Genomic DNA, 288,358 nt, shown 5'->3' on the forward strand with positions numbered 1-288,358 from the left:
AAATAAGTGTGAATAAAATAAAATTAAAAAAATGATGACTCTGACTAAAACTTACTGAGGCATTTTTAACACTTTTGATAGTTCTCTAGCAGTATTTAGAAAATGTATTTATGCAAAGTAGAATATAAAGGCAAATATTAATAAAGATTCAAAATTTTGAAGTCTCTACTTGATGGTAAGTATGAACAATATATAGAAAAAGAATCTCAAAGCCTGAGCATTTTCAAAAGCAGGAAGAGAAGGGGTCATGACATAAGCTTTTATATTGATTAATCTCTGGATTCCAAGTAAGTAATTCATAGGTTTCAATTCTTAAACACTAGTGATAGCCATTGTTTATGCCTTGGCTTCTGGAAGGTTTATTTATAAAGCCAGTAACCATAATGAAGGGTTTCCAATATAGGAATGATTGTAAGATGAAGTATCATTATATTCCAAGAAAACATTATTATTGTATGCTGATAAATGGAAACAAGGGAAAGTGGGTTTTCATAATGCATTTTATAACCAAAAAGAAATAATAGAGTTACAAAATATATACATTACTTAAGAATGAATGATACTGCAAATATATTTCTAGTTTTTCCCAGTCTGGGTGTAAGAATCTTGATTACATTACTTAGAGAGTATGACCCTACCCTGTCAGTTATCAATTTATTACAATTCTTGAATTAAATCTTAATAGGTTGAAAATTGGCTGAAATAGACAATCCTATAAGATGAAAAATATAAATATTCTATAATAAACTTTAAAAACTTTAGGAAAAAAGTAGAAATAATGTTCATTGTGGTTCTGATAGAAACTTCTAATTCTTTCGTACAAAATGGTGAAAATGAATAAGGAATGACAAACTGAAAACACAATTTTTTCTAGTCTTGTAAATTATGTTAATCATTCACTCTACCACTTTTATCCTTCATCATAAATTAATAATACAAAATACTTCTTGAACTGAGTCATCTTCTTTTTTGTTATTCTAATTATATATGGGGAACATTTCAGGTTGGCTGAGAAATCTACTCAAGATCCAACTCAAAGGCAGCTACTTTATGAGAAATTTTAGAGGTGTTAATCCCATATTTATGACATTTTCTTCTTTAACTTTTTTTTTTAACATTTATTTATTTTTGACAGAGACAGAACATGAGCATGGGAGGGTCAGAGAGAGGGGGAGATACAGAATCCGAAGCAGGCTCCAGGCTCTAATCTGTCAGCTCAGAGCCCGGCACAGGGCTTGAACCCATGAACCGTGAGATCATGACCTGAGCCAAAATCAGATGCTCAACCAATTGAACCATTTGGGCGCCCTGAGGTTTTCCTTCTTTAAAATACTGTGCAATATCCTACTTTCTAGGACAATTTTATTTTTAGGTTTGGGGTGTCACGTCTTGTGGTATAATCAGAACTATCTCTGATCTGCAACATCCTTCTCCCCCTTGGGCTGGGGGAGTTCTTGTATTCTTGAGGAATAGCCTCCTGTGGCCTTAGTGGAAGAGAGATCCCTCTTTATGCATTAACTTGAAACCATGGGTACTTTCTACACAACACTGTTAAAGATCCTTCTTGACAGGATATTTTTTTAAATATAGCTATTTCCCATACACTTTCTTGTAGACTGCACTTATGGCAATGCTGAGAATATCCAAAAGGATACTTAATAAAATCAGAACCCTGCCACTGAGTGTGTAGAGCTTAAAAAGTATACAGATATGCAGTAGTCATGAAAGGTACGAGTTTTCCCTACTCAGCCACACCAAGATAGAGATGGCAAGACAACACATTCTCCATAAATGTTGACATTGGATTGATAACCATGTGTGAACCACATGTATGTAGATACTTAGCACAGTAACTGGCACACTGCAGAGTATGGAATGATAAGCAAAATTAGGTCAATATTATTATGCTCTTATTGCTCTAATTTTCTGGGAAAATGTCCTTTTTTAAAAAAGCAGCACTTATTTTAATTCTGTGTAGCCCTACCTAGCCATAAAAGATTTGCTAGCAACTGCAAAAAATCCGCGGCAAGGATGGTCTGTGCCTTTGTTCTTAAACACCTCCAGCCTATTGGTTTAGAAAAAACAAAAACAAACAAAAAAAACCCAGACTACATTTATAAAGAAAAGCTATCGCCTCCTGAGAGAGTCTGCTTGAAGCAATTTTGTCCAGTGGGTTAGAACGAGATCTGCAAGGAGCCAGGGAGAGGGCAGAGCTTCCAGAGGCCAAGCAGATAATGAATTGTTCAGCCTTTCAGTGGGAGAACTGTAGGAGCATGTGGTGTTTGGTGAAGACCAAGTCACAGACCCATGGAGTACACTGAAGCCTTTGCCATTTGAGGAGGAATTAAATGCTCACAGGAGAAAAAGCAAAACCAGACACTTATACCTTTGCAGAAACAATTGGGGAGATAAGGAACTGCTGTCACTTTCCCTTGCATAGTGAGACTATGGACCTGGACTCTTCTTTTGACAGACCTGTAGAGATGGCACTAATAGAAAGCAGACCACACTGAGACACGGAATCTGATTCCTCTCCTATTCTCCTCCCTGACCTGAGGGAATTGAGACTTAGGCAAAGAAGGAGAAACCGCTGTGTGAAATGAAAACATAGTACACTGGAAGGAAAGAAATGAATTTGTTCTTTTCGAAATTAGGGAGGGAGAGAGGGAGGGAGGAACGAAGAAAATAAAGCAAAGTTAAATCAGAGTATGAAAAGAGGAAGAACATTGCAGAGACTTGTAGTGGGGCCCTTTATAATATCTTTTAAAGAGAAGTAGACAGGGCAGAATATCCAAACCTGTCTGCTGGTAGCCACAAACTCAGCACACCATGGCTTGTCAGCAGAGCACAGACACTAAAGGCAAATTTAGTGTTGATTTTTCTCAATATTTGGATCCCCATCAAAATAATGGAATTTGAGTGGTTTTGTGTTCTGGCAGACACTCAACAGCACAAAGCAAGGAATGACAGAGATGGCAAAGGGGTTGCCATAGATTCTTCTCTAAGAGTCCCTGTCAGGGAGGTATCTGAAGGGTGATGCATGGCTCTTTCTTGGGGGAGAATGGGTTTGGCCATTTACCATGAATTCCTTCAACTATCAGTTCACTATGTTCATAGTGCCTTCCCTGATTGCCTTATTGAAATTGACCTCCGCTCATATTCCTGTCATTCTCTAGTTCCATTCCTCTTTCTTTGCATTGTTCCACATACCTGCACACGTGTGCGTGCACACACACACACACACACACCTTATATACATATGTGTATATAATATTTTGTTGTCTTCCCAATTAGAATGTAAACTCCCAAAGGATAAACAAACAAAAAATATAAACCTTTGTCTTATTCTAGTGTTGGCACAAAACCCGATGCCTATCAAAATATCTAGCTTACATTAAGATCCAGATAAATATTTGATAATAAATTAATGGGATAATCAATGAATGAATACATCATAAAAACATATACATAAGTAAGAATAACCCCCCTGGGCTAAATCCTAAAAGGTAGATAGGTAGGTAGGTAGGTAGGTAGGGAATAGTATTAGACATATAACAGGACACTGTCCGTTTAGGTATGGGTGGGATTGAGTTTTTCTAAATATTGATAATATGATGAGCAAAAGCTCAGAGTGATAAACACAGCATCCATTGGTAATGGCAAATGGTCCCACACATTTTAAGTATAGTTTCTGCAAGAAGCATTAGGAGAGGAAGCTTGATTTAAGCTTGGTTTGTCCTCTTCAACACTAACAATTTTGAGGTGTTTGGCCTATGAAAATTGCTAATTCTTTTTAATATAAGCAACACAGATTCAAAAGGATCTTAGGACCTCATATGATATGGAAACCTTTGCCAGTTAAGCCTCTTATAGTCTCTCAGATGACAAAATCAAAGCAAGGCCCCTGACATAAACAGTGAAACCCATGTTTGCACATCTTGAGAACAAGAGAAATCTCTTACCCATGATCATATGTTCAGCATCAAACACATCTTAGATGCTAAAAAAAGATGTTGCAGAGTAGGAATGATTAGAGAAGTGGTAAGAAAGGAAAAAGAGAGCCATTAAATAGTGAATATCACTTAAATCAATGAAGAGAGAATCCAAAAAAAATCTGTATAGGGTCTGGAATTTGTAAAGACTACAACTTAAGAGTTATTTTAAGCTATTTTAGAGATAACCAAGGAGACTCGAGCTAGGGAAGAGTTTAAAGGAAAGATTCTAATGTCAAATTGTGTAGGATTAAGTCTCACTAACATAAGTGCAGCAATTGGCCTAACTTCTCCAAGAGATGGTTTCCTCATCCATAAGTAATTATAACAAGTGGCTTACAGCAATGTTGTGAGGATTGCATGAGAGGATCCATAGAACATACTTTCTTCAAGTCTGGAATAGAAAAGTGGTTACATAGCAGGTGCTGTTATTATTTTGTCATGGATATTATCATTCAAAAGGAACAGCTCAGGGGGAAAAAAGTAAGAGAATGAGATTCAAAGCAAGAAAGAGAGAAAATAATAGCAGTTCCACCCCTTCTGCCAAATCTAGCATCAGAGAAAAACTTCTCCTGGCCAGCTGCAGGTTCTAAGAAAGGCTGTAGTCTGCCTGATCTTTGCAAGAGACAATAGTGCAATGGAACACACAGAGGTTTGGCTTAGAACCTACCTTGGGATCAAGACAGTTTCCTTCATCTCCTCATGGAAATTCAGGGGTCTTAGCAGAAGGCAGCATAAAACAATGGAGAACATCTTATTCATCGCAGGTGTAGTTTCAACCACAGATATTTTTGATGTGTACCTTCACAGTTTACAAAATGATGTATAGAAATAGGATTTGGTTTGAGTCAATGAAGGGCACACCCAGTGCCATTAGGATTGGGCACAGCGGTATATTCAGCTAACTAGCATTTCGGCTGAGTTTGATTAACTGTATGTCCAAATCAGAATGTATTTACTGCTGCCTCCGTAAACTGTTCTGTCCAATCCACACATTTACTTGCAAAAGTGGAAAGAATTGCAACAGTCAGTTCTACTGGCTTGAACCCTCTAAAGAAGGATAATTCCATGAAAGTTTTTAAACCGTTTCAGAGGGGAACATTTCAACCCAAGCTTGTATTATTTTTAGTAACATATTTCTTTACATTCTCACTATGCGTAGGGTAGCACTGCTCTTACTTTGTTATGTTCCTCAAACTCACAAAATTCATTCACAGGTGAGGTGAAAAAGGTCCCTTAGGTAAATTTGCATAAAAGTTCTACCTGATGGAAGTTACTTCCACACACATCATTTTATACTACCAACGACCTATCTTGGGTCAGATTCCCTAGAAGTAGAGCCTGAGATTGAGATTCCTATATAAGCAATTTTTTAAAAAAAATTATCTTAGGAGAAACTCTAAGGAGGTGAAGGAAGAAGAATAGACAGGGAAAAGTGAAGCAGAAATATGGATTTAGTGGAAATCTTGTCTTTGAGAAGAAGCCAGTGGTGTCATGGGGAACCCTGGAACATGGATGGTACCACGGAGTTGTCTGACCATGTGTACTCTATATTAGTAATTGGATACAGTCTACTACTGCGGTTGGGGCATAGCTCCTGAGCTAGGAAGCTTTGATCACTTGAGCCAGCTCTCCAGAAAAGACCACATTCAGGAGCTAATAGCAGCCATCATGTACATAAATGAGATATGTGTGCACTGGGCCAGGAAAGGAGATCTAGACAGGACTCCCATGGCATCTGCTATACTTCATCCCTTGCGTATCTCAGATCCCCTTGCTTATCAGATTCAACTCGCTCTATTCCATCATGGTTTTTCCAGGATTGTGAATACTTATAATTTTGGGTAAGGTTATACTCTCTCCTGCTACAGCTAGACCTGCCACAAGGTAGCCACAGCTCTACCTCCTTGTGATACTCAGGACCACTTAGACCCACCAACTTGGTAACTACTTCTCTTGCCTTTAGGTTTACTGGCTTGAGGAGTCTAAAGTAACCAGGTGGCTATCATAGCTTTAAGTTTGATGGAATTCTGTATCTTCTTCTGGGAACCAGGACTTCTAGACCCACAGAAACGAGTGTTGTCAGGACAAGAAGAGCAGGTTACTAAACTGAGTCACTGGAAATGATAATGAGCAGCACTTTTTCTCCTTCCACGTCTTACTTCATGGACCCATACCTATTGGACACTCAGTACCATTTAATGGCCATTGGTGTAAATCGTGCATTGCACTGTGAAGGGTAACACCCTATTATCATAGGTATCATCTCCCTTATGATACCTCAGCTATGTTGTCTCAAGTTATGTCATCACACTATTAAAGCCAGAAGTTCTTATTGGGTATATTGTAGGAAAGCACCACTGTGAGTAGTTATTGACAAGCTTTGGTAGGTAATTTACATGAAATTAGAGAGAGAGTTCTGTGCTGTTTCTTTCTTCTCTTATAAGGAGAGCATTCCTCTTGGATTAGGGCCCTGTCCTTACAACCTCATTTAACCTTAATTATCTCCCTTAAAGGTATTAACTACAAATAGAGTCACAATGGGGCTTTGGGCTTGAACATATAAATTTTGGGGGAACATAGTTTAGTCTCTCACAACACCTAGTTGAGGGGCCATATAATTTGCAGCAGAGAATTATATAGCATTCAAAGGCACCTCCAAGAATAGAACAAGAATCTTACCCAGAGATATCTAGGGACCATGTAGCTAGAACTCCTCTTGAAATGGGTGCTGTTTTTGCCATCAAATCTTCAGAGTAGGCACAGCAGAAATCCATCATCATATGAAAGTAATTAATTTTCATTTGGGCTTGAATAGCTCCAGGGGGGCATAAGTGAACTATAAAATTGGTAGTTTAGACTTTCCTGTTACCCACCAGGGTTATATTGACACTTTCTAAAGTTATTATTTAAGTAGGTTTCATGCCCAGTACAGAGGCCAATGCAGGACTTGAACACACAACACTGAGATCAAGATTTGAGCTGAGATCAAGAGTCAGACTCTTGAGTGACTGAGCCACCCAGGCACCCCTATAGTGACACTTTTATCTAAGTTCACATTTATGGCTTCATAGGGTTAACCTAGCATTAGCAGAAGGGGTAAGAAAAATCATGATGTTAATTCATAAGTGGCGTGGCAAGGTATGTTACTGTTAACACAAAGTTAACAGATACTGCCTTCTGTGACCACTGTGGGTGGGGATGGGTTCTGAAAGATGGTGATGAGAAGAAATCCTCCTAATGGGAGAGCTTTGGGTAGGTCACTGACAGAATCTTATGCAATAACTATTTTCTTTTCTTTTCTTTTCTTTTCTTTTCTTTTCTTTTCTTTTCTTTCTTTCTTTCTTTCTTTCTTTCTTTCTTTCTTTCTTTCTTTCTTTCTTTCTTTCTTTCTTTCATGTTTACTTATTTTTGAGAGAGAGAGACAGAGCATGAGCAGGGAAGGGGCAGAGATAGAGAGAGAGAGATACAGAATCTGAAGCAGGCTTCCGGTTCTGAGCTGTCAGCATAGAGCCTGATGTGGGGCTTGACCTCATGAACTGTGAGATTATGAACTGAGCCGAAGTCAGAAGCTTAAATGACTGAGCCACCTTGGCACCCCTGTAATAACGATTTTTAATGTCAGTTAGTTTGGCTGTTTTTCAGGGAGGAAGCAGAATTTCTGAGTAATTTGCCCAAGGTCTCAAAACATCTAAGATTACAAAACAATGTCTTCTACATGCACATTCTCCCCACTTTTCAGATAGCTTAAAAAAAAAAGAAAAAGAAAAAGAAAAGAAAAAAGAAACAAGGACCCTGTACTCTTCCCCGGGCTCCTCACAGACCTCTCATGCTTTTATGGGTGAAAATAAACTAGTCTTTCCGTGTGCTGTAAGGAGGTGAGGACTGAAGTTCTGGTTCCTCTCCAGGAACATAGAAATTTCAGAGTTGTTGACTGTATTTCATGTAAGTTCTGCCAATTGTTTATTTTATGGCTGAGCCCAAGTTCTGGAAATGATAGCCCTTTCAACAAAAGAGATGTATGTATGTTTTATGAATGTCAGTATATATTCAAAAGACTTATATAACATGCAGTATATTTTATATGTAATATATAACATGTAATTATATAGATAGATAGATAGATAGATAGATATAGATATATCTAGTCAAAATATTTGTGAGCTTTCAAATGGCAAAGTAAAGGAACATAACAAAAGGTGAAGTTTGTTAGGTCCCCTCTCAGAGCGACAGTTTCCTTTAATGGGAGTATTATTTATTAATGTTTATTTATTTATTTTGAGAGAGAGAGAGAGAGAGAGAGAGAGAGAGAGAGAGAGAGAAAGTGTGTGTGAGAGCGGGAGAGGAGCAGAGATAAGCAGGCTCTGCTCTGTTAGTGCAGAGCCCAATGCGGGGCTCTATCTTACAAAGTGTGAAATCATGACATGAGCCAAAATTAAGAGTCAGACGCTTACCACCTGAGCTACACAGGTGCCCTTTTAATGGGAATATTAATAATGATATATTACATGGTTACTAGCAGGATCAAGTAAGTTGATATTCATGAAAAAAAAAAGCTTAATAAACATTAAATGTTACATGAAGGGCCAACCTGTAAGTCTCTTTGCTCATAATTTGATGGCCGGTTCATTCACGGTGCCTAGAACTTTAGACACATTCAATAAGTACTATTGAAATATATTAAAATTAATAAATATTAGTAATTATTTCTAAAGTGTTGAGACCCTCCTATGAGATGTCTGCTGATTATTCGTTTCTGCATGATAAACTCCCTTAGTATTAACTTACTATTTCTGTTTAAATAAACAAATGTGAAAAAGCTTTTGTAAATATGCCAGTATTTTCTTAATCCAGTGAGCTTTTAATTATGGCAGTAATTGCATAACTAGTTCCCACTGAAGGGAATTCCATACACATACCAAAGTGATCTTCTAAAACAATAACTGAGAGTAAACAAATGTACTTTGTTTAATTTTGTTTTGCTTTGAAAAAAAGTTATGAACTAATTAAGTCACATAATTTAAATGAGAACTCCAAGAGGCAGATATCTTTGTCCCTATTTGAACAAACAAACAAAAGATCAAAACAATGTTGTGGTAAGCTATGGGGGAGGGGGGATAGCTTTATTTTAACTAACTGGAATTAAATTAAAACCTTAAAAAACAGAAAAAGAAAAAAATGGCTGCAATCATTTTTCTCCCTGGTTCCACTTGCTTTTGTTCCCTGGCTTGACAGCCTGTTCCATCAAAAGGTGTGCCCATTTCATGGGGCATCTAGGTGGCTCAGTCAGATGACTTCGCCTCACGTCATGATCTCATAGTCCGTGAGTTCGAGCCCCGCGTCTGGCTCTGTGCTGACAGCTCAGAGCCTGCAGCCTGCTTCGGATTCTGTGTCTCCCTCCCTCTGACCCTCCTCTGTTCATGCTCTGTCTCTCTGTGTCTCAAAAATAAATAAATATTTTAAAAAATTAAAAAAGGAGTGCCCATTTCTGTACCTCTTAAGTCTGGCCTTATGACTTGTTTTGTTAATAGAATCAGTGTAAGTGACACTGTGAAAAGTTTTGAGTCTCAAGTGTCCTTGCCTACCTCATTCATCCATTCATTCATCCATCCATACTCATTCATATTCATTCTCTCTCACTCACCCTTACCTCTGCCATTAAAATAAATCTGGGTCAGGGTGTCTTGGTGGCTCAGTCAGTTAAGTGTCCTACTTTGCCTCAGCTCATGATCTCACTGTTGGAGTTTGAGCCTCACATCCAGTTCTGTGCTGACAGCTCAGAGCCTGGAGCCTGTTTCAGAATTGATGTCTCTCTCTCTCTCTCTCTCTCTCTCTGTTCCTCCCCCACTCGCACTTTGTCAAAAATAAATAACCACTAAAAAAATTTTAAATAAGTTTAGGTCATCCACTAGACAATGAGAGTTCATTTCTTCTTCTTACTGTTCCATAGATCTGAGAAAGTCCAGTAATGACCAACAGGCCTCTCATTTGACTCACACCTGACCTAGAGAGCCCTGCTGACATCAGAAGAACTACACAGCAAAGCACAACCTTATTAGGTTAAAAGCATAGTTGTTGTTTTCACCCAGTAAGTTTGGGTGTGGTTTTTTCTACACCCAATAACTGATCCAGAGATTTACAGAAATGTTGATTATCTGCCATTGTGAGAGAAGGGAGTGGTTTGAGACCAGGGATACTGGTCAAGTATCATACTTCACATATGTCTGCATTCCTGCCCCATTGTGATTCATTAAAAACTTAGTGCCATTTCTAGAGTTAAATAAAATATTTTATAAAACTTTTCCAGATATCCACATGGCCTCACTTCCTATAGACCTATAGTAGTCAATTGTCACCTTTACAAAAAGACTTTCTTGGGCCACTCCATCTAAGAGTATGAGAACTTTTATCTTTGCCTTGCTTCATTGTTTCCATAACACTTACCATCACTTGAATTTACATACCTGTTTGTTTTTCTGCTTCTCCTAAACTGCTTCTAAAAGTTGACCTTCCCAAGGTCACTGGTTTTATATTTTTGGTTCATGGCTCAATTTATAGTGCTCAGTATATTATCAGTAGGTATCAATGGATAAATCACTATTCTCAACCAGATTCCCTAATGTTCTCCCAATATGCCCATGATATCCATCAAGGTCTAAAGAAGCAGGAAGAAAGTGTCCTAGTGAATTTTCTGATTCTCTTTATTTTACAGTTGCTAAATATATTTTACCTATTAATTTGGAGTTTAGTTTCGTTGTGACTGCCACTTAACCTCATGCTTAATCCTTGAATCACTATTTCTGATTTTGCCTGGTCTTGGAAAGGAAAAAGAAATTCTTTTTAATAACTGTCTCTAGATTAAAGCTGGATATTTAAACCTAAGTTTCCTTTTGTATCTTTGAAAAAGGCATAGCTCTCTGGTGCAACTATTAGATGGGACTCAATACAGATAAATGATATTATGTCATCAGTTAAAACCTCTCTTTTAAGCTTTACTTGAACAAATAATGGCTAAAAGGATAGGTTCTCTAGATGAATATGGTAGAACATGGTGCTTTGTTTAACTGACTTTATAACTTTGGGGAGACAGATCTGGTTGGCTAGGAACACTAATAGATAGAAGCATAATTATCACATAAAACCTATAAAACTCAGAATGAATTGATCTTAATATCACTGTCCCTCCATAGCCAGTAAGAAAACCTCTATTTTACCAGAGGAATACAGAATAAAGCCATCTGGATTATTGGAGAAAAGAGCATTCAAGTGACTTAGATTAACCCGAGCCTTATTTTCCGAGGGAATAGCTCCAACCATCCAGCTAGAAAGGATGTCAATTTAGAACTCAGTTTGATGTAAAGGGAAAGGGAAGATTAAGATAATTAATTGGCATCTGACCATGTTTAAAGAGTGGGAAGGTTTGGGATGGAAAACAATCTCAGTAAATTGCATTATAATTATGAGAAGAAAACAGGGTCTATTTCATTGCCTGCAGGAAGCAAGAAATAGAGTCAGTATAACTTTATTCTTTATGAGGTGCTCAGAGTCTGCAAAACATTATTGCTGTTGTCATCAGTTGAGAAAAAGTGATATATTAAAGAAGGCTATAAATCCAATTTGTTATACTAGATACCTATAATAGATGTAAAGCCATATATTTGTTTCCTTAAAAAATAACCTCTGTGATAGATTGTTTGCAGAAGTAGCTACACTTATTTTACTTTCTATCGTCAAGCCCCTTTACAGTGTGAGATTGCTGTTTCTCCCATCAAGAAAGAGTGTCTGTTTTTCCCCCATTTGAATTGGGGATACTTATGTCTTGATTTTCTTCAAAACTGTTGCAGATGTGACATCATGCTAGCTGACCTCATGAGGCCTTGAAAACTTGTTCTGGTTCTGTTTTGTCTCCACTGTGCCATGAGAACAAGCCCCTGACTAGACTTTCTGGAGGATGAGAGACAAAGTCAGATTCCGGTTTTCATTTTTGGATTTAGAGTGTTTAGCCAATATCAGAAAAACCAGTTTACACTTGTCCCAAGATAGCAATTTACATGTGTGGTGCGTTGAGAACTACTGGTAATAATTCCTACTGCCTCAGGCCAAAGAACTGCCTAGTTGATCTGAAGACTGTGACCTAATAAATAGTTATTGGACTAAGCCACTGAGTACTTTGGTGTTTGCTTATGCCACGAGAACTACTAATCAGACAGCTAACAGTTGGACTTATAACATGTAACCTGAAATTGTAACAGAGGGAATGAAATATTCTGATTGTGATAAAAAAAACAACCTATCAGGCGCTAGTGATTGTATTAATGGAATAAGCCAAGAAGATAAAAAAATATCTTAAGATTTGGCCTAAATTATTGTGGTCCCAGACTATATTCTTACCCCACTGCTGCATTCATCAATATGCTAGGAGCCACTGTCATCAAAATATGTTCTTACCCAGCACAGTATCTGTTGATATTTCAGGATTTTAAAGCCAAAAGTGAATATAAGTCTACTTGTTTTTGAAAGTAGAATTCCCTACTGCTAAATCAAATGAGAACTTCAAGTATGAAAAGTAGGTAGAATTAGAACGAGGAAGCATCAGAATCTCTGCGTCACTTCAAATGCATTTGTCTATTTAGGAGAACTTGGGAGTCATAACTGATTTGAAAACAGGTAGAAACTTGAGAGTTCTTCTGATGCTTCATATCTTTCATGGTTTGCTCTATAATAGACAGTGAAGTCAAAAATCCTTTATGGAGAATAGACAACTTGCATCGCGTAGTCTTTTGTCTTTGACTTCAGCCCTGTCTCCCATCACTCACTTTTAACCCCCATCTGAACTTCAGTTGTATTAATTTGCTAACCATTTGTCTGCCTTGTGCTATCCTGTCCACCACATTGCCTTTGGTTTCATTTCACCATCTGCCTGAAATGTACGTAGGTGCTATGTTAGTCTAGAAAACTCATATTCATTCTTTTCATTACAGTAGAAAAACAGTGACCTAGTTGTTCACATTTCAGTGATGAAAGAGAAATAACTGGAGAGTCCTTGGAAGTCAACCATAATACACATACACACACACACACACACATATTCACATATATGTAAAATAGCTTGTGATTCAGAGAGCCTGAGTTTTGTTTGTTTTTTTACATAGAGAAAAGTTCTAGAAATTTCCATCAAGAAACAGAAGGATAAATGCCATCCCTGCAAACTGCATACAAATAGATACCACTTAAGAAGTTATAGTTGAAGTCGATATACCCAAATTTCACCTAAAGCAAGGACACAGAGGAATCTTGAGAACATAGAGAGCTTTGCTAATAACATGGTGTGACAGCCAGGGGGAAAGGCAAAGAGTTGGAGTATATAGAAACAGGATATAGCAAAATTAGATAGGAGATGTACAGATGTGGAAAGAAGCTGAGAAGCTAGTGGTGACTGCGCTAACAGAGATGTAGAATAATCAGGATTGATTTCAGAGAATATGTAGAGAGATTTAAGGGGTGCCAGTTCTATAGCCTCTTTACTAATAGGATATGTAGGTTGTTCAGTACCACGGTTCTGGTAAAATATAGCTTCATCATAAGAGGTATGAACCAGAGTTCTACTTTGTCCCTTACATGTGCTATTGATTATGTCCAGGCCAAAAGTGAAGACTTCTTCATAAAAGCATATAGTATTTAAGAAACCACAGGTTGATAGTCCTGCTTCAGATATCCTCTGCGTGTTGTGTGGATTCATCTTCCAAGTCAGTTCAGCAGTTAAGAGTGCATTTAGTGTGTCCAAAGTCACCTAAGTATTAAGTACAAAGATGTTGCTGATAAGCTTCCTGGAAGGGAGTTATTTTTAACAAGATAATGATAGGACAAACTTAAAGATAAAATTTATTTTTTTGATGTATTTGGAACATCAGAGTGACTTTGTAAATTTTTCAGAGTTGTATACTTGGGATTTAATGTACAAAAATTTCAGATTATCAGAGTCCAATAATAACTTTGAGTACATCTTGTGGAAACCTTTCATTTTTTGAATGAAGAAAGCAAAATGACTTCTCTAAGGCAATCTGGCTAGGCTTAAATAAATAACTAGTCCTGGGATTTCTTTCACCTCTTTTTGAAAGACCCTAATAAGGAAGTATTTTTTGAAGAGAAAAAAATAAAAAATGTAAATGGTCTGTCAAATATCTAGGAAAGAATTGTGAGGAAAAAAATAAGGAAGTTTTTATACCTAAGGCTTCCAAGTTGGCACAAGCAGTGTCATGAGAAGTTAGTCTTGAGTAGAAGACTAAAGGATTCGGGTAGAAGTGAATTATGGAAATAAGATAATACTACACTTGAGGTATACAAAATATACAGGTGAAGAAAATGGAAGCTCACATTATTGATCTGGGAGACAAAAAAATCCTTTTTTCTCCTTCCACACATACCTTCGCTTTATTTTCTTCATTTCTCTCCACATAAACTTTCATGCACATTATATAGCTATCCTCCCACTTACAAGGAGAACAACCGGAGATGCTCTTCTAAATCTCTTTGAGTCTCAGGTTCCATATCTGTCCCAGGGACGATAATTGCACATGGCCTCTCTTCCATTTCAAGGTTTATTCTGAAGCTCAGAAGGATTGATCTACTAAGGAATAAGGGGGTATTTAATAAGGATGCTAGGATTTGGTCCAAGAAGTTTCAGGCAATTCAGTACACTGAAGTCTACAGTTTCACTTAATTTAAAATCTTAAGTGAGACTATAATAGCAGTTAATTACTCTAAACTTTATTTCATTTGAATGCTTGTGGTATGATTCATATAAATGCCTGCTATAATAAAATCAACAATAGCAATAAAAATTCCTTGAATTTGTTACCACTATTTGATTGGATCTTCATTGAATGTATAAGTTTATAATAGTATTATATGACAAAAATATTCTTTTTTTTAAGGCAAAGCCACTTCATCATCATCGCAGAACTCATCTGAAAAATTATAGTTTAGATTTTCGTTTAGGTTTTAATTCCGGTTTTACCTCTCATATCAGTGTTTTTTTTTGACCCCCCCCCCCCACACCCTGCACAATCAGTAAGTGTATATCCTCTGAGTGCTTGATATGTTTTATTCTGATAAATACATTTATGTAAAAATAATAAACCATAATTATAGGATTTTAGAGAAATAAATAATTTCCTTGATTACATAAAAATATTTAATAAGAACACATTTGAAACATCTCATGAACATAGATGATTTTTCAATGTTTTCTCAGAAAGTTACTCTATTCCCTAAAGAGGCCATAATTTTTCCATATTAATTCTCAAAATACTAACTTTAAGAATGAAAGGGTTATGCTAATAATGATTAAAGATGCAGTTAAAATTGGGATAAATGTTTCAAGACAATAAAACTAAAAAAGAATCTAAACAGCACTGAATTGCACAAATGTCTGGGGAAATCTATGAATTAAGTATAGATCATCATCTCATAGTAACCTTTGATAGTTCTCATTAAAACTGCAGCAGTAGAATCTGTTAGAGGCCTCCAGAGAGATATTATGTGTAAATGCAGAAATTAAAAAATGAATATTGAATGATACTATTGAGAAATTAAAGCCATTCAATTGTGTTAATGGTGGTAAAGTATCAGATCTATGTTTTTCATCTGTTCCTGTAAAAAGAAAATGAAAGTCTACATCTAATTTACAGATTTAATAAAACACAACTCAAATAACACCTATTTTGCAAAGAAATTAGCATTCAGCATTTTATAAAGTATCATATATATAGTATGTGTTTATATATTATATGTATATATGTGTATATTTATGCATGCATTTACACATATACATATTTTAAAATGTCACATCTTTGGGCACTACACTTTCAACTTACTAACATAAGTTTGGGATAATGACAACATTCAACTCAACCTTTCTCTTTTAGAATAACCTGGTAATATCTGACAATATCATTCAGGTCATAGGTCTGCATAATATCAGAATGAATATGACACTATTTGAAAAAAAGTGAGTTCTAGAGGAAAGAGAAGAAAATTTATTTTTGTCACACATATACATTTATAGTTTTACAGAAGTTTAGTATTTTATTTTGTTTTGTTCTATTCTATTCTATTCTATTCTATTCTATTCTATTCTATTCTATTCTATTCTATTCTATTCTATTCTATTCCTGAGAGACAGAGAGAAACAGAGCACGAGCAGGGGAGGGGCAGAGAGAGAGGGAGACACAGAATCTGAAGTAGGTTCCAGGCTCTGAACTGTAAGCGCACAGCGTGATGTGGGGCTCAAACTCACAAATTGTGAGATCGTGACCTGAGCTGAAGTTGGACACTTAACCGACTGAGCTACTCAGGTGCCCCTACAGAAGTTTAAATGTAAGAATCCACCATAGACATTATCCAGTTTCATCCAATGTTCTTACCTTTTTAAAAAAAGTGTGAATAGTAAAGATACACAGAGAGGTTACATATTTTCGTACAAAATCACAAAGCTAGCTAATGAGTGTTCTCAAAGTAGAACCCACACTTGTCCAGGTCATCATGCTCCACAAAGCCACATGACTACGCTTATTTTCACTTTGCTTTGAGGGTAGGTCAGGAATTAACCTTCATTTCAGAGAAAGAAGATTAGTCTTGAGGAAAATAGCTTATCATGATAATCCTTTATAAATTTGTTCTTCAACAGACAACTCAAGGCATTGCAATGGACACTGGGGATAAACAAAAAGGAATTGTCCCTTCATCTCAGGAGAGAGAAAACATTAACTAATAATATACGTATTTAGGAGAGCCAGGTATATGGCACTAAGTATGAGAGTGTGGTGTTCATTGGGACTAGGAGAGGTCAATGAAGAAAGACTTACTTAAGGAGATAACATTTCAAAGGTCAGCATAATCCAGACTAGTACAGAAGCAAGAAGCAGGAAGTCCAAATAGAAGGGATACACAAGAACTTTTTTTGTAAAGATTGCTCTCTATTTGGAAGGTTTTACCTTAAAAATAATGCTCTTGTTGGGATCCTGTTTGTTTTAAAGTCATTGTTTCCATTATTGGGTTTAAATGTTGGAGCAAGTACAGGTGAAAGATTCTACTCCTGCCTCTAGTCATTCGTGAAGAGACACAGTTCTCATATTGGCCATGATGTCTCCTGGCTCGGATATCTGAGGGTGGAATTTTAGCCATGAGACATCCTGTATTAGGCTGTCTACTTCTTGGCAACATTATAAGCATTGGCAGAAAGAAGGGGGACACACACTTCAATACTGCCAGCCAATTATTACCTGAATAAAAGCAGCTCATATTTTAGGGCCAAATTATTCCTATCATAGCAAAGTCTCTTTATGAATTCATTATGTGAATTTCAGCTCTCAAAGCAAGTTTTATAAAAATGAAATGTTTGTTTTTTCTTTCTGTGTAGAAGCCCTTGGATTGTCATGAACCATCTCTTCCTTTGGTGAATTTTTGATGATGCTTAGTTTTGGAAATGCAATTTTAGATACAAAGTGTGTGTAATCATATTGGTGGCTAATGGTAAAACATCAGTCAGGCTTTGGACCAAAAGCAATCTATGAGATAAAATAGAAAGATAAAGCTTTGTATGTCAGCGATCTGTCATTTCCCTCAACCTCAACACCTAAAGCCCATACCTGCCTACCCACCACGTATTTTCATCTTAGTTCTTCTGTATGTGCTTTAATTTATGTAGGCTACCTGCCTAAATACCAAGGGCCAAGGGGTAGTCAGATGCTAAGTATATCAAAAATTGCCTCTGTAAAATACTAGCAGAGCTATGAATTTGTTCTTTTATTCAGTTATGCAAACACAGCATTTGCTGTTGTGTTAGTCATGGGCATAGATACAAAGCCATTTTTATGATATTGTAGGGTAGCTGCTATTTCTTTTTTCTCACTCAAATGCCTTCAAGGAGATGCCCAATATTTCTTGATACTTTTTTTCCACCTCCCCATATAGTTTGTATATATTAGGACTCTCTCTGTCCCCAGACTTTGAAATCCTCATAGGATACTTGACCCCAAGAATTGGAAAACTTTTTCTATAGAGAGCCACAGAGTACATATTTGGTCTTTGTGGGTCATAGGACTGCAACTCAGCTACTCAATTCTATTCAAAAATGTTCAACATAAACAAGTGGGCATGTCTGTGTTTTAATCTTAATTAAAGAAAAACAAAACAACAGGCAGCAGACCAGATTTACACAATGGTCTAGTTTTCCAGTTCTATATCTAAGCTTTCTGGGGCTAGACTTTGGTGTTGTTTCCACTCATTTTGGTTGGTACCACATTTTTGGAACAAGTTGAGTTTTGTCTAATAACATTATGTTCTGTGCTACTTATGACTGTGTCCTCAGTTTGGTCATCTCATGGACTTCCATGTTCAGTTGCAAAAAAGGGAATATGATGGCTTTAGCTGTAAAGACTATTAATTAACTTACTTAACAAGAAATCTGTAGGTAGGTGGTTCCAGGTCTGTTACGTTAGCTCGTAAATATATCCAAGGACCCCAAGCCAACTGCATATCTGTTACTTATGTCATAGACACAACAGTTATTATAGGTTTAAGCACCCTCATACCAACATACATGGTAGATTTAAGGACTGTATCGTTTACTTCAGGGAGGGAAGTCCTTCTTCTGATTTACATTTAATTCTCATTACCTGGAACTGAGTCGTATGCTTACCCCTAGAGTAACCATTAGCAATTAAGGACTGAAATTATCTCATTCAGGTCAATTAGGATTTATTTCCTAGTGCAAGTAAAGAGTCTTGCCTTTCCTGAGGGTAAGAGTACTTTCCTGGCTGGCCAAAAACAGTGTGGTTGTTACCAGGTAACAGTGTGGGATAGCTGGGTGATAATGGTAATAGTCCTGTCATTCTTGGTAAGCAATAAGAGCACTGACTCTCCTCTTCCCTTCTAGTATGAATTTGGATATATAGTGTAACCTCTGTCTGCTTGAACTCTGCCTGTGAAAGATGAGCATGATAAAGTAGCATCTTAGATATCGTGGAAGTAGGAGACATTGGAACATATTCCATAGCCTCCAAGTACTCAATTCTGCATAGACCTGGTATAGATTGTTAAAAGTTTGATTTAAGAGTATACTCAAAAGACACTTTTGTTGTTGCTGAAAGCTCAGCCGAGGATGCTGTGTCTTGTCTGCAACCCACCGTTTTTCTAAATCACCAATTTATAAAAGTTCTGTTTCAGAAACACTCTGCATAATGTACCTGTTGTCTTACCTTTTCCTATTTTTGAAACAAATCAGTAGCAAGGGGACATATTTCATTTATTTCCATTTGTCTCAGAGATAAAAGACTGAATGACCTGTTAGGTGTTTTGTGTAGAGATAATATAATCATGGCAGGCTTGCCTTTGAGCAAGTATCTTCCCATGATCTTCCACAGGATCTTGGAAAATTCATGAGGACAGGAGAGGGGGCAAGAGGAACAGGGGTGTTAGATTTAAGGATCAGTAGTTTCACAAATTCCCAACTCTTTTCACTCTATTCTTTTCAGGAAGAGTATCTTTTGAGGGCAGCTGTGTGACAAAAGATGAGTCTTGCTTGCTCCCCTCAACCCTGCAACACTGAAATAAACGTACCACTCCAACAACAATGTAGAGTTGATGGCACTCAAGTGCAAATGACCACTTCTGTGATTACAGTGGCTGGCTAGGGGAAAGTCCTAAATTCAAAAGTTGCATTCAAGATTTCATTGACAGTGGGTTTAATGAAGCCACAACAATCACTCCTGATAGTTGAATCAGTGGTTGCAAATGATGGAGTGCTATTAGGATCACCTTGGCACCATTTCTGAAGTAAGATGCTAGCAGATGCTACAGGATTCTGTCAGGTTGTTAACTAAGCAGGGAATTACTCCCTAACAAAGCCGTTGGTATTAGCATTTCCCCAAAGGAATAGGAGCCAATTCTCCTCATCTTTGCAGACATTCCCTAATCATAGATTGAATGACTGAATGACTACTCATCCCAGTCCTGTGCCAAGAGATGGAGGTAAAGGCATATATCCATACAGTTTTTGCCCTCAGTTAGCTTGATACCTATTCTCTTCTGTTACCTTAACAAATTATTCTAAAGTGATGAGGGAGACTTTCAAAACAGGAAGTTGTGAGGCTGATTCTTGGAACATTCCTTATTTAGAGAATCGTAAAAGACATTTAGGGCAGAAGAAATTTAACATGTCTTACAATAGAATTGAAATTGTGGTAAGGACTTTTGGATCATGGAAAACTGTTTGATTTGGTCTGGTACACTAAAAGTTGTACAGAGAAGTAAAAGTGGTTGGAGACCTTTGGATCATACTATTAAAAGAAGGAAATTATTCCTAAAAGCAACTGATTTCCCTTTAATTACGTTTTGTCATTGACGGGGAATAATCCTCATGTTTCTTACTATCCAGGTATACAGGGAACATATACTAAGCTAAATTATTAGTGAGGAAAAATATATTAATTAAATGACAATATGTGTCAATCCTGGACCTGCTAAATTGAGTTAGCTCAATTGTTTTAACAAAACAAAGCTCTAAATATACACAAAATTCTTAGAAGTTAAGTCAGGTCCTCAGCTAATTTCAGAACACATAAAGGACTGGAGGGTTAGAAAGAAGCAAAATAAAAGATTTTTAAAATGTGTCCTCTTATGTTTTGATTTAAATAGGATACTTTCTTTTTTACTGAATATGCACTAGCTACATAAAATCATTTTTGGAAAGGAAAGTATAAATACAAAATTAATACATATATGCATAACAACTCCTTGTATCTAAACTGCATTATACCAAACAATTTTATATCCATTATCTCCATAAACCTTACAACAGCACAGTGGAATAGATGAAACAAATATTACAATGATTTCCAATGGTCGGAGCCATATAGCTAGTTCTAAATAAGACTCCAAGTTATTATAATCACTTTCATTAAACTTTCTGTGAAACAGTAGCATTTAAATTCCATATTATTTGTGAGCTTTTACAGTAGAAAGGGTGGGGAGGACAGAAACATATTTCATTTGCTTTAGGGACGAGAACAACAACAAGAATGGTATTTTTCTACCTTTGTCAGTACAGAGGAAAGAAGAAGAGCTGTTGGATTTTAGGAAACTCCTGATTCAGGAATAGTTGGAGCGGCCTTAATGGACTGTTTCTGTTGTTTGAGCTAACATCTAAGGGGATTAGATTAAAGTTTCCCAAGACACACTTAATAAATCTAAAATTAGGGAGTTGTGTATATTTAAATACTTTGGAGGACGTGCTATTCCTTTGATACGGACCACTTCTGTTTTTCTTCAGTTCTGAGACACTATCAGGTAGAATGGGATGGAATGTCAATTAGGAAAAAAAAAGAAAGAAAGAAAAAAGATACATGATTTCTATTGGCTTATGATAGGCTTTGCTAACTGATCATGCAAGCTTACCTACTGAGCCACAGAACCATTCTCAATTAATAGTCAATTAGTTTTTAAATTCAATTTGCATATGTAATCTGCAGCTAGTGTCATTTATTCCCTGAGACTCCCTTAAACTTAGGGGGAATTTGAACTCACATTTGTAATATTCCAAATACTGGTGTCATACCATCAGCCCTCCATGCCATAAGGAACTATAAAGTCTGCCTAGTTTGGAGACTTGGATCTTGGAGACATGGCCACTAAATCAGCAAAAAAATTCAGAAATGGGCTTCACAGTATTCAAACATTCACCCATAAATAAAAATACATACATTATAAAACATACATACATTTCCACAAACAGGCAAACTCCTATGCACAATATTCATGGAACATCCTCTATTGCATTTTGCTTACACCATTAATATCTCAACCTGAAGAGAACTAAAGGTGAGGCAATACATTGCAGTCAGTTTGTAGAACATTGTCACAATAGAGGTTCCAACTTTCATCCTTTCCTGATAATCTGGGCTTCCTTCAAATTCAGGGAGCGGGTGGAGGTCTTTCAATTCAAGTCCATTTAACAAATATTTTATTGCCTACATTTCTGAGTTACTCCTAAGTCCAGACATTGTAAACAATGAGAGCCCCGTATTGTCAGTCAACTACTAGAGTTCTCTTTCTCTTGAATTTTTTTGTTTCCTCTGTACTTCATACTTTTATATATCTTTTAATGCTCACCTCAGATGGCCTCTTTCTGTGAAGGTGTCTTAAGACCTCATGGCAGGTCTATTAGGTTCTTCTCCATGTCCCTATACCGTACCATTCTATTCTCCCACATGCAAGACTCCTACTTTGGGAGTTTATTGCTTATGCACCTTTCAAAAGACATTGAGATTCTTCAGCACACACTCAAGAAATGTTTGCAAATATACTGCTATGTGTCATAATCTGTGCCTGGCTGAAGGTTGGAGAAAAAAAAGAACATAATTACCAGGTTCAAAGCATGTAAGCAAGGTTAGGAGTGTTACTATGAGTCTCCAGACTCTGTAGAACCTGTAAAAACTATTTTGCATAGAATCCCTCACTGTATCCTTAACCTTGGCTCTCCTATTTCAACATTAGGGAAGTTGGATCAGCCATCATCCATGGCCTAAACATCCCCCTGCATGAGAAGGTTTGTATAGGCAGGGGAGTTGCATTCAAAATTTTGAATTTTAGTGACTTTAGAAAGCATTTACTTTGCTTCTCACCATGGTACAAATGAGAAAACTGAGAATAATGGAGTTAAATTACTTTTATAATAGGAGTATTAACTGAGGCATTATATCCCAATTCATTACTACACTTGTCTTAATTCCTCATCCTGGATTTCTGCCAAAACTCTCCCACCCCAGCCATCCTTTATATTATTCAGCAACAATATAGAATAACTCCTGGCTCCTCTGTATTCTAATGTACTTTAGACCGTGAGTAAAAATGTAAGCCCTTTTTGTCTCTTAGGATATCTCATCCCACCTGTACCTGGTATAGGATTAATGCCTTTAGTTTAAAATAAAACTGAAGTCTAGGCTTAGTTTGTAGTCCTTGACATATTACAATACTTGAATATAGAAAAAAAAAGAGACTCTAAAGGAGAAAAAAAAAAGAGTAAGCCGGCATAAAGGACAGCATTATTAGTGTAAACCTATCTAGAAAAAAAAAAGTGCATCATGAGGTTGGTACAATGACTTTGACTTGTTACTTTCCTTTAAAAGGTATAATATATAATTTCTGGCAGTGCTATTTTTTCTTTAGACTAATGATTCTGCTTTGTTATTTTTACAAAGCACTTAGCTACCACCTTTCTCTAAGAAAAGACTCTTTTATCTTTATCTCAATAGAAAATGTTTCCCATCTTTCCCCAAACCACTATGACTCCTAATATGGCATTGTTCTTCAATCAGTCCCACAGGTACCCATTACAGAGGCAGAGTAATCTATTTTGAAAGAACCCAAAGGCATTTTCTTGTTCTCCAAAGTAGAGGAGTAGAGAAAAACCTCACAATTACCCTAACCACATAACATTTACAATGCAATTTTTGGGGAATAGCTTATAGAATACTAACCATTTTTGTATTCACTTAAAAATATTTATTGGGGTCCCACTATGTTCCATAAGTGTTAAATGTTAACTTACTAATATAAATTACAACCTAAAGTTGATTTTATCCACAGATTACACATGAGAAAACTGAAGCCATGTGATAAGAAACCATAGAGTTGAACCAGTTACAATTGCTGTGGAATAAAACCACCCCAAAATACAGAGTTTTGAGATAATAACAATTTGCTAAGTTAAAATTCTGTGCATCAACATTCTAGGCTGTATCCCGCGATGTAGTTCCCCAGTGTTGCCTAAGTTACCTCATACATTGGTGGTCTGGCTTGGGTTGATTATGCAGGACAGCCTAATGGTTGACTCTCTGGTAACTGGAGTCCCTCAGCTCTCCTCCAGGAGGTCTTCCAGCTTCCAGTAGACTGATTTGGCATTTTTCTTCTTGTGGAGGCAATACTCCAAAAGCAAGTCAGCCCAATCCTGAATGAGAGTAAGCAGAGTATCCACATCTCTCCAGGTTTACGCTCAAAAGTGATAGCAGAAGGTTAGCCAGGAGTCAGAGTAAGTAAAAAACAAAATCAGGGAAAAGGATGTTGAACTAGGGAAACTGACTTTCGACCCATCAATGCAATGAATTCACTGTGATCTGATCTTTGACCCAAACTATCTCTTTGATACGCAAGGTGCATATACCCCTCCACAAATCGCCAAACATCTCACATAACTACATTATCAGGATGTACAAAACCTTATGATCTACACCAGGTCTGGATGATGCAGTTCCTTGGAGGTGAGTTCTGTTGGTTCAGAGACCTATAAATTAAAAAAGCGAGTATCTGGCTCATACACACCAGTGTTCGATAACATAGAGACAGGGTAACTACAAGTGAGAGGGAGGAATCAGAGGCACATAGCGTCACTAATCCATACCAATTCTGAAAACCCACTGGCCAAATATTGCCCATAAGCCATCACCCCCAAACACACACACTAAAAGTAAAGCATTTTGCTTAGGCTCGTCTCCATAAGGCTAGATCTCCTGTGTACTGATAACCATGGTTCTTGGACCCACACTTTCGGTACTTTGCTCTGTTCTCTGAGATAGTTTTCTTTTTTCATCACTATCTTTGGTTTATGCTGAAGAAATAATCTGTAGTGACAGTTGAACAACTTTCTTCCTTCCTATACAAATTTGGAATCCCAGAGGACATTCAAGTGTTGGAATCGTCTAAACTTCTTTTTCATCCATCTAGATTCTTTTCTTTCCAAATAAATTCTCTTAAAATCTTGTGATGATCTATTAATCTCATTCAACCCAATTTTCTAAAACCACAGTTACAAGAAAGGTTTTGAAACATGCCACGTTTATTGCACCCAAGCTAAAAGTCAGCCAAGTGGTGGTTCTTCTCTCAGTGTTTATGGTCACCTAAGGGTGGCCAGTATGATCTGCATTGTGTCACCTGTTAAAGACAAGGCATGATCTAAGATGGCCTTAGCTTCTACCCTTGGGAATTTCTCTGTATGATCTCTTATTGCCCATTAGCATAGCCTTGGGTAATTATCACAACACTAGAAGCATTTCATGAAAAAGTAAAATATTCAAGTCCTCAGGCATCCCATCGCTTCCATTGCATTCTAATAGTCCAGAAAGAAAACTGGCCCAAATTCAGTTAATGGCCAAAGACTCTGTCAATCGTGTTTCGGAGCTGCAAAATCACAAGTAGGGGTGCCTGGGTGGTTTAGTCGGTTAAGTGTCCGACTTCCACTCAGGTCATGATCTCACAATCTGTGGATTTGAGTCCTGCATCAGGCTCTGTGCTGACATCTCAGAACCTGGAACCTGCTTCAGATTCTGTGTCTCCCTCTGTCTCTGCCCCTCCTCCACTCATGCTCTGTCTCTGTCTCTTTCAATAAATAAGTGAATAAACAAACATTTAAAAAAAAAATTTTTAATCACAGGTAAGTAGGGATGCCATTAATGAGGACCATCAGTGCAAATAATCTTTCACAAGAGTTAAAAAAATAAATAAAATCGATACTCTAATCATTGTCTTGTAACTTTAGTATCCCATTACTGAAGGTTAGTATAGCTCAGTGCTTAACAACATCAGTGCTGATATTTGGATCTGAGGTTAATTCTAACCTCCAACAAGACCGCTGGGATAAATTCCTTAATTTCTCTGTTCTTTAATTTCCTCATCTATAAAATGAGAATGCTTATTGTTTCTACTTATTCAATTAGTGTAAAAATTAAATGAGTTAAGTAATATAAAGTGTTTAGCACTGAGATTAGTATATATTAAGCCACTATATTAACAGTACACTTATTTATATAGATATTTTATAATTATTTTATATTATAGATGAAATATATATGATGAAACACATCATCAGTGTTTACTGATTTGTACAGATATTTATTAATATCGAATACCTTCTAAATTGAAGGCAAAAGAATAAAAGTCATTTCTTGAGTTAGATTATAAAAAAACAGAGTTGAGAGTTTACACTCTTGTGAAACAGATATGTTTCTTCTACCTTTATCACAATAAAGACTAAAAATTTCCGAATGATACAAAATTTTACTGAAGCACATAAGAAGGTGCTATGTTTTTAGGGTATCATTGAGATAAATTTTGGTTTCATACAGATAGTTTCCAGAGGGAAATTATGTATGTACTAGTCCTATCTATCTGTCTTATCTATCTATCTCAGTCTATAAAGTCGTAAAACTTTAATCATAATACTGTAATACCACTTGCTTATGTAAAATGTGAGTGATTAGTCATTGTAAGACACAATTTCTTCCGTAAAATAAGAGTAATAGTATCTATTCATAGGATTCTTAGTATTCACCATAATTACACACACACACACACACACACACACACACACACTTAAAATGGTTACCTCAGTTTCTGGAACTTAATATGGCATGTAGAAAAACCAAATGAACTTGGTCTTAATAGTTTGAGAATACATAAATGAGAGAGGTTGATAGCATTGGACCAGTAAAAGACTTCAGAATATTCAGGTACATAAGAGATGGTCACTGTTATGTCTCTGATGGGCTGATGTAATAGTATCTGGTAGAAAAGGCTCCAAATGTCATGAGCATACAAATCATCTGGAATTATGATGAGTCTATAACCTTATCTTGTGAAACTGCATGCAAAGAGAGAGATGTTGCAGAATTACGGTTTTGTTCCTCTGTCTGCTTCATTTGAAGAATTTCACCTCATTCTCAGAGAGGGGCCCAGGAGAGGTTTCCTTACATTGCTGGGTTCTTAAAAGAGAATTGGGAGTGGGATATGGAAGCTGCAAGCCCAACATGTAGCTTTGTTAACCAAGTCAAAATTTGTGAAATAAAAGATAAATAGTGGGTCAGTACCGGTTCCTCACCTATGTTGTTTGGCAACTTGCTAAATGTTTTGAACCTCATCAGGGAAATGAGAACAAAATAGAACTTTTCTGTAACTTTCTGTGTGTCTGTGTACATGTGTGTGCGTGCACACACACACACACACACACACACACACACACACACTTATTGCCTGACATACGATATGTGCTTATTAAATGTTTATCATAAAAACAAAACAAAGAATCGTGACTGGGCTCTAGCTCCAGATAGGTGGCATTTTGGTCCTTGAAGTTGTTCAAAACCCTACTCCAAACTACTTTAGCACTATCACTGACCTCTGCAGATTCATCTTCACCTCCAGTTCCTTGTTCTCATGACCTATGGTGGTATACTTCTGTAGCTGGCCCTGATGCACAGACCCTGCTTAGTTTTCCAGCTCAACATAGTATAGATAAGGGTCTATCTTCTAATCTGGCTAGAAAGTCTGTCCAAACCTCAGTTTCCTCATCTTTAAGATGGGGATAAACTATGATAACCTCTACACATCTATTGGATGATGTTTTAGACTGAATTTATGCGCTGTACCTCGAAATTTATATGTTCAAGTTCTAACCTCCAGTGTGACCACTGGGGAAAGTGGATCTGTAAAGAGGTCATTAAAATTAAACGTGGGCGTAAGTGTGGGATACTAATCCAGTGTGACTGGATGTTTTTGTCAGCAGAGGCAGGGACATCATAGATACACATGCACAGAGAAAAGGCCATTTGAAGACATAGCAAAAAGATAGCCATCTGAAAGCCAAAAAGAGAATCCTCAGGAGAAACCAAACCTACCAACACTTCAATCTTGGGCTTCCAGCTTCTAGAACTATAAGGAAGTAAATTTCTGCTGTTTATGCAATCCAGTCTTTGGTGTTTATCATGACAGCCGCCACAGACTAGTGCAGATGAATAAAAGAGTCAAAGGCATAGTACATGCCTAAAACAATACAGTGTCATGCATAGGAGTTTTGTACGCATTACAACCAGAAACTAATGTTCTGTATAGAGATTGCGTAGAAATAGCAGACAAATTGTGACAAAAGGATGAAAGATCAAAGAATTATAATCAAGGAGCTAGTTTAAATAGGTCAGAGATGAGAATCTAGAATGGTATCTGAGAAGCTCAAGAATCTTGGGTACTCGTGGCTTTACCCGGTTATATATAGAATACGTATTTGGGATGCCTTTTCATCTTTTCACTGTAAAATAAATATTTGATGAACACTGCTGCTTTTTGTTAGTTTCTTACTGGGGATGAAAAATTATTTCTTTTGAGATATTTATGAAGGAATATTTATGATTTTGGAGGTATTCCCAAATCTTCATAGGAGAGTGATGTGCTCTCACCTTGCTGCATCTATGAATTCAACCCAGTGTGAAACTCAGGGCAATATCCAACTCCAAGAGGATCCTGAGAGTGGTAGAATTTGAGAATAGAGCAAGAATCCAGCCACAGCTGGTAGGAGCGGAGTCACCACAGGCCAACTCTTCATTAGTGCTGGTTGTAATTACAACACATTTAGCAGGCCAGAATGGCAGATTAAAAATATAATGTGACTATGGAGCCAATATTGTTGACCACCCTGGGAAGGGAAATGAAGTTGGCCTCCTAATACATATGCTGAAGTCCGCCTTGTACTTAGCACCCGGGGGGCGCTAGGAAGGCTATGGTTAAGCCATTACCTATGCACCATTTCAGAGTTTCCATCATTATCCCTTCTGCGACCCCTTATCACCACCCATTTTTCCTAAACCTCAGGAACTCTAGGGAGATAATGTGGCGTAGTGAAAAATATCTGCTTTTCTAAAAGGTGTGTTCAACTCTTAGCTCTTTTACCAACCAAATGTAACTTAACTAGAGTAATTTGAATTACCTGATCTCAATTTCTTTATATTCAGTTGCTTCATAGGTTTACTCTGAGAATTAAATGAGTAAATACTTATTTTTTCTAAGATTTATTAATTTAAAGGTAAATTATTTCTAATAGCTATAATATTCAGAGTGTTCAAGGTTTTATTTGACAAACAGGAAGGTTCGGATCAACAACTCCAAATCTTTGCTTTATAAGACACACATTGGCATGTGTCAGTAATCATTTTATGGGCATGGTCTCCTTTCCACCTCTTCTCTTGGACATGTACTTATGTTTCCCTCAACCTATATCTGAAACCACTTTCCAAAAAGGGTCTTCTACCCTGCACCATAAACCATCATAACATGCATTTTAATGTAGCATGGTTATGCTCTCCAAAATTAATGTCTGACACCAGCAATAACTGAGGTGTCAATTCCTATTACAATCTATGCCTTGGCAGATTTTTGTCAATCCGTTAATAATGTGTGTAATTGATAGCAACAGACAGAGGCCACTGTTACTAATTCGCTGCTGATGACTGATGATTATTAAGGATGATGGTATTTTTTTTTGTCTCCTTCTTAACCAAACTATAGCATTTCAAATTAGCTATATAGACAAGGCAAAAAAAAAAATACAGAATAAAGTTCTGAAAAGTGAGTCATATATGAACTAAACAAACCTTTCTTGAGTATTTGCTTTATGTGAGGTACAAGTTTATGAACTTTGCATGCATTATCGTCTTTAAACTTTACAATGACAATTTAAAACATGTTTCACTCTCCTGAATTTCAGTGACTTCCATGAATCAAAGTGTAAGTAATATGTATGATTCAAGAAGTGCTCCCAAAGGCCTTTAAGAAATATAAAACTAAATTTTAATTTATTGTTCAGGGTCACACAGGTATACTAGAAACAGAGTATTGCCCGCCCAACAGTCCTTAACCCACAACGTCTGCAGTTTTGTCCTTGCTGGCAAATAGAACTTCACAGTCAAGGTAAAAAAATAAAAGATACATTCTGAGCCTCCCTTGAAGTTAGGTATATTTACATTAACATATTAAAAGGCTTTTAGAAATTCTGCTCTAGGGAAAACCTGCTAATGTAGTTTAACCTGTTTTTGCAAACTTAATAGACCAAGAAACAGCATTGTCATATAACACCCATAATAATCCATGAAACAGAGATTCTACACTTCACTCTTTGGAAAACAGTGATCTTAGTCCATGAGACAACAAACAGTAAGATTACTTTGACATGGAAAAATCAAATAAACATCATTTATAAAATAAGGAAAATATCCAGTATTGTCACTGTTACCAATTTTACAAATGTTGAGCCTTCGGATGTTGTGTAAGGATAAAACACTATTGTTTGGGGAATCCTCAGGGCTCAGAATTGTCTTCCAGACCATAGTTCCACATATCATAGGAGGTGGTAGAGACAAGTGGCTAAGAAAATGGGATTCAACAGTCAGAAATGCTTGAATTCAAATTCTGCTCATCTCACTTACTGAATGGCTTTAACAGTTACTGGATCTTTCTAAGCCTTATTTTTTTTTTCTTCCTTCTCCTCTGTTTCTGTTTTCTTTTTAATCTGAAAGTAAAGATTTTGGCAGTTCCAATTTATTGAATTCATAAGAAGATGAAATGATGATAAAACAATTCCTTGTATACAACACACATCCAACAACATTTAGCGCCAGTTATAATCCATCCATCATCAATGGTCCCAAGTAATATTAGAATCATGAAGATCCTTCCATGGAGAAGAGTCTAGACATAGTGCCATATGGAATAGAGAACCTTGTTATTTCTTGAGTTAGGTTTTGGAGTAAGAAAAAAAAATGCCACAATTTATAAAGATGAACCTAGGTACTTTAGGGAAAAACAAAGAAGACAGGGAGATGAGTAAGGATTTTACTGGGGGAATGGAAGCAAGCCAGACAGAAACAATATCTTGGATTAAATTTTAGCAGCCTAAAAATGGAAAGGAAAGTTTGGGAGTGTTTTTTTTTGTTTTGTTTTTTGGTTTTTTTTTCCGCTTTGATGACAAAAAAATTCCTTAGGATTCCAGAATGCAAAGAGAATCAAATTCATTCGCACATATATATTCTTTTATAAAAAGCAATTCCCCGATATACTTGTAAAAGCAGATACGAATTTTAGTGAGTGTTGTGAAACCACCAGGCTGTCATGGCCTCTAACAGTTCCATTTGCATGCTAATGAAACCAGAGGCCAGATGCCACTAATTACAACCCAGTCTCTCTGTCCAACACCCCACAACCAACTGCTAGTGAATGGACTTCGTCATTCCATTATGCAAATGATACTTAGGAAGAACAGGAATAAATTCTAAATAGCAGGAACCAGAGCCATATATTGGCAGGAGGTAAATTAATAAATATATTCAAGAAATGGAAATTAAAAATTATTATTCAACACTATATTAATCACGACTAAATAAATATGGAACAGTACAAAATTTCTTTCCCAGTGTCCTAGGTAATAGAGTAAAGCTTCCAGTAACTTGCTAAGGTATAGTAAACTGTATTTCCAGAAATCATCAGTCAGGTTGCTGATTGTGAGGGCTAAATTTTCTTAACATATTTTGTTTCTTCTTAATGAAAAAAAAATGTCTAAAGACTGTTTTCCTTCTTGTGAGTTATAAAGTTTCTGTTTCTTAGACTGCATGTCTGTATCAAAAGAACTAGTTAATAAGAAAAACAGGCATCAGTATGTTTGCTTCTGATAGTTTTTGATACAGAACTTCTTAAAGACCTATTATATTCATGACATAGACTTTTGTTGTTTTCTTTTTTTTTTTTTTTTAACAAAATAAATGTGAATAGGGAGGCAACTTGTTAGAACTGAAAAAAGATGTTTGGATGTCAAACATGTATGTTTGGACTACAGATTAATTACTTGTTATTAGGGAATGCCACTTCAATTCCCCAAGTTTTAATCCCCTCCTCTCTTAAACAAAATTAGCAACATCTACTCATGGGTTCATTGTGTTACCCAAATGTGGCAATGTGTTCACAACACCTAGCCCTGTGCTTGCAAAATGGTGGATGTTCCATTTTCCATTACATATTTACAACTTTTCTACAGTCTCCTCTTGGACAAGTTGTTTCTCACGTAACATATTTGACCCTCTATTTTTGTTTTTATTTTTGTTTTTTATTGTCAAATAAAGCTTGGACCCAATGGTGTCTTCTTGCTCGGATTTTTAGAATTACGTGGAGTAAGTATGGAGGAAATCAAGAAGTATTTGAAATCAAGACCTCTCAAACCATGTGTTTTCTGTGCTGGTCTATAAAAGCACATTACCTAGAAGTGCCCTGAACACAGCAGCCAGGTGTTAAGGCTGGGAAATCAGCCTGCCTAAAGATTGCCTTAGAGGGATATGTGAGCGGACATCATTTCTCCCTAAGGCAATGTCGGTATCTTGGCATCATTTTTGTGTGAAAACCACAATGAGAGTTTAAAATATACTTTGCACATCTCTATTAGCAGCTTATTCCTCTCATGAAACATTTCACAGACTCCCAATTGATGGGCCTCTTAATTTTGTGCCATATACTTCATATTTTTCTAGCAGTTTCTGATTGTTTGCATTCTAATCTATCATTAATTTGTTACATACTAAACTAACTGTGATGAATATATTATGCCTTATGACATTTAACTTTTACATTACTTCACAAAAGAAGATTTTATCAGACCAGGTATTGTAGTTCTCTTCTCAGAAAATCTTGTACTTGGCTCCCTAACCTTCCTTGGCTCTAGAAGAACCTATGAGAATTCTTAAACTCCATTTCCTTTAAAAGAAATGAACTAATGTAGAAGGTTGGATGGAATCCCCCAGGCCCCCACAAGATTGGTGGTTGGCATTTAACCTTTTCTTGGCTTAGCTCATTCACGCGTTAATCCCGGGCCATAAGCCTTTCCTTGTACCAGTTGCTCCACTCAACCTTCACGAGAACTGTGGCACACAGTTGACATTCAGCAAGTACAGACTGGATAAATGACTCACTGAAGTGTGCAGATGATCTATTCTCAGATAGTAGAATTAGGGCTCAGTCATAGTGAACAATTCTCCAAGACCATATGGTCTCTAATTAAGATAGTTGGGATCCAAATCCACATCCTTTTGATTCCAATCCATACATATATCGATAGCAAGGGCACTACACCAACTCTACAAACCCTAAGCTGTTTCTGTTTCTTCTTCTTCACTTGAAAATAGTCCTTGGCATACATCCAATGGCGACGAAGTTTGAGTGCCTTTGGTGCTTCTTTACTCTGGAGAGAACTTGCCTGAAGAACTCCTCAACATAGGAAAAGTTAAAAACAAACAATCTTGCATAGAACAGCTAAGATGGACAGTAAATAGTGTTTCACAGAAAGTGTTTGAGTCTGATAGAGGAGATTTTTAAATGTAGACTTAGTGTAGAGCTTAGTATTTCCACCTACAAAGGATGCTAAATGAAAAGGTTCCAGTTTACTGTGGACAGAATGATCCAGAAAGATGGAGTTAAAGGGGGCTAGCTAAAGGTGACAACAGCATGGGGCGCCTGGGTGGCGCAGTCGGTTAAGCGTCCGACTTCAGCCAGGTCACGATCTCGCGGTCCGTGAGTTCGAGCCCCGCGTCAGGCTCTGGGCTGATGGCTCGGAGCCTGGAGCCTGTTTCCGATTCTGTGTCTCCCTCTCTCTCTGCCCCTCCTCCGTTCATGCTCTGTCTCTCTCTGTCCCAAAAATAAATAAACGTTGAAAAAAAAATTAAAAAAAAAAAAAAAAAAAAAAAGGTGACAACAGCAGACTCAGAATAAAGGCAGACAGAAAACTGGAAAGGCACACCAATAGAGACAAGACATTCCTTTAGATATAGGTGATTAGCAGCATCTTTCAGAGCATATTAGAGTAAGATGGAGTATCCTTAAACAGCTAATGAAAAAATAGGCTCTTATAGTGAACTGTAAAGAAAGGTGTAAAAGAATAGACTTTGAAATTACATGGATTTTGGCATGAATACCAACTCTACTTTTAGGGGTGATATGAATTTGATCATATAATTAAATCTCTCTGAGTCTGTTTCTTTGCATAGAAAGTGGAAATGATAATAAGTAACTCACAGGATTTGTTTTGAAGGTTAAATGAGATGTTGCATGTAAAACTTTTTTTTTGCCACGTGCTTATAACATCAATAATGTACAATATTGGGATGTTATTCAAATCCCAATAAAAGCCTGAGCAAACGCTAGGAATTTTATGAAAATAACAGCTTTGGTAAATATTTTATTAGCACAGAAGATGACTAATGGAAAGGACAACAGTAAACCAAAGGTGACCTCAAGAGAAAGTGTTTTGTTTTGCTTCTGTTTATTATTGCAATCCTAGCTAACTCTGTTCCACTTAAAGTGGGTGGGATAATCATTAGGCATAATGTCATATTATTTGGGTAAAAGTAGGAGTAAAGTAAAAATCTTACTATTGTCAGAAAAATTTTCACAGAGCAATCCTAAGCAAGCATGTGTAGAACTCTGGAAATGGAATAGAAATACTGACAAAGAGTGTCCTCTGTAAACAGGAAGACCTGCTGTGTATGTCAGTTCCACGTCTGTAGTTGAGTAGTAATGCAGTGCCCTGCAATCCAGTTAACTTTTGATGATTCAGTTTCATGAGCTGTAATAGACAGGTAATGCCTATGTCTACAGATGACTAACAATATTAAAGATGGATACAGTTAATAAAATCTTTAGCACAGATAATGGTATATAGAAAGCATTGGATCAGTATTAGCTAATTGTTATGCTACTTATGATCGAATTGCACCGAATTGTAGCAGTCTGTGGCCTTGTTTCTTTCGATTCTAGGATTACAAATGGCCTATGGGTCCCACTGAGAATTTCCAAATACTTTTTGGAATTTGCTTCTATTTCATGGATGCGGAGAGCCAACGTCTCCTGAAACTTCTCATAGCCTCTCTGCCAGCTTAACAATTCCGCTATAAATTGGAATTAAGCCTTTGGTGACCATGGAATAATCTTAGGAAATAGATGATTTCAGAGACAAAAACAAACACGTATTTAATGAATCAATCAGTTCTGTGCTTCTAAGACTATACCTGAGGGAGGGGAGGGTGTTTCAGTTCCAGCAGCCTTATCAAGGGTAATGTTGTCCACTTAATGGAAATGTAATTGCTCTTCATTCCTCTTTTCTCATTAAGTCATTCCCACAACTTGGAAGTCTCATAGCAGTGATTCACAAATTTATAAGAAAAGATATCTCTTGCAGAGCTGAGACACCTCTAAAGCCCAGACTCATTGTACTCACTCCTGAGTGTTGTATATAACCTTCACATTGGAAAATCATGTGCCAAAACTCCCAGGAAGCTATTGGTTGTTAAGTTACCGAAAGAGGAGAAACAAAATCTCACCCTCTACCTTCACCTCCACACACTAGAATTCACAGAGTAGCTATTTAGGGAGAAATGTTAATAACCACCTTCTCTTCATTTAGAAATTCTTTGTTTTACATCCATTAGCTAATTTAATCTTTGCTGCTAACAGTGAACTAATTATCTCCAATTTATGGATAAGGGAGTTGAATCTCAGAGGAGTCGATAGACTTGTTCAAGGTGACACAGTGGTAAATGCCTATGCCTGCAAACCTACATTGTCAGGATTTACCTTCTTGAAAGATTGTCAGGGGTGGAGGACATACCCTTATTAGAAAACAGCGGTTGGCAAACATTTTCTGTAAAGAGATGGATGGTAAATATTTTAGGCTTTGTGAGCCATGTGGCTTCTACAGCAACTGCTCAACTCTTGTTTTTGTAGGGCAAAAGCCATGTTCCAACAAAACTTTACCTACAGAAGCAGGCAGTGGGCAGATTTGGTTCATAGACAGTAGTTTGCTAACCCCTATTATAGGATACTTAAGGTGTTAGGCAACTGGGATCTGATTATGGATTTTTCACTAACTTTTTACTTGACTTTGAATAAGTCACTTTTTTTTTTTTTGGAAGACTTGTTTCATCACCTATAAGACAGCTCACTTAGTATTCCCAAAGTGTGGATTATGAACCAGCAACACTGATAGGTACATTTCATGACAGCAGAAGTTGATCTGTTTTGTTCACTGTCAAAATCTCCTAGAACCTAAATCTGTGGATAGCTTGTGTAAAGTGCTCAATATGGCTTAATTAGGAATAAACTAAATAGAATATATATGCTAGATTTCAGAATGTGTGCTTTGTACACAAAGTAGCTGCTCTGCTATAGACTGTATTTCTTTTTTAATTTTTTTTTATTAAAAAAAATTTTTTTTACATTTATTTATTTTTGAGAGAGAGAGATAGAGCACAAGTGGGGGAGGGGCAGGGAGAGAAGGAGACACAGAATCCGAAGCAGGCTCCAGGCTCTGAGCTGTCAGCACAGAGCCCAACGTGGGGCTCAAACCCACAAACCGCGAGATCATGACCTGAGCCGAAGCCGGACGCTCAACCGACTGAACCACCCAGATGCCCCTGGACTATAGTTTCTGTAACTCGTTTTGGGTATCTGTATATTGTTGAAACAAAGGCATTTTGGGATTAAAGGGTCAGCATTATTAATGACACCAGGATGACAGTCATTAACAGGGACTCCAAGCCAGGCTCAGCCACAGCGTCAGTTTATTTCCATTTATGCTCTAGGTTAATTTCTACTTTGCCTCCAAATGCCCTTTTAAACATCGCTGAAGCTCTCCAGCATTTACATCCAGACATTATATTCAAAAAGAGCAAGAGAAAGGAGAAGAAAACTGAAGATTGTAGCATTTACCTATAAGAAAGTTACTTGAAAAACACATTTTGAAATCAAAGCACCTAGAGTACTTTGAATTAGCAAGTTAAAATTTTCTGCTTTTCTACACCCAACAACACAGCAGGATGGGGGGGGGCCAAAAAAAAGGAAAAGAGGTTAGTTACAAAGGGTGAAGAACATACATTTACTCTGTTCATCTAACTACTAATGTGCAAATTTCTACCCTTCCACAGTTCCTCCTGGCTCTAATATTCTGTCATCTCTGTGTGTGACAGACCCCTATGGCCAATGAATCACAACATAAATGAGTGCCAGATTCCTAGCTGGCATCTGCGCAGGAACTCAGTCAGAGGCACTTATATCCTGTGTGTACTTAATCTTTTGTCCTTAATGAATAAGCCTGGGTGTATATTTCCATTACAAAAATAGCAGACCTACCTTCCTTTCAGTATTACAAGGCCAGTACCTGCAAAGATGAACAAAAGATGTTTAAAGACACAGGGTCTGAAGCTTCTGAAAGCCACATGGTGAAATATTAAACACAACTTGAGAGAATTCTATTTCAAAGGCAAGATCATGTCTGAAGCATTTTTAATGCCATTTTAAATGTGAAAACAAAGAGAAACAAAACTCCTTGGAGAAGTTTTTGCTCAGAACCCAAGCCATAGACCCTTAGCAAATGTTCCCAGAGTAATCAATGAGCCCCTAACAAGTGCTCAAAGGATTGGGGCAGTGGAGAAACATAGACCATTTGCTCTGATTCAGAGGTTTTTATGAGAGTCATTAAGTGAAGACAGGCAAGTAACTATGTTGAGCAGGACAAAGCCCCCACAGCACAACTCTGTGATGCAGAAGTCTGGGTAAACCCATGAAAGAGAACGCCCCAAATCAAATCAAATTCCATCAAAGGGAGTCTTTGCGGGGGTGGGGGGGGGTAGAAGCTCTTGTTTTTCATTTATAATAAATAATCTTTTGTTGAGTAGAAAATGATCTAAACACGTCTCATTTATTAAATCTCTAAGGGAGAAGACAGATTATGAGAAAGATAATTAAAGAAAAAAATCTAGGTAATTTTATGTTGAAATATGTCCAGCATCTTAGACCAGAGTTTGCACATATTGAACGTACAAGACCGTAACCCTATTTTAAAACTTTACCCACTGCTTCTCTTTAACTTAAGCTGAACAGTCATTCAGAAGAGTGTTACTTACTTTTGGTACTGATAGATTTAACATTTGTTCTAAAAAAATGAAAGTTATTTTTCGATGTAATTTTCATTGCACTTCATTTAGTAGTGATTGGCCTCAGATACCACCTCTGTTAATTCTGTCATTGAGGATAACTTGTTTCTGATACTCATTGATGTAACTTGCTGGTCATTTTGCTGTCTGAAACTGTTAGATGTAAATTTACAGTTGGTGTTCAGAAATAAACCCAATGTTGGGACAGCACAAAGAGATGATATTTTCCTCAAAGGAGGAACTTTTCCATCATCAGCACTTACTCCATACTCCACACTGCAAGGAGTGACTTTAACACGAACACCAACCTGTTCATTCATTCAAGTTTATTAAGTTAACAGCCTAATAATGTTCAAGCACTGTATTATGTGAAAATATTACGATGGTGAGCCATCCCTCCTATTTTTGGATCTTACAGTCCAGTAAGGGAGAAACCTGTTGAGTTAAAAAACAACAACAACAACAATAACAAAACACAGCCAACCTCAAAATGGGAGAGTAAATGCTTTATTCACTGTCTTGCTAAGGATAATAGCCCAGGAGACAGTATTTCAGCTTCCTCTGAAAGAACTGCACCCAACCTTGTTGGTGACAGGGGATTATATGCATGAAGGGGAGGGGTATAAGCACTTCCAAGCACTTCTTTAAGGTATAATTGCATGCCACAAAGTATAATATATTTGGTTATAAAATTAAAGCATACTGATTTCCACATAGACCCTGAAATACCCTTAGACCATCTTAACACAGTATATTTATATTATACTTCATAGTTCAAAAATATTGCTTGCATGCCTCTACTTAATGGGTTACTGGTTTTTCATGTTTTTGATTCCTCCATGAGGTCCCTGGAGACAGTCACAAAAGGCTGACACTAGTCATCTGCTACAGATTTAGTTCACACACCTATTAACGAAATTCTCAGGAATATTGCAGACAATAGAGTATATTTCACCTTAGGATAGAAGGTTTAACCTGTTCTTTCTTAATGTACTAAATAAATATTACTGATAAAATACCTTATAAGATTACTTCTAACTCTAAAAATCAATGTGCACAAAGTATGTGACAAAAGGGAAAAATGCATAGTTTCTTTAGGTTGTGTTATTTTGCATGTGCAAAGTAGGTTTTAGAAACAGATTAATGTTAGATTTTTCTAGTAACCAATCAAAGGAATATTTTAAATTATATACTAAATGTAAAAATCAGGTATTTTATCTGTGATGGCTTAAGGTCTGCAAGGGATTACATATGCAATATTTTTAGAAGCACAGTGAAGGACACATGGGAAAAAATGCAGATAATGTCAATTTTGTGTTGTCCTTGTCATTTTTTTTTTGTTGAGAAACTAAGATTTTAGCTTACAGAGAGTGGTCACAATAGTATTCTATGTGTTTACAATAATGAACCTTGCAATATGTGTTTAGTAAAATTCCTCTGATTTGGTGTTCCACAGCTATGCAGAGTAAACTTGATCAAGCTAAAGGGATCTTCTGTGAATATCCTTTTCACATCATGCGGAATTAAGATATCATTTAGACTAAAAAATGTTGAAAGGAACTTGTCATGCTTCTTTAAGTTGCCCTTATTTGCTAGAAATTCTTTTACTCAATGAATGCTACACGGAAAATTCTGTGGAAAATAGGCTCATATATCTCTATTTTATTTAACTTAGAATTTGGTTCATTAATGAAAATTAAAAAAAAAGGAGGGCCTGGACTGATACTGTTCAATGAAGGTTAGAAAGCAAGTCCTTTCCTTAAAAAACAAAACAAACAAAAAAGGTGGGACGTAGAATTATTTCTTAGCTTCATGCCATTACTCAAGATAAAGCTAGATCACAAATACTGTGGACACTTTGGAGTGGTTTCTATATCCCTTCCTCTCCCCCTGCTTTTCCCTGCTACACTCAGGTAACCCTCTACATATTTATAGTTTGAGAGAAGGAAATGACTCTCTAAGAGCTAATGGCAATTGCATTTTGGTGGGCAGTATCTCTGTTATGAGTGCCAATCAGAAATAGATGTCAAAAAATGTCACCTTCTGTTTTGTTAAAGCTGACTTAGCAGAAAGAGCTGAAATTTAGGGCAAGTCAGAAGTCTTGTTTCATTGTCCTATTTTCAGCAAGAGATGGAATTTAGGACAACTCAGAACTCTCTTCTGCCCTATTTTACTGCATCTATGTTTATTCATATTCAGCAAAAGGAACCCCAAATTTAACCTTTTGTTTCTTCATTTAAAAAAAACCTACTTCCTCAAATTAACTTTCTCATTTAAAAACAAGTATATCTGGTTAGAGAAAACAGGAAATTATACAAACTAGAACAAAATTTTAAAATGGCTCAGTGTTCCTAGTGGCAGAGGAATAAACTCTGCCTTTGATAAACTTATCAGATGTTCCTTTGTGATGTACTTAGTTTTTATGTTGATTTGATTTGTGGTAATAACACATGCATAGATTTGCTTTTTATCATTTATTTTTATATCACAAATATTTTCTTAATTATTATGATCTTCGTGGTAGTATATATCAGATAAATTCTAAACTATTGTAGGGGAGGTCCCACGTTTACCTAATTTTTCTTCTATGTGTTAAACATTTAGTTTCTTTCGGTTTTTTACCTTCATCAAGTTTATGCTAATTCATCAAAATAAGGTTTCAGAAAAAAATAGAAACTGGTACATCAGAGTTAGGAATTGTTCTACGCTGTTAATATATGGCATATTTGAACATATACGATGGTGACAAATTGTGGCATCTGTTCAGAAAAATCTGTTTATGTACACACTCTAACCCTATATCATTGACTAATTTCACTTGTGCCATGCTCATTCTCTAGATAGCATTTTCTCAATTGTAATGCATATAGAAATTTCCAGTCTTGTAAAAATGCAGATGCTGGTTTAATAAGTTTGGAGTAGGCTCTGAAAATCTGCATTTCCAAGTTCCTTGAGGAGAAGTGAAATAAAACACTTGCCCCAATAGCTCCCTCTGGAACTATCATTTTTCTGCCATAGGGCGTGAATACAGAAGATGTCAATATCCTCCTTTATCTGTTTAGTAATCTATGCCACCCTACCAATGTTTTAAATCTATCACTAATTTTTTATGCCATCACTTTAAATGATACTCTCTGGAGTTAACAGTGATTATATTATCACATAAATTCCTTTGACCTAATGTATTATGTATAGATGTAGATAGATAGATAGATAGATAGATATATCTCCCATAGTGTTCCAGTTCAGACAAGGTGTCAGATTTTTAAAATCTGTGTCATCTCACATTTATTCAAAACTGGATAGTGTATAGCCAAAGCCATGTTGAAAAAGAAAACCAAAGCCAGAGGCATCCCAATTCCGGATCTCAAGCTGTACTACAAAGCTATAATCATTAGAACAGTATGGTACTAGCACAAAAAGAGACACATAGGTCAGTGGAACAGAATAGAGAGCCCAGAAATGGACCCACGATGTATGGCAAACTTACCTTCAACAGAACAGGAAAGAATATCCAGTAGAAAAACACAGTCTCTTAAGCAAATAATGTTGGGAAAACTGGACAGTGACATCCAGAAAAATGAATCCGGATGGCTTTCTTACACCACATTCAAAAATAAACTCAAAATGGATTAAGGACCTAAGTGTAAGACAGGAAACCATCAAAATCCTAGACAAGAAAACAGGCAACAACCTCTTTGACCTCAGCCAGAGCACCTTCTTACTAGACATGTGTCTGAAGGCGACAGAAACAAAAGCAAAAATGAACTATTGGGACCTCATCAAAATAAAAATCTTCTGCATAGTGAAGGAAACAGTTCACAAAACTAAAAGGCAGTGACAGAATGGGAGAAGATATTTGCAAATGACATATCAGATAAAGAGTTAGCATTAAAAATGTATAAGGAACTTATCAAACTTAACACCCAAAAACCAAATAACCCAGTGAAGAAATGGGCAAAAGACATCCGAAGAAGATGTCTTTCCAAATGACATCCTTCCAGAAGATGTCTTTCTTTACCAAATAATATATCCAAATGACCAACAGACACATGAAAAGATACTTGGCCTAATTCCTCATCAGGGAAATACATATCAAAACCACAATGAGATAACACCTCACACCAGTCAGAATGGCTAAAAGTGAACAACTTAGGAAACAGCAGATGTTGGCAAGGATGAGGAGAAAAGGGAACTCATTTGCATTGCTTGTGGGAATGCAAACTGGTGTAGCCACTCTGGAGAACAGAAGGGAGGTTCCTTGAAAAATTAAAAATAGAGCTACCCTGTGACCCAGTAATTGCACTACTAGGTATTTATCCAAAGGATACAAAATGCTGACTCAAAGGGGCACAAGAACCCCAATGTTTATAGAAGTACTATCAACAATAGTCAAATTATGGAAAGCGCCCAAATATCCATCAACTGATGAATGGATAAAGAAGATGTGGTGTGTGTGTATGTGTATGCACACGCGCGCGCGCACACACACACACACACACACACACACACACACACACTGGAATATTACTCAACGATCACAAGGAATGAAATCGTTCCGTTTGCATCAATATGCTTGGAACTAGAATATATTATGCTAAGTGAAATAAGTCAATCAGAGAAAGACAAATACCATATGATTTCACTCGTGAGATTTAAGAAACAAAAGAGATGAACATAGGAGAAGGGAAGGAAAGATCAGATAAAAACAGAGGGCAACAGGGACACCTGGGTGGTTCAGTCAATTGAGCATCCAACTTTGGCTCAGGTCATGATCTCATGGTCCATGAGTTCAAACCTGGCATCAGGCTCTGTGCTGACAGCTCACAGCATAGAGTGTGCTTCAGAGTCTGTGTCACCCTCACTCCCTGCCCACCCCCTTGATTGTGTTCTGTCTCTCTCCCAAAATAAATAAATGTTAAAAAATTTTAAAAAATCAAAAAATGAAACAAAAACAGGGCAGCAAACCATAATGGAGTCTTAAATACAGAAAACTAAGAGTTGCTGCAGGGGATGTGAGTGGGGAGATGGGTAAATGGGTGATCAGTACTAAGGAGGATACTTGTTGGGATGAGCACTGGGTGTTATATGTAAGTGATGAATCACTATATTCTACTCCTGAAACCATTACTACACTACATATTAACTGACTTGGATTTAAATAAAATTAAAAAAATAAAACTATATAGTGTAGATTTATTAAGTTTCACAGTAAACAAAAATTTTAAGCTTAAAAAATGGACTAATATCACCATAAACTGAAATTAATTCAAAATATGCAAGTCACAGATTTTAATCCATTCATGAGTTAATTTTTTTTTCTTTCTTTCTCTTTCTTTTTTTTCTTTTTCTTTCTATTTAATTTTCTTCTACGACCTAGACACTTTGTCAGGTCATCAGCATTGGACCACATCCCTTTCATGATGCCTTTTTTCATTTCCCTTTCTTCTGCTTCCCTGTTCCACTTTTGAGCACCTGCATGATTACTTTGGGCTCATGCAGATAATCCAGTATAATCTCCCTACTACTCTGAGGCTAACTGATTAACAAACTTAATTCCATCTGCTACCTTGATTTTCCTCTGCCATGTAACCTACCTGTGAAGTTTCTAGGAATTAGTAGTGGACATCGTTAGGAAGCCATTATTCTCCACCACCCACCAGTCCTAATTTATTATATTTCATATAAATTGCTAATATTTTTTAAGTATATGTGTTTCTACAATCATGGAAATCTTTTTCTATATCATTTTCTTGTAATATCTTTGTTAGGTTTTAACTTGGGGTCATTCTCACTTTATGGAATGCATTTGATGGTATTCTGCCTCTTAGGTTTTTTTGAACTGTTTTGTGTAAATTTAGCATTATTTCCTCCTTAAATGTTTGATATAATTTGTCAGTAAAACTGTTCCAATGTGGATTTTTGTGAGATTTTTGTAAGTGTGCATGCTTTTAATAATTCACAATTTTTTGTTTTTTTTTAAATTTTTAAATGTTTATTTATTTTTGAGAGAGAAGAGAGAGAGAGAGAGAGAGAGAGAGAGAGAGAGAGCAGGGGAGGGGCAGAGAGAGAGGGAGACACAGAATCCGAAGCAGGCTCCAGGCTCCGAGCTGTCAGCACAGAGCCCGATGGAGGGCTACAAACCATGAGATCATGACCTGAGCCAAAGTCAAACGCCCAACAGACTGAGCCACTCAAGCACCCCTTCACAATTTTTAATTGTATAGAGAACTATTCAAATACTCTCCTTTTGAGTCCCTTTTTGTAAATTTTGCTTTTTTTTTTATAATTTTTTTAATGTTGGTTTATTTTTGAGAGTGAGACACATTGTGAACAGGGGAGGGGCAGAGAGAGATGCAGACACAGAATCTGAAGTAGGCTTCAGGCTCTGAGCTGCCAGCACAGAGCCTGAGGTGGGGGCTTGAACTCATGAGCCGAGACTTCATGACCTGAGCTGAAGTCGGATGCTTAACTGACTAAGCCACCCAGGTGCCCCTGTGAATTTTGCTTTTTAAGGAATTTGTTCATTTTATCCTAGGTATTCGCTTATTGTATACAATGTTTATAATAGTTTCTTATCTTTATGCTCTCTGCAGGATTGTTGTGATATCAAGTCTTTAAAACCTGTTACCAGTAATCTGTTCTTCCTTTATTTTTTCTCTTTTTCTTTGCATTCTTAATCTGTATCAATAGAGGCTAATTAATTTTATTAATCTTTTTAAAGAACCAGTACATGGATTACTGACTTTTTCTATTGTTATTCTGTTACATTTTTACTGTGTTCTCCTATTTATTGACATAATTATTTTATCACACAAAGATTGAGATATTTAAATACGCCTGTAAACTCTGCTTTAGTTGTATCCCACAAATATTGAAATTATGTCTTCACTGTTATCCTTTTGATGTATCAGCTGATGTCCATCAAATTTCTTGTTTGACTTTTGGAATATTTAGAAATGTGTTGCTTAATTGTGAATTGAATGGAAGGTGTTTATAGATATTTTATTTATTTTTATTTTTAGAGGGAGAGAGCATAAGGGAGAGGGGCATAGGGAGAGAAAAAGAATCTTAAGCTAGTTCCATGCTCAGCAGCACGGAGCCTGATGCAGGGCTGGATCCCACAACCATGGGATCATGACCTGAGCAGAAATCAAAAGTCAGACACTCAACAAACTGAGCCACCCAAGTGCCCCTATAGATTCTTACCTGATTGCTAATGCAATTCTATTTTTTCAGGCAAAGAACACTTGGACTGTATTGACAATTCTTTATGGCCCAACTCACTATGGTAAGCCTTCCATCTCACACTTCAAAATAATGTGCGTTCTCCACTTGTTGAATGTACTTGGACAAAGAACCGATGAATGTTTTACACAAATGCCTCTTAAATTTATTTTTAGCATGAAATAATTTTTTTTCTCCTTATTTTCCAATGAACTTCTTATAATATGAATGCTTCCCAGGACTCATTTTGGTAAGCACTGTCCTAGTCAGAAGAGAAATCCTCATTTTTCTGGAACTCTCTTCATTGTTCAACTTTGGGGTCTCCCTCCCTCCTGTGAGATAGAAACAGGACACCCAGAAACTGTAGAGAGTTCTAAAAAATAAAACATACTAATTCTGACCCGAGTATCACCATCCTTTTCTGTTTTTGCTGGTTTAGTAAGTACTACAGACAAAAATAATTATTTTTATATTAAATATATTTTTTGTTGAATGGCACATGTTTTGGTAGCACTGAGTGTCTCACAAAATAAACTTTATTAGAGTAAAGTATTTCTCTGCTTCAACTAATTGTCAGTTAAATTAGTTAAGGAATTATTGGGGCGCCTGGGTGGCGCAGTCGGTTAAAGCGTCCGACTTCAGCCAGGTCACGATCTCGCGGTCCGTGAGTTCGAGCCCCGCGTCGGGCTCTGGGCGGATGGCTCAGAGCCTGGAGCCTGTTTCCGATTCTGTGTCTCCCTCTCTCTCTGCCCCTCCCCTGTTCATGCTCTGTCTCTCTCTGTCCCCCAAAAAATAAATAAACGTTGAAAAAAAAAATTAGTTAAGGAATTATTATTCCGAGGAAGTGTTTATATTTCTTTAAGGACTCAATACCAAGATTTGCACAAGGAATCTCTGTTAATGTTTTTCTAGAATTGACTTTTTTCATATTTTGAAGATGGGAAATTATTTGCCTAATACCATTCTTGATTTCTTTAATATTTATTATTTTAATAAAATTTTGTTGAATTATAGACTAAATACAAAAATATCTGCACATTTTAAGTGAACAGCCAGATGAATAGCCGACCCTTCATAAAATTAAGAAACTTATTAAACCAGGACCCCAATCAATCAACCATTCCCAGCATCCTACAAGCCCTGTATCATGGCTTCTTCAGTCAGGAGGTATCCCTAGTACCCCTTAGGTCAAAGGTAACCTGACTTCCTATACCATAGATTATTATTTATGAAATAAGAGGAAATCACATATGATCTTTGTATTCCCTTTCTTTTGTTCATACTTTGATAGATTCATCCATATGATGTGTCCCACCCATAGGATGAGACTCATTTGTTCTCAGTTTTGCATAGTCTTCCATTGTATAAAACTTATTCACTTGATTTTAATAGCATTTCTTTAATTATGGCAGTAAATAAGCAGAATCTAATAATTATATAAAAGAAATAATAGACTGTGAAATTTGGTCTAAAGCTAATGTCTATAATTTTTACAAGATTATGTATGAATCATCAAATCTCTTCCTACCATCCATCATACTTACCTGAGACATTGAGAATGGAAAGTTTATAAGAGAAATCACATATGGAGAATACTTTAAATTGCTACTAATATGCACATTTAGTTACTATTTTGATTATTTTTTCGTAAAATTAAATGACTAGAGACTTGAACAGTTTTTCTGTCTCCAATTTTTCCCTGCCTCTTTAACAAAATAGAAACAAATGAATGGTTAAGTCATTTACAAAAGGGTTAACTAAATCTCTTCTATGTCATCTGTTAATACAATATTAAGTTCTCCACATATGAAGAAATTTTGTTCTGTTCATCTTCTTATATATCTTGTAATAGCTGTATACAAGTGTGAATTCTCTCTTTTAAGTTAGTAATCATTTACTGAGTTTCTACTACATAAGTTCTCTGCTCACACTTATTAGGCACTCAAGATGCATTCAGTTTTTTTTTTTTTGAACGTTTTTATTTTATTTTTGGGACAGAGAGAGACAGAGCATGAACGGGGGAGGGGCAGAGAGAGAGGGAGACACAGAATCGGAAACAGGCTCCAGGCTCCGAGCCATCAGCCCAGAGCCTGACGCGGGGCTCGAACTCACGGACCGTGAGATCGTGACCTGGCTGAAGTCGGAAGCTTAACCGACTGCGCCACCCAGGCGCCCCAAGATGCATTCAGTTTTAATAAAAATGAAACCAGTTTGTATCTCTATCACACTAAAGATCTCAAAACAGGGAACTAGTATTGAAGGCAGAGGTTTCGTTGGTAACAATGGTATTAACCTTCTCTTTTGTACTGCTCTTTTTCTCATTTCCTTTTTTTTTATTCTATTCATTGTAAAATTTAGATAGTAGTAGTTTTTGCATAAAGGGTGCAATCAGCATCCTGATTTTAGAAAGCAATCATTGCTGCTTGGAATAAAAAGAATAACTTATTAAATCTGAAGCAAACCCCAAATCTCTTGGTTCTAATTCATATGATTTCGCATAACAAGTACCAGTGCTGGACATGAGTCTTGACGAAAACTTCAGCTGTGGATTTCAACCCTCTTTTACCTACTGAAGGAAGGTGACAAATTGGAAAGAAGAGGTGATTAGTAGAGGTAATAAAAGAGATAATGGTCATTGTGCAAAGTAAAAGGGATACAAGTCGTAGTACAACTGGGTTAGCTTAATGTCCTGTTATGTGTAGCCACTTTGTGCATGAGATCTGTGGCTGTAGATATTTTTCTTACTGTTATCATCTTCATGATCAGCATTTTACTTATTTGTTTCAATACAAATGATGATTATAGGCCTTGTTAACATATCTCCATTTTTATTTTGTTTTCCATGTGTCTATGAACATGGAATATGGGTTATACACTTTCATGCATTCCATTATGGTTTGCATCGGGTCATAAGTAAACTACTTATTAATTGGAGGAAGGGAAGAAATTTCCTCCTCATACAGACAATACAAATAAAGTATGAATTGAGTATCCTGAGAGAGAGTATCTATGTTACTGGAAAATCCCTTTTTCCCTAGACCTTAATGAGAATAGGAAGAGGGCAGCGCATTGGTGGAAGAAAAAACATGCCCACAGAAGTGGGGGAAAATACTTCTGTGTGCAAATATGCTATGAATAACTTTCTCCCCTGTAAATGAAATTAAGGGTGTTTTATGCAATTTAAGTGAGTGAGTGGAAGATAAAAATGCCTGTGTACTCTCTGTAAGGATGGCTATATACACAGACTCTATATTATAAAGACAGAGCTGAATTAAATTCACAGTTTCCTACTTGCTAGCATGTGATTTTTGGGAAAATGTTTAGCTTCTCTGAGATTTATTTTATTAATTTAAAGTAGAATACTAATGGATATTAATAGGATCTGCCACATCTGTTACTTTGAAGACTCATTGAGAAAATATGTGATGTTCCTAGTGCCCAGAATATACCAAGTGCTTAAAATACGGTAGCTATTAGTAATAGAAATGATGCTGTATAAGTGGTTAGTGCCATTCAAGCTCATAAAACTAGTTATTTCTGCTTGGCTCTTCTTTTCATTTGAATGAGTGTCAGATAGAAGGAAGGAATAGTTAAAGAAAATGGTAGAGTTTTTGTTTTTGTTTTGTTTTTGGTTTTTTGTTTTTGTATTTTTGTTTGTTTTGCTTTTAATAGACATTACCTCAGTTTGGGAAAGAAGAATAAATTCTATTCTCTCTCATTTAAAGCTCTCAAAAAATCATTTACAGAATCCAAAAAATGACAGACAAGTATTAACAGGAAGAAGATGAGTTAAAAATCAGTGTGATTTCACTCCCAACGGTGACTCAGTTTCTAAGAAAGATAGTTGCTATGTGAAGTAAAATATTCCTCAGCATCTTTGGGCCTTGATTTTCATAAATACAATATGAAAAAGCAATTATATGGCTCAATATTGTTCTAGTTAAAAGTAACAGAAAACCAAAATTCATGCTGCTAAAAAATTTGTTTAAAGAATTGAACTCGTCAAAACCTATCTTTTGGGCACACTTTCCACGGTTTGGCCTCCCTCTCTAGTCAGGCTCTCAAATGGAATGGCAAAGTGGTCACCAGCTGTCACTCTTTCCACATCATCACTTCCAGTGAAAAAGTTTGATTTCTCCCAATTAAAAAAATGTTCACGAAAATTTATCTCATAGAGAATTTGGGGACATTTGCCCATCCATGAACAAAATATCTCTATTCGCTAGGCCCGAATTATATCTCTAGAATACACATGCAGTAAGCCTAAGACATAGGAGACATTCAAGATGTATAAAAAAAACTAATTTTTTTTTTTTTAATTTTTTTTTTTTCAACGTTTATTTATTTTTGGGACAGAGAGAGACAGAGCATGAACGGGGGAGGGGCAGAGAGAGAGGGAGACACAGAATCGGAAACAGGCTCCAGGCTCCGAGCCATCAGCCCAGAGCCTGACGCGGGGCTCGAACTCACAGACGGTGAGATCGTGACCTGGCTGAAGTCGGACGCTTAACCGACTGCGCCACCCAGGCGCCCCAAAAAAAACTAATTTTTTAAGTGGATGGTGTATTAATTTCTAAATACAAATGGCATTAGGAAAAGTAGAAGTCATTATTCCCCCTCTCTCTACCCTTCCCCTGCTCACATTCTGTCTCTGTCTCTCTCAAAAATAAACAAAAAACATTAATTAAAAAAAAAATGTTTTTAAAAAGGGGTACCTGGGTGGCTCAGTTGGTTAAGCATTGACTTCGGCGCAGGTTATGATCTCATGGTTCGTGAGTTCGAGCCCCATGTTGGGCTCTGTGCTGTCAGCTCAGAGCCTGGAGCCTGCTTCAGATTCTGTATCTCTCTCTCTGCCCTTTCCCCGCTCACACTCTGTCTCTGTCTCTCTCAAAAATAAATAAAAAATGTTAATTTAAAAAAATTTAAAAAGTAGAAGTCATTAATCTCCTGTCGTTAATGAGTAGACATGTGATGAATCAGATATCTGTCTTCCCGTTCCTCAAAGCTCACAATGAAACCTCAGCCTTGTATCGTCCATGAGGCATTGACCATCATTGTAGTCCTGAGGCTTAGTGCTGTCACCTGCAATGCTCAAGTGTGATCACTTTCACTTTATGCTCAGCTGTAGAAGTAGTTTACAACAGGAAGTGAGGACATATTTATCAGTATTCACATGTTTTGCCTTTTGGGGAAAAAGAGAGTGATAGCAAGAGCTAGAGAGAGGGAGAGAGAGAAGGAGAGAGGGAGACAGGCTTTTTCAGAGATAAATTATCCCCTCATTGGAATACTTCTTCATAGGAAGAAGAATTGCACAAAGTCTCTGACATGGTCATTTCTTAATCGTTGATAATTCTCAGTATTCTGTATCTAGCTGCATGACTTTTTAGAAAACTTTTATCTAATTTGGTAGCAAGAGAAGTTGTATGTGCAAGAGTCAGAATTGCCTGATAATGAATCTTAGCTCTAACATCTACCAGGTGTACGTACTAAAAAAGAAGTGAATTTTAATTATCTATGTTTCCTTATTTATAAAAATAGATATAATAATGTTACCTGAAGGTCTTTTACTGCATCTGTTGAGATGGTCATGTGATTTTTATCCTTCATTCTGTTAATAGGGTATGTCACATGGATTCATTGATGTATTTTAAACTGCCCTTGCATTGGGGATAAATCCAATTTGATCATGGTGTATGATTCTTTCAATGTACTGTTGAAGTTGTTTTGCTAATATTTGGTTGGGAATTTTTGCATCCACATTCATCAAAGATAAGGTTTCTTATAGTGTCTTTGTCTGATATCAAACATCTTGGCATCTAGGTAATGCTGGCCTCACAAAATGATTTCCAAGGTGTTCCGTCTTATATTGGTTTTTAGAAGGGCTTAAGAAGAGTTGATATTAATTCTTTGAATGTTTGTTGAAACCATCTGGTCCTGGGCCTTTTTTGTTGGGAAGTTTCATTTATTTTTAGTTTTTTTTTTAATTTATTTTTGAGAGAGAGAGCAAGGGAGCAAGCATGAGTGGGGGGCGAGCAGAGAGAGGGAGGCACAGAATTCGAAGCAGGCTCCAGGCTCAGAGCTGTCAGCACAGTCCAATGTGGGGCCCAAACTCAGGAACCATGAGATAATGACCTGAACAGAAATCGGATGCTGAACTGACTGTGCCACACAGGCACCCCTGTTGGGAAATTTTAATTACAGATTAAGTCTCCCTATTTGTTATTGGTCTGTTCAGGTGTTCTATTTTTTCTTGATTTAGTCTTGGTACCTTGTAAGTTTCTAGGAATTGATCCATTTCTTCTATGTTGTCCACTTTGTATATAATTGTTCATAATTATCTTTATGAGAATTTTTATTTTCTTGGCATTGGTTATAATGCCTCTTTAATTTCTGATTTTATTTTTGAATCTTCTCTTATTTCTTTCTTTAGTATAGTTGTGCATTTGTAGATTTTATCTTTTCATACAACCAGTTCTTAGTTTCGCTGTTCTATTTTCTGTTGTTTTCCTATTCTGTTTCATTTATTTCTGCTCTAGTCTTTATTATTTCCTTCCTTTTACTAACTTTGAGTTTAGTACATTTTTCTAGTTTCTTGAAGTGTAAGATTAGGTTGTTTACTTGAAATCTTTCTTCTTTTGTAATGTAGGCATTTATCACTGCAAATTTCCCTAGTACGATTTTTGCTGTGTCCCATAAGTTTTGGTATATTGTGTTTCTGTTTACGCTTGTCTTGAGATATTTTCTAATTTCTCATCTGGTTTCTTCTTTGACCCAAGAGTTGTTCAAGCCTGTGTTTTTTAATTTGCAGGTATCTGTGCGTTTTCCCAGTTTCCTTTTTTTAGAGATGAGATCATTTGTTTTCTAAAATAATTAGATGATTAGATGTTTCCTTAGTAAACAGTAGCTATATTAATGCTAATAATGGTAATAATATTGTTGTCACAACTCCTCTATGATGTAGGGTTGATGGGTGTACTTGCATATGTCTCACTCAGAATAATTTAAAGGCCTTAAAGAATTTGTCTGTCACATAAACTGAAGGATCTGGGGACTGCCTCCCTGGGATGGAGCCTGAGACCTACTGGGAGGTTTTAGGACTAGAGTGAAATGTTGTGATGGTTAATTTTATGGGTCAATTTGAACCAAATTAACTATTATTTCTGGGTGTGTCTAGGAGGATGTTTCTGAATAACATTAACATTTTAATTAGCGGATTCAATAAAGTAGACGGCCCTCCTCAATGTGGATGGGATCATCCAGTGCATTCAGGGCTTGACCAGAACAAAAAGCAGGGAACAGAAGATCTGTTCCCTTCCTGCCTGCTTTCTGGATCTGGCATGTGAATTTTCTCCTGCCCCTGGACTGGGATTTACACCATTGGCTTCTCTGGTTTCTCAAGCCTTCCGTGTCAGACTATACTTACCCCATGGCTTCCTGGGTCTACAACATGCAGGTGGCAGATCATGATGACAGCCCAGGTCTCATTTTGTAGGTGTGTATATATATTCTTCTATTAGAGAATTCTGACTAATACAAAACAAACCAAGCCAAACAAACAATCCAAAAAGTAAAATAAAAAAATAAATAAAACGAGTGCCCAAAAGGTAAAATAAAAAAATAAACGAGTACCCAAAATGAACTCTATGTGAACTAATGGGTAGTGTAACAAGGATACAGGGATAATAAATAAATCTTTTGCACCATCCATATCAAATCTAATCCTACCTCTGTCACTACCTGAATTCATTTCCCGTTGATTAAAGCTCCTCCACCAGAAGTCACCTTTTAGATGACCTGCTTGTTTTTACAAGTTATTACCTATTGTAACATCTAGCATTGGGTGAATATCTTTGGAACTTGTATATGGTCCTCAGATGGTAGAAACATGGTTTTCTTCCTGTGTGGTAGGTGAAGGAGTGGCTGTTGCTGTTTTTAAGTTCTACTTAAATTTGAAAGGTGAAGGGCCAGAAACAGGCTTTGCTGATAGCCTTGCTTCTGCTCTCCAAAAGTGTGAAAACGTTAACTTTAGGGGAATCTCTTTGGTTCCCAGATACCTGATTTATAATCAGAAGATCAAACATAAGAACTCTAGGATTTCTTCACATGCTAAAGACATAACTATGAGTGGCTTGTTTGATAGAAAAGAAAGCAAAAAATTCCCTCCAAAAGATCCCTGTAATAGGATACCTGGTTTTTAAACATGCTTCATTGCTCAACTTTGATGGGTAAGCATGTAACAGCAAGTGTGATATGAAATACATACATGTATCAGTAGTTAGCAGTTGGAACTTTGAAAAGTCTCAGACTCCTTGGTAAATGTTAGTCAAATATTCCTGAGTAGGAGTGCCTGGGTAGCTCAGTTAAGGGTCCAATTTTTGGTTTCAGCTCAGGTCATGATCCCACAGCTTGTGGGATAAAGCCCCACGACGGGTTCCTTGCTGACAGTGTAGAGCCTGCATGGTATTCTCTCTCTCCCTCCCTCCCTCTCTCTCTCTCTCTCTCTGCCCCTCCCCTACTTGTGCTTTTTCTCTCTCAAATAAATACATTTAAAATTTAAAATTTAAATTCTAAATAGCTGGTTCCAATATTCTCTCACTGATAATCCTAACGACATGGGTTGTGTTTATTCCTCTCATTATTGGAGTCCTTTCTTCCCAGCCACCAAAGCAATGAATAGATGAGGGAGCCAGAGGGATACTGTCTTTTCCTTTCAACTCCTGCTAATCTCCCTCTGATAACTGACTTCTAAAGAGACCGTGGGAAACACAATTTTAAAAAGAAAAAAAAAAAAAAAAAGAACAGTTCACTTTCTAATGATTTCACATTGCAAAGGGTCCCCTTTGGTTTAGAACATACTTAACATCCCTGTGAAAAGACCTGATCTGAGACTTGCAGTGAAACTTGAAACATGGTCAGGTGCACCTATTTTCTTCCCGGGCAGGAAGAGTTGACATACAGCCAGAGTGACCTATGGAAAGCTGGTATGGGGAGGGGAGAAGGGGGCTGCACATTTAGAAATACTCCATCTCCCTCAACGGAAATGGTTCTGTCTCCTGAAATTATCTGATAGAGGGAGAATTGGTGACATTTAATTTTCATAAATAATGTAAGTACCCCATTTCAGGTTGGCAGCACGGTTGCTGGCTCTCAGAATCATTTTGGTATCACCAATCTAATCTCAGGACTTCGTTTCCATTGTTTCGTTTTTCAAAGGGAAGGGTAAAATGAAAGAGATACCTACCAGTGAGGCTTTTGTTGGGAAAACCCAGTGGAAGGTAGAAAAGACAGGGCTTGAAAAAGCTGTACACTCAGGAGGCATCTGCTTATTAATGGAATGGTAATGAGTCCACTGGTGCCCAGCCTGAGCTATTGGATCTAAGAAAAGGGATATTTGTCAGTCTTGTAAAGAATGAAAGGGGACAGAAATGCATAATAATGTTATCACTTGTTTGTAGACATTGAATGATTATATCTCAAACAGAATACAGGTGGTAGAGATTGTTTAAAAAAGCCTCCTGGGATTAAAATGACAAAGAAACACCTCCCATAGCATTCCACATTAGCGCCAAATAGAATAAACATAGCATTATCTTCATTTCTCTTATTCATTAGTGTTTTAAAATTGGAAACCTACTTTCTCTGTTTAAATAGAAGCTTATTCAAATTGAATGTAAATAGAGATCAACTTTTTTAAAGTCCAACTTCTGCCCTGTTTCTCCTAGAATATTCATAAATGCAAAGGAGAGTGAAGAGTATAATAATGAAATGTAAGCATTTTTCAAAGCCATAGACCATAAGATATTGAGATTCTTCTTATTCTTATTTAAAAGTTGCTGAAAGGAATCAGCTCACCAAATGGCCTAATTTACTAGTTCTAAAAGTGTTTTGAAACTGATATTCAAATCCTAGGAGCAGCTATCAAATAAATTAAATCCATATTACAGTATCTGGCTCTTTAGATCCATTGGTCATTTTTTAAAATGGATTTTGAAATATAGAATTTCTACTATGACTGTCTTTGGGAGACTTTGGAACTGTGGACCCTTTCTGAGCTAACAAAAGCTAATGAGAATAATATCCTGGTAAAAAGATCACTTTATCCTTAAGGAAAGGTATTTGTTATAAACTCAAGCCTTTCATGTTGCAACTTCAGATTGGAAAAGGGGACCTGGAAATTTAGAGTCCTAAGTATCTCTAAAAAAATATCAAAGAGGGGCGCCTGGGTGGCTCAGTCGGTTAAGCGTCTGACTTCAGCTCAGGTCACGATCTCGCGGTCTGTGAGTTCGAGCCCCACGTCGGGCTCTGGGCTAATGGCTCAGAGCCTAGAGCCTGCTTCCGATTCTGTGTCTCCCTCTCTCTCTGCCCCTTCCCCGTTCATGCTCTGTCTCTCTCTGTCTCAAAAATAAATAAACATTAATAAAACAAATAAATAAATAAATAAATAATATTAAAGAGAATAAAGCCTGCAATGTGAACAATCCTAGTAGTAGGTTGGAATTTCTGGATTAATTTGGTAGGAATAATTTGGTTTCATTTCTGAGCAGGCCATGCATCCCAAATGCTGTTGGTGATTGGGTGATGGAGCAGATAGAAGGAATAAATATTTCTTCATAACGGATATAAGACAGAAGTCAGAAACATTGATTAGAAAGGGAAATGTACTATCTCTCCCAAAGTGCAGTAGCCCGTCTTTTAAACATAAGCCTCGAAAGCAAAACATAAGCCATGCTCAGACTCCAAGTACCCTAGGAATCCTCTCTTCCAGAAGTCGTGTGCCATGGCCCAAGATTGTGCACGTGCAATAGAGAAGGGTGTGTGTTAGCGAGGATATAGCTGGGGGAGGGAACATGTGGTCTTACATGACCTTTGAGATTCCAGGCAGCTTGGACACTGAATAACTACTTTCCAAATCATATTGTGCCAAGTAGAAAATAAAACTAATGTTCAGAATGTCAGAATCTCTGCATTTTTTTTTCCAAGAGGTTAGGACACCTGGGAGAATATTTCACTGCACGGACAGATGAAATCAAATTTCTTCTTGGTTTTGAGAAAGCATCAAAGAGTTGGGTATTGAGGCAGATCAGACACTGCTATTCGGAGCCCCTTTGGAGGTAGAAGAGACTGGAAGGCCTTTGTGTCTGCTTGCTTCTCCTTGGTGTCACCTTGCATAGTTTCACAGATTTTGGTTTTAGTGATTAGTCATATGCATAAATTGCCAAATAGATTAAGATTCTGTGGCTAGAAACAAACCAAAACAAACACAAATTCACCAAATTAAGTAATGCCAGATTCTGTCACTTGGTCCCCTCTCCTGCATTGCAGGTGTTGTGAGGCTCCAAACAGCATGAACATTATGTAAATAATACCCGTATTAGAGTTCTCCAAAGAAACAGAACCAATAGGAGATATGTAGATTGGATTAGATTAGGTGATTAGATGATATAGGTAAAATAGTAATCTCCTTTGTCAGTTTTGGAGAGCAAGAAGCCCCTCAATCTACCATCTGCCAGCTAGAGAACTGGGAAAGCAGGTGATATAATTCACTCTGTCCAAGGACCTGAAAGCCGTGCTTGAGAACCCAGAGCTCTGACATCTGGGGACAGGAGAAGATGGGCATCTCAGCTCAAGAAGAGGGAAGGAATTTGCCCTTCTTTTGCCTTTTTGTTATATTAGGGCGCCAAAGGATTGGGTGATGTCCACCCACATTAGTGAAGGCACGTATCTTTATTCAGTCTACTGAATCACATATAAATCTCTTCCAGAAATACCTTCACAAACACATCTAGAAATAATGTTTACCAGCTGTATCTGGGTGTCAGTTCAGTCAAGTTGACACATAAAATTAACCATCACAATCCTTTACAAAATAAAGAAAAAAAGGAGAAAATAATAAAAGGAAAAGGAGAATCTTGCTTACTATCTGTCTGTCTCTTTCACCCTACCCCCACACAAAGACATTCATTGAACTTTTTTTTTTTTAATGCTTATTTTATTTTTTTTGAGACAGAGGGACACAGTGGGGAAGAGGCAGAGAGAGGGAGACACAGAATCGGAAGCAGGCTCCAGGCTCTGAGCTGTCAGCACAGAGCCCAACATGGGGCTCAAACTCATGAATTGCAAGATTATAACCTGACCTGAAGTAGAATGCTTAACAGAGTGAACCACCCAGGTGCCCCTTATTGAACTATTCTGTACAGGGATTAAAATGAGTATTAAAAGAGTCTAGCTCTGCTTTTGCTTTTGCTTTCATTCCTTTCTTTCTTTCTATTTTTCATTTTTCCTTCTTTTCTCTTCTACTTTCCACCATGTTTTGCCTTGAGTTTCCCTTTTCTTTTCCCTTCAAGACACATGATATTAAATGTAATCTGTTAAACAATTCTTTATAAACTTTGGGGTTGTCTGTTTATGAGATTACTGTTATTTATTTTTATGAAACTATCAGACAAAGATGAGGATATAAAGTTATTAAATCTACATACAGATGCCAGTTTTTCCCCACTGTGCTCTGTTATCTGGTTCAAATTACTTTTTCTTCCTGAGATTCAGTTTCCTTATATGTAGTCAGAAATATCTGCCCTGTTCTCTGTCTGGAAAGCTGTCCTAGATACTTTCACAATTTATTCCACTAATATAGCAGCTACATAATAATAGGAAGTTTATATAACTGGTTTACCACTTGCATTACATGTCTATTGCTGTATAACAAATCACCTCAAAATTCAGGGATCTAAAACAGCATTTTTTTTTATCAGAGCTTCTGTGGGCCGGAATCCAGACACAATTTACTTGGGTCCTTTGCTTCAGTCGTTCATAATGATGTAATCAAATGTTTCATCTGAAGTCTCAACCAGGGAAAAATCTTCCAGACTCATCCAAGTGGCTATTAGGTAGGATTAGTGTATTTGTAATTGTTAGTTTGAGGGTCTTGCTTTCTCACAAGCTGTTGACCAGAGGCAGTTCCTGTGGGGGCCACTGTGTAGATCAGTTCACATTATGGCAGCTTATTTAATCAGAATAAGTGTGCAAGATAAACCAAAGAGAGAGTTCCAGCAAAACAAAACTCTGTCTTTTTAACCTAATCACAGAAGAGATGGCTCACCTCTTTTGTCTTATTTGATTGGGGCCATTTACTAGGCCCAGTGAATACTTGGAGGGCAAAAAGGGATTACATGGAGTGAATGCCAGGGGGTGGCATTGCAGGGAACTATGTCAGAAGGTGTCTATCATGCTTTTAATGCAAGAGAAGAGACAAATCAGAATCTGTGCTCATTAAATATTAGCCAAATAGAAAATCTAACAATTGCTAGAAAAGGAAATATACCTATAAAACCTAAATCTAAAATTCTTAGTAAGCTGGCTTGAGATCTAGATATCTTTCAAAAAGTCCTGTGGACTTTTATGTTGACCTTGGACAGATTCTATCTTCCTATGAACAACACATGTGTGTTATTCACACATTTACTATTGAAGCATTAAGGAAGCATCTTCACTATGGTTAATTCATCACAGGTATAGTCATTTCTTTAAAGCATAACACTTATTCAAAATTTCTTGATTTTTTTTTTGTATTTTAGAGAAAATATTATAGTTGTTCCACAAATAATGCATGATTTAAGTTCTACACTAGGCATCCAAGGAGCTATTAGTCCTAAGCTATAAGAGCACTGAAACTCATATATGTGAGTTAAATGTGGCTAAACCTAAGACTCTCAGAATATTGTTCCATCAGTGATAATTTCCTTTTTTTCTCATATTTAGCAATGGGCCTACAAGATGTTAACATTTGGGGAAAATGGGTGGAAGGTATGTAGAATATCTTTGTACTATCGCTGCAGTGTTTTTGGAATTCTGAGGTCATTTCAATATGAAAAGTTTAAAAATAAAAATAAATAAAATACACCTTTCCCCTTCCAAAAAATCATTCCTCTCCGTGGTTGCCCCATAGAACAAGGTGTATGCACTCGAGCCTGGCACAGAAAATCCAACGTTGAAGGCTCTACAGAACTTTCTGGTCCTTGCTAACACACTCCATCAGACATCCCTGTCCAGTTACTTGCAGTTGCCATCATATGCCTTACATCCTTGATGCTGTGCTTTTCTTTCTGGCCAGAATTTCCTCCCCATCATGGAGTAAACTCCTACTCATCTCTCAGGCTACGTACAGATCATAGTCCTCCTGCCCCAGAAAGTTCTTTCAGAGCACTGCAGGCAGAATTAAGTATTTGCTACTAGATCTAGCTCACCATTTGCTCTTTCTTTCATTAAGGGCAAATATTTCTGACATAAGTCTTCATAATAATGCTTGACCACAAAACTATGTGACCATCACCAAAGCAAAAATCATACTCTAGTCTTTTTGTTTTTTTTTGTTTTGTTTTTTTCTCCCTCAGAAACACAATTCTGAAGCATATGGTACGCTAAATAAATGTCGTAATGAATGGGCTTCAAAGTACCAATCAGTAAAATGAAGTTTGAACTTAGGAGGGATATTTATTACTTACTGTGTATCTAGGATTTATATGAGTGTTAATTCACCAAATGACTCAGCGAGGTAGGTGCTACTGTAATCTCTACTTTACAGATGAGATCACATAATTAAAAAGGAATGCAGTGGGGATTTGAACCTAGATTGTCCAATAAGGGATCATCACTCTAATCATATCATCATCTATGAAATTATCTCTAACACAACCTTCAATTATCTTGGTCCTACCATTTATTAGAACTCTACAACTATCATCTGTCATGAAGTCCCCTGGTTACATGTGTTAGGAAGAGATAAATAATGCCATCATTTTTATTCTTCATCTAACTGCATGTTTTTTAAAATGATAAACCTATTTCAAATTTTGCCAAGAATATAAGGTTTTAGGCATAAAGCATGCATTCCTATCCTTCATAATCATAAAAAAATAGTTATTTGGTTGTTCTTTTCCTTCACCAGATCTGCTTTTTTTTTTTTTTCCTAAGCTCTTAGCATTAGAGGGTAACCTTAAGTGAATGACATTTTCAAGCGCTTTATATTCTAGGTCTTAGGATCAGATGTTGCCATTTTCAGAGACAGCTGTAGCTCTACTCACAAAAGGCCAAGTATCTTATAAAAGAAGGAGTCATTGTAAAGTAAGCTGTTCAAAGCCATATGCCCGGTTCTCTTCAGGTGAAATAGGAACAGACCCTATTCAGGCACCTTTCTGGGTTGGGGGATGCTTACTTGCTGGTTCTACTCAAGAAATTGTATCTTTTAAATTTTCTCTGTATGGGATGCTGTGTTGAGAAGTAGATTTACAAACATAATGTGACAGCCTGCCCTTTGTCCCTTAGGACATTGATAATCTTATGAAAGAGCTTAAATTCCACCCATTTTTTTTTAATTCCAGAATCTTCTTTGTGCTCTAATTGCACGGCAGTTCTTATTACATTTTTTGTTCATTTTCTATTCTGTCTCTTCCATTAGTTATGCCTCAATGGGAGCACCTGTTCTACTTGTTCAGCTTGAACTTCCCATCTCATCTTAAGCGCGGGGTTCTGCACCATTTATTGATCCTATTCTGTGCCCCACAGTGGTATACTGGAGCAGGCTGTGAGGTTTATTTCAAGTACTCAATGTGTGCACAGCACATACACACAGACACACAATTGGTTTTGGCTTTTTAAACCTAAGAGGATTCATTGTACCACTCTTTGTCCTAGAAAATTTGTTGTTGTTGTTACCAGGACCTAACTTGGGTTTTCAGCTGAAGGAGATGTTAGAGATTTAGAAACACAGAAGCAGAACAGGTATGCATTTTCCTCTTTAACACTATGTTCCTTGACAATATTAGCTCACCACTTTATGCCTTATATACTTGAATGTCAAAGAATGTTGCAATGGGCCACAGCCAATCAAGAATTTTATTACCACCATCTGTACTAACAAAGGACTATAAAACAAAAGAGGGAGTATGGTCCATACTGAGTGATGGGTTTCTAGGTCTGGACCAATCATATAATCAACCCAAAGTAGTGCTTGAATCATCATGGACATGTCACAATCAGAGATCCCAATCTTTAAGTCCCTCTCACTGTGTGTGTGGAAAGGGTGTGGCATTGGCAGTTGTGCAGCTATACAAGTGGAGGGAAGTGTCCACCCATATGGTTATACAACAAGATTAAGTCACATCTTAATATGGGCCACAGTCTTAGGGCCATTCAAGAAGCTCATTCAAGAAGCACTGTACTGGCAAAGAGAAATCCTTTTGGAAACAGGTGGATATAACTATATCCTAGACTGATTTTTCACATCAGTTTCTGAATACTGATTGAAAAAAAGACCGTGTGGCGGGATATGTTGTGAATACTCATACAGTCACTACAAATATAATTTCTGCCATATCATGGAACATACAGGATGGTGTTAGAGACAGATGATCACAAGTAAACAAGAAATACAGACTATAGAAATTGCTGCGAATGAAAGAAATAAGGGACTAACAGAATTTCCAGGAGACCTACAGACAAGATGTAACATCACTCCAGGTAGATAATATAATGAGAATAAAGTGAAAAGGGTGTGGCCTGTCCTTGGAACTGGCAGGACACCACAATATATGTGTTTAATGACCATCAGTAGGCAAATAAGGTATATCATCAGAGTGCCTAAAAACAGACCATTTCTTCAGAAGGCCTTGAATGAAGTTAAGATGCATTTAAAACAGAAGGAAAAAAAATTTGATAATCTTAAAGTATTTAATAGACATAACCTAACTTCTTTTAAACAATAATGTGCTATTCCCACAGTGTATAGCATGGATTAGAGCCAACAAAGTGGCAAAGTTGGCAAGAAAAAAAACTAGGAGACTGTTACAGTTTGGGTTTTCCAGAAAGCAGATCCTAAAACAGACTACCATGCCGGAAGTAAATGAGGGAGTGTTCCTAGGATCAAAATCTATGGAGGGGAAGAAAAAGATGTAAGATGGTACAAAAGTAGAAATTATGTTGTGATACAGTTTTAATGGAAGCTTCAGACAGTCCCTGTAAAGTGTTGAAGTTCCTATGACCATTCAGTGCAGTCCTAACTTGAGGAAAGGGGGACAGGTGTTTCTACTCACTTTGCATCGGTCATTGATGTGGGCTGCTGCCTGAAAGGGTGTTAACTTGGGAGAGGAAACTACTTTTAGTGGAGGTAATTAACAAACAGACTCGAGGACTGTCTGCCAACTGCCCTGTTAGAAACTGGGATCATGATTCCTTGCATTCCAAAGGGAGAATGAAGGGATTCACTATGATTTACCCTTGTGCCCCTGTATCCATTTCTGAGAGAATCTAGTTCTGGGAGGAGCTCATTCCTTATTTCTGGGGCAGGCTTCTCTTCCTGGAGAAGTTTAGGAAAGGAGGGTTTCTAGGTGAACACCTGATCTGCTGTAGCTCACGTCAAGACCACAACTGATACTTGTCTCCTTCCTCCATAATCTATTTTGTATTTCTCAGACCCTCAGTTTTTACCTCTGCAAGCCACAGTAGCTAACCTGCTGTTAGGGCCAAGATTCTCACTTTTGAGGGGTCTGTGTCCCTTCTCAGACTGGTGTTGCTTCATTTGTCTACTTACCATCATAATTTGTCAAAAGAGGGCTCAGAGTTACTGGGATTGCCTGGGTGTAAAGACACTATTCTTGGTTCCCACTGTGTAACAGCAACCCTCCTTCCTTCTGGGGCTCAGGGTCAGTTATCCCTGCTGGTTCCTTGACAGAAGGATCCCAAGGTGAACGGAGAGCTTGGAGTCAATCAGGAACCTTGCTGTGTCTGCTAGCAGAAGAATTCTCATTTTGGGAACAAGAACATCTGAAACTACTGAGCCCAGGGTAGTGGGGGTGAGAGGCTCAATTTCCCCAAGAAGGTTGCAGGAAGTGATGGTAATTGGGAACACTGCTGCTTTTATCCAGGGTTCCCAGACTTGTACATTCTTACAATTCAGGGAGGGGGCATGTACAACAGGTCATTAGTTTGGAGTATACTCTGAAACCTGGAAAACCCTGCAGAAGTGTTACAACTGAGCTGGCCCTTCAGGTGAGTTTTTCATAGACCATTTCCTCATGCTGTCAAGCCCGCAACTTCAGCCTGCATGGTGCTTGAGGCGACCAGTGGATCTCGTGATCACGAGCTGTTTTCACCTCCTTCACTCTAAAGATGATCCCTTGGTCTGACTTGATGTTATCTGAGAGTCTCTGTCAATGAATCAGATACTTCTTGCAGCCACCAGGTAGTGGTGTTGGCTGAGGCCCTTAAAGCAGGAAAAGTAAAACCATGCCCCGAATACGTGCCAAAATGAATTTTTGTCCCATGTAAGATGTCAGGGAGACTTCACCCTGCATGTGAAAACCTTGGAAGTCGCCATTCTGCCCCAACAAGTAAAAAGTTGAATAGTCTGAAAAATCAACAACTCTTCTTGGATCCATGAATAAGAGGACACAGGGCAAACTGCAGGTCCTGGATTTGGAGAGACAGGTAAATACAGGGAGTCACAGGTGACAAGAGCAAAGACCCAGGTGGAAACCCCTGCAGGAACCAGAGAAGGGATATTAAGACTTGAGCTGTAATTGATGAATTGCCTGAGGCCAGGTGCAGGGTGCAGAGGCGGCTGAGAGATAAAACCTCCAGGGCAACCCAGTTGGAGGGGAGTTCCCATATTACTGTGAGATTTACCTCCAAGGAGCTCCACTAGATTCCCCTAGTGAATTGAGAAAAATCCCCTCAGGCTTGTGGCAGGAAGGGAGGGGGAAAGGAACAATTTGAAATGTGCCAGATCATTCTGTTTTTAACAAGGCCTATCCTGAGGGGAAACTAACTAGGGTCTGACCTGCAGGAGTATTATCAGAACCTAACTGACTTTGCAGGAGGGAAATATCCAACCTCTGCCAACTTTAGCAATCCTGCCCCACCTCAGGGGGCTGAAAAAAAAAAAAAAAGAAAAGACAAAACCCTGAGATCCCCTTGTGAAGTTCACAGTCCAGAGAGGTAGGCTGGCTTACTAAGCAGCTGAGACATAATCATAGGATATACAATGCTTCCCTCCCCCACGCCTCACCACAGTATTACTGAAGGCTTATTGGCGGTAGTTTTTCTCTTTACCTGGTACATTATATACTGCTGTCAAGAAAAAAATTAAAAGCTTACCAAAAGGCAAAAAACACCATTTAAAGAGATGGGGCAAGCATCAGAACCAGACATGACGGGGATATTGGAATTATCAGACTGGTATTTTAAAGTCACAGTACAATCAGACAATGGAATATTATTAAGCACTAAAAAAAAGAAATGAGCCATCAAGCCATGAAGAGACGTGGAGGATATGCACTTTACTTAAATACATGTTATTGACTGGAAGAAGCCAGTATGAAAACTATACATGCTGTGTGTTATGCCCAGAATTCGTGATCCCCAAAGACCACTAGGGAGCTGAGTCCGATGCAAAAGCAGAAGAGCCTTTATTCGAGCTAGCTCGAGCTCAGTCCCCTACCTGCATGGACGCAGCGGTGAGATACTGGAGAGAGAGAGAGATCGAGTTTCAAAAGGACAAAGGTTTTATTGGGGCCTAGGGGCAGTTGGTGAGGTAATGGCTGTGGCCTCAGCCGATTGGCTGGGGAAGTGTCCAAGTCCTGTTAGGCAGGTGAGGTGGGGGGGTGACTCAAGGGGAGGAGGTGTGGTCAAGGTGAAGGACACAGAACAAGATGGAGTCGGCAGTGGTAGGCCCGCCCTTTCAGTGCGTAATTCCAATATGACATTCTGTAAAAGGCAAAATGGACACTTCAGAAAGGTTGCGAGGAGGGGTGCCTGGGTGGCTCAGTCTGTTGAGTGTCTGGCTTTTGATTTTGGCTCAGGCTGTGATCTCACGGTTTGTCGGTTCAAGACCCATGTTGGGCTCTGTGCTGTCATTACAGAGCCTACTTGGGATTCTCTCTCTGTCTCTGCCCTTCCCCTCCTCATACAGGCGCTCTTTCTCTCTCAACATAAATCAATAAACAGTAAAGAAACAAAAAACAAACAAAAAAACCTTGCCAGAGTTTGAGGGTGTTGGTGGAGGAATGATAGGCGGAGCACAGAGAATTGTTAGGGCAGTGATAGAGAAGTGAGAATAATCTGCTTAATACCACAATGATGGATACATGTTATTTTATATTTGTCCAAAACCCACAGAATATTAAACATCAACAAGAAAACAAAATGTGAACTGTGGCCTCTTCTGCAGTGGATGCTTCTGATGGATAATAATACATAGTGTGACAATTTCTCACTGCCTTTATAATGTCAGTCCCCAACCCTCCACACCAATCCTCATCATTCTTTCCCTTCCAGATTTTTTTCTTCCAGGCCCCTGACCAGTCCACTGGGTCATCTTCCACTGCTCATGAGTCTGCATGTATTCTAATCTCAGGCCACTTCTCACTTCACACAAATGAGTGGCCATGTGCCCCACACAAATGTGTAACTCTTGGGAGGATTTTCCTCACTGCTCTCCTTGTTTGTGCTAGGATGACAGGGCAACAGTCATCCATTTGGGATTTGGACTGCATATTGAGTTGACCTCCATCCATTTTTCATAAGGCATATCCCACATGGCCATTGGGATGAATTCGAGAACTACTGAACCAGTGGAGAGTGTGTCCCAGAGGAGAGGGTCTAGGCCACCACCTTATATAGCTTGCTTGTCTTTCTGGTCCTGCTTGGGCTTGATCTCAGAAGTACCACTTCCATATTATGATGACGTGTTGCTGCACCAGCCATACTCAATTACTTGGTGGGTCTGACTCTACCCAGCTAATGATTGGCGCTTCCGTTTATATGGTAACTTGATGTCCCATAATCAGGTGTTCTGTTTCCATCAGAGCCAGTAGAATGCCCCAGAGCTGATTTTCTTTTTTTTTTTTTATTTTTTTTTAATTTTTTTTTTCAACGTTTATTTATTTTTGGGACAGAGAGAGACAGAGCATGAACGGGGGAGGGGCAGAGAGAGAGGGAGACACAGAATCGGTAACAGGCTCCAGGCTCTGAGCCATCAGCCCAGAGCCTGACGCGGGGCTCGAACTCATGGACCGCGAGATCGTGACCTGGCTGAAGTCGGACGCTTAACTGACTGCGCCACCCAGGCGCCCCAGAGAGCTGATTTTCAAATCGTGTATACTTTTGTACTATGGATGGCATGGATTTGTTCCAGAATTCTAGGGGTCTTCATTGTGATTATCCCAATGAATACATCTGTGTTTTTCTTTTTGTTTTGTTTTTAGCATTTTGTGCCACTGCTGCTCTTTTTTTTTTTTTTTTTTTTTAACGTTTATTTTTGAGACAGAGACAGAGCATGAACGGGGGCGGGGCAGAGAGAGAGGGAGACACAGAATGGGAAGCAGGCTCCAGGCTCTGAGCCATCAGCCCAGAGCCCGACGTGGGGCTCGAACTCACAGACTGCAAGATCGTGACCTGAGCCGAAGTTGGACGCTCAACCGACTGAGCCACCCAGGCGCCCCACTGCTGCTGTCTTTAATAACATTAAGGCCTGACAGTTCACACCCTTGACCTGTTTAAGAGCATTTTCCTGTCCAACATCCAACTTAAATCTATTAGCTTTTCTTGTTCCCCAGGGTATGGTTGAAAGTAGTTTTCTTAGGTATGAAATAAGCTAACTTTATAACTTTAAGAGGCTTCTAAACACTGGGCTTCATTCTTCCTGAAGGGAGAAGCAAGATTAAATCATTTTTCTTTATGTTAGAGAGGATGTTCAGGCATGCTCCAGGCCATTAGATGCCTAATTTCTTAATAATTTGGTAGGATCCTGAATCTTCATAGGGTTTATATCTTGTCCACTAATGTCTTACTAAAGTCTCCAGTGTGCTAGCCATTTTGCTCTCTGGTCTGATTAGTAGGACAGGATCGATATATTGGTTCATTGTGTTGTTTTATAGGATGTCTAGCTAAACCTTTGGTGCCTTTGGCTTTCATTATAACAAAGGTTGGATTTTGTTATAACACATTTGGTAATTACATTTAGTAAGGTAAGGTAAACGTGTGCTGTTCGTTCTAAATAAATATGAACTGTGCCTGATCAGTTTTTGTTTTAAAAACAAAAAAGAACATATTTTCCAGATCAGTAGCTGCGTACCATGCACCTGAAATCAGGTTAATCTACCCTAGCAAAAACACCCCTTCCAGCAGAGTAGTTGTACTTTTGGCTACTCATCTGCTGAGCTCGTCTTAGTCTCCTGTCATTTCCTCATGAATTGAAAAGTCTAGGCTGGTGATTTAAATGGGGACATGATAGAAACCACCTCTTTTACGTCCATTAGTCTTTTTAAGGTTGGCTCTAATTTCTTTCCCAGGGCCTAGATTATATTAGTTTCATATCTTTATTCCTAAGAAGAGAGTTCTAGAACCTTCTACTTGGCCTTCCCCTCTAAAATATCTCTCTCGTGACACCCTCCCAGAAAAACAATGTGTTGGCTGAATTACTGACAAGCTATTATCTATTCTAATTATACATTCAAGAGCAGAGAAATTATGGTGCATGGTTTCACTATGCCACTGGAAACACTGTAACCAGACCACAGTCAGGCCTCCTTTTGTTTCCTGGTCCTCACATGGCCAAATAAAAAAAATATATATATATATATATATATTTAGTTTGTTTATTTTTGCAGATAATTATACCTTCTAATTTTTGTTTCCTGGTCCTCACATGGCGTGTGTGTGTGTGTGTGTGTATATATATATATATATATATATATATATATATATATATATATAGTTTTTTTATTTTTGCAGAGAGAGAGAAAGAAAGCATAGCAGGGGAAGGGCTGAGAGAGAAGGAGAGAGAATCCCAAGCAGACTCCACAGTATTAGCGCAGAGCCTGATGTGGGACTCGAACTCACAAACCATAAGATCATGATCTGAGCCAAAATCAAGAGTCGGACACTTAACCAACTGAGCCACCCAGGCGCCCCTCAGTGCTATTTTAGACCCAAATGTTCAACAGTCCTCAAAATGTTAAGGTATTCCCTTTTCCCTAGTATATAATTACCCAGGAGAATGGCAGCATCTCCCTCTGGTGGAGGAATTCTGGGAATTATTACCATGTACTCTTAATGCAGGATCTCTCTTCTCATACACCTGGCCTCTTTTTCAGTAAATCCCTGTACAAACTGGCCAAAGAATCATATCCTTTTATTAGAATAATTGACCTCCTCCTTTTGATCCTCCATTCTTTGACTTTTTTTTTAAATAAAGATTTCTTTTGATTATACAGCGATGGTGGGTGCCGTCTATGTTGCCCATGGGGACACCATGTTCTTTTTTTTTTTTTTTTAATGTTAATTTATTTTTGAGAGAGACAGAGCATGACCAGGGAGGAGCAGAAAGAGAGAAGAACAGAATCTGAAGCAGGCTCCAAGCTGTCAGCACAGAGCCCCATGTGGGGCCCAAACTCACAAACCACAAGATCACAACCTGAGCTGGAGTCAGATGCTTAACCAACTAAGCCACCCAGGTGCCCTGGGACACCATGTTCTTTTAACCAGGTCTGTGACTCTGTGGGTCAGGTAACTTTTCTGGGTGCCATATCATCCTTGCCACTCATGACAGTGATTGAGCCTGGCTCTTTCTAGTTTCCTGCCCTATTCTCTCCCTTGTAATCACTGAACAAGTTCTGTCACAGGGTATCTTACAATCTGTCTTGGCCTACAGATGGGAAGTTCTTAGTGATACTGATGACTCTTTTGCTTTGCTAAATGGTATATCCTTCAGGACCCAGTTAGAGTCTTCCCTTTTTGCTCACAAACTGAGTCACTCAAAATTTAATTCTTGGTAATTAGTATTCACATCTATCTCCAGAATCTATGTACACATGCATGCACACATAAATACATATATGCATCCTCAAGCATCACCCCTTCTCCCTTGCTCACTGCAGTCTTGGATGATTAGTTATTTTAAGCTCAATAGATAGTGACCATTGTACATTTTAAGAACTGGGATTGAAATATATGTCCTAGATATATGGAAATTGGAAGCTGTATAGAAATTCAATATAATATTTGATGGATGGATGAATGGATGGGTGGATAGATGACGTAGATATTTTGTAACGCTAGGTATGAGGAGAGGAGAAAATAGCAGATAAAGCGAGGAGATGGATTAGAGCCATATTGAGAATTCTGGATTTTGTCTTGTAAGTGACAGGAGCCATTGAAATGGTTTAAGCAGGGAGGAGATAAATTTGATTTGTAGTTTAGAATAAAGTAGGAGTGGGTGAAGGGATTGTAAATGAGAGATGATAAGGCTTTGGACCACTGCTCCCACCCTGGGAATTATTCTTCATTGATAAGTGAGGCACGACTTTAAAAAATGGTTCAAAGCACTTAAAGGGTATCAGCCACATTTGGACTCCTTTATAGACCTCAGAAAACTGGAGGTAGGCTGGCAGCTGGTGTGTACAGGGAGGAGAGCGGTGCTACCGCTTCATTTAACAAGGACTTAGTGATCATTAAAGGGTAGGTGTAGACAAAGCACATCTGCAAAGCTAATTGCACACTTTGAGGACTTCAGGGGGATGATTTTATCTGCACTTATCTCCACTTCAAAGTTGCTGTCTGCTAAATGGACACTGCTTAAGCCATCACTTCCCATAGAGGCGTGGGGCTTGGCTCATGAAAATTGCACAGGCTAAATGAGGAAATCACTGCAAATTAATAAAGAAATCCTGATATTATGTAGATTGATATGCTTATTTCAGACACTTGAGAAAATTCAAGAATTTGGGGTGGGGTGGGTACTTTTTAAAGAACTGTTTGAGCTGCTTGATTTAATGATGTATTTTTTGAGTTGAAAAGAAGAACTTCAGAGACCCATTTTCCTTTCAAGAGAAGGATTAAATAATCTTAAAGTAGTTTGATGTGAAGTTTATGTTTGCATTTTTTATCTAATCAGCCAAACAAATATAATTAATTCAGACAGTTGTCTCTATGGTTTTGGTGCCTGGTAGGAGCTGTATCATTACAAATGCAAATATGTTCCTAAAATAATGAGAATGTCATTATCACCCCTTATTCATTTATGTGGCCAGAGAGAAAACTGAAATACCATTTATTATGGAAGTGACTTTTGTCAAGTGTGCAGAGAACAGTAACTACTTTGCCTGAGCAGGACGTAAGTCTAGCTATGACTTTCTCTAGTGTCAGTATGTCACTAATAGGGCATGCGGTTTGGAGGTGTATTGTTGTGAAATGGGCACTGGGCCAGGAGTTTCCCCTGAACTGGGGATTTTATTCTACTTCTGTTTCTATGTCCTTTAGGTGGTTTACACCTCTGAAACTTGGTCCCTTAGTAGTTATTTCGATATTAATTATTTCTGCCTCGTTCACTTCAAAAGGATATTATAAGGATCAAGTGAAACATATAAAACAATACTCAGATGTAAAGTGATTGTAGTTAATTTCATATAAGTTTATATATGTGTGAGCTTCATTTGTGGGTTCTCGCTTTGGACTTTTTTCCAGTACTTACAAGCGGATTTTCTGCTTTTCTCATTGCAAAGATGAGGGATGCATTTAACATTTCTTTCATTACTCTTTTAAGCTATATACCCCATTCCCTCTTTAGGATGCATCTGGCTTCCAGGTGCATCTGGCTGTTTTTTTGGTTTGTTGTTTGTTTTTCTGTGTGTGTGTGTGTGTGTGTGTGTGTGTGTGTGTGTGTGTGTGTTTGGATTTTGATTGCCTCTAGGAATGATTTCTTATGCTTATAGGTAGAATCAAGCCTTCTCTGATACTACAGTCACTTGCCTGTGACCATAGCCACTACAAAATCACCTTTCTTCTGCCTTGAGGGTAAAAGGGTAATCTATACTAATTGTTACCACTTTCCTAGCTCTGGTCAATCATCAATCTGGAATCTGCCCTCATGGCTTTATTGAAATTGTTCCATATTTTAATGCTCAGAAGACTCTGGTTTATTTCATCATAATTGATCTTTCTACTGTATTTGATACAGCTGACCAGTTCTTAGCTTTAGAAAGCTACAGATAAAAATTCTTTGTAATAAACCCTGATGTAGACACTACTTATTTTAAATATGCAATATATAATTTAAGATGCTAGGTGGATTAAAAATTAATAGGCATTGTTCTTTTATCTTTTAAAGTTCAGAACATAATGTTGCCAAGGAATTTTTGCTCTTATATTTTCATTGTATTTCATTTTTGTTGTTATAATTCAGTTGAAACACCTAAGTCTTCAGAGCAACTCTTTTAATTTGCAAAAATCAAAGACAGTAATTTCTAAAAAGTTTTTTTATGTTTAAAATGAAATTGTGGGGAGAAACCTATGTAACGTAGGATTGTAAAATAGAGTAATAATAAGGACGTTAAGAAGTAGACAGTGTAGTGTGTCTCTTAATAAATTATAGTTTACAATCAGGACCTCACTTGATTTCTTATTTTTCTACTTAATACTTCTGAAACTTTGAGTGAGTTACATGACCTATCTCAACTTCATTTTTGTTCTCTATTAAATGGAAGTAATAGTTGATTATCATGCAGTAATATGCAGATTAAATCAGGAAATGCTTATATAGTCTTCAGTGCCATTCAGTAGTAGTAATAGTAACACAAATGCTAATAGCCAACACACTTTTAAAAAGAATAATAATAAAGTGGTAAATATTGAAGCTCAAACAAGCTCTTCCAAATCAAGAGTAAAGCGGAATGTGTCAAAGCGAATCCACTCAGAATGGACAACTGTTCCCTTAGGTAAAGTGTTTTAAATATTTCACCTGTTATTTTTTGAAGGAATATGTACTATCAGATATTTTTAAAAGAATGGAACCTTTATATTTCATATAAACATGCATATTTGCTATTTGGTATTCTTATGGTTAAATGTAGACTCAGTCTTGCTTAAAAAACGAAATCACTTTGTCATGAATTGACACTGACAGGAATTTTTCCTCAGTCGGTCAAATAATTATATTGTGAAATACCTTATTTCTGTCTGGTTCTGTCACGAGTAGCACAGTTTGAGTGGGTATATGCTCTGGATGGCAGTGCCAGTGAACAGTTAGATGTGAGCATACAAGAATAAAAGAGACAAGCTAGAATACTATTTTGGAAGACCCTTATTTAATAGGGTAAAGAAGTCCATGATACTTACTGGTAGCCATAGCGATGAAAAGTTGAAGACAGGTTTGCAAAGGCTAATGAGGTAAACTTGAAATATTTTATCTATCTATCTATCTATCTATCTGTCAATTTTTGTCTGTCATTGGAGAGGGTGAATATTGTGGTGTGGATGACTGGGTAAATGGTAGTTCTACCCAAGACAGGGAGTCCAGGAGGGGTCATAAATCTGGGGGACAGATTACAAGTAAATTCTTGATGAGGTTATTACAGTTCATATGATTTATCCTGGTTGAACACTAGGGAGTAATTATTTCAGTGTATGTAGATGCAGGGAGAAAGATCAGAGCTAGAACAAAAAAGGACTTGAGAATTATTAGACTATGTATAATCCTATGTGTGCTGTGTATTCATGTTTGATTTAGGGTTTTTCCTTAATATACAATTTGTTCTAATACAAATGATCAACTCTCAATGATCCAGTAGGTTGGACCTCTAGCTTCATGAAGTTGGGGGGTAGAACTTCTCAAAAGGAGAAGAGGAGAGGGAATGAATGTTTGGAGGAATCTGGGATAGTAAATTAAATCAATTCATAGCAAAAAGAAATTTCTATTACATCTTTTATCTTAAAATCATATAAAAGCTGCATTTCAGTCAACACACACACACACACACACACACACACACACACACACACACATGATTTAAATTGCGGTTAAAGCTATTTAAGCCCACACCTGTTTTCGCTTGCAAAATAGATACCATATTTTTAAAATCTTGGACATAGGTTAGAACATAATTTGAGTAATACCAATTAACAGAATAGTCTATAAACTACTGATTTCATTTTATAATATGTAGGCATTTTGAAAAACAAAATACATACACCAAATGCCCATTCATGTAACCCCAATTTTGGTGAAAGGAGACAACTTATTTCTGTGTATACCTTTTTAGCGATTGTCTGCTACTTTCAACAATAATGTTCTTATAACTTAAACTCTTGGATTTAGAATTTTTTTATTCATTTCAAGAGAGACAAAGAGCAAGCAGGGAATGGCCAGAGAGGGAGGGAGAGAGAGAATCCCAAGCAGGCTCTGTGCCTTCAGCACAGAGCCCAATGTGGGGCTGGAGCTCACGAACCATGAGATCATGACCTGAGTTGAAACTGAGTTGGATGCTTAAACGACTGAACCCCCCATGCTCCTTTTATTTAGAATTTTTTTATGTAACGTTTTAGAACTTCTTGCCTTTCCTTGTTATCAAACCATTATGTTCATTTCTGCTTGTATACTTTTTCAATCCTTTGCTTAATGTTGAGCATTTCACTTGTCTTTTGTTTTTGTCATCCATGAACAAAACTGGGATATAGAATTCATCGTGGAATTGACAGACCAAACATAACTGGGATTATTTATGAGTATGTTGTGTAGTGAAATGCATAGGGCTTTCTCCAGTGGGATCTCAAATAATGGTTTCTGAATAATGATAGTAAATCAAAAATATAGGATGTGGGAGATTTTTTGTGATATTCATGATAATGAAAGACAAGATTTTGTTTGCCTCAGAGAAGCAGCAACCAATCAAATTATGTAGGTGGGCTAGAGCAGTCACTACTCTACATGCCATAAAAAGAGTATTCCAATAAAGTAAGCTGCTACTCCTAAGTACCAGCCACAAGTACTTTGCAATGGCTCAGTTAATATGTGTCTTTTCTTGTACATGTGGAAATGATATATATTAACCAAGCAATTATACCTGAGAAGTGCATTTCTGCCATACATACATGTGCACAAGTGTATACATGTTAGAACTCAGTAGCATACATGTTAGAATTCAAGAGACTATAGAAGGAATGAAGGAAGAGGAGGAGGAGCAATGATGTATTAATGTCAACTTTATGCCACTGAGTCTTATGTACAGAAACTCATCATGGAGAAAATTATTTTGCAGTGAGAATAATGATGCTTTACCCAAACTGACACACTGTGTATTAAGAGAATTAGAAAACAGGTCCAAGAACAAATGCCTTGCCAAATGGATCTGTAAACACAAGAGTCTTGAAATCAAGTTAAAAGAACAATTTACTTACATGAATATTTGAGATACCTTTACTGAAGCTTTTCAAGTTTACTGGAATATGTGAAGAGCTAATTAGTGCAAAGTGAAGGTGTCTTCTGTTAAGAAAGTGAGTTTGGTCCCATTACCATGTCAAGTGGGTTAAACTTGAAGTACTCTCCTGAGAGGCAAGTTCACTCTTACATGAATACTTGGGTGTATGTATATGTTTACATCTGGGGAGCCAAAGGCAGATCTGGAAGGGGTGGTGCATAATTAGGCTCCTCTTACCCAAATCACTGTTTCTGGGATGCCCTTCCTGATGAACTTTTTTGCCTCTTTGCTTCTGTATTTTGTATTTTTTCATTTGAGCATTCATACAAACTAAGCCTACTTTGATATTTTGGTCAAAGAATGGCATACAAAGTGCAATGTTTTTACTTCTTTGTAGAACACAGCCTCCTCAGTAGATGCATAAATACTCACTAGGCAAGATGACAGACTGGTGTGGATTACTGCCTTCCCTATCTCACTTCCTATGAAAATGCCACGCTAGATATTATTCTGAAACAAGGAATTCATATATTCCATAAATCTGTGAAATTTCAGAAATAAAGGATACAGAGAGATGTGTGTTATCAGCGTGTGTGTGTGTGTGTGTGTGTGTGTGTGTGTGTGGTAAATAGAGAGTTGCATAGAGGATAAGAGTCCAAGATGTGTTCCAGCATGACTGAGCATGAAAACAGGGGCTCCAGATATTACATTAGGTTAATAGGTGTTAATACCAGGGTAGAATAGAATCTAGCTGGGAAAGAATTGTTAACTGTATGTGGAGACAAGCATTTTACCTATTGACGCTTCAGATCTCAGAACATGTAGAAAATTAATTGAGAAAAGTTGCTTCTGAAACATAGCAATGCTGTAGTTTTCTTGGCTTAGCAATCCTCAGTGAGAAGGGAGAGAAAATAGGAATTTATTGATCTACTTTGGGCTGAGTTCCTATATCAAATTCAAAAATGGGGGCTTATATACATTGTAGCAAGTCTGAGAATAACTCTAAGGAGATATAAGTAACTGGGGAAAATAGAGAGTTATATGAAGCTCATACAAAATATAAAATAAGGATTTATAGTACATAGGATTTATATGAACCCAATTATAAAAATCAATGAAACAACATGAAAGAAGAATCAAACATATGGAGAGTTATACAATGTTCATGGATGGTTCAATTTAATATAGGGGTTTTAATTAATCTGAGATGTAAGTTAAATGTAATTCCGTTAAAAAAGTTCTAGCACACATTTTGAGAAAACTTGTTTATGTTGATTCTGAATTGTATATGGTAGAAAATGTATTTGCAAATGGGTAAGGCAAACTTAAACATGAGTATTTTGGAGGGATTTACAGTGCTAGGTTTTCTCCATTTACTTCTCCAGATTAATGCTCCTATCTTTTCCATCTTTTCATGCCTGGATGGCAAACTCTATGGAATGCATCAACCAGGCTTCCTGGCTATGTGACTTCTTGAGATTTGTCCCTGAGAAGCACTGGCAGGCACTCCTGTTGTTTCTCTACCAAAGGGCAAATGGCCAGTATTTACAGCTCTTACACAAAAATAGACCTAAATAAACCTTCCAAATAGTCACAGTTAGGTTTGTATACCTGTATTACAGCATTTAGCTCATCTTGTTATGATTTTCCATCTTCTTGGCTACAGTGTTCTCCTTCAAGGTAGTGTTATATTTTATTAATTTTTATCCATAACACTTCTACCAGTTAATACATTTTTTTAAACCTGCAAGAATAGAAAATATTTATGCAACTGCAGAAAATAGTTTATATTCAGCAGCATCATATCCCCACAGAGAAGGTTTATAGGTTTAAATCTAAATAAAGTTTATTATTTAAACATGAAAGCTGCAGTTCAGAAGAAAAGCTGTTTTATCTCATGTAATTACCAAACAATGAAATGTAAGAAAGTCCTATTTCAAAAATAAATGAAAACATTACTATCTGTAGTTGTTTAACAGAGACACGATCTAATCTCAAGGCAATTTTTGAAATCCCAAGGAAAATAATGCAGTTGCCCAGAAAGCAATCAGCCATTTTTAATACTTTGATATTTAATAAAGATAGCTTTATCTCTGCAAACACAATTTGATAACCAATATTATATTCTAGATAAATAAAAAAACACTTTGAACAATGTACTAGGATTTAATTTGAATATAGAACATTTTACACCTTGTCTCCAAAAAGACAGAAAACTACTGCAAATATATATATATATATAATATATATATATATATATATATATATATATATATGCTTTGTTTTCCTTGAATCTCCTTAATTATATTTAGATCTTATAACATTAAAATGTGGAAACTAAAGTATTTATTTTGCAAGGTTTCTGAAATCAAAGATTATTGACATAACAGTGTATTCTTTTGAAACACAAAAGAATTAAAAGTTTGAAATAAAGATTAGGTAGTATTTAAGTAGTATTTTGGATACAAGCTCTGAAATCTATTCAACGTGCCATAATACATTGTGGCTTGATAGCATATAAGATACACAGTGTTAAAGTATCATGTACATAAAATGGAATAATGTCAATTATTATGTTTCCGATTTATTCTTTTTAAATATAAGTTATTTAATCTTCCAGGTACCATCTGTTTGCTGATTAAACTTCTTTGGAAGTTTTCTTAATGTTAAAAATTAACTGCAGAGACTATTTCATACGGTAAAAGCTGATAAATTTGGGTTTGCATGGAGAGTTATAATACAAGTAGAAACCAAATATAGTCTAAGCACAGTTTGCTGTGTCTACTGTATTTTTTTACAAATTAACACAGGCTCAACTCGAGGAAAATACCAAATACATAGAGGAATAAATTACATTATATTTGATGCCTTGAGCATTGATAAATTCCATTGAGGGCCTATTAGGTTTAAATGTATGTCTGAATTAAGACAAGACCAAAGAAATATGAGAGTATTAGACTTATTTTCAAAACGGCAGTATGTGTGGATATGGCAAAATACTGATGCTCTTTATAAAATCTCTCGGAAGAGGTGGAAGCAGATCACCCAGTAGGAGAAAAGAAAAGGCCAATATAAGTGAAGTTTTTGTTCTAATTGACTTTCTCTGCCCTTTTAGTGAAGTTGCATGTGGTACCATAGATAGCTCTGAGCAGCTAAAAACTGAACTCTCACCTTCTTTCTTGCCATCCATGAAAATGTTCTACCTGTAATTTACTGATCATGATAGTTTTATCCTACAGTGTATTTTCCACCTGATTTTTAAAACTTTCCCAAAAAGCCTCGCTTAAATGCCATGTTTTCCTGGAATCTCCTGTATTTCTTGGCCACCTCATTACCTCGGCATTGTTTCCTCCATACCTGAAATGTTCTGGGTGTAGACATTGATACGATCTCATGTACTCTAATGAAAAAGGACCTCTGAAATAACACTACTCCCTAAATTCTCTCATCTTCAAAAGGAAGTAATCCATGGATTACAAACCTAAATCTAAAATACAAAGATATAAAACCTATGGAAGATAACCTAGGAGAAAATCTGGATGACTTTGGATGTGGTGGTGACATTTTAGATATAGTACCAAAGGCAGAAGCCTTGAAAGAAACACTTGCTCAGCTGGACTTCATTAACATCACAAATTTCTGCTCACAAAAGATACTATCAAGAGATTGAAAACATAAGCCACAGACTGTGAAAAAATATTTGCCAAAGATGGATCTGACCAAAATATTTAAAGAACTCTTAAAACTCAACCATAAGAAAACAAACAATTCTACTTAAACATGGACAAAAGATGTGAACAGACATCTCATTAAAGAAAAGATGGCAGATGGCAAGGAGCCAGATGAAATGATGCCCCATGTCATATGTAAGTTTGGGAATGCAAATCGAAACAACAATAAGATAGCACTACACACCTATTAGAATGGCCAATTTCAGAACACTGACAACACAAAATACTAGTGAGGATTTGGAGCAACAGGAATTATCGTTCATTGCGTGGGGGGATATAAAATGGTAAAGCCACTTGGGAAGACAGTTTGGCAGCTTCTTGAAATTTAGCGTAGGATTCATCAATTGCATTCCTTGGCATTTACCCAAATGAGTTGAAAATTTATGTCCACACAATAACCTTCACATAGATATTTAAAAAACAGAATGAATTCAGAGATTATGCCATTTGGAGCATAACAGGCAGTATGAGTAGGACAGTGGGGAAATTACTAAATAATTGATTCAGAGCAAATGACAGCTTTGAGCCACAGGTGGCCATGAGTAATGCATAGAAATCTTGGCTTGAAAGGAAGGTTGGGGGCAGCTGGGTGGCTCAGTCAGTTAAGTGTCTGACTTTGGCTCAGGTCATGATCTCATGGTTCATGAGTTTGAGCCCTGTGTTGGGCTCTGTGCTGACAGCTCAGAGCCTGGAGCCTGCTTCAGATTCTGTGTCTCCTTTGTTCTCTGCCCTTCCCCCACTTATGCTCTGTCTCTTTCAAAAATAAACATTAAAAAAAATTTTTTAAATGAAAGGAAGGTTGGATTTCTGGGTTTGTGAAAAAGGAATTCAAGTAATTTTATCCAGACATTGAAGGCAGGGATATCATTGTTAATAGTGGGATTACGTATTATATTCATCATTTGAAGGGTAGGGATCAGGGCTAATACTATGATCTGTGGAAAAATTCTAGTTCCATCTCAGCCACTTGGTGTCTTAAATCACACCATTATTTGCATAGTGCCAAGTTTTCTACTAGACACATGGGGACATCTGGTAAATACCAAATTGATAAACTATATGCCCAAAATGTAATTTGAACATTCCATTTTCCTATACCTTTATTGCAGAAATTTGAGAGAACTGGATTTTTTCAAGCTACAGGTTATTCTGAAGGTTTCACACATTCAGTTGAAAACCAGTATTTGAAATACACATAACCACAATAATTCTAACCCATTTAGGGATTCTTATAAAAATTAAAAATTAATCACTCATTTTTGAGATAACTACATTGGGTACTGTTATAACAAAAAACAAAACAATGTTATGCATACACAGGAGACTGAAAAAGTGATAGTTGACTAGCTGGTGATAAGTGAGATGGTGGTACTTTGGGAAAAGTTGGGAAGAGGCCTTTATTTATTTTATTTATATTCCAAATGAAATTCAAAAATAATGCCAGAGATGGAAGTGATTTATGTGTCAGTGTCTCTGTGTGTTCATTTGTGTGTGCATGCATTGTGTATATTTGGTATTGTACCCCTCGAATCTATGTGTTTGTTGATTCTAGTAGTGTGTTCCTAGGAATCTTGCATTATGTTTTATTCATACTGGCTGAAACCGTACATTGAGTAAATGTATAGTGTATGCTGTGCTTACTCAGTATTCTGTAAAGTGGGTTCCTTACTTAGATTTTATGTTATTGGCACCAAGGTTAGATATTGATAGTCAAGTGGTCTCCATCTAATCTAGAAATCCATCAATATATGTCTCTTCAGGACAGCCAGGAAAACATATGCTTAGATGAAATCTGATGGTGAGGATTAAGTTGTAGTGGTGCACAAAAAAATGTGGGGTTGTATATGATGTCATTTTTGAAACCAGTTACTCTGGGAACACTACTTAGACTAAGGTGACCAGCAGCCCACATGAATAGATCAGTAGCTCAATACCATTTTAAATGCTTGACTTAGGCGACCTATCTTCTATGAGTGCATTTAATATACATTTTTTCCAAGACAGAGAATTTTACTTGGATGATTTCTCACCATCCCATATGGAGAAGACTTTTGGGCCATTTCAAGGCAAGACACCTCAGGAGCACCATATTTTCCCTAATCCAATTAAATATATCTAGGAGATAAAGAGTGATTGGAAATGGATAAACATGTCAAAACAAAAGCATTTATCTCCCCACAAAAGACTCCTCAGAGTAATTTTCTCTAGAAATTAATTGTGAAAAGGGTAAACACAATTTCATGGATTCCTCTTCAGAACAAAGTATTGATATGTGTGATCAATTTCTTAATGAAGACATGAAAACAATGTAAAATGACTGCATCCACACTACAGAATGAGATATAACATGCAGTTAATATAATTGAGCACAATAAAAATTGGTTTCCACTTGACCAAATAGCTGGGTAAATACTTTGTAAGATACATTTCAGTAAATTGCCTCCATTCTCGTATTCCTTTTTGTTTTGAGTCCTCAGTGGACACTTGCTTCTGTGTTGTACGCCCTATAGTTCCATTTAGTTTCTCACTAGTGCATCTGAGATGCTTTCCTCAATTTATAATCCTTATTCTTAGTTTGGTCTTATAAATTGTCTCAAAATTCATAGTTTACTTGAGTATTCTTTTGCAGTGCGCGCGCGTGTGTGTGTGTGTTTGTGTATTATCAGTCGTAATCTTGAGGAAGCTTTGATTCCTTCTAAGAGGGAAGAAATCCCTATTTCTAATTATGTTTTGACTAAGAAATGGCTTTTCCGTCTCTTTGTGAGGGCACTGCCACTTTGTCTCTGTACATAATCCCAATGTCTATACGATGCAATGATGAGCTATTTTAGTCTTTTGTACTCTGCCACCATTGAGAGTTAACTTTCATCTAACTTTGGCAAGGGTACTAACTTTCTGAGACATGAGCTGAAAACAGATTCCTGAGTACAATGAGTATAATCTTGTAATTACATTCTCTAATAGAAAAGCTCAGAGGCTCAGGTTTTAACAAGAGAATTCACTGTTAATTATTGGCCACCATAACTATTTGTTACATTCGAAGGATGGACCAAACATGTGAATAGCTGTAATCATAGCCACAAACTTCCATGTGCAAACTCACAGTTGTCATTGTTTCTTTCTTTAACTCAGTTGGATTTCTGGCCCTGGGTTACAATTTACCAAATGAAAGAGATATTTATCTAATCTACCTTTGGATTATTTTTCCTCCATCCACTTCACTGACTTATTGGTCAATTCTGATCTACAGTCCAGTCACATTAAAGTTAAAAGTCTATCCCAAATCTTCCCTCTCCCCACTGATACCTGTTCTAGGGAACTTGAAAGGTAAGAAGTCTTGATCATGGTTTGTCTTAAATTTGCACCAGTTCATGGGCGCCTGGGTGGCTTAGTTGGTTAAGCATTCAACTTCAGCTCGGGTCATGACCTCACAGTTCATGAGTTCATGCCCCGAATCCGGCTCTGTGGTGACAGCTCAGAGTCTGCTTTGGATTGTCTCCCCCTCTCTGCCCCTTCTGCTCTGTCTTTATCTCTCTCAAAAATAAATAAGCATTAAAAAATATTTAAAAACCTTTGCACCAGTTCATTCTTATTAGCCTTGTCCCTTATGCCTCCTGGTCCAAACAACATATAGAGATTCCTCAGACAGACCTAGACAATAGGTCTAAACTGTCTATCCTGTCTAAACTTCCTTTTCAACTTTTACTGTTTTCACACTCAGCAAAACCATCACTTTCCCAATTATCCCCAAGAGAGTGGTCCACAATTTACCTTTATTTACCTGGACTTTCTCTGTCTTCTCTCAAACCTGACTCCCATACTCCAAAAGGAACATAATCAAATTTTGAAACCCTTCCCACATTGCACAGAAGCTCTGGTAATAGAGGTAATCTATTGCCTCTGAGAGGTAATTTCAGCCAAATCATGTGAAAGTAAGGCATGGCTGTCATGCTCCCTGACCAGTCTCCCATGCCCTGGACCAAGTTTTGAAGCTGACACCTTTCAACTCTCCAGACTGTAAGAGTGGCCCAAACTTAGATTTTGCATGATGTCTTCCCCCCCGTGGAGTTTATTGACAGGAGGCTTGGATAAAGTCCGTGTATTCTGCATTTTGCCTCTCTCATTTTCCCAAAAATTAGGGGAATGAAGAACCTCATTCTGCTTCATTCTTAGAGCTTTTTGGAAAAGGAGAAGCCTGTATGGTTTTGCTTCTTGGATGTAGGTAGACTAATTATGATAAAGCTAAGTTATACATGGTGTTTCTCACCAAACTTCTCAATCTGCTAAGCGATCACAAAACTACCAACTCCTTTCACTGATAAAGACACATCATATGTGGGAGAATGAATGGATGGATGAATGAATGAATGAATGAATGAACGAACGAACGAATGAACGAATCATGCAAGGAGCAGAAAAATGATGTAATCAAAGGGCCTTATGAAGAGAGAGAGATTCGATGGTACAAAAGGTTCCTCGAAAAAGTGGAAATTTAGGGGCGCATTGGTGGCTCAGTCGGTTAAGCGTCCCTCTTTGGCTCAGGTCATGATCTCACAGTTGGTGAGTTCAAGCCCTGTGTCAGGCTCTGTGCTGACAGCTCAGGGCCTAGAGCCTGGTTTGGATTCTGTGTCTTCCTCTCTCTCTGCCCCTGTCCTGCCTGCACTCTTTCTCTCTCTCTCTTTCAAAAATAAACATTAAAATACTTTTTTTAATAAAAAAAAAAAGAAAGTGGAAATTTAGCCTTGAAATTTTAGAATTATTTTGGCAAAACTCACGACCATACCATAAAGGAATTAATACCATTTTCATTGTAATTCATACTGATTGTAGAAAACTTTTTACCCACAGTCCAATGTAAAATAGGAAGAATTGCCTATAGAGCTCCCCCCACCAAACATAAAACATTGTTAACATTCTGGTTTTTTTCCCTCTGATTCTAAACCTGTACCATTATTTCATTGTTATTTATTTGTACTTTTTACAGTTATGCCATGCATACTGTTTTGTTCCTTGACTTTTTCCCCTTCAAATTATATAACAATTACAATAAACTTAATAATTGATCTTTAAAAGTGAAAGGATGAATGAAAGTAATATTAACTTGTCTACAAAAAAATGCTATACTGGGATTGCCCTGAGCAAATCAAGATACATGGTAAATTTAATATAATGTTTTTTTTAATATTATATCATTATACCATTGCTACTGTCAGTAGCTACATACAATTATGAACTGATAGGTAATGGTTTCCTTATGCGTGCATGCATGTGTATTTGGGTACTCACCGTGCTTCACTTTTGTTTATAGAGATTTTATTACTTAAAAATGCTCTTTTAATATTTATTTCCTAAACCAGATTCACAGAAGTATAATTATTATGTCAGAGTTCAACAAGTATATTTGGAGTACTTGATGTGTTTTGCCAAATACATGACAAAAGATACAGTGGTGCAGCTTTTATATTTTTTATTTTGATATAACTTAACTTTAATATTAATAATATGCCATTAAATGACAGGTATGATCCAAAACACTTGGTTCCTTCAATGTGTTTTTGGTAGAGATTTTGCTTATAATTTTACAATTGGCTTTTTTATTAAAAATAATCATCTTGGGGCGCCTGGGTGGCTCAGGTTATGATCTCGCAGTTCGTGAGTTCAAGCCCCATGTCAGGCTCTGTGCTGACAGCTCAGAGACTGGCGCCTATTTCAGATTCTGTGTCTCCCTCTGTCTCTCTCTCTCTGCCCCTCCCCTGCTCAAACTCTGTCTCTTTCTGTCTCAAAAATAAATGAACACTAAAAAAGATAATATTAATAATACTCATCTCATAGGTACATCTTCAGAAGTAAATTTGTAGATGATTAGCTATGATATAAAATACTTAACTTTCAAATGTTATCTAAAATATACATATTTAATGGTCAACTAAGTCAAATTCAGTGTGAATTAAGATAGTGTTTGCACAAGTTCCTGAAAAATCTTGCATTAAGATACTTGATTAATAAATAAATTAATGAAGAATATCCAGTTCCTTTGTACTTCTTCATTCTAACTTAATTCGTGTTGTGTCTTTACCTTGGAGAGCATTTTAGTAGGAATTGGCACATTTATTTTACAAGATTGAAGACCATAATAACACAAGTATTGACTCATTTTCTCTGAGTACTTGAAGCATAATAGACTGTCCTGGGAAGTAACAGAAGTTGTAATGATTATGAAATGCAGGCTACAATCTCTGAGTCTGAGTAGCTTAGAAATTTTCTACCTTTTTTATTCCATTGATTACCAGTTCATTATAGAGCTCAAAGTATACGTGTGAGGGGCATCAAAAATTTAATCCTCATATACCTACCTTTCTGAGCTGACAGTTGTTTTGTCTTGCTAGAAAGTTTGAGTTACAATGTTTGTGAGAGGTGGTATTCATGTGAACTCTTGCCACCATTTTTTTTTTTCCTGATGATTAAACTTACATTGTGTGTATAACTGAAATGGGTTTCCAGGTGGAAAAGGAAACTAGCATTAGAGGCCACACCAAATCATTTCCACCAAACTAGGCATAATGTTGTGATAATCAAATTATTGACAAAGTGGAACTAATTTAAGAACATGGTCTATTAAATTTATTTATTTATTTATTTATTTTTTTCAACGTTTATTTATTTTTGGGACAGAGAGAGACAGAGCATGAACAGGGGAGGGGCAGAGAGAGAGGGAGACACAGAATCAGAAACAGGCTCCAGGCTCTGAGCCATCAGCCCAGAGCCCGACGCGGGGCTCGAACTCACGGACCGCGAGATCGTGACCTGGCTGAAGTCGGACGCTTAACCGACTGCGCCACCCAGGCGCCCCTTAAATTTAAAGAACAAAAATTCAATTTTGTATTTGTACTTTCTTTTTGATTGTGACATTGTCTCTAAGTTTATTCTGTATAAGACCTCACATCTAAAGTAGGATTTGTTAATAATAATATAATAATAATAATAATAATAATAATAATAAAATAATAATAATAAAGGTTAAAATCAACAAATTCCCAACAGTTTTACTAGAACATTTTAGTTTACTGAGGAAGTTAAAGTCACACTTTACTTTGTGTTTATGTGTGTTTTGTGTTTCACTGTCCGGTTTCTTTACCTTAAGAACTTAGAACTTGTAAGACTCCAATTATCACTGAGCTGATGTGCTTTTGAATGTGACGCTATGAGGCAAAAGAGTTTCAGGATAGGATAAAGATCATATTATTTTAAAGCATATTTTCACAGTAAGGAATATTGATTACAGTGCCTGGTTTGCAAGATGCATATAAAGTGCCATGTAAAAGGATGGGACACCTGCGTTGGATATATGTGCAAGTCTCACTGATTTAGGGCAAGTAAGTACAGAGAAAATGCTGGTTGTTTCTAAAACTCTTTTTTGAAGAAACAAGGTAATCATGGATTTGTATATAAGAAAAGATTAAGATGGAATCCCTGAATATGCAGTTAATCTCTTGAGGTAATCAGGCAGGATGGATTTGGGCTACAATCATTCTCATGTTATTCCTTTTCTGAAAGAATAGAAAAAAAAAAAAATCGGAGATGATGTCCAGCTAGGATCTTGGGAATAGTTTCCTAAATTGTCTTTCTGAGCTCCTTGAGGACCTAAGCTATATGAACAATCAGTAATAACTTTTACCTGGAGACCTAGGATCCTGCCAGAGGAGAGAGACATTACATTCATCTAAAGAATATGAGGAGCCATTTTTTATATCAGGAGAGTGGGTTAGCATAACAGAAGAAAGGATTTAATTAAGTTAGGACAGGTTCCCCTCTCTATTCCCGCCCTCCATCCCCTTTAGCTTCCTTCCCACAACCAGCACCAGGAGAATTTTAGCCTGTGTTTTGGGAAATGTAGATGATCCACAGGAAAATAATAGTTGTCGAAAGTCTTTGTTCTCATCTTGTGTTTCCAAATGGACAGCCAGGTCCTTAATGCTTATGTTCTAGGTCTATTAGTAAATATCTAATACATATTTTTCTCATAAAGTACACAGTTTGACCGTATAGTTACAACACTCTTATTTCCTTCACTTTCCTAATAAGGAACTATTGTATGATGGGGTTCATTAATTTGCCACACAGTGTGTAAGTGGTGGGGAAAGGTCTGTATAGTCTACAGCTCATGCTCCTCAACTCCTCCTAAGCAAAAGCTGTGTGGCTGGGACTCATATTGCACTTAGTAAAGTGATCTGTGCATAGTAATGGCTCAATAATCTCTGTTGCTCTAATAAAAAATAGTTAGATGTATTTTTTTTTTTTATTTGAGAGAGCACGTGAGTGAGTAGGGGTAAAGCAGAGGGAAGGAGAGAATCTTAAGCAGGCTCCATGCCCAGCTTGGAGCCTGAGGCTGGGCTTGTTCTTAGGACCATGTGTTCTCTTGACCTGAGCTGAAATCAAGAAGCAGGTGCTTAACCAGCTGAACCTCCCAGGTGCCCCCAGACAGTTATATTTTTATTCATTTACCAAAAATGTATTCAAATATTGAATGAGGGCCTGTGCTAGGCATGGATTATTTTTTTAATTGTCATAGTTTCAGCCTCTTGGAATATGTGCAGCACTTTGTGAATAGCATTAGTCTAGAGAAGGAGAGGTGGTAAACAAATGTAGGAAATGACTGTTAGGTGTTTTTCATGATGCTTCATGTGGCCACAGTGGGAAGGTATGTAACTGTGCCTAGGGGGTTAGGTGGAGGTTTCAGAGAAAAGCCCATGATGAAATGTGTCTTGGCAAATGAACAAAGATTGGCAGGTCCTGGATGAGTGAGCAAGGCAGCAGCAGGTGAGGTAGAGGAAACAAAGGCAAAAAGATGTGCTAGAACACCGCACATGTGGAGAAATCAAGTAACTGTACTGACTACTAAAACTGTCTTTTAAAATCTTACCTGATACAGATGTACTTTAGGATTCCAGAATTTTTGAAAAGGAGAAAAATGCTTTACGAATGCAATAATCACCTGGATGTAAGGAAAGGAAACACTGGAGAGAGGTTTAAAAAGCCTCCAAAAGCTGTTCCAGATCTGGTGACAGACGGTTCTGAATATGTAGGAGGTCTGACATCCTTCCTCTTTGTACTAGGTTGGCAATTTAAAACTATACTTTTTGAGGTAGCATTGTCTCCAAGGAGGGGGCATGGGGCCCTTTGATGACTCAACATGAAATGTGTCTTAATTTCAGAGAACCACATGGAAAGTTATTGGAAAGGTGAGCAGTATATTTTAAAATAATTGCCCCGAAGTGCTCAATTACGTGTTTCTTAGTAACAACATCTGTTTGTAGGAAAATAAAGATCAAGTTCCCAGTCTCTCTAATGTACCCTTAAGTGATGAATAAACAGATTAAGGCATTTTACAAAATGCATCTTACATTTGGTGGTGACATTTGTTGCATAGGATTAATCTAACAAGGTAGAAACAAAGAAATGAGCTTTCCAATTTTTACTATTTTTACATCACTTTTTATAGTTTTGCAGGTGTTTGGTAGAGAGAGCCTTGGAGTCAGAGATTGGGTACATGAATCAGTTATTTAATATTTTCTCTCTGTTCTCTTATAAAATAAGAATAATAAAAATATCTCACATGGGTTTAAGGGGATTAAATGAATTAGTACATGAGAACATCTATCTCAAAGTTTAACATTTAGCAGTGGTTTCACAAATGCTCATTTTATTCCTTCTATCTATTATTGATCTGTTTTCCAGGTAAGTAAAACATAACTCCCACCATAAATGTAAATTACTCAGCCATACCCAGTAGGCACTTAATATATAGCTGATGCCTCACAAAATCAATTGTAGGCTTTTTTTTCCCCCTTTTATCAAGAGGACTTAAATTTTTGAAGGGAAATCTTTGCCTAATTGGCCTCTGGAAAGTTCTGGATAAGAAGTGAAAAGGTGCTGATTATGCCCATATTAGTATCGGAGAAGGTTTATGATGAAAACAAACCCAAAATGCAGCAAGCATCGTATGAGTCCATCTAGGACAATCAATAGAAGAGAAGAATTCACTGCTGACATGTATTAGGGAGAGAAAGGAGGCATCAAAGACCCCAGGGGGAGATCTAAGTGTCGTGGCTACTTTGAAAATTAGTACACTCCCAAATAATTTGACTCAGACATCAGTCTTTTAGCCACATGTATTTTTATTTATTTTTTGAATGGGTAATAAAAGATATTGCCATGGACCAAAATTTACAAAGCACAAAATGTTATATAGGAAAAAATTTGCATCTCATGTTTCTATTCCATATAACCACTTTCCCTGCCTGGGAGGTAACCACTGTTACCAATTTCTTGAGTAGCCTTCAGAGAGAATTAAACACCTACAAGCAAATATACTTTTTTTCTTTTCTTTTTTTTTTAACAAATGGTGGTATTCTAGACCTACTCTGATGTGCGTTAAATTCTTAATTGAAAAATACAACTTGTGGGTCATTTATTTTGATATGCAACTGAGGAAGGACGCACACCCTAGAAACAACCCGCAGGATAAAATATACATTTTATTCTTCAGGTTGTTTATCCATTGGTTTAATCTACCCTGGGGAACACTTAAAAACTAAATAAGGGAGGTTGGTGCTAGAAACCATCTTAATACCAATAGTTTGGCTGCACAATATCTGTTACACTTTGTAGGGGCACTAAGAACACTTCTATATATAATCTGTCCGACTTAACTGAAAAAAAAATTCCCTGATACAATGTGCTTAAATATTTTGTGATTAAAGTTCTCTATGTAGCCACTGAGTCACTGGGAACTAAGAAAACTTTCCCTCACAAACACAGACACAAGACATTGCTACCTGCTGATTGTTTTTACCATTCATGGGGCCATGGAGAAGCCAGGCCTAGTGGTCTGCATTCTTAGGAAGCAGGAAATCCCAGGTGGAATCATGGGCATGCAGTATTGTCATGACAGTTTGAGTTTGGCAGGTGTCATAGGAAGCAAACCCTGAAAGGAGAGCTTCAGAGATTTTACTCAACATTCAAAGAACTCTTTTTCCAGGTGGATTGATGCATACAGGCAGATTTCAAAAAATTTGTGGTGGGGGGGAGGGAAACCTAACTGCTCACATACATGTGGCATGCTGACCTTGAAATTCAACTTAGACAGCTTTCATTGAGTATCTCTTGTGCACCTGATCCTGTGCTACCTTCTGGGATACAGAACCAAATAAAATGGGTTTTTAAATAAACAATAGAGCAAGATATGATGAGTAATCCATCCTAAGACTACATAAGGTTGAGTGAGATCAACCTTCCTAAAAGTCAACCAAAGAATGTTCCCAGAGGTGATCATTATTAAGTGACTCTTGAGGGATGAATGGAAGCTCTAGGAGAATCAAATTAAGAATAAAGCTAAAAACAAAATTACTCTGTTAGACTATAACAAGCTGAGTTCAAGGGGTCTTTGAGAGATCAAAAGGTGAGTACTTAACACATCTTGAAGAAAGGAAGGCAAACGAGGAATTCATGGAGGTGATATTTGAATTATGATTTTAATTTTAAAACATGTTAAGTTTTTAAGCAGAAAGATAAAGTGACTTCTGTAGAGAGAATGCAAAAAGCAAGACTTCAGAGGCATGACAGAGCATTAGGTGTTTTTGGAAAATTTCAAGTAGTTGTTAACAAATGAGATTCAAGGCGAATAGGTGTTGGGGGAGGTAGCAGTGATTACACTGATTGGGTTTGCCAGAAGTCTTACCCAAACCACAAAGATGAGAGGCCATGTTGATTTGAATGCTACTGGATGAAAGCTACAATAATTCACCTTCAAATAACTAATGTGAAAAAATAAAGGTCAATTATTGACTTTAAACAACAATAACAATTAACAGCAGCTAATTGCAGTAAGTTCTGGGAAGTAGTTACCCCAGAGAAACCTGGAATTAGGGAGCCACAAGACATGCATTGTCAGTTGTCTCTATTCTTCCCTCTCCGTTTTCCACTTTTCTCCTATGCTTGGAACTCTGAGGCTTCATGTTGTCCTTTTGTGGTCATTCCTTCGTAGCGCATATAGCATGATGACCGAATACTACCACTTCTAGAATTCAGGTGTCAAGGCAGTTTCTCTTACCCCACAGTATCAGGAAAATTCTAGGGAAGAATATGTTGTTGCATATTAGTCACGTGCTTGTCTTCACCTAAACCTCTTGGGCTGAGATATGAAATGCAATGACTGGCCCATTTCAGATTGTGTTAGGAGACAATGTCAATTGCCCGAAAGGTATGAGGAATAATTCTAGGCAAACAAAGATATTATTCACAAATGAAGTAAATATAAAAAGTGCTATGTAACTATTACTGTAGGAAATATTTTTATCCCAGCAAATTCTGGGAAGAAATACATATCAGTTTGTCTGTAACCCAAGGCTGTGAGGATATTAACTAGATTAATCATCATTCTATAAATTTAATATGTTTGAATTAAGCTCTTTGTGCTCTGCAATAAGCCTCTTCTATCTCCCTTGTTCCATAGCTCTTTGAATGACACTTTTGGTGGCCTAGGCTCTGAAGCCGTACACTTGGGTCTTTTATTTTCATTTCTTTTTCTCAACCTCCATGTTGGATCAATAGTCAATTCCTTTGATTCCAACTTAGAAATATTCTCTGGCTCGTGGAATTCTGACACATGATACAATATGGATGATCTTTGAAGACATGCTAAATGAAATAAATGAGATAAAAAAGGACAAATTCTATCTGATTCTTCTTGTTTGAGGTTCCTAGAGTATTCATAGTGACAGAGAGTAGAGTGGTGGTTGCTAGAAGCTGGGGGAAGGTAGGAATGAGGAGTTATTATTTAATGGATACAGAGTTTTGAGTTTGGGAAGATGAAAAATTGGTCCAGGTAACTATTATCTCTCACCAGTACTATTACCTTAGGTTCCTTCCTAGACACTCTACCTCCAGTCTTTCCCAGTTCTTGCTTCTCTCAAATATTGCAGACACCTAATTCTCCAAAAATGTGAATGTGATTTTTACCATTCCCTGGTACAAATTCTTCAAGACCCTCAGGTAACTCTAGCATGGTTCTCTTATGGTTCATAAGGCCCTTTGAGATCTCCCCCAACCCTCAAAGGGTGATACGTTGAAATCTTTCCACAGTGGTATCTAATTTCCTGGAAATGCTATTTATTACAGTTTTTGCCTCTAGGCTGATATAACACTATTTTCTCTTGTGGAATCAAATCTTTCATATATATGTTCCTATTTTCTAGATGGATTTTATAACTGGTTTATTTTTAATTGTATTTTTATCCCATGGCATAGTGGCCTGGTCCATGGCAGTAGGATATATGAAAATATAGATAGGTAATAGATAAATAGATACATACATGTTTAAAGATTATTTTAGACTTATTTTTTAAATGGGTATGAGAATGGGTAAATGTATTTATGAAAAACTCATTATGAGCACAAAAAGGAAATAGATCCTACAGAGGACACTGGGAAAGGGCTGAGGAAGAACGGAATAGGGCATTTGGAGTTTCTTTTAGTTCCCAGGATATAAATAAGATTTATGGTTAGAATTGCTCGTGTTATCCAACAAACATTTATTTTGTGCCCCAAGGATATTAATTGCATCAAAGGAGTGACATTTTCTACCTTATGCGCTTCTGCATCTTCCTTGTTCCGATAAGCATCAGGCAGTTTTTTCACTGTGTTTAATACAGTTGCTGGATAATAAGTGTGTGCTGTGCACAGAGCAGGTGCAAGACATTATGGGAGAATACAAAGAGGAATTTTAGTTTCTGTCCTCAATGAGCTTTTAATCTAATGGAAGAATTTACAATAGAGATAGTATTTTCTATTTTAGATTTGCCTTGTGTACTATTTTGTAGAGTATGAAAACAAATTAGTTTTTTAGGTCCATTTAGAACTCTAACAATACCAGGTTTATGGGAAGGTTTTAGCTTCCCATCTGTCAACTGCAGCAACAAATCATGTCAAATAGATTGAGATAAAGAAATGTGATGGATAGAATAAGTGGAGAACATTGGGGAAGATGGCATTCTTTTCACAAAATACCAATGATCACAGACTCAGAGGAAATTAATTGGGAAGGTCAATCTTACTACTTTTTTTTTTTAATTGAAGCATGAATAAGCCACAGATTGGTTACAAAGAACTTCAAAGTAAAATGTAGGCCTAGCAGCCAGATTTTGCCCATTGCTCCTAGTGCTATCACAGTTCACTCTTCCCCATGGCTGGTATGCATGTTTCAGCTCATTTCTTACTGTTATAAATAATTCATTAGACACTATATGTAATTCACAATCTTCCCTGAAGATTGGAAGTCACAGGCATGCCTATGCATCATGGTTCCAGCTATTTGTGAATGCTGATTTTAAGTGCCAGGAATATGGTTCCATAAATTATTAGAAGCATATTAATTAGCTGTTTTTCATTAGGCAGTATTTCAAGAGAGATCAGCCACAAAACATTAACTTGTGGAAGATCTGATTTATTGCATTTCTTATAAAACAAAACCCAACAAAATTTGGTACAAGTTCACAATCTCGGTTGCATTAATTAATTCCAGTATTCACTAATGAACTCTAATATTAATAAATTAACTTATGCATAACAAATATTGGATCACAAAATGATATTTATATGTTTAATTTTTTGCCTTCACCCTAGAATTTAGAGTGGGAACAAATAGAGTGTCGTCTTGTCCTATCTGTTTATTTAAGGACAACATAGCTGAGGCCTAGAGATGAGATGGAATGTAACCTGTCCAAGATTATGTTTCAATTACTTGGGGGAAAAAAAAAAGAAAAATTCAGGTTCAGATTCCATTTATTCATTCATTCATTCAAAATATATATGGATCTCAGAATTTTTTTTTGTTAAAATATGTTCTGAAAACCAAGTGCATCAAATTGCCTAAGATGCAGATTAAAATGAAGATAACCTGTGATATAAAAAACAAAAACCAGAAAACAAAAAACAAAACTTGTAGAATTAGACTATCTGTTGGTGACAGCTTGGAAATTACATGACTATTAAGCCTATTAAGCTTCCAAGATGATATTATGCAACATTGATATTCATAGCTCCAAATCCATGTTCCCCCATTTATATAGTCCTCCAAGTCCTATCCTGCCCTCTTGCACTCCATGAAAGCTGGGATGCACTCTGTTCACTTTTTCTAGGCACTAAGTCACGTTATTACAAGACCCAGCACCAGGTGTATAAGAAATATTTGTGAAAGGGGCGCCTGGGTGGCTCAGTCAGTTGAGTGTCTGATTTCGCCTCGGGTCATGATCTCATTGTTCAGTGAGTTCAAGCCCCACATTGGGCTCTGTGCTGACAGGTCAGAGCCTGGAGCCTCCTTCAGATTCTGTGTCATCCTCTCTCTCTGCCCCTACCCTGTTCGCACTTTGTCACTCTCTCCCAAAAATAAATAAACATAAAAAATTTTTTAAAAAAGAACTATGTATGAAAATGATGGAATGCCTGAAAAATGAATGAACAAGAAATTAAAGAATGTTAAAGTAACTGTTATTAAAGTAGATTCCTCCAAAGGTTAAAAACATGATCACTATGCAAATATGGAATAAACACATTTCAGATATTTTATTCAGTTCATTAGTTAACCAAAGGGCTAGTAAAATGGTAAAAATGGTTCTCACAGATTTTAAGGAAAACAGTTTATCTAGGCCTCCAGCAAAACATTTAAGAAAAATAAAAATATGCTAGAATAAATTTGCTAAGTTGGATACAAAGTTGCCTGTTTTCCTTCAGGGCAAAACATTATGATATTTGGGTTGTCTTTCCTGTTGGACAGAAATCTATAAGTTAACATCTAACTTTATAGTATCTGAGCTCTAATCAAATAACAGCAAAGTCAAATAAAGGTAAATTTTCCTAGGGAATCACACAATCTTTGGAAGGGCCTGTTAAACCCACCATGACGGAATGAACAGGTAGTCAACCTTTTATTTTATCTCCAAGTTTTCAATAATTTTTGCTAACATCATATTTAGGTATATGCAAAGAAGCATTACAGATAAATAGCTTATAAGTTATATATGGGAAGAAATGAATTATCTCCAAAAAGGAATAGTTATCAAACCTAGGGAGAAAATCCACATGTGGGAAAGGAGGTGGCAGGGAGTGAGGAGATCTATTTGTGGGGGAAAGGTGGGATATCGTTACTCTCCATGGGGTTGTTTCAACTCCACAGAGGGAGAGAGAGAGGGAATAGGGCTCAGTAATATGAGAAAATGTTCCCAGCCCTATATTAAGACATAATTATACCAGGTACTCAAGGTTAAAAAAGCCATGAAAGTGTCAATATGGCCCTCCAGTAAATAGAAAAAATGTCAAATTCTGGCCCTATGTGTTGCCAGTTTTCTGTCCACCGACTAGACATTTTATCTTTGTCAGTTTACTCCTCAGGAGGATGGCAAGAACAGTAGCACATACCTAGCAGATTAGTTGGGAGGAGTGAATGAGGCGAGGCGTGTCAAAGGCCCAATTCAAAATAAATTCAGCATCACTTTTGGCTTACACCACTGTCCTTATTCTGAAAAGCAATTGAGATCATAGAAGGAGAGGTGAGGCAGTTGAACAGTCCCAGAGTTTCAATCTAGTCACCCATACAGTGTCACGGAAACTATTTCTCAAGCCAGATAGTAGACAGAAAAGGCCAGGTTCCTACTATACCCTACGGATTCGGGAGGCTGGCCAAGTAGTCACCAGCTGGTGCACTAAACCCTGTGGGAAAAGAACCATAAATGACCGCCAGGGAGAAATTTCCCAGTGGTGGACAGCAACCTCCAGGTCTAGGCTAAAAATGATGTTTGCGGTAGTAAACCATACAGAGCCTGAATCAAGGAGAAGACAAGAGTCTATCTTGGGAGGAAAAAATGACCTGCTTGCAGAGGAGAAAACTTGTATGTATAAGAGCCTGGCTGAAGATTCAGCAATCACCTGGAACCCAGCCACAGAAAAAGTGCTTGATAAGGAGGTTTTTTTTCTTACATTGATTACTTCTTAGGTTTCTTTTTTTTTTTTCTTTCTCCCATTTGGTATCTACTATTTATTTCCCCAAGTGATGCCCTAAGAAACTTTTATCGTATATAATAATATTTTGATATTTATGGTCTGTTTGCACAGTAATTTGCAGTGGAAAGAAGGTCATTGACTTCCTGCCAATTTTTACCCCATTAGCACTGAACATCAACTATTTGCTTTTCCTTGTAGAAGCAAATGTTGTCTCTCTCCTAGTTAACACATCCATCCCAGAGCACACCACAGCAGGTGGCTGTGTTACCACCTTAGTAAGCATCTACAGATTGTACTAATATATTAACAAATAAAACTTGACATCTACACCATGGTGAACACCACTTACGCATGGGTTAAGATTCTCTTGGCCTCACGTCACTCTTACACCGGCTGCTGTGGATGTGAGCAGCGCTCTGGGCTCTGACCAGGTTCATGTAGATGTCTTCTATCTCCTAAGCTGTCTCTCTTAAGGCCACAGCATGCAATGCCACAAGAACATGCTTAGCATTCGCATGTGTGCTAACAAACCAAAGTGTGGAGAAGCTGAGGTAGCATGGAGTAAAATTTCCACCAGTGTGGAAAAGGAACTCCCACAACCCATCCACCAAAAAAAAAAAAAAAAAAAGTTCCTGAAATGAATGTCACATGCTCCCCAGGAAGCTCACTGGATTCCCCTCCTTACAGCTCCCTTTGACTCCTAGCCTCTGAGACCACACCCCCCAGCAAAGTACTCCTGTAGAAGCCTTTGTCTCAGGTTCTGTTGCCAGGCAAGCTGGGCTATGTGCAAGGCATTGCTGACCTCAGCATGAATTGAAATCATTTTCCCCAATGGAAATTCCAGACTACACTGTTACGTATTTCCTTCGGAACAGATATTTCCCCTACCGCTAGAGCAGCATAACTCTTCAGTGAGTCCAGAAAAGAAAGCCACAGCTAGGTTTGGGAAAGCCATCTCCTCACTTACCTGGAAGAAATAACAGGAAGGTATTCACAAATTCAGGGACTGAGGAGGGGGGTGGGGTGGAAAGAATGAGCGAAGGAAAGATACGGAACTTTTAAAACTACCTAGTGTTTTAGCAATGTAGATATTGCTTTGTTTTCATTCAGTACTCACAGCTGTGTTTCAGCTGTAGTAGACAGCTTCAGTGTAGACTAAAGTCTACACATAATAGATGAGGAGCCTGAGATTTCAAGTGGTAACTTCACAGACAGCTTCACAGACAACTTCAGCTGCAAAAGGGCAGAGTAGCAATATGAGCCTACATTCCACGTTGTCACAGGTATTAGACACAAAGTATTTTCCTTTACATGGTTATTAGCTGGGAGCTACTTAAAAGACTGTGTCTTGTGTGGGAAGGTGGGGAGAGGAGAGGGAGGGAAGGAAGGGGGCGAGCTTTAATACATTTAGAAAGGAGCAGTAATTTATAAAAAACAAATGGAAGGAAATGAATATATAATTTTCTCTTGAAGAAGAAGACACTGTAGAGCTTTAGTTTGGTTCTGATCACTTACCTGTTTCAGCTGCAGTATTTAAAAATGGTAATGACAAGTTTAGAAGTATAGACTTCCAGCATTTGTTTTATTGAGTAGTATTATAGGACTGCTCATTTAGAAGACTTTACTGTTGTTGAAACAAAGCTCACTAGTGGCTGATTCAGAAGGGTGTGCATTTATTAAATCATAAAGCATTTGATCACATGCGTCCTGCCTGCTCAGATGTGTGCTGGGCTTATTTTTCCAGGTAGTGTGATTCTTCTTTGGCCCTCCCTGCCCATAAAAAGGTGAACAAGGTCACAGTGTGCTTAAATTCATGTCTGTGTAACTCTTTGATCTGCTCCTTAAATTATCGCATCAATATTACCAAAGTCTTACAATGGTTAAATAGCTTAAACCACATTAAGAGCTAGTTTTAAACATGATCATATTCTTATACATCATAAAATCTCCTTAGTTTGTAAAATCTGTCCGAATTTAATAGCACTTTCATATATATTATTTTCCTCAACATCTCAAGAATCCTGTAGTGGCTCTATACTGGGGGCAATTTTGCTCACTGCCTAGGGACCCTTGGCAATGCCTAGAAACATTTTTGGTTGTTGCCACTTATAATCAACAGGTCACTGTGCCCCACCCCCACTATAAAGACTTATTGATGAGGGACCCTCAGGCAAGCTGAGGGCAAAGTTAAAGCTGGCACACCCCCTCCCCCAGGTGGGATGTGTGTGATATTCCTCAGGCTCTCCTGGCTGCCCAAGAACAAAGGGAAGGAAAGAAACAAATGGTTAACTGATAGAGATCACAGTCCTGCAGGACAGGAGTCTCCTTCAGTTTACAAGTATCTTAGTAAATTCCAAGAAAAAGGCAATCTTATCAATAGCCTCATCTCCAGAAACCTATAGACTCAGTTTCCTGGAGCCCCTAACATCCCCCCCACCCTCCATAGTGATGTGGGGAACAAAGGCAAGAAGGAAATAGCAGGTAAAATTAACTTCTTTGTAACCTGCATCCCACTGACAAATACCTGAGGCAAATACAGAGTATACCATTTCTCCAGGAACTCCCTGCCGTCATAATGTTAACATCTTACTGGAGGAAAAACAACCTTAGCTTGACTATAGCAAGGCCTCAGGTATTAGGAGTCTTCTTTAGCCTATCAAAGTCCTTCTGGAGGCTTTTACCTCCCCCAACTCTATCGTGTGTAACTAGCCACTCTTCACATCCCCAGTGCAGCTCTTTCTGCACACTGGTTGTGCTTCAATAAAATCACCAAAGACATCTTCACGAATTCTTTCTTGGCTGTCAGCCCCCAAGTTTTAATAGCATCAAATTGAGAAATCCGGCTTTAATCTATCTTTAAGGATGACTAAACCAAGTACCAGAGAACCTAAGTTAATTGCCTGAAATCACACAGCTGTTTATTGTGCTTTTGCAGTCTTAAAACCAGAAATCAAGTATTTCCACCTATTTATATGTTACTTGTGTAGTAATGGCAGTCCAATTTTATATGGGTGCTTGCGTACTTAGTCATGTTACAGAAATTTCATATTAAAGGAAAATTTCTCTTTTGACTTGGAAAGGTGAGGAGGATATATCCAGGAGCTATGAGGAAGCTAAGCTCTGCCATGATATTAGCATGGGTGGACTTTTGCTCATGCAGTGAGGACAGGAGTTTCTAGGGTAAGCATGAAGGCAGAGGAAGAGAGTGCAGCTACTAAATTAAAACTGAGTTAGGGGCCCCTGGGTGGCTCAGTTGGTTAAGCATCCGACTTCAGGTCAGGCCATGATCTCACGGTTTGTGAGTTCAAGCCCCACGTCAGGCTCTGTGCAATAGAGCAGCAGCCTGGAGCCTGCTTCAGATTCTGTGTCTCCCTCTCTCTCACTGTCCCTCCCCTGTCTGCTCGCTCTCTCTCTCTCTCTCTCTCAAAAATAAATAAACATTAAAAAATTAAAAAAAAAAAACAAAACCCTGAGTTAGATGAAGAGAGAATGAGAGAATAAGGAGAAATGTACAAGTAGGTAGTGTTATGCCCAGAATTCGTGATCCCCAAAGACCACTAGGGAGCCGAGTCCGATGCAAAAGCAAAGAGCCTTTATTCGAGCTAGCTCCAGCTCAATCCCCTACCTGCACCGACGCAGCGGTGACATACCAGGGAAAGAGAGCGAGTTTCAAAAGGACAAAGGTTTTATTGGGGCCTAGGGGCAGTTGGTGAGGTAATGGCTGTGGCCTCAGCTGATTGGCTGGGGAAGGGTCCTGGGGAAGGGTCCGAGTCCTGTTAGGCAGGTGAGGGGGGGTTACTCAAGGGGAGGAGGTGTGGTCAAGGTGAAGGACACAGAACAAGATGGAGTTGGCTGGCGTAGGCCCGCCCTTTCAGTAGGAGAGATGATTCATGAGGGCATTCATGTGGATGAAGAAAGGTCAGCCTACAGCAAGTCTTTGATTCAAATTCAAGTGCCCTGTGAGTTTTGTGATGCCTACAGGTACTCTTTGGGTTGTGCTGAGAGCAGCTTCAGTAATTAAAATCTCAGGCGAGTTTAAGATAAAAATGACAGCTAGTTTAAAAGCTGGAAATTCTGACCCATCACCAGAAATACTGATTTATTAGCTCTGGGTTAGGGCCTGGAAAACTGTACCTTAGCACACTCTCCTTATTGATCCTGATTCTGGGGGTCAGAATAAGTCAAATGCTTGAAGACAGTCAAACCTGAGACACATAGAGTGTATATCTTGATTTCCCTTCTCTCTCCTGGCAATGTCTAGCTTAGTGTTCTGAAATATTGGTGGTTCACTGTTTAGCTTTCTAACCTTCATAATCTTAAACTGCTTTTATGGGCACTTCAGAAGACCCTTGGGTGTGTAAAAAGTTGTTTTATAATGTTGCGTTAGTTGGAAACAATCTCACCCTTCTTCTGTAAGGAAGCAGATGCTTAAAAGTCTGCAGGTAAAGAATGTCAGTCTGGGATTTTCTTAGTGCACGTTGTTTTACCCCCTTGAATATCTAAGAGTAGTTGGATATGTGTGGTAGGTTTGGGATTGGAGGTGGTGGTGAAGGTGACCTGGAGGGACCAGGGCAAGCTGTCCAGCTCTTAGTTATCTTGCCGTGCAGGCACTCCATGACATCATCAAATTTGTTTGGTAGCTGTTGCCACACCATCATGCTCCCCAACTGTCTTGGATCCTCCGATCTAGCTGCAATGCTTTGCCAGCCCTTCCGACTCTCATCTCTTAATGGCCTACTCACAGGAATTGTCCTGAGTATTCTGCTCTCCTTCATCTCTTAGATTGTATCAGCCGGTACATCTTGACAAGTTTTTTTGTTTTGTTTTGTTTTTCCTACATACTTATGGTATCCATTTACTTTATCTTATTTCAGATCCTAATTATTCATCTGGGTCATTATATAATAACACACTGAATTGACATAATCCAAAAGGCAAAACTTGGATATACAACACACAGGGAACTGGATCTTAAAATGTAACTGTTTTGGCATAGCCAGCAAGTTTTTCATCTCCTTGACCCCTCCTGCATCCTACCTTCTGTTTTAAAGTCCCAAAGTGTTGGATCACTTATAGACCCCATTCTCCTTCCTGGCTCCATGTATTGGCTCATGCTCTTTCTCCTGTCTGGGATGTCTTTCCTCACTTTGTCTCCCTGGACAAACTAAGGACAGAATTTAAGAGGCAGCCCCTGACTCATCCTCAGTAGGAAGTAATATGGTCTTCCTTTCTCAAAATTCTTCTAGAGTAGTTTGAGTAACTTCATCATGTTATCATTTTGAATGGAAAATTTAGGTCTCATGATAGATGGTCAGTTATTGGGGCACCTGGGTGGCTCAGTCGTTTAAGTGTCCGACTTTGGCTCACATCACAATCTCATGGTTCATGGTTTCAAGCCCCGCATTGGGCTCTGTGCTGACAATGTAGAGCCTGGATTCTGCTTCAGATTCTGTGTCTCCTTCTCTGTCTGTCCCTCCCCTGCTCATGCTCTGTCTCTCTCTCCCCCCAAAATAAATAAACATTAAAAAAAATAAAAATAGGGTTGCCTGGGTGTCTTGGTCGGTTGAGGGTTGGACTTTGGCTCAGGTCATGGTCTCACGGTTCGTGAGTTTGAGCCCCGTGTTGAGCTCTGTGCTGACAGCTTGGAGCCTGGAGCCTGCTTCGGCTTCTGTGTCTCCCTCTCTCTCTACCCCTCCCTTGCTTGCACTCTGTCTCTCTCTAGCTCTCTCAAAAATAAACATTAAAAAAATTTTTTTTTTTTTTTAAATTTTTTTTTTTTTCAACGTTTATTTATTTTCGGGACAGAGAGAGACAGAGCATGAACGGGGGAGGGGCAGAGAGAGAGGGAGACACAGAATCAGAAACAGGCTCCAGGCTTTGAGCCATCAGCCCAGAGCCCGACGCCGGGCTCGAACTCACGGACCGCGAGATCGTGACCTGGCTGAAGTCGGACGCTTAACCGACTGCGCCACCCAGGCGCCCCAAAAAAATTTTTAATGAAAATAAAAATAACAATAAAATAAAAAAATAAAAATAGATGGTCAATTATACAAGTGTAGAGGCTACATCATACTTAATTTCTCTTTTAACCTCGGTCTTAAGCAAAGTGCCTGGATGGCATGAAATAGTCAAGTAGTACTTATTTCTGTTGACATTGTAGATGCTCAGAATGGATGAACTAATCAGAACTGAGCATGCTTTGATTATCTGATTTGGTATTAGTTTATGGCTTTGTGGACTGGAGCAGCTGACATGATACTACATTGCCTCCATATCTTCACTGTGACAGAAAACAAAGTTTACCAAGCATATCCAAAAACATGCTTATTCCCCTTTTCTTTGTTCCTGTTATAATGCACTGGACAGCATCTCCCCACTGGGTCCCCCAAAGAGCCGTTAATTCCCCACTTACATTCACGTGCTTTGTGCCTTGTCAAATGGCCTTTTAAACTTACTACTTTATCTCAGTTTGCTTTTTTTATCTTCTGTTTTCTTTTACAGGGTCCATAATCACCAATGTCCTACTCTTGTCTTCCCCAGGATCTGAATAATGGCCCTTCCCTTCTTGGCACAGCTATTCCTTTTCCAAAGATCCATAAATACTTAAAAGACAAAATTTAAATTTCTGAAAGACTCCCCAGTTATACCTTACTCCTAGAAAAGTGGTGAATTCATCTGGATTTTCACTTTGGCTACAGTGACTCCAGTGATTTGAAGTGCTTTTCTAGTGTTTTAGCTTAAAAAAAAAAATAAATCAGGGGCACCTGGGTGGCTCCGTTGGTTGAGTGTCGACTTCAGCTCAGGTCATGATCTTGCGGTTCATGAGTTCGAGCCCCATGTCAGGACTGGAGCCTTCTTCGGATTCTGTGTCTCCCTCTCTCTCTGCCCCTCCCACTCATACTCTGTGTCTCTCTCTCTCAAAAATAAATAAAAAACATTACAAAATTAAAAAAAAAAATCAACCCCTGTTCTATTCCAAAGCTCTTTCTAAAGGTGAACTTATCCATTAACCCAAAAACAGGAGAATGACAGAATGCTTAGAGAAATCACATGTTTGACCAGCAGGAGCTGTCTCTCCGGAAAATTGTTGAACAGTATCAGTTAATGTGGGGATCAAGAATTCAGTAGTAAAACCTTAACATGTCTTTTCTCTGATGTATTTGCCTAAGTTACTTGAAGAATCTTATGAAAAGTGTCTTCATTGGTTTCCTAAAGTGTTGACTGCTGGATGAGTCAGAAGCCGATTTCTCTCTGTTCACACCCTTTGTCTTACATGCTATTCCCCAGTGCTGTGTCTCTACCAAGTCTGTCTTGCTTCTGTCTTCTTGGCACATTCCTGACCCCTATGTCAGAGGTATTAATTCTAAGGTTTTCTAAGGTTGCTATTATATCCAGGGTTTTTCAAACACAGTTTACATTAACTTAACTGCATGATTTAAGAACTGAAATTTGGTCCATGCCTCTAACTAGGGGGAAATGATTTTCTAATAAATGATCACTGAAAAACACATTCACTACAAATTCTTGTTTACATTTTATAATCGCTTCAATAAGAAGAAAACCAAGACAAAGCAAGATTGATTCAACTTGTTAATGAACATAATAAGCACTAATAGAAAAGAAAAAGAAATAGTGGCATAGGCTATATTTTTTAATAAATTACTGAAAACTATTCTTTGTTAAACCTAATTAAATAGAAAAGAAAAACTGAAAAAAGACACAGGATTTCTGAGGTTTTGTCACAACTGGCCAAATGACAAATTTCAGTAAATGTCAGTGTACTTGTATGTAAAATTTGTGTCCTGAGGTTTATCAAAGCTTTAGAAATTTGCTTTTTCATATACAGTCTTCATGAATTTTATCCCCTATTTTACTGCCTATCTGAAATACCTATTTCCTCTTATCCCCATGCCCCATTCAGAAAATTGGTGGTTTTTTTTGTTTGTTTGTTTGTTTTTGCTTTTGAAAATTTAATGAGGCATCAATCAACCCTCCATGAAGGCTTTTCTATCCTATATTATCTTCCTTGATACACTTGTTTTATGCTTCTCTTGTGCGTCAATACACCTTGTATTGTTCTCATATCACTTATTTTGTTGTAATGACCTGTTTGTTTGGAACTTTATCACTCCAGACTGTGCAAATGTACTTAGTTCCTTTCTATTCCCATAGTCTAGTTCTCAGGACAGTAGCTTGTCCACAGTTCTCATTCAGCATTTGATTCTCTTTGGCTTGAATGAACATGCATCTTCTATTTCTCATGCACCACTACAAATGATCTCGACCATACTTCTTTCCTCAGTGACCAGTTCTGAGCAGTCTTCTACCAGCTTGGTTTGAGTGCAGCCCAAAGCACTTTACCTTGAACCCACTTCGCACACTTCCTGCTTCCCACTCGGATGCTTCTCGAAATGCCCTATGTGGGATACTTGTGGACTTCATGAGACACTCTTGCATGAACAAGCCGGAAAGGCAGAGGAATTAATGACCCTGAGACCACATTTAACCAACGCTAATGAATATATGTTACATTCTTTAGCTAAATGCCTAGCTCTGAGAGGGAGTTCATAAGTCTTTTCAAAATGTTCTGGCACATTTGAAAGTGGTAGTAACCTACCATGCTTCTTTGCACTGGTTTTTCCTCTTTCCCTATTTCACCTCAGTCCCTCCCTTCTGTTTTTTAGGATTATTTTCCTAAAAAGTTTTCTGTACTCAACTCCTTTCTCAGGTTTTTCTATGATTGAACCCAAAAGATACTAAAGTCCACAAAACAAATATTAATGGTAACCTTGAAATGCTTGAGGAGAAGTGAAATCTATGTAATAATATTATCAGAACCTTTCCCAAGAAAATTAAGATGGAAATACTAAAGATCCATGTCAGAAAATTGAAATTTCCCTCGATGTACTTCTCCAACTTTGACCAAAAATTATTTCCAGCCCTGCATGCCTTTCCAGAGTCTTGTCTTGATAGACAAGAGTTGGGGTCTGTGTCCTTCCCCCTTGAATCTGTTTGGACCTTTGTGACTGCCTTGATTAACAGAATATACAAGAAGCCATGCTGTGACAGTGTTGACGTTAGGTTGAAGGAGATGATGTACTTTCCACCTGTCTCTCTGTTGGAGACCTTTGGAGTCCTGAGTTTCCATACAAGAAATCTAGTCACCCTAAGGCTGCCATGCTGAAAAGATTCTGTAAAGAAACAGAGACAGAAAGAGACTAAAGGAGCCTGAGTTGTTCCAGGTCCAGGTCCCAGTCGTGGCAGCTTCCTAGTGCAGGGTCCCATCATGTAAAGTAAGAAGCTTTGGAAATTGCTGTAGCCTCAGCCACATTCTAAACACAAACTTATCAAAGACTTTGAGCTGGAAACTTGCAGTTGGGTCATTTCTAAAGCCCGCCTCACAGAAACATTAAAAGAAAATGAATGATTATATGTTAAGCTGCTAAATTTGGGGTGATTTTTATTTTCTATTTTTATTTATTGTGTGTGGGGGTGGGTGGGTGGGTAATTTTTACATATAGAATGGATGGCTTGATTGCTAGGGGAATTGGTTGTTTTTCCACAACCTCCCAATACAGGGTCTTATATCTCTCATGAGTACAAGAAGCTGATGAGAATAATAGTAAATATTTGTTGATGATCTCAAATTAGGGCAAGAGAATGTTCCATTCAGCCTCTCCTAAATATTGTCACATCCTGCCAAAACAGGTAACCTTTGTGGTGGAAATAGATCAGACTATAGAATTATTTTATGTCACATAGAACAATAAAACAAAATAAAATGAAGATAAACCCAACTAATCCTAGTTACTCCACTGCTCAATTTTCAAATCATGCGATTGAGATTTTATAGAGGCAGTTATAATTATGTGTTTAACCTTGGTAAACTTGCTGTAACTGTTTCCACATTTAATGCATTTGGAAGCATTCACATTCTTTACACGAAAGAAAAATCATGGAAAACTACACTAAAATATTGAGCACTAAAGCACGTCAGTCATTTTGTAACCCTCAAGTAGAGTAGAAATGCTGAAGTACATTGAAAACAAAACCCACAAATGCTTTGTTCAGCTTCTCATCAAGATATTATCTATTTTGCCGTGTTTTGAATTTCAACTCAGGGATATGACTTGCATCTGCCGATGCGACATTAGTAAACACAGTTTAGGGAGAAGATGGAAATTGGTCTACATGGAGCTTGCCCACTCTTGAGGCAATGAACCTTTCCAAGAGCGTATGAAGAAGCTCCTCTTAGCCTTCAGCAGGATGTGAAACCACATAGAGAAAGGCCCCGTCCATCTTAGCCACCCAGCTGAAGTCCCATATATTTAAGTGCAGCCATCCCAGATCATCCGGCCCCAGATGAGCGGGCCTGGACTAGAAGAAGGGCCCAATCAATTCACAGAAGTTTGAACAAAGTGTTAATGTTTATTCTGCCAATCCACTAAGTCTGGGATGGTTTGCTGTGTAAAAAAGCTGACTGATAGCTATAGAGAGTGTTTTTTATTAATGTGAATCGCATGAACCTGTATGCTTCCTATTCACCTTACCAACTGTCTTGTGCTGAAGTGTAATATTGCCAGGGAGAGTCTGTTTCCTTTTCGATGTTCCTTGCTGGAAATCACTTTCAAGCTGTAATTACAGGCATGATGGCAGGGCTTGATTCTCAAGTGAGCCAAGCTGCTGAACCTAAATTCACTTGACCAGCTGGGTCAGTGAAAATAAATGGCTTTCTTTGACCAGACTTGGCTTGGCTCCCTTAATAGTATCATTTTATATCCCTGGTTCAAGGACACAATTTTGCTGGGCAGGGCACATTACTGATAAACATGCCACAAGGAAATAGTTGGCTGGTACAGCAGATGCAATTTTTTTTTTCTACACAAGAGATTCCAAAAAGTTTTCCTCTCCTGGGTAGGCCTGAAGGGCAAACCTCATTAAAGGTCAAAATAACGTTTGGCTACGTTTGACCAGGAAGACTACTTAAGTTCTACTTTTCAGAAGTAGCACATTTGCAGCAGGATACCTTATTCATAATCACTGAGCACTTTCATTTTGAGAGCGAAATTCGTTCTTACATTCTTAAGTTGTTGCAAAGGAAGCCAGGCATAGGTTTCATTCTGACTGGCGTTCAAGGGAAAACACCTCGTTTTTTAAGTATTTTCAGTTTCAATCAATAGGTCTACAACATAATGTCAAAAATCCCTGCGCCTTCAAAGTTTTCAGGTGTCACATTTTGTCAAACACCCCCTAATAGATAATCTAGGAGCACGGCCTTCACAGTCACTGTTATATAGCTCATAGGCATGACACAGGTAACTCACACTCCGGGCTGAATAATCTGACAACTTTTCATTTAAAAATAATAAAGGGCTCACAAGGTGTATTTTCCCACACGTTTTATTTTGTAGCACTTCCATATTTCCAGTTTGTATTATTCTCTCTCTGACAGTTTGCATGTCATATGGTAAGTTTCCTCAGGGAAAGTAAATCAGATTTCTGCCTGGAGTGCAAACTGACTAATAATAATCATCACCATAAAGGACTCTGTTGTGTTTGGGACCAAAAGTGCTATCTGGTTGTTATGGCAACCAGGATTTGAAAAGGGATGCCTGGTTGTGAGGGGCAAGCGCCAGCATCCCCAACCAATCCTTCATCCAAGGTTCTCCCAATGGAATAATTTCCAGTCATTCCTAAAATGGATGCAGAGTGCCAGACTGTCAGCTCACATGAACTAATCTCACGCAGTAAAGGGACCACATTTTCATCACAGAATGAGATGTTGTTTCTTTTCACTGGAGTGATGTTGACAAAGGGAGAGAGGCTAAGTGCATGGCCCTTGCTAAGGCCATATATCAGCAGTGGTTAATTGTATTGCAGACTATGGATGAATCTAGTAGGGCATCATTCCCCCTTTAAAATGTGCTCTTATCTCTTTCTCTGTCCTCCAAGTGGAAATCATGACTCTCTCATCTGGACAACATCTGTCCATCATAAATAATCACATCACACCTGCTATGACTGATATTACTTCCTTCTGCTCCTCAAGACCTTTCTACCATTTATTTACATATCAGTCACTCCACCAGATCAAGAAGTCTACGAGCACAGGGTCTCATTCATCTCCTTTCACCAGATTCTCGAGCATGTCACATACCTTTTTTTTTTTAAATTTTTTAATTTAATGAAGTGAGTTGTGTATGCATCTCCTGGAACAGTACCATTCATACATTTGATGCCTACATCAAGGCACAGATGCATGAGTATTTCCTGTAGTTTAAGGAGATTATAGTACAATTCAGCAAATATATCACAAGCATTGAATTGGATTTTGTGGGTTTTTTTTAATTTTTTTTTCAACGTTTTTTTTATTTATTTTTGGGACAGAGAGAGACACAGCATGAACGGGGGAGGGGCAGAGAGAGAGGGAGACACAGAATCGGAAACAGGCTCCAGGCTCCGAGCCATCAGCCCAGAGCCTGACGCGGGGCTCGAACTCACGGAGCGCGAGATCGTGACCTGGCTGAAGTCGGACGCTTAACCGACTGCGCCACCCAGGCGCCCCGGATTTTGTGTTTTAAAGGAGCTGGATTTGAGGCAAAATTTGTACATTACACTAGTCAAGCTTGGTTAGGCTAATTAACCCTTTGAAATTCAGGGTTTTTTTTTTAATGGAAAATGAGAATTAAAAACTATCTGGCTGTTCTTTGGAGAATAGGGAATAATGTAGTTGTACAACATTAATGTACAATAATGTTGGTTAATTCCCTGAGGATAAATCATCAACTTATATCTGGTAACTAATGTTATTATAGCCCTTTGACTCAACGTGGCGTAGCTCAGACCATTTCTCCTTGAGTCCATGATGTTCTATCACCTGACTGTTCATAAAAAGTGATAATCATTACTGGATTGTTAAATGGTTGGCTCATGTCATTTACAACAAAAAGACGGATTCTAAATGCAAAACAAAGTCTAGTGGAGATACGTGTTACTCCCTTTCCTTTCTGTTAAAAAGAACATTTTGCTTTTACATCCAGGATTAGCTTTAAAATGTGAACAGAATAGATTTTAAGGGCAGCTGGGTGGCTGAGTAGATTAAAGGTCCTAATCTTCATTTTGACTCAGGTCATGTTCTCACAGTTTCATGGGTTCCACCCCCGCATCAGGCTCTGTGCTGGCAGCATGGAACCTGTTTGGGATTCTCTGTCTGTCTCTCTCTCTCTCTTCCCTTCCCCCACTTGCTCTGTCTCTCAAAATAAATAAACTTAAAAAATAGATCTTATTTTAAAATAAATCGTGGAAATGAATTTTGGTGCGGTTAAGTCAGTGCCAATGTCATATGAGTCTTCAGTTTAGAATAAATGATGAAGGCATCCAAAGAAATCTGAGAGCAAGATTCAATGATTCTACCTAGAGCTCAGATAAATTTGTTCACTGATAAAGTAGAACAATATGTCTTCTTCTCTCTTCTCCCTATAATATTTAAATGTATTTTATTCCCTGTATTGTAAGTATTTTAAATTATCTGTGTATTTTGATGTTTGACATCTTTAAAAACCCTGTCTGGCTGAGGAGAGACCACACTGCTCCTAGGGCTAGCCGTTCTTAGGAGTTGTAAAGGACCCAACCAGGAACATATCTTTAATGTGCAAACTAACCAGTACAAAGTCCTACCCCCTCCATCTGGTGTATGCACTCCAATATCCCTCTGCCTAAATCATCCCCAAACCAGGTACCAGGCAACAAGGGACCATCTCCAGAGCCCAAAATCCTCCAAATTTATTCAAACTAGGCAATCCTTAAACCCTTCACTCTGACCTCCCTTGTCCCTGCAGAAACCCCAGTAAAGGCTCTAATCCAAAGCTTTCCCACTTGCTTCTGTCCTCTGCTTCCTGATCACCCAGATGTCATTCCCATGTGGCTCTGTATGGTGTGCCTTACCTCCTGTGTCTAGAACCTGTGAATATAATAAACTTTGTTTTTGTTTTGTTTTGTTTTGTTTTTCCTGAGCTTCTCCTCTGTCTCCTTTTATGGCCATACCTGAATGATTATCCCATAAAAATATACAGAACATTCTCCTCTGAAAGCCCTCTGTTGACTTCCTATCAACTGTAAGATTAATTTTTTAACCTAGGATTTATACTTACCCTTCCCATGGCAACTTCCACCCTCTACCTGAATTCGTTATTATAATTCTGCCTCCAAACCTTAGAACCTCTGCTTTGGATACAAAAAGCCACTTTGTCTACCTGGAAGAAAAAATAATCTCAAATTAAAAAAAAAAAAGTAAAAAATAATTATCTTATTAGACTGTCTCTTTGGGTATTTCATCCTATTTAACACCTTCCCACCAGACTTCCTGCCTACATAGAGAATTCATAGCCTTCCCAAGCGGCCCTGTGCAGAATTCTGGACAATAGTAGTTATGATTAACTAATTTATTATAATATTTTCATATATCTAAATCCCTTATTATACAATAAACTTCTCCAAAGCAGAAATACCAGTGTTAGCATAGTTCTTTGTACTTTATGGAAACTACTGAATATATTTTAATTTATTTTCAATTTTTTTTTATCATAGTGAAACTATAGGTTACATAAAATTTTGAAATCATAGTAAAAATTCCACCAGTAAAATGCTTCATCTCAGAATTATTTTACTTGTAATATATTACTTTCAGCCATTATGTATTTGTTTCACAATTTTGCATAATTAGAAATTTTGCATGCATAATATTTTTAAATTTAGCATTACAACTCACACATTTCAATGTTGGTACATCCTTTACAATTTGTTCTCAGTACTTCTTATCCTACCTGATCAAATGAATATAATTTAATTCATATTTTTTCTTATTTTGAAAGTATATTGAGTGGATACATCTTTGTACAAATTTAGTTTCTTTTTTTGGATGACTCCCTTAGGCTAAGTTCAGGAAGCAATATTACTAGTCTAACAGATGTGTGTATTTTTATATTGTTTTAGTCTACATTGCCAGTTTTTCCCAAAGAGATTGGACCAATTTACACAGATACCACTAACAAATATGGACTTATTTCTCCCCATACATTCTTATACTGGATGACAGGACTTTTTTGTAATATGATAGCTATATAAATCCTGTTTAAAATTTTTTTTTTTCAACGTTTATTTATTTTTGGGACAGAGAGAGACAGAGCATGAACGGGGGAGGGGCAGAGAGAGAGGGAGACACAGAATCGGAAACAGGCTCCAGGCTCTGAGCCATCAGCCCAGAGCCCGACACGGGGCTCGAACTCACGGACCGCGAGATCGTGACCTGGCCGAAGTCGGACGCCCAACCGACTGTGCCACCCCGGCGCCCCTATAAATCCTGTTTAATTTTACAAAGTACTAGTATGTTTCCTTCCCTTCAAATCCACAAACGTGCACTGAGTACCTACAATATATTGTATAGCAAGGCATTGTGCTGGCATTGAGAAGGCAGACATGAATGTAACATTACTCCCACTCTGTGCGAACTCTGATGCCAGGGATCCACAAAGAGCTCCCAACAAAATTCTCGTCCGATACAAACATGCTCTGAGGGAAGCAGGCAATACCAGGAGAATAGTGAAGACAGGTTGCACAAAGACATGCCTGGAGCTATTGGAAAAGTTGATTACTAAAGGTAATATTTATTTATTTATTTATTTATTTATTTATTTATTTATTTATCTATCTATCTCAGTATATATTTGTGGTTTTTTTTGTTTTTTTTAATTTTTTTTATTTTTCAATATATGAAATTTATTGTCAAATTGGTTTCCATACAACACCCAGTGCTCATCCCAAAAGGTGCCCTCCTCAATACCCATCACCCACCCCCCCTCCCTCCCACCCCCATCAACCCTCAGTTTGTTCTCAGTTTTTTTTTTTTTTTTTTTTAAATTTTTTTTCCAACGTTTTTTATTTATTTTTGGGACAGAGAGAGACAGAGCATGAACGGGGGAGGGGCAGAGAGAGAGGGAGACACAGAATCTGAAACAGGCTCCAGGCTCCGAGCCATCAGCCCAGAGCCCGACGCGGGGCTCGAACTCACGGACCGCGAGATCGCGACCTGGCTGAAGTCGGACGCTCAACCGACTGCGCCACCCAGGCGCCCCTGTTCTCAGTTTTTAAGAGTCTCTTATGCTTTGGCTCTCTCCCACTCTAACCTCTAGGGTAATCTTTATTTAAATGGTCTGTTCATGTCTTTTATGGATTCCTGTATCAAATATTTATATTTTAGGACAGGGCACCTCACTTACCCCTCCTTTGCCTCATCTACTTTTGTGCACACGTTTTAGGCAAAGGGTGCTGCTTTGCTCCCACCTCTTCTAAATGTAGTAAGTCAGCTGACAGCTCCCTAAGCTTCCTGCTCAAGGATTTCGAAGTGGCAACCTTCTCTAACAGCCCTATTCCACCTACCCTCACCAGAAGCCATCTCATGCCTTAGGCAAAAGGAATGAATTATTCTTCACTGGTGTGTGTGAGTAGTCCAATTTTAGAAATCATTTCCCACAATTTGGGGTGTGGTAAATCACATTATTTTTAGCTGCCATTAACCATTTATTCTCCATTCCATTCCATGCAGTCCAGTCAGCCACTATAGCATATACACACATGGCTATTTAGGGGACACGGATGTTTTCTTTTAGGCCATTAACTGTTCTTCTGAGCAGATCATCAGGCTGGTGGACCACATAATAGGACAAAATTAGAAACCCCAAAGTCAAATGTCAAATGTTTTCAAAATGAACGCTAACACAAGGTGGTCCCGGACCCAATTTTGCTCCTTTTTTTTTTTTTTTTTCAGTTAAATCCAATATCTCCCTCCCTTTGAAAAGTATTCAATACATTCTAGCAACCCAAGTTATTTCAGAATTCATGGAGCCCAATTGCCCCAGAGGGAAACATTAATCAGCAGGATCCATATGCTTAGCTATGTTTTCTCCTCCAATTTAAATACTTTAACAACAAAACCCTAGCAATGCAGGCATTTCAATAAAATAGTATTCTTTGTGTTCCAGGTTGCAGAGGAAAAAAGAATCAGCATGTTCTAATAAGCCCTATAGAAACATACTTCTAGTGTAACCCTCATGCTGTTTCTTTTGGCTCAGGCAAGCTCTAATAACACCTTCCCATCTCTCGGTGCTTGCTGAAGGGCCACTTCACGTGGTTCTTCAGACATGACAACTGCCAGTGCCTTCAAGACACAACTGCCTCCCACCCCATTTGAAAACATATTGCTGGCTTTCCACACCTGCAATGGCTTGCAGGAGTGGGGAATTATTCACTCACAGCTGCATCTTGAAATTAAAGTCCGTTTCATTTACTTGACCCTGGAGCCTTGTCCAAACAAGCTCACTTGAGCTTTACCCAGATGGTGGCCATTTACTTCTGCCTCATTCATTACTGTTCCCTTAAATCATGGCTCTGAGCCAGCTGGCATGCTGACATAGCTTTTTAATGGGAAGATTGCACATCTTCATCCCTAATTTGGTAAATATAAAGAGTGGCCACAAAAACTCCAACAATATCCATGTTGCCTTGTTTTCTCTACATGGGAGCCTGCATTGCACCTCTCCGGTGTTTAATTAATTAGCTGAGTCGGTTGTGTTTATAGGGAGACATGACATCTGTGGACAATAGCAAAAATTATATATATGTGTGTGTGTATATATATATATATATATATATATATATATATATATACACACATATACATATATATGCACACACACGCACACACACAAGATGTATATATATGATATATAATGTATATATATATAAGATGTGTATGTGTATATATACATACACATATACATACACACACATACACACACACATTTTTAGTTATATTGATTGGCTATTGAAATAATAGGGCTGCATAATAATCCAACCCCACTAAGTGGCCTACAAAAACACAAATTTGAATTATACTCATGAATTGGCAGGTTAGTGATGTGTTGGGTTTTCTAGGATGGACTTAGAGGAGTTGAACTATTTCAGACTGCTGGTTGGGTTTAGGTCTGTTCCATGTGTATTCATTCTTGGGCCAGGTTGAAGGGGCAGTGGTTTACCAATACATTCTCTTCTTATGATGGAGGCCAATGCCAGCCAAACCGTATAAACACATGAATAGCCTGTACTTGAGACATATTCACTGGTCAAAGCAACTTGCTTTCCTGTATGTGAACTTAATGGGCCTGGGTAGTAAACTCTGTCCACTACAGAAAAAGAAAGGGAGTGAAGATTTGCTGAACAGTAATCCAGCCATCATAGGTATATACAAATTAAAAGACATAGAGTAATAATGAAAAAAAAAATTGTAATATTTACAACACTGGATTCTTAATACTTTCATTATTTGTAGAAAATTGTAGAGTTTTATTTTGTAAGATTGGAAAAGAATCCATCATGCCCGTGGTAGACTGGCACTCAGCAATATTTTGGGCTCTTTGTTTTCTGAATATCTAGAAGGGCATTGGGAAACCCTTCCAGGCTAATTTTTCTCCTGCAGAAATTTGCCAATTTTGATACAGTGAATTCCTCAAAGTAGTATGAAGTCTTACAGAATGAAACTCTCAAAATGGAATGCTTTGAATGTCACCAAATCAGTATCGATTACCTACTGTATGTGCCAAAAGCAAATTAATCTCCTATAGCTTACTTTAAGTGTCTATGCAAATCCCAGATCAACTTAAAATATGCTCCCATAGGATGTGAGTTACTGTTTATTACAACATAATGTCTTAAGAGAGGCGATCACCATCAAATTTGCTCTCAGAACCTTGTCATGATTTGATACGTAGTCTCTACAAGAGCAAACACGAAAGCTATTTATCCTGTCTTACAATGGAGAGATCTGAGTCTCAGGAAAGATATTTGACTTTGAGTCACAAGCGTTGCTGTTATTCCACGTCCATTTGCCTTCACTCCAAGAAATCCAACTTGGTGACTTGTCATAGGAAGAAAAATAATAATATTTTCAATATTCTTGAGCAAAGAATACTGCAAATCTGTATCCTTATTTAGGATACTCTGTCCAACTTTTTACCTTAAATCTATGCTGTTATTTCCCACCCTGAATATCTCAATCTTTAAAGGTGGATGAGGACTTCTATTTCCAGGCAGGATGTATTAGCTTGTGGCAGAGTAGCACTTCCTTTGCACTACTAGAAAATTCTGGGCATATTGCCAAAAAAAAAAAAAATCCATACTTTGAAGGCATCAAAAACTGGAAACTATAAGGATACCATAAACATAAATTCTGGTAAGGCAAGAGCCTCCACAAGTCCAAGTTCATCAGCTATGCCCCTCCTGACTCTGAGGGCATGTACCTATCCCCTCCTTTTCCCAGGCCCAGCCCACTGGGAGAAACCAGCAGTCCTTCTACTAGTTCTGGAGACTAGAACACACACCTAGAAATTCAGGGATTGAGGCACAGGGTCAGCACTCCCCACAGGACATTTACTGCATCCTGGGATAGCACAGGAGTCTTGGGAAGTAGCCTGAATGCATCTAAAAGGGAGAGTAAACCCATGAGCAGTCTTATAATGCTTAGGACATAAAGACCTATCTGGGAAGAAGACCTTCCCTCAAGCATGCTATATCTTCCCCTCAAGACAGTTGCTGAAAACTGAGACTGGATGAAGCATGAAGCCAGAGAGCTCTCTGGGAAGCTTTGAAGGGGAGAGCTGGATCTTTGGCTATTTTGAGGAGACAGGCACTCACTCAATCAGAAGCCAGGAGGCTGTAACAAGGGTAGTAGGCCGATGCCTACTAAAACTTGAAGCAGGTTGCAAAACTCTTAAGTGAGAGGTGCCCTTTCTCTACCCAGGGGAATAGAACATCCTTATCTTGAAGACAAAGGTACACAGAGAGGAATCTGAATGAGCAGGCCTTACTAAGTTTCCTCTAGTTTATTTATTCCACTTAACCCATACATTTGGTCCTATCATATCTTTCTATGACTTTCCACTCTTCATCAAAACTAGCATACAGACACTTTTGCTTTTAACTGTTTCAACTTCCATGTCATGGACAACTTATATTAAATAAATCTGTATGTCTTTTTTCTTTCTTTTGTGAATCTGTCTTTTTTTATAGAGATCCCAGCAGAGAGCTTAAAAGGGTAGAGGAAAAGATATTTTGCCTCCCCTACAATATAAAATAGTATTTCACTTTTGTTTTCTATCACCTTAAATAACATCTTTGGGGCACCTGGGTGTCTTAGTTGGTTAAGCGTCTGATCTTGATTTTGGCTCAGTTCATGATCTCGTGGTTCCGGAGTTTGAGCCCCATGTTGGGCTCCGTGCTGACAGTGCGGAGCCTGCCTGGGATTCTCTCTCCCCCTCTCTCTCTCTGCCCCTCCCCTGCTTGTGCTCTCTCTCTCACTCTCTTTCAAAATAAATAAATACACTTAAAAAAATAGTATCTTCAACTCTGAGATAGCACTTTAAACATTGATTCCCTCACTGAGTCTTTTCAGACACCCCTGTCCTGTGTCAGGCAATTTAGTTCTGTGTTCCTCTGGCCTACACCTTCTCAATTATTGCACTTTCTTTGTATGTTATACTTTAGTGTATACTTTAGTTTACAGTACAATGTGGAGTCATTTTATTCAAGCTAGAAACATGCAGGGTTGAAATAGAAAAATATAAGATCACAACAGAGATACTCCTGTAAACAACATTTGAAAGAATACAAATTACATGGTTTTATTTAGAATTGATTAAGAATCTCAGGTTATAATTACAAGCCAGAAAAAAAAAATGACCGTAAACTGTGCCATTTCCCACACTGTGGTCCTTCTTCAGGTGCTAACTTGATAAATTTACCAAACTTGTTCAGTATTGTTTGACTTTTGCTCAGTACACACTTCTTACAGTGATTATGATGCTTCTCCAAATCTTAATTTTATTCTCAATAACATTTTATTCTCTATAATGTTTTCACCAAGTGGAGGAGCCATTTTAAGTGTTGAAAAGTGGACTGAAATAGTAATAAGTTAAGAAAGGAAATTAGATATGATGCTATGAAATACCAAACATATTATATAATGTACCTCACTGTTAGGTGAATCCACATTGGAAATCATTTAACAAAGTCCAAGAAAATAAAAAATATTAATGCAAAAATAGATTATAGTTATTACAAAATTACTTCTTCAACCAGGCAAGATTTGAATTATATTTACAACTTCATGAATGCAACCTTTGCATGAAATCTTTGTAATATCTATTATTTATACGTGTATACTTTAAAATGGGTTATTATATTTGATGACAGTAATCACACATGTTTATTTATTGGGCGGTTGGCACCTGCAATGCTATATGGCACATAGTAGGCTTTCCCCAATATTTTTGGGTAAATGAATTAAATTGAATATTTTTTTTCCCAACTGTGATTCAGCCATGTTTATTCCACATTTACACATGCTTTGTGTTTTTTGCCCATTCCCGTTTTTTATCCTATTGGCAACTTAGGGATTCTCTTTTTTTGTTTTGTTTCTTTTAGAAACATTTTTATAATCCTAAATGCATTTCCTTTCAATTTGTTACACATATCTATTTTCATCCATGTCGCTGTAGAGGAAGACCCGCTTGTCTCTGTGATTGTGTCAGCACAGATGATAGAACCACAGCCCTCCTTTCTGCCAGTATGTGGCTCCCCATATCCCTCTGGGACATTTAAACACAAGAAGAAAAATGATCCCGGGTCATAGGAAGGATCTGGGGAATGGGAGAAATTAAAACAAACTAACTCACAAACTAAAGCATCTACTAAGGTTGGTCATTTAAACGCAATAATAACACTACCACAACAAATTTTTGTACTGTAACCCCCATCTTATTAATGAAGAAACTGAGGCTCAGAAAGTTTATTTCCCAAGGCCAAACAGTTAATAAGCAGCATAGCAACTATTCAGATTCACATCTGTCTGAATTCCCATTATTCCACGATAACTTTGAAATGGATTTTCACTCAGAGAAGCACAGCACATATTTAAAGATTAAAAAAAAAAAATCTCAGCTCCTACGGGTCCCACTAAGTAGCTTCAAAATTATTAGAATAAAATGGTTCAGAGAGAGTCCTTTGTCTACATTCCATTTATCCTTAATGAAAGCCCAATATTGGACTCTGAAAGAGCTCTTGTTAAGTCTTTTAATTTATATGGCTGTGTTATCTAGAGAAAACCCATGTGGAGCTGACCACAATATGCCTCGTCTCTAGACTTCAACAACCCCGAAGTATGTCTAATCAATAAATGAAACTTTTGTACATTTTCACATGGAAAAACTTGCTGAACTTTGGATAGAAAATTCTTGAGGAGAATGAGTTTATAGGGATCTTTATAATTTTAAATATATAATTAATGTATTACTGGGATATATGTTGAGAGAATTTCATATATATTGCAACCAGGATTTATTAAAACCTAAATCTTGCAAGGTATTTTATTTTAGCTTGCTATTATACATGGAAAACAAAACAAGCCCTGCTTTGTTTAACAAACATAAGCTATTCCCTTTATCATTTTCTAACAACCATTGAACTATAAATAATGGAAATTATTATTGATTTCACGAAACTGCCTGTCAAAGGCTGTAATTGTTGTTATAATTTAGATGGTAAGTATATGTTATTCTGCAACCACAGATACTAATTCGTATCAACATCTGGAACCTTAGACTCATTTACATACAGTCACCATTCTAAATGAAAATTCAGGAGGTCTGAGCAACTTCTGTATACACACACACACACACACACACACACACATACACATACACATGGAACAGAAGTTTATTGAGGACCTATTTTTTTCCAAGTAATATACTTGTTGGTTTCCATAATGTTTTATTCTTAACATTAATATTATGAGGCACGACTTTGTATCATCCATGTTGAAATGCAAGAATGGACAATTGTGTATGCAGCCACAGTCTGAGCTCCAACACCATACTTTTAGGCTGGAAATTTTTAAACACATTAACATACTCCAAACACTCTCAGTTGCCCATGAGATTAGAAGCAAATACCAGATGAGTGGAACTACTTCCATCTCACAGTACTGAGACCTTCTCACTTAGGATTTTGGGAAAAGAAACAAGTATCTCCAAAGTATGTTGTGATTACGTCCTACTTATTTATCTCACCTAAGGTCACCTTTGAAAATTGTCATTACCTGAAACTACTGTCCTTTTAAAACTACTGCTAATTCAAGCCTTGTGTTTTCTAGTGATAACTTCCTTCCTTCAAGTTTATGCTTTCTTTGCAGAGTGTTACAGAGTATCAGTTCCCACCCAGAGTTCATGAAATAGACTCTTTATTTTGACAAGATTCTCAGGTAATTTGTGTGCATATTACATTTGAGAAGCACTGTTTAGTGTTTCTATGTGGCCAGCTTTCACTCACTGAGACCTTCATGAGACTGTTATTTAATGAATGATTCAGTATCTATTTTCTTCTATTCCAGTACCATTCTATCTGTCTTGTCTGTCTCTTTCTCATCCCGTTTGGAGGCTAGTGCCCATTTTTATTAAAAAATGAACAAACAAAACAACAACAATAAACGTGATTCAGCCCTAGACTAAGTAAATCAAAATATCTGGATGCAGGACTTAGAAACCAGCATTTAAAAAAAAAAATCTGAGCAGATAATTTTAGTGTATACACATATTTGAGAACCAAAATTCACCTTCTCCTCTTTTTGATTGTACAGTTCTATCCAGCAAATCTAATTTTATGTCAATTCAGTTAGCCTTTCTCCCTCTTTAATATTTACCTAATAACAAAGCTGAGTTGATACATAGGACACGAGGTAACTTTATTCTTATCATTAACTTTTTTTCTTTACATCCTGAATTCTCTGTAGTTAACATGTATGATTTCATAATTTGACAAATTAAATAATTTACTATTTATCCTAGGCCATCTTACTATTTTCTCTGTCTCCTAAGATGAATGGATATTACTTTATCATAAGGAAAATAAGCCTCTAAAATCACCATACTTCAGAAGACTTTGAAGTTCTTTTCAGAGACACTTTTGTTAATTTTAAAGAATGCATAATCATATATTTGGTGACCTCAGTCATTTAAAAAAAGATCCCAAAGTGAATTTCAGAACTGAGGAAATACTCCAAGTGCTAAATAATGATATTAATGATTTATAGGTAATAGTCTTTTTAAACTATATTAGTTTTCTATTGATGTGTAACTAGTTGCCACAAACCTATAAACTTAAAACAATGCTCGTTAATTATGTCAATTTCTATAGGTCTAAAGTCTCATCAACCTTGTTCCTTTGGCTCAGGGTCTCCCAAGGCTGCAGTCAAGCTGGTTCTGATTGGATGGACTAGTTTTTTTATTTCTGGTGTTTGGGGTCTTTGCCCAAGCTCATGGGTTATTAGCAGAAATGAGTTTCATTGTAGGTTATAGGTCCCCATTTGCTTGCTGGCTATGATCCAGGACCACTCTCAGCTGCTAGAAACCTCTCCAGGTTCCGTGCCATACAACTCTTTTCTAGGCTCACAGGAAGTTTCCTGCTCTTTTCTGTGAGCCAAGAAGCTTTGCAGAAAAGTCCCAGTCCTGCTGTTATGGGCTTTCACCTAATTAAGTTAGGTTCACACAGGATAATCTGCCTTTCTGTGAACTCAAAATCAACTGATTTGGGATCTTAATTTTATCTGTGAAATCCCTTCACCTTGGGATGGGTGTCAAAGTAATCATAAGGTTGACATCCCATCAGATGCATAGATCCTGACTGTACTCAATGGATGGGAATTGTACACAGTATATATACAAGGACACATGGATCTTTGGGTCATGTTAGAATTCTGATGACTCCAGTAACTTTTCATGTTTCTACATTTCTACCATTAACTCTATAAATTTCAAAAATTAATAACACTCAATTTTTGACAGTCTGTTTACAAATATGATACTTTTGGTAACATATCTTTACATATATATAAATCTAGATCAATAGATGTACAACTATACATATATACAGATGTATAGATACAGATATACTTGTCAATTATATTTTTAAAAATAGAGTATGTGTTTAATCAATATTCAATAAAAGTGTGGTCAAAGCCACAGCTCATTTGTGTAAAACTCTTTATGTAGGTATGTATGTAAGAATGCATCTTGCATGGGTTTACTTAAAGTATTAGTGCAAGTTCTGCTGCAGGGCCACATAGGTACCACATGTGCTTCCGTTGCCATAGCAACAGCCCTGAGGCGCTATTACCTCCTCTTCGCAGGTGCTGGAGGTGTTACGACATCAATGAAGTGGCTCATATACTTCCATAGACACCATAACAGCCCCACAGAAGTCATTACCGTGTCAGTGCAGGTGCTTCTGCTGTTATGGTGTCAATGGAAATGCTATTTTAATGTCAGCGGAATGGCCCCACACTCGTTCTATTGCCTTCATAAAAATAAAGGAAATAAAACACACACAAAAAGCAGGTTGTTATCTGATAAGGCATCTAAATTAAACCCTGCAAAGCTGAGCAAGGCTTACCGGTGACTCACAGCTTGTGATTTGCTATTTTTCACTCAGTTCTTTCAGAACATGGGAGACGCAGCAGTTTCCAGTCAGAAAGTCCCAAGTGTGGCTACTTTAAAACAATTGCAAGGCTTAAGGGGCAGTCCTAGAAATTTAAAAAAACTCCCGCTCTGACCAATTAACACATTAGTTGTTGTCACAGCCACACCCATGAAAAAGATTTACAGTTGTCTTCTCAAACTGACACGCTGCTCATCTGTGTAGTGTAAGGCTTGAAATTAAGATCCAGCACAATGTGCTGCTTTGATAGTTGCTAAAATAGAACAGCCTCACATGGCTGACCCACAAGCCCCCCTACCCACTGTGGTCCTGTGAATAAGGTCACATCGCCAAACAATCCTCCTTATCATGGGGACCAGACACAGTGTCTGCTTATGTCTGAGTAGTGGGCCTTAGTTCCCTGCTAGCCTGCAGATTTATTCAAACAAGTCAACTCTCTTTTCTCAAGAACCAGGATTCACCTCCTCACTTGTAACCACAAAGCCTGCCACTCAAAGGCTCTGGCTTTTCATTCTGTTGCTCACCACAGTCTCTGTGGGGCCTGACATGGTGCAGCGAATCCTTCCCCTTGGGTTTTGAGTGTATGTGACTAAGAAGGTGCCCTTGATTTCATCTGCCCAGTGTCATGTGCCATACGATCAGCCAACTCCCTCTCGTGGGCATCTGTGCCTTCACAATAGGCTGGAGGGGAGGTGACCAAAACAATCTGTCACCCTGGGAGTTTTTGAGTATAGCTGCTGCCACTTCTTCAGTTAGTTTCGTTTTAGATGTTTGCCAGCTTTTTTTCATAGTTCAAAGAGATCCCCCTAACAGCCCTTATCATCTTAGTATTTTCCTCCTTAATAATAGGTCAGCATATGGACTGGAATATATTACCAACTATGCCATTTTTTTTTTTTGTTTAATTATAGAGGATATTTCTAAAAAGGTGCTATGATTCTACAGGCATATTTCATAGAGTCCTGCTCCCCGTTACCTTTGTCCCTTTCCATCCTCACTACTGCTAGTGAAGATGTGTTTTAGCCCAGCAGTGCAACAAGGTCATGCTATGGGATGCAGTGGAGAGATCTGTGGCTCTTGTGGTATCTTATGCAGAATATAGGAGGCACTGCATTCAAATACAACTTGACACCTATCTCACTGGCTGGCAGAAAGAGCAAGCAGAGATCCTATGTGAAAGTGGGCACAAAAGTAAAGAATTAGGAAACCCAGTGAAGGAATATTGTCTGGCAGTCTTGTAAGGCAGACTTGGCATGGTCTGGAAGGCAACCTGAAGGGAAGTAAACTTCTTTTTAGACTCAAAGCATGTTCATAACCATTCCTCTTTAGAAATCCAGAGAGCAATGTTGTTATTGCTACCCAAAGAGTTTTAAGTTTGGGTTGTTGGATGGGGTAGGTGTGAGGAACTAAAGAACTACTTAATTAATATGTGACAAAAGATTGTGAGGACAGAGGCTGACATTCTTCTAGGTGAGTGAAAATGATCTATTTCAAGGTCTCATGTAGGTGCTAAATCAGAAAATGTTTTCATCATCTCTCTCTCTCTCTCTCTCTCTCTCTCTCTCTCTCTATATATATATATATATATGTATGTATGTATATCACCCAGTTAATAAAGTTTATGAAATGGGTCATCTGTTTACAAAGTTCTCTCTATATTAATGTAGATCATTTCTCCTGAGGTTTTCTTTAAATTTTCTTCAGCAACATTTACTCTTTGAAATCTCTTTGAATGTAATGGCATTTCTTGCCTGACTTAATTTGAGACCTTAATTAATTGTTGTATCAGGTCTCTAATTGCTAAAATACTTAGTGTGCTGTGCATCAAACATTAACAAATTGTTGAGTAACCAGCTGGGTTGAACCTGCAATTATTCATTTGCATAAACAACTAATTGCCAAAATGTCACCCATAGAGAAGCCAACATTTGGTTTTCTGCCTCCAGTGAGATAGGGTTCTGGTGGCCAACCAATCACAAAGAAACAGAAACTAAGCTACCATTGGTAGGATATTAACCTTCCTTATATTCAAATTTCTATTTAATTGCTTGATAAATAGTAATACATTGTCGTTGTTTTGTGAAAATCGTATGTTTATATGAATATACGTATTCTTCCTAGGCACAAATCTCTTCAGTGTGTAACTAGATTCCAGTGGTCAAAGAAGAACTTACTTGCCTCATGCTTTTAGAAATCATGAAGATAAAATAAAACAGCAGGGCAGGGAAGTTTAAGTTTTCAAACTTGCTGAAAAGTGCCTAGCAGCAGTATCTCAACTCTCAAACCGCTGAAACCATATAAAGAAGAAATTGACAAGTGGGGCAAAAATGTCACATAGAGGCCATTTTTAGAACATTTAAGACCTATCTACCAAGAACTTAACTTTGGGGACATATTTAGGTTTATACAGCTTTTATTATAAATTACTATTTTTCACGTTAAAAAAGAAAGAGAAAAGTGCATTTAACAGAACATTGTCTGTATTTCAACATGCTCAGCATTTTTGCTTGCCTTTACAGATACGTTTTTCTCAAAGCTGACCATTTCTTCTTTTAGATTGAATCAAAAATTGAGAAGCTTATATAAAAGTTTTTAAAAAGTATGCACATAGACCTGCATACATGTTAAATCATATCGATTTTCCTTTAAAATTAAAAAAAAAAAAACCTTAAAAATGTCCATAAACCACAATCTCTGAAATTTTTAATCCAGCTTGTGTCCAAACCCTTGAAACTTGAAAATTAACTATTGTTCTCATCATTTGCCATTATTTTCTAAGTACTGCTTCACTAGAAACCAATGGATTTTACTTGGGTGACTGAGAATTTACCAAGCATGTCTTTGTTTCCTGGAATTCCAATCAAATGGAAAAAAAAATAAAAATTATCTAACAATGGTAAGAATGAGGGTATCAGAAGAGATTTGCCCACCTGCAGTCCAACTATGAGTTAATGGAAATCTAGAGGTAGAATTAGACCAAAATCTGTATGTATTTATTTAGGTATATTCATTTTGAAATGAGGGCTGTAATGTCAAGAAAAAAAATGAAGTAACAGCAACAGTGAAAAGGAATAAATGCCACTGAGCAGTCACTGTGTTTCAGGTACTGTGCTAAGCAATTTATCTGTATTTCCTCATATGATTAACCTATCGACCCTATAAATAAGACTCCATAATCCCAATTTAATATAGGATGAACTGGGGCTCGAAGATATTACAAGTAATATACACATAAGTTTAAGGCCACACATTTAATACATGTCAGAGCAAGGGGTTTTCATAGTGACACAATAAACTAATCGGATTCCATAACGAATGGTAATCTAGTTTATTGATTCATTGATTTACATCCCTTAACCGGTTTTTTTTTTGTACTCTTTATTACTATAATTAGATATAGATGAACATATAAATGGACATGATACCTAGCCTATATACATTTTAGAGTTATTAAAAATAGTAAAGGAAACCATATATATTAGTATATATGAATAGTTATGTCCATATCTATATCCCATTCATATCTGTAGAACTATATCTTTATTTGTATTTCTCCAATTTGCATATTCACAGAGAATAAGTAACTTTCCCAGACTAAAGATCCAATGACTGTTCTACTGGGGAGCAAACACAGTTATTTTCCTTTTGGGACATATGCTACAACATTCTAGAATAAAGAAGAGTTCTTGGCAATCACACATAAAAGTTAAAATCCCAGTTTCATTTGGTATCTTACTTTATAACATGGATGCAGTTATCTAAACTTTATTATCCTCATCTTCTTTGTCTTGCAAGGTAGATCTACTTGAATCATGCAACAAACATTTATTGAACATCTATTATGTTGTATGATAGTGTGGTAGGTGAATGGGGTACTTTGTTGCTTAAAACCCAACAAAATACCTTCCCTTGTGGAGTTTCCATACACAAGTGAGAGAAACAGTCAATAAATAATAAATCCAGTAGATTAGTAAATAATTTGCTCTGCTAGAAGGTTATAAGGAAAAAAGAATCACACCAATTCAACACATGAGAGTGAAAGATTAATTATGCAACCTACCTAGAATAGAGTTAAGCACCTGATGATTATTCACTCTTGTGGTAGGATTATTTTCATCCTACTCAGTACACCCTGAGTCTCTTTCCATTTGCTAGACTCTTTTCCTGATGGCAAAATATGAGGTAAATACCGTCAGAAACACTCAGCTCTTTCACAACTGAAGTCACTCTTCCTCAAGAACCACTTTTGTTTTTCTTTTTTGAAACTGTAGTGTTGTAAGAAATAAGTGAGCCAAGTACTTCAACTTTAGTTCTTCTTGTGAATAGTTTAGTTCTTATATGTGAATAATAAACAAAGAAGCAGAACAACAGAAGTCTAACAAGAAATCCCTGCTGAAGCCTCCTTTGTGCCAAAAAACAAAACTTTTACAGAGGCAAAGATCAACACAAGGAAATTCATAATTGCTCTGATGTGGGATAATATACCATATGCCCTTCTATAACCGGGCACAACAGGACATTGCCTAAATGACTATCTTACTGCACCCTATTGGGTCTAGGTACAGAATTCAAAGCCATATGGTGCAATTCAGCCCTCCACATGAACTTCCGGGTTTTTATTGTGTGTTGTCACATTATTTCACTATCATTTTTGATTTGCATGTGCAGTCTGCTTTTGCAGTAACAATCAAAACCTCACTGAGAATGCTGCAGAGAGAGGTAACTTCTCTTTGCCTTGACAGAAGGTTTTGTCTCCTTCAGCCAGGCTTTCGATTTAGAAGGTCCACACATCTAGAGAGTGATTTGCAGACTGCTGTGTGGCCAATAGGCCTTGAATGCATTGCAAAGGCTCCTTCTAAAAAGCAAATCAAAACAAATGCTATTTCAGGTTCTGGTTGAGAGACCCATTTACACTCTGGTTGTGGAGACTCCCTCAAGCCCCTTTGTGATTCAGATTGGCTTTATCATGTCCTCACCCATCTATGCATGCATTCAAACCACCTTAGCTGGATAGACTCAAGGGTTTCACAAAGATGCAAAACCCTCTTCAGAACCTCATGTGCTTAAAGTATAGCGGAAAGCATGTATGTGTTAAGAAGTGATTAAAGCTTGTGGAACGCTGATAGAATTGTTGGGGCAAGGGGACACACAAAAACCTAATGACCACTCGGATCTGAATGGAATTAAATAAATTGCTTCAAATCAGGGATACTGAGAGAATATAAGATACCACTAAATAGATGTTACCAACATAAAGAATAACTAGAATGGAATTCGGGGTTGACGAACATAACTGTAAAGATATGAGAGTGTGTACTGTGTTCAGTCTTTGGTTAATTATTGCTGAGAAGTTATTTAATGGCTGCAGTATAAGTTAGGTCTGGAGATGGTTATAAAGGCATGACTAGTAGGGGTCCTGGGTGGCTCAGTTGGGTAAGTGTCTGACTTTGGCTCAGGTCATGATCTCACAGTTTGTGAGCTCGAGCCCAGCATCGGGCTCTGTGCTGATAGCTCAGAGCCTGGAGCCTGCTTCAGATTCTGTGTCTCCCTCTCTGTGTGCCCCTCCCTGGTTCATGCTCACTCGCTCGCTCTCTCAAAAATAATTTTTTTTTTTAAAGGCATGCCTAGTAGATTGGGCAAGATTAAGAATACTGTGAGTGCCATATATCAGAGCTTAAAACTCAGAGGTGATGTGGAGCTCCTAAATAAACAGGGGAAGGACTTGATGAAGGCCAAGTTTCTCTACTGGGATAGATACAATTGTTGTTGAAGAAATGTTCACCCTGTTTATTGGAACTGAAAACTTCAGCAAACCATCACCTCATTTACTTATTGAATGTAGTGTCCTCATTTCCTTACTGAAGCAGAAACATACATTTATAATCAATGCCTAGGAATTCAGAATGGCTAGTTTTAGAGATGCTGAAAGGTGATACCATTAGCTAATAAGAAAAGTTAGATGAAAGGGGAGGTGTGGGGCAGGGACTGCCAAGACAAATCTGCTCAAGGATTGTATTAAATGGTATTGAAATGACACTAGTCTCCACTGTGTCTCCAAAAATGTGCGAGTGGTGATTACAGATTTGGAGAAAAACTGAAAAATCTGTTTAAGATATAGAGATTAGGGTTCAGACTTTTAGGACAGGATATGGAAAGAACAAGGCTGCATATAATAAAGTCTCTGTAGCCCCAATGAGATTATCCATTCTTAGGCTCTGCTGATTTAGTCTGTAGGAGGGACAGTCACTTGTGCTCAGTAATCCTCAGATACATAGTTTTGTTCCTGATGCTATGCCCTCATTAGGAATGTTCCTCTCCTATATATATATGAGTGTATTTATTTTTAAGACACAGTTTCAAATGCCCTGATTGAGACTTAAAAGAAATTTGACCTTAAGAAACTTCACCTTAAAAAAATAAATAAATAAAAGGAAAGGAAAGAAAGAAAAGAAATTTGACTTCCCATAACCTTTCCTTTACTTTTCTGGATTCTTCTCATTTCACTCATCTTACTCTTTCCAAATCTTGAAAACCTTGTTGTTAGAAATAAAGGGTCTTCACTGTCTGTATCAGACTCAGGACTAACCCAGCCTACAAACTATTTTCAGAGCAGCCATGGTCCATGTGGCATCTCTAGTTTATTTTCAGGCTAGATTTGCTTCATGCCAGTTTCTGGCCTGAGTTGAATAATTATGAGAACCAGGAGGAAAGGACATGAGGAATATGGCCCTGCAGAGATCAGCCCCAAGTAGTTAAGAAGAGCTCATAGTTATTGAAATCACAGTGTAAGTCAGACAACAGCTTTTGCAGGGTCTGTGTGGAATCAGGAAGAGAAAGAACAGTGAATAAATTCCTTGAAAAGCGAAGGCTGATGTCATTGACAAGGGTAGTTTTGTAGAAGTGAATCATCGTAGTGTGAGGAAATTGTTATATTGGAATCTGAGATCTCCCCCACTGATAAAGTAAAGAAATATTTGTACAAATGGCCAGAGAAGACAAGAGGACTTTCTGAGAGCATCTTTATTTATTTCTCACTTCTAAGTACTTCTCTTTACTCACAGTTCTAAAAAATAAAATAATGTGGCTTCTGAATGACTGCTCCCATGCGTTAACTTTTTATGAGCCAAACAGCCTGAACATTTTCATCACTTCTGCATGTCCAAGAAGACATGTTTTGGAAGAAATGCTGCATCACCCAATGTGAGACCCAAATGTGGTTATCATCACTGCCAGTGTCCAACAGATAAGTCAACTCCCAAATCATTCTCCTGCTACCATCCTCAATAGTTTCACCTTGGAATAGTTACAAATGTTTTCTTTGTCTTGCTCCTATGGAATTAAGAAGAAGAAAGGGAAATTCAGTAACCTCTCATGATAGGGACAGAGTAAGGCATTCTAGAGATGCACACAAATATTTTCATCACTAATTCTCTCAACAACCTGGCTAGATAAGAATGACTGCCTTCCTTTTATAGAAAAATAAATTTAGACTTTGAAAGATGAAGCATTTTGCACAGTAATAACCAACTAGCAGTAATGGAATGTGAATGAGAATAAGTTTATGAGACCAGAACCAATATTTTTCCCATATTGTCCTTCAATATATTAAGCAGATGTAAAAAAAAAATCTGAATCTGATTCAAGATCTCAATGCAGATGTTTCAACTTTATGACCTGATTTCCAGCTAACTAAAAAGGAGGTGTGGCAGGGATGCTGGGGCAGACGTGTAGCACAGCTGTTACACTGCCATTGATGTCGCTTCTGTTGGAGTAAATTTACCTATGAAATTCTGTCTTTCATCTTTGAATGCCCAAGCACTTCCCCTCAAGCACTAAAGGAATTTGAATTATGCAAGGGAATGTAAGAAGTTCAAAGAAGGACTGTTATTTTCATCCAGGTAAGATTTTTTTTTTTTTAAGTTCATTTGAATACAAATGTACATTTTTCTAGAGGACATGGAGTCCAAATTCACAGATCTTCCTCTTTGGGCACCATCATCATCACCACTCTGTCTTCCTGATATTTATACATCATTGTTTATCTCCATACCTGCGTCTAGAATGTTGATGTAGTGCATCCTCAAGTTGCTGACTGGAATCATCTGGCAAGCTCCTACAATGCAGATTCTATGGGCCTAACTCAGGCAAGAATAAAGACAAGAATAATAACAAGAACCTGGAAAGTGAATTTTAATACCTACAAAGGAATCTAGTGACATTTGGAAGTTAGAAAGCATGTTCACATGCATTGCCTTACCTTATCTTTCCTTTATGGGAAGGCCCATAGCCAGAATTTTAGAAAGTTGAGGTGAATTCTGGAAGGGAAATCATGTAGGAATAAATCTGCAGATCATCTACCCACAGGCTCAATACTCTCCATTCTTTTTCCACGGCATGGACTTGCAGAAAGGACACTTGATGGAAAATCATGATCCTAAACAAGATTTATCTAGAGGCATAGTTGTTGTTGCTTGGTTGTGAGCCCTGGAAGGCTATGTTGATAAAGATTGTAAAGCTACATTTGGGCTGAGATTGAGTGTGATGTTTTGCAGCTGACATGCACGTGGAAACATTGCATAATGGCTTTCATGCTTGGTGTTTACAAACTGTAATATGCACATATACACTCCCAGTTTCTTCCATTTGGTAAGCATCTTCCGGTTTCTGCTTTCTTATATATCTTATCACAGTCTGTTCCTTCAGACCAGTTCTCCGCCAAATACTTAGTTACCTCAAGCTGGTGTCCTTTTATAGTATTTTCAGAGATCAAACGTAGTATCAGTTTACTCTGTATCTACATCTGGCCTTGTAAAGAAAATCAGACTAGCATGCTGTATGGCTCCACTAGACAGTTATAGTATGGATCTTAAAGAGTAAAACAATCTTCCTTTCTTGTACAAATAAATCAAGCAGAAGAACTGGAAATAACTTTTGGGGTTTTTTTGTTTTTTTTTTTTAATTTTTTTTTTAACGTTTATTTATTTTTGAGACAGAGAGAGACAGAGCATGAACGGGGGAGGGTCACAGAGAGAGGGAGACACAGAATCTGAAATAGGCTCCGGGCTCTGAGCGGTCAGCACAGAGCCCGACGTGGGGCTCGAACCCACGGACCGTGAGATCATGACCTGAGCCGAAGTCGGACGCTTAACCGACCGAGCCACCCAGGCGCCCCGAACTGCAAATAACTTTTGTATGAAAGTGTAGAAATTAATTCTAGATATTTTCTTTTCTCCCTACATTTATAGACTTGTAATATTCCTTCAAATATTCTTTTGTTCAGAATACAGTTTCTATAACTGAACCAACTTCAGCATGATCTTTTGTATTTTTATTTAAGAATCCAGAGGTGAATGCATCCATGTGACATTGACATAGAGGGATGGACACATGCACGCAAACACAGACATATGCACATATAAACACATATCCCAAAGACTAAAAAACAAAAACAGCAATAGCACTTGTCCTCTGAGCTCACTTTGTACCTTTGTGAGGCAGGAAGATGCTGTGTGGGACATAAATATTTTAAATATGTGGGTATCTTATTTCACACAGAGGCTCTGAGCCTAACTCACCTTTGTCTTTGTGGAAATCATAAATATGTACATATGTACATGCACACACTCAAATCCCTATCATTCTTTTGCATGAATTTATTATCTACATGTCCTAAATAACAAAAAAATGCCCAAGGGGGATTAAGTAATATGTTCAAGTTTATATATCTAGCAAGTGATAGATATGATTGGAATTCAAGCTGAAGATTTTTGTGCCCAAAGTGTGTGCTTCTCTCACTATACAATGATGCAGAACTGAAAAAGATATATTTAAAGTCAAAGAGAGCTTGAAAAAGGCAAAGGAGTTCTTTATGATAAGGTGATTTTGCAGTTGTGTGAGTCCCAATTTTAGCAACACTAGCATCCCAACCACTTTGTATATGCTGATCTCCTCAGGGAAGTGATGGGATTTTCTGGGCATCCTAACAGAAGCATGTGCTATTTTGTGTATGGAAAAGCATATACAAAAGAAGAAGTATATATCAAAAAGAAAGAAAAGAAAAAAGAATAAAACCATATTCTGTTGTATGAGTAAAACTAAGGACAATCTTTATAATGAGAACTAATTGATCAGGGTACCTAGCATATATATTTGAGATTTTTTATGACATTTTATCCTCCATGCATTTGCTCACTGTATTTTGCATGTTAGGCGTTATCACTGTAGAATGTCATTTACTCCCATTAATAATTTCAAGAAAGCAGGAAAAAGGAGAAATAAGGGAAGAGGAGAAAGAAGGATGGGGAGAAGCAAGACAACACATGCATTTTCTTATATTATGATACCTTGAGGCAGAGAAACAAAGAACCCAAAATTTGATTTCAAATAGATGCCTTAGCTAAGAAAACAGATGAAGATTCAGCCACCCTCCCTTGGATTTGCAAAAGGATACTTAGCAGCCTCTGTTAGGTAACCTCAGAGACACTTGCTTTCCAGGTAGCTATAATTGGTCTGTGCTTAAAAGCAACTAAAAACAGTAAACACATGAGAAACAAGATACACCTGCTGAGTGACCTTGGAGAAAGTTGCCTTCAGCACCAGGCTGGGGACAGTCACATCATTATAAGGGACTAGGAGCACTAGCCTATTGGAATAATCAGACTTTGGAGGACATTTTCGCGGGTGGCAGCTCCTGGGTGCCGGTCTCTCACGTGCCCATCACGGCACCAGGTGCTTTTGATTATGTGAGAACAAGTGAGATCTACCTTGAGGTATATCAGCATTCCAGTTGGAGGTATTAAAATTCTGCACGAGGTAAAGCAGTGTATTAAGAGCTTTACCACTTAGAAGGCTTTAAGCAGCTAAGATTCCACCACTGTTCCCAGCCCCTCTTATTTCATCAGAAACATTAAATGACACTGCTCTTACCAGTTTGGCTGCAAAGTCATTAATTTTATGTTTGAAATAGAGAGCAAAAAAAAAATGCACATTTTCTTAGTTTTTGAGATGTCAAGTGGGTTTCACAGAACCCTAAAAGAAAAGTTCCTATTTTTTTTTTTTCTTTCAAGATTTAAGATGCTCTGAGAAGGATGACTGCCTGGCATTGTTCCATGAGTGTATCAATTATAGGAACTCTACGGGGCGCCTGGGTGGCGCAGTCGGTTGAGCGTCCGACTTCAGCCAGGTCACGATCTCGCGGTCCGTGAGTTCGAGCCCCGCGTCGGGCTCTGGGCTGATGGCTCAGAGCCTGGAGCCTGCTTCCCATCCTGTGTCTCCCTCTCTCTCTGCCCCTTCCCCGTTCATGCTCTGTCTCTCTCTGTCCCCAAAATAAATAAATGTTGAAAAAAAAATTTAAAAATTATAGGAAGTCTTCTATGTGTCGTGGTCTAGAATCATTGTAATCAAGGCATTTGTCAAAAAGTTCCCACTGCCGTAAAAGTCCAAAAAGTAACCCTCCATAATACCATGGACAAAAGCAAGTATAATTCAGTCGAAAGAACGCAATCAAGATTGATAAAATCCCATTCTTACGCAATTCTACCTAAATATGTGTGCCTTAACAACAACAAGGGCAATGATAGTATTTACAAGGGATCATGTTGTTAAGACATTATGCTAAATGCTTTGCCTGTGTTAGCTTATTTAATCCTTACAACCCTCTTCAAGTAGCTGTTATAATCATACCTATCGCTTAAAATGATGTATTTGGGGCCTATGGAATTGAGTAGTTTTCCTTGTGATCACATAGTTAAAAGGAAAGTTTAAGAATAAAACCAAGCTTCATTTGGCAGATTACAGAACCCATTTTTTTTTTAATTTTAATGATTGTTTATTTTTAAGAGAGAGAGAGAGAGAGCAGGGGAGGGGAAGAGAGAGAGACACAGAATAGGAGGAGGCAGGCTCCAGGCTCTGAGCTGTCAGTACAGACCCCGACTTGGGGCTCAAACCCACAAACCGTGAGGTCATGGCCTGAGCTGAAGTTGGACCCTTAACCAAGTGAGCCACCCAGGTGGCCCATGTTTTATTTAAGTATTAGTTAGGTATTATTTATTATTTAATAACTTTTTGTGAGGACATAAACATATTTTCTGAAACATAATGTTAAATCTGTTCTCTCTAGTGTCTTTGGTCATCTGGAACACCATCATTGCTTTTCACTATGGGATCCTTTCTTTATAACATATATAATTTTAAATAACTGGAGTTTAAGAATTCCTATGGTGTACATAAGCAGTACTTTCATCTGGCTCCTATTATGGATTTGGAATTCAAAGTCAGAAATTGAAGGAGCAGATAGAAACTATAACCACATTTGTTTTTTAAATATACTAGTTACATTTTTCAATGTGAGTTTAGTTATCCCAGTTACAGACGAAACAGACCAGATATTTCCCCCATCACCATTCCGTACTTAAAAAGCAAGAGTTAGAGCTGGAGATTACATGTTGGTTTTAAATAATTGGTTGAAATTATCATTTAGTAGCTGGAAAAAATAAGGCAAGTGTCTTCTACAATAGGTTTTAAATCCCAAACTACTACTCTATATCTTTCAGTTAATTTGGGTGTGAGGCTGGAGCTATATTAAATACTCATCATCTCATAAATGATTTGTATATGCTAAACCACAAGGGAAACTCAAGAATTGTTGGATAGAATGAGAAGTGTGTTTCCTAGGAAAACTATGGTAGAAAAGTAGTGTAAAATACTGTAGGAAAACCTTAAAGCGATACGTACCAGAATCAAAACCAATACAAAACAAAACAAACAAACAAAAAGCAAGCTCAGCTCCCCCTGGGCCAAATAGCGCTTCAGTCAGCGGACTTTTCTGGGAATTCCGAGTTCTGATGGAGAATGCAATGGAATGGCTTTGCTGAGTGATTGCCCCCACACGCAGACACTGTTAGACTGCTATCCAGGGTCCAGATGTCAAAAAACGGCTGATCAGGGGAGAAATTCATTGTTTGTTTTACTCTAACTTCTGCCTCCTGTTAGTGAGAAGGAAAACATTCTCTTCTTTTGTGCTAAAGATCAGGGGATTTCAAAAGTAAATGAGGTTGTAACAAATATCACCATTTTTTTTTTTTTTTTTTTGGGTAGCAGTAGCAATTGTCAGGGAGGAAAAGCAAGCCAGACATATCATAGAGCTAATTAAAATTATGTCAGGAGATAAGCTAATTAGGACACCAGTGTACAGAGATATGTCATTGTGTCAGTCTACAAAAAAAAAAGAAGAAAGCATTGAAATTCTCAAAAAAAAAAAAAAGTTAAATGAAATAGAGAATTCCATACAATAGCAGGAAAGCAAATTAATTACTGCTTCACTCAACACTGACAGAGAGCATAATAGAAATAGGAACCTCTCGAGATGTGTTTAAAGATAAAAACTTGTTTTTTTTTTTAGCTAGCAGCTGTTTGTCTCATCCTGACATCCTTTCACTTTGTCAAAGTGAGTCCTCCTTCTCTCTGAGCACCTGAAGGAAGTCACTTAAAGTCTCAGGAATATGTAAGCGGGGGAAGCCACACCATGCAAGTGAAATCCTGACAGTGGGTATACCTCTAAAGGTCTGAGTCTGTAAAATTATGAGATGCATTTGCATGAGGTGCTGACAAGCTTCACTGTGAGAGGAGAAAACACAAGAAACATTACAGCTCTTCAATTTCTGAAATCCATTTTTGTACACGAGCTACTGGTCATGTCTTTGCAAATTTCTTGAGCTGCATCCCATAAAACAACAAAATTGGGCACTGTCAGCAGAAAAAGAGCATTTTGAATACATCAGTCAGAAAACAAGCACATTTGAAAAACAGACTTCAGAAAAGGTCAAACGGGAGGTTCTAGAAACCCACTAAAAGCTCTCACGTGAATGCCTCTATCTGTCTATTTGGAAACTAATATACTGCTGACTCCACGAACTTTCATTTCACATGATTCATGCTCATTTCATCTCCCATAGCAAAACTTAATTAAATATTTCTACATCTGGCTTCTTGATATGCTTTTGAAACTTTTGAAATAATTCCCTTAAGCCTCCAGAACTCCTGAAAAATATATTTATGAGTACAAAGAACTCTGCTAGAAGTCACCATGGTTAATTACAATAAAACAATCTTTGTGATTGGTATCATGTATAAAGTTAATTGTCTCATTAACCTTAGCCATTATAATCTAATCCCATTATAAATGAGAGTCAAAACAAGGGCCAGAGATGAAATATAAATAATGACATCAAAATAGTGTATATTCCTGCATTGTGATCTTTAAGGTTTAAATGCATGTCTCCTTAGGCTAATAACTGATAAGTGTTGTAATGTCAAGATGATAGATTGATAGAAAACTGGCCATGCTGTGCCAGTGACATCTTAGGGTATCTTAGCACATTTCAGATTTACTGTTTTTACTTCTCTTTGACATTTTTATCTCCAGACAGCAGAAAATTAAATGATTACTTGAATGAATCATTTAATGAAATAAAATGAAATAAAACCAAGTCTGTTCAATGTTCAATAGATCTCTTGAGATAGATTATTAAAGAACATTTGCAAACTTCTGGTTGGTCCTTGTGTCCATGGGGTTAGAGCAAGGAAGAATCGAAGATTCTAGCTTGGTACCTGAAACACTGGATGAAGTGACAGGCTTTGACCAGCATTGAGGAAGCAGCATCAAGTGTGAGCAATGGATCTTTCATTGTTCTAACAGAAGCTGAAAATCTGAAGTCTAGGGGCTGAAAGATAATTTAAGAATGCAAATGATTAGCCAGATATCAAAGTCACCTGGAAGAAGTAGATTATGATTGAGTCCTAGTTTGACTCAGATATTGCTAGCTAAATGTATTCCTGAATTGCTATCTGGGTTGCATTCAACTGATCCAGATACTATGTATCAAAATAAAAACAGTAAACTACAAACTAGGCAAGATCCACCATTAATTGAATACTTATCATAATAGTAAGGATTAAATCAGGTTTTACCTATCCATGTAAGCACTTAATTTGCTTTTTTATTCCCATTTAACCTTCATAGTACCCTTTTGGGTAACTAATTGTCCAATTAACTGTGCCCAGTTTATAGAAAAAGTCCAGACTGAAGTGCCTATTATGGCTTGGTGTCTTGTCATGTAAGGAAACATACTGGCCATTCGTTTAACTCTGACTTGCCTAGGGGGTGTGTGAAAGAGACTGTAATTTGATACTCGTGTGAAATCTTTGAGCCCTACAAACTAGAAATGTATGACTTGGCACACTAGGAAACATGGACAATTAATTTACTGGTCTTTGCCCAATAAAACATACACAGTTCCTTTAGGGGATGAATAAGGATATGTGTACAGAGAGAATTTAGGAGATATGATAAGAAACAAGAACCAACACTGGGGCGCCTGGGGGGCTCTGTTCGGTGAGCATCATGACCTCATGGTTCCTGGGATTCAGTCCCGCCCCATCCTGTCTTGCTTCTCTCTGAAAGCACTGAGCCTGTTTGGGATGCTGTCTCTCTCCCTCTCTCTGCCCTCTCCACTAGCAGGCCACAAAACTTTCTCTCTCTCTCTCTCTCTCTCTCAAAATAACTAAACTTTAAAAGTTAAAAAAAAAAAAAAAGACAAGAACCAGAGAGATTGTTTTTTCTTTAGAGATTAGGCCACTGGATGTTAGTTTTACTTAGTTTTAGTTTCTTTGTATTTATTTTGTGGATTTTTGGTCATATGCTTTACCCAAAGAGAATAGTATGGAAGAGTATGGAAAAGTTCAATGTAAGAAGCTTGTGTTAATACTCATAATCTTACGGTATCTTTTCATAAAAGGCAATCCCATATACTTTACACAGGCAATATAATAAGAATATGTTTGAAAATTTTAATGGAAAATAAACTATAATCATTTCATAGTTAAAATAGAGTTATTTTTTATATTATTTCTTAGTAACCAGCTCTCTATTGTTTTCCTAAGGAAGAGAGAAAAAAATATATAAGGAGTCTGCGCTGGTTAAAAAGATAAAATGATAAAAACTTCAGTAACAGAATAAAGCCTTCACAGAAGGTTCAGGGGCAGATCTAAAGGGCTACTTTTTCTTTTAGTAGAGTTCATCCAATGGGGGTGGGCACAGAACCTTTTTGAGTAAAGGTACTTGATAGAGTGCCTGGGTGGCTCACTAGGTTAAGCATCCGACTTTGGCTCAGGTCATGATCTCACAGCTCATGGGTTCATGGGTTCGAGTCCCACATAGTGCTCTGTGCTTACAGTGTGGAACCTGGAGCACGCTTGGAGTTCTGTGTCTGCCTCTTTCTCTGCCCCTTCCCTACTCATGCTCTGTCTCTCTCAGAAAATAAATAAATAAACAAATTAATTAAATAAAATACACGTTAAAGAAAATTTTAAAAAGAATAAAGGTACTTGAGGAATAAGGGCCCGACTGCTATGGAGATTGATTCTAAAATATGCCCATTACTCTTTGGGTTGCAAAAGAAGCAGGTGGCAAAAACTCTGCAGCTGTTCTCCCGTTAGCCTCTGATATTCTGCCCTGCTCCTTCTCTCAGGTCTTGGTCACTCTTGATCCCTATTCCCTTCTCTCACACCGATTGCTCTCTTTTTTGGGGTCCTGATAATTTTCTTACTGTCTTTAATTAGCTTATGAAATTTGCCACATATCTTAGCTGAACTTGTGAGTACTGAACGGGAAATTTAATCCAGAAAGTACATCAATGAAGAAAGAACGAGTTGTCTTCACGATGTGAAATGTTGGGGTCTGGGAGTAAAGACCAGTCAAGAAAGAAATCTTGAGACATCTCCAGTGCAAAAAAAAAGGTGGTTGTAGGGACACCTGGGTGGCTCAGTTGGTTAAGCGTCGACTTTGACGCAGGTCATGATCTCCCGGTTGGGGAATTTGAGCCCTGTATCAGGGGCTCTGTGCTCACAGCTTAGAGACTGGAGCCTGCTTAGGTTTCTGTGTCTCCCTCTCTCTCTGTACCTCCACACTCATGCTCTGTCTCTGTCTCTGTCTCTCTCTCAAAACTAAACATTGAAAACAAAAAAATTTTTTTTTTTAAAGATGTTTTATTCAAGCACGAGGACAGGACCTGGGGGCAGAAAGAGCTGCATTGGGGTTGTGAGGAGTGGCTGATTGTATACTTTCAAGTTGGGAGGGGGTCAGGGATACCTTAAGTCTCTAAGGAATTTGGAAGTAAGGTTTCCAGGACCTTGAGGGTCATTTTACTGTCTTATGAAACTTTAGTCATGAGACCCTTCAGATACATATCATTGGACCATATGCTGGAGGATGATTGCTAACATGTATCTTGGTGGGGGGTAGAGATAAAGTTTACAAAGGCATTTTTATATGTTAAAGGAGACGTACAGAAGTCTGGAGGTCAGGCTAATGTCAAGCTAATGTTGTCTTTTGCCCTTAGCAAAGTATTAACATTGAGGCAGTTAAGCCCCTGGAATAAGGTCACTCTGCCTGTCCCAAGTATTTGTCAATGGGCTGCAAAGGAAATTTATTTTTTTTTTTCTATATTTCTTTTGCCTTTGTTCTCCACATCATAAAGGGCTAGCCTACATGTCATCAGATATGCTAAAGGAGGGTGACCAGTAGTGAATCCTTGTGTGGAGAATTCTGGAAAGCTTTCAGGGAATAGGACCACAGACTTGTAGAACATAATGCGTTTTTCAGGGAAATCAATGTCTGTACTTTCCAGCCATGGGCTTTTGGCTGGTTGTTCTTTGAAGCTTATCATTTAAAATTTCAACATAATAGAAAGCAATCTTAGAAAGAATTCTGTAGTTTTGTCTTTTCTTTCTTCCTTTCTCTTTTTTCTTTCTTTCTTTCTTTCTTTCTTTCTTTCTTTCTTTCTTTCTTTCTTTCTTTCTTTCTTTCCTTCCTTCCTTCCTTCCTTCCTTCCTTCCTTCCTTCCTTCCTTCCTTCCCTCCCTCCCTCCCTCCCTCCCTCCCTCCCTCCCTCCCTCCCTCTTTCTTTCTTTCTTTCTTTCTTTCTTTCTTTCTTTCTTTCTTTCACCCATCCTCTTTTCCCTGTGTCAGGGCTTGTGATTACAATGTAAAGAAAACTATGAAAAGTAGCATACAATAAGAGGGTAGTAATTGAGAACACAAAATTCAATTCCTTAGATATTCTTTAGCAAACAAACAAAAAGAAAAAAAAATACCTCCTGGAGGCTGAAACTTTAATATAAAATTCAAAAACTCAAGTGGCTTCCTAGTTCTCACTTAGGGATTTCATGGTCTAATTTTTCTTTGTGTATGTATGTATGTGTGTGTGTGTGTTCATTTCTTGTGTGTGTATGTCTTCTTCCTGAATACTAACTTCAATATGCTTACAAATAGTTTCTCCTGCACCACCCTGTTGGCCAGCATGTTCTTTGAACATTGTGGCCCTGACTCTTAACCGGTACCAAAGATAATTCAGCTCAGAGATAATTATGCCTAAATGCAGACCCTATTTCTCTTATTTTCATTATTAAATAGTGAAATCAACTAACTCACTAGCTCAGTAGGTGGATGCTGCCCATTTTTGAGCCAATCAATGTTTGTCAATATAAAAATATTATAACTTAGGCCTACCCTTTTAGCAGTTCCAGTGGGTATGGTGTATCTCAGAGCAGCTAGTGACAAATGGGTAAAGCAAACTTTAAATTATATGTCTATGGTATATTTTTGTATTTCTTTCATACATGCATGTGATCAATAATATTAGGATATCAAAGATCCTATAGAATTGTCTGGAGGTTTAGAATGATCTATTGTACATATGTTTAAATATATTTTATTTTAATTTCCCCATTGTGAAGAGTTTTTCGTACAGCTGTGTCGTGAAAGAGTATTAAATAAACCAGTAACTAGCCAAAATATCTCATTATTAACTGCAAATCATCTCTAATTCTCCATATGCATAGTTGAAAAGAGGAAATATCTTTATTTTTTTTTTTTTTTTTTTTTTTTTTAGGAAATATCTTTAAAATAAAACTAAGGGGGGAGCACGTTGGTGGCTCAGTTGGTTGAGCATTCGACTCCGGGTCAGATCATGATCTCGGGGTTTCTTGAGTTCCAGCCCCGCATTGGGTTCGCTGCTGTCCGTGCAGAGCCCACTTCAGATCCTCTGTCTCCCTCTCTCTCTGCTTGGCACCTGCTTGCACCTGCTCTTTCTCTTTCTCAAAAAAATAAGACTGATGAGCAAACAAACATAGTGACTATCAAGCAGATTGTAAATGTATAATGTGTAATTAAATTCTGCAGTGGCATTCAGGTGTATTGGTGTATTAACATTGTTATGTTCATCAAAAAGGGAAAGAAAATAACTAAGTGACAAACATAAATATTACTCAAATTACCAAACAAGTAGCACACAGTTTTAAAAAATGATTTTAATAGAAATTTGGCATTAGTAATTATTTACGACATATTACTAATTTATGTCTAATATTGATACATGCTTGGTTACATATTGTTTTCATATTTTATGGTTTGATGAAAGTATTCGTCGGGAAACACCCATTGAGGTGTACTTTATCAACTGTATTTGTTAGAAATACTAAAATCTAGTCATTTGGTATGTTTCAAAGCATATTGATTTTAATTTGGAAGATATCATGAGTAAAATGCTTAAAGTCTACAAAATGTCTTCAACATTTAGTAAAAAATAGCAGTAAATAGACAATTGTCAACATAACTAAACTACTCACCTACAGCATATATACACACATACACATACGCACATGCACACAATACACAATAGTACCACAAAGCTTCCCACAAACTCTCTATTGTATTAAATGAGATGGAATAGCAAATGTGATATTTTATACCAGAGCCCTATTAAAAATTCTTTAATCTGAAATGTATTTGAAGTCTGCCCTTCTAAGTAATCAACATGGTAATTATTTCAGGAATCCAGCTTTTTTTTTTTGATGATTATCTTTAGAAAGATTGACACTTAAAATAAATGGATAGTATCAGCTATATAAATGCTTACAGTATATTATTATACTTTAAAATTTTATTCATGGCAGTTTTGTACAACCCAGTTGCTTATAATTTGCTGTAATTGCTCCTCAAATAGAGCATTAAGTTTTATGGCTTCATATTTTCCTTGACTAAAAGGCTTTATTACCATAACAATGCACAGAAAATGGAAATATTGATACCCATAACCTCTAAGTAATGTTTGCTTATTATTTAATGTACGGATATGCAGCTTAATTCTAAATGAATCAGAAAGTACCAAGGAGTTTTGTTTTGTTTTGTTTTCTCCCCCTAACATATTATTTCTGTCCTAATGGTCTTAGAAGTCTTTGAGAGTAGCGACATTGTATTTTATTATGCATTTTTGTGTATAACAAGGAAGAGGTCTCTGCTAATACCTGAAATAAAAAGAACAGTGTTCTAATTTAAACCTTGGTTTCTTATTTTTCCACAGACCGATGCCCTTTGTGGGAGCATCGAAATTTATAGCCAAGCTCAGATCTATTAGGATCAAGACATAAAAGGAAAAAAAAATGGTCTTTAGTGCAGAGGGAAATAACCTTTTACAATATTAATAAAGGCTCTCTATACTTACTATATTTCTTTGACCTATAATGTCAGAAATATAGATTGCACCCTTAAATCATGCACTTCTAGCTTCATACCAAATTTGCACAATTCGACTTTATCACAAATGTATCCAGATTTTTACAACATCTGGCACATTTATAGCAATTAGTTCTGGGCAGGCTGTAGTGCCGCCAGTCTAAATTGCACAGTCCAAGAACATACACAAATTATGATTAGTAATGATTTATTCAATGATGAAGTAATTCATCTTAGTCAGTTAAAGCCTACAACGATAAGAGTTGACAGTTGTGATTTGTGCTATGGTTTTCTTTGATATCATCAAGTTCTTTCTCAACGTTGAACCAAATGGATACAAAAAGTGAAAAGCAGTTGAAATAAATACTCTGCCATGGTAAAACATTCTTTATCCTCATGGGGTAAAATGATAAAATCTCACCAATTATACCAATTTCTTTTCAAAATAGATGAGTAAAGCACAGTGTTTGCAATACTCTGAGAGATCTTGTAAATTTTAATTAATTCAGTTTTATCACCAATTGGCTAAAAGCCTTCTGCCATTTATAAAGAGTTTCATATATAAAAACCTAATAAAATATTTGAATTATGATTAACAGTGGTGATTTTTTGAAACACTGAAGTATAATTTGTGGGTTTTCTGTATCCCTTAAGTTGGAATTTCTTTCCCCTTTTTCTGTGCTTATCTGTACTCTGTTTATGTTCAAGTTCTGCAAGGTGCTTCCCTAGCAACTTTTTTTTGGTGAATTTTTTCCCAGATCACAGAATTTGGAATTAATTGCATTTATCTTGGTATAACTATTGCTATTTCATTTATTGATGATAATGCAACATTATTAAGTATCCAATCCTGTATATTCTGTATTCCCCATAATGTTGACATAGTATGGGATACACAGTAGGTATTTTAAAATTTTTGCTGCTCTGTTTTGGAAAAGACATGAGCATTATGGCTCATCTGAGTGCATCTTCAGGAGAGTAAGTTTTTTTTCTTTTTTATGACAAAATGGTAATAAAATTTGCAGTGTGATCTCAATCTTAAAAAAAATTTAGACCTGTGCCCCTCCTCCATCCTGTATGTAGACAGGGACACGAGATTGATTATCACCAATGGAGGGAGATAATGTCTTCTCAATTCTCTTTCCATTTGCAGAGGACCTATCATTGGATCATGGCCCTGGGAGATGGCTGAACTACTGGGTACTAGGTAGTCATTTATCATTAATTCTGTATTGGAAGAGAACACTCACTGATCATTAACACCCATTTTGACTTTAGGTGGATAAGAATTCATTTTCCATTGTGTTAAGCTACTGAATTTGGGAGTTTTTGTGTTTGAAAAGCTGTTATTAATGTGTCTAAATAGGGATCGTCATTCTTATTTTTATCTTTAAATTGGATTGATTGTATTATTTCTATTACCCTAAATGGGCTTCTATTATTTTTTCATGATTATGTATTACTGTGTTATTGTAAAATAAAACAAAACATACCTAGTGGCAGTCCCCTTCCATGTGCCAGTAGGAAGGCACATTTTTCATGTCAGTACACTTCTTGCTATGCATATATTTTGATAATCAACCAGATCTTAATGAAATTACACTGATTTCTTGGACCTTGGGCTAAGTCTGAACTATTGTTGGATGCCTCCAGATAATCTTAATTTCTCTAGCACTGACCCACAAACTCTCACTGAACCTATTCAGTTCTCAGGGATAATAAACTCATTATTTTTTCTCTAGCTTCACTGAGGTAATAATAGACAAAAATGAAATATATATGTATATTACATTAAAGATATATGTCATATTAATATATAACATATATATGATAAATATATGTGATATATATGATATATATGATAAATATATATATTATATATATGATAAATATATCATATATATTATATATATATTAAGGTATACAATGTGATGATTTAAGATATGCATACCCATTGTGAAGTTATTACCACATTCAGGAATATTAAATTCATTACCTCATCTAGTTAGTATTTTTGTATGTGTGGGTGTTGAGAACACTTGAGATGTACTCTCCTAGCAAATTTCAGGTATACCATACTGTGTCCTTAAATATAATCACCATGTTGTATATTAGATCCTCAGAATTCATTCATCTTGTGCCTGAAACTTTGTACTTGAAAACCACCATTATATTCTGTTTCTATGGTTTTGGCTTTTTTAGTGTCTATATATAAATGAGGTCATATTGGATTTATCTTTGGGTGTCTGTTTTATTTCAGTTAGCATAATGCCCCCCCCAGCTTAATCTACATTATTTCAAATGACAGAAGTTTCTGTCATAAAAGAATGGCTGAATAATACTCCATTGTACCACATATACCACATTTTCTTTTTCTATTCACCCATTGGTGGACACTGAGGTTGTTTTCATATCTTGACTATTACGGATAGTGCTACAATGATTGTAAGAGTGCAGACGTCTTTTAAAATACCAACTTCAATTCCTTTGGATATATGCCCATAAGCGGGGCTGCTAGACCATATGGTAACTCTGTTTTGAATTTTTAAAAAATTTTTAAATGTTTTTATTTATTTTTGAGAGCGAGAGAGACAGAGAGAGACAGAGCATGAGCTGAGGAGGGGCAGAGAGGGAGGGAGACACAGAATGAGAAGCAGGCACCAGGCTCTCAGATGTCAGCAAAAAGCCCTACGTGGGGCTTAAAACTCACAAACCACGAGATCATGACCTGGACCAAAGTTGGACGCTCAGCCAACTGAGCCACCAGGTGTGCCTCTATTTTTAATTTCTTGAGGAAATTGCATGCTGCCTTCCTTAAGAGCTGTACCAACTTACCTACCTGCCAGCATTGTACAAGAATTCCCTTTTCTTTACACCCTTGCTAATGCTTGTTTTGATAATAACCATTCTAACAAATGTGAAGTGATATCTCGTTGTAGTATTGATTTGCATTTTTCTCATTACTAGTGATGTTAAACATCGTTTTATATAAATATATATATATATATATTTGCCTTTTGTATATCTTCTTCAGAAGAAATACCTATTCAAGTCTTTTGTCCATTTTTAAAATTTAGACCATTTTTAGAGCAATTTTATGTTCACATCAAATGTGAAAGGTTCACATATTTCCTTTATTTCCTTAGTCCCCATGAATTCCTTCATTATCAACATCTTCCAGCAGACTGATGCATTGTTGCAATTGACAAACCACATTGATACACCATAATCACCCAAAGTATAGTTTGCATAATGCTTCACTCTTTGGCTTGTGTATTCATCATTAAAGTATCATACACACCATCTTCACTGCTTTGCCTATCTGTGTCCCACCCCCCCAGCCCGGGCAAACACTAATCTTTTCTTTTTCACTGTCTACATGGTTTTGCCTTTCACAGAATGTCATATGATTGGAATCATACAGTATATAGCATTTTCAGATTGACTTCTATCCGTTAGTCATATGCATTTAAGTTTTTCCTCCATGTCTTTCATAGCTTGATAGCTCTTTTCTTTTTAGCACTGAATAATATTCCATTATGTGGAAGTACCACGATGTATTTATCTATTGACCTACTGAAGGACATCTTGGTTGCTTCCAGGTTTTGGAAATTACAATTAAAGAAGCTACAAACATCCATGTGCAGGTTTTTTTTTTTTTTTTAATTTTTTTTTTTTTTCAACGTTTATTTATTTTTGGGACAGAGAGAGACAGAGCATGAACGGGGGAGGGGCAGAGAGAGAGGGAGACACAGAATCGGAAACAGGCTCCAGGCTCTGAGCCATCAGCCCAGAGCCTGACGCGGGGCTCGAACTCACGGACCGCAAGATCGTGACCTGGCTGAAGTCGGACGCTTAACCGACTGCGCCACCCAGGCGCCCCCATCCATGTGCAGGTTTTTGTGAGGACATAGTTTTCAAGTCCTTTGGGTAAATAGAAAGGAGCACGATTTCTGGGTCACAAGAGTCTTTTTAGATTTGTAAGAAATTGACAAACTATCTTGCAGAGTGGCTGTACCATTTTGCATTTCTGCCAGCAGGGAATGAGAATTCCTTTTGTCCACATCCTCACCAGCATTTAGCATTCTCATTGTTCTGGCTTTTAGCCATTTTAACAGCTGTGCAACAGGAACTCATTCTTTTAATTTGATTTTCCCCAGTGACATATGGTGTGGATCACCTGTTCATAAGCTTAATGTCATCTATGTATTTTCTTTGGTAAGGTTTCTGTTCAGATCTTTGGCCCGTTTTTTAATAAGGTTGTTTATTTTTGTTTAATTTTATGACCTCTTTGTATATTTTGAATAACAGTTTTTATCAGATCTGCTCTTTACAAATATATTCTCCCAGTCTGTGGCTTGTCTTCTAATTCTCTTGACATTATCCTTTGTGGAGCAAATATTCTTGATGTAAATAAAGCCAAGCTTATCAATTATTTCTTTCATGCATTGTACCTTTGATGTTGTATTTTAAAAGTCATTGTCATCCTCAAGGTTATCTGGTCTTAGTCCTATGTTGTCTTCTAGGTATATTATAAATTTGTGTGTACATTTAGATGTGTGATCCATTTTGAGTTAATTTTTGTGACAGGTATAAGGTCTGGGTCTATATTCACTTTTTTTTTTTTTTTTTTTTTTGCATGTGAATGTCCAAATGTTCCAGCACCATCTGTTGAAAAGTCATTTATCCATTATATTGCCTTCACTTCCTTCTCAAAGGTCAGGTGACTGTTTATGTGGGTTCATTTCTGGACTCTCTTATCTATTCCATTAATCGTTTGTCCATTCTTTAACCAATAAAACACTGTTTTGATTACTATGGCTTTATAGTAAGTCTTCAAGTCAGATAGTGTCAGTCTTGCTACTTTGTTCTTTTCCTTCAATATTATGCTGGCTATTCTGAGTCTTTTGCCTCTCCATATAAACTTTAGAAAGAGTTTGTTGATATCCACAAAATTATTTGCTTGGATTTTCATTTGAATTGCATCAAATCTGTATATCAAGTTGGAAAGAACTTGACCATAGTGTGTCTTGTTATCTGTGAATATGGAATCTGTCTCCATTTATGTAGTTCTTTCATTTAATTTATTGCATTTTGTAGTTCTCTTCATACAGATCTTTTACATATTTTGTTAGGTTTATTCCTAAACATTTCATTTTGTTTTTGATGCTAATGTAACTGAATTGTGTTTTTAATTTGAAATTCCACCTAATCATTATAGGAAAACAAATGACTACTATACATTACCTTTGTAGCTTACAACTTGCTACAGTTGCTTATTATAGGAGGGTTATTTTGTCACTTCTTGGGATTTTCTACATATATGATCAGATCATATCACCTACAAGTGAAGAGTTTTATTTCTCTCCTTTCCAGTGTGCATACTTTTTCTTTTCTTTTCTTTTCTCTTTTCTTTTCTTCCTTTCTTTTTTTTTTTTTCTTTTGTCTTTTTGCATTAGCTCTAACTTTCAGTGTCATCTTGAAAAGGAATGGTATGAGGGGACATCCTTGCATCGTGTTTAATCTTAATGAGAAAGCTTTACGTTTCTCACTTTTAAGTATGATGCTAGCTATAAGTTTTTCGTAGATATTCTTTATCACAGTCAGGAATTTCCCTATCTATTCCTAGATTTACTCAGAGTTTTTATCATAAACGGGTGTTGGATTTTGTTATATGCTTTATTTTCTATTTATTGATATGATCATGTGATCTTTCTGTTTTAGCCTATTAGTGTGGTGGATTACATAATTGATTTTGGAATGTTGAACCAGCTTTGCCTACCTCAGATAAATCCTACTGGGCTATATTTTATAATCCTTTTCATGCATTGTTGGAATTCTGTTACTAATTGTATTGTTGAGGATTCTTGTGTCTGTAGTTTTTTTGTAATGTCTTTGTCTGGTTTTGGTGTTAGAGTAATGCTGGCCTCAAAGAATGAATTAAGAAGTATTCATCTCTTTTTATACCCTGAAAGTGATTGTAGAGAATTAGTATAATTTCTTCCTTAAATGTTTTCTAGAATTCATCAGTGAACCCATCTGGGCCTGGTCATTCTTTTTGGGAAGTTATCAGTGATTTCTTTATTTCTTTAATAAATATTTTATTTATTTAATAAATATAGGCCTATTCAGATAATCTATTTCTTCTTACGTGAGTTTTGGCAGATTGTAATTTTCAAGGATTTGACCCATTTAATAACATTTGTGGGCATAGTTATTCATTGTATCCTTTGCCCTTTTTAAAGTAGATTATCGATTCATTGATTTTTTTTTTATTGAGCTATACAAGTGCATCGTGTATTTTGGGTATTAAGTCCTTATTAAATACATGGTTTGCAAATATTTTCTTACGTGGTGTAGGTTGATTTTTCATTTTGTTATTTTCTTTGACGTGCAGAAGCTTTTTAGTTTGATGTATTTCCACTTCTTTTTCTTTTCTTTCTTTCTTTCTTTCTTTCTTTCTTTCTTTTTTTTTTTTTTTTTTTTAATTTTTGCTTTGCTCAGTAAGTGTGATCCCTCTAGCTTTGTTCTTCCTTCTGATATTGCTTTGGCTATTTTTGGGTCTTTTTGGCTCCACACAAAATTTAGGATTTTTTTTTCTATTTCTGTACAAGATGGCATTGCAATTTTGACAGAGATTATATTGACTCTGTAGATCGCTTTGGGTAGTATAGATATTTTAGCAATATTAATTCTTCCTGGACAAGATATCTTTCCATTTGTTTGTGTCTTCTTGAATTCCTTCATCCATGTATTTTATTTTTCAGTATACAGATCTTTCACCTCTTCTAGTTAAATTTATTCCTGGGTGTTTTATTGCTATTATAAATGCAATTATTTTCTTTATTTTTGTATAATTTGTTGTTAGTGTATAGAAATGAAGATACTTTGTGTGAGTTGATTTTGTATCCTACAGTTTTACTTTATTTATTAGTTCTAACAGTGTTTTGGTGGTGTCTTTTGGGTTTTCTATATTTAAGATCATCTTATGTGCAAACAGAGACAATTTTACTTGTTCCTTTCCTATTTATTTTACTTATCCCTTTCCTATGTATTTTACTTTTATTTTATTTATTGTATTTTATTCATTTTTGTTCTAATTGCTCTGTTTAAAACTTCCTGTATTATATTGAATAGATACGGTGAGGGATGGCACTGTTGACTTGTTTCTGATGTTAGAGGAAAAGCTTTCAGTTTTTCACCACTGAGTGTGATACCATCTGTGGGCTTCTTGTATAAGACCTTAATTATGTTGAGGTACATTCCTTCTAATTTGCTGAGATTTTTATCTTGAAATGATGTTGAAATTTATAAAATGTTTTTTTTTTTCTGTATCTCTTGAGATAGTCATGTGATTTTATCCTTTATTCTGTTAATGTGGTATATCCTATTATTTGTGTATGTTGAACCATCCTTGCATCCCAAGGACAAATGATAATGGAAAATGGTGTATGATCCTTTGAATGTGCTGTTAAATTCAGTTTCCAAAAATTTGTTCAGTTTTTGCATGTGTGTTCACCAGGGATATTGGACTCTAGTTTTCATTCTTGTAGTGTTCTTATATGGCTTTAGCATGAAGACAATGCTGGCTTTGCAAAATCAGCTTGAAAGTGTCCCCTTCTCTTTAATTTTCCAGACGAGTTTGAGAAGGATTGGGGTTAATTCCTTAAATGTTTGGCAGCATTCATCCATGATGCCATCTGGTCTTGGGCTTTTTGGGGCGAGGGGGTAGTTTTTGATTACTGCTTCAATCTTCTTACTAGTAATTAATTGGTTTTGATTTTCTGTTTCTTCATGATTCAGTAGGTTTTAAGACATTGATCTATTTTTTTCCAGATTATCCACTTGGTTGGCTTATCACTGTTTACAGTAGTTTCTTATGATTCTTTGTATTTCTGCGGTACAAGTTGTGATATCCCTCCTTTTATTTATAATTTTATTGTTTAAACCCTCTTATCTTTGGTCGGTATAGCTAAAGATTTGTCAATTTTGTTTATCTTTTCAAAAAGCCAGCTCTTATTTTCACTGGTCTTACTGTCTTTTGATTCTCTATTCCATTTACTTTCCTCTATTCTTCATTCTTTCCTTCATTCTGCTAACTTTGGGCATATTTTGTTCTTTTGCTAGTGCCTTGAGGTGTGAAGTTGGTTATTTATTTGAGGGTTTTTTTTTAACGTATGCATTTACCACAGCAAACTTCTCTCTTAGAACTGCTTTTGCTGTTTCCCATAAATTTTGGTATATTATGACTCCATTTTCACTTGTCTCAAGATACTTTATGATTTCTTCTTTGACTCATTGCTTGTACAAAAATGTGTTGTTTAGGTTCCACGTGTTTGTGAACTTTCTAGTGTTCCTTCTGTTAGTGATTTTTAGTTACAGACCACCATGGTCAGAAAAGACACTTGATATGATTTCACTCTTCCTGAATTTGTTAAGACTTCTTCTGTGACCTAACATATGATCTATTCCAGAGAATGTTCTATAAGCACTTGAAAAGAATGTATTATTGTTGGATGGAATGTTCTATAAATGTCCATTAAGTCTGTTATGGTTATAGTGACTTTCAAGTTCACAGTTTCCATATTGGTATTCTTTATTGGATTATCTAATTGTTCTTGAAAGTGGGGTATTAAGGCCCTCAATTATTATTATATTCCTGACTATTAGTTCTTCCTGTTATGTTAATATCTGATTTATATACAAAAGTGCCCTAATACTGGGTGCACATGCAGTTATGATTTCTGTCTACTGTAATTAAATGACTTTGTATTTATGTAGTGACCTTAATTGTTTCTCATGGCAGATTTTAACTGAAAATTTGTTTGGTCTAAGTATAGCCACCCCTGCTCTCCTTTGGTTACTGTTTGCATAGAATAATTTTTTTCTGTCCATTCGCCTTCAGCCTACAGGTATCCTTAAAGCTAAAGTGAGTCTCTTGTAAGCAGCATAGTGTTATATCCTGTTTTTTTTATCCATTTGGCCACTCTATGTCTTTTAATTGAATAATTTAATCTATTTATATTTAATTTCACTATTAGTAGGTAAGGACTTACTATTGCCATTTATTGTTTTTTCATTGTTTTGTAGTTTCTTCCTGTCTTTCTGTCTCCCTTTTGATTTGTGTTGTTGTTGTTATGTTATACTTTGATTCCTTTCTCTTCATCTTTTGTTTCTACTAGAATATTTTTTGTGACTATCCTGAGGCTTCCATAAAACATCTGATAGTTATAAAATACTATTTTAAGCTGAGAACAATTCAGTTCCATACAAAAAACTCTACCCTGTTACTTCTCTCCAAGTCCTCATATTATGCTATTGATGTCACACTTTAATATTTTCATATTGTGTATCTTTTAATGATTTATTATAGATTTGGTTATTTTTAATACTCTTTTCCTATAACTTTTATAGTAGAGTTAAAGTGATTTACACATCACCATTGCAACACAGAGTATTCTGATTTGACTACATATTTTTTTCATAGTTTGTTTATTTTGAGAAAGAGAGAAAGGATGAGAGAGAGTGAGGACAAATGGGGGAGAGGCAGAGAAAGGGAGAGAGAGAATCCCAAGCAGGTTCCACACTCAGTGCGGAGCCTGATGTGAGACCTGACCCCACCACCAGGAGATCAGGACTTCCTGAGCTGATATCAAGAGTTGGATGCTTAACCAACTGAGTCACACAGGTTCCCTACTACATATTTATGTTTTCCTATGTGTTTTATTCTTTTGTATGTTTTCATGTTATTATTTAGTGTCCTTTCATTTCAAATTGAATATTTTCTTTAGTATTTCTTACAGGTCAGGTCTAGTGGTGAGGGACTGTTTCAGCTTTTGTCTGAGGGTGTCTTTATCACTCCCTCATTTCTGAAGAGCAGCTTCACTGGGTATGGTATTCTTGTTTGGCAGGTTTTTCAAAGTATTGAAAAAAAATTATTCCCACAAAGACACTTTTGTCCATGGATTGCTGCCCAATTTTTGTTTCTATGGAGAGATATGAATGGAAGACCTCTTACTTTGCCATATTGCTGAAATATTCTTTTGGATTACATTTATCTGAATAATTGTGGTATTTATTTTATTGACACAGATGTGATCACAAACTACTCTTGTGCTGATGAGAAAAATAACCTCACTCTGCAAGCACTGATTTTTTTTTTTTTTAAATCATGATGAGATGATTCTGCCTATAGAAGAGAAACTTACTGTATTTTCTTCCTTGGTTGGTAATTTTTTGAGATCCATCTTAGTAAGGCCAACAAAGGAGAATTCATAGATAATCTTAACTAAAGGCAAACAAGTGGGGAAATGTTTTTCAGCTGGTTTGTGCTACTAAGCATAAGGACCAAACATGATTGATATGTCCATCTTTCTCACAATTATGGAACAACAGGTAACTGAGTCTTCACAGACTTCAGTGGCCCAGAACTGCTCCCCTCCCATCTCTTCCTTTGCCCCTTGTTTCTGGTAATATTTTCAGCCATTTTTAGTTACCCAAAAATGTGATATAACTCTTTGTCCCTCCTTCTTGTCAGTTTACACCCTTAATGGTTTTCAAATCAGTATCTCTCTCAATCTCTCTCTGTCCCTCCCCCTCCAACCCACAAACACATCTGACATCCTTAATTCTGCCTTCTCCACTCAAATGTATCACAAATCCATCCCATATAATTTCTGAGTGTTCCTAAGTGAAAAACAGGATTACATAAATCTCTTGCTAATAATAAGTTCTCTCCCATGAGACTCTTAACTCCTACATTGTAGGTTTTTTTTTTCATAACTGATGATTCCATGTCCAGAACAGTGCTAGTACTCAGCACTTGTGAATAAAGAATCTCATTATAGGGAAATCTGAAAGCCTTATCTGAACTTGACTTTAGCTTTAGGGCCATTTTGGCCTATGTAATATCATTAATGAACTTACCACCTCCGTTATAGAGTTTAACTGTGTCCACCTGCAAATTCTGCCATTGGCTGTAGCCAACTAGCATCTATATAAGAGTGTGTGGGCAAAGGGACAACTTGACTGTTTTTAAGGTCGTATTGCTGTCAGTGCTTTTCTGTTTATCTTTTTTTTTTGTAGTTCACTTGGCTTTTGACAAACTACATTGCTTTCTAATCTAACAGCTTCTACGATTTACTGTTTTTTTTTTTTTTCTCAACTCATCTTCAGCTATTTCTAGAGTTTCTGTTTTCTGATTCTTCCTTATTTCTGTGGGAATTTTATGTCTCTAGCTTTAGTTCTTAGTTTCTCTCAATCCTCTGTTGCTGTAATGACCCTATTATTACCTGCTCTTAGTGATGCTGTCTAGATTTTTATGTAATGCTGTAGGACTTGTAAAAAGACCACACACTTGTCACCTGGCACTGTGATGTAGTAATAATGGCTAATTCCTACTTTGGGAGTATCTGGTAAACTTTTAAAAGTTAACAACAGCCAGAAATTCCAGAAGTTACCACTGCTAAGCATGCTTAGAATAATGCTTGGGCATGGGATTTGTGAGGCAATGCTACTGAATTGAAAATGGGACAATTGAAATTGGAGTCACTGAATTCACGTTTATTACTAAGGTTGGGAAAGCTCAAGATCATAAACCAATTTAAAAGAAGGTCAGGCTTGTGTTCAACAGCCATATTAAAACAGGGCCAAATAAATAAATAAATAAATAAGCTAGCAAACAGGGACAATTCAAGGTCATAGATCAGGAAGAGTCATTAAGGATTCCTTGAGTTAACTTAGTATGAAAGAATCAGAGATTCTGTGACATAGAAAGAAGCTGAGGGGCGACTGGGTGGCGCAGTCGGTTAAGCGTCCGACTTCAGCCAGGTCATGATCTTGCGGTCCGTGAGTTTGAGCCCCGCGTCAGGCTCTGGGCTGATGGCTCAGAGCCTGGAGCCTGTTTCCGATTCTGTGTCTCCCTCTCTCTCTGCCCCTCCCCCATTCATGCTCTGTCTCTCTCTGTCCCCCAAAAAAGAAATAAAAGTTGAAAAAAAAAATTTAAAAAAAAAAAAAAAAAAAAAGAAAGAAGCTGAACCATGATTAACTTTACCCTCTCTTGCCTTTCATAGGAGCCTGTAAGTGATTACCGAGCAGTGAAAGGAAATTCTTAATCAGGGAGATAAGTAGTCCAAGAACAAGAGAAACTCCAGTATACTAATTGGAACTGCAACAAAAATGTGATCAGTTAGAGCCACATATATCCTTAAAGGAACATTCTCTTCTCTAGGAATATTTTTTTACCTTTTTTTTTTACCTTGATATTCCCTATGTTAATACATTACCACCATCTGTAGCATCTTAGAGCCACCTTCAGCTACTTGCTACGTATGTTTTGCTCTCAGATACAAGGACAATGAGGAAAAGGAAGACGTTTCATCACGACAATGAAGCAGCATGGCATGTTTCTGTCATATAAGGGCCATTCTCCCCTTATGTGAAGTTCCCTAGAGAGTATTTCTTTTCCCAGGAAGGAAATTTTATGTACATCTTTGGATAATCAGTGTCAAGAAGAGCACAATGGTGCAAACATATTCTTTCTTTTCATGATTGTTCACAGTTCTCAGTCCCAGTTGAAAAGACCTTTCTTCCTGATTTTGTACAGCACTGAATATACTGTCAATAAGTCATAAAAATTTCTGCAACTTCCTTTGCTTTCTCGTCTTCTGCCATGCATTACATGTCAACATAGTCAGTGAATGAGACAAGTTAGACATATTACATCAGGAGACTAAATCTCTAGGGTTGATGATATCCTTAGGGCAAGGTGCTCGATATTCTGACAGGTGCCTTTCTTAAATTAGACTTTGCCTGTGTGCCACATTCTCTGTAGCCACTCAAGAGCAGAGGCAGTGGTATCAGATTGATTTTGGGGCTGCTATCAAATATAAATAACAATTAACTCTCATGTCAGCTTCTAGCAGGCAATCACAGTTGCAGGATGCCTGCACTTCAAGAAAGAATAAAGACATCCTCCTTTGGGCTGAATGATATGAGAGCCTTATGTCATGATCAGAAGAATATTTCTGCAACCTAACTGAAATCCTCCACCATTATACCAGACAGAACTCTAATTCTAATTGCCGGTTAGACTCTATTTATGACAGAGAGTTCTTTTTCAGGTCTAAACTCCTTAGCATGGATTGAAAGGAACTTACGGACCCAAACATACCTTTGTAACCTCATCCCCAGCTAGGCTCCACAATGCCATAAATTGTAGAAAAATGAATCATTGTTTTCTGATATGACTACATAGTTCCCACCCATAAGTCTTTCCTTACACTTGTTTTATTCATTTATTTTTTTGGAGAATACTCTGGTCTCTATTTCACAATTAACTAGTCTATTAGATTTAGATTCAGCTTTAAGTTTAAAAAGGATAAAATATTAAAGTTTATTACCTTATTTAAAAAATTTTTGGTTTGAAACGCAGAAGGAACTTAAAGAATCTAGGACCAGTATGATGCAGTCATTAAGGGGCACCTGGGTGGCTCAGTTAAGTAAGTGTTTGACTCCAGATTTCGATTTAAGTCATGATCTCACAGTTTATGGGTTCAAGCCCCATGTCCAGCTCTACACTGTCAGTGCTTGGTTTTCTCTCTCTCTCTCTCTCTCTCTCTCTCTCTCTCTTTCTCTTTCTGCCCCTCCCCTGCTCATGTGCTGATGCACACTCTCTCTATACTTAAAAAAACAAGATGTATTCATTAATGTCAAAGTCCTAGATTTCTTCTTACTTGCAGTCATGCTATCTTCACCATATGCCTTCCTACCCTTTGCTTTAATACAGCCCTTCAGGCGTCAGCTACCAGAATTGGAAAGAGGAGAAGAATGGACACTCACTAAAGACGCTTTCTGTAGCTCACACATTCCTCTTATATTCCATCTGTCATTACTTATTTACATCACCACATATAAGCTATAACAAAAATATAACCTTCGTTTTGGGTGTTCATGTGACCAGCTAACATGGTGGTTTTATTTTGAGAAAATAGCAAAGAATGAGAATCAAGAAACAACTAGAATATTCTGCCCCAACTGGTTGGTGAACTTTTCTAGCTATTCCTGGCCCCTGGAGCAAAGCAGATTAATCTCTTACCCATTTTCAAATAGAAACTTGTTAAAACATTATTTTACCATGATAACAACTCATATTCAGTTAAATCTTAATAACTCATAAAAGAGAAGCTGGAACCATATATGAAGGAAATGAAGATTTTGTTTGTCAGCTTTGTGACCTTCTAATTTAGGAAGAAATATCTGCGTGTGTGTGTGTGTGTGTGTGTGTGTGTGTGTGTGTATCTGTCTGTCTGTCTGTCTGTCTCTCTCTCTCTCTCTCTCTCACACACACACACACACACACAAAGTATTTTGAAGTTCTAAAGTTCAGTTTCCTCATTAAAAAAAAAATAGTAGTAGTTGCTTCTTGGTGTTTTAGAGAGTTTTAAAATGAGGTTCTGTATAAGGAAATGTTTTCTAAATTATAGGTTGTATTAATTTTTTAAATGATGGCCAGGTAAAAAATTGACCCTAGCGTACTCTAGCATTATGATTCTTTTAGGATATAAATGGAAAAAATGATCAAATTCTATTAATTCAACTATAGATCAAGAAGACTAGTATATATGAATTTAAGTCACCTTGTTTAGGCAGCAGATACTTTTTGAGCATCTTTTATGGTCTGAACACTAATTTGGGCCCTGGACTATAAGAGATAAGAGGACAGAATTTTCACTCATGGAGCTTATAATTGAAAGGAGAATATATATTCGAATAATGATGTAATATGGCATAATTATATGTTGAAGGTGTTGTATTATATGAATGTATAAAAATGGAACATGGGAATTTGTAGGGGTATTTAGGAAATGATGGCTTTCTGAGGCTGTGATGTTTAAATATTAATCTGAAGTCTAAGAAGAGAGTAACTATGCAAAGAGAAACATTTGTAGGAGAACAGAGAAAAGGCAAATTGCAGGTAGAGGAAAAAGTATGTGTTAGGACCTTGAAATCAGAAGGGTCATAGGAACATTTAAGGATATTGACACGTTCACTTAACTGTTGGGAGCCCTAGTTTCCTAGTTTATAAAATAGAAATAATTATGAGTCCAAATTTCTTCACAGAGAATAAAACATAAGATTATTTATAAACAGTCAAATACTACAAAAAAAGCGATTCTGTTTATCTATTATAAATGATAAAGCTGTAGGTGTTACATGCTTACTATGTGGTTTTCAAAGCCCCTGCTTTTTGCAGTTAGGACTTTACTTTGTGCTGAATGGTCTAATTTCTTTGGGTTTAATCAGAAGGAGAAACTAAAAGTTTAGATTTGGGAGGAAAAGTAGTAAAAACTACCAATCCTAGAAATATACATGGATGCCCCATTATTGGTGTCATCTGAGGGGAATCAGGGACTGGTTGGGGAACAAGTCCCTAAGCTTTGTATAATCCTGGTTATTTATTTATCTGTAATTGTTAGTGGAAGAAGGAGAGGATGGAAGAGACAGCCCAGCAAATACATGTCTAAACAGGACATCCTGATCCCACACCTAGATCTAATATTCCAAGCTAGTCTCCTGACTTTTATGTTTGAACTAGCACAGTCAGATATTGCCAAGGCCTCTGCTCAAGAACCACATTTCAGGGGCGCCTAGGTGGCTCAGTCGGTTAAGTGTCGGACTTCGGCTCATGTCGTGATCTCGCGGTCCGTGAGTTTAAGCCCCGCGTCAGGCTCTGTGCTGACTGCTCAGAGCCTGGAGCCTGTTTCGGATTCTGTGTCTCCCTCTCTCTCTGACCCTCCCCCATTCATGCTCTGTCTCTCTCTGTCTCAAAAATAAATAAACGTTAAAAAAAAATTTAAGAACCACATTTCACTGAAATCCACTCAGCATGACAGTCTTCATTCCACTATAAGAAATACATTTGGTTGCCACTGTGTATTACAGTTGCTTGTAGACCACACAAAGACAATGTGGTATGCCCCAAAGACCTTTAGCCTTCTTACTATAATTAACTGCTCCTAAATTTAATAAAAATCAGACAGAAAATTCCAATGTGTTACAGCATTCATTGCAAGGCAAAACTCAGTCTTTCTAAATAATTTTAAAGTTCAGCATGTTATTTAGAAGCAATGATTATAGTGAGTGCCTACTATGCAGAAGGTGAACTTTTTGCTTCTTTCACCCAGCTTGCCTGATTTAAATATCCTTAACAAGCCTTGTGATTTATCAGATAAAGCATTATTCTCTTCATGTTGGCACTAAGGAAATATATTTTGACAAATAGTAAATTGCATAATCATATAGCTTAAAAGTAGGTGAGCTGGATTTTCAAATAAAGTCTACCTTACTCGACATCCAGTGTTTGTTCTCTTATAATTACCCCTCCCTTTGCAACTTTCCCCTCATGCCTCCACCCCCGCATACATTCTATAGTAAGTTATATAAAGATTGTTGAGAAGATGTAATGGACTTGATTGCTTTTGCTAAAACTGTCCTCATTAAAGCTGTGACACCTTAGGTCAATACAGAGAAGAGAGAACCTGTTTGACTTGCAGAATCATAGATTCTGTTTAATTGACTTTCTGATACTTAAAGTATATCTTCTACCTTAATTTCAAAATAAGATATGTACCTACTATCTTTAGTCCCCGCCTAATTCAGTCCCACTGATAAACCTTAATAATTCACAAACTGTATTAAACCATGAGAGCCTTGAGCAGTAGAATCAAACAGGGAGGTTTTTGATACCTGCTTCTTGGGAGTTATGATTCAGGAATACATTTTCTCAGACATTCTTGACTTTTAAAGATTTACGACATCACCAATTAAGTTATCCAAATAGCAGACAGCTCTGGCTATTTTAGTGTTCAAGGAACTCGTTTTAATTCTCTGCCTCCTTTCTGTAGTATATAACATTGTACATCAAATGTCTAAAGTAAAACAGACTTTATGGATCTGATAGGGGAGATACCATTCCTCTTAATGCAGACTATTATAAAAGTAAACATAAGAGAGGTAAGAGATGTGATCTTAACAATTCCCACGATGCATAGTTCACATAATTCAAGATGTATCCTAAAAACTATGGCTGACATTTTCTCTTTCCAACTAATATGGTAGTAACACAATATGCAATTCCTTTGTCTTCCTGCTTGGATTTCTTTTCATTTATTTTTATTTGAGTGGTTATGTTCATCATTTTATATTATTTCCCTAAGTAAATAATTTATTGACAGCTCTTTCTCCCCCTTTAAAGTCACATAATACAAATTTATATATAATGCTGTCATATTCTAGCTATATTTCTTGATAGGGAATAAATGGTATTATGGAGGAGACCACTACATACATTGCATAAGATTTCACATCTCTGAACTTGCCCTTCAAATGTCAGTGGCATTATCCATGCCAATCTTTGTGGCAAATTAAACCTTTCTCACATACACTCTTTTGTTTTTTTAATTTTATTTTTTATTTTTTAAAATTTACATCCAAATTAGTTAGCATGTAGTGAAACAATGATTTCGGGAGTAGATTCCTTAATGCCCCTTACCCATTGAGCCAATCCCGCCTCCCATAAACCCTCCAGTAACCCTCAGTTTGTTCTCCATATTTATGAGTCTCTTCTGTTTTGTCCCCCTCCCTGTTTTTTATTATTTTTGTTTCCCTTCCCTTATGTTCATCTGTTTTGTCTCTTAAAGTCCTCATATGAGTGAAGTCATATGATTTTTGTCCTTCTTTGACTAATTTCACTTAGCATAATACCCTCCAGTTCCATCCACGTAGTTGCAAATGGCAAGATTTCATTCTTTTTGATTGCCGAGTAATACTCCATTGTATATATATATATACCACATCTTCTTTATCCTTTCATCCATCGATGGACATTTGGGCTCTTTCCATACTTTGGCTATTGTTGATAGTGCTGCTATAAACATGGGGGTGCATGTGTCCCTTCAAAACAGCACACCTGTATCCCTTGGATAAATGCCTAGTAGTGCAATTGCTGGGTCGTAGGGTAGTTCTATTTTTAGTTTTTTTGAGGAACCTCCATACTGTTTTCCAGAGTGGCTGCACCAGCTTCCATTCTCACTAGCAATGCAAAAGGGATCCTCTTTCTCTGCATCCTCACCAACATCTGTTGTTGCCTGAGTTGTTAATGTTAGCCATTCTGACAGGTGTAAGGTGATATCTCATTGTGGTTTTGATTTGTATTTCCCTGATGATGAGTGCTGTTGCACCTTTTTTCGTATCGGTTGGCCATCTGGATGTCTTTCTTGGAGAAGTGTCTATTCATGTCTTTTGCCCATTTCTTCACTGGATTATTTGTTTTTTTGGGTATTGAGTTTGATAAGTTCTTTATAGATTTTGGATGCTAACCCTTTATCTGACATGTCATTTGCAAATATCTTCTCCCATTCCGTCGGTTGCCTTTTAGTTTTGCTGATTGTTTCCTTCGCTGTGAAGAAGCTTTTTATTTTGATGAGGTCCCAGTAGTTCATTTTTGCCTTTGTTTCCCTTGCCTGTGGAGATGCGTTGAGTAAGAAGTTGCTGCGGCCAAGATCAAAGAGGTTTTTTGCCTGCTTTCTCCTCGAGGATTTTGATGACTTCCTGTCTTACATTGAGGTCTTTCATCCATTTTGAGTTGTTTTTGTGTATGATGTAAGAAAGTGGTCCAGGTTCATTCTTCTGCATGTCGCTGTCCAGTTTTCCCAGCACCACTTGCTAAAGAGACTATCTTTATTCCATTGGATATTCTTTCCTGCTTTGTCAAAGATGAGTTGGCCATACGTTTGTGGGTCTATTTCTGGGTTCTCTATTCTGTTCCATTGATCTTAGTGTCTGTTCTTGTGCCAGTACCATACTGTCTTGATGATTACAGCTTTGTAGCATAGCTTGAAGTCTGGGATCGTGATGCCTCCTGCTTTGGTTTTCTTTTTCAAGATTGCTTTGGCTATTTGGTGTCTTTTCTGGTTCCATACAAATTTTAGGATTATTTGTTCTAGCTCTGTGACAAATGCTGGTGTTACTTTGGTAGGGATTGCATTGAATATGTAGATTGCTTTGGGTAGAGTTGACATTTTAACAATATTTGTTCTTCCTATCCAGGAGCATGGAATCTTTTTCCATTTTTTAGGGTGAAATCTGGACACAGATTCCATTGTGTCTTCTTCAATTTCTTTCATAAGCTTTCTATACTTTTCAGTGTATAGATTTTTCACCTCTTTGGTTAGATTTATTCCTAGGTATTTTATGGTTTTTTGTGCAACTGTAAATGGGACTGATTCCCTGATTTCTCTTTCTGTCACTTCATTGTTGGTATATAGGAATGCAACCGATTTCTGTGCATTGATTTTATATCCTGCAACTTTACTGAATTCATGAATCAATTCTAGCAGTGCTTTTGTGGAATCTTTTGGGTTTTCCATATAGAGTATCATGTCATCTGCGAAGAGTGAAAGTTTGAACTCCTCCTGGCCAATTTGGATGCTTTTATTTCTTTGTGTTGTCTGATTGCAGAGGCTCAGACTTCCAATACTATGTTTCATAACAGTGGCGAGAGTGGACATCCCTCTCTTGTTCCTGACCTTAAGGGGAAAGCTCTAAGTTTTTCCCCATTGAGTATTGTATTAGCGTGGGGACATTCATATATGGCTTTTATGTTCTCGAGGTATGCTCCTTTTATCCCTACTTTCTTGAGGGTGTTTTTTCAAGAAAGGATGCTGTATTTTGTCAAATGCTTTCTCTGCATCTTTTGAGAGAATCATATGTTTCTTGTCCTTGCTTTTATTGATGTGATGAATCACGTTAATTGTTTTGCGGATATTAAACCAGCCCTGCATCCCAGGAATAAATCCTACTTGGTCGTGGTGAATAATTTTTTTTAATGTATTGTTGGATCTGATTGGCTAATATCTTGTTGAGGATTTTTGCATCCATATTCATCAGGGAAATTGGTCTATAGTTCTCCTTTTTAGTGGGGTTTCTGTCTGGTTTTGGAATCAAGGTAATGCTGGCTTCATAGAAAGAGTTTGAAAGTTTTCCTTCCATTTATATTTTTTGAAACAGTTTCAAGAAAATAGGTGTTAACTCTTCCTTAAATGTTTGGTAGAATTCCCCTTGGAAAGCCATCTGGCCCTGGACTCTTGTTTTTTGGCACATTTTTTATTGCTAATTCAATTTCCTTACTGGTTATGGGTCTGTTCAAATTTTCTATATCTTCCTGTTTCAGTTTTGGTAGTGTATATGTTTCTAGGAATTTGTCTATTTCTTCCAGATTACCCATTTTATTGGCATATAATTGCTCATAATATTCTCTTATTATTGTTTTTATTTCTATTGTGTTGGTTGTGATCTCTCCTCTTTCATTCTCGATTTTATTTACTTGGGTCCTTTCCTTTTTCTTCTTGATCAAACTGGCTAGTGGTTTATCAATGTTGTTAATTCGTTCAAAGAACCAGCTTCTGGTTTCGTTGATCTGTTCTGTTTTTTTTTTTTTTTTTTTTCGTTTTGATAGTATTAATATCTGCTCTAATCTTTATTATTTCCTGTCTTCTGCTGGTTTGGGGTTTTATTTGCTGTTCTTTTTCCAGCTCCTTAAGGAGTAAGGTTAGGTTGTGTATCTGAGATCTTCCTTCTTTAGGAAGGCCTGGATTACTATATACTTTCCTCTTATGACCGCCTTTACTGCATCCCAGAGGTTTTGGGTTGTGGTGTTATCGTTTTCATTGACTTCCATATACTTTTTAATTTCCTCTTTAACTGCTTGGTCAGCCCATTCGTTCTTTAGTAGGATGCTCTTCAGTCTCCAAGTATTTGTTAATTTTCCAAATTTCTTCTTGTGGTTGATTTCAAGTTTCATAGTGTTGTGGTCTGAAAATATGCACGGTATGATCCTGATTTTTTTGTACTTACTTAGGGCTGATTTGTGTCCCAGTATATGGTCTATTCCGGAGAACGTTCCATGTGCACTGGAGAGGAATGTATATTCTGCTGCTTTAGGGTGAAATGTTCTGAATATATCTGTTAAATCCATCTGATCCAGTGTGTCATTCAAACCCATTGTTTCCTTGTTGATTTTTTGGTTAGATGATCTGTCCATTGCTGTGAGTGCGATGTTGAAGTCTCGTACTATTAAGGTGCAACTATCAATGAGTTTCTTTTTTTTTTTTTTTTTTTTTAATTTTTTTTTTTTCAACGTTTATTTATTTTTGGGACAGAGAGAGACAGAGCATGAACGGGGGAGGGGCAGAGAGAGAGGGAGACACAGAATGGGAAACAGGCTCCAGGCTCCGAGCCATCAGCCCAGAGCCTGACGCGGGGCTCGAACTCACGGACCGCGAGATCGTGACCTGGCTGAAGTCGGACGCTTAACCGACTGCGCCACCCAGGCGCCCCTCAATGAGTTTCTTTATGTTTGTGATTAATTGATTTATATATTTGGGTAACTTCCACCTTTGGTGCATAAATGTTTACAATTGTTAGGTCTTCTTGGTCTGTAGACCCTTTGATTATGATATAATGTCCTTCTGCATCCCTTGATACAGTCTTTATTTTAAAGTCTAGATTGTCTGATATAAGTATGGCCACTCAGGCTTTCTTTTCTTGATCATTATCATAATAGATGGTTCTCCATCCCCTTATTTTCAATCCAAAGGTGTCCTTAGGTCTAAAGTGGGTCTCTTGTAAACAGCATATCGATGGATCTTGTTTTCTTATCCATTCTGTTACCCTGTGTCTTTTGATTGGAGCATTGAGTCCATTGATGGTTAGAGTGAGTGCTGAAAGATATGAATTTATTGCCATTATGATGCTTGCAGAGTTGGAGTTTCTGGTAATGTTGTCTGGTCCTTTCTAATCTTTTGTTGCTTTTGGTGCATATATATATATACACACATATATATTTATTTCATCTTTTCTCCCCTCAGAAAGTCCCCCTTAAAATTTCTTGCAGGGCTAGTTTAGTGGGCACAAACTCCTTTAATTTTTGTTTGTCTGGGAAACTTTTTATTTCTCCTTCTATTTTGAATGACCGCCTTGCTGGATAAAGAATTCTTGGCTGCATATTTTTCTGATTCAGCGCACTGCATGTATCCTGCTACTCCTTTCTGGCCTGCCAAGTTTCTGTGGATAGGTTGCTGCAAACCTGATCTGTCTTCCCTTGTATGTTAGGGACTTTTTTTCACTTGCTGCTTTCATGATTCTCTCCTTGGTCATTTTTGTTGAATCTAAAGGGGGTCCTCTGTGCTTCCTGGATTTTGATGTCTGTGTCTTTCCCAGGTTAGGAAAGTTTTCCACTATGATTTGCTCACATAACCCTTCTATCCCTGTTTCTCTCTTCCTCTTCTGGGACCCCTATGATTGTGATCTTATTCCTTTTTAATGAGTCACTGGTTTCTCTAATTCTTAAATCATGCTCTTTTGCCTTATTCTCCCTATTTTTTTCTGCTTCGTTATTCTCTATAAGTTTGTCCTCTATGTCGCTGATGCTCCATTCATGCTCCATGGATGCTGCTGCATCCATCTGTGATTGCAGCTCAGTTATAGCATTTTTAATTTCATTCTGGATATTTTTTACTTCTTTTATCTCTGCAGAAAGGGATTCTAATCTATTTTCGACTCCAGCTAGTATTCTTATTATCGTGATTCTAAATTCTGGTTCAGACACCTTGCTTGTATCTGTGTTGGTTAAATCCCTGGCTGTCGTTTCTTTTTGCTCTTTCTTTTGGGGTGAATTTCTTTGTTTTGTCATTTTGAGGGGAGAAGAGGAATTAATGTGGTAGAAAAATTGAAATTAAAAAAATTAAATTAAAAAAATATTAAAATTAAAAATTAAACACACACACACAAATCGAACAGATGATGATAGATCCTAGGTGTGTTTTGGTCTGGGTACTGAAAGTGGTGTGACAGATTAAAGGGAAAAAAAAGAAGGGGGAAAATCATTTGAGATTTTGAAAAAATGAATACACTGAAGTAGACTAAAATGAGATGATGGGGGTAAAATAGAATTTGAAAAAAATATACACAAAAGTAAAGAATATAGTATGAAAAAAATTAAAGAAAAATATTTTAATAAAAATTAAAAATAAATATGAATTTTTTTGTTTTCTGTATTTAAGAAAAAAGAAAATAAATGAAAAAGAAAAAAAAGATTAAAAAAGAAAAAAGATAAAAAATCATTTGAAAATTTGAAAAAGTGAATATAGTGTAGTAGACTAAAATAAAATGATGGAAGTAAAATAGAATTTGAAAAAATTTACATAACAGCAAAAAATATAGTAATAAAAATTAAATAAAAATATTTTAATAGAAATTGAAAGTAAATATTAAGTTCTTCTCTTTCTGTATTCAAAAAAAAGAAAAGAAACAAAAAAGAGAAAAAAGAACAAAAAAGGAAATTGAAAATTTGGAAAGGTGAGTACATTGAAGTAGACTAAAATAAAATGATGGAAGTAAAGTAGAATTTGAAAATATTTACACAAAGGTAAAAAATATAGTAATAAAAATTAAAGATATTTTTAATAAAAATGAATTTTTTTCTTTCTGTATTCAAGAAAAAGACAAGAATTGTAAAATAGAAAAAGGAAAAAGAATAAAACAAAAGAAAGAAAATTGAATAGATGAACCTGCTAGCAAATTGAAGTAGGACTGAAATTGCTTCATTTTCCCCTAGAAGTCAGTCTATGTAGCTCTTTATAGTCCATAAATTAAGCGGGTGGTGAGACTTGTGTTCTTGAAGACCGAAGTTGGCCCAGTTGGGCGGCACTCATTGTAACAGTTCTGCTCTCCACTAGATGGTGTTGCTAGCCTACGGGGGTGGATTGTTGTGGGGCTAGTAGGTCATATGTGCATGCGCAGGAGCCGTGAAAATGGCGCCACCCAGCCACCCAGTCTGTTCTCCCAGATCAGCAATCACGCACCTGTCCTCTGTCTTCAGCTCTCATCCACTCCCTGCTTCTTTACTCTCTGTGACCAGGCCCCAGGCAGTACCTCTCTCCCAAGTTTTGTCTCAGATGCAGCTGTTTTCCCCGGCCCCTTACTTCCAAAGGACTGCAGCTTTGACCCGTTCCACCCCTCTGCAGGAGGGTCTCACTAAGCAATGGCCAAATGAGCAATGGCCTAATATTGGCTGCACCCAGGTACACCCGCTGGACCCTGTTGTTTCTGGTGCCCCAATACTGCAGCCAGGTGCCAGCCCATCACAGAAAATGTTTACAAGATAATGTTGCAGCAGCATCTCAGGGATTATGGAAAATCACAACACACATCTGACACCAGGCTTCACCCTTAATGACCTTGCCCCAGCACCAGGGAATGTGGCCTCCTTCTGGGGTCTCCTGGGACCAGGTGGCTTCAATAGTCTCTGCTAAATGTTCTTCCCACAGTGGACCCACTTTTCCTTGTGTGACCTGAGAACCTCCCGGACCCCACTCTGTTCCTGGGGATTTGCCCTTCCCACCAGAGCACTGCCAGGTATCAAGCTGTGGAGTTGCAGCCTTTGCGCTCCCCTTGTTTACATTCTTAATGGAATTTAAACCCTCTTTTCTCCTTTCTCCCTTTTTAGTTTAGTCCCTGTGGCTGTTTCCAATTTTCCACTTTATTTCCAGCTGTTTTTTTGGGGGGGTGTGATTTTCCCATATTCTACCCGCCTCCCCAGTCTCATCCTCTCTCTGCCCGCAAAAGCAGTTCCCTACACCTTTCGTGGCTTCTTGCTCCCCAAGTTCAGCTCTCTGCACTGTGTACCTGCTGATTTCTGTGGTTCAGGTTGTGCAGATGGTTGTGTTAATCCTCCAATAAGTTTTCTAGGTGTATAGGATGGTTTAGTGTTGGTCTGCCTTTATTTCATGGACGTGAGACACACAAAAACCTTCCATGCTGTTCTGCCATCTTGCCTCCTCCCTATTCTCATATACATTCTTAAACATTCCCTGGGTAAGATATACTACTCACATTTGAGAACCACTGCACCAAATTTTGAGGAACGTACCATGATATTCTTAAATACAGAAGAGAGGAACCCAAAGCCGGGGATTATATTAAGATGAGACTGGAAAAAGCTCATATTTTTTTCTCTTCAGGAGAAATGAATCTCATTGTACATGTCCCTATTTAATGAATATAGCAAAAGATAGAAGGGAGAGATGTGAAAGTCTGTTCCCTTTTATTAATGGTTTGATTCTATAAGCTTCCTTTGACTCCGCTTCTTGAAAGCATTATGAGCATAGGATTTTATGACCTGAGTTTTCTAGCAAATTAGGCAGATATATTTTAATTACTCTTAAATGGGAGAAATTGTACACATTAAACATTTCCTCTATGAACAAGGAGAGGCAGAGGAAGTTGAAGTAAAAGCCAATGTGTAAAGTAGTGGGAAATCTACTGAACCCAGTTTATACCAACACACTAATATAGAAAGAGTAGGAAAGCCTGAGAATTTAAATAAAAGACCATAAGTAGTGGCAAGTCCTCCAAATTGGGAAAGAATAGAAAGCACCCAAACTGGCATAAATAAAAAAGAGCAGTAGTTGATGTCACTGAATCATCAGAGGTCGGTAGGGTTAGGACAGGGTTACTGGGATAAAAGTGATTGGAATATTGGCAGCACAATGAAGAGACATGTGCTGTTGAAAAGGTATGAGTGAAGAAGGGCTAGCAAAGTGATTGGGAGCTGTTTTATGGGAGAGTAAACCTATTAGGTTGTTGCTGCCAGGAAACAAAATTAAGAGGCATTTGGCAAATGCTCAAGCTCAAGCTCAAATGCTCAAGCTAGACCTGGGTTAGAATCTTACCGACAGAGTCTTTAGCTCATACCTGTTCTCTTCAGTTTGGTTTACTGTTCTAACCAGTGTGCTGAGTACCAGCAGTAGCATCTCTTATCCCTGGGGGCTTATTTGAAGTGCAGGCCCTCGTCTACAACTGCTGAATCAGAATCCACATTTTAGTAAGATCCTCAGGTGGTTTATATACACATTAAAGTTTAAGAAAAAAACTAAAATATTATATATTAATTTGGACAACGCTGTATGTATCTCCTTCAAACATGTCCTTCCTCATTTACTCACAGCCTAGTTATTCAAACGAAACCTAGGAATCCCTCCTATTCCTTTCTCCTCACCTTTTACAAGTATGCAGTCACTAAATTTGATATAATCAAAACTAGTTTTGTATGACCTTTTTCTATATGCCCAGTCTCGGCTTTGTTATCATTATTTTCATTTGGACCCTCATTGTCTCACTACTGAACTCTTGCAAGAGTATCCCAACTGGTCTCCCCTCCCATGTCTGCTCAGAGTGATTCTTGTCAAGCGCAAATTATATCATGCTCTCATCTGCATAAAAATATATATGATTGTTCCTTAAATGAAAGCAGAGTGAAAACTCCCTCATGCAGTAGATATACACCTTCATAACCCTGCCTTTCATTACCTTCTTTCTTTTGCCTCTGCTGTATCCACACCTAACTGCTTTAGTCCCTCAACATTTTTCTCTTTCACAACTAAGGGTCTTTGCCCAGGCCACTCTTTTGCCTCCTTGCTCCTCTGTCTTTACTTGGAGTGCCCTAAAGCAGACTGTGAGTATGCAGATGGACCTTTGGATGTAGGTGGTTTATTTTGGAAGTCGTCCTGGTAACTCATGTAAGGAAGATGGCAGTGGAAGATGGGGAAGGAAAAAGAATAAGAAAAATAAAAACAATGGATGGTGTATCTATGAGTTTGTTAGCTCTGGTTGTCTTTTCAGAAGATAGACATTTAGACATTTATCCACTGACTCACAATTCCTGTTGTTGGAAAGCATTAGTTGCCTTACTTTTGGTTTACTTCTAGGCATGGCCGACAGCCTTGCACAATTATAAGAAAGTAAAGCAAAAAGTTGAGACCATATAGCAGATGCTTTATGTGGAGATTGGGCAACACTGCATGGACTATACATCTCAGCTGTCTTGAGACTAGATGGCCCAAAATAGTACTGTGAAGTGGATCGCAAAGATCTGTTTTATCCTCCCAAAACATTGAGCAATTCTGTTATTCTCTTCTCCGAGGAAGTATACTTACTTAAAAATATAGCGCTAAAGTCATGGTATTGCAGTATGATCACCGAATATATCCTCCTACCCAATACAATGCATTAGAGACTAAGACTGTGTACAAAGAAATACATGGTTTTGTTTTGCAGTTTATAACCAGATTATAGCTTAAAATAAAGAGACACAATATGATTTGGATTTCACAAAAGGAAATTTTTATGGGTTGAATTGTGTACCTCTAAAAGTAGGTTGAAGTCTTAACTCCAGTACCTCAAAATTGCCTTATGTGGAATAGAGTTGTTTTAGATACAATTTGTTATGATGGAATAGGGTGGGCCATTATGGTTGATGTCCTTATAAGAAGAGGGGCACACAGAGACACAAAGGAAAGAGGGCCATGTAAAGACAAGTAGAGACTGAACTTACATTACCACAACCAAGGAAAGTGTTGCGCTCCCAGGAGCTAAAAGAGGCAAGGATGCATCATCCTTTAGAGGCTTCCAAAGGATCACTGCTCTGACAGCATCTTAGTTTTAGCCTTCTTATCTCCACAACTATGAGAGAAACATTTCCATGGTTTTTAGCCACCCAGTTTGTAGTACTTTTTAATCAGCCCTGGGACATTAATGCAGAAATTATATGCTATAAAGTGTGTAAAAATATATAGTGCTTATTACATCATAAAGATCTCATAGAATTGGAAAAGTCAAGGTTGAATTCCAGAACATCTGGTTCCATATTCAACCTTCTCATTTTACATGTGAGGAGTCTGCAGCTCAAAGTAAGCTCAAAGTAAGGAACACACAGCTAGTCAATAACAGAACCTCGACTAGCCTGAGACTTGATTCTCAGTCCATTAGACTTTCTACTTGGCTATAGGATTCCTTTATACCTGAGTAGTGCCCACTATTCTTGATCTAACTTTAGTTATATATGCCTACCCTCTTCTGGAAGGCTGGCGGAGGTTGACCTAAACACCCATAGTTTGTAATTGTCACAGAATAAGAATACCCTTTTCCCTACCAAAATGCTAAGGCACAGAGTCTAAGCATATTTAATGCAGTGGTTACCATGGCACCCATGTAATTTAATTACCACTCTTTTGTGAATATTTTAAAATGAAATTGTTAAAAGATCAAACAGCACATTCAACATTGTAAGGCTGTAGAAATGATAAGTAGCGTTTTAACTGAAAATGCTCTGTTCCTGTGGGGAGTTGATTATTTTTTATGAGTTAAAATTTAATTATGGCATTGGATATAGAAGTGTGTTACTTTAATATATTACTGTACTTCAAAAGTTAAATATGTCAGAAACATTTTACCTTTTAATTTACGGCTCTGACCAGTCACCTTACAAAGCTGAGCTGCAATTTCACCACCGTATTTTATATATTTCTAATTATAGGAAGCCCCATGTACATACAGTATTCAAGCAAGTCTTGCAGAGAAAATAAAGACATCCAAGGAGTTTTGCAATTTGGTATTGGAGTTATGTGAAAGGATAACAGCATGTGAATCGAACCATTTATACGTAAACACTGATGTACCTATAAAGTGCCAAATTTCATGCCAGGAAGTTACAATCCAAACAGAATAAGTAACATTTAAAGCTTCACTCTTCAAAGTATGGTTCAGGCATGAGTAGTATCAGACATTAAGGTCACCTGGCAGCTTGTTAGAAATTTAGAGTCACAGACCCCACCCACTGAAGTAGAATCTGTATTATAACACGTTTCTCTTATAATTCTAAATTACACGTTAAACTTTGAGATGTCCTGATCTAAAGAATTCACAGTCCAAAAATGAACAAAAGCTTATACATGAGCCTTGGTGGCTCACTTGGTCAAGTGTCCAACTCTTGAGCCCAAAGTCGTGAGACGGAGACCCATGTTGGGCTCTGTGCTGGGTGGGGAGCCTGCTTAAGATTCTCTGTCTTCCTCTCCCTCTTCCTTTGCCCTTTCCCCCCACTCACATGTGCTTTCTGTCTCAAAAAAAAAAAAAAAGCGTATACATAACTGCAAATGAGTATTGCATATGCAGTGCTTAGATATGCCCTGAGCAGTATCATCAGAATTAGGGATGTGAAGGTGCTCAGAGGGCCTAGAGAATAGAACTATATATATGGGCAGTAATCAAGTAAGTAATTTTTGTTTGGGGTCTTGATGATTGAACAGTAATTTTCCAGGAAGACAGTAGTTGAAGGGAAGTCATTTAAACAGAAGGAATGGTAATTGTGAAGTACAGAGGCATAGAAGAGAAATTGTTCTAGGGCCTGGAATTGGTTCTTATTAGCTAGGGTATAGAGCTTAAGGGCATCATGTTCTTTGACAGGAGTTAGGTCATGACTGTATAACCTAATAAGGCATTTGATATTCAGTTAAGCTTAAAATTATATTAATTTAAACCAAATAATTTATATGTACCTTATTTATCAAAAGGATTGACAATAAAAAAAACCTAGAGGATGTTTTATTTATCTTGAATACTGGTCATTTCATGCATTTTTAAAAATCTTTTGTCTTAACTAGCTATAATAGTAAGTATCTGATAATGTTTATACCACTGAAATGTAAGCTCTATCAATTGAGAGGCCTTGTCCGCTTTCATTGCTATCCCTCTCATGCACAAGTAGTGACTGACACATAGTAAATGCTCAATAAATACTTGATATAAGTAGTTGGAAACTATTTCAGATAGGGTTTAACCAGGAAATGAGAAATTTTAAGTAAATATAAGGAGGGGAACTTCAGATAGATCGATAGATACTCCTCTACATTATTTTGATATAGGCATTATTATCAGAGGAATTATCAAAGGAATAAAGAGATGTTTATTACCAATAACTGGTTGAGTTCTTCTAGAATTTGGAGCCAGGAAAGTGCATGGAAGGTCTTTCATGAGAGCCAGACTTGCCCTATGTACGTATCAAGAATGTCCAGTCCCAATCCACAGAGTGCTTATAATAGTGAGAAGGTCCTAATTCTATTATCCTTCCCATTCTTCATCATGCATACAGAGGTACATGAACTCCCTTCAGGTGTCTTCAGATAGATCAAGCTACCATGTCCTCTTGGTGTGATGAATATGAGCTTACATGTGATGTTTGGCAAGTCTAGTGTTAAAAGCAAAAGCTAGGAAAAATCTTTCAATTCCATGACATTAAAAAATGTTAGATTAGTGTCTTCCCAGGTAGAAGCCTCTCCACTAGGTGGGCTTCCTACCCTCTTACTATCTGCCTTAAGCCAATGTGGTCTGGGCTGTCTCATTAGACTAACAGTGTTTTAAAAGTTTAAGTTCCAGTTCATAGCAGTGGGTTGAACCCCCTGCTTTAGCCTCTGGAACCTTTCTTGCCAGTGTCCTGCAAAGAATGTTCACACTTGTTTTCCAAGCAATTTGATTTCCCCATTCTAAGTCCAATCAATAGGACTTCATTCCCTGACATGTCTGGGCCATATATATGTATGGACATCATTACTTACCAGCCACTGCTCTATCAGGGTATTAATACAAAGCCCTTTCTGAGGGTCCATTCTGGACCTCAGTAACAAGGACTCCTCCTTCATACAACCTAGAATTACCAGTGCTCCCTGTTTTTCCCTGGCGATTAAGAACCCACAAGCTTTAAAAATGATTATGAAGCATTTTAACCTCTGTTTTAGTTTAGATTGCCTCAGAAAGAGACCCTACAACAACAACAAAAAAGGACCTGAATGCAATTAGTATATTTAAAAGTAATCCCAAGAAACGTTGATAGGAGTGTAGGAAAATGAAAGAGAAAATGGAGGAAGCGAACACCTGATGTGTTACCAAGCATGCCATCCTCTAGGTAACTAAAGTTTAGTTCTGTTACAGAACTCTCATAAATAGTATTGTCTTGCTTCAGAATTTTCTAATTTAAGAACCAAAGGAGCCATGTGTCTACCAATTCTGGTCAGCCACAGGTTAAGGCTTTTCCTGGGTAATGATTCATTCTCCCATGCATATGATAGAACAGGCTCCCAGAGCCACTCAGGAAAGGAATTGCAGGTGCTGGTAGTTATAAGTGGGTTGCATGACCTGAAATGAGAATGTGACTACAGTATATGGACCCACAAACTGCCTGCTATACCCATCAAATAATTCTTTCCTAACACCTGGGTTTGTTTTCTCTTTGTGAGACAAATGAAGCTATTATTCAATATATTCTTTGCAGAAAAGGGGATATTTCTTTCAACCAGTTTTACATATATTCTGGGAATATTAGGCTTGCTAACATTATAGTTACACAACTACAATAAAAGACCATTTACATATTTCTTGAAAGAACAAGAAAGATATTTTTAAAGGTCATATTCTGTCCCTGCCTTTGACTTGATACTGCTGATAATCTGTCTTGCTAAAAACAGTAAAGAAAAATGCAAATTAATTCCTGGTAGAATGCTCACGTTAGGGTACTTCTGCACATATTTCAACAATTGTTTGATTTCATTTGTGAAGTCATCATAAGGATGATACCTTGAATAGGAGTCTAAACTATTTACCCTTTCTCATTCAAATTGTCACCAATGGAAGGCAGATGGCAGATGCCATGTGGAGATTTATAAGTGTCAAAGATTGTAAAGTATCAATGTATAAGTTATTATTGGAAAATATGTAATAGAGGATATTAGTTGCATATGAAGCAAAAAGGTATTCTTTACTTTGTCTTCTTTGCTCTTTGTCTACTCAGTCTTCTCTAAAGAAAACCAGCTTCCCCTGATAAGTCAAGGCTACTTTATAGTTAATTTTAGGGAAGAAAATTATCCATGAGAGAGAAGAGAAACTACAGACCTAGCTTGCCTGCATGCAGCATGGAACCTGTAAGCCTAAGAACCCATGGCATCTGTGTGCAAATGGCCCCAAAGAATTAGTTAGGGGAGCTTCATTTCAGTAGAGATTTTTAACCAGTTCTCAAACTGGCACAGAAAATATGACTAATGAATGTTTTGTTGTCACCTTCTCTGTCTTTTGCCTTAGAGAGAGACATGATATAAAGGAGAATTAGGCAAATGCTTTCTTGCAGGGATAACTTATTTAGAATGGAAATGAAGGACGAAAAGACTTGCTCAATGAAAGTACACAGCTCTCTAGGGTAGCAAATATGGAAGGAGGAGGAGAAAGTGATTTCACAGATTTACTGTAGAGATGAGTGACTTTCTAGTGGATGGGTCAGTAGACTCTAAACATATTCATATCCAACTTTGGTGAACTAGGAATGATATGAAAGATAGTGTCTGAATATGTGGGTTTATCCTATGTCCATTATATACATATCCTCTGACCTTGAGAAATTTGTTTAATCTCTCTTAGTATTATATTCAATGCATCCGATCTTTAAAGTCTTGTTACATTGCTCAATTCGGCAACATATATTCTAAAATTGGAACGATACAGAGAAGATTAGCATGGCCCCTGCCCAAGGATGACACTCAAATTCGTGAAGCGTTCCATATTTAATAAATAAATAAATAAATAAATAAATAAATAAATAAATAAATAAATAAATAAAGGCTTGTTACATAGTTAATGCCATTTAAACTGGGTTCCACAGAGTGCTAGGGTTTACTGGAAGCATCTCAGAATTCACTGAAGGGGGTAGGAGCAAGGCCAAGTGATTGGGACTTCAGGATCTCCTGTCTTTTTCTGTCCATAGTAACACCATTTTGACTCTGTTTTATTGTTGGAATCACAGAACAGACTCAAGAACAATAACATAATTTCATGAGGGAACATTTCTTTCTCCTAAAAATTATTTGAAAATCAATGAAACAGTGTATGAGAAAACTGTTCTATAATCTCCGTATTATTATAGAAATGCTATTTATAATTCTTGGCATTTGAAGATAGGGTGTCACGCACATAAAACAACCCATTGTTCAAAATGAATGGCAATTTTTTTAAGTGCAGTAATGTCGTAGAGTTATTTGGAATTTCTGCCTCCTAGCATTTCCTATTCAATCATAAATACTTCTTTAAAAATAGGCTCTCTAATGTTCATGTATAACTACCAGGGTTTTAAATGTTAATACAGTAAATGTAAAATGGAAACAGAGGGCTTTCAATGTCATTTTTTTTTTATCACAGTAAAGTAATTTTAGCCTTTGAAAGTATATTTTAAAAATTACTTAGAGAATATTGGAACACCAAATTTAAAGTTGGTGGTATATTTAGAAATTATCTGGTCTTTTCTTTAAATTTTTGATGATAAACAGAAACAAATACTAAGAGAAGGAAAATTCATTCATTTATTTTTCTACTTATTCGCAAAGATTTATTCAGCCCTTATAATGTTTTACTCCCAGTGTTATATGCACAGAAAGCAGATGATTACCAAACAGTTCCACTTTGAGAGTTCAGTCTAGAAAGGAAACACACACAGAAAACTAATGTATTATAAGGCTTTTGAAGAGTTATAAAACAGATATGGCTGTCTAAGAAGTCATAAGGAAGGAACAACAAGTCTGGAGGACTCCTGGATGAAACTGTAAATTGTCTGCTTACCTAGTGATCTCATGATAACAATGAGGCTTTCTTATGTGGGGCATGAGAGCTGAGGAGACTTAAAGGCTCCCATGTTTAATTTCAGGGATGCGTTTTTTTTTTTTGTTTTTTTTTTTTTTTTCTGTAGTCCAGATTGTTTGAAGCTTTTTTTCTATGCTAAAGGCTTCCAAGATTCCAGCTCTTACTTGTCCTCTGGAGAACTGCCCTCCACCCCCACTACTCCCTGTGGATTATGAAACAATTTGCATAACAATGTTTCCTTCTTCAAAGGAACTCCTCACACCTCGGTGTAAAGACTGTTTCTGGTTTTGTTTTAGAATATACATACCATGAAAACTTGGACTTTAGACACTTTTCCTTGATTCACTTTCTTAGATCGAACCCCCTTTGGAGTCTCTTCATTTATTCAGTCTAAGAAAAAGCTCCTAAAATGCATCCCATCTCTCTTCAACACTTTCTAGGTCTTACAAGATTTTTCCACTGTATATTCTTAACAGATATCTTTAGGTAGGAACACCTGTGCCTTTGAATGCCATAAAACTTCAGGTGGGAAATGCAGTTGAATCCATTGGGATCATCAGAATGGAGATATTCAGTTAATCCTTAATAATTTTTATTTGACAGGATCTGGAATTATGTGCTTTTCATTTCAGTGTCCTCTCATGGGTCATGCAAGACTGCTCTTAAGTCTTTCCTGTTCTGAGATATAGTTCTGTAAGAAATCAGAGGATCATACAGTATAAAATATTTATAATATATCAAGAGTTTTGGGGGTACAAGGACTAGAAACCCACTCAAATTAGCTTAAACACAAACTACTTAAGATTTATACCTTTTATTGTATGAATTAGATTATAACTCTTTTTCCAGCATCCCATCTTAAAATGTCCTTTTTATTCTCATTAGTATCCTAATTTGGATGATAAATTATACGTCATCCTACTAATCACAGTGGGATGGGAGATTTAGTACAAGGATATGGGGGTCATTCATTCATTCATTCGTTCGTTCATTTATTCGTTATTTACTTGGATATGGGATTAATTTAACAAGACTATGAGACATTAAAATTTCAGTCTCTTTCTTTCATTATCTCTTTGTCTATCCTGCCATTATCTGTGTGTGCCTCCCTCTCCTTTATCTTCTTTCCAGATAGACAGAGAGCTTTTCCAAGGTAGAGAGTTATGAACCTGATAGTAATTCGTTTCACAAAAACTTTATCATACCAAATATTTTGTAAGACACAGAATATGCCACCTAAAATAACACATGATCATTACCTGTAGGATACCTACAATTTGGTGGAGGACCCAGGTAAATAAACAGAGAATTAACTATAATACAAAATGCCACGCCTCTCAATAAACGCAAGTCCAAAATAACAAGGAACAGAAAGGAGGAGGATCCAAATCAAACTTAAGGACATAGGAGCTCTGAAATTTTATTTGAGAAACTATTAGGTACAGTTTCAATTAGGATCAAATTTGGAACACTCCAAAAAGAAATGTATTGATGGTATTGGGTAAAGCATTTTTTGAAGGTTTTATTACACTGTGAGGTAGTTTTGTTTTTGTTTTAAATTTTTAAGTAAAAAGTATGTAGTGTTGATTGAGTTTGTAATAATTGGGGGTGTTCAAAAGTAGTCAAGACTTTTACTTCTTTGGAAGCTATATTTAATTCATTCATGCATCTATGCCTGCATGCAAATAAAATCTACAGTGAGATGTCACTCACCCTCTACACAGTGGATAAAGTTGAAAAGACTGTCCGTAAGAAATGTTAGTGAGTATGTGAAAAAATTAGCACTCCCATACATCAGTTTTGAAAATAGAAATTGGTAATGATCATATGTATGTATTAGTATATAAAATCTGAACCAGTAATTTCACATTTAGGTATATACTCAGCAGAAATTAATACTTATGATCACATTGTGTACTTGTAAAGTACTATTTTAGCAATGTTATACATAATAACAAAAAATTAGAAAAGCAATGGAATAGATACATACATATTATAGTATATTTATAAAATAGAATCTTCACAGTTATATGCAAAAGGAAGGACTACTGTCACATATGACATTATGGATGACTCTCTCAGACATAATATTGAGGCAAGAAGCTAGACATACCATTTCATTTATATGAACTCAAACTTCTATGTTTAAAATTATTCTGTGGTGATAGTGGTAAGATTTTAGAGGCTGGTTTAGAGGTAGGTTGACTGAGTATGGATAAGAAAACTGTTAGAATGATGGAAATCTTTTAGATCTTGTTCTGGGTGGTGGCTACCTGAGTACAAATATACATGAATATTTATAAAGCTGTACAATTAAAGTTTTGTGCAATTCACTATAAATAATACCGAATTAAAAAAGAATAGTCCAGAGGGGACTGGGTGGCTCAGTCAGTTGTCTGACTCTTGATTTCAGCTCAGGTCATGATCTCACGGTTCATGGGTTCGAGCCTTGTGTTGGGTTCCTTGCTGACAGTGCAGAGCCTGCTTTGGATTCTCTCTCTCTCTCTCTCTCTCTCTCTCTCTCTCTCTCTCTCTCTCTCCTCCTTCCCTCCCTCCCTCTCTCTCTCCCTCAGTCTCGGCCCCTCCCCTGCTTACTCTCTCTCTCTCTCAAAAATAATTAAACATAAAAAAAAGAATAGTCTTCCATGTTGTTAGAATAATTTGTTCACCTAAGCATTCAAAAATGCTGAAAACAATTCTGATCTGTAGACATAGGCATAAAAGAAGTAATTAATGTTTTCATGGAGAAATTTATGGAGGTTAGAAAATGTTACAGTTAAAGGCAATTCAAAATGCTATGTTTCTACATGGGATGCCAAACCTACTTTCCATTTAAAATATAAATACATACTTATGGAGTACCTCATCAGTGCCAGGCACCGTATTTGGAATTTAGAGGTCAAAAGTGGACAAGAATGGTCTGTTTTCTTATTTCAGGCAACCCCCAGTTCACTTACACCTGATGCTCCTGTCAAAACATCCACTTTGATTGAATTTGTATCCCCATTGATTGAAGAATGATAGTAATGGTCTTACCTGCCATGTTTAAGTACCTGTAGAAACAAAGATATATTCCCAACTCAATATTTCTCCTGTCTATTTTATTATGTTATCAATACCTCTTTTCTTACCCTGAGCATGAATGTTTAGGGGGAAAAATGCATCTTCAAAGCCAAAGATAAATCCAGTGAACTAAAAGTGGCTTGATGAATAAATCTAGAAACATAATACTGAATCTCTAATTAGCATGTCTTTGTTCTAAGTTAAAAATAATTTACACTGCTTAAGAACATACATTAATGGAACCAAATTCATAATTAAAATCAAAAAAATACTTCAGTAAAAATTTGATAGTTCTAACATTTTTCTGTAAAGTATGGATTTCAGTTTTGCATTTGTAGTGATTAGTCTCTATCTGTGAGAAGAAATCTTCCAAATAGTTTTACCATGCCCTTAAAAGATCTATGTAAAAGGAAAGAGACTTTCTATAAGTGCTTCTCCATACTGCACTGCCAGTATGGCACCTAGAATACCCTGTAAGCTGTCAAGAATTGCTAAATGATAAAAGGGAAAATGATGAAAAGAAGTGGAACCTTGGAGCTGACCGCCTAAAAGCCAAAACTTCTCCCGAGATTTCTGGATACAAAAGAGAGGTTTCTGTACTTCTAGAGAACACCGGATCACATTAACTTATTCAAATATGAGGTCAGATCTCAGTGTTTAGATTTAAAGCTGTCCTGTATGTGCCTTGATAAGGGGGGAAAATGACAAATCACACCTTTGAATAAATTCATTTTAATCCCTTTCTTCCTTTTGATGTAATAAAAATAGTCTTGTCATGTAGCTACGATTGCATTTAATGGTTGTCATTTACAGAAATGGAAAAATGATATCTGAGTATAATGCCTTCAAATATGGCTAATAGCATTTTTACATACGGAGAAAAATGCTTTTATTTTACATGAGTAAGACCATTGCCTCATGATGATGATTATTGAAAATTCAGCAGCTTCTCTTATTATAGGGCAATGATAAGAACAGCTGCATATCTTCTCTGTCATTTATGCTAAAAAATGGTAATCCAAGCAAATCCATATTCCTCATGTTTGCTGCAACCCCATTAGTTCGCAAATTCTTATCAAAAGTCTCGCCTAATTATTACCACTTTACCTGATTTTAATCTCATATTTTAAATAATAAAGATGTCTCAATCTGTTATATTTTAAGATGACCTAGTAAATGCTGTTTTTCCCCCATTAAGCATTTCTTAAGCACATAACTTGTCACTTCTGTACTAATTTGCTGTAACACTCGTTGATAAGTGGACATTAATTAATGCTAAATTACAATGGAATTTTTATGGAATTACAGGTGACATCCGCATCAGCACCAAATGAGTTCATCATGATTAAACTTATTACCATTTCTAATTAACCTTGAGTGCCCCTGGATGTTAACTGCACACAAGGCAAGTGTATATGCAGGCTGCAGCTCCTATTGAAAACAAACCCCGCACATCACACAGCCATTAAGAGTTTAAGAAAGAACGGTTCCGACCACATGTGTACTCATTGTGTATGCAAGGGATCAGAAAATGAAAATATGAAAAATAATCTGAAGATTTTGAGCAGCAAAATTGTTGTTCTCAAAACAAAAATTAGAAAGAAGCCTTCGACAAATTGAATTCATGGACAGGCATATGAAGAATGTTTATTTTATTCCCTATAATCAAACTAGAGCCTGTTTCTTACTTACCCCTTGCCCACTCCTAGTAGCAAAATTTTTCTCTGATGAATGTTGCTAAACTGCAATATAGGCCTGACACCTAGAATCTGTTTATCACCTCCCCTGTGACCTGAAGGAAGTCAGGGACACTGAGCACTGGTGTGCATAACTGTTTCAGATTGGGCTCCTGGAGCAGGACAGCCCCATTGCCAGTGCATAGTGGGAAGTGAAAGAAGGCAGTCACATATGGCTCCTGATTCCAGAAGCACCTTTTACTAAGCTGTAAATGTGCTGCTCAGAGTGCCCACTGCAGGGGACATAGTGACTGACTGTCTCAGCTACCATCTCACTGGAGCTGCCACTACATTTGCTCTAAAATCCAGCTGATGACTGAGGATGATCCAGCTGATGACTCAAGGCAGGATCATGCCAGCAAAATGTGGGATTCCTCCAAAGGGCAACTTCCACCTGAAGACTCCTCAGTGTTTCGGTGGAAACTTTGATAGAACTTTTTTTTATTTAAGTTTATTTATTTTGAGGGAGACAGTGACAGGGTGAGTGGGGGAGGGACAGAAAGAGAGGGAGAGAGAGAATCCCAAGCAAGCTCCACATTGCAGCGCAGAGCCCAACATGGCACTAAAACCCGTGACGCCATGAGATGATGACCTGAGCCAAAATCAAGGGGCCTGTGCTTAACCATCTGAACCACCCACAGGCACCCCTGTTGGAACTTCTGATGGCACTGCACTTTAAGACTTTTTCTACAGCCTACTCCTTCGTCTCTCTTCCCTTTCACAAGGGGTTGAGACATTATCCCAATTTAAAGGCTCCTTCTGCTTTTCTCTAGCATGTATCTTCTCACCTTGGTAACTGTTTCTCAGGAGATCCAAGCTAATCCATATAATCATTAGTAAACAGGACACACCAAACATCTTAAGTTATGATAAATGAATGCAACAATGCCTGTTTCCAGAGTAAGCAGCTAGTAATGGTGAAATAGGAAATGAGTTGGGAATATGGTGGAAAAGAAGGCAAAATATACTAAGTATATTTCCTCAAAATATACTTAGTGATTTGAAAGGAAATATGACCAACCAGGCAAGTAACAATTTGATCTTACTGGCAACTATTAAAATGCCTTAAACTGTATTGCTCAGCATAACATGGGACGAGCCAATATGAAAAAAAAAATAGCTCTTTACAAGTTGTCAAATCAGTTTAGGAGCAAATATTTGACTTTCTTCATCATATCAGAGTTATATCCATGTGCCAATGAAAAATCAGATTTTACATATTTCTCCTATGTACCCAATATGAAAACTCAGTTACTCCATAAATTGAGTGATACCAATATTTAGAAGAATGGACATTTTTATTAAAATGTTAAAACACTTCATATAGTATTAAATAAAAATTTTATTGCTGGCATTTACATTTGCATATTGTGATTTTCAATTGCTTGTAGGCAGGAGTAAGTGCTACCTAGAAGGTTCCTTTTTTTTTTTTTTTTTTTTTTTGGAGGGATATGTTTTCTTGAGGGATGTGTTGAAATCAGATCTTGAGTTCAGGTGACTCCATCCTCTACTTCGTGGTTGTTGTTGTTGCAAACTCCTCAGTCGAATAATTTTCCATGTGCTTTAGTGTATTGGATGTCAGAAACCATTCCTTGTTTCATGAAGATGGCTAAGATCCAATTTTGAGACATCTGATCTCAGTCATTACATTTTGATATACCCACACTCTCATCTAACACACTTACCTGGTGTGCCAATTCTCAACCTTTTCTGACCCATTATCCTTTTACTTTTTAAGTTTATTTATTTATTTATTTATTTATTTATTTATTTATTTATTCTGAGAGAGGACATGTGTGCATGTGTCTACATACAAACACACACACATGAAGTCAGGGAGGGGCAGAAATAGATGGAGAGAATGCCAAGGAGACTTTGTGCCATCAGTGTGGAGCTCATTGTGGGGCTCGATCTCATGAGCCGTGATATCATGACCTGACCTGAAATCAAGAGTTGGATACTTGACTGAGCCACCCAGGTGCCCTTTTTCTTTTAAATATAGATTTTATTTAGCTATCTAATTCTCTCTGCTCTCCTGAAATAATATTTATGTGTAATAAATCCTACCACACTAGTTAGCAAAGGAAGAAATGGAATGCCCTAAGTGTAATTTAAAGGAAAAATAAACAAAAATAGTATGAAATATTTGTATATTTATATTCATTTATTTTGAGAGAGAGAGAGAGACAGACAGACAGAGTGGGTGCACACATGAGCAGAGAGGGGCAGAGAGAGAGAGAGGGAGAGAGAGAATCCCAAGCAGGCTCCATGCTGTCAGCAGAGACCCATGCAGGGCTCAAACCCAGGAACTGTGAGTTCATGACCTGAGCAGAAATCAAGAGTCAGATGCGTAACCAACTGAGGCACCCAGTCTCCCCTAAAATATTTTTTTAGATAAAGAAATTACTGAGACTGAGTATACTAGTAAGAATAAAGTAGCTGAATGCTTCCCTGTAACCACAGAAATATTATGAATGTTTCAGCTACAAAGCCAGCCTGATACAGTTGTGTTATATTAATGACTGTAATATGACAGGCAACATTGCTATTAAAAAAAAAAAAGAATTTTCTAAACTAGTTAATAACTCTTGCTAAATTTAAAGTCCAAACAGTGGGGCTCCTGGGTGGCTGACTCAGTTAAACATCCGACTTTGGCTCAGATGATGATCTCGAGGTTCTTGAGTTCAAGCCTCGCATCAGGCTCTATGCTGACAGTTCAGAGCCGGTAGCCTGCTTCAGATTCCACGTCTCCCTCTCTTTCTCTGCCCCTCCCAGGCTTGTGCTCTGTCTCTCTCTCGAAAATAAATAAACATTAACAACTTTTAAAAAATTAAAAAATAAAAAATAAAATCCAAACATAGTAAACATGTTCTTGATGTATAGTCTTCATCTAGAATTTCATGCATATTTAACTGCTACAAAAACTTTGTTTATATATAAAACAGAATTGCATTCTAGATCCAAATGATTGTAAATTACATAGATATATATGATTTATAGATATATATGAATTATTTTTTCCTCAAATGAATGACAAGGAGATAATCACAAGGTGTTCTGAATTTGGAAAAAACTTTTTTTTGATATTTTCGAATTTATTTTTGAAAGAGAGCAAGTGGGGGGGCAGAGAGAGAGGGAGAGAATCCCAAACAGGTTCTGCACTGTGGGGCCAGAGCCAGATGTGGGGCTCTAACTCACAAATCATGAGATCATGACCTGAGCCAAAATCAAGAGTCAGGCACTCAACCGACTGAGACACCCAGGCACCCCAAAGCTGCAGTCATGTGATGATGGAAAATGCCTTCATGTATCTCTAAACAACTATCTCAGAATATGTTCCTTGTCCTATTAAGAATTCTTAACTTAGATTATATTTAACCTTGGTTTCTTTTCTTTCCTTCTTTATTTAAATCCAAGTTAATTAACATATGGTGTAATAATGGTTTCAGCGGTACAATTTAACGGTGTCATCACTTACATATAACATCCAGTGCTCATCCCAACAAGGGCCTTCCTTAATATCCATTACGGTTGTATCCCATCCCCATCCCAGTACCCCTCAAGCACCTCTCAGTTTGTTTTCTGTATTGAAGAGTCTCTTACAGTTTGCCTTCCTCTTGGTTTCTAAAGCCTGAGTTAAATCCCCAGTATTCTTTTTTTTTTTCAACGTTTATTTATTTTTGGGACAGAGAGAGACAGAGCATGAACAGGGGAGGGTCAGAGAGAGAGGGAGACACAGAATCGGAAACAGGCTCCAGGCTCTGAGCCATCAGCTCAGAGCCTGACGCGGGGCTCGAACTCACGGACCGCGAGATCGTGACCTGGCTGAAGTCGGACGCTTAACCGACTGCGCCACCCAGGCGCCCCAAATCCCCAGTATTCTTTAAGAAAACATGAGGCTGATAAAGTAGGATGCATATTTAGATGGATGGATGGCTTGTGCTTGAATACTTGTATCATTTTAAAATAAATCAAAATCATAAGGTGTCTAAAGGAAACCAATATGGAGTTGTACAGACCTTATAATTTTCTAGTTAGCCAAATGTTACACACACCTCATCGACTAAGCTTTTGGCAACATCTCACGCCCCACCCCCTCCATCCTTCACCTCTTCTTTCTTCACTTCATCTTACTTCATTGCTCTGAGCGGGAGACCAGAAACTTCCCACCTGGTTTTTTGCACTAATCTTATCCCAGCAGAATCTCTAGATAGGTATTGCAGAAAACCAATGGTATGTTATCCGGATACTCTAGCTATTGCGAAAAATACAGATGAAATTTCATCTGAAATTCTTCATGGAGAACATGACCAATGATCCCTTTCTCTCGGACATTGTCCTTCCTCTCAGAATCATTTATGTAGAGACTTATTTTTTAAGTAATTCTTCTGATTGGATTATCATCAGTTTCACACCACCGGGTCATGAGGGCACAAGAAACCTTCAGCCACAGTCTCATATTGTAATAGAGTCTGTACCTTTTCAGACTGCTGAAATAGGATAAAAGGATTTGCTTTTCATCATAGGACAAATTAAATTTTAATTGCCTGTTAAAACACAAATGTCAGAAGCAAATCTTAAAGGCAGGGTTGCAGTCCTCTTGTATATTATGTTTTAGTCCCATTTGCATGCAAATTAATTCTTTTCTTCATTTTAAATATGTATTTTCACAGAATGCATTAAAGATTTATTTCAAAACATTATATAGTGATATACCCTTGTATGTATATCTGAGTGTCTGTGCAGCAAAGACCTATAATCAACTTTTTACTTTAAAAAAATAAGACTTTTTCATATATGTATTGAGTTTACCAGCAAATAATCATCTCAGATAAATTTTTTTAACGAAGAGTGTGTAAAATCATACCCTATGTATTAATCGGATTTCATAATTACTTGGTCTTGAGTTATTGCCTTGCTTTACAATACATTAGTATGCTTCTGATATACTTTACTTCCCTTGCAGTTCCTATTTTTTGTCCCTATTTTGGAAATGACAGTAAGGTTTTGTTAGGAACAAGTTGTGTTCTGCTAGGACCTGTTTGGAAGGACATGAGGTAAAAAGTAAAGGATACATTCTTATACCTCAGCAATGCTGATATGAACATAATTATTTAGTTTCATTCAATTATCATTCAAATATGGCATGTAATTGTGAAACTTATGGAACTATGAAAGTGGAAATTTATAATGATGCAGGCTTAATTTCATTAATTTAATGCATAAAGCACATATTACACAGAGACAGACGTCAAATTAAAAACTCTCAGACTCTAATTAGCTTTAGAAATCTCTTATGTCTAATTGATATGGCTGTCATAATTAATTTAAATAGTGATTTCACCCTAACTATGATGCAGAAAAATGCCTCATTCATTAATAATTTTTAAAGGGAAATAACATCAGATATGGACATATATATATGTGTGTGTGTGTGTCGAGAGAAATAGATATAGATATAAATAGATATAGATACCTTTTATTTACTGTAGCCAATGGATCGCATAAAAAATATAATTCCAAAACCTTGATTTTTATGAGTAAATTATCATTGTATATTAAAAAGTTCTATGATTAACCCAACTTCTTAAAATTCATAGAATATTCAGAACATTTATTTATTTTAATCACTACCTATGAATCCCTTCTACCAAAATTATGCAAGTGAAATATTTGACTGATTAGAGAATTTTTCATAAAAGTCTAGCTTTAGCAGATATGTTAGCAAAAATGATAGATGATGGATGAATGGATAAGATGTTAGTAAAAGATTAACAGGTTAATGAAGGAAAGATATAAATTCTATAAGCAGTGATGATGAAGAATAATTAGTTGTCAAAAGAAATAGTGTTAGTTTTCATTTTAAAAGATTGCAACACATGTTTGGTCATTGGATCACATGGATATCTCAGTGTTCATGAAAATGCCCTTTGACTGCAGGGTGAATACCTTTCCATGAGTGTGCTTATGCTTATCCATCTACAGAGTGGCCCCAAATTGCATGGATGTTGATTAAAAGTATGTGTCCACATTGTGTCTACATTAGACATTAACTAAGAGTATCCATTTAGATTCAAAATTGCTGTTTAATAAAAAGGAATGGACAATAGGTAGCTTATTGTTTCCATAATAAAGAAAGTTTAGGAAAATCTTAAAGTTCCACCATATAGCTTTCTTGGACTATGGCTATATACCATAGGAGAAATGGCGATCTTTAAATGGAAGACAGCACCGTATAACTCAGAAAATTTACAAAAACATAGATGAAGCATTTTCTAACATGATGAAAATACCTAAGAAGTTGCCAGTCTTTCATTTCTTCCTTTGGGTGCTAGCATCGGACCCGAGCCTTCCAGAAAAGAGTGGGAGGAATCCGTGTCAACTTGAATGAGGCATTATGTTTGCCTCTAGTGTCAGTCTTGGGCCAGTTTGTGCAGGTACACTCCACGTGTCCCACCTCCTCACTGTATCCACCAGAGTCTTCACTGTCCTGTTTCCTAATTGGTTCACAGTCACGGGTGCTGTGTCACTGAGCACTCAAGCCCAACCCTAAGCCTCATTTTGTCCTAAGACTTTTAGAGTCGCACAACTCATTCCCTGTCATTTTTAATAAATTATCTGAATGAAATGACCTATGTTTTCTAATAATTTCTTGTAGTGTTTTTTTTAGTCCTATTTATGTAACTTAGATTTCCATCATTATTTTTCCCTGGAAGGAATATATTTCTGTTTGAATGCACATGGACCAAATACTGAAGAGTAATTCTGAGCTTTCTAAGCAGGTTTTGAGGGTTCTTCACGACATGTGTGTACGAGACTAAAAACTGGCCTTCCAAAGATATATCTTTGTAATCCATGGAACCTGTAAATATTATCGGATGTGGCAGAAGAGTAAATATTAATTTATGTGGAAAAAATGAGATCAAGAATTTTGAGATGCAACACTTATCCTGGATTATCTGGGTGGTACCTCTGTGCAATCGTACATATCCTCATAAGAGAGAGACAGAGGGATTTCTCATTTAGTCACACGTAGTTGACGTGAAGACAAAGGTAGAAGTTGGGATTGTATGGCCATACGCTAGGGAATACCCACAGCCACCAGAAGGTCAAAGATGCAAGGAACAGATTGTTCTCTTGAGCCTCTGGAGGGCATGCTATCTTGCCAACACCTTGATTTCAGACTTCTTTTCTTTGCAACAGTGAGATATTAATTTTGTTCTTTTGCTTTAAGCCACTGAATTTGTGGTAATTGGGGGGCAGGGCAGCCACAAGAAACTAATACAATGTGGTAAAGTATGAACTTTTAGTTCATCTCTACTTGTTAACAGCATGTAACTTTGAGTAATTTCTTACTGTCTTGGTTTCTCCATCCACAGAAATCAGTGTTGAATAGTTCCCACCTCATGAAATAGTTGCAAAGTTTTCAAAAACCCAAGTACCACATAAAGACTATAAGCATGGTGACTGGCAATAAAATAAGGATGATCACCCAACATTAGCTACTGTGATTTTTATTATGGAACTTAAACCATAATAATGGAAGTCCCATACAGTTTAGTCTCCATCAATGCTCTAGCAGAGTAAAACACTGACTCAAACATAATCTTTTACAGACATTTATTTAGCTGTTTAAACTAGCTACTACATGAGGTAATTTGCTTTACTCAGTGTTTGCATGTCAGTTCACAGAAATGTCTGTGTTGATATTTCTCTCAAAAGGTCTGCAAAGCTGAAGAAAGACCTGGCCTGAAATATTACCATTCCAATGGCATTCTAAGATCTCTAACTTTAGGAGGAGATCAAGAAAAAATATTATGAGACGCATTCATGCAGTGTCCCCTCAGACTACTGAAAACACTACAGTTATCATTACGGAAGATAACTATGTTAATCGTATTAAAGGACACAAGCAAACCTCTCATCCATGCCTCTATGCATCTTATTCTCTGTCTCTCTCTCTCTCTCACACACACAGACACACGCAGGCAGACAGGCAGACAGACAGACACATGCACACACACACCCTTGTCCTCCTTCCCTCAGGCCTTGAACAGTGGACCAACTGACAGATAAATGTGTACCTTGAAAGGAAGACAGTAGGTGTCCCCCTTGTGGAACTGCTAGATATGAAATAACTTCCCAATGGAATTGTGTTCTGTTCATACTAAAAAAGATGCCTCTTGAAAATTTTGAGACACTAGACATGGATCTTGAAGATCCAAGTAAAACTATGATTTTCCACTGAGTTTTGGTTCACAAATCCCATTTCCCATCACTCTTTCTGTTTGCTGCATTCACTTCAGAAGATGAAAAGGCTAAATATTCACTCTGGCCCTGTGATATAATTTTATCAATACTGGTATCAGATTCCTGCACTGACATTGCTTTCGGTCCCTGCTTTCTGTTCCAAATGTGAATGTGATATCTGGGATTGTGCATCCATCTTATAAATGATAAGTGGAAACCATGAAGCAAAAGTGCACACAATATATGAAATACAAAAATATTTCAGCAGAATATTACATCATGGACTGTCACACCACCAGCCTTGGCCAACTGGAATATTCAACACCTGTATATTAGTTTTACCCTTATTGGCTGTGAATGCATTCCCAACAGGTATGTCAGAGGAAGAAGGGAGCTGAGAGAGTGTCCATCATTTACAAAGCATGTACTCAAAGTATATGCACATACCACGGGCATGCTTCCGACCTCAAGGATCTCATAGTTAAGGTGGGGTCAAAACATGCCTATGTGGAAATAGTAAAGTTTGATGATCTCTCTATTAGTAGTATCTAGAAGGCACAATAGCAATGTATAGGCATGAGGAGCTCAACTACTAAAGAATTCAAAGAAGGTTTCACATATAAGCAGTGTTCACACAGGACACCAAGTACAATCACAAGAATGTCATGTTCTGTTTAAGTACATGTGGTTCAGCATTGCTTAAGGATGGAGCTCTTGAAAGGGCAGAAGAAGTATCAACAGTTAAACCGGATAGCCTGGCAAGTGTCAAATCAAGAAAGAGTATCAACAATATGCCAAATTATCGAAAATTTATCCCACTGAAAACTTCAAAGTAGGAACTGAAATGCTTTTGTTTTACTGTTTTAAGTAAAAGTGCCAAAAACTCAGTTAAAATTATACCACAGAGGTTTAGGCAAGTCAAGCTTCAATACAGTTTCAGTGGAGTGCCCAAATATTACTAATTATAGTGAATATTCTGATTTTAATTTCCTGGGTTCATATCCTGTCTCTGACATTTGTGAGCTCTGTGACAAAGTAAATAAACTCTCTTTGCTTTAGCTATTCATGTGTGAAGTTAGAGTAATAGTTACATTCCATGCAATTGTCATGAGGATTACATGAATCTATATTGGTTAGCGTTTATAACCTTATTTGACAAAAAAAAAAAAAGCATTGTAAAAGCTTGATAAATAAGTAGGAAATCAAGGATGTAAATGAAACAGCATTATGAAGAATAAGAGTCAAAAATTATTTCAGATTTCCTGATATGCAGCTTACTTGTTCTTTACCTAATTCTTTAGTAATTAAATCTTTTCATTTAAGAAGGAAATTCTTTTTTAAAAAACTGACTATTTCTTTTCTGAAAATTAATAATTGTTCTAATGCACAATAGAAAATCATTTTTAAAATTCTCTATTTTCTAGTATAGGAAATCATCATGGCATTCTTGTGTGAATTTTGAAGCAATGTTACAAGTTCATAGCGTATACTCATGTCACAAAGCTGGGTACACACACACACACACACACACACACACACATAGTAAGGAAATCAAAGCAGAAAATCATTTTCACAATTTTTCTTCATATTCAGAAAAGAAACTTTTAATTTTATTTTCTAGAAAGTTTGTAGTAACCAAGGAAATTAATTTTAACAAAAAGAAACAAAAGGAAAGAAACTCATGTATGTCAGTGTATGTGCTTGTGTGTCCTTTTAGTCCTGACATTTGACCCAACCTACTGAAATTTTTCCTGTGTTCTTTTTCAAGGAAATAGCAGTTGCATGTAAATTTCCATTTTGAAAGTAGCCTTCCAATGGTGAATTTGATAATTGTATGAAAATGAAGAGTTTTAATAAGCTGTGGCAACATAATAAACTGTCATAGAGGACTAATTATCACTTAAGGAACTTACAATAGCTGTCATCTTTTCATACTGAGAATGCAAACCCTAAACAACCATAGAAAAAGGAAAAACAATTAATTTCTACAGAAGCATGCAAAAGAGCTATTTTCTGCCTTGTAAGAGTAATAAAAGAAATAAATGTGAATAGTCATTCATCATGCAAATGAATGGAATCATTTGTTAGATTTATATTTTATGGAATGAAAAGACACTCAAAAATCTCTTTATTAAATTTTAAAACAAAGGGGTTTTTTTTTTTTGCTTTTCTTATTTTTAAAAAATTCTTTGCAAAGTGAAGTATATTACAGTTGACCCTCGAACAATGTAGGGATCAGGTGCACTGACCTTGTGCACAAAAAAGCCATGCATAACTTTTGACTTCCAAAACCTTAACCACTAATTGTCTCCTGTCACTGGAAGCCTTACTGATAACATAAGCAGTCAATTAACACACATTTTCTATATTATATGTATTATATACTGTGTTCTTACAATAAAATAAGCCAGGGAAAAGAAAACATTAAGAAAATCATAAGGAAAACATATTTAAGGTACTATACTGTAGTTATTGAAAAAAAAATCCATATATAAGTGGACCCAAGCAGTTCAAATCCATGTTGTCCCAGGGTCAATTGTACTTTGTAGAATATCATCCCAGGCATTTAGGTTCCCTTGGAAACATCGTTATTTCTGTCACTTTTTGAAAATTTATTTCTTAAAACACCAGTAGCTTCTGTTTATTAGATAATCTGTCATTAAGAAATATCAGACTGTTTGTAAATTTGTAATAAGATTATATATTATAAGACACAGAGAACTGACAGTTTAAGTCTATCTGCCAGCAATGGCAGAATAGTATTCCTGAATATTTAGGCTTCACCAGAAAAGTTAGTAGTAAAAATTTTTACTCATCTCACATATTCTCAAATTAAACATATATTCCTTTCTAACTTCAGAGATTTGTTTCTGTGAAAATTCCCCACAAGTTGGCCAGCCCAGTTCCTGGGTCCCAGTCCAGCTCTGATTATGTTCTTGCTCCAAGAAGCCTAGAAGCTAGAATCCTGCTGAGGACAGACTGTAAAAACATTAGCTCTTCAGTAACACACACACACACAAATCCGGAAATATAAATATCAAACATATCGAATAGACAAAGAATACAGATAAACTAATTTCCAGAGACGTGAAATGATCTGTCTGGTTGTTGACAGGTAGAGAAGGTTTGTTCAACAAGATACTTTACTGGATAACAGCAAGAGGACAGAGAATTATTGCTGCTGATAGGGCTGGCCAAATTATTGGAGTCTGAAAGAGTCTACATATTACAACAATAATTTTCTCAACATACTCATTCTCCTCCAAACCCTTCTTCCAACATTATTGGATAGTGAAGACTTGAATGGAAAAGCAGAAACAATTCATACACTCACGTCCGTTTTCAAAAATTGTTGGCATCAAAGTCTCTGCTGAGACTAAATGGAAAGATGAAACCCCTGTCTAATACCTTCCTGGCTGAAAGCTCAGTCATGGATAAAATAAAAGGGAGAAATCCTGGGAGCACCAGCGCTGGACTTTGGAAATTGGGCTCGTTCAAGTTTAGCTCAGTTTTAGTAAAAGTGTTTAACTCAACGCTTGGAGATATGTGGATATTTTCCTTCTAATTTCAGCCTCCAAACATAGAAGACAGATGGTGGGGAGGGGCAATTTCAACTGAGAATTTTATACCCCAAAAATATCTTTTAACCATTGACATGAAATAAAGATATTTTCAGATTTAAAAAATTCAGGTGTAGATGTGATACTATAAATGCAATAGGTGCATTTGGAAATAATGAAACAGAGGTGAGATCAGTGTTAAAAATCATTTCAAATGTAAGTATAGTTTCTGGAATTCATCTGTGAGGAGAAATGGTCAGGAGTCATGACTATAAGAGACAGGGAATAAATAACAGGTAGCATAAAATGAGAATTTCGTGAGTTAAAAGGATTAAATAAAATAGTGTAAGTCAATCACATGGCATGGGATGTGGCGTATAATATCTCATAAATAATTTGTAGTTATATTTTAGCTACTTTTCTTTCCTTCTTTCTCTCCCTCTTGTTCCCATACCCTTTATTCTTCCTTCTCAACCAGTATTGTTCCCTTTTTCTCCTTTTCTTTCTGGTTTGTCTTTTTTCACCATTCTACTCTCTGCATGTTTATTCTCTCCATTCTGTCTTCTCTCTCTACCATTTCCCCTCTTCATCTCCTCTTGGTTACTCCCTCATCTTTTCTTTCTTTCCTCTCCCTTTCTTACCATTTCTGTTCACATTGAAGATGAATATTAGTTCAATTAATATCTGTATCATTTTCTTTTATCTAGTCAGCATCTGGAGAGTAAAAGTAGAAAACATGAAGCACCATATGTCTACAAGTTTAATTAGACTTTATTTAAAAGAATATCTACATGAGGAGCATGTAGGTGGTTCAGACAGTTAAACGACCAACTCTTGATTTTGGCACAGGTCATAACTCACTGTTCTTAAGTTCAAGCCCTACATTGGACTCTGTGCTGACAGCACAGACAACCCAGCCTGGTTGGGATTCTCTCCCTGTCCCCACCACCAACCCCTTTCAAAATAAATTTTTTAGAAAAAGGAAAGAATATCTACTTGCATAGGAACTTTCCCATATCACAAGACAGGTGATATTAAATTTATATAACTGAAATACAAGCGTTGTACAATAGTTTCCCTAAAGAAATCTATAAACTATATACTAATGTTACATAATAACATTGGAGGAAACATACTATAGGGTATATTGGAACTTTGTAATACTTCAACAATTTTTCTCTAACTTCAAAATTATTTAGGTTAGAAATATATAAAATACATATGCATATAGATGTATATATGCATCTATATGCATATGTCACTATGAGACATACATTTGAGACATACATTGTCCTATGACACATATAGAGAGATAGGCTAGGAAAATAAGCATATTTTAACAATTATTTGTTAGGTATACTGGAGATCTGTGGTAATACCACTCACCACAAAGGACCTACAAATTAATGCAATAAAAGCATTATATGCTTAGACCATCTTTGTATTGAGTGCAGCCTGAGAGAGAAGAATTAAAGCGTAAGAATTAAGGTCTCCAACACCACAGCCAGAATTGGTTTAACTTTCTGACTTCGCTAGTTACTGGTCATGTGATTTGGGGCAAAAACCTTTGTTGTTATTGTTGTTATTGTATTGCCTGTTTCTCTTTTTTTATTCAGTTATAATTCCAATAAAACTTTGTTAGTTTCAGAAGTGTACAGCATAATGATTCAATATTTTGTATATATTGTGAAGTTATCACCACCTTAAGCCTAGCTAACATTCATCACCATACACAGTTACAAATTTTTAATGTTTATTTATTTATTTTGAGAGAGAGAGAAAGAGGGGCAGTGTGCGTGTGCATAAGCAGGGAAGGCAGAGACTGAGGGAGAGAGAGAATCCCAAGCAGGCTGTGTACTGTCAGCACAAAACCCCACACAGCAATTGATCTCATGAACCATGAGATCATGACCTGAGCTGAAATCAGGAGTTGAATGCTCAACCAACTGAGCCACCCAAGTGCCCCAATAGTTACGATTTTTTTGTATGTGATAAGAACTGTTAAGGTTTACTCTTAGGAACTTTCAAATATACATTAGAGTATTATTAACTGTAGTCACCAGGCTCTACATTACATCCCCATGAGTTAGTTATTTTATAGCCAGAAGATTTTGCTTTTTAATCTCCCTTTATCAATCTCCCCTCCACACACACACACACAAACAAACTCTGGCAACCACCAATCTGTTGTTTGTATCCATGAACTCAGTCTTTGTTTTTGTTTTCTTAAATTCCACATATGAGTGAGATCAGTGTTTACCTTTCCTGTCTGACTTATTTCAGTTAGCATAATTCCCTCACATTACCTCTCTGTTGTCAAATGGCAAGATCTTCTTTGTTATGATTGCATAGTATTTCATATATATATATATATATACATACCACATTCTCTTTACCCATTCATCCACTGACAAATACTGAAGTTGCTTCCATATCTTGGCTATTGCAAATAATGCTGCAGTGAACATGGGGTGCAGATTTTGATTTGAGTTAGTGTTTTCCTTTTCTTCTGATAAATACCCAGAAGTGGAATTACTGGATCATATGGTAATTCTTTTTTTTTAATTTTTTTTCAATCTTTCATACTATTTTCCATAGTGGTTGCACCCAGTTAAATTCCCACCAACACTGCACAAGGGTTCTTTTTTTCTCCATATCTTCTCCAAAACTTGCTATTTTTGTCTTTTGGATAATCGACATTTGAACAAGTATGAGGTGTGAAGTGATATCCCGATGTGGTTTTGATTTGTATTTTCCTAATGATTAGTCATATTTAGCACCTTTTCATATACCTGCTGGCCAGCTATATGTCTTTTTTTAGAAAAATGTTTACTCAGATATTCTGCTTGCTTTTTTATTGGATCATTTGTTTGTTTGGTTGGTTGCTTTTGCCATTGGGTTGTATGAGTTCTTTATATATTTTGGATATTAACTCCTTATCACATACATGATTTGCAAATATTTTCTCCCATTCAGTAGGTCTTCTTTTCATTTTGTTGATTGTTTCCTTTGCTGTGAAGATGCTTTTTAGTTAAATGTAGTCCCACTTTTAAATGTTTTGCTTCTCTGTTGCTTTTACTTTTGGTGTCAAATCCTAAAAAATCATCACCCAGACAAATGTCAAAGGGTTTATGCCCTACATTTTCTTCTAGGCGTTGTATGGTTTTAGGTCTTATATTCAAATCTTTTATGCATTTTGAGTTAATTTTTGTACATGAAGTAAAATGGTGGTTCACTTTCTTTTTTTCTTTTTCTTTTTTTTTTTTTTTTTTTTTTTTTTTTTTTTGCATTTGTCCAGTTTTCCCAGAACCATTTATTGAAGAGACTGTCCTTTTTCTTTTGTATAATCTTGGCACCTTTTTCATATATCTTTTTAACCATATATGTGTGGGTTTGTTTCTTGGATATCTATTTTGTTCCATTGGTTTATATTTCTGTTTTTATGTCAGTAACATGCAGTTTTGATTATTATAGCTTTCTAACGTGGCTTGAGATTAGGAAGTGTAATACCTCAGCTTTTTTCTTCTTTCTCAAGATTGCTTTGGCTATGTGGGGCTTTTGTGGTTCCATGAACTTTAGGATTGTTTTTTTTCTATTTCTATGAAAAATGGCATTGGAACTTTAATACTAGTTGCATTGAATCTGTAGATTGCTTTAGGTTGTATAAGCATCTTAATGATAATTCTTACAATCCATGAACATGGGATATCTTTCATTCATTTGTCTTTTTCAATTTGTTTCATCAATGTTTTATAGTTGTCATTATACAGATATTTTACCTCCTTAGTTAAATTTATCCCTAAGTGTTTTATTACTTTTGATGCTATTATAAATGAAATTGTTTTCTTAATTTCTTAATTGTTTTGGATAGTTCACTTTTAGTATACAGAAATACAATAGGTTTTTGGGTATTGTTTTTGTATCCTGCAACTTTATTTGACTCAATGTGTCAATTCCAACAGGTTTTTGATGGAATCTTTAGGGTTTCCTACATATAAAATCATGTCATCTGCAAACAGAGACAATTTTACTTCTTTCCCAATTTGGATGCTTTTTATTTCTTTTTCTTGCCTTATTTCTCTGCCTAGGAAATTTCACTGTTACAGTGAACATAAGTGGCAAGAGTAGGCGTTCTCATGTTGTTTTCTTCTCTCATCTTAGATGAAAAGCTTCAGGTTTTCATTATTAAATATGATGCTATACAATTCTTTATTATGTTGTTTTATTACATTCCTTCTCTACCTAATTTATTGAGAGAGTTTTTAATCATGAAAAGATGTTCAAGTTTGCCAAATGCTTCTTCTTCAAATATCGACATGATAATATGATTTTTATTCTTAATTTTGTTAATGTGGTATATCACAATGATTAATTTGCATAATTTGAACTATCCTTGTATCCCAGGAATCAGTCTCATTCAGTCATGGTGGACAATCCTCTTAATGTGTTGTTGAATTCTGTTTGCCAATATTTTGTTAAAGTTATTTGCATCTGTGTTCGTCAGGGATATCAGACCATAGTTTGCTTTTATTGTAGTGTCCTTATTTGCCTTTGTTACCAGAGTAATGGCGGTCTTGTGAAATGAGTTTGGGGTATTTTCTCCTCTTCAGTTTTGGAAAAGTTTGAGAAAAACTGGTATTCTTTCTTTTCTTTTCTTTTTTTTTTTAGAACTGGTATTCTTTCAATGTCTGGTAGAATTCATCAGTGAAACGTTCTCATCCTGGTCTTTTCTGAGCTATTAAGATATTCTGTTTTTTCATGATTAAAGTTTATGTTTCTAGGAAATTTTCCATTTCTTATTATTTAATTTGTTGGCATATAAATGTTCTTAGTAGTCTCTTATGATCCTTTCTATTTCTGTAATGTCAGTTGTAATTCTTCCTTTCACTTCTGATTTTACTTATTTTAGGTTTCTTTTTTTATTATAGTCTAGCTAAAGTTTGCCAATTTTGTTTAAATTTTATGTATTTTTTTCTGAAAACAACTGTCATTTCTTTGGTTTAAGTACAAAATTTTTTGATGTATTTTTGGTGCTAAAAGCTGAGAATGGTAATAATTAAACATCTTTTTAAGTGTAACTATTTCTATGAGAAGCTTAGCCCTAACGTTATTATTCAGCTCTGGTCTTAATCAGATATAAAATATTGGGGGGGGGCGTCGCTTTCTTTTCGTTGATATGTTTAATATTTTTCAAATTGACAGTTGATGTGAAGTTTGAATAGAGAATACATTAGCTAACACATCCACATTCCAAAATGTTAGGATTATATGCCTAAAATAAGAAGATAAAATTAAGAAAGACGACTAGGATTTTCATGAATCTGAGTCTAGAGTGCAATGACAAAATCACAAAGTAAGATTTTATGAATATTTTTTGACTTACCGTTATGCATTAAAATTGATCATCCAAATATATGTTAAAGTGTTACTGGATACAATAACTCTGAGTTCTTGCATAAAGTTCTGAGATGGAATGATTTGGTTCTGGGGTCATTCATAAATTTAATAAACATAGTAGAGTCTAAAACTGAATGGTCTAGCCCACTGAGCACTTAAATGACTTCAGTATATTGGGGGGAAAAGTTGGAATGAATTTATTTATGGGAGAAATTCAGCAATGTGAAATAGATAAATAACAGGTGAAATATCTAAGTATTCAAGTGTGTCAGAATTCCCTACATACTTTTATACAGTTTCCCAGACAGTTACACACACATGTGCATATGCATGCATACCTGCACATACACATGCTCCATTTCTCTTTCATATTAAAAGAGAGATTTTTGGGTAGAGAATTGTAGCTGTATTCTTACTTGCTTCAAAATTTCCACCAAAAAGAAGTACAGTCATGAAGTGTATGCCATATGTATGCAGCATGTATCAAGATTCCTGGGATCCTATCTGGTGACTTTCTGACTGGGATGAGTTTGACAGACTGCATTGTTACACTTGTCATGATATACACCAGAAATACTCTATGTGGGATCATCAGCGGTCATGGCATTTGTAATATTCAGAAGAGGCAAGAAGAAAGAAATCTCACGTTTAGAAAATTGTCAACGAAAGGTGGCATTGAGAATAATACTTAGGGGAGTATAGGACTTTTGGAGAATTTTGAGGACAATTTGGAAAATGCAATTCAGAAGCAACACTAGCAGATGCATGTATTTACTTTTGACTCTAATTTCATTTTATAAGGCAATGTTTACTTGTTTTAGATTGTACTTTTATATTGACGGAGAGACATGAAAATTTCACATGTTCATGAGGATGAAGAATTTGATGAAGCTTTGGATAGACTTATCTGTAAATATACGATCTAGGCTGAACTGATAGGAACACCTTGTTTCTTTGTCCTATGGGACTAATAATGAGACGAAATAAGAAGAAAATGCCCAATTCCAAATTATATCCCAAAGATTGTATTTTGAAGGCAAGGAATGAGTATTATTTTTCCACCTCAAGCTCTCCTTCACAGAACTATCCAAGTTAGCTCCTAACATAACCATTGCAATTATGTTACTTTTCTTTGGTTCCCAGCTGTCTTTGAGATTAAGTCTAACTTTCTGTTTGTAGCCATCTGGCTTTTCTCATTGTGACCTAAGTTGCCTCCACAGGTCCTTCTTGCACCCATCTCCATTAGGTCATGCTGAACTTCTTCTTCTTGAGCTCTTTGATTTTAGGTATGTTGTTTCTTTGGAGAACAGTGGTTCTCAACTGGGGACAGTTGTGGCCCCTACCCAAGAGACATTTAGCAATGTCTAGAGACATTTTTGATTGTCACGACTAGGTAGCTGTTTTTGGCATCTAGTGGGCGAAGCCAGAGATGCTGCTAAATATACTACAGTGCAGAGAGGAGTCTCCCCCCACCAACACTTATTCATCCAAAATATCAATAGCACTGAGATTCGGAAACACTGATGTGGAATGAATACATCCTTCTTTTCTACCTGGTGAAGTTCTCCTCACCCTTCCCAGATCAGCTTTCATGTTACATCCTCTATGAAGTCCCCCTGAATTTAATTGGTCTCAAATATGTGCCTCAAAAATTATTTGTTTTTGGGGCGCCTGGGTGGCGCAGTCGGTTGGGCGTCCGACTTCAGCCAGGTCACGATCTCGCGGTCCGTGAGTTCGAGCCCCGCGTCAGGCTCTGGGCTGATGGCTCGGAGCCTGGAGCCTGTTTCTGATTCTGTGTCTCCCTCTCTCTCTGCCCCTCCCCCGTTCATGCTCTGTCTCTCTCTGTCCCAAAAATAAATAAAAACGTTGAAAAAAAAAATTTAAAAAAAAAAAAAAAAAAAAAAAAAATTATTTGTTTTTATCTTTTGTATCATAATATGGTGTTGTGTTGTACTGAAATTGCTTACACATATAGCTATTTCTTATTAGACTGAACTGTTTAAAGATAAGACTCATGCCTTATTCTGGTGCTCAGTACATATCTGACACATGGTAGGAACTCAAACATTGTGGGTTATAGAATTAAAAAAAAAAACACCCGAGGCTGGTAGTGCTTTATCTCATAGTAGGTGCTCACCTTTTTGTCTGCTTTTGTTGAATTGTTTTACATTTTAGGATGATTTCCCTTATGTCTAAAATGAGAAGATAAAAGAACCTATGTAATGATTGAATTTGGTGAGTTATTACATGTAAATCATTTGAGCAATGCCTGCCATGGAGGAAACACTGCATAAACATTCATCTTACTATTTTATAATATGGATTTTACTAAGGATTTTTTTCTGTAAAATATAAAATCAAAAAATCATATCCCCATCTCTGACTTAATTCTTTAGTCATTCCTAAAATTTCACACTCAATATTTACATAACCTTCTCATTAAAATATCTATTTATAAGTAGAAACAGTGTTTTGTTATTGTCAGCCACATGTATCCTATTTAGATATAGTATAAATCCATTTTTATTAAAAACAAAATCTACCACAATATTCCTTATATTCAGATCTGAACTCTTAGGCTGTCAATATGCATGGGTAGTATATTTTTAATCTAATGGTAAATATTTCATTTGTCTGCTTTATGGTATTGGGAATGGGTCTGAGGCTGTTGAACAGCTTGGAATTATCTATCATTGCATAAATGTAAATACAAACTCATATTCATTTCTCTCTCTGGATTTTTGGGTAAATATTGAAAGAAATATAATTTGGATTTACTCCCACCTCAACCCAGATAAAACCATTAAAATTATCCATTTAGTAGCAAGCAGGGAGCTGCTGCATGCTGTGTGGAAACAAGGTCATGCACATCATTCTGCCCATAAACATTTAAGGCCACATGGTTAGGTGTGATTATAATAATGGGCTCTAGATGGTTAGGTAAATATTCCAGATCTGACATTAGTTTATTGAACTAATGGCTTATGACATGAGGATAGGGACTCGTTAAATGAGTTCATTTCTAGCAATCATTTCAACCTCTCAAAAGCCCCCAACCTTATCAGAAATGTGAATTACTTGAGTCTAAAAATATTAGGCAAAAATGTAATAACCACTCTATAGAGATGACTGCTTTTTCCTGGTTCACTTATGAGAAAAGAAAATAAAACAGGTGAATCAAGTGAATAAGAGAGATAATCAAATTCAGTGTGTCAGTAAACTCTCAAATCCATTCTTATGTTATCATAATTGCATTATCCAGACTCTGTGTGAGTAACTGAGCAGAAATTCTCTATCCTTCAATCTTGTTGTCTAACACAAGAAAATAAAACAATGAGAAACAAAGTGAAAAGTAAATAGAAAATAATTAGTTAGATTTATTTCCAAGGTTGTAGCAGATAGGTTATGGGGTAGAAGAATGTGGACAGATGACTGAAATAGGGGTGTCATGGAACCCTCTTTCTTTTTACCTGTTCTCTCTCTCTCTCGTACAAATATACACTGATGTGGCAAGACTAATATCCATTGAGAACCAGCCAGTGTAAGTGCATGATTCATAGAGGAACAGGAAATAGTTTATGATCTCCCAAAATTCAGATAAATATAGCTAATGCACATCAGCAGATTTGTCTTCTAGCACCCATTCTTACAGTAAATATAGCCTGATTTTGTTTTGAGGAAAAAATTCCTTTTGTATCTACAACAACCCATATATGCCATTCTTTAATAAAAGTGATTTGAGTGATGGACATGTGAATGTAGTCAGTCCAAAGATTTGTGCTAAAGTGATCGAAAAAAAGGAGTTCACTTTCTGTAGAGTTTTTACTTATTAAGATATAAACCTAGAACCTCCAAAAGCCATTTTGCCAAACCCAAGGTTAACATCCCAACTGTGAATAAATAGAACATATAACAAATCAGAGATGGTATACATAGAGAAATATCAGTCTATATCTGTACATTTCTGTTTATAATTTGAGCATCAAAATTAGACACAATTAAAATTAGTTGACTACAGAACATTTATATATATCATCTTGAACAGTTAATTCCTGCTTTCTCTTTTTCTTTATTTTGAGTTAGCCTATTAATCGGGATGATGCCTGACGACAAGTAAGAAAAAAAGAGAAGATTCTGTTTTCTCATGTAACAGGAAGTGTGGGGACAAATAGCTCAGGAGTGGTGCTATAGGGACTGTTCTCTTTCTGACCCATTGCTCCTAACATAGACCTCTCAACCTCATGGTCACAAGATAGCTCCTATCTGTGAGGAATAAGTTTAGGAATTCCCTGAGCTTGCACCAATGGGTTGACAAGGCTTAGAGTGGAAAGCAGCCACAGGGCAAAAGCACCCAAGAATAGGTAAACAGGGTGAAATCTCCCCGAGCATAGAATAAAAGCATAGAGTGGAAAGCTGCTTCCACATGAGGAAAGCATCCCAGAATAGGAAAACAGATAAACAAGGCAATAGACCACTGTAGTAGGGTGAAATTGCCCAGAGCTAATTAGCAAAAAAAAAAAAAAAAAAAAAAAAAAGTGCCTTGTTGACCCTGAGGTAACATGCTCTATTTTTCTTTTCCCCTAGGCAAGTTAAGTTAAACAGACCCAGTGCCTGGTGCCTGCTATAAACAGCCATCTGCTCGGTGCTGGTATTTTGTTTTGTATTGACCAAAACCCCTAACACCGCTTATCTTCAAAACCCCCTTTCTCTCACACACTTGAGTTAATGATCATTGTTTCATTATCTCTTTCTGCACGTCCATCGTCCATCACGTTTGTAAGCCTTCTGATCCTAATAAATATGGAACAAGGACCCTTACTTGGAGCTCTTGTCTCCTCCCAGAAGTATGCCTCTCTTGTATTCAATTCTGCATCCATTCTCTTCCTAGACAAGAGAGAACTCCAGACTCAAAGACTGCAACACCTATCCATATTTATCTACCAACCCTCTAAAGTATCTTGATCATATTCCAGGTAGGAAGAATCAGGGAAAGATGAGGCAAAAGATTTGTTCATACTCATCAAATTAGCTCTATGCACAAAATCTGGGTCCTAACTGTTAGTAAGGAGGGAGAGGAGTATATTCAGTAAGCAACTGTGATCTGTATCTACCAGAGTCAGGTCACTGGTAAAAAAAAATAAATAAATAAAACAAAAAAACAACAACAAAATCGTTACTAAACAACAACAACAAAAAATCTTTACTAAAAAAGAATCCTTACCAAAAAAAAAAATCTTTACTAATTTATGGTATCAGAAACATTTGTATTCAAATATGACATATGTTTTAAAATAGATATTACTAAAGGGTTATAGACATATCACGGAGAGGGAATATAATAGGAATATTTCAAATAGCACATGAACTGAATATGCCAAATGTTAAAGAACAGGAAAGTGCTGGCTTTGAGAATAAGAAAGATACTATATTGTAAACAAAACAAGCATCATCTGAAAAAATATTGTGGCAAGAAAAAATATGACATATTGAAAGGTGCAAAATTTCCTTTGGAAGAAGTTGCAATAAATAAATACTTTGGTATTACCTTGAAGTGTGAAGACAGCTGTGTGAATGGAATAGAGGAACAGAAAATATGTCTCTGATACATGTCTGTGGATGGCCTCAACAGTACACCACTGACTCTGTCAGGAGTCCAAGAAGGGCAGAAAAAGGAGTAAGGAAAATGGAACCCGCTTATGCATAGTAATGAGAAATGGACCCTGAAAATGTGAAAAAATCAGAGGATAAATTTGTGAATCCAGAAGAATGTGGTCACTTTAAATAGCATGCTGCTTTAAAAAAGGACATTAGGCGCCTGATCCCTTGGCAGTGAGAGGAAGAACACATTTGTACGTACTCACACATGTAGATATACAAATGATTGCTTTTTTTAAAGTCTGGATCTACTGTATCGTATATGTTATCATATAATCTATCATATGTGCCTTCAACAGTCACATTTGGGATTTCATCCAGCAGAGTTACACATTGTACCACAACATGGAACACAAATGATTTACAGATCCTTTGTATAAAATATTTTCTTCTTGTTATTCCTAATTAGATAGCATACCTCTGCTTACCTAGCAAAATGGGTTAGGACTTGAATGTTTGAGTTAGGTTTTAATAAATGGTGTATTAGAATATAGGAGCATGAGAAGTCCTAAGTGCCTAAATGTTAGTATTGTTCACCATCTCATTATTAGAACTGTCCTATTCCCATCCAAACATATTCTTTGTACATTCCTAAAGAAAGCTCTCCAATTCTCTCATTTGTGACTTACCTACACTGGCTTTCAAAGAGGAAGAAAACTCTCTTACTATTCTTACTTGATTTATTCATTGTTAATTTTTATGAAATCCTATTTTTCAGGAATAATGCCAAGCACTTACATACAGTGCAGTTAGATGCCAACTAGCACTCTACCTCCTTTGTATAAGTCATCTTGCAATCTTCATAAGATTCTATGAAGTATTAAAGTATTCTGAAGTGCACTTATTTGACCCTAGATGACCAAAACCCTCAGAGGGTCAACATTTGTAAAAATTCTCCTTTGTGTTGGAACTAATTTCATATTTTAATCTCAGCTGGGATACCATCTCTAACATTTCTAGAAGAGAGAGAGAGTGTGTGTGTGTGAGAGAGTGAGAGAGAGAGATATGTAAGATATAGGAAGATGCATATATATTTTTCTGAGATAGGTAATTTGTCTTTCTTCTTTAATTCCAAATTGAGAAAATTGAGAATCATCTGGACACTGAAAAATCTTAAGAAAATCTTCCTCTTATTTTTCCTCACACTTCTGCTCCAAGAGACTAGTGAATCATCTGCTTTCCTCTATGTCCTTCATAATTCTTTACTGGAAACATTTTCTCCAAATGCCAGCGGGAGGAAGAATTAACCACTCATACCATAATATTTCATTTCTTTCCATCTATGCTCCTCCTTGAATTGTGTAGATTAAATGAGTAAAGTTCATACTTCTATGAATACACATATAGTTATGTAACTGCTAACTATTTAAGTGTCACATTTGTCAGAAGGGAATTCATTGTGTTACGTGTATTCCATATGTATTGCGTACATGTGTGCATATAACTATACATGCACACACATATATATTGCTATCAACAAACCAAAATAAATTGCTACTACAAAATCTATACCTAGTTTCTAAATTGAAATCTTCTGACTTCACCTTATAAAGATCACATGTGAAAATTTTATCTATTTAATAAGAACTTTCTTCATTAGTGGAAGAAAATATTAATAGTGTGTAATGTTTTATTTTATGTGTCAACTTGACTGGGCCATGGTTCCCAGATATTCAGTCACACATTATTCTGGATGCTTTTTAGATGAGATTAACATTTAAATCAGTGGACTTTAAGTAAAGCAGGTCGCCCTCCACAATGTGGGTTGATCTCATCCAATCAATTAAAAAGGTAGGGATGTAGGTTCTTTGGGCAAGCACAAATTCTGCCAGCTGACTTCCCTAAACACAAACTCTTCTCTGAGTCTCCTAGTAGCCCTACTGACCGACTTTGCAGATTTGGGATTTACCAAGTCTCTGCAATAGTGTGAGCCAATTCCTTAAAAATTAATTTAATTTATGAGTGCCTGGATGGTTAAATCAGTTAAGCATCCAGCTCTTGATTTCAGCTGAGGTCATGATGTTACAGTGTGTGGGTTCAAGCCCCACACTGGGCTCCATGCTAGCAACGTGTGGATTCTCTTTCACACTCTCTCTGCCCCTCCTCTCTTAAAGTAAATAAATAAAGTTTAAAAAATATATAAATAGATAAGACTAATTTAATTTAAAAATATACAAATAAGTATATATTTGTATTTTATACAATATTTTAAATATTATACACACACACACACACACACACACACACACATACACACATGCTGTTGGTTTTGTCTGTTCTGTTTCTCTGGAGAACCCTAATACGGATTTTGGTACCATGAAGTGCAATGCTATGTAACGTACATCTAAAAATATGGAAGTAGCTTTGAAACTGGGTAATAAGTAGAAAGTGAAAGAGTTTGAGGTACATGTTGGGAAAAGTGTAGATTGCCTCCAAGAGACTGTTTTGTAGGAATACGGACAGAAATGGAAAACATGTTATTGGAAACTGGAGGAAAACAAGCAAATATTTGTTATCAAGTGGCAAAGGAGTTGGTTTGAATTGTTCCTGTGTTTGTGGAAAATTGAAATTGTAAGTGACAAACTTGGAAATTTACTTAAGATTTCTAAGCAAAATGTGGAAGGTACATCCTGGTTTCTCCTTGCTGCTTACGGGAATTGAAAAAGGGGTTATTCATTAGGAAGGAACCAGGACTTGACTTTTAGAAAATTCTCAGCCTATCTATGTTGCAAAAAGAAAAAAAAAAAAGTGTTCTGTGGGGAGAACACCAAGAGTTTGGCTGGACATTCACCCCATAAAGAGATTACAGGCATGACTCATGAATCAAATCAACCACGTCAGCAGAAGCCAGGAACGGAGATGGGGTTACATCAGCAGAAATACTAGCAGCTTGGCCCCAGCGGGTTAGAGACAGAACACAATGAAGAAAAGATGTAAGGCTTCTGGGAGTCTAGAAAACAGAACACTAGAGCTGCAAACATTCATTATCTTTCAAGAAAAGGAAAAAAATGACCCCAACGATGATTCAGAAATCAGATACGCCACTCCCACCTTCACTCCGGCTTGGGGGTCACAGCTGTGTTCTCTTTAGTCTCAGAAGGCAGGTCCACATCTTGTTTCTGAGGGCCAGGCTGGTGCTGCCCAGTGCCTCACAGGCAGGGCCGCCATGCCTGGCTTCAAGAATGGGTCTGCTGCCTAGGGCCAAGGTGGGTGAGGCTAACACCCTAGTGGAATTGGAAGGCGTGGCCACCACCCTAGTGAACCCAAAACACAGAGCATCAAGCCAAAGGGGATTATTCTCAAGCCCTAAAACCTAATGGAATGTGCCCTTGTAGGTTTGGAACTAACTTCAGAGTCTGAAGCAGGCCTCTTCACCACCAGTACCATTGTGTTTGTGGGAGAGGAAATCATATTTGAGTTCACTCAGGGGTGCATCATAGACTTTAGAGAAACTGAGTCACCAAGACACTCCCAGAACTAACAATTGCACTCAACAACCAGGGATCTGAAAACACTATAGAAGATACGGCAGCTATCCCATGCAAATCAAGTGATGAAGATTAGTTACTTCAAGATTACATTCAAGTAAGCACATTCTGTGATTCAGAATGAAGATCTTGCAGCAAGGCCATTGCACGTGGTGAGAAGCATGGTAGCCACGGACAAGATGAATCAATTCCCTCATCTCTTAGAACCTCACCCTTTTCCACACGGGTGGAAGGATATTGCCATTACTTGAGGAAAAGGAACTAGAGATGAGTATCGGGAACCACTGACGAGCCTTTATACTCCTCCGTGTCAATAAACGGTAGAGTGAAGTATGCGGGTTTCTTTTTACAAAATATGGACTATTCATTCAAACTTTAAAACAAAATTGTAAGATTTTGAATAAAAAAATACAATTTTGTTTTTATGCTGCCTTGTTTTATTTCAAATAAGTTAATTGTTCCTGATAGATACTTCTACATTATTATAGTCAACTTCTGATGTCAAAGATGGTGGAACTGCATAATTCAATATCCTCAGTGCAGATCATTTTTTTATTAAATATGTTTCATGTTACAGAGCAGTCATGGGACAATCCATTTACTTACACGGTAATCTACTTAACCTCCTTTCATAGCCGACAGGGTCTAGTTTTAAGTATGCTTTTAGCAAGTATCATTTTGTGAATTTCCACTACAAATATAAAGCAACACATTTCAAAGAGGAACATAGGTTAATACTTTGATAATTCACATTTTCACAAACACACAGGAATTCAATACATATCTGTTTAAAACTCAATCTAACTTTAAAATGATGAGGTTTAATAAACAAGTGATAAGATACTTATAAACTTAAGAGACAAGCTATAAATCAGTTTGCTTATCATAATGCCAAACAATATGTATCACTTGGCAATGAGTATGCATGGCCAAGTGTTCACCAATTATCTTTGGTGGGTTTAGAGGTATTAATTTTCCTTTACCTGTAATTTTTGGATTTATGTGATTATTACATACATAATCATTATTGCTTATTTAGGAAAAATAAAACCACCCTTTTCAGTTTTCTTATTTAAAAAACGCTTCATTTGTTGATGAAATCATTTTCTAGAGACGTATTTTTCTTCTTCAGTTCCAAATATGAATTTATGTTAATACCATTACCTATTTGCAGAACTAGACTATGTCCAAAAGTACTGAACTCCTCAGAAATCACTTTCTACTCTACAAGGTGGAAAATTATTTCTGAAAGTTCAGTTTGTCAAGCTCAGTTTGCTTCTCCATGGGTAATAGCATAAAGATACGATTTCTAGCCACACATGTGCCAGAAGTAGACATGGCTTTATATAATCGCTAGAAATACGCGCTTTCGAACTGAATAACAGAAGAAGAAAAAGAAATATTAGGTCACTAGATGGTGCCATAATGTTATTTTTTACTTTATTGTCAGGGATTCTGGAAAGATATTACAATTATTTTTAAGAGGCATCATTTCAGGTACCATTGAGGACAAAAAGTAAACTTAATGTTTACATGTAATTTGGACATTTTAGAGAGGAAATGTTTAACCCCCCAAATTACATTAGATATTATTGAATTAAATTGGCTTAAGGTACACCAGTAAGCACTTTTGACAAATTTTCACAGTATCAATTTAGAGTAATTTAATGTGAAGAAATAGTATTTTATGCTGGTTTTTTAGATTGAATTTAGTGGTTTTGTTTCTAAATCACTTCTGATAGCTCATATACATATGTGCATATGTAGAAAATGGAACTGTTTCGTAGTGTACTCAAAAAAGTTACAACTCATATTTTTAAATAAGCAAATGTATTTTCCATATGAAATATATTCAAGGGCTTCTGTTCAGTCACAGGTTTCTTTGATAAGTGGACCTGGGTCCCGTGCCTTTTGTTATTATTAAGCAAAGATGACAATGAATAATACACACCAATGTGACACTTCTCCATGTGGTTGATATTAGCCAGAAACTGCCACCAAAGTGGTAGTTTTTCAAACAAAAATACTTCACTGCACCTGAAACACATCGGGAGTAACGTTCTTGTCTTTGGAAGTGTCAGAACGTGTTGCCAGGTTTATGGGTAGAATCACTGTGCCTGGAGAAACAGCCACTTGGAAGCCCGAGAGAGGCTTATTTGCATTTCTAAACGTCCCCACTGGCATAATGACTCGGCAGAGAGAAAAGGAGTTAATCTTTCTCCAATCCTCAACCACCATTCACAGGCACAATGTTCAAGAGATCTAACAATTTTAGGGACTTTGGAGATTTAATGGCGGAGGTGAGGGGAAAGACTTAAAAGTCCCCAAATACGTCTTTATTTCTCTCATTATTGGAAGCAGCTTAACAGTGTACTTCGAGGTCTCCCTTTCAACAGAGTTTGCTCTTTTCCACATTATTATTCAACATGAAAATGGATTTTTCAACCCACATAGAACAACAAGGAACCTTTCAAAAAACGTGCAAACTTTAGTGTCGGATGTATTTAGATATATCTTTGATAATACATTTCATTGTTCCCCAAACACTGATCTGCGATGTTTCTGAGGCTAAGCCCGTTCCTTCCAGGATCATTTGTATGTTGTTATCCAGATCACCCATTTCTGACCACCACAATGCAAATTTCTGATGGATTTTGGATTGAAAGCAGGGAACAAAGAAGGAGGGGTAAGACTGTTTCTAAGGAATATTTCTTCATTTTAATTAGACAAGGTGACTGCTTTACTCATATTTAAATTATTACTTCACCCCACACTTGACAAATTAATATCTAAAAATATATTAGTACATGGGAAGAGTTTATAGCTTTACTGTAACCTCATTCTGGGGAAGGGCTTTTTTGATGAAATTTACAGTAAGATTAGGCTTGTCTCTGATTTAGGTGACAATGTAGCTAACAGATTATTTAAAGGGCTGCCTGATACTCTGTTTTACAGTGTGTTTCCCAGGGGAAGTTAGTTTGTAACAACCTTTTTCTTCCTTGATGGCTATTAATGATATTTGGCACCGCTTTTCTTTAACAGGCCATGTACAATTAAACACAGACTGACATTTTGACTGTGCCTTGGCTAAAATGGTATGTGTAAGTGGTGATAGTCTTATCCAAATTCAACAGAGTTTTATTTGATAGGCACAGGAGCCAGAAGAAATAAAATATTCTGAGTTTTTCCTTAAAACATTGATTCTCTGACCAAATCATTGCTTAATTTGGATCACTTTATTGATCCAAGGTTTCCCCAAGAATGAGTGCCTTGCTTTCTTTCTTCCAATTCAAAGAGTTTTACAAATAGCCGTGGGACATTATGTAGCAGGCACGATGCCAAGTGCTTTACATACATTGTCTCCTCTGCCCGCTACCACTATTATTGAGTAAAAAGGGCTATTATGGACCTCATTTTATGGAGGAGGGAATGGGGGGGGGGTTTGGAGGTGGTTAAATGGTCTGCTCAAAGCACAGATTTGGCACACAATGTAGTGAAGAGCAGTAACCCCATCGGAGATCCCTTGCAACACAACAGACTGTGTTGGTCTTACAATGACAAAGTGAGCAAACCGTTAAAACTTTTCTGCGGTTGGAAAAAGAATAGTTTTGATGACATAAAGGAGGCAACAACCTTACAGTTTATCCACTGCATCCGAAAGTTGCACCGAGTTTCATCTTAGATAAATGAACAGCTGTCCAGAGGGTCCCCGTTTGGGCTGTCATCTTTACTTCCCCAGCAGGTGTTTCTCCTTGCGCTTTGCTTTTCCCCCCATTTGTTAACCGCCTATAGCTGTCCGTGAAGGTAGCGTAACCTACCTTGCCCAATGGTGGCAGGTGGCTCTAGTTAGTCATCAAAATATCTGAAGAATTTACACCCTTCACGAGTGTGACCCAAAGATTCAAATCAAGTGGGAAGGGGGTTAATTATATTGCCGATGGTACCGCAAGGAAATAGCCATGAATGGACAGCTCGAGATGCCTGTGGGTCTCCCTGGTTCTGAGTCTATCTGCAGCCTCATGTTCTCCTTGAGGCCATGAATACTTCATATTCTTTATGAATCTAAACTCTCTTGTCAACAAGATGGTAAAGATAACAATAAAAACCTCTGATGTTTCTAAGAATTAATGTAAATAATACAAATAAAGTGCTGGGCTCAATGTCTGACATATAATAGTGACTGTTAGTAGAATCCCCCCGCTGCAAATCTAACAAAAACTATTTATATCTTTCTGTCATAACTGTTTTTTTTAATTCATTTAAGAGTATTCTGTTTAAATACTTAGGCTCTAAACACCATTTGGTTCTATTGCATTATCTCCATGTTGCCCTGAATTTTCCCTGGTTTTTCTGATTTGATTTTGCACAAAAAGATTATCAGATCTTTGAAAGTCAGAGAATTATCATGAGTCAAATAATAATGAAAATTGAGCTGGGGTAGAGGAGCAGAGAGGTATGGAGAAGTGGCTGGGTGTGTGAGGGATAAGGAGGTATTTAAACTTCATGGAAATTTAAATTGAAACGTTTCTGGAAAAGGTGCTGTTTCTGTTTATACAAGGCTCTTTAGAGAAGGATTTAAAGTTACAACATACAGATTAGCGGCAGACATTCTTTCTACCCAGCTCTGCACATGCTGATCAATGAGGCATAAAGATATAATTTGGTTTATAGACACATTTGTTGGAATTTATTTACCAGGCTGTTGAATATCATATTTATGTTTTGAGCCTAAATCATCAGCAAATGAATTTCAGCATTAAAAGGGGGAGTTTCTTTGAGATATTAATTAATTCATTTTTATACTGACACTAAAATTTGCCACCACGCCATTCTAAAGAATTCATTTAAAGAAATGCCAAGAAGGAATTAATTAAAATGCAATTTGGCAGTGAAATGTCTTTATGGAAATGCCCAGAGCCTCTCCTACAGAAATCATCAGATAGATATAGATACAGATATAGGTGATATAGATATATAGATATAGAATTTTTTTAAGTTATCTGTTTATGTTTCTGGTTCTAGTGAAAGTTGTAACTGCCCATTGGAAGTTGGACAGAGATTGAAATTTGGCAGTGGGTTGAGACCTCATTTTGTAGATACCTCAGACTTACTCTTAACACGTTTCAAATCCTCTGGAGAGGTATGCACAGAAAACAATGAATCAAATATAAGTTTTTCTCCTTGTGATAAGTCTTTGGACACAAATCATACCAGGCATTTATGACTTCCATTTGTATTGGCAGCCCTCCCATCATTTGTCATCTAAGAGCAACAAATAGAGACTCCTCATATAGCCATGTAAGGTTTAGTGACTCACAACAGTTTATTCACATGTGACCTCAGAGTCCTTAGAAACACAGCATTCCCAGGGAACTACTACCCGTAGATTAGTTTTTGGCACATGGAATGAAATTTATCTGTCATTCTTACTGTAGAGCATTAGGGTAGGAAAATAACTCTACATGTGAGATCACTGGACACAAAGCATTTAGACATTTTATGAAGACCAAAAGGGATATACTTCTCAGAAAAATAACAGCATAATAGAAATATAAAATACATTTCAAAAATCAAAATATATTTTCATTGAAGAAGTAATTATTAGTACAACTTTTTTGATGGGGTTTACCAAGAATTTCCATTCCTATGATGTCATCTCATTTAAACCTCATAGCTACTCTTTTATGAAGATATGGTTACTATCTCATTTGCAGACCACAAAAATGAACCACAGATGGGATATATTTCTTGAGAGCACACAGTTGATAATGCAGTCAAAATTAGACCCCAAATCTTATGATGTTATGATACTTTTTAGATACACACTCAAATCTAAGAGTAAACAACAATGATGACATAAATACATCATTAAATTGACAACATGAATTCACTTTTCTAAGAATTATATATAGGAATGCTCTCAGTCCATTTATGTCGTATTATGAATGCATAAAATGTGTTCCAGAGGATTATGACATATTAATAGTAACAATAATATTTAAATCTTAAATTGTATTTTTATTCGCCAAGCACTGTGCCAAACCACTTTAGTGGTTGCCATGAATTCATATATTAAAATTCATAACAGCCCTAAGAGTGAGTGCTATTATTATCTCTGTTTTACAGATGAGGAAATTGAGACATGGACAGGTGACATAATTTTTTAAGCTTGCACATAGTCAAAGGTAGAGTATCTGTGTCTGGATCAATAACTACTATACACACTAATTCTCAAATATTCTTTATCTGCATATATAGGTAAATATGTATTTAAAAGGATCTGGTATCAGGCTATTGCCATGCAAATGTTTTTTTTCATAAGTAATGGTTGTGCTCCTATGCTAAGAATTCTGCTCATTTAATATTGAAATACAAATAATATTTAGAAATAATAAAATAGTATTCATGTATATAATATATATATATATTACATAAAGAAAACAACAAAAATAATGTTTAGATCATATTATGGGTAAGGTGGCAAGAAATGTCTACCAAACTTTTTGAACTTGCTAAAACAATTACACTTATAAGTGATCACATAGTGCATTTCTTCGAATACAAACAAAAAAAATCTTAAATGTAGTGAACCATCAGTGGAATTATAAATGGTGACAAAAACCTATTATATAACGAGAAGACAATACTGCTTTAATCTGTTCACCTATGCATTTTAAACCATAGAGGTTATGTCAATGAATTCTGACCATGATTACCCCAAGAAGTTGGTCAGCTGAAGAAATTATTTTTCATACTGTGTGTCTTTTTTTTTCTTTTAATTTAATGTTTATTTATTTTTGAGAGAGAGAGACAGAGCGCGAGTGGGGTAGGGACAGAATCTGAAACAGGCTTTAGGTTCTGTCAGCACAGAGCCCGACACAGGGCTTGAACTGGGGAATGGCGAGGTCATGACTAGGCTGAAGTCGGATGCTTAACCGACTGAGCCACCCAAGTGCACCAATTGTGTGTCTTAAGCATGAGTGAGTTTAAGGGTTAGTGTCTGTGTTTGTTACATGAGAAATTCACTCTCAAGCCTTTTGAGAAAAACTAATTTTAGTTTAGATTAAAACAATTTCTACTAAGATATAAATAATGTAGGAAATTCAAATTCTATTGAGATGACTGAAAATAAAATCTCTCATCTCTAGAGTCAAGGTATCTTGGCTCCTTTTTTGAAGTGTTTGAAAAATAAATCATAACTAATCTGAAATGGTACAAAAAATAAGTAATATTTTATTGGGTATTGGTAATTGCTAATAGTTCTTAAGTGTTTTCTATGTACTAGGCATTATCTCACTGCTTTACATATGTTAATGCTCACTATCACATCATAAGTCAGATAGTTCCCCATTTTATCCTTGAGTAAAAACCATAGTCATAAACATACTAAGTAGCAGTTCTGACCTCCAGAATCACACAATCTAGGTCGCTCCAGAGCTTATGTTCTTAGGAACTGAACTCTATTACCTGGTTAGTAAGAATTTTTTTTTTCAATATATGAAATTTATTGTCAAATTGGTTTCCATACAACACCCAGTGCTCATCCCAAAAGGTGCCCTCCTCAATACCCATCACCCACCCTCCCCTCTCCCACCCCCCATCAACCCTCAGTTTGTTCTCAGATAAGAATGTTTTTAAGGGGGGAAAAACAATAGGAATTGAAAAGACAGAGGTTTAAGGAATGGCAGAGCAAGAACTATGTTTTTGCTATGAAACCTTACAGAAGAGAAAACACAGAGAAATAAGCAGGGCTATTGGAATTACTAGATGGAGCTGAGAATTTGAGGCAATGGCTCTTTCGTTCCACTGGAATATTTTCATTTAGCATGTGAATTCCTTTATGGATTTCACCAATAGTTATTTAGCAATGGTTACCTTAGAGATGGTGAGTAAGAGTTACTGCCCTCTCAGAGCTAAATGGTAGCAGAAAAAGAAAAGTAATTAAATATACACATAGACAGTGGCATTTGTAGATATGAACATGGATAAAGATATAGATTTAGATGTAGATACAGATAGCTATACATACATGGGGTAAGGCCAGGTACTGAGAAGTGCCTTGAGAAAGTGAAATAATGATAGAGGAGGGCTTAAGGGAGAGTGTGGTTCTAAAGGAGAGAACGCTCCACGCGCTCCACGTGTTCCTCCCCAGTTTCAGTGCCCTTTTGCTTCTAATGAGCCACACCTGTGACACTTTCCCACACTTGATGTGGGGCTAATGGAACTGCTTTGCCTGCATTGTAACAAAGGAGAACCTGTCTGTAAATTTACTTTGCCTGCTGCCACCCCCAGGAGACCTTTTAGCCATTGATGGACAGGTATGAGGTTGTGAAAGCCAAATCTTTTACTTCCATTGGAAAAAACTAAGATCCTAACTTAACACTCTAGGTTTCCATGTCAGATCTGTTTAAGTTATCTCCACTACACTTTGCCCTCCTTGACCTCTCTATTCCTCTCTGCTTCCCCCACACCCTTAACAGAAACTCTTGGGGAGCAATGCTCTTTTAAATCTATGGTAAGTCACTGTCACATTTGCCCAGTGCTGTGGGGTTACCTGGGACTGGAATATTATCAGCAGGTAGGAGAATACCTACACACAAGGAGATAGTCCTGAGCAAACCAAGATGGTTGGTTAACCTATAGATTGGCTTTTGGGAAACCTGACTTAAGACATCAAGGAAAGCGTCTCTGAGAAGATGGCGTTTATGCTGAAAAAGAGTCAGCCATTGGTAGAGGTGGCAGAAGTGTTTTCTAAGCAAAGAAAACAGCAAGTGCTAATGGCAGAACAGATCGCATATTCAGAAAAATAGAAAACCAGTGTGGCTGGGGCAATCTGAGTAAGAACACATGTGTAAGTAGCTGAAGTTATGAGAGGTAGGAAAATAAACAACTTGTGGGAACTTAGCACCAAAGATAAGAGGAGAAATTCATTACTATATTGAATTATCACATGAGATGTGGGCACACTATGCAGAATATTTAAGTATGGGTCTGTTTGTGTGCATTATTCCTATTTAAATTATTCTCTTCAAAAGGACAACTCATTTTCTGAATGGGTAGTCTTTCAATCTAAATGTAGGCCTGGTTTTGGAAGTTCCTAGATACATTTGTAGTTTTGAGAGCATGAACTCACCTGAGAACTGCAGTGACAGGGACATACAGGACCCTCATGCTTGAATTAACAGATACAAAAGAGAGCACAGAATGAATGATTGGTTATAGCTTCTACAATGAAACTGTGAACCTGGGTGTTTACACTTTTTGCTTGTATATTGAGACAACCTTTTCATCAAATCCTCATTTTTAGCTTCCAGGGAGACACATCATGATTGAATTCCAAAGGGCTTTGAAAGTTTAATTTTTTTTTAAGTTTATTTATTTATTTTGAGGAGGGAGAGGGGCAGAGAGACAGGGAGAGAGAGAACCCCAGGGAGGATCTGCACTGTCAGCTCAGAGCCAGACATGGGACTCAAACTCATGAACCAGAAGATCATGACCTGAGCTGAAACCAAAGGTTGGACACTCAATGGACTGAGCCACCCAGGTGCTCAAAGCGTTTAATAATTTTGGTTAGAATTTTTGTTGTACCATTTCTTTGACCTTTGCTTTTTCTTGAGTGATCTATTTTAAGTCACTGAACCCCAGTTTCTTCATCTGTCCACAAATAGATACAAGTGTTGGTCTGAGGGATAGACCGTTTTATGCACAGCACAGAGTATAGCCCCTGGGAAGCAGTCACTGATTGGTAGTTATGACTTGGATAGAGACAGAGCCTCTCTTTAGAGTACCACGCCCTTTCAGGCATAAGGTATTATAAAATGGGTGGCAGGAGGTAAAACCAGAGTAGTGTGGAGGGCGAAAACCTAAAGCAGACTGAGTTTCAAGAAAGACAAAAAAAATGCCTGAAGGATCCTCTGAGGTTCAGAATATTTCCCCAAGGGTACTTTTTCCAGTATTTGTAAGTTTTAAAAAGAGTTTACCTGAGAAAGTCCCTGGGGCTGAGAAGAGGGGAGGGGAACAGAAATCATTCCCTGTTTTTCAAAGAGCAAGGTAGAGAATCTAATCGGTCTTCTCTGTTTGCGAGGTTTAATGCTTTTGTTATAATCATAATTAACAAAATGGAATCTTACAATTGAGGAAAGATAGAGTCAAATTATATTATTGATGCGTTCAAGTAGCCTCCATTGTCTTGACTAACAGTGTATTTGTGGAAAATTAACCCCTTGTATACTAATAAAGAATGATGTTTCCATAATTTTCTAAAAACTTGTGATTATCTTCCTGAGAGCAAATAAACTTACGTTAGATGTTCCTGTGCTAAACAAAAAATATTTTGTTAAAATATCCAAGTATACATTTATAATATGTGACTATCATACATATATATCTTTAAATTTTTAATAGTTGTTATTAAAGAATGTTAACATGATTTGCATTGCAGTTAGTTTAACTGAACTTTTATAAAATTCATTTGTAAAATAGGGAATGATAATATGTAGGCAGATGATTTTATTTTACATAAAGAAATTAGACAGAATACTGAATTTTAAAAATGGTCGGTTGGGGGTGCCCCTGGTGGCTCAGTCGGTTAAGCGTTCAACTTTGGCTCAGGTCATGATCTCACGGTTCATGAGTTTGAGTACTGCATCGGTCTCTGTGCTAACAGCTAAGAGTCTGGAGCCTGCTTCCAATTCTGTGTCTCCCTCTCTCTCTGCCCCAGCCCTGCTTGCCCTCTGTCTCTCAAAAATAAATAAATGTTAAAAAAAATTTTTGAATGGTCAGTTGGAAAGGTCAATAACTGCTCCGATTATACAGAGAAAACACCAACAGTGTCATTTTCTAACCTCTATTCACTGGCAAATTTATTTGGGCGTTGATTGCTGGCATAATTAGATAATTTTACTTTCAAAGTAGAGGTTATTAAGCTAATTAACTTACTTCATAAAGAAGGATTTTGTTAGGGGGAAAAATCATCATATGGAGATGTAGGGAGGGATTTTAAAATCCAGTTTGGTTTTCGTTTAGTTCTTCCTTTTTGTTTTATATGCCTAACATATGGTTGAATAAATACATAAATGAATGGACAAATACCTGATAGGTGATACCTGGTTAAATTCCTAGAATCAGATATTTAAATTCAAAGAGACATGTAGTTTATTTCTGTGAGTTCAGAATGGGGAACACTTAACTGACAGTGGAAAGTCCAATTTCCCCCAGAAGATAATGAATCTGAGACCTTGAAAGACATCCCACTGTATTATATGTCATATGGCTTCAAAGTGATGTTGTATTCTTTTCTCTGCTAGGGTAAGGGTTCAGGATTGAGTTAAACAAAGACAATTTTATGGGCTCCTGGGTGGCTCAGTTGGTTAAGCATCTGACTTCTGCTCAGGTCATGATCTCATGGTTCATGGGTTTGAGCCCCACTTTGGGGTCTGTGCTGACAGCTCAGAGCCTGAAGCCTGCTTCAGATTCTGTGTCTCCCTTTCTGTCTGCCCCTCCCCTGCTCATTCTCTGTCTTTGTCTCTCAAAAATAATCATTACAAAAATTTTTAAAAGGCAATTTTAGGAAAATTATATCCACATAATATTGACAGAATTAAAGATAATGAGTATGTGGATATTGGCTCTCATTAATATCTTCCATTAATTCCCCTCCTCCCCTTATAACAGAATGCCATTCTGAATTTGTCTCCCACATGGACTTTCTTCTTTCTTTCTTTCTTTCTTTCTTTCTTTCTTTCTTTCCACGGAATTCTTAAAATTGCCTTTGGGGGTTGGGCAGCTGTTCTTAGATAACTTTAGGGGCTTTCTCTTAGCCCACAGGATTTTCAATCTCACATGCTGCTCATAGTCCCAAGGCTTGCCAGTTTTCACCTAGATGAGTCATGGATGCCACCATCTCTCTGGTGCCCACTGCCATCGTGTTACCAAAGGGACAAATCCTCTTATTCCCAAAACACCAAGTAAAACTTCTTGGCTCCTCTGTCAATCAGGAGTCTCATGGGTGAACCACTGTAGATTCCACTCACTTTTCACACACTCTATTTTTCTCTTCTACACTTTCACACTTCTGTCTCTATCCTGCCTAAAGGTAGCCACCCCTTTTTTCTATTCCAAACAATGCCTCTCAAACAAATTTTCTTTTTGTATCTTGGTACAGATCTAGATGGCAAGGGGAGGGCTGGGAGCTTTTTTAATTTAATGCTTTGGTATTAGATATTTGAATTCTTAGTTATCACCTTATGGGAGTCCAACTTACATCATAAACTCTATCCTAAAAAGAAGACTTCATATGCATGTGGTCTCTTTTCAAGTGTATTATATGAAATTCACATTTGAGGTCAAGTATTTTGATCATGATGAACTGCTAGTAAATCAGCATCCTATCTAAATCTTTTATGGATTTTTGTATGTTTCCCCTCTCAATCCCTACTATGCTGACTCTAAGATAATTATTTTTCTTAGCCATTCATATATCTTATCATATTGGAAGGTGGTACTTAAATTCAGAACTTTCAGAAAACAATACAAGATGTATTGGATGCCATATATGTGGGCATCCACTTCTTGGTAATGAGAACATTCATTGTTCAGCAGATTTCTTAGAGAATATGGGACTTGAATTGAGTATAAAGATGTTTGGGAGTTGAACAAAACCTGTAAAGTTTCACTCCTAAGTTTTCATCCCAGGAAAATCACAAATACTTTGACCATGATGAAATTTAATCCTAACTAACTCATTTCCTCATCTGTATTCCCTCTGTTGACAGAATAGCCAGTCATGCTTGGGTCAAATGCCTAATGGATTATAGGTTTTCAGTAAAAAATTGTTGAATAAATACAAGCTTCGATACCTTTATAAGGCATTTGGCCTCATAGAAGATATGTTTGGCCCATGGAGAAGGGTCATACCCTTCATTTTTGAAGGAGTAGAAACTGAGGTCCAGTTTGAGGGTGTCAGTGAGTTAAAAGTTTGTATACTGCTGCTAAAAGGCATATGTAAGGAAACGAGGTTAGGCAGTAAGCATAGTCAGCTTACAAAGGCCTTTAGGTCTGAAATCAGAGGATTATCTTAGGAAGGTCATTAAAAGCCACATACAAAAAATTAAGCATAGGTGTAACAGGGCTCAAGAGAAGGCATATAGAAGAAAAGGAACCTGTAAATTAGGAGTTACTCTAGTACTAATCAAACACTGATTTTTTTCCCCTCCATGTTTGCTTTTAAGATTTCCCCCATCAAATAAGCTTTCCGCTTAAGATCTGCTTACAAGCCTGCAGCATATGTATCCTCACTGAATTAACTAGAGAGCAAGGGTCATCTATGTGGTTCTTATTAAACAGGAAATTTAAACATAACTTGAACTGGCACCAAGTTGTACCAATTATAGGAACACTGAGAAGACAAATTCTCTTCTACTAAAAACCATATGCTATGCTTTATTCATCCACCTATTAAGGCCTTTCAACTTTTACTACCTGCCTAAACCTCTTTTTTTGGCTCAGGGAATACAATGGGGACAAAAACCAGATATAATGCCTCCTTACATGTGAGAACCTAAAGAGGGAGAGAGATGTTAATGAAATGAGCACAATAATAAATGTATAAGACAAACTGAGGTAAGTGCTAGGAATGGAAGGACAGTGACTCTTTAAATATATCAAGAAAAAAACACACCTCACAGGTGCATTTTGGTAGTCACAACTAGAAAAGTGATACTGGCACTAAAACCTGAATTATGAGCAGCAACTAATCAGGTGAAAATCTATATGTATCTTGGGTGTAAGGTGTGTGTGTGTGTGTGTGTGTGTGTGTGTGTGTGTGTGTGTGTGTGGTGTGTGTATGTCTGCATGGTGTTTAGAATAACATAGAGAATGTATGATTTTCTTGTTTTGTATTCAGGGCAAGAGTGATTTTCTTTTTTCATAAGAAAGAATAGTGCCCAAGGCACTTGGAGGCATCCAAGTTCACAATCAACTTGCATACTGATTTAATGGAATTATTTGAGATTAATACTATTTCAACTTCACATATGTGTGTTTAGCAAGAGACACTCAAATTTGCTGTCTATTCCAACAAGATACAGTAGTAGCTAAATCTGCAGAAGGAAAGCACTTATTTAAATGCAAGATAGAAACAAAATGAGATGTATATCACCTCCCAAGATACCATTCTGATTTCTGCAATGATAATTGAAGGCAGTATACCCCTTAATAAAGAGCAACTTCTGGATAATGTGAGCATCCCAAATGTCTGTGTTTACACATAGGAATTGCCTCACCTTTAAATCATTTGGAAATTTCTTAACCCTTAATGTAAAGGTCAAAACTACTGAACTGCACATTTCAGAGAAAAATGTACTTGCACATACCCTTGCAATCTGCCATGGTGAAAGTCTTTCTTGAAATCAGTATGTGAATTACTTATTGGGTGTAAAACAGAGGTCATTGTTTAAAAGAGGGCATTTACGACGTTAGCTCAACAGCCTGGATCCTTAGGGGAAAGGCACATCTTTAGTGTGTGGAAAGATAAGTAGCCAAGGATCTGGGGAAGCCCTATGAGACCAACAGGTTTAACCAAAAACATATTCATTCATACATTTTTAAGATAAACATCCTCATGAAGGCAGCATATTTCTTAAAATGCCTGCATATTAATCCTAAGAAATCCATAGTCTAGGTGAAGACAAAAGAAATGATTCTAAGTGAAAGCTATTGTTGTAAATTTGCGTTTGAAGGGAAAATTCGTATCTCGAAATGCTTGTCTCCAAAATAGAACCAATCACATAAATGACATCTGAATAGGACACTTATATTTGGTAAGCATAAATTCACACTGAAATACCATTTCCCTAATAACCACTTTAGTTGTTATATTTGTTTGCCCTAGAAATACTAATGATGTTTATAATAAGAAAGCATACTTAAATTTTCCACTAAATTTAGAATTTTAGTAATTAAAACACAGATGCCATGGCTTTGACAGGAAATTAATTTGCTGCTAAGTATCCTGCTAGTGTTAGATATGCATAGTTATTCAGCATGGACATATTACTTGTATCAATGGTAATATAACACAACATGACACACATGCACAGAAACCCAGAAATAAAACTGAAAACCTAAGATGAATGAGGGTTGATGAAAATGGAAATAATTTGAATTATATAAAATATTAACTCATTTTATTACCTATTAGTATAATATTCCTCAATTTTTCTATATTTTTCAATAATCCTATGATATTTACCATGCTAGTAAATATCAAGTAAACATACTGTATTTTTACCAATATTCCTTTACTGTTTAAATGTTTTCACTGTAGATGAAAGAGGAAGAAAACATGGGTTGCAATCTCAGTTTTTCTTTATCTTACAGAACCTTAAATGTTGCTTTTCTCTTAAATGACTTCCTTCCTTCCTTTCTTCTTCTTTCTTTCTTCCTTCCTTCTTCCTCCCTTTCCTTCCTCCCTTCCTTCCTTCCTTCCTTCCTTCTTTCCTTTCCTTTCCTTTCCTTTCCTTTCCTTTCCTTTCCTTTCCTTTCCTTCTTGCATCTTTCTTCAAAAAATACATATTTGGAATCTGGTATAATATAGGCATTACACCATGTATTGGAAAGCCAAATAAATGTCTACTGAGATAGATTTGTGCCCTCATAAGAGTTTATAGACTAGTAGTAAAACAAGTGTTAATAAATCACTTCACTGGGTAACTATTTTCAAGAAAAATGAAAGATGATCCAGAATCAAGAGAAGTCACTGGCATAGTCTGATGGGTTCAATATTTCAGAGAAGTCCCTCCTGACGAAGGGCTGAGATCTGAGGGAAAAGCAAATTAGAATATGTATTAATGAGGATAAGCTCTCCAGCAATAGCAAACAACTCCTAAATCTTATTGGCTTAACAATTTTATTTTATTGTTTTTAAAGTTTGTGTGTATGTATTTCATTTTACATATACTATGCAATATAGAGGAGTGAGGTGTTAAGTTCCATTTAGTTTCTGAAGACTTAGGCTAATGAAAGTTCTACCATCTTATAGCTCAGGCTAGTTTCTCCTCTAGAGGATATTTGCAGTGTCAGACTAATTTTTATTGTCATAACTGGAGAGAATGATGTTAGGAGCTAATGAGTATAAGCTAAGGATACTACTGAACATCCTACAATGTACAGGACAGACTCCTGTACCCCACACTGAGAATTACCTGGTCAAAACGTCCATAGTATTAATGCTAAGAACTCTCCTACCCCATACACCTTATATCCGCATTATCAACACATTCTTGGATCTCACAGCAGAAAAAAAAAGACTGCTCTTCAGTGCTTCATCCTGAAAGTAATACACATTCCTTTTGTCCACAGAATGATATAAGTATGGTAACAGTAAGATGTCATATGTCCCTGATTAAGGGCAGGGAGGTTGGGCAATGTAGTGAAGCAATTGACGAATTTCCTAAGCACTGGGGAACTTCCGTGGTCTAAAGTGGGATCATGCTGTAAATATCTTGACTCATTGGAGTCACACTGAAGTTACAGTATTAGAACGGTGGGCATTGGGGATGCGTATGGCTGACATCTGATCCAGGTGTGAGAGGTTAAATGTGACTCTGCCACCAAGTTCAGACTGAAATCTGCTTGCATATTGAGGTATTCACTGAAACCCAGCAAAAGGCAACATATTAACTTTCCATTGTAATTTTCTCAGATATGTGTGAAAATGGAATTCATTATACTTGAGAATTGAATATTAAGGATAATTAGCGAATTTGGCAGGTCTTTTATTCTCAGCATTAGTTGAGAAATTTCCAGGTATTAAAGAAATGAAGCAACTTTTCTAGTTTCCAAATCATTTCTTCAAGTGAAAGAAGTGCCTGGGAAATTATCTGCATTTTTTTTAATTCTAGAAAATTCTTTAACTTCTGAAATACGAGAATAAAATAATTGTGGAACACATCAGAATAGAATAAAATTCAATATTCAAGTATCTTCTTTCTCTAAGTAGATATTTCCTCAAAATTAATATCTTAATGATTACACTGCATGACTTTTTTTAACATTAGAATAAGTTCTGAAGAGAACAAGTTTTAAAGCCTCTAGCCTAGAGTAGAGTTCTGGCTCTGCATGTCCCTTGGCCTTAGTTTCCTTATCTGTAAAATGACTACTCACTTCAAAAGAGAAATTTGAGGATGATTTATTTCATAATGGATCTTGACATATTCTTCACAGGTAATAAACACTCACTGCAGGTTATTACCATTATTAATACAACTATTGTTATTTATTTTAATACAGGTTACACTCATTCATCCCTTGGCTCTTGATTCAGAGTTTGAAGGATTGCTTCATTTAGGCCTTACATATGCTGCTGGGAACTTTGGGGTCAAAGGTAAGAGATTTGCAACCTATTTTTCATTTGTTTTGTTGTTGTTGTTGTTGTTTATTTTATTGAGTTCATGTACCAATCACAGTCCAAAAAGGAGATAAAAACCATGCCTGTAATTCAAATGGTATGATGAATTTAATAGATGACTATTAATGGTTAAAGAAGGCGCTTCAGTGGTCCAGAAATTTCAACTGCAGAAAGCAACAAATATGTCTAGGCTAAAGGAAAGTGAACCAGAGAAAAACTAAGGATGAGATGTAACTCTTGCTGAAGAGTGTGGCAGCCTCAGAAACACCAACTGTCAGTAATAATGAAATGTCGCATAGTGAACGGGCCAGAGCCGATTCATAGGAAGCACTTACCAAGTGGCTGAGAAACTTTCTATCATGGTTGCTTATCTTTTCTTTAATAATCCATTGCCTCCTTTGCTGAAAGGGAGAATGGTGGAACCACTGAGGGAAACCTGGTCTTTCTGCTCTGGTCTGCCAGTGCCCTTTTTGCAGAGCCAAGTGATGAAGGAGAAATGTTTGTAGGGTGCAGTTCCAGTGTCATTAAGAGGGAGCCGAAAGACAATAAAAAAAAAATAACTGGTACAGCCACTGATGTGCTGGAGCCAGCTGCATCAGCTTAAGAGAGCTGATTGTCTGCATCTCTCCACATTCTATGACTTCACATAGAAGTGGAAATAACACAAAAATCAGTAAATATTGCAATTCAGTGCTTGTTGTTGTCATTATTATTGGAGAGCCAGTTTATCAGTATACTACTGGACACAGCCACTTTACAGAGAACATACTCTAAAAGACAGAACTCAATTTAAAAAACTCATTGAAATGCATAAATAAACAATATAGTACGCTTTCAAAAAAGATCAACTCTGCAGTCTGGCAATGTCGATTCCATTGTCTACCATTTCTTATCTGTGTGACAAGGAGTATAATCTCTCTAAACTAAGTATCCTCATCTGCAAAAAAGGGAAAATAATAAGACCTCTCTCAGAATTGTTCTGAAAATTGAACAAGATAAACTACATAAAGAGACAGGTACAGAATAAGCCCTAAGTGTGAGTGATGATGAGAATTAACACCACGTAACATCCCAAGGAAATTTGCTCAGTGTTTTAATATTAAAACTCAGCTAAATGTATCATGCATAGACTGACAGAGATACTAATTACAGTCTTCGAAAAGTTTGCATTACAATTCATTAAAATATGTTTAAAATAGTCTAAAAAGGTTATTAGTCATTTGAAAGTTAATTTTCATAGATTAAAAATCTTTTAAAATATTTATATTACTTAAGCCAAGAGTTCAATTTCTGAAAAGTATCATAAGGAACCAACAAAAACATGGAGGAAAACATTTTTTGCCCAAATATATATACTGTCTTATTTATAATGGTGAAAAATCACAAAGTAGAAAGTTGGTTGAGTAAATTATGGAAAGCAGGAAATACTTGGAATGTTGTGCAATGTTTTGAAATACATTTATTAAGTACTGGTATTAATATAGAAAATGCAATTAATAATACAAAGAAAGAGAAATATTATATGTATCATGACTACAACTGTGGGAAATATGACTTTTAAATGCTTAAAGAAATTGCTTTTTGAAATGATGGTGATAAATGCATTTTTCAGCATGAAATAAGAGAAATTATCTTAATTTTGTGCTAATAAAATACTGTTACTAAACGACTAAATAGTAGGTACTAAATAGACCCAGAAGCAAAGATCAGGGAAAATAAGTCCATATATGGATATCTATACTGTTTATATCTATATCCACCTCTCTTTATATCTTTATTTTTTCTTTTCTTTCTTTCTTTCTTTCTTTCTTTCTTTCTTTCTTTCTTTCTTTCTTTCTTTCTTTCTCTACTTCTCTCTCTCTTTTTATCTCTCTCTCTCTCCTTCCTTCCTTTTTTTTTCCTTGTCCTGTTTTTCTTCCTTTTCTTTCTTTCTTAGATGCAGCATAAGCCTTTATTGATGTCACATGAATTTCTTTGTTCTTCCAGAAATGTCATAGGGAAAATGGAGATAAAATTGTCTTGAGATTCTTTCCTATGTCTGTGCATTGAGTATTCACATTATAAGAGAAGCACATTGAGGGCTAAGAATTTAGTAATCTTTCAGTCCCATCTTTGAGCCCTGACACTTTGTAACCTCCCTTCATAAAACAATTATTTATTTAATTTAATATATCCAGTAACATTGACCTTATTACTCACAGAAAGCCTATCCTGTTCAGGGCTTTCTTTTTCATGGGAGCTGTTGGTAGAAGTGTTATTTTCCTGTTCTTTCTAATCTAGACCAGTATCCTCCATTCTTTGTAGAATCCCTCATTCAGCATGGATTTCATATCCATTATATATTTTAATATTTTCTCTTGCTTACACTCCAGGTTGCCAGTGTTTATTGTACAATTTGTTAACAAGCATTAAACTAGAACTGTGGAAGTAAAGTGTAGACATGGTTACATATCCAGTTTTGGCAAGGAGAAACATTCTAGCTCAGCTGTTTCAATCACATGAATATTCACATCCAATTCCATTCATATTTCTCCCTGTTAGTTCATGCTTTCAAGACATGAGATAAGGTAAGGAAAAATGGATACAGGTAGGAAAATTAGTCTTGGACCTTGTATATTGGGGATAATGTGCTTCCCCAGAACATATTAAGAGACATGGTGATTGATAACTGAAAAGAATAATGGAAAACATCTAGTGACATCTCAAAATGACCCTGGTAAATCTTTAATTCTTTGCTTATATGTAATGTTCACTGTCATTTTTGAGTCTCTAGGCAGTAAGGTTTATGGACTAAAGTGGGTGTGTTTTGTTGTTGTTTAGTGTTTAACATTCATACCCATTATGAGCACTGTGCTCTTATGATTTTAGAACTTTTCAAACCCATTACCCAAGTGCAAGAGAAATTTGTACAGTCAAAAAGCATGGATTAAATGCAAGATGATATAATTCTGGCTCTTTAATATAAGACCACAGAAATAAGGATGTCCATTTGATTTATATATCCTAGTCTCATCTCAACCTTTAGTGCCTCTTTATCATGACTTTTCCATGATCTAACCCCTGGCTACCCTTAGAAAAATTTTTTTTCTGTAATTTGTCTTTGTTCATTTTGATTCAGCTGTACCAGATTTCCCACTGTTCTTTGATAACACCATGCATACCCCTACTTGATTGTCAATGTCACCTTCTCAGTGAGTTCTCTGAACCGTTCTCCATAAATTGCATTAGTCATCACTTGTGATTGCCTTTGTCTCTTCCTTGCCTCATAGTACTCTCACTACCTAATATTTTAGAATGTATGTGTAAGTCTTTCTGCCTCACTGGAATAGTAGGCAAATATATACACATATATATAAATCGCCATACACCACCATGCCTGAAACACAATAGGTACTGAGTAAATATTGAACGAGTGAGTGAGTGAATGAAAGAATGAATATAAAATGCAGAGAGGTAGGTATTAGCACTAGCATTTCAGAATTACAGACTTTAGTTCTAGAGTGGTTAAATATTTTCTAAACATAATAAAATAAGAAAGTGACTGATCTAATTTATTGAGATGATTAGCTGTTCAAGATGTACCATTGTGACCTGTTCTTGATGCCCATTAAAAGTTGACTTTTAGGGTAAAATCACAGATTCAAATGTGATTGAATGTATGAAAATTTCTGGTATGAAAACCAGAGTCCAAATTCCTCCTCCTATTAATAATTTGACAATTTTAAAATCTCCCTGTGATTTCTTAAATTAGTCCCCAACCAAATCAGGTAGAAACCTCAATCTCACTAGACAAAGTGATGGTAAAATGTGACAATGCCCTGATATATCTATAGTTTAATGTAGTGACCTTAAGGAGAATGGGTTTGATTTTGCCTGGGTTCCTCTTCTTTTGTTCTACTGATTATTTTACCTCATTCACAAACATTCAAATACCATTTGAGTTGCATCAGGATTGATCACTTTTTTCAGAATTCTTATTAGTAATTTAAGTTTATTCATAGTTTTTGATAAGTGTAAGTCTCTGTTTTATGTTCCTTTCTAGGCATTTGTTTATTTATTTATTTATTTATTTATTTATTTATTTATTTAGGTCAAAGAATTTTTATAAAACATTTTCCCTCTCACATGCTCTGTAAAATCGTTCTTTTATTTATTTTTAAAACTTTAGAGTCTATCAACTTCATAATATTCTTTTTTTTAATTTTTTAAAGTTTATTTACTTTTGAGAGAGAGAGAGAGAGAGAGAGAGACGGACAATGAGTGGGGGAGGGGCAGAGAGAGAAGAAGACACAGAATCCAAAGCTGGCTCCAGGCTCTGAGCTGTCACCACAGAGCCTGGCATGAGGCTCTAACTCACAAACTGTGAGATCATGACCTCAGCTGAAGTCAGACACTTAACTGACTGAACAACTCAAGTGCCTCCAACTTCAGCATTTTCTACACTATAATTCTTTATTGTGGTTTCCTAATGGAAGAAAGACTTCTCCAGCCTCCCTCTCATCCTTCCTCTCTCTTGCCCAAGATGGGTTTTTTCTTGGTCAAGAAGAAGATGTCGGCAGAGTAGGAGGACCCTAGTCTTGTCTTTTCCCATGATCACAACTAGATAACTGTTAGCATACCTTAAATACCCCATAAATTGACCTGAAGACTGACAGAACAAACTCCACAACTAAAGGGATATAGGAGGTGAGATCAAAGAAAGTAGGAAGAACAGAGACATGGTTTAGGAGTGAAACAGGTAACAGGTGCTTTGGAGGGGAGGGAGCCATGATCATGGAGAAGGGTAAGAAATAGAGAGGGGAGCACACAGGGTAACACAAAGGAGAACATTTCCCCCAAAGCCATTGGCTTATAAACGTGAGAGGGGCTGAATTTTGTAAGTTCTTAAAACCAGTGAGGCTTAAGTTTTAAACCAGTGAGTTTTAAAGGTCACCAGACTTGGCTGGTATAGAGGCCAGAGGGCCCTGTCCTACTCCTGGAGAGAATACAGGCAAAAAACCTGGGGGCAAACTGTGGAAACAGCAATCTTAAGAACACTGGGGGTGGAGGGGGGCACATGGCAGAGAGATTATTCACTGATCTCAGAGCTCATCTCTAAGAGGCAGCATTCATGAAGATTCCTCTCTGGGAACAAAAGAGTTGGCTATTGCCATTTCCCTCCCTCGCCCCTCAGCATAAACATAGAGCTACCTGCAGGAAGCAGTGCAGCACCAACACTGGCTGGCTAACTTGCTTATACCAAGCCCCACTCTCCTATGTTCTAGTGGGATTACCATCTTAGTCAAGCTTCCCTCACATCCGGTGTAGTGGGCCCCTCCCCCGGAAAATTAGCACACACCCCAGCCCACAACATGTCTCCTGACCAGAGAGTTCTGCAGGGCCTCAGTTCTGGTGGAAGTGGTATCCACTTATTTCACAAGCAAACCAAAGTACATCTTGTTAAAATGTGCCACATTCAGACCATGGATGAAACACTGCCCATAGCAGTCAAGGAGAACCTCTTCAGATGATTGGTCTTAAGTACAGAGCAGCCAAAACACAACAGCAGAGCACACACAGCACACAATGGAAACACTTCCTGAAGGGTCACGCCCTGGGCACTACATGACCTTTTCTTCATAAGGCCGTTACTTTCAGGGGCAGGAGACATAACTGACTTTTCTAACACAGAGAAGAAGGCAGAGACATAGACAAAATGCTGAGAGAGGAAATTATCCCAAACGAAAGAACAAAATAAGGCCATGGTCAAAGATCTAAGCAAAAGGATTATAAGTAACGTGCCTTATGGAGAATTTAAAGCAAGAATCATAAGGATACTCATTGGGATTGAGAAAAGAATATAAGACATCAGTGAGACCCTTACCGCAGAGATAAAAGAGCTAATAAAGTATTCATCAGAGATGAGAATTCATTAAATGAAACTGGAAACAGGCTTGATGCAATGGACATCAGTCTGGAAGATGCTGAGGAATGAATTAGTGACCTAGAAGATAAAAGAATGAAATATAATGAAGCTGAACAAAAGGGAGAAAAATTATGCCATGTGAGAATCGACTTAGGGAACTCAGTGACTCTATCAAGCATAATAATCAAACATTTGTATTATAGGAATTTGAGAAGAAAAGAGAGAGGGTGGTGGAGCAGAACATTATTTGAAGAATTAATAGCTGAAAACTTCCCTAGTCTGGGAAAGGAAAAAGACATCCAGATCCTGGAGGCACAGAGCTCCCATCAAAATCAACAAAAGCAAGGCAAAACCAAGACACATTGTAATCAAGTTTCCAAAATATAGTGATAAAGAAAAAAATCTTCAAAGTAACCAGACAAAAGAAGTCCTTAACTTAAAAGGGAAAACCCATAAGGCTAGGTAGAGATTTCTCAACAGGAACTTGGCAAGCCAGAAGGGAGTGGCATGATCTATTCAGAGTGCTGAATGGGAAGAATCTGCAGCCAAGAATCCTCTATCAAGCAAGGCCGTCATTCAGAATAGAAGAAGAGATAAAAAGTTTCCCAGACAAACAAAATCTAGAATTTGTGACCACTAAACCAGCCCTGCAAGAAATATTACAGGGAGACAAAAAGTAACAAAGATAAGGAAGGATCAGAGAAAATGTCCAGAAACAATGACAAAACAAGTAATGGCACTAATTCCTTTGAATTTAAATGGACTAAATGCTCTAATCAAAAGATGTAGGGTGTCAGAATGGAAAAAAAAAACAAAACCCATCTATATTCTGCCTACAAGAGACTCATATTTTAGACCTAAAGACACCTGCAGTTTGAAAGTGAGGGAGTGGAGAAACATTTATCATGCAAATGGATGTCAAAAGAAAGCCAGGATAGCAATGCTTATATTGGACAAACTAGTCTTTAAAACAGACTATCACAACAAAAAAGGGCACTATATTGTAATAAAAGGAACAATCCACCAAGAAGATATAATAATTTTAAGTATTTATGCACCCAATATAGAAGCACCCAAATATATAAAACAATTTATAACCAACATAAAGCAACTAGTTCATAATAATACAATGATAGTAAGGAACTGTAACTCCCCACTTAAATCAATGGACAGATAATCTAAACAGAAAATACACAAGGAAACAATGTCTTTGAATGACACACTGGACCAGATAGACTTAACATATATTCAGAACATTCCATCCTAAAATATCAGAATACACATTCTTTTCAAGTGCACATGGGACATTGCCCAGAACAGATCATAAATTAGGTCATAAATCACACTTAACAAATAAAAAATATTGAAGTAATACCATGCACATTTTCTGACCACAATGCTATGAAACTGGAAGTCAACCACAAGAAAAAATATAGAAAGACCACAAATACATGGAGGTTAAACAAAATGCTACCAAACAATGAATGGCTCAACCAGGAAATCAAATAAAAAATTAAAAGCTACATGTAAGCAAATGAAAATTAAAACACAATGGTCCAAAACCTCTGGGATGCAGCAAAAGCCATTCTAAGAGGGAAGAATATAGCAATACAAGCCCACTGTAAAAAGTAAGGAAAATCTCGGAAAAACAACCTAAAGCAGTAGAAAAAGAACAACAAACAAAGCCTAAAGCCAGCAGAAGGAAGGACACAATAAAGATTAGAGGAGAAATAAATGATGTAGAAACTTAAAAAAGACATAGAACAGATCACTGAAACCAGAATATAGTTCTTTGAAAAAATAAATAAAACTGACAAACTACTAGCTAGAATTATCAAAAATAAAAGAGAAAGGGACCAAACAATAAAATCGTTAATGGAAGAGGAGAAATAACAACACCACAGAAATAGAAACAATTATAAGAGACTATTATGAAAAACTACATGCCAACAAATTGGACAATGTGGGAGAAATGGGTAAATTGCTAGAGATGTATAAATTACTAACACTGAAACGGGAAGAAATAGTAAACTTGATAAGACTGATAAGCAAAGAAGCTGAATCAATAATTTAAAAAATTCTAGCAAATAAAAGTCCAGCACCAGATGGCTTCACAGGTTAATTCTACCAAATCTTTAAAGAAGAGTTAATACCCATTCATCTCAATCTACTTTAAAAAAAATACAAGAGGAAGGGAAACTTCCAAATTTATTCTGAAGCCAGAATTACACTGATATAAAAACTAGATAAAGATTCCACTAAAAAAGATAAATATAGGCCAATATCACTAATGAACATGGATGCAAAAATTCCAATAATATACTAGCAAACCAAATCCAATAATACATTAAAAATTATTCATCATGATCAATGGGATTAATTCCTGGTTTGCAAATGTTGTTCATTATTCACAATTGTACAATGTGATACACCACACTAATAAAAGAAAGGTTGAGAACTATCTGATCCTTTCAATAGACGCATAAAAAGCATTTGACAAAGTACAGCATCCATTCTTGATAAAAAACAAAACAAAACAAAACTGGGTTTAGAGAGAACATATCTCAACATAGTAAAATCCATATACAAAAAATCCACAGCTAATACTATTCTCAATGGAGAGAAACTGAGCACTTTTCCTCCATGGTCAGGAACAAGACAGGCATTCCACTCTCACCACTGGTATTTAACATAGTACTGGAAGTGCTAGCCTCAGCATTCAAACAACAAAAAGAAATAAAAGGCATCCAAATCATCAAGGAAGAAGTAAAATATTCACTATTTGCAGATGGCATGATACTCTCTCTATAAAACCCAAAAGACTCCACCAAAAATACTGCTAGAACTGATACACAAATTCAGCAATGTCGCAGGATACAAAACCGTTTTACAGAAATCTGTTACCTTTCTATATACCAATAATGAAGCTGCTGAAAGAAATAGTAAGGAATCACTTTCATTTACAGTTGCACCAACAACAATAAGATAACTAGGAATAAACCTAACTAAAGAGGTGAAAAACCTGAGCTCTTTAAAAAAATTTAAAACATTGATAAAAGAAATCAAACATGACCCAAAGAAATGTAAAGACATTCCATGCTCATGGTTTGGAAGAATATTGTGAAAGTGGTATATTACCCAAAGCAATCTACACATTTAATGTAATTCTATCACAATACTGCAGTAGCATTTTTCATAGAGCTAATGCAATTATAAAATTTGTATTTAACCACAAAAGATCTTGAATAGTCAAAGCAACCTTGAAAAAGCAAAGCAAAGCTGAAGGCATCATAATTTTGGACTTCAAATTATGTTACAATGCTGTAGTGATCAAAACAGTATGGTATTGGCGCAAAAATAGATGCATAATGAAATGGAATAGAAAACCCAGAAGTGAACCCACAACCATAGAGTCAATTAATATTTTAAAAAGCTGGAAAGAATATCCAAAGGGAGAAAGACAGTCTCTTTAGCAAATGGTGTTGGGAGAACTGGACAGCCACATCAAAAGAATGAAACTGGATCACTTTCTTATACCATACACAAAAATAAATTTAAAATGAATTGAAGACCTAAATATGAGACCTGAAACCACAAAAATCCTAGAGGAAAACACGGGCAGTAATGTCTTTAACTTCTACCATAGCAACTTCTTTCTAGATAGGTTTCCTGAAGCAAAGGAAACAAAAATAACTATTGGGATTATAAAAGAGCTTTTGCACAGCAAAGGAAACAATAAATTTAAAAGGCAATCTAGGGAATGGGAGAAGATATTTGCAAATGACATATCCAATAAAGGGTTATATCTAAAATATAGAGAGAACTTATAAAACTCAGTACCCCAAAAATAAATAATTCAATTAAAAATAGGCAGAAGACATGAATAGACATTTTTCCAAAGACATACAGATGGCCAACAGACACATGAAATGATGCTCAACATCACTCATCATCAGGGAACACAGTGAGATATTACATTACACTTGTCATAATGGCTAAAATCAACAACACAAGAAACAACAGGTTTTGGCAAGACTTTGTATAAAGGGTAATACTGTTGCATTGTTGGTGGGCATGCAAACTGATGCAGCCACTTGAAAAAAGTATGAAGGTTTTTCACAAAGTTTAAAATATAAGTACACTATCGCTTAGCAATTGCACTACTAAGTATTTACCCAAAGAATACAAAAATACTAATTTAAAGGTATACAGTCACCTTGATGTTTATAGCAACATTACCTACAATAGCCAGACTGTGGAAACAGCCAAGCACCCACTGACTGATGAATGGATAAAGAAGAAGTCGTCTGTGTGTGTGTGTGTGTGTGTGTGTGTGTGTGTGTGTGTGTGATGGATATATTTATATGGATACAAATCTTTGGATGTATTTATCCATATCTATAGATAGATATATACATACAATGGAATATTATTCAGCCATAAAAAAGAATGAAATCTTGCCATTTGCAACAACATGGATAGAGCTGGAGGTATAATGCTAATTGAAGAGATCAGTCAGAGAAAGACAAATACCATATGATTTCACTCATGTGGAAATTATGAAATGAAACAAAAGAGCAAAGGGGAAAAAAGAGAGAAAAAGGCAAACCAAGAAACAGACTCTTAACTAAAGAACAAACTAATAGTTTCCAGAGTGAATGGAGGTGGGGGGATGGGTGGAATATGTGATGAGTATTAAAGAGTGCACTTGTGATGAGCGCTGGGTGTTGTATGGAATTGTTGAATCACTATATTGTGTACATCTGAAAGTAATATTACACTGTAACGTTACTTGGAATTTAAATAAAATCTTTTTAAAAAGATGAATTTCTTATAGTCAAAAAAAAAGGTATGCTCCATCATTATTAAAATGAGGTAATTTCATTATTTAAAAAGGCATCTTATACACCTGAATATTTTAATTACAAAGCTTCTATTAGAATTTTCCAGATGATCTTATTAATGCCATACTCCCTTTATAAAAGGTCAATACATGTTATAATAGAATATTTGCTTTGGAAAACTTGAACCATGTTTTTATTCCCATTCTGGGGACAAAATGCTTAAAATTTCTCACCCTCAGGCTCTTTATTCTAAGACGCAGAAATATTTATCTCAAAGATTCTTACACAGCTTCTGTGAGATGAAGTAAACACCATTGCCTGGCAGAAGTGTTTTATGAACATTACTGAGTTTTTGCTTTAATGTGTCCCTGTTTGGAATTCTGGCTTACTTGTTCCACTTCCAATCTATTGTTTTACTTTTCTCTTCTTTATAATGTTAGTATTGATCATAATAAAACAGCCTATTTCTTGCATACATTGGAGGAAAAAGATACTACAGATAGCTATTAAATAATGGATAAATATCACCTTTCAAGCGCAAATGTATAACAATACCATAGTCTTTTTCATGCAAGTATCACAATGGTATCAGTAAAGCACAAGTTGACTAAATCAATATTATTAATGAGGCAGAGTGGAAAACACAGAAAATAACAAGGAGTGAATCCATAACTAAAAACATTATGTCTCTATATTTTATTAATAATTCTCATGAAAACTGCATTTTTTCTTATGTATTTGAAATTGTCCTAATGGATCCACTTTTTATAGGACATTTTTGTATCAAACAGAAAGATAAAACAAAGTAAACATCTTAGTTATTTGTTGTCTCTATAGAAATTAAAAATTTTGAAATATGATCATCGTTAGGCCACCATTTGACTTCACTTCCTTTCTGAACCTCCAATTGACTTTTGATTAGAAGGTAAGCCCCTGGAAGTCAGTGGTCATATCTTGTTCACTATTGTATCAAATGCACTTAAACGCACTCTGGCATATTTTAAATGATAAAAAAAATACAGCTAACCAATACTTGGTAGTACTAAAGATCACTTCAAACTCTACTACTAAATCACTATTTTGTGTTATTTATTTACCAACTTTGAAATAAATTGAAAATATATGGTTATGCAGCATTCACAATATTTGATCCGATTTTAGCTACACTAAGTACAAATTAAGTACATGTGATGTTTCTTCTAATGGTTCTGGAATATTTTTCAAACATTAATTAGCCAACAAAGGAGGAAGCGGTTTCATAAGGGGTGCAGGAAAGGGGCAATACATGAATCATATAGAAATGCATCCACTTTCTAATGACAGAATTTGTTCAGAGAATGAAAAAGGCCAGAGGACTACATGCTTGAATTATTCAGGTACTGCAAATCACGACTGGCTGACTATTTTAGGAATGATAATTTCTTTATTACCTTTTGCAAATTACAAATCTGTTTCACATTCACTGCCTCATTTGGTCCTTACTACTATCCAGAATTGTTGGAGGGACAGATATATTTTACTGATTTTAAAATTGCTCAGAATGGATATTAAATGCTTGCTTGTTCAGTATCTTCAATTAAAGGAAGAACCAATGTGATGTCTTCCTTCACTTCTTTGTGACTTCCTCTGTACCAAGCACCTATTGATAGAGCAGTAAGATAAAATCATGGCATCCTTGGTTTTAGCAGTGGAGTGGATTGGAAATATTTCACAATTAAATTCCCTAATAGTTGGCTTTTTCTTAAAGCCTGCAGCAAATTAGAGTGTTTTAAATGTGATTTCTGGTTTTATCATAAAACTCTAATCAGCAGAATTGGAAAACCATCACAGTAGGAATACATTAAGTGTATGAGGAATATTGCAACAACTGACGTATGACTGTGGATTCAACTAACCAACTTTGTCTATCAGATTCTGCATATTCCTCAAATGTTTATTTTATTTTGTCCTGTACATTAAAAGGGAACTCTGAACCATTTGGAAGAAAAGAAAATACATATTTATTCATGAAGTATGTACTTCAAATCCAAGGAAGTTTGTCAAATCATTTTACTAGGAGAGCATAGGGTACATTAGCAACTTTATAGTCCTGCCATATTTAAACCGCTGTATTTATGGTGCACCTGCAGTTATGACATGAAGAAAAATAATAAGGAAGGAAATATATATTCCAACAATAATGCCATCACTTTAACAAATATAAGAACTCTACATTTGCATGTGTCCTCTCAGACCGTGTCAATACATGTGCATGATTTGAACACTGGTACACTCTTTACATGGATGCAATTTTGTATTCTGATTTCTTTCTTTCTTTCTTTCTTTCTTTCTTTCTTTCTTTCTTTCTTTCTTTCTTTCTTTTTTCTTTTTTCTTCTTTTTCTTCTTTTTCTTTCTTTTTCTTTTGCCTAGCATGACCTAAGACTAAGACATGTTTTTCAGTTACTACTTATCCTGCAAAATTCTACTTTTAATAGCTGAAAATTTGTATTTTTTTCTTTTCAGTGCATTGACAATAAAGCAAGTGTTAAGCCTCAAGACCTAGAGATAAATGTTAGGCTTGAGTGGCTCAAGTCTTTTAAGTATCCAACTCTTGACTTTGGTTCAGGTCATGATCTCACAGTTTGTGAGTTCAAGCCCTGCGTCCACCTCTGTGCTGACAGTACAGTACCTGCTTATGATTCTCTCTCCCCCTTTCTCTGCCCCTCCCCAACCTCTCAAAAAAATAATAAACTTTAAAAAATGAGGCATTTGTCTTTGAAAACAAAACAAAACAAAACCTTTAAGCTTCTACATCAAATATAAGAAATGGTTATCACAGTCTGTAATGTGATTTCAAATTTTATTCCCCTACTCCCTCAAACTCATTTGTAGTTTTAATTTTTTTTTCTCTTCATATTCCACTTTTGTCACTTTATCCACTTTTTCCCTGTCTTTCAATTTTCCACATTGAGATGATAAAACCAAACTGCAGTAAACTATACTACAGGAACATTTTTTCATGGGGGAGGGGAAGGGAGGAATGAAGAATACAGATCAGCCAAAGAAATCTGTAGAGGTAAAGGGATATCTTTGCAATGGTGCCCTGTCTATCCATCTTCACTGTGTCACAAGGAGCTGCTTTCTTCCTAAGTAGTTCTGTGCATCTTTGGGACAAATAGCAACTTTCTTCCGTTATCCTCCTTGCAGGGAATCAAATATTTGCTACGCTTACCTAAAATGGCTCTTGACAGACTATCCGTGATTGTTTCTGAATTCTTATTTTTGTATCTATTTACTTCATAATTTTCTATCCAAATAACCTCTTGCTTTAGAGTAGTTTCTTATGCTTCATTTTAATTTTAGAAAGATAATCCTTTCCTTCCGGTTTCAGGTTTCATTATGTAAAAACGACTAATTCAATTAGATCACAAAATGGCTTTTTCAGTGCCTGGGAAAAACTGGAAGTGATGGAAACTTCAGATAAAATCTTTGTTTTCTGACTAACTAGCAGAGTGGTCTTATCATGTTGATCTACTGTCATGGGTCTTAGCTTCTTGGTAAAATGTCTTCGTAATCACTGTTGATAGGAGTAAATACCTGAAGTGTTTAGCACAGTCTGACACTCATTGAGCATTCAGTAGATGTCATTTTTGTTCAGTTTTGCCTGCATTTATTGAACACCAACTTTGTATCACTTCAGCATGCCCCAGATAACTCATAGTGAATAAAATAATACAACATGCAGATCCTAGAGAAGCTTCCATTTTAAGATTATAATTTATGGGTGGAAATTGGACATTAAATTAATGTACTTTTATTTGATTGAATAAGGTCAGGTATTAAAAGTGAGAGGGTAAAAGGACAGTATTCCGTGTACAAATTGCACAAAAATAATTTTGGACGTACTTGTGGAGACTATTTTTTGTTTTGTTTTGTTTTCATCTAAAGTGTCTGGATAATCCTGACAAATGTTCATCCATGTGATGCATGCAGACTCAATACTTTCATTGCTGAGAGAGTTTGACCATTGCCAATCCACTCTTCTCCAATTAGACCTCCTTTACCTCAATAACAGAAAGAACCAGGACTCAGCCACACCTTGGCAGAAGCAGGTGCCAGTGCCATCATCAAGTAGCTCAATGTCAGTATATAGGAGAATGAACTCTGTAACACAGGAACGATGCTATTTTCCTTGTGCCATGTTTTGGAATACGTTTTCTATCAATTGTATGCTTTATTTGAAATCAAAATTGCCCATCACAACCTTACTCCTTTGCGTGCACATACTACTCACTCACATTCATTATACACAGTAACTAGAAAGAAAAGCCATTAAAAAAATCAGCTCCATTTTGACAATAGCTTAAACCTCTTGTACTACTATCAACCACATTCTGTAAATCCCTGACCCTTGTATTTGTACCCTGTTTTGAATCCTGTTCCTGTCTTCTTGGACTTATCACCAGATTATAATTTCCTTGAGACCACTCATCTCTTTCAGAGGATTTTGTTCAACTCATCTCCGTAGATTCTCTTCTTTGTGGATGCCAAGATTGAAGCCTGTGCAGCCTCTTCAAGCTAACTCCAGCCTTACAAGGCTCATCCTGATTTATTTCCATGGTTGAGTTTCACATGACTGAATTAGTTCCTAGGTACAAGCTGTTACTCTCTGCGGAAGTGAAATGTTAAGCAGATTTAAGCAGTGTTTATATATGCCTTAACATGTGATAAAATGTCATACTCACATACACACAGCAATACATATAAAAAATGGCTGAAATCCAAGTAAGTTCTAGAGCCTAGTTAATAGTATTGTGGCAGTGTTAATCTCTTGGTTTTGGTAACATATTATAGTTACAAAACACATTAGCCATGGGAAGTGGGGGCACCTGCGTGGCTCATTCAGTTAAGCATCTGACTCTTGATCTTGGCTTAGGTCATAATCTCATGGTTTGTGAATTTGAGCTTCATGTCGGGCTCTGCACTGACAGCATGGAGCCTGCTTTGGATTCTGTCACTCCCTCTCTATGCATCCTCACTCTCTCAAAAACAAATAAATAAATAAACTTAAAAAAAAAAAAGACACTAGCCAGGGGAGAATTTGGAAAGTTTAAGCAAACCACCATGTAATCATTAATAAAAAAGGATTATGATCAGATTACAAGCAGGATTCAAACCCAGCTCCACAATTTTAATAGCTATATAACTTGAATAAGCTCTTGTATGTTCTGAAATCTGAGGTCCTCCCTTCTAAAACTAGGGTAAAAATAATGCCTACCTCTCAGGAAATCTGTGATAATTGGAAGAAATAGTGAATGCAAAGAATATAGAGTACCCCTGGCACAGGGACCGAGCCCAAATAATCTTTTCTCAGATTGTTTAGTATAATGATGATACTGGAAATAAAAGTCAACTAACATATTCCCTGCAGATTTATTTGCAAAATTCAGCCAATACACACTATTTCAACTGAATCTCCAGATTATTTTTTAGAAAAAGTTACACAGACTCTGTGCTCTTTGAAATGACTTATGGGTGTTTGGTGTTATGATGCAGTAGTGAGAACATAGTTAAAATTATGGCATAAAGCCATCTGCCTGATTTATAGAGAAAAGTGGTTAGTGTCTCAATGCCTCTAAATAGTTCTTATTGGACTATTCCCATTGTTCTCTTGTACATATGGGCCCTGGTTTCATACTAGTACCCAAAGATAATTTTAATTTGATCTTCTGAGAATGATGAGGGAGGTCAGGTTCAAACTTTAAAACAAAGGCATCCAGTTCTCAAAAAACTTCTTGTACTTTGATTGGCATTCCATTCCTTACAAGGAAAAGTGACCTCGTTTGGTAATGGCCATGTGAAATGTTACAAAGGCTATATGATAAAGCTTTAGCACATTTAATATACTTCACAGGGAATAGGTGGTTGTCACACTATTTCTATTTATAATCTTGCCTCTGTCTCCTGACAGACTTGGAGGAAAACAAATTCAGGTTTCCAGAAAACATGACAAAAGAGTTGCTAAGGCAATTTCCTAGATGATTCTGTTAAAAGTGGGTTTGAGACTCACATGAAACTATGGAGACCTGGTTTAAGAACGCCACTTAGAGAAGCTCAGACATCAATGCCCTTTTAAAAACAATCAAATAATGTTACGAATATCTAATGAAAAGTAGATTATGTGCTACTTCATGAATATCACATTGTATATGTAGGGAAAAACGTGTGCCTTCAATCTTTGGGATATCCGATTTTCAGTATTCCTTCTTGTTGTTTTTCTAAGTCTCAGATGCTTCCAAAGACAAGCTTAACAACTGAGGTAGAAAAATACCAGTAAAACCAAAAGAATAATTAAACACAGTGAGTGAGAAAGTCAAATAACATTTCCATATGGTTGAATTATTATTTAGCAATTTAACTATAATGTTATGGATGTATTTAATTATGGTATAATACCAAAGAAAAATGACAGAAACGTTTAGGGGAAGGGGGGTGTGGTTGAGAATTATTTTAACTTTTTAGAGAAAAAGTAAATAGAAAGGGACATTATAAGTATGTTGAAAATGCTAATATCAGCTCCTAAGTGTTGAAGTTTTGGGAATTTGGGGGCTTTTCATATGTTTCTCAAGTCTTAACAATTTCATAGAAGGAGGACACATTGCATTGAAGCTATGCACATACATATACACACATCCATCTATATGACATTTTAAATCAAAAAGGGTAGCTGTGCTATTGAAGAATTGCTGAAGATCAAGGAAAGGAAATCAGTTCTTCCACATCCTACAAAATCTTTCTACCTGGACCAGCTACATAATTTGTAAAGCCCGGTGAAACATGAAAATGTGAGGTTTCTTGTTCAAAATGTATTAAGAATTTCAGGGTGGTGATGAGAGAACATTAAGCCATGCATGAAGCCCTGGGTGGCTCTCCAAGTCACATGTCCATTAACATTGCTCTCTTCCTACCTGTCATATTCATGTTTACATCTTTCCAGGTGTAGGACCTTTTTTGGCTAAAGATTCCTTTATTTTCAAACCAACCACCAAAACTTTCTAAGCCTTTGAACCTTTTCGTGCCTTTGATTACTCACCACCTTTCACTTGGAAATGACTTTCGTATCTTTGGCTTTTAGCAAACTTCTTTTCAAACTCTGCTTTGCCATTTCAGTATGATACAGAGCTCTGTTTTCCTTGTTTTGTTTTGTTTGTGTTGGAGGTGATGTTGGTAGGGCTGGTGTATGGCACAATACACATTTATAGCCTGCCTCCAATATACCAAGTACTGAATCCTATATATCAGGTAGAAAACCATGAATAGATTATGGCTGCTGCCTTGAAGAGCCTATAAAACCAGGAGGAGACAGAGAACAAAACAGAAAATTTCAGTAGTAAGACATTCTCCTTTTCAGGATACAGGGAGGGCTGGAGGAAAAATAGTGGGTCCGGGTTGGGAAGAAAGGAGATCATCCTATATTGTTAGTGAGTACCCACTTTTCATCAAAAGCGGACTTTTGCCTATTAGAAATCTTGCGGTTTATCTCCACTTGCAACACTTCTGCTTCCTGATTACACAGGGCCTTCATGTTTCTCACATACTCGATTACCACCTCTTTCCATAATAGATGGGACACTAGAGTTCTCTGTAAGGCACCCCTAACAAGGAGAGCAGTCAGCAAACAGGGGCATGTCACAGTGAGAAGAGCTCATGCCATGAGTATTACCTTGTGGATTTTATATTTTATTGTGCAGTGCTTCTGGCTAAGCAAAACTTGCAAATCACTTCAAATTATTTAGGAATTAATGTTTCTCTTTAGAGTAAACTTGCCATAGGCAATAGGAACAATAAAATTTTTCATAACAGGAGAGTGCAATTAAACACCAAGCCTTTAACTAGAGTCAGTGGAAATAAACTGCCCATCATAAAATAAGTGAGGTATTAGCAGAACTCAAATGCATATACAGCCCAAAGAGAATACCTTAAATTTTTTTGTTGTTGTTAGTAAATACCGGGTCTCAATGTACCCCTTCCTTCAAGATGTGCTGAAATATAAGGATATATTGTCTTCCACATACTAATATTATATAACTTTATGAATAGAGTGATTGATGCTTCCATTGTCCTAGATGAATAGGTTTTTCATGTTTGAGTTTTTAATTTCTTCTAAAGGCATTAATATGCTTTGACTTACATGGGGCTGTTATACTATTTGACATATAAAGTTTAAATATTGTATTTTATTTTATCATGAACTGCTTGTTGATATAAAATGGAATAAGGGTGGGAGAGGGTGAGGTTGACTGTAATGGGATGTGATGTTGTCGGGAATGTTCTAAATTTTAGCTTGAGTGGTGGTTATATGGAAGTATTCAATTGCCAAAACTCATCAAATTATACTTAGAATCTATGTACTTTATTGTATACAGATTATGCCTCAATAAAAAAATCATAAAATAGGAACTAAAGTAGACTCTTAGTTTTTAAAAAAAATTATAAATAAATAAATAAATAAATGTTAATAAAGAGCAACAATTTAGAAATTTAAAACATTTTAAAACAATTTCAAAATTCCTTACCAAAGTAGAAAATAATAATCAATGGATGTCTATTGTCAAATATGAAGGATATTTTATGCTTAAATGTTAAAGATATTTTATACTCAAAGTAGCCTTTTCAGGGAACAATGAATTGTTTGCTGTCTTACAGACTAGTTCTAGAAATTCATGTGAATTTCTTTATAACCTGCAGCAAATGAAAATGAATCATTTTAAACAAAAAAATATACTGCAATAACTTGGAGGGTTCAGACATTTTTCCAAAGTAAGTTTGAGCACTAACTCTAATTCATTTAGGACCAGGTTATTTAATTTGATCCCTGAATTATTAAAGAAACACTTTCCCTGACCTGTCAGTGTCCAAATATGGACTTGTTGTCCACAAAACTATGGCCCGGAAAAGCCATCATGGCTTACACATCATAGAATCGAACCACATGCCTGAACATTTTAAGTTTGAATATTTTCAAGGGGCCTAGAAATTTGTGGCTCATCTTTCACATTCAGTATGTTATAAAATCTGACTGAATATATTCTATTCCTCCTGGAGCTTCCCAATTTACTCCTTGCCCGTTCCCATGTGCACAGTTGTAATTACCTCCTAATGGCTGCTCTGCCTTCGACCTCGTCGCCTCCTCACAAGTGAGGAATCCATCCTGCTCACAGGTCAGTAACGTTCCTTCTCAAGCATGGATCTGAGTACACTGTTACCCAATTTCTGACCACACATAGTCGTCTTGGAAAAAAGTGCAGTGTCTACCTACAGACGGATTTTGCTACCATACATTTTCTGATTCAAAAATCAGATCAGGGGCGCCTGGGTGGCTCAGTCGGTTGAACATCCGACTTCGGCTCAAGTCATGATCTCGCAGTTTGTGAGTTCGAGCCCCGCGTTGGGCTCTGTGCTGACAGCTCAGAGCCTGGAGCCTGCTTGGGATTCTGTGTCTCCGTCTCTCACTCTCCCCCACTCAAACTCTGTCTCTCTCTGCCTCTCTCTCAAGAATAAACAAACATAAAATTTTTTTTTTTTTTAAATCAGGTCATATGTAGTTATACACAAATGAAGGGTCAGGCTCTGCTACCCTTCTTTCTTTTTTTTTTTTTTTATTTATATATGAAATTTATTGTCAAATTGGTTTCCATACAACACCCAGTGCTCATCCCAAAAGGTGCCCTCCTCAATACCCATCACCCACCCTCTCCTCCCTCCCACCCCCCATCAACCCTCAGTTTGCTCTCAGTTCTCAACAGTCTCTTATGCTTTGGCTCTCTCCCACTCTAACCTCTTTTTTTTTCCTTCCCCTCCCCCATGGGTTCCTGTCAAGTTTCTCAGGATCCACATAAGAGTGAAACCATATGGTATCTGTCTTTCTCTGTATGGCTTATTTCACTTAGCATCACACTCTCCAGTTCCGTCCACGTTGCTACAAAAGGCCATATTTCATTTTTTCTCATTGCCACGTAGTATTCCATAGTGTATATAAACCACAATTTCTTTATCCATTCATCAGTTGATGGACATTTAGGCTCTTTCCATAATTTGGCTATTGTTGAGAGTGCTGCTATGAACATTGGGGTACAAGTGCCCCTATGCATCAGTACTCCTGTGTCCCTTGGATAAATTCCTAGCAGTGCTATTGCTGGGTCATAGGGTAGGTCTATTTTTAATTTTCTGAGGAACCTCCACACTGCTTTCCAGAGCGGCTGCACCAATTTGCATTCCCACCAACAGTGCAAGAGGGTTCCCGTTTCTCCACATCCTCTCCAGCATCTATAGTCTCCTGATTTGTTCATTTTGGCCACTCTGACTGGCATGAGGTGATACCTGAGTGTGGTTTTGATTTGTATTTCCCTGATAAGGAGCGACGCTGAACATCTTTTCATGTGCCTGTTGGCCATCCGGATGTCTTCTTTAGAGAAGTGTCTATTCATGTTTTCTGCCCATTTCTTCACTGGGTTATTTGCTTTTCGGGTGTGGAGTTTGGTGAGCTCTTTATAGATTTTGGATACTAGCCCTTTGTCCGATATGTCATTTGCAAATATCTTTTCCCATTCCGTTGGTTGCCTTTTAGTTTTGTTGGTTGTTTCCTTTGCTGTGCAGAAGCTTTTCATCTTCATAAGGTCCCAGTAATTCACTTTTGCTTTTAATTCCCTTGCCTTTGGGGATGTGTCGAGTAAGAGATTGCTACGGCTGAGGTCAGAGAGGTCTTTTCCTGCTTTCTCCTCTAAGGTTTTGATGGTTTCCTGTCTCACATTCAGGTCCTTTATCCATTTTGAGTTTATTTTTGTGAATGGTGAGAGAAAGTAGTCTAGTTTCAACCTTCTGCATGTTGCTGTCCAGTTCCCCCAGCACCATTTGTTAAAGAGACTGTCTTTTTTCCATTGGATGTTCTTTCCTGCTTTGTCAAAGATGAGTTGGCCATACGTCTGTGGGTCTAGTTCTGGGGTTTCTATTCTATTCCATTGGTCTATGTGTCTGTTTTTGTGCCAATACCATGCTGTCTTGATGATGACAGCTTTGTAGTAGAGGCTAAAGTCTGGGATTGTGATGCCTCCTGCTTTGGTCTTCTTCTTCAAAATTACTTTGGCTATTCGGGGCCTTTTTGGTTCCATATGAATTTTAGAATTGCTTGTTCTAGTTTCGAGAAGAATGCTGGTGCAATTTTGATTGGGATTGCATTGAATGTGTAGATAGCTTTGGGTAGTATTGACATTTTGACAATATTTATTCTTCCAATCCATGAGCAGGGAATGTCTTTCCATTTCTTTAAATCTTCTTCAATTAGCTTCATAAGCTTTCTATAGTTTTCAGCATACAGATCCTTTACATCATTGGTTAGATTTATTCCTAGGTATTTTATGCTTCTTGGTGCAATTGTGAATGGGATCAGTTTCTTTATTTGTCTTTCAGTTGCTTCATTGTTAGTGTATAAAAATGCAACTGATTTCTGTACATTGATTTTGTATCCTGCAACTTTGCTGAATTCATGTATCAGTTCTAGCAGAGTTTTGGTGGAGTCTATCGGATTTTCCATGTATAATATCATGTCATCTGCAAAAAGCGAAAGCTTGACTTCATCTTTGCCAATTTTGATGCCTTTGATTTCCTTTTGTTGTCTGATTGCTGATGCTAGAACTTCCAGCACTATGTTAAACAACAGCGGTGAGAGTGGGCATCCCTGTCGTGTTCCTGATCTCAGGGAAAAAGCTCTCAGTTTTTCCCCGTTGAGGATGATGTTAGCTGTGGGCTTTTCATAAATGGCTTTTATGATCTTTAAGTATTACCCTTCTTTCTTATTAGATATTTAGGTGGGCAGGTAGGTAGATAGGCATATATAATATGAAAGTATGGTTTTGAACTGGAAACCCCCTTTCTCTGATTTTCTAGCTTCAGAACTATATTTTCGAGAAGAATTCCCAGAGGAGATGTCTAGTATAGGAACAATTTGTAAATTTTTTTAAAATAAAGAATTAGAATATTAGGTGAATTTCTTTTGCACTGAAAAACACAGACCATCTTGGATCTTTGTGTCTGTGTGTGTGCCTGTGTGTGTGTGTGTGTGTACAAATACACAACCTGCTTTTACTTCCTACAATCCACATGTATTTTATATTACAATTCTGTACTTTTGCGTGTGATACCCTTGTTTTAGAATGGCAGTTCCCAATCTTGCCTCTGAATTTGAGTATCCTAGAGACTTTTTAAAACTGATACCTGGATCCCACCTTCATAGAGTTTTATTTAATTGTTTTGGGTTGTGGCTTTGATGCTAGGAATTTTATAGTCTTTTCAGGTGGCATGATTGTCTGGCTAAGTTTGAGAACCACAATTTTAGGGTTTTGCTTTTTGAAATACTCGAAAATAAAGCGTGTAACTTTCTTGTAGATATTTACATTGGCCTGCATTTCCTTATTCATTATTCATTAATAGTAAAAGTCATGACCAAGACGCCTCTAGATCCCAATGTCAACTCTGGTGGATTGCATAAAGCAGATGAAGGTGCTACCCACAGGCTCTCTCCACAGTCTGTTTGCTTAATGGCATGCTCAGTTTTGCAGTGAAACCAACAGAGATTACATAAAGGGGAGGGAATCACTTTGGTGTCCTCAGGCATCTGAGAAGACTAAGTGAGGAAACCTACGTAAAATACCCTACAGAATAAATGCAGAAGAAATGTCAGTTCCTATCTTATCTTGTACCTCTAAAGCAGTGAATTCTACAAATTGTATACATTAAACATATGTATTATATATATGTATACAAATTGTATACATTAAATATGTGTTATATATGTGTGTGTGTATGTATGTGTATATATATATATATATATATATATATATATATATATATATATAAATTATACTTCAATAAAGCTGTTTAAAAAGTTAAAAAGCATAGGCAATGTGTCTCCTCTAGAAGTGTCCTTTTGGGTCTCACAAACTGATTTTCCTAAAACAGGGATTAGCAAACTAAAGCCCAGGGGCCAAACCTGACACACCACTTGTTTTAGGATAGCCCGTGAGCTAAGGATGATTTTTATATTTTTTAAATTTGTGTAAAGAAAAGATGGTTAACTATATGAAAATCAGATTCCAGTGTTCATAAATAAATGTAATTGGAATGAAATCATTCCCACTTATTACCATCTTGTCTATGGCTCCCTGAGTATTACAGTGACAGTGTCGGGTTTAGTACTATGACAAGACAATGTGGCCCTTAGAGCCTGAAATATTTCTGATGTGGTCTTCAAAGGATAACTGGGGCAACCCTGATCTAAAAGCAGTCGGGAAATAATAGGTTTATACCTTGGAAGTCAGCATCTAAGACATTTAGCCCATTCTGCCCTCCCTGTACCAAGAAGAAATCAAGCAATTAGAGGGTAGCAAATGCCACTCTCAATTTGTAAAAAGTAAAGTTGATGAGCTAATAAGGACATTTCAAAGACAAAAAATCAGTGTAGCATGACTTTCGAAATGAAACAAAACAAAGCAAGCAAAGAAATTTAAAACCTAGGAGCAGTTACCATCCCTGTTCAGATACAAGCAGCAGACTTCGGGTGTTAAGAGTTTCTGCTAGAAAACATACTGCTGTTTGGTGGTAGAGAGAGAAACTGTCTGGAAAAACAAACTACAGTATAAAATAGCTGAGGCAGCAGCTCTTATCTATCATACCAATGAAGAAAACAACTTTCTTTTAAAAAAAAATCTTTATTTGTTATCACTGGACTTAGGTGTGTACTGTTTTATTGCAGAGAAACGTAATGGATTATCTAAATAAAAATCTAACGTCTAGAACTATTTCACATTTTCCTCTCAGATAAATCTGTGACTAGGAGAGAGGTTTGGATGGTTAAATTCTGTATATCAATATGGCTAGGCCATGGTGCTTGCTGGTGGGTCCAACATTACTCTAATGATTGCTGTGAAGGTATTTTGTAGATATGATTTGCATCTATATCACTTGACTTAAGTAAGGGAGATTAACCTCCATCTGTGGGTGGGCCTTGCCCAACCAGTTGAAGACTTTTGGAGCAAAAACTGAAGTTTTTTGGAGAAGAAAGTATTCTGCTTCAGGACTAATGTAGAGATTGTGCCTGAGATTCCTGCCTGCCAGACTGCTCTACCCATTTCCAGCTCCCACAGTCACATGAACCCATTAAAAAAACAAATCTAAATAGATAGACTGATCTATAGATTAAATAAATAAATCTAAGTGGATAGATAGTTTGAGTCTATTGGTTCTATTTTTCTGGAGAACTCTGGCTAATACAGTATTTTTTTTTCCACTGGCTCTGCTTCTTTTGCAGGATCACTATAAGCACTGGCATGTCTCCTTTGTCTTCTCAGCTTCAGTTACGTAGCCTGCTGCACCCTCTTCTCTGTATGTGCTGTTATAATTACCCCTGCCCCTCTTTGCCCTTTCCGTGCTGCTGGTGGTAACAGAACCTCTTTTTTCTACACCAGGAATATTGTGCTACATCTTTTGGCTTCCCTCTTTCTTAAGCACACATTTGAAGACAGTGCCTTGATTTATTTTTCCTCAAATTACCCCAATTTAAGCATCCTGAGTATTTTCTCCTTAGACCCTAACTGATAGAATACTTACAGAACTATCAGAATCAAATAAAATCTTTGCAAAGAGCTGGAAGTGACGCCTGTCCTGTATTAAAGTCTTAGGTAAAATGTTAGCCATCACGAACCTGATTGTTCTAGTTTAATCTTCACTGTAGTGGCTTCTAAACATTCAGTTTCTACACTGATAAATATTTCTCAACATTTTAAAAATTTCTCCTCATCTTTCCAAGGTCCTGCTAAGTCTCTCTCTAGGGGACTTCAGACATGCCTTGACAGTTATTCAAAGGCTGCAGCAGCCTCAAGGTCAAAGATCCCGCCTCTCCTGAGGCCAGGGTCACTTCACCTGTTCAAACAGGGCCAGTTCCCTCCAGGCCTTATGGAAAAAAAACATCTTTCTAGAAGCAGAAATGAGGAAGAAATCTTCTAATTTAATTGGAATGGAAATGGAGGTGATATATAAGGATCCACTCCTTTTGATTTAACAAACAAAATTGAGTGGCATTATTTTGGAGAAGATGATCAAATCGCTTTTTTTTAAAAATATGTGCTTATGTTTTACAGAGTGCAAGTGGGGAAGGAACTGAGAGAGGGAGATAGGGGATGGGTGTGAAGCAGGCTCCATGTTGACAACAGAGGGCCCAGTGTGGGGCTCGAACCCACAAACCGTAAAATCATGACCTGAACTGAAGTCAAACACTCAACCGACTGAGCCACCCAGGAGCCCCTCATATCACATTTTTAATTGCCCCCCCCCAAATTATTTTGCACTTAAACATGACAATAAAAATGTAAACACTTTAAAAGTATCTGTAGAAGGAACATCCTTTTATCCTTCCTCCTCCTCCCTGATCCTATCACAACTACACCACTGTCCCACCCATCTTCCCAGGCTCTGGTAACCATTTTCCATGGTGAACCTACATCATCTTCCTAAAACAAATAAACCGTCACGTTTCTCCCCAGTGTAATGTGTGTTACTTGGTCTCTTGTTGTTTACACAATAAGATAGAAGTTCCTCAGCATGACCTCCAAATACATTTCTAGCCTTATGTTCCATTCATCTCCACCCCTTGGAATTCCCTAAGCATCTGGATATGCTTTATACTCTTACTCTGTGAGATATTTATTTATTTCTGTTTGCTTCTTCCTTATCTTGGCGCACTGTCCCCACATCCATCCCTTGTTTATCTAGGCAGCTTCTGTTCTTTCAAGTTTCAGCTCAGTCAGGAGGTAGTCTTGTCTGTCCCCCATATCTAAGTAGATACCTGTTTCTGTGTGTGTGTGTGTGTGACCATAGCTTTCTGCAAAGACCTATCCCTGACACTACAATGCCATCCTGAGTGTATCGTCTTGCATTGTGCCCATTCATCCTAATTTTTTTTGGTAGAGAGCAAGCACTGGATAAAGCCTTAGAAAGTTAATGGACAAATAAATGGATGAACACGCTGATGAGCCAAGAAATACAAACCCACATTGGCCCTTGCTGTTGTCATTATAATTAGTATTAAGGTTTTTCTCTCAAGAGCTGTTCATGAATAATGTTTTTCTGATAGCCTTTGTCTCAGCCTACTAACTTATCCAGCCCACGTCCCATCTTTCAATAAATATTTTACTCCTGGCCAGAGTACTCGGAATTCAACCAACACTTGCTAAAAGCCCTCATTTTTGTATCTTTGTTCATGATCTTCTTTTACCTAAACGTTTTTAACATTGAACTGTGCCTTTCAAAGTCTGGGTCAAATCAATTGATCATGAGCCTTTACCATATTCTCTGGTCACTCTCAAGTTTCTTATCCTATTATATGTGGTTACTATTTAAGAGAGGGTATATCATCTAAGGATAACTAGATTTGAGTGATGGCTCAAGAACTTTGAAACTTTAACCTGGGAAAGTAGTATCTCCTCTCTGAACCTTTGTAATTTCATCTGAAATGCGGTTGATTGCAATCTAGTTATTTTGACTATGGGTTATTAGAACTACAAGCAAGTAGTTGTGTGAGAACAACTAGTACAGCCTTGGCATGTTGTGGAGGGTATTTATTGACATATACTCCTTGAAATCAAATGATTCTAGGAATTCATTTGTCAATCTATCATGACTTAAATTTTCAAAAGTATGCTTTTCATTTAAAAGAAAGTTCTTTATTTTAGTTTATTTTTTAAAGTGCTTTGCATTATAAATAAGCTTTACATTCATAATTCTTTTATAACGTATTTTCTTTATAAGCAATGATGTGTAAATATATTTTCTTTAAAAACAACAATATAGTAATTGTGTTGGCATCCCTTTATTTTGGAAGTACTAGTCTCTTTGAAATGCAATCACCATCTGCTTGCTGTTCACACTGGATTCCTGCTTGCTGCTTGACCTCTTTGAAATTGGCACATCCATTTTTATCTTCAGATTTTTTCAGTTTATTCATTGGCTGCATTAGCAATGTGTCTGACCAGTGGGAAGTGCTCATGACTGAGATAAGCCAAACCAGGAAATAGTGGTTCAGCATCTTCAGGACCCTGATGGTGGGAAAAGGAAACAGAAAGATAGAAAAACAAAGAGTTGCTGGAAATAGGCCCTCAGCCAAGTCCACAAAGAAGAGATTGGACCAATTTGTCATGAAGCTGATCAAGTTGCAAAACCTTTAACTCTGAGAGCATATTCAGGGCAGAGTTTGATGCAAAATGACAAATTACTTTGCAAGCAAAAGCAACAGCTGTTGACAGGTTTTTTTGTGGGTATTTCCCAGCCATCTTAATTAATGCAACATAAAATGATTGAATTACCAACTGTAATTCTTCTTTTTTTCACTTAATTTCTTCTTTTTTTGGATTCTAGTGAATGTGAACATCAGGAATCACGTTCCCTTTCCATCTTTTGACTAACTACCTGGAATTTCAATAGGCCCAACAATAAAATCTTGCTTTTGCAGTTTTGGTAACAGAATGAAGGAAGCAGTGCTCTTCCTGAAAACAAAGAAACAAAAAACAAACAAAACAAAACAAAACAAAAAACGCAAACAAACAAACAAAAAAAACCAAAGGAAATCTGGTTGAAAATAAATCTATTCTGTATTTCTATGCGTGACAAGCTAAAAATGGTGATTGGGCAATTATCTGGTAAATAGAATTTGTAAAGAAAATTTATTGATTGTCCTCCAAATATTTTATTTTGGTCTAAGGTATTCTGAAAGATGGCCTGCAATGGGGCGCCTTGGTGGCGCAGTCGGTTAAGCGTCCGACTTCAGCCAGGTCACGATCTCGCGGTCTGTGAGTTCGAGCCCCGCGTCAGGCTCTGGGCTGATGGCTCAGAGCCTGGAGCCTGTTTCCGATTCGGTGTCTCCCTCTCTCTCTGCCCCTCCCCCGTTCATGCTCTGTCTCTCTCTGTCCCAAAAATAAATAAACGTTGAAAAAAAAAAAAAAAGATGGCCTGCATTAATCAAATTAATAAGGCAATTTCTAAAACCTGTATTTCTTTGAAACTTATATATTCCTGAAATTATCAAAGCTGTTTTGTTTTTGCATTTCAGGTCAATATTGGCATATTATGTTCAATAGCAGGAAACTTTTTTGGAAAATAAAATCTTGTGTAAAACCTAAAGGTAAAAAAAAAAGAAAAGAAAGAAAACCCTACTGCAGTCAGAGCTATTTTAAATAAAATGCAATGGGGACCTTGGATTGCATCTATTTTGAAAATGATTGAAATTCTGTTTTCTTTCTTTCTGAGAAGAGAACCTTAACCATGAAATTCTATATGATTCTACACATTTGTTAAGCAATAGAGCAAATGTATAAGCTTTAAACTTGGGGTTTAATGATCTACCCAAATGTGTTCAAAGGGGAGTTCCTAGAACACATCCATCAGACTCACCCATAACACATGATAAACATATGCTAGAGTATCTGGAGGCACATCTTAGATTTACTACTGAATCAAAATCATTTGGAGTAGGGCCCAGGATTTTGTATTTTATTAACTCCCTATATTATTTTTAATAAACATTAAAAATGGGAAGTCTTGCTCTTTGTACTCCACAGAGTCTTCTTTAACTGTATTTTGTAGACATTGCCTTAAACTTGCTCTTGTCCACTTACTCATTTCACAATTTTTAAAGTGCTTATTGTGTACTGGGTATTATACCAGGTGCTGGCCCTATAATGTTAAGCAGAACATTCAAGGTCTCTTCCCTCATGGAGCATAAAATAAAGTGAACATTAATGAAGCTACTCAAACAACTTAACAGACAGCCAATAGGGTTCTTTGCAATATTGCTTCCCTGATAAAGGGACAGTTAGGACCAGTGTGATGAAATGAAGCATTTCCTTGATGGTGGTCCCCCTTCCCTAGATTTTCCCGAGATAATTTGCAGCCTTTTACATGGTGGTTCATAAAAATGGCTCTGCATTTAAAGTAATTTTCATTGATTATTTTTTCCTTGTTTCTTCCCCTTTTTTGTTTTTGTTTTTTTTTTTTCCCCTTTTTTGCCACCGGGAACTTCTGTCTCTTGGTTGCAGTGGCACTACATGAGTTACCATGGTAACAATGCGTTTTGGGGGATAACAAAAGTAAATATGCATGTACTATGTCAGCATATCAGTTGCTAATTCCTGGTGGAGGTCTGAAACTGTGTATGGCAGGCTTTTGCTTTGAAAATGATCCAAGTTTTTGTTTTTAAATCTATTTTGTTAATTGAATAGTTGTAGCTTATTAATTAGAGTCAAGTAAGACAGTTTTTAACATTAATTTAAGAAGGGTCAGATAGAGAAGAAACAAGTATCCTTTAAAGACAAAAAATTGTTTAATGAATTTAATGGAAGGAGCTAAAATATGCATGGTAGAAAGATCAAAATGACATATAATTTTAAGTCATGTACTCAAAAGTCATATACTCAAAGCTTTTGCATTAATCTTTTAGATTCAAGGAGCAAAGAAGAAATACAGGAAACACTTGCCAAACAATAGCATTCTATATCAGAACAGTATAGAATATGGGAGCAAAAAGGAGCAGAGAAAGCCATGTAGGTCCATTTAACACGGTGAGTCAGTGACAAAGCCCTAGCTTATGCTATTCCTTCTCACTCTACGTCTATAATTTACCCCATGAGTGTTGGAGTGGTAAACTTTAGCCATTAGGGCATGATGATCTGTGGTCTCATTCTTTATCTGTTCCTTATTCTGCTGCCGTGGCCATGACCTCATCACCTGTTACCTCTAATGTTTCAATATGCTCTCAATTCTTTGCCCAGCCTTCTTGCTTGACCTCCTCGATCTATTTCCACACTTCCAGAGGAAAATGTTAGCTTCTCAAAACATGTGACATGGTCCAAGCTGCTTGCTTTGGTGTTTAAGGGCTTTCCTGAGGTGGACCCAGCCTTACTTTGTAGAGTGATCTCCCACAGTATCTCTGCATAGCCTCTTGCCCCATAGCTACCAAATCACTTGCTGTCCAGTGGATATTCCAGTTCTTTTTCATGTTTCTGTACTTTTGCTTAATCAAGCCATGATTTGATGCATGCCACTTTTGCCTTGCTAGGAACACTAAGTATTATTTAGCACCGTGTCCAGAGAACGCTGTCCTTTTGGTATCTCTCCTGAATTAATCCCAAGTGCCAACATGGATAGCTGTTTTTGTTTTTCAAATGACATGGCACTTTGTACACATCTCTCTTAAGTTTTCACCATGTTGCATTTATGGGGTTACAACTCTGTGTTCAGGAAGAAGTCCCATGTCTGAGGCACTTTTATGTATCCAGAGACAAGGGTGTGATGCAGAACAAAAGATGGTGAATGGCTAAATGAATAGTCAAACCTTCTGAGGTGTAAAGTGATTTATTTTTACACCTACCAAGCAGGAATTGTACACAAATACAAACAAAAATTCTTTTATTCTCTCCCTTGCTATAGACCTCCAGAGAGTATGCTGATGAGGAGAAAATAAACATTCCTTCATCTCCTTCCTTATCAACTGCTTGTTTGTAATAGATCTATTCTCTCAAGGTCAGAATTACTCTAGACCTGAATGAAATACATTCATAAAAGGAATGACTGACTGTTCCCTGTATAATTTGCATTACTAGACAACTGCATTGGTAAAGCCCTTTTCATACCTAGGTCTAACATTCTACTCTTTATGACTGTAAGTCCAAATTCTTCCATTTGGAACCATAAAATTTAAATTTCCTGTCTTTTCCACATGAGGGCCTTTACATGTTTGCTTATATTAATTATATGTAATGTCAAGACTACACACTCTTCGTCCCATTAGTTTTTTATCTTTGGGTACAATAGCTACTTCCTTCACCATCCAGACTGCATCACCTATAAACAGTACCTTTGACAGAGTCTTCAGTAATCAGTTTTAGCTGAAATGATAAATCCTGGAAATAGTTGGTTTTATGAAAGAAAGATGCTAAAGTATTATTATAATTTTTGTTGGCAACATTATTAAATAATGATTTCCACTTATTGATTTTCCCCCCATAAACCAAGGACTGTGCTCATCACTTTACATATATTGTCTCATTCAAACTTTAAACAAAATAAACAACAAACTGAAGGAGATATGATAACCCTAATTTAAGAAGTGAGAAAACTGAGCATAATATTGAAATGTCTTGCCCAAGGCTATTACATCCTGATATCTCTAACTCTAAACATTGTGCTGTCTTCACAAAAAATCAAAATCAACTCCTAGACCTTTCTTATTCTATTTGTTCTACTTTTAAAAAGCTACAAAAGTGAAGTCAAACCCTATATGAAAACAATTAAATTACTACACTAATTCCATTGCATAGATTTGGATCTACATTGGAATTCACTAAGGGCATGGACATATAGGAATACAAGGAAAACAAATATTATAAAACACCCAGAAAAATGAGTTCTGTTTCTTAGTAGAATTTTGACTTACAGAAGTTTGCACAATACAGTTTGTATATGGTGTTGTCTTCCATGGCAAAGTCTGTTTCATAAGGCATATTAAAAAATTATCATTTTGATTGTGCTGCAAAATACATTTTTCATCTACAGTGTACTATGTTTCAATGAAGACCAACGTATGAAAACTATTATTGGAAGTCTGATTATTTTTTCAGATGAAACAGCTGAAAGATAATTTTGCAAACTGTAACTGCCATGGAATTTTAAAAGTCTTGAATCAACTTTGCCTTCCTAAGGTATTTCACACTGAAAGGCAAGAAAATGGTATCTATTAAACATTTATCCTTCACTCAGACCCCACAACTGCCTTCATCTCATAAAAATAAAGCACATTACAAGTTTTTGTCCACTGAAAATGTATCATTTCCTTTTGAAACTCCACCCTTTCACTGGGCAAGAATGTGACTGAAGACAATAATAATGATGATAATAATAATAATAATCATCATAATCATAATAATATAAATAAATAAAATAAACCAAAAGTATTAAAAAGCCTAGAAAACAATCACATATGCAGAAACTTCTGTGGTAAGGTAAAATAAGAGAGAGATTTAAGATTGCTGCCTTCCAGTGGAAACCTTTTTAGTAAGAATGTTGTGGAAAATGGGTAAATTAGTGAAGGAAGGAAAAAAAAAAGCAGAGTACTAAAATAAACTGAGTGTTCTCCATTAGTCTCATTGAAACTAAGGCCTAGGAAAAATTTCATAGATGTACTTGAACGCTGGTATACATGCAAATTTTACATTCCATTTCAGCAGATTCACTGATTTTTCTAAGCTTTCCTATGTACTTTATGGAGTGTTTGCATACCTGCATGTGCTCCAAGCTATTTTTTTGCAGTAAAATAGAAGTTTTATCTATTATTTTCCATATAAGGAAATTAAATGTCAGAAATGTTTCTTATACCCAAGGTCATCTAATCAATAGAATTGGAGATTTAAATTCCAGACTGTCTGAGGTGACTGCATGCCCCTCCATATATGATACTTTTATTTTGATTCTTGTGGACCTGGGTATGTTTGTATGGTGTATTTGTGCACACACATGTGCATACATGTGTGTGTCTGAAATGAGAAAAAAACGGGATACATGGTTGGCAAAGTTTTTGTATTTTACTATTTTCAAAACACAAGTGAAAGTCCATCTTGCCACCAAAAGGATGGTAAGGTGTTAATTTTAAAATAAAAGTAGTTACAAGGGGCGCCTGAGTGGCTCAGTCGGTTTAGCATCGGGCTCTTGGTTTCTGCTCAGGTCATGATCTCACCGTTTGAGTTCAAGCCCTGCATTGGGCACCATGCTGGCAGTGCAGAGCCTGCTTGGCATTCTCTCTCTCTCTCTCTCTCTCTCTCTCATATAAATAATACAAAAAATTCAAATAAAAGTAGTTACTTAAGTTGAATAATGATATGTATTCATTATGACATTATAGTGGACACCTGTTTCATAGCAATTCATATTTCCATGGTGCCATCTCTTGCCCCAGTCACTGCTGTGGTAACCATCATGCACTAGCATCTCCCTGGCATCTTTGTTTCCATCTCTTGTGTCCTGTTTCAGGGCTTCTCTGACACCACAGCATAGGAAGAAGTACAAACTCACTCGGCACTCAAGTCTGCCCAACCTGGAATCTTGGGGATTTTGAGTAAGGCCTGGAGCAACAAGGAGCTCTCCAGCAGGTCAGGATGGTGGTGCCAGCTGTGCTGCCACATGAGCCAGCACATTCAGTCATATACAGTTGTCTAGGCTGTGAAGAGTGGTGTACGAAAAGCACTAGGAAGGGAATCTCTGTTCAGATTCCTAGGGCCTAGAGAAAGCCATGCCTTCTATGGCAGAAAACTCCTTGGGATCTAAAAGGAAGCTCTTGCCATGCTACTGGGCACTTGTACAGATTGAAAGCCTGCAGTGCCCATATGTCCAGAGCTGCCCTTCAAGACTTCTTAAGAGGTCAGACTGGTGCAACAGAAATCCACCAGGGCAGGCAATGGGAATATTATGTCCAGAATGGGGTTAAGCTGGTTAAGAATATAAATCACGTGTACCTGTAGATTAGTCTTCACATCACCTGTCTGTGTCTCATTATTGCCTTTCCCTCAACTCAAACTGCCTTAACAAACACATTTTTGTTTGACAACCAACTGATGGGGAGGAAAACATGTGGGTCTTGTTAACAAATGAGCCAGTGTGATAAGTTGGTACAAGCCCCAAATGGACTGCTGCCTTATCAAAATCCATCCAGGGTATTTCCAGAGAATAGTGGTGGAAATAGTCCCAGTATGGTATGCCTGGTCATCAAAGTTTTGTGAAGGGGTAAGAAGCCTGAGGTGGTGGACACACAAGGAACCCTGGGAGAATGCCTGGTCTATTAATAGAAGACTCAGAAGGAGCAAGACTGAATGATTAGAACAAGGAGATCTGGGAAGGAGGTGCCTAACAAGACTCAGAGGAGACATGCAACTAATAAATGGATGTCTGATCCTCTTGATATAAGTTAGCATTGTTCTTCAGCCCAACCAGTGTTACATGAATGGAATGGCCATTGTGGCAATTATGAAGTCAAAAATGGGCCAAATATCATGGAGTACTCTTCAAAAAGTATGACCTTGCCACTGTGGATACTCAATGGCTACCTAACCCACAAGCAACAGAACCCAAGACTGTGTGCTCAAAAAGGATCTATCTCTTAAATGGCCCAGCAGTCACTCGATTGTAGAGCAGATCCATTGGAAATCTTCTATCCTGAAGATGCAGTGATTTTTCACATAAAAGTGCTTTTTTTTGCTTTCAGTGCCTATGGAACCACTATCATCCAATTCCTTGCAGAATTTCTTAGCTGTTTCCATCATACTCTATACAATAATTCCTCAGACCAAAGGACTAATTTTTTGGCAGCAAATGTACACTAAACCTGTGACTATGACCTATTGGTCTTGCCATTGCCTTCATGATGTAAAAGTAGACAATCTCAAAGAATAGTGGAGTAGTCCACTAAAGGTTCAGCCACAGCACCAATTCAGAGATGAGTCTCTGCAGGATGTAGATGGTATACTCTCATATGTTAGATATTTGCTGAATCGACCACTCTTATATGGTGCTATGCCTACAGCAGTTACAATACATAAAAGTTCAGGAACTAGATTGTGGAATCAGTAACAATTCTTTTCATAATTATTCTATGTGACTTAATTTTACCTAACTTTATTAATTGTATCTAATTAGGGGAAATATCAAAGTATGCTTTCCATTCCCATGACCATAGGCAAACGTATTTTAATGGCTACTACTTTGGGCTGAGAGAGGGGATCGCTTCCACTAGAGAAAATCACTTCCACCAAAGCTAGTGGTACCAACTTGGAATCCTGCCACTGGCCCAGTAGACAAACAAGAGTTGCTATGCTAGCAGAGGTAATTGTCCCTGGTTAGGATGAAACCCAGTCATATTATTGGGTTGTCTTTTGGTGCTTCCATGTCTCATCATATTGTTGAAAAGGGAATTATAGTTTATATCAATTATATCAATAAGGGGACAATCATCAAGGGCTCACATCCTCCTTGGGGATAAAAACTCTAAATCACCCAGCCTAGACAACCATCCTAAAGCAGTAAAAGTGCTGGCCAAAGGTGAGGGAAATATAAAATGAGTGTTGGAGTATAGGAGTCCCTCTTTATCCATGGGTGATACATTTCAAGATCCATCCATGGGGATGGATGCTTGAAACCACAGATAGAACCAAATCCTATACATACTGTTTTCTTCCTATGCATACGCATCTATGATAAATTTCAATTTTTAAATTAAGCACAATTAGAGATTAGCAATAACTAATGATAAAATATAAAACTTATGCAAATGTGGTTTCTCTTTCACAATACCTTATTGTACTGTATGCACTCTTCTTCTTGTGATAATGTGAGATGATAAGATGCCTATGTGATGAGGTACGGGGGATGAATGATGGAGGCACTGGAGCATGGTCTTAGGCAACTGCTGAACTTCAGATGATCTGGTCTGTCAGAGGGTCATCTACTTCCAAACTGCAGTTCGCTCTGGGTAAGTGAAACTGTGAAAGGCAAAACCACAGATGAGCAATTACTGTATACAAATGATCGATTTCCGTTACTATTTCTGCACTAAGCATAGCAGTGGGTTTTTTATCTTGTCCTACTAACTCTCTATAGTCAGATTTGCAAAGACTGCCAACTCTGAAGGGTATTCTCTGAGATGCTGAACTTAAATGATGCAAGCCAATCTGAGTGTTGAAATGAGAGCTGTAATGGACACTTCTTACTCTGGCCACTGTTGAGGTAACTGATTCTATGCAAGCTCCATGAGCTTTACCCAGGTACAGCATTATTTTAGACCAATGGAAGAAAATTTTTCTTCCTGTCCAGGGCTTTCTTTGGACCACATGAGATGCTCAAGGAAAGTCTATCAACATTCATGCAGGTGCAACCAAGAAGTGTATGGGAGGTAAAGCCTTGGAACTCCTTTGAGCAGTGCAGCATAGACATTCATGGATAAATGCCTTTCATTTTGGTGCCAAGTAGTCAGTTTTGTGACTAATTGCACCAGGCTCCTCAGAAGTCAAGACCAAGCAGTAGTGGCACAGAGCAACAACCAGTAATGCACTTTATTGGTTTTCCTTCTTTCTTAATTGTATTCTTAGGTTAAGACCATTCACTCATGGTCTCTGAAATGAATTCCCAAATAAATTACCAGTGTTCACAGCTTTTATATCAGGTTGTGGTTTCAGGGAACTTAGGTAAAACAAAAATTCAGGGGTTTCTTTTTTAAATGATATATGCATATATCAAAGTATGCTTTCCATTCCCAAAATAATGTATGTATTATTTTTATTTTCCTGCTGTCAGTGGAAACTCTACCTAGACTCCATTCTCTTGTACTCCTGGGCTAGATCAGGGTATTTCCACCAAGGACATGGCATTTGATATGGTTTGTGAATATGTTTTGGCTTTCAGTAGGGTTTTGGAATTCTCCCCTCTTAAAGATTAATTACATCATCTTTGAATGGTAGCTTTCTCTGTCTTGCCTTAGATGGTACACAAAAATTTGTGGCTAATGAAAATTAAGCTTTGAGCAACAGATGTTACTGTGGACTCAAGAAGGATTGTGTGGGTATAGTCACTAAAAGAATTGCATCAGAATCTATTTCCTTAACTAATACTTGGGATCCTACCATGTACTTTGTGAGTGTGAATTCTGTCTCTCTTCAGCTTTGCAATACTTTGGGTTAGTCGTTATAATTAACATATCCAAAGGTATACATTCAATTGCAGAATTGGGATTTGAACCCAGCCCTTTGGACTCCAAAGACTACATTTATCTTAATATAATACACTCTATTACTCTGTAATACTTTCTATTACCAGGGAAGAGTCTAGCTATGAGGTGTATTCAGGGATTTAGAGAAGGTCGCAGTCATGCCTGAAGGGTATAAAAAAGGCTCGTGAATCAGAAAAATTACATCACATTTCATTTGAATACCTTGCAGGTCGATATTTTATAGAGTATATAAAATGACAATAAAAGATAATGGAGAAAATAAAGATAATTCATTTTCTCAGAGGCATTGATCATCAGGAGAGGTCTATTTTCTTTCTCTCTTTTGTACCAAATAGGGAATTTGTTCAATATTCTTAATTTACATAAAATATACAACACAGTTCGACACTTTAAGTGCTCCTCGCATTTAGCTCATGACTATAAAATCGTTTCCAGAAAAAAGAAAGTTTTTGGTGTGTTTTATTTACATTTTTCCAAGTCCAACTTTGAAGCCATTAAATGAATAATTCATCAGGCTTGATGTTTAACGACTTCGTACAGCGCTTTTATTTCAACTTCTCACTTGGTGCACACATTTGCCATAGACTTGTCAACAGTCACTTGAGGATTCACCTCCTTTTCTCCATAAAGCAAAAGTTGAAGCTCAGAAGAGTTTTCCCTCATTACACACAGGCATTAGCCATCTCATGTCATATTGAACGGACAACTAGTCACATTTGCCACCTTCCTTTAATATTTACCGTGGAAGTCAATTAGGTTTGAGTCACAATGATACTGCACCTGTAATCCACACAGAAGCAGCTCAGTGGAGTGGAACAGCACACGCAGACAGGCAAGAATGCTTACATAATGGATTTAATAGAGAAGGGACTGAGAAAGTACAAGGATGTTTCAGAAAGGGGTGGCTCTGTTCTGTGTACAAGTGTTTAAACTGGGCGTGGCTCTGAGTTCCCAAATAATAGTCCAGTTGGACTCAACTTCAGATGACATTCAAGTAGACGATACTGTATTTCAGAAATGTAAATGTATACCAGATAGGGTCCCACAGACAAAGTATAATATAAAAATGTCTTTAGGTTTGGATAGAATCACATCCATTTGTAACACGAGGAGGCCACCTGCTATGGTAGGGAAAAGCCTGGACCAACCTCTACTCTACACTTTCTACTCAATAGCTCTGTGACTATAGAAAAGTATGTTGACATCTCTAATTATTTTCCTCATCCACAACACAGAGGCCATGAAGAATAATGTATTGAGTTCCTGTGTAAATACAATGACATATCTATGCAAAACACATAGGTAGTTCTTAAAAATAATAGCTATAAATCTATAACTGTTACGTATTGTTTTTGTCAATAAGGTTTAAGGTAGGAAACTAACTTGGGAAAGAATTTGAGGAACACTGAGTGAGCCCTCTTTTAATTAGTTCTAGCAACTAATGAAAATATCCACTTGCTGGCCACTTCTCCTTCAGAGGTACTGTGTTATGGAGTTTTAAGGTCATTTTTACAATTCTAGTAGTATCCTAGTTCTACAAAGAAATTGTCTAGAGTACTTTTAAAGATCATAGGTGTCCAAATTCCTTCTGCAGATACAGAGATCAAGCAGATTCCAGGAAAAGGCATAGGCATCTGAATTTGTACAAAAGCATTAAAGTAATTTTGACATGTACCCAGGGTTGAGAAAAGCAGATATAGTCAATAATAATAATTACTAGGGGTGCCTGGGTGGCTCAGGATGTGGTGTGTCAGACTCAGCTCAGGTCATGATCTCCCAGTTCACAAGTTAGGGCCCAGGTTGGGGCTGTCAGCTCAGAGCCTGTAGCCTGTTTCAGATTCTGTGTCACACTCTCTCTCTCTGCCCCTCCCCTGCTTGTGTTTGTCTGTCTCTCTCAAGAATAAATAAACATTAATTTTTTAAATAAATAAAATTAAAAATTATTATTAGCATAGTAATGCATATTATTTTTTGACTGTAACATGCTAGAATTTACACAAAGAATATTAAATATGTTTTCTCATTGAAACTTTAAATGTTGCTTTCCACTTATAATCATCACTTTGTAAGTGGAGAAGCTGAAACTCAGAAAGTTGAATGATTTGTTCCAGCCTTCACAGCCAGTGAATGATGGTATTCCAACCCAAGGTTACTAAGTCCATAGATGATAGCCATTCCTAGTGAACACATCATGGCCCTGTTCCAAGCTGGGATTTATCCTGACAATAGAGTTATTTTCAAGTTCTCTAGCCTTGAGTACTGGGAATTAACACTATATCTTGTGCTTGAGCTCTGGCAGGTCAAATACACATTTTTATACCTAATGTGTGCTTTTCTCATTCAAATTCATGGCCTGGGAGGTGCGGAGGAACTAGAACAAAACTGCAGGAAGTCCTGCCCATCATATCTTCTTAGTCCTTGAATCTGGAGCTCTTGAGTGAAACTGATTTATAAATAATATTTTTAAAAGCCTTTAAACATGTTAGTATCTCTTTTCTCAAAACAAAAACACAACATTCTATTAGCTCCTGCCTTATTATTTTCTATATTTCAAAACTCAGTTCACTAATTACCTTCTCCAAGTAGTCTTTCCTAGGCCCCCAAACAACAGAGGTCTCCCATATTTTCAGTGTATCCTACACACAGCTTGGTGTGTGTAGGCAACATAATTGACTATTTCCCATGAGAATTTTGAATAGTTGATTCCTAGATACTTGTACAAGGAAATTTTTGGAAGGAAGGAAGGAAGGAAGGAAGGAAGGAAGGAAGGAAGGAAGGAAGGAAGGAAGGAAGGTAGGTTATCAGGAAGGAAGGGAAGAAAGGAGTGAGGGAGGGAGCATGGGAGGGTAGGAATAGAATCATGAGATAGTAAAAAAACATACTATTTCAAAGAAAGACCTGTAAGTCTTAAGGATGATAGTTTGTAAGCAACTTTGGAGATCAGGGTTTGAAGATGGAATATATCATATATTAAAATACCAATGGACAATGATGGAGTTTTGGTATCTTTCTAATTTTATTTTGATGTGATTTCTTGGAAACATTCATCTCCACGCATTCCACATACTTGTGAAAATATGCTAGATGCTACTAGAACAAGTTGTGAACGTGTATAAGTCAATCAAATTTCCTTCAGAAGCCAGCGGTCTTTGCAGAACAGACAGTCACATAAGCAACTTAGCAGGACCTCTGACAGAATTAAATGGAAGCATTACATACATTACATAGTCCTGTTTAGAAGATCATAGATGCTCAGGCATAGAAGGGAACTGAAGGGGAATACTGCAGTGTTCTCTAGGAGCAGGAAGTAAAAGAGGACCTCAGAATGGAAAAGGTAATGATTTTGGAATAAGACCCACATCAAAGGGTGCCTGGGTGGCTCAGTTAGTTGAGCGTCCAACTTTGGTTTAGGTCATTGTCTCGTGGTCCGTGAGTTCAAGCCCCAAGCTTGGCTCTCTGCTGACAGCTCGGAGCCTGGAACCTGCTTCAGATTCTGTGTCTCCCTCTCTTTGCCCTTCCCCTGCTTGCTCTCTCTCTCTCTCAAAATAAATAAATAAACATTAAAAAATTAAAAAAAAAAAAAGAGACCAGCTTGGTCTCAACTTTACAAATCTCAAAAGTTATAAATCTCAACTTTTCTTCTTTATAAGCCATATGACTTCTAGAATGTTCCCTAATTTCTTTTGGCTACAGTTTGTCTTGCTGAAAATTAAGGGCAATAAAACAACCCAAAAAACTTTTGTGAGGACTCGAGATCATATTTGTGAAGTGTCAGCCACTTAGTAGACCATTAGTAAATGAGGTCATTCTCTGTTAGTTGCTATATTAAATAATATTATCAGTCGACCTCAGATGGTATCCACTGTTCCCCCTCCCCAATAATGGATGTGTGTATATGGAGAGAGCGAGAAAGAATGAGAATGAGTTGGTCTAGTGTGTTTCTAACTGCATTCATATTTAATGATATTTCCATTTCATTTTCTCTGCCTAACTGCTACATATTTTGAGAAAGAGAGAGAGTGAGTGTGTGTGCCTGTGTGTGTGTTATGTGTAACTAAATGAGACTGATGGAGAAGATGGATTCCTGAATCATTGCTAATGGTCTAGACATTTCACTGTTTTGTCAACAAAGCTCTATTGTTGAGAGCAATGTTTTCTCACTATGTCAATATTTCTGCCATGTTGTGTTGATATTAATGGAACTGCCAGGAAAGAGATTTAATTAATCACTTCCCAGAATAACTACTGTCAGCATTCATTTCCCCGCTGAAGGCATTTGGGCCAGCACGGAGGTTCTCCCAGCACACATCCAGGCACCTTAGTTACGTAGTGAAAGTATTTTTGTGTAAGTCTTGCTGACGTGCTAAGATGGATGTTTGGTCTCACTTACCAATGAACAGGTTATGGTTTGTTCCCAAACCAGCTATTCAAAGTAATTCATTGTGCTTCTACTTTGCAGGAAAAGTACTTTGTAGCACCAGTTCTGTTCTGTAATGAACCAGAGAATAATTACTTAAATCTAATACAAGTATAGTATTTAATAAAACCTTTCTCGAACTAAAATAAACAAAACAAACAACAGAAACAAAAACAGAAAACAATATGGTGCTTGAATCCTTGGTATATTTTATATTTGGGGGTTTCAAATAGGGGGTTTAATGAGAAGTGTGGCATTAAAATCCATTATATCCCCCATTTATTCATTTTTTTAAATTTATTTTTATTTTTTTTCAATATATGAAATATATTGTCAAATTGGTTTCCATACAACACCCAGTGCTCATCCCAAAAGGTGCCCTCCTCAATACCCATCACCCACCCCCCCCCACCCCATCAACCCTCAGTTTGTTCTCAGTTTTTAAGAGTCTCTTATGCTTTGGCTCTCTCCCACTCTAACCTCTTTTTTTTTTTCCTTCCTCTCCCCCATGGGTTTCTGTTAAGTTTCTCAGGATCCACATAAGATTGAAAACATATGGTATCTGTCTTTCTCTGTATTTCTTATTTCATTTAGCATCGCACTCTCCAGTTCCATCCACGTTGCTACAAAGGGCCATATTTCGTTCTTTCTCATTTCCCTGTAGTACTCCATTGTGTATATACACCACAATTTCTTTATCCATTCATCAGTTGATGGACATTTAGGCTCTTTCCATAATTTGGCTATTGTTGAGAGTGCTGCTACAAACATTGGGGTACAAGTGCCCCTATGCATCAGTACTCCTGTATCCCTTGGGTAAATTCCTAGCAGTGCTATTGCTGGGTCATAGGGTAGGTCTATTTTTAATTTTCTGAGTAACCTCCACACTGTTTTCCAGAGTGGCTGCACCAGTTTGCATTCCCACCAACAGTGCAAGAGGGTTCCCATTTCTCCACATCCTCTCCAGCATCTATATTCTCCTGATTTGTTCATTTTGGCCACTCTGACTGGCGTGAGGTGATATCTGAGTGTGGTTTTGATTTGTATTTCCCTGATGTGGAGCAACGTTGAGCATCTTTTCATGTGCCTGTTGGCCATCCGGATGTCTTCTTTAGAGAAGTGTCTATTCATGTTTTCTGCCCATTTCTTCACTAGGTTATTTGTTTTTCAGGTGTGGAGTTTGGTGAGCTCTTTATAGATTTTGGATACTAGCCCTTTGTCCGATATGTCATTTGCAAATATCTTTTCCCATTCCATTGGTTGCCTTTTAGTTTTGTTGGTTGTTTCCTTTGCTGTGCAGAAGCTTTTCATCTTCATAAGGTCCCAGTAATTCACTTTTGCTTTTAATTCCCTTGCCTTTGGGGATGTGTCGAGTAAGAGATTGCTACGGCTGAGGTCAGAGAGGTCTTTTCCTGCTTTCTCCTCTAGGGTTTTGATGGTTTCCTGTCTCACATTCAGGTCCTTTATCCATTTTGAGTTTAATTTTGTGAATGGTGAGAGAAAGTAGTCTAGTTTCAACCTTCTGCATGTTGCTGTCCAGTTCTCCCAGCACCATTTGTTAAAGAGACTGTCTTTTTTCCATTGGATGTTCTTTCCTGCTTTGTCAAAGATGAGTTGGCCATACGTCTGTGGGTCTAGTTCTGGGGTTTCTATTCTATTCCATTGGTCTATGTGTCTGTTTTTGTACCAATACCATGCTGTCTTGATGATGACAGCTTTGTAGTAGAGGCTAAAGTCTGGGACTGTGATGCCTCCTGCTTTGGTCTTCTTCTTCAAAATTACTTTGGCTATTCGGGGCCTTTTGTGGTTCCATATGAATTTTAGAATTGCTTGTTCTAGTTTCGAGAAGAATGCTGGTGCAATTTTGATTGGGATTGCATTGAATGTGTAGATAGCTTTGGGTAGTATGGACATTTTGACAATATTTATTCTTCCAATCCATGAGCAGGGAATGTCTTTCCATTTCTTTATATCTTCTTCAATTACCTTCATAAGCTTTCTATAGTTTTCAGTATACAGATCTTTTACATCTTTGGTTAGATTTATTCCTAGGTATTTTATGCCTCTTGGTACAATTGTGAATGGGATCAGTTTCTTTATTTGTCTTTCAGTTGCTTCATTGTTAGTGTATAAAAATGCAACTGATTTCTGTACATTGATTTTGTATCCTGCAACTTTGCTGAATTCATGTATCAGTTCTAGCAGACTTTTGGTGGAGTCTATCGGATTTTCCATGTATAATATCATGTCATCTGCAAAAAGCGAAAGCTTGACTTCATCTTTGCCAATTTTGATGCCTTTGATTTCCTTTTGTTGTCTGATTGCTGATGCTAGAACTTCCAACACTATGTTAAACAACAGCGGTGAGAGTGGATATCTCTGTCGTGTTCCTGATCTCAGGGAAAAAGCTCTCAGTTTTTCCCCGTTGAGGATGATGTTAGCTGTGGGCTTTTCATAAATGGCTTTTATGATCTTTAAGTATGTTCCTTCTATCCCGACTTTCTCAAGGGTTTTTATTAAGAAAGGTGCTGGATTTTGTCAAAGGCCTTTTCTGCATCGATTGACAGGATCGTATGGTTCTTATCTTTTCTTTTATGAATGTGATGTATCAGGTTGATTGATTTACGAATGTTGAACCAGCCCTGCGTCCCAGGAATGAATCCCACTTGATCATGGTGAATAATTCTTTTTATATGCCGTTGAATTCGATTTGCTAGTATCTTATTGAGAATTTTTGCATCCATATTCATCAGGGATATTGGCCTGTAGTTCTCTTTTTTTCCTGGGTCTCTGTCTGGTTTAGGAATCAAAGTAATACTGGCTTCATAGAATGAGTCTGGAAGTTTTCCTTCCCTTTCTATTTCTTGGAATAGCTTGAGAGGGATAGGTATTATCTCTGCTTTAAACGTCTGGTAGAACTCCCCTGGGAAGCCATCTGGTCCTGGACTCTTATTTGTTGGGAGATTTTTGATAACCGATTCAATTTCTTTGCTGGTGATGGGTCTGTTCAAGCTTTCTATTTCCTCCTGATTGAGTTTTGGAAGAGTGTGGGTGTTCAGGAATTTGTCCATTTCTTCCAGGTTGTCCAATTTGTTGGCATATAATTTTTCATAGTATTCCCTGATAATTGTTTGTATCTCTGAGGGATTGGTTGTAATCATTCCATTTTCATTCATGATTTTATCTATTTGGGTCATCTCCCTTTTCTTTTTGAGAAGCCTGGCTAGAGGTTTGTCAATTTTGTTTATTTTTTCAAAAAACCAACTCTTGGTTTCGTTGATGTGCTCTACAGTTTTTTTAGATTCTATATTGTTTATTTCTGCTCTGATCTTTATTAGTTCTCTTCTTCTGCTGGGTTTAGGCTCCCTTTGCTGTTCTGCTTCTATTTCCTTTAGGTGTGTTGTTAGATTTTGTATTTGGGATTTTTCTTGTTTCTTGAGATAGGCCTGGATTGCAATGTATTTTCCTCTCAGGACTGCCTTCGCTGCATCCCAAAGCGTTTGGATTGTTGTATTTTCATTTTTGTTTGTTTTCATATATTTTTAAATTTCTTCTCTAATTGCCTGGTTGACCCACTCATTCTTTAGTAGGGTGTTCTTTAACCTCCACGCTTTTGGAGGTTTTCCAGACTTTTTCCTATGGTTGATTTCAAGCTTCATAGCATTGTGGTCTGAAAGTATGCATGGTATAATTTCAATTCTTATAAACTTATGAAGGGCTGTTTTGTGACCCAGTATGTGATCTATCTTGGAGAATGTTCCATGTGCACTCGAGAAGAAAGTATATTCTGTTGCTTTGGGATGCAGAGTTCTAAATATATCTGTCAAGTCCATCTGATCCAATGTCTCATTCAGGCCCTTGTTTCTTTATTGACCGTGTGTCTAGATGATCTATCCATTTCTGTAAGTGGAGTGTTAAAGTCCCCTGCAATTACCACATTCTTATCAATAAGGTTGCTTATGTTTATGAGTAATTGTTTTATATATTTGGGGGCTCCGGTATTTGGCTCATAGACATTTATAATTGTTAGCTCTTCCTGATGGATAGACCCTGTAATTATTATATAATGCCCTTCTTCATCTCTTGTTACAGCCTTTAATTTAAAGTCTAGTTTGTCTGATATAAGTATGGCTACTCCAGCTTTCTTTTGGCTTCCAGTAGCATGATAAATAGTTCTCCATCCCCTCACCCTCAATCTAAAGGTGTCCTCAGATCTAAAATGAGTCTCTTGTAGACAGCAAATAGATGGGTCTTGTTTTTTTATCCATTCTGATACCCTATGTCTTTTGGTTGGCACATTTAATCCATTTACATTCAGTGTTATTATAGAAAGATATGGGTTTAGAGTCATTGTGATGTCTGTAGGTTTTATGCTTGTAGTGATGTCTCTGGTACTTTGTCTCACAGGGTCCCCCTTAGGATCTCTTGTAGGGCTGGTTTAGTGGTGACAAATTCCTTCAGTTTTTTGTTTGTTTGGGAAGACCTTTATCTCTCCTTCTATTCTAAATGACAGACTTGCTGGATGAAGGATTCTCAGCTGCATATTTTTTCTGTTCATCACATTGAAGATCTCGTGCCAATCCTTTCTGGCCTGCCAAGTTTCAAAAGAGAGATCAGTCACAAGTCTTATAGGTCTCCCTTTATAAGTTAGGGCACGTTTATCCCTTGCTGCTTTCAGAATTTTCTCTTTATCCTTGTATTTTGCCAGTTTGACTATGATATGTTGTGCAGAAGATCGATTCATGTTAGGTCTGAAGGGAGTTCTCTGTGCCTCTTGGATTTCAATGCCTTTTTCCTTCCCCACTTCAGGGAAGTTCTCAGGTATTATTTCTTCAAGTACCCCTTCAGCACCTTTCCCTCTCTCTTCCTCCTCTGGGATACCAATTATGCATATATTATTTGTTTTTAGTGTATCACTTAGTTCTCTAATTTTCCCCTCATACTCCTGGATTTTTTTATCTCTCTTTCTCTCAGCTTCCTCTTTTTCCATAACTTTATCTTCTAGTTCACCTATTCTCTCCTCTGCCTCTTCAATCCGAGCCGTCGTCGTTTCCATTTTATTTTGCATTTCGTTTAAAGCGTTTTTCAGCTCCTCCTAACTGTTCCTTAGTCCCTTGATCTGTGTAGCAAGAGATTCTCTGCTGTCCTCTATACTGTTTTCAAGCCCAGCAATTAATTTTATGACTATTATTCTAAATTCGCTTTCTGTTATATTATTTAAATCCTTTTTTATCAGTTCATTGGCTATGGTTATTTCCTGGATATTCTTCTGAGGGGAATTCTTCCGTTTGGTCATTTTGGATAGTCCCTGGAGTGGTGAGGACCTGCAGGGCACTTCCCCTGTGCTGTGGTGTATAACTGGAGTTGGTGGGCGGGGCCGCAGTCAGACCTGATGTCTGCCCCCAGCCCACCTCTGGGGCCACAGTCAGACTGGTGTGTGCCTTCTCTTCCCCTCTCCTAGGGGCGGGATTCACTGTGGGGTGCCCGTGGCCCATCTGGGCTACTTGCACACTGCCAGGCTTGTGGTGCTGGGGATCTGGTGTATTAGCTGAGGTGGGTAGCAAGGTGCACGGGGGCAGGAGGGGCAGGCTTAGCTCGCTTCTCCTTAGGTGATCCACTTCAGGAGGGGCCCTGTGGCAGCGGGAGGGAGTCAGACCCACTCCGACTCCGCAGAAGCACAGCGTTGGGTGTTTGCGAGGAGCAAGCAAGTTCCCTGGCAGGGACTGGTTCCCTTTGGGATTTTGGCTGGGGGATGGGCGAGGGAGATGGCGCTGGTGAGCACCTTTGTTCCCTGCCAAGCTGAGCTCTGTCATCCCGGGGCTCAGCAACTCTCCCTCCCTTTGTCCTCCAGCCTTCCCGCTTTCCGAGCAGAGCTGTTAACTCATGACTTCCCAGATGCTAAGTCGTGCTTGCTGTCGGAACACACTCCGTCCGGCCCCTCCCCTTTTGCAAGCCAGACTCGGGGCTCTGCTTGGCCGGCAGGCCGCCCCTCCGCCCCGGCTCCCTCCCGCCAGTCCTTTCAGGGTGCACCGCCTCTCCGCCCTTCCTACCCTCTTCCGTGGGCCTCTCGTCCGCACTTGGCTCCGGAGACTCCCTTCTGCTAGTCTTCTCGTGGTTTTCTGGGTTATTTAGGCAGGTGTAGGTGGAATCTAAGTGGTCAGCAGGATGCGCGGTGAGCCCAGCGTCCTCCTAAGCCTCCATCTTCCCCTAATTCCCCCATTTATTCTTAATTTTTTCCAAGAGAAACTGACTGACTTCCTTTCTAGAGTCCTGGTTGGTCCACATTTATTACTGAGTCTTGCTCTCCCTTTAGTGAGATAGGCAAATAACTAAAAAAAAAAAGAACAGAGTCTGCTTTGTTTGGGTCAGGGCCCTTTGCATTCCATTTCTGGGCATTCTCTTTGGTCTTTTGTTCCTGGAACAAACCAGAAGCTGTCCATATCCAAAGTTTTAAAATAGAGCTTAGGGAGACTAGGTTTTCTTTAGGGCTGAGATTACATAAAGAACCACATGCCCCAGCTCAGTCTACCAGAGCTCTGTATGAGGGCTTTGGGCAGAAGGCCACCTAATAACAAAGTAGCATGCCGATTTGATATTTTCCTTCTGTGTTTCTTCCCCAGAATGTCATGTGAAGGGTGACTAGGCTAAGACTAAGTTAGAGTTTCCGAAATCTACTGAATTCCATTGACTAGCATCCCCAAACTTACTTTGCTGCTCAAAAGGAGCCAAAAGAACTAACTCTTTAAGTGATTGCTCCCTCCCCCATGCTAGGAGATATTTCTTACTGATTAAAGGTTATTTTGTCTTAGTGTACATTTCTTTATAAACTAAGCCCTTCATAAAACCCAAACATATTTCCCAGAAGACTATTTGTTACATGCAAAGAGATTTATTAATTTTTGAGGGAACACTGAAAACTCTACTTTTATTGTTTTTCATTTAAATCATTAAATATGGTCACAGTTTAGTCATCCAGTGACTAGCACTAGGATGTAACAGGAAAATTTCCTATGCCATCTGTGAAAATAAATGCAAACCCAGGTCCCACAATAAATATATGTGTCTTTGACTATAACTAAAATATACCCTATAAAAATAGATAAATGAGAGTAACAATTGTTTCTGTGGTCACTGTTTCACCAAAGCTATGTTTATTTTTCTCTGTTTTCAGATATTCTGAAATAATAATAATAATAATAACTAATTCTCTGAGGACCCAAATTCCATATGTTTCTGCTATAGCTAAACTCTTCATGGAGATGATATGAAAGCTTGCCATTATATGTTAGAATTTACTTAGTAGGAGGAGGGAAAGAAAGATGGAAACGTCCATTTAGTGTTGCTAATTATCTGTGGAGCTGAAGTTTGAAGTTTGTAGGAAAAAAATAGGTACCAGGCACAAGAAGGCAAAGACACTGGATGAGAGAAATTTGTAGTAAATCAACTTCATCTTCATTTAAGTTAACTTTAAAGCTAGTATGGAGCTCTCTCTGCAGGAATTGACTTATATGTGATCTCATTGTAGGAAAATTATTGACTACATTCACTGAAGGAAATAACTTCCTTGAGTTGTTGTGGTTCTACACAAAGCTTTGGTGGAAAACATGGGACACCACTGATGGGGTAGTACTGGTACACACCAGAGGCCTTTGTCACCAACATATTAGGTAGCCATCCCTATAGTCACACCACAAAAAAAGGAACATCCAGGCAATGATTTGAGCATACCACCCAAATAAATACTTATTCTTCATGTGTTCGTAAGTGGCGAAGATTTTTTTTTAACTTGTATTATCTATCCATGCAAGACTTCTTAAAAACCAAAAGTCACACTCAAATTTAAAACTAAAGTTATGCCTACAAACTTGGACCACTCAACTTTTGTAGCCACTTTATAACTCTACTTTTGCTGATTCTCCATCCAGTAGTTAAAACCAGCATTAGAGGTCATGTTTAATGAGTTTAGTAGACATTATCCCAGATAATGACTATACCTTGATAAATGAAGCACTGTCCCTGATCTCTCAGAGTTGTTAATCCAATGAAAGAAGCAAACAATGAACAAGTAGCCCCCAAATACACATAGAATTACAATTTAGGTTACATGCTAAAAAGGAAATGCATAGGATGCAGTGAAGGAGAAAAATGGTGAGTGGCAAAAGGAGAATATGGTTGCAATGACAGAAAATGATTCTCTGAAGAGGTGTCTTTTAGACTGAAGGTTCATTGGGGAATGACTGAGGGGTCAATAGGTGCCCAGCCTATGAAAGAAGTAAAAGAAAGCCCAGGTAGGGAAGAATGACATGAAGTGAAAATTGACATCAGGATCTGGATCTTGCAGGATATGAGAGACCCTCATAGGTAGTCTTCCCATTGTAAATGCAATGGGAAGTAAATAAAGGAGTGACATGATTAAATAGATATTTTAGTAACAAAGGGAAGGAAGGAAAGAGAAGTGAGGGGAAGGATGGAAGGAGGGAAAGAGGGAGTGAGGGAAGGAAGGAGGGAGCGATGGAAGCTGGGAGAAAGAAGTCACTCCCAACTGTTTTATGGGAAATAGTTTGAACAATGCTAAAACAGATTCGGGGCACAGACAGAATGTATTGAAGACTTTCATATAAGTTGTGATGCTGGATTAAACAAGGACAGGGAGAAGGGAATGGGTGCCTTTGAGATATATTTTGGAAATGAAAATGGATGGACTTGTGATTGGGATAGCCATGGATATAAATGGAGAGTTGCAAGAAAGAATTTATTTGTTCAGAAGCAAGTGATTGGGGCTCTTAAGCATTTCTGATTAACATTTATTAAGTCCCTTATTATGACAAACACTGCCAAAGCAAGTTTACTTACTGGTAGAATCAAAACTCTTCTAGGATTATATATTATCAGTGTATCTAATTTACAAGTTAGAAGGTGGCTGGACTCATCTAAGACTTCAAAGATAGCATGTGGGAGACACAGATTGGATTCTAGGTTGGTGTTTCAGCAACTTCAGTGATTTTTCTCTGACTAAATTTACTGTGGAACTAAATCTTTATTCCTAAGTGTCTCTCTGACCCCTCACTCATTTACCCATCCATTCATTCCTCTAGTTCCATGCCAGGGAATTTCATAAATATTGTTTTCTCAGTATGTGACAATGGGCAAATATGCTATATTTCCATTATGTCTCTTATTATAGCTTGATCACTTGGCTAAGCCAATAGCAAGTACAAATTTATATATGGCTATGATAAACTTATGGCAACATAAGAAAAATATGATAAAACACTCTTCTTTGGAATTCAGAGTCCTTATTGGTAAAATGGGTAGGTTGAACTTAGATACATTTCCATGTAACTTGAGACTTTAGGATTATATATGAATATGCATATATTTATATATATGTATATTTCCATATTTCCATTGTCAGACTCTTCTGGGAATAACTGGAAAAATTCTAGAATATTATAAATGTACACTGAACCTTGAATCATGGAAATAATTGGAATGGATGAAGCTAAGAAAAAGGAGCATTTCCATCCTAGAAATGTTCCATGTAAAAGGCAGAATTGAAATACTTTTCTGGAGGCACCTGGGTGGCTCAGTTGGTTAAGCGTCTGACTTCAGCTCAGGTCATGACCTCATGGTCTGTGAGTTCAAGCCCTGCTTTGGGTTCTGTGCTGACAGCTCAGAGCCTGGAGCCTGCTTCAGATTCTCTGTCTCCCTCTCTCTCTGAATCTCACCTGCTCACACTGTGTCTCTCAAAAATGAATAAATGTTTAAAAAAATTAAAAAAAAATACTTTTCTGAATATGGAATTAAAATGTGTGTTTAAAGTACAACTCTAAAACTTACTTCTTATAGTTATCTTTCATATTTGCATGATTTACCACCTAGAAAGCACTTTGCTGTTGATCTCATTTCATATTTGTTACAGTCTGAGGAAGTGGCTATTAGTTTCCCCATTCTGTAAATGCAGATCATAGAATTAGGTCACTTGCAAAGTATGGCTTGAACATAGCAGAAACATGACCCAGAGCTGAGCCTCTTGATGGCAAATGCAGTGCACTATTGTTTGCAACATAATGCTTTGTACCTGGAAATATCTTGTGACCTACAATTCTTCTTTCTAAGGTGCTTTTAAAATCAGTCCAATACACATATGTAACACATACTCATTCTACATGAGTAACTTCATGGAAGGAAATATAAAATCTTGGTGCATAACAGGTGTACCTCACACTATAGCCAACCTTGTATTCCCATAATATATTCTCATCAGGAAAAGCAACACCTGCAATGTTATATTTGCATACATAATTTTATTCTTGCTCACTATGTATCAAATCCATCTACAGAGCTCATCAATATGCCAATTTAAATTATAGACTACTCTAGTCTTTGTTTTTACAGAAGCATTTCCCTGAACATAACTATCAGTCAAAAGTTAATTTAAGGCCCAAATTCATTTTTAAAAGGCACAGCCAGCATATGATTTTACTGAATATCTTTTTATGATGAGTCTGGATATATTATGTAGGAATGATTTATAAATAAAAATAAGGATGAATTACACAGATACACGTCAATATGTAAACCAAATTGCAATGAGCATATATACATTTCTATTATTGTCACTTGAAGAATTTTTCATTTTTCATTTCATTTTAATAGAACTTGTTCTCAGAGCTGGAGGCCAAAAATCACTGGTGTTTTATAAGCAAGATGAATATATTCACTATTTTACAGAAGTTTTATAAAAGAAGGCAATTTATTAACTACGTTTTTTGATGATCAATAGTTCCTTAATTCTTTTAATATTGTAATCATGAGAAACGTTACCTCTGAGTACTAAAATATTTGGTGAGTTTGAAATTAAGTGTGAAGCAAAGTGGAGAACAAAAACTAAGAATGACATATTAGTCTTTACTCATAATACTTATATTCAAAGGCCCATGTATGTACACACACTTTTATGTTTTTTTTTTTCCTTTCTTGTAGTTTGCTATTTCATGAAACTACTATTCTTGTGGATTAAAAAAACAAAATACAAAAAAACACTGAGGGGCACCTTGTTGGCTCGATTGGTTAAGTGTCTGACTTCAGCTCAGGTCATGATCTCAGAGTTCATGAGTTCAGTCCCTGCATTGGGCTCTCTGCTGTCAGCATAGAGCCTGGTTCAGATCCTCTGTCCCCCTTTCTTCCCCTCCCCACCTCAAAAATAAATAAATACTAAAAAAAAAAAAAAAAAAAAAAAAGACAGAAAAGCCTTTCCAAGGTAGCATCTTGTCCTTACCTTATTGTACCTACACTGTAGTATAATTGTCTATTTACCCTACAAGGTTCAGCACAGCACCCCAAGAAAGATTACATACTTATTGAGGATAAAGACCAGACTTATTTGGAGTGTGTGGGTGGCTCAGTAGGTCAAGCCTCTGGCTCTTGATTTCGGCTCAAGTCATGATCTCACAGTTTGTGAGTTCAAGTACTGTGTCAGGCTCTGCACTGACACTGCAGAGCCTGTGTGGGATTCTCTCTCTCCCTCTGCCTCTCTTTCTCTCAAAATAAATAAACAAATAAACTTAAATAAAAACTTTATATATAAAAAAACACCAGACCTGTTCATCCATTTATCATCAACACTGTTAGACTGTCTGACACACAATTAACATTTAATCAACAAATTTGTGTTGAGTGAAGAAAAAAACAAACTATGCAAAATGGTTTGAGGGTGATTTATGGCATGGACAAAAATATATTAACTTTAGAGTTAGACAGACCTAGATTTTGTATGTAACCCTTATTTAACAGTCTCTGTGTTATTTGTAAAATATGGTTAATCAAAATGTATAAATAAGTAACTTAATGATCAGAGTATATAGCTTCAAGTACACATCATTGCACAGAAATATTAAAAAACAGTCTCTGTTAGAAGCAAATTTGTCAGAATTCTGAAAAACAGTCAAATGTTTACAACAACCAAGAGGATTCTGGATTTTAAAAAATGCTGGGTGACTAGATGGCCCAGTGGGTTTAGTTATCAACTCTTGATTTTGGCTTAGGTCATGATCTGACGGTGGTGAGATCTGAGATCTATCCCTGTGTTGCGTTCCCCACTGAGCCTAAAGCCTGCTTGGGATTCTCTGTCTGCCCCTCTCCCACTTGCACTCCGTCTTTCTCAAAATAAATAAACATCTGTTCAAAAAATGCAACTTAAATGTAGTAAAAGCCTTTGGGCATTTTTACTTGCCCTTGCCCCACCCCCTCCTCTTATCAGCTTCAGTCTTAAAGACTATAGCCTCTGTCCCCAGTGTGGGACTCTGGTCCATTTTTTCAGAGAAAGCAGAGCAGACTTACATGCAAATTGTTGTCTGTGTAAATTATAGTCTGTCTAGAGTTTTCCTGAAGGAGTAATGTAAAATGCTGGTCTCTGTTTGCCTTACCCAGAACTCAGAGTGGAAAATAGTAGGCATTGCTCAAAAAACATTGCAAGGCATATGATATAGCCACAGCTTTCTGGGGTGAAAGATTATGGTTGAGGCATACAGTGGACCTCCTAAAGGCTGGAGGAAAAGTTGGGGAGAGAGTTTCTTTGGGTTTTAGGAAACTCAAAAATGTCTATATATAATGAGGAATTTAGAAAACCATATACATGCCCAGGACAGGACACATGCTTAGGAATAATCTGAGAAGATATGAAGCTTTCACTTGTGTCTGACTTTTAGGTTTACTACAAGCAGGGAGAGAAGGCTGATGCAGATTTTTAAGTGGTATGGTTAAGTGTTAAAGGGGTATTCCAGCATAATGCCCCCTCTGTAGACCCTGGAAAGGTTGCTTTTGTCATTTGTTGTTTTATTTCATTTTCTTAGACCTTAGCATTCCAGGAGGTCTGCATGAAAACACTAGTTGAACATGAGCTAAAAGAAAAGAGATTTCAACAACCACCCATGACAAAAATACAGCTGTTGCAAAAGTATTGGAAAATCACTAAACACATGAGCAACTATAGCCTTCAGCAATCAAAACAGCAAAACCTAGAGAGGGGAGAGAATCTGATTTCCAGAGTAACCACATTCTAATATTTGAACATCCTGTTTTCAACCCAAACCCACAAATTATACAATGAAACAAGAAAGTAAGGACCCTCTGGAGGAAAGAATGAATTGATGGAAACCATCCCAGAGAAAGTCAAGACATTGGATTTAATAGACAAAGCTGCACCATCTGTCTTAAATATGTCAAAAGGGCCAAAACCATAGACAAAGATATAAATGAAACAAGAACAACTATGTATGAATAAAATGAGAGTATCAAAAATAACAAAATCATAAAAAGGAACCAAAGAGAAATCCTACACTTGAAAAGGTAAGGGGTAGAATGAAAATTCACTAAAGGGATTCAACAGTAGGTTAGAATAGGCAGAAGAAAGGATTGGTGAACTTTAGGATGTGGCAATTTAAACTGTCCAGTCTAGGAGTCAGAAGTTTGAATGAGAGAGACAGAGAATGAGCAGAAAGGAGGGACAGAGAAAGAGGGAGAGAGAAAATCCCAATTAGGCTCCGGGCTGACAGCCCGATGCAGGGCTCAATCCTATGAACCATGAGATCATGACCAGAGCTGAAATCAAGAGTCACTCAACCAACTGAGCCACCCATGTGTCCCAAATAGGAGAAAATATTTACAAATCCTATATCTAGTAGGAGTCTACTGTGCAGATTATATAAAGAACAACTCCAGAGTCAGTTAACAAGTAGGCAAAGAACTTGAAGAGACGCTTATCCAAAGGAGATAGACAAATGGCTACCAAACACACGAAATATCCTGTTTCATTTATCACTAAGGAAATGTAAATAAAAAGTATAATGATGGCTATGATTGAAAAAAATTGTCAATTAATGAGGATGTTGTTTGTTTATTGACTTATTTTCTGACTAGACCTTTATAGGAAAGAGATTCACAGTCACTTAACACTTTTATATACAGGATAAAGAGGCCAACGAATGCTGTGTTGCCCTCTTTACTTTCTAATTTATTACCCAAAATACGAAGTTTAGGAATGAATGACGCATATTTTTATTGCCTTCTTTACTTCAGGAGGCCATGCTGACACTCAATTTCTAGGGCTACACTTCTTTTATATATAGTTTCCTGATTCTTACATACTCTGTAACAGGAAGAAACCATAAAGCTATAATGAAATAATTTCTGGTGGGCACTTTTGCGTTTGCCCAGGCAGAATCAATCATGATACACTTACAAGCAGCAGTCAGTCTAGGGCATATACAGCATTGTTCATTTCTCACTCATATGTCCCAATGTTCACTGTTCATTGGGGGAACCATATTTACCACCGTACTTGTAATACTGTAGGAGCACCATGTCTCTAAACCCTGAATTGGCTTTTGGAGATGGTTTTTGTGAATTCTATCAATTGTACTTCTTTCATGAGGTCCTATTTCAATTTTTTTGAAACTTTATAATGCTCATTTAACAGGAACTATGCCAGCAGAACACTTTGCTTTGCATTTTCACATTATAAGAATTTTGTACATTATTTATGCTTTTACTTCAGCTTAAAAAACTTGTATTTACATGTATGTGCATGTTTAATTGTATTAATATATTTATGTATGCAGACCTGCATGTAGTTATATTAGTTAATTAATGTATATGCATGGATACACATCCTTTTTCAAGTATAGACTATTTTAAGTATCCAGGAATACAAATAATAATGTAACAGATGGCCATTACACAAATGATTTAACAAACAGTCCCATTTCATGTATTTATTTCACTTTTTTAAAAAGTTAGTTACATGCTGCAAATAGAATTTAATGCCCTTCCATGTACACCTCATTTTCCTTTCTCACTAAATATAATTAATATCAAAAAAATTACTATGTGTACTTCCATCCATATCTTCATGCTTTTAATACATATTCATGATATGTACTATATGTTTCCCTAAATAATATGTATTTCAGTGTATGTTTTTATGAATTATATCAGTGGTATCTTACAGAGTTTATCTTATTAGTACTTTTATGTTTCACTCAATGTTATATTTTAAAGACCCAGTAATGTTTAGACATGCATGAAGCTAATTCATGCATCTTTGTTGCTGTATCACATAGTATTGTATGAGTATGCTTCAATTTATTTATTCTCCCTATGTATGAATTATATTTTCGTTATTGCAAGCTACCAATAATACTGTAGAAGCAGACAGGTTTTACCCTAATAACCACTTCATGACTTATTGATTCAATATCCTGGGGATAGAATTTGTCTCCATTGTACATAAATAAGAATATTATCTCATTGTTCTCTAGTTGAAATTCAGATTAATATCTTCTGTATTTTGAATGCTACAAAACCCAACAACTGAAATAATTACTTACCTGGAAAATCATGTGTATGGTTACTCTAAGATAGCAAATCAATCAGCATTTTCTGTATTCAATCAAAGGCCCAGGTGTGTATTAGGAACTTGGGATATGGATTGAAGAGGGAAGAAAAAAAAAACATATCTCCATTTTCTAGGAACTCATTGTCTGCTTGATATGGCTAATACAAGGAACAACGAAAACAGGAGGGAATAAACGTGGGTGTACAAAATTTGTAACCGGTAGAAGTTAGCATGTGATGGAGTAGTTCCAAGAAGGCTTTGTAGAAATGGTTTTTCCTGTGTTTTGTAGGAATCAGGAAACTATCTGATAGCACTCTCTCTGTGAGAGGCACTGAAAATAAAATTGAATGACAATGGAATGAGAAATAAGAAAATCCTAGGGAAAGAATAGATTAATATGTGTATTTTCTTAAAAATCATTTGATTATATGTATTTTCTCCTATATGGTACATATTGAACTCTAAGGATTCAAATTATGACACCTGACACTCAACTTATTTCACAGCCACAAGTAGAAGGCCTAAAAAGTTGCAGGTATTCTCTAAACAGCTGGTGAGTAAATAAAAGATGAAACATCATCATCTTCATCATCATCATCATCATCACAAAACTGAAATAAATACGAGGAAAAACAAGTGAGTGGAAAAAAGCCTGGAGGGCACTACTTTTCAAAAGCCATTTTCCAACTTCCCCTATTCAGTTCATATAACAGGAGACATAGCTGTGTTCACAAAATGTTGATTAATCCTGATGAACCAAAAATAATGCTTTCTTGTGGATATTTAAGATGATCACGCATTCAACAAGAAAAATAGAAGGTGGGGGGGAAAAACATCTTAGAAAAAGTTAGTAGTAAAGATGCATTTTTAAAAACCTACAAACTATCAAAAATAATATAATCCCCAAAAAGAACATCAAAATTATAAGGCCCTTCCAAATTTGGCCTCAGTGCTGTATTTCAAAGTGAGATTGAAAGGAATTGGTGAAAAAATGCTCACCTTGCAGCATGATAATAAAATCAACTGATACACACAATTGTCTCAAAAGAAAAAAACTGACCATAATTGCATTTTAACTGACATATTTTAACAGCATAGAGAATATCTGCAAGTTTCAGTGAATAAAACCAGCATTCATGGATATGTACTTATTACTATAATTTCATCATGTTTTCTACTACCTCAGTAGTCTGAAATGACTTCCTTTGCCTGTACTTCAAGTTCCAACCTTTATTCTAGGTTTTTGACATTGTTCATGACTTGATCATGGTCAGCCTTTCTGACTTTCTTTTAGGTGTGATTCCTCCACTGCACTTCATTTCACAGGAATACCCAACTTCTCATGGTTTCGTATTGTATATGCCGATGCTATTTTCAACCTGCCCTCTTTCTCTAGCCAGTGAGAACCTAGCTGCTTTCTACAGACCTCTAAGATCAAAGTCACCTCCTGCATGGGGCCTTCCTTAATCCCATTCTCTTATGCTCATTGCAATCCAAATTAACTCCCCTCTTCCCTGTGTGCTTTTGAAGCATTTGACATAGATCCCTAATGATGAATTGTATGCATCAGTCTCAGATCCAATAGACAAAATAATTTCTTGAATATGGGGAAGCACTGAAATATTATACAAGTCTAAGCCATTATGTTAAAAAAAAAAACAAAAGAAAAATTGCATAAAATGTACACTTAGAAAAAGTTGCAAAAATTGTACAGATAAATCCTATACAACCTTCACCTAAGCTTCCTCTAATATTAACACTTTATATAACCATAGAACAATTGTCAAAATTAAGCAAGTAACTTTGGCATGATACTATTAACTGAAATAATTTGTTTGGATTTCACCAATTTTTTTTACAAAAAAATTTTTTTTTTCTGTTCCAGTATCTGATTTAGGGCCCCATGCTTCATTTGATTGTCAGGTCTCTTTTGTTTCCTCCAGTCTGTGATATTTTCTCACTTTTTCCTTGTCTCCTAAGATCTTGATGCTTATGACATATACTAGTCACTTACCTTATGCATGTCTCTCAGATTGAGTTTGATGTTTTCTTATGATTAGACTGAGTTTATACATTTGTCTCAAAAACACCAAAGAGGCAATGATGTATCATCATATGGGGCGCTTGATGTTTATACGGATTACTGATAATGTTAAACTTGATTATTTGAGTAAGGTAGTCTCTGACAGGAGACTTTATGTAAAATTACTTTCTACCTCTCTGATTACTAAATATTCTCTGGGAGAAATTTTGAGAATATGAAGATATACCAATTTTGCTTACAACCCTGCCCACTCATTTTAGTATTCATCACTCTATCTCACCTGTAGAGTTTATTACAGTGGTATAGTTTTATGAAATTACTTTTTAAATAAAAATTGTTAAGTTTTATTACATGATGCTACTATGATTTTATATTTTCTTCATTTTTTTAAAAAAAAGTATCAGTTATAAATCTTCCACGAGAAGGGTTATTTTTCTTTTCCTCCATTTATTTTACTTAGTTATTTAGTTACTTATGTCAGTATGGATTCATTGGTGTTTATTTTATTCCCTGGCTAATAATGCAATATTATTATTACTTATTTCCTTGGCCATTCTTGTAATCCCGCCTTGGCCATTGGGAACACCTTCAGGTAGACTTCTGTGTTTTTCAGGCATGTCATGCCCACTCCGTTTTCTGTAGCACTTATTTGCCATCACCCACCACAAAATGCTCTGGCGTCACTGTTTTGAACAATGGCAAGAGCACAATTTGGGAACAGGTACATCAAAGTTAAAATATGGCTTCTTCTAACTCACTGTTCTTCCATGTATTATCTTTTTTTTTTTTTTTTTCTGAGCTCCAATTTTCATATTTGTGAAATGGGCCTGAATGCACTGAGAAACATGACAGTTGTCAGTAAATTGTCCATTGTATGTATTTGATAATTTGCATTTTATTAAATGTTCAATATTGAAAAGCTGACCTCTGAGATCATTGAAAACGAAACATGAAACATAAAAACTCCACAGACCTGCTGCCCAATGAAACAACATAACTAGTGAAAATTATTTTAAAAAATACAGAAAGAATCTGGGAATTGTTCTAAGAGCATACAGTACATGAAGAAACTGTTATTCAAGAAATATATTAGTATCTCATTCATCTTTAATTTTTTTAATGTTTATTTCTGAGAGAGAGTGAGACAGAACATGAGCAGGGGAGGGGCAGAGAGAGAGGAAGACACAGAATCCAAAGCAGCTCCAGGCTCTGAGCTGTCAGCACAGAGCCTGACATGTGGTTTGAACTCATGGACCATGAGATCATGACCTGACCTGAAGTGAAATGCTCAACTGACTGAGCCACCCAGGCGCCCCAGCATCTCATTCATCTTGTAAGAGTAGTGAGAATCTGTGTCATTGAGACAAACCCACTCTCCCACTTCACAGCTCAGCTTGACTGTAGCTCCAGTCTGTGTGGATACAGTCAAGAAGACAGGGATCCCTCTTTTCTCAGCCCTTAATCAAGGTTTATCATATCTTACTTGGAGGGGCAGGTTCCAGCATTTCTTATTCACCTAACCTGTAAGTTGAAGAGGCTAAGTTACCAGTAGGTACACCCAAGAAGCCAGGAACTCCCTTCCTCTACCTATTCCTACCTATAAGTGAGCAGGATGGCACCCAAGTCATCCTTTTCCTATCTTGTTACTATCGTCCAGTTCCCTATATGGTTCTAAACTGGCAGTCCCCAGCCAAAAAAATATAGATGCTGTCATCTTAACCCAGAGCCCACAGTAGTGGCTTAGGGAATTTGCCTCTGGTTAGAGGTAGTTCATAAGAAAAGGGAGCTCTGAGCTCTCCCCAAAAATATGGACATTATTTAAGCAAATTGAAGCAAATTGTGGGTAAATTTCAAGCTAGGAGTGCTCTTAAAAAAAGCACCTCCTCTTGATTAAGAGCAACAAGTTAAACTGTAGTCCAATTAATTCACCAAAGAGAACAAGAAAAATAGAGCCAGGAAGAACACTACTGGAATCAGAACTAAGCACAAAGATTGACCCCAAAATTTATCCCTGCCTTAATTTAATTGGATTGGAACACTCAGCAATTTATGTCCCAGGTCGTTGTAACAAACAGTAGAACAGTCTGTCCATAATTAGTGGAGCCCAACAGGCTGAGTGTACTGTCAAATTATATGGTTTAACAGAGAAATCAGGCCAAGAGAGCAAAACAGAGACTACCGTCTTAACTTGACTGTGCATATGTCTAAGATGGTACCTTTGAAACGCGAAATCAGAGGCTTCAGGCCACAAGCTATGGAGGAAATACACATTACTAAAATAGTCTACACAAGTCACACACACACACATACCAAAACCACACGCTGGAAGGAAGGTAGAGGTGCCAGTATCCAGAGTTGCTAAAATATAATACTTAAAATATCCACCTTTCACCAAAAAAAAAAGAAAAATACAAAACGAGATCTGTAAGAAACTTGAACATGTGAACTATGCACAGGGTAAAAGCAGGCAACAGAAGCTGCTGAGAAAAACCAAATGTCAGATGTAAGAGACTCCAAAGTAGACCTTATAAATATGTTCAAAAAACTACAGCAAATCAAGGCTAAAGATGTAAGGAAAGCATGAAAGCAATATCACATCATATAGAGAATATCAATAAAGAGATAGAAATTATGCAAAAGAAACATGAAATATGTGGGAATGGAATGACCAACAAACAAGATGAAGGGGATCTACATAAAACTTGATCTGGCAGAAGAACAAATTGGTGAGATAGAAGGCAGGTCAATAGACATTATGCAATCTGGAAAACAGATTTTAAAATAAAGGAAATTCATCAGAGCCTGAGCAATGTTTTACACTTTTAAGCACACTAACATATGCAGAATGGGAGTAATAGAAGGGGAAGAGGGAAAAAAATAGAAGAAAAAATGATATTTGAAGAAATAATGACTGAAAACTTCCCCAAATTGCTAAAAGTGTGAATATTCACATCCAGGTTCAACTAACTTTAAATTAATGCAAAGAGATCCTTTCTGAGAAACATAATAGTAAAAATGTTGAAAGATAAAGAAAAGAGAAAATCTTGAAAGCAGCAAAAGAAAAAAGACTAATCACGTATAAAGGATCCTTTGATAAGATTAACAGTTGACTTCTCTTTAGAAACAATGGAATCTAGAGGTAATGGGATAGAATATTCAAAGGGCTCAGGAGGATGGGGAGACTGTCAACCAAGACTCCTATATCCAACAAAGCTAACTTTAGGAAATGAAGGTGGATTATATACATCCTTAGAATAAAACAAACAAGTAAGATAATTTATTGCAAAGCAACTCCCCTTACAAGAAGTGGTAAAGGAAGTTCTTCATACTTAAATCAAGTAAACCCAGATAGAAATATAAGTCCACATGAAAAACAACAACAATAAAGGTAATTATGTAATTATAAAAGACAGTATAACTACATATTTTTTCTTAACTTGTTTAAAACTGAATTGTATAAAACAATATGTATATAATTGTATTGTTGGGCTTATATAGAAATGGCACAAAAGAGGTAAGGGAGAGCAGAGTTGTATTGGAGTAAAGAAATGACTCCTTAAATTGAACCCAACGAATAAATGGAGAGAATCAGAAATAGTAAGTAAGAATATAAATATAAACTCTATAAATGTATTTTGGTTCTCCTTTCTTTTCTCAGTTGTTTAATAGATATAAACTGTGTAAACACTACTTATAATGGTGCCACATATGTATGTTGCGTGTGTGTGTGTGTGTGTGTGTGTGTGTGTGTGTGTGTGTGTGTATAACAACAATAGCCTAAAAAGGGTAGAGAATTCCAGAATTCTCACTGGAATTAATTTATGATAAATTTAAAGCATATTCTGGTAAGTTAGATATATATGATAAGTTCCAGAGCAACAACTAAGAAAATAAAAACAACAACAAAAACAACAAAAATAGTGAAGAAAGTAGGTAAAGGAATTTAAATGTTAAACTAGAAAAACATTACTTACTGCAAAGGAAAACATTAAACAGAAAACCAGGAACAAAAAGAGCTTATGTAAATAAGAAACAAAATTAAAATGGCAAAAGTAAACCCAACTACACCAATAAAAATTAAATATGAATGGATAAAAAAATCAAGTCAAAAAGTGGGGGTCTACAAGATGATGTGGCCACTTTGGAAAATTGTTTGTCACTTCCTTAAATGGCTAAGCATAGTTACCATATGATTTAGCAGTCTCATATCTACAAATACACCCAAGAGAAATGAAAAAACTACGTACACACAATAAATTTGTTTATGGATATTCAGAGCAGCATTATTCATAATAGCCAAAACTGGAAGCAAGTCAAATATCCATCAACTGAAAGAGGGACAAATAAAGTTTAATATATCCATACAACGTAATATCATTCTGCAATAAAAAGAAATGACATAGTGATACTTTTTGTAGCATGGATGAGACTTGAAGACATTATGCTGCCTGAAACAAGTCAGTAACAAAGGACCACATATTGTATGATTCCTTTATATGAAATGTTCACACTAAGCAAGTCTAGAGACAGAAAGAAGATTAATGGTTCCTGTGGTCTGGGGAGGGTCAGGGAGGGGGGCTTGGAAAATAATGACTAAATGGTACAGGGTTTCTTTTTAGGGTAATTAAAATATAAAAATTGTAGTTATAGATGCAAGCTCTGTGAATATACTACTGTGTTCCTTAAGTGTATGAGTTGTACATTATGTGAATTGTATCTTAATAAAATTAAAAATTATTTTTAAAATAACTTTGAAATACATAAGTACCTATTTTAATATAAAAGTTGATTATTTATGAAAGTGATTTTTTTCTGACTTGTACTCAGTGCCCATGTAAGGATTCCTGGCTACAAGATGCTGAAAGACTCAGCTAAGTAACTATTGATAGTATTAATGAGGCTATTTGAAAAATTGAAGGATTGGCTGCAAGAGTGTAAATGTTAATTCCCTGATTATGTTTATAAAATAAAAATAAAAAGGTGCATAACACTGAGAATGGATTCCTGAACAAAAAATGGATTCACAGTGTTTTTAGAAGAATTTGAAGGTTCTAAGGAAAATTTAGGTCCTCCCTTTTTTCTTTCTTTTTGCAAGTTATTTGATTATTTAAGTGATAATTTTCAGGAAAAAGAATATTTACAACATTTCTATAAAAGATACTTTGCAAACTAAGGAAAAAATACTCTTACAACAAATACTGAAAAGACAAATGACAACATATGGCATAGGAAACTGAATATAATAGGACTTAACATTAGGTTCCTGAATGATCTTTAAAGACTTTATAAAGTCTTTCCTTGACCTTGATATTTATATAATTTTTAGGGACAAAGTGTACAGCTGATGCAACTTAAAACATAGCTAAAAATAATTACAAAAATTACTGACAAACTTTTATGAATGATCAAACCTATTTAAAGGAATATAAATAATAACATGGATTCTTATACTGATCATAATACTGAGATTTGAATCTGACTTTATCCCTGATTATTGGCAATATTGAACTTGTCAGAGGTTCAATTTC

At 36.8% G+C, this 288,358-nt stretch overlaps 1 non-coding gene across 1 annotated transcript; it reads left to right on the plus strand.

The window, feature by feature from the left end:
• The first annotated feature begins 173,646 nt into the window (after positions 1–173,646).
• LOC112857600 (U6 spliceosomal RNA) lies at positions 173,647–173,753 on the plus strand. Its single transcript, XR_003223330.2, has one exon. It is a non-coding gene; the product is annotated as a U6 spliceosomal RNA (small nuclear RNA).
• The last annotated feature ends 114,605 nt before the right edge of the window (positions 173,754–288,358 follow it).

This window comes from Puma concolor, chromosome E2 (genome assembly GCF_028749965.1).
Source record: "Puma concolor isolate L17-30 chromosome E2, mPumCon1.1.hap2, whole genome shotgun sequence".
NCBI lineage: Eukaryota > Metazoa > Chordata > Mammalia > Carnivora > Felidae > Puma > Puma concolor.